Raw genomic sequence first — 246,930 nt, forward strand, 5'->3', positions numbered from 1 at the left:
CTGGAATGCACCTGTGCATGCCCACTGTCATCCTCACCAGAAAATTCTGAGAAAGAAACAATTTTAGTCAAACACGTGGCCTTGCCATGCTGAGACTGAAGGCCCAACAGTCCTCAGCTCATATCCTGCACTTCACACTCGGGTCTAGTCTGAGACGCTACCAACATTTCTTGTTTTATGCTCAGACGGCCTCGAAGAGGAATGAGTCCCTTTCCCGCTCTCTGGGATGTTAGTTTCGGCTGATAAGTTATAAACACGATCTCAGGAGGAGTGCAGTCATTTCAGCATTTTACAGTAGTATAAAAATTCTGGATCTTGCTTTCTAAAGTTGTTTCACGTCAAACAATTAAAGTCTCCCTCGAGATAAGTGTGAAAAGTAAGTTTTTCAATGAAGAGAAGAGTTACTGCAGTTGTATACAAAGTTGGGGAACAGGGTTTATTCTGAGTTGTCTTAAAAAGAACAGAAATACATTTGCCAGAGGTTTTTTTTTTAAGATTGATTTATTTATTTGAGAGAGGAAAAAGAGAGATAGTGGGAGGTAGGGCAGAGGGAGAGAGAGCTTCTCCAGCAGACTCTGCTGAGTGCGGAGCCTGACACAGGGCTTGATCCTACGACCCTGAGATCATGACCTGAGCTGAAATCAAGAACCAGATGTTTAACAATCTAAGTCACCCAGGTGTCCCCATTTTCCAGAGTTCTTTTTAAATTAAATTAAATTTTATTAAATTTTATTTAATTTTATTTATTTGTCCGGGAGAGAGAGAGAGACCACACATGCGCCCTTGCCAGAGTTCTGATCATGGGGTGCTGTGCTTATCACTGGGTTCACTCTGAGCACCCCATGCATGGACTGACCTAGCATGCAGTCATTTGGTGCTGATGTGACATTTCTAGGGAGGGTTGGGATCCCAGACGTGGAATAATGGAGCTAAAACAGAGTCCTTCATGGCCTTTCCTAGTAGGTAAGGCGAAATGACTTGCTATAGCCCAGGATGAAGACTGGGGTTCTCAAAACCTTGAGTGGACACGTCAGGAGTCAGTTGCTATGGTAACACACCCCTGGTCCTAGGAATGCCCTGTGCTATTACTTTTGTTTGGGGATTCCTCTGAGACTTTCCTTACACTCCCTCCTCCCATTAAGCCAAAGCAATAAGGTGTTCCAGTGAGAGCCAATCCTTACCTTAGCCAGATCATCTTTCTTTTTTTTAAGATTTTATTTATTTATTTGACAGAGAGAAAGAGAGAGAGAGACAGATATCACAAGTAGGCAGAGAGGCAGGCAGAGAGAGGAAGGGGAGCAGGCTCCCTGCTGAGCAGAGAGCCCGATGCGGGGCTCGATCCCAGGACCCTGAGATCATGACCTGAGCCAAAGGCAGAGGCTTAACCCACTGAGCCACCCAGGCGCCCCCCAGATCATCTTTCTTAGCAAGCATATTCTCCTCTACCTTTATGGACCTCTCTCATGGGATTTCTTTTTTTTTTTATGATTATTTATTTATTCATTTCACAGACAGAGATCGCAAGTAGGCAGAGAGGCAGGCAGAGAGAGAAGGGGAAGCAGGCTCCCTGCCGAGCAGAGAGCCCGATGCGGGGCTTGATCCCAGGACCCTGGGATCATGACCTGAGCCGAAGACAGAGGCCTTAACCCACTGAGCCACTCAGGCACCCCTCTCATGGGATTTCTTAATTTGGCAAATGAGACAAATATTCATTGGCCCGGCAGTAAAAGGCTGGCACCCACAGAGAACCGGTCCTATCATATCATGTGGCTCTTCCAAGCCACGTACCTTTCTTTTCTGTACCCACTTTATTTTTTAAAAGATCTTATTTATTTATTTATTTATTTGAAAGACAGAGTGAGTTCAAGCAGCTGGAACCGGTATGAGCTGGGACACAGTAAACTGTAATTGGCAAATTTGAGAAGCTCAGTATAGACAACCTTGAGGAGTTAATACTCTGGCATGGGAAGGGTTCGGAGGAGGTATCACTGTAAAAATTGGAGAAATATCCACTCTTGCTTATAGCTGGGAGAGAGGGAAAATATTTTAAAGATTTTATTTATTTGTTTGACAGAGAGAGACACAGCAAGAGACCGAACACAAGTGGGGTAGGGGGGGTGGGAGAGGGAGAAGCAGGTTTCCTGCTGAGCAAGGAGCCTGATGCGGGGCTTGATCCCAGGATTCTGCGATCATGACCTGAGCTGAAAGCAGACACTTAACGACTAAGACACCCAGGAGCCCCAAGAGGGAAAATATTTTAAGGATATTACTTATTTATTTATTTTGAGAGAGAGAGAGAGAGAGAGATAACACAGGTGGGGGGCAGGGAAAGGCAGAGGCAGAGGGAGAAGCAGACTCCCATCTGAGCAGGGAACGTGATGCAGAGCTCAATCCCAGGGCCTTGGGATCATAACCTGAGCCAAAGGCAGATGCTTAACTGACTGAGCCACCCAGGTGCCCACGGGGAAAGATGTTTTAAAACATGTCTAAAGCGCTCTCTTTTTCTCAACCAAGGCCTGCCCTGAAGGGAAACTAACCGGAGCTTCAGGGACGTGGGTTTTACCAAAGCCTAGTTGGGGTTGGGGGGACAGGTAATACCCAGCTCTGGTCCCCTCTAGCCTTCCTGTTTCAGCTAAAGGAAAGCATGGGAAGCTGGGAAGCACTGTAATGGCCCCAGCCTAGGGACACAGGCTGCCTAAAAGACAGAGATCTAATTTTAGGACTATACACCTAACCTACCACCAAAAAAATCAATAGTGCTCCATTACAATAACAGTGGGATACAGCTAAAGGAACTGTAAGCCTCTTACCCCGTCTAAGGACAAGCGTCTAGGAAAACTCAAACAAGACAGTGGAGACAAAACCAACACCACCAAAGGACATTTTAGCCTCTGAAACCTACAGCCAACAGTGAACACAGCCTCATTCCCAGCCAGATAAACAGAAAACCTCCTCCTGAAAACTATCCAATTCTCTTATCCAATACATCATGTGTGACTTTCAACAAAAAAGTGCAAGGTATGCTAAAAACCGAAAAAAAAATATTCTGAAGAGACAAAGCATTCTCAAGCAGACTCAAATATGGCAGAAATCTTGGAATTATGTGATCTGGGATTAAAATAACTATGGTTAATACGCTAAAGGCTTTCCTGAAAAAAGTGGACAACATGTAAGAACAGATGAATAATATAAGCCAGGAGATAAAAACACTAAGAAAGAATCAAAAGGAAATACTAAAAATCAAAAACACTGTGACAGAACTGAAAAAGGCCTTTTTAAAAAAAGGTTATTCGTTTATTTATTTGAGAGAGAGAGAGAGAGAAAAGAGTGAGAGAGAGAGAGAACATGAGTTGGGGAGAAGGGCTGATCGAGAGGGAGAAGGGAGAAGCAGGCTCCCCGCTGAGCAGGAAGCCAGATGCAGGGCTCTATCCCAGGACCTCGGGATCATGACCTGAGCTGAAGGAAGACACTTAACCCACTAAGCCACACAAGCGCCCCTGAAAATTGCCTTTTATAAAAAAATTTAAGTTATGTAATCTCTACACCTATCATTCTTTTGCACATTGCTGTCTAGTTTTCCATACACCATTTATTAAAGAGACCATTTTCCCTATTGTATATTCTTGTCTCCTTTGGAGTAGATTTTTTTTTTTTAAGAGAGAAAGGTGGGGGGGGGGAGAGGGAGAGACAATCCTAAGCAGGCTCCACACCCCAGTACAGAGCCTGACTTGGGGCTCAATCTCACAATTGTGAGATCATGACCTGAGCCCAAATCAAGAGTTGGAGACATCATTGACTCAGCCCCCCAGGCGCCCCTCCTTTGGCATAGATTAATTGACCATAGAAGCATGGGTTTACTTCTGGGCTCTCTGTTCTGTTCCAGATACCTCCAGCTTTGTTTTTCTTTCTCAAGATTGCTTTGGCTACTGGGAGTCTTCTGTGGTTCCATACAAACTGCAGTATTATTTGTTTTAGTTTTGTGAAAAATGCTGTCGCTATTTTTTTTTTTCTTTCGAGAGAGAGAGAAAGAGCATAAGCAGGGGAGAGGGGCAGAGGGAGAAGGAGAGAGAGGGAATATTAAGCAGCCTAGTGCAGAGCCCAACTTAGGGCTTGATCTTACAACCCTAGGATCACGACTTGAGCCCAACTTAGGGCTTGATCTTACAACCCTGGGATCACGACCTGAGCCGAAACCAAGAGTCAGATGCTCAACTGACTGAGCTCCCCAGGCACCCCGCTATTGGTATTTTGATAGGGATTGCACTGAACCACTATGCTGTACACTTAGAACTAATACAACATTGTGTGTAAACCATACTCAAAAAAACTTTTTAACCTTCAAAAAAAAAATAAAAGAGTAATACTGGCAGAGAATTTTTCCAAATTAATGGCAGACGCCAAGCAACACATCAAGGAAGTTCAAAGAACATCGAGCAGTATAAATAACAAAAAAATCTATACTTGGCCTTATCATATTCAAAGTGGAGGAAATCAAAGACAAGGAGAAAAATTTTGAAAGAAGCCAAATTGGAAAAAAACAACAACAAAAAAAACCTTGTTCCTATACAGGAACAGGTAAGAATCATATCAGACTTCTCTTCAGGAAATATGCAAGCAAGAAGAGTGAAGTGAAATATTTAAAGCATAGGAGGGAAAATATCACCAACCTAGTATTCTGTATCCATCAAAATTATCCCTTAAAAGTGTAGAGAAATAAAGACTTTCTCGGACAAATAGAACTTTTAAATTTGTCACCAATATACCTGCTTTGCAAGAAATGTTACAAGAAGTGCTTAGAGACAAGGAAAATAATATAAGTCAGAAACTCAGATTTGCATAAAGAAAGGAAACATATTAGAGAAATAATAAGTGAAGGTAAGATGAGATATTTTATTCATAATACTCTTTTTTCTAAATATTTGCTTATCTATTTTTAGAGAGAAGGAGGGGCAAAGAGAGAGGGAGAAGCAGACTACCTGCTGAGCAGAGACCCTGGGATCATGACCTTAGCCAATACCAAGAGTCAAATGCTTGACCTACTGAGCCACCCAGGTGCCCCTATTTATAATAGTCCTATTTGATCTAACAGATAATGGTTTATTCAAAATAGTAATAGCAAAAATGTATTCAGTGATTATAGTATATGGATAAGTGAAATGAATGACAGCACTGTTATGAAAGACAGAAGATAGGAACTGGGTCTACTGCACGTAAGGTACTTGTGCTACTGGTGAAAGGATCTAGTGTTATTTGAAAGTGGACTTATTTGTCGTAAACGTACTTTGCCAATTCTAGGGCAGCCACTAAAAAAATTTCCAAATGTTACTGATATGTTAAGAGAGGAGAGAAAATTGAATCATAATAAAAAGTTCAATTAAAACCAGAGAAGGCAGAAAAAGAGTGGAAGACAAAGGAGAAACTAAGAACAATGACAAAGAATAGAAAACGATTATAAAAATGGTAGATATTCATCAGAATATACCAATAATAATTTTAAATGTGAATAGTCTAAAAACGCCAATTAAAAGATACAGATTGTAAATAATGAATACTGTTTTTCTGAAAATAAATAAATTGGAAAAAAAGATACAGATTGTAAGTTTGGATAAAAATAAATAAATAAGGGGCCCCTGGGTGGCTCAGTTGTTAAGCATCTGTCTTCGGCTCAGGTCATGATCCCAGGGTCCTGGGATTGAGCCCCGCATTGGGCTTCCTGCTCAGCGGGAGACTGCATCTCCCTCTCTCTCTGCCCCCTCTTGCTGCGTCTTTCTCTCTGTCAAATAAATAAATAAAATCTTGAAACAAATAAATAAACACCAACTCTATATCACTTACAAGAAAACTACTTTATTTTTAATTTTTTTTATTTTTCAAAGATTTTATTTTTAAGTAATTTCTACACCTAACATGGGGCTTGAACTCGCAATCCTGAGATCGAGAGTCACACCCTCCTCTGACTGAGCCAACCAGGCACCCCAGAAACCAACTTTAAATATAAAGATACAAGGGTGCCTTGTGGCTCAATCAGTAAAGCGTCTGTCTTGGGCTCAGGGTCCTGGGATCAAGCCCCATGTTGGGCTCCCTGCTTGGCGGGGAGGCTACTTCTCCCTCTCCCTCTGCTGCTCCCCCTGCTTGTGAGCTCTCTCTCTCTCAAATAAACCAATAAGATCTCAAATAAATAAATAAATAAATAAATGGATGGATGGATGCAGGGGCGCCCAAATGATGCAGTTAAGTGCCCAGCTCTTGGTCTCGGCTCAGGTGGTGACCCCAGGGTAGTAAGATGGAGCGTGGAGTCAGGCTCCGCACTCTGTGCAGAGTACACTTGACATTCTCTCTCCCCTCTGCCCTCCTACTCATGCTCTCTCTCTCTCTAATACATAAATAAATCTTAAAAAAATAAAGATAAAGACACAGATAGCTTAAAGGTGAAGATATTCAGAAAGATATACCATGCTAACACAAAACACATGCTAAGCAAAAGAAAGCTAGAGTATCTGTGACAAAGCATGCTTCAGAGCAAGGAAAATTATCAGCGATAATGAGGGGCGTTATGTGACAGCAAAAGCCTCAGTTTTGCAGAAGACAGCAATCCGTAATGTATATACGCTTAACAACACAGTGTCAAAATACGGGAGTCAAAAATGGACATAACTGCAAGGAGAAAAAAACAAATGCATTCCTGTACTTGAGGACTTCATCCTCTCTCTATTACTCATTGCCAAAGACAATAGGTAGAATATCAGTGTAATCAAATATAATTGAACTAAGAGCACCATCAATAAACGAGATCTGATTGACATTTATAGAATACTTCAACAACAGCCAAAGGCACATTCTTTTCAAGCTCACAAGGTACATTCACTAAGATAGACTATATTCTGGGCCATAAAACACACGGATCAAAGAATAAATCTCAAAAGAATCTGAAAAAGAAATTTTGAGCTAAATGGAAATGAAAACACAGCTTGTCAAAATTTGGGGATGCAAATAAAGTTAGTGTGTAGAGGGGCATTGGTCACACTGAATGCATATATTAGAAAAGAAGGAAAATCTATAATTAATAATCTAAATTTCCAGGGCGCCTGGGTGGCTCAGTCGTTAAAGCGTCTGCCTTTGGCTCTGGTCATGATCCCAGAGTCCTGGCATCAATCCCCCGCATTGGGCTCCCTGCTCAGCGGGAAGTCAGCTTCTCCCTCTCCCACTCCCTCCACTTGTGTTCCCTCTCTCTCTGTGTCTCTCTCTATCAAATAAATAAATAAAATCTTAAAAAATAATAATATTAATAATCTAGGTTTCCACCTTAGGAACCTAGAGAAAGAAGAACAAATTAAATCCAAATAAGCAAAAGAAAAGATAATAAAAATCAGAGCAAAAATCAATGAAACTGAAAACAAGAAAACAGTAGAGAAAAATCAATGAAACCAAAAGTTGGGTATTTGAAAATATTGATAAAAGTGATAGGTATCTATTCAGGCTATCCAAGGTGAAATAGAGAGAAGACACAAATTGCTACCATCAGAAATGAAAGGGGGATGTCATTTCTGATGCTGTTGACATTAAAAGAATAATAAAAGAATATTAGGAACAACTCTGTGGCCACAAATTTGATAACCTGGAACAAAAGGCCAATTCTTTGAAAAACAATCTAACAATACTCATAGAAAGAGAAATAGACTATATGAATAGGCCTAAATCTATTTAAAAATTGAATCAATAATTAATAACCTTCCAAGACTGAAAGCACCAGGCACAAATGGGTTCACTGGGGGAATTCTACCAAGAATTTAACGAAGAAATGATATGACTTCTCTACAATCTGGTCTAGAAAATAGAAGTAAGGGAATGCTTCCTAACTTATTCTTTGAGGTCAGCATTACCCTAATACTAAATCCAGACAACACATTATAAAAAAAGCAAACCAAAGAGCAATACCTCTCATGAATATGGATGCAAAAATCCTCAAGCAAATATTAGCAGATCAAATCCAACAACGTCTGAAAAGAATTATATACTATGAGCAGCTAGGATTTATCTCTGGTATGCAAGGCTAGGTCACACTCAAAAAGTCAATTAATGTAATCCATCACATCAACAATCCCTAAAGACTGATATGATCATATCATCAGATGTAGAAAAAGCATTTGACAAAATCCAATACCAATTCATATTAAAAACCCTCAGCAAGAAGTTCCTGAGTGGCTCAGTTGGTAAAATGACTGCCTTTGGCTCAGGTCATGATCCCAGGGTCCTGGGATCCAGCCCCACATTGGGTTTGCTGCCCCTCAGGGATCCTGCTTACCCCTCTCCCTCTGCCCATCTCTCTCCCTGCTTGTGCATGCGCTCTCTCTCTCGCTCTCTCTCTCAGACAAATAAATAAAAAACTCAAAAAAAGAAAAAAAACACTTAGCAAACTTGGAATATAAGGGAAGGTCCTCAACATGCTAAAGGACATCTATGAAAAACCTACAGTTATTAACATATTTAGTGGTGAGAAATTAGATGCTTTTGCCCTACTACAATCAGGAAGAAAGCAGGGATGTCCTCTCTTACTACTTCTATTAAACATATTAAACATCATACTGGAAGTCCTAGTTAATGCAATAAGACAGAGTAAAAAAGGTATGTGGATGGGGAAGGTAGAAATAAAACAGTCTTTATTCACAGATGGCATGATTGTTTAGGTAGAAATTCCCAAAGAATTGTTTAAAAAAAGAAAACAATCAAACAAATCTTCCTGGAATGCATAAATGTTATATAGCAAAATTGCAGGGCACAGGCTACTATGCAAAGGTCAGTCACTTTCCTGTATACCAGCAATGAGCAATTGAAATGTAAAATTTAGTTATTTATTTCTAAATATTTTATTTTTTTTTATCTGACAGAGAGAGACACAACGAGAGAGGGAACACAAACATGGGGAATGGGAGAGGGAGAAGCTGGCTCCCCGCTGAACAAGAAGCCCGATGCGGGGCTCGATCCCAGGAGCCTGGGATCATGACCTGAGCCGAAACCAAGAGTCCAACCTCACCTGGCTGAGCCACCTAGATGCCCCCGGCAAAGGATTTCTAAATACAACACCAACAGGGGTCTCCATGCTCAGCGTGAGGAGCTAAAGTTTCTCTCTCCCTCTCCCACTGCCCCTCCACCTCCGATGCCCCGGACTCTTGCTCTCCGTCTCTCATTCTGAAGTAAATACATGAATACATAAATACAATAATAAATATAATATAAATGTAATAAATACAATAAATATAATAAATACAATAAAATACATAAATCTTAAAAAATATATATACACCACTAACAGCACAATCCATGAAAGAAGAACTGAGAACTTGGACTTCATTAGAATTAAAAATGTGTGCCCTGGATGGGGAATCCGGATGGCAGAATAGGGAAATCCTGAATTCAGCTCCCCCCACGGACATAGCAAGGCTGCAATTTCATAGAGAGTTACACTCTCTGAGAACAACCCGAAGGCCAGCCGATCAACTTTTGCTCCTCTAAAGATATAAAGAAAAAGTGGCATCAAGAAGGGAAGGAGGGACAGAGATGCAGTGTGCTCAGGACCCACACCCCCAGGACAGTGACCCACAAGCGGGAGGCTACCACAGGTGCAGAGCTCCTCCATCATCCAGGCACCTCCAGCCCTGGGGACCTGAACCAGGAAGATGAACCTATGTAATGCCTGGCTTTGAAAATCAGAGGGCCATAACTCCAAGGGAGTCAGAGGGCTGTAGAAAACTGAGGCTCTATTACTAAAGGCCTGGTGCCTAAACCCAGACCCAGCACAGAGGCAACAGTTTGAAAAGCACCTGTGCCTTATGTGAAGATTTATTGACAAATTTTAGGGTATGTGCTGGAGAGGCAGACATCTGTAGGAACTTTCTTTAGGGCAAAAGCATGGTCAAAGGAAATAAAAAATACTTTGAAAGAAAAAATAACATTAAAAATCTTTGGGGGCGCCTGGGTGGCTCAGTGGGTTAAGCCGCTGCCTTCGGCTCAGGTCATGATCTCAGGGTCCTGGGATCGAGTCCCATGTCGGGCTCTCTGCTCAGCAGGGAGCCTGCTTCCCTCTCTCTCTCTCTCTGCCTGCCTCTCTGCCTACTTGTGATCTCTGTCTGTCAAATAAATAAATAAAATCTTAAAAAAAAATCTTTGGGGAAAAAAAGGAAAAATTAAAAAAATAAAGGGGTGCCTGGGTAGCTCAGTCGGTTAAGCATCTGCCTTTGCTCGGGCTGTGGTCCTGGGGTCTTGAGATGGAGCCCCGCATTGGGCTCCCTGCTCGGTGGGGAGCCTGCTTCTCCCTCTGCCTGCCACTCCCCGTTTGCGCTGTCTCTGTCAGATAGATAGATAGATAACTTTGGAACATAGCAAAGAAATTCTAAGAGGGAAGTTTATAGCAATACAAACCTACCTCAAGGAACAAAAACCTCAAATAAACAGGCTTGTACCTAAAGGAACTAGAATAAGAACAAACAAAGCCTGAAGTTAATAGAAGGAAAGAAATAATAACGATCAGAGCAGAATTAAATGAAATAGAGACTAAAACAGCAATAGGAAAGGCAGTGAAATCAAGAGCTGGTCCTTTGAAAAGATAAACAAAATTGATAAACCTTTAGCCAGACTCAAGAAAAAAATAGAGGGGACTCAGGTGAATCAAATCAGAAATGAAAGTGAACTTACCAGTGACACCACAGAAACACAAAGGACTGTAAGAGAGCACTACAAAAAAATTATATGTCAACAAATTGCACAATCTGGAAGAAATGTATAAATTCCTAGAAACATACAATCTTCCAAGACTGAATCATGAATAAATAGACAATCTGAACAGGCCAATTACTAATAATGAAATTGAATCCCTAGTCAAAAAACTCCCATGAACAAAAGTCCAGGACCAGATGGCTTCACACTTCACGCTAAACGGGTTATTTTTTTAAAAACTTTTTTGTTATTTTTTAGTATCATCCCGACCAGAGGTGCTGGGGTATGGGTTTTGTCATTGGAACTAAAGTGCATGCCTACCAGCCGTTGGGCAGGTATACCAAGTGCTGTTGCCAAGCTGGCTTTTGTGGGCAGTAGGTGTGAAAGTGTACAGCCTAGTGTCACAAAAGTTAGGTGTAGGTTTTCCATCCAAAACTTACTTCTTCTTTTTTTTTTTTTAAGATTTTATTTATTTATTTATTTGACAGAGATAGAGAGAACACAAGCAGAGATACTGGCAAACGAGGAGAAACAGCTCTCCACTGTGCAGCGAGCTAGAAGCGTGGCTGATCACAGGACACCGAGATCATGACTTCAGCTGAAGGCAGATGCTTAACCGACCGAGTCACCCAGGCGCCCCCATCCAAAACTTATTAGATTAATTATTTATTATATTAATTTAATCAATTAATTCGATTAGGTAATTAGATTAATTAATTTCGTATTAGAAATTTCTGCAAGTCCCCATCCCAAATCATATAATTTCTCCTACTCAATTCGGTCCTTGGCCCTCATCCCATCATCAATTGTTTTTACACAGAAGATATCCAATAGTGCCGTCCGCTTTTCCTATTTAGATTCTGTTAGCATCTTTCCCTTAAATTCTAAAAAAGGAGATTTACAATAATTGGCAGCATTATTTTTCATGGTCTGATAAGTTACTTCTTACAAGGAAAGGCCCAAAAGGCCATCTAGCTACTAGTAGACTGGATTCTGAATTTCCGTAGCACACTCATTGTACCTTCAAAAATTAGAGTCAATAGAATTATTGTTCGAATGTTCTTTCATTTAAAAGCGGTATAAGGGGCGCCTGGGTGGCTCAGTCCTTAAGCAGCTACTTTAGGCTCAGATCCTGATCCCAGGGTCCTGGAATCCAGCCGCACATGGGGCTCCCTGCTCAGTGGGAAGTCTGCTTCTCCCTCTCCCACTCCCCCTGCTTGTGTTCCCTCTCTGTGTCTCTCTCTGTCAAATAATAAATAAAATCTTTAAAAAATAAAATAAAATAAAAGTAGTATAAAATGAACAGAATAACTATTAACCATGTATTGCTGAGCTAGCATATGATAGGACTAGTTTAAGGGGCCAGTCAAGAAGGGGGTTACAAATTCCTTTTGCTGGTGCATATTAGTGGTGATGAATTTCTGGGGAATAAATAAGCAGTTTTCTCTCCGCTGCGAACTTAACTGTAACAGATCAGGCTCAAATTATTAACAAAGAATTTGTGCCCTCTAAGCTAACTGAGCAAAATGGGGCTTAGACATCATATAGCTCACCACCAATTTCGATAAACCCTCCTTATTTTGTTTAAGAGTAGAAAGAAAAAAGTGTGGGAACGCCTGGGTGGCCCCCTTAAGCGACTGCCTCGGCTCAGATCATGATCCCCAAGTCCTGGGTTAGAGCCCCACCTCCAGCTCCTAGCTCAGCGGTGAGCCTGCTTTTTCCTCTGCCTCTGCACACCCCCGCCCCGTTCCCCCCCACCAGCTCGTGCTGGTGCGCGCTCTCAAATAAATAAAAATCTTTAAAAAAGAAAAGAAAAAGAAAAAGAAAAAATTGTGTGGGGGGAGGTGGGTGTACTCCTACACACAGATATATTTATTTACGTTGACTTTGTTATTCACAAGGCCGCTCAGTGAAATGTCTCCTGTAGCCTATCGCCCTTCTCTTCAGGTATTTCAACTCGAGTATAAAAAACACGCTCTCTAAATCCAGTTGAGATTTGAGCAGCCTCACTCGGGACCGGAAGGATGAGTGGATCCGGTTGCCCCACGGACTTCTTTACACCGACACACACATCCCCGTTCCGTGGGCAGGACCACCTAGGTCGGGGGAAGGGATTTGCCGACGTACCCGGAACTGTTACCAAGGTTTCCTGGGGTTCGGGCGGTGGCGCGACGGCGGCTTAGAGACGCGAACCGACCGAGATCTTCCTAGGCTCGCGAGAACGCCCCCTTCTCTAGCGGTTTAGGGGATCCAGCGGCCGCGATGGCCCCTGTGTCGGGTTCGCGCAGCCCTGAGGGGTCGGCCTCGGGCTCCGGGGGGAAGCGTCGCAGTTCGTCCAGGAGCCCTAAGCCCAGCCGATCCGCCCGCTCCCCGCGGGGCCGTCGCTCGCGCTCGAGATCTCGCTCGCACTCTTGCTCTCGGAATGGTCTCAGCCATCAGCTGGGCAGCTTCGGTCAGGGCTCGCGAAACCAGTCCTACCGTTCCCGCTCGCGGTCTCGCTCCCGGGAGCGGCCCTCGGCGCAGCGGGGCAACACCTTCGCTTCAGCCTCCTCGACCGCGTATTATGGCGGCTACTCGCGCCCCTACGGGAGCGACAAGCCGTGGCCCAGCCTTCTGGACAAGGAGAGGGAGGAGAGCCTGCGGCAGAAGTGAGTGAGGCGGGCACACCTTCTCTTGCGGGAGCCCACGCGACTTCGCAGTCGGACTTTCGCTTTTCACCCTCTGCCCAGCGCCCCTTTCTATCCATCCCTTCAGTCCCCCCCCCTCCAAAAAAATACGCCTTTTTCCGCCTCTTTCTCCCTTTGGGTTGTCGCTCGTCCTCGGGCCCCTTCTTACCGCGCTCCGGTGTCTCCGCTATTACTTCTGCCTCCTGGCTTGTAGCGGTTCTGTCGGGAGCCTCAGACCTGCTCGAATTACAGTACCCGCTCGCTTGTGTCTTTATTATTTGGAAGCGCGCTTTTATTTTGCACTCCTTTGAGCTCGTGGCTAAGAAGAGACCTGTTTTATTGATCACAAAAATTAGCAGTGCCTAGCACTTGGTAGGCGTGCCGCCGTTGCTTGCTGAATGATCGGACGGATTTGAGGTCACAGAATGTGCACGGTGGAAATGTTGTGGGGCGAGTCGGGAAAGCTGGAGAGGAAGAGTTGAAATCCGAGGAGAGAAAACCCTCTGAGACCAGATGATTGAGCGCGGAAAAGTGATCTGCCAAACTGTTGATTAAGCTACATTGAAAAAATGCCTTGTTAAATGGTCTTAATTCGACGGTGAAAAATGATATTCACTCTCGGGAATGAGTATTGGAGTAGAAAAGTGGGTAGTTTAAGGAGGAGAAAGGAAAAGGGTTATAATTATTGCCATGTAAGTTTTAATATCTAATGCTTATTGAGTGTTAAATTCTATCAGGCACTGTACTAGGGGCTTTACATATCCTCTCTCTTTTTTTTTTAAGATTTTATTTATTGGGGCCCCTGGGTGGCTCAGTGGGTTGAGCCTCTGCCTTCTGCTCAGGTCGTGATCTCAGGGTTCTGGGATTGAGCCCCACATCTGGCTCCTTGCTCCGTGGAGAGCCTGCTTCCCCCCTCTCTCTCTGCCTGCCTTTCTGCCTACTTGTGATCTCTCTCTCTCCGTCAAATAAATAAAATCTTTTTTAAATAAGATTTTTAAAAATCTTTTCTTTCTTTCTTTAAAAAAGATTTTATTTATTTATTTGACAGAGAGAGAGTACAGGCAGAGGGAGAAGGAGCAGCAGGCAGAGGGAGAGGGAGAAGCAGGCTCCCCTCTGAGCAAGGAGCTCCATACCAGGACCCTAGGATCATGACCTTAGCAGAAGGCAGAGGCTTAACCACCTGAGTCACCCAGGCACCCCTACATGTCCCCTGTGTTAGAAAAGAAATTTAAGAGTATCACAGGCATTGAGGGGCTTCTATAAATCTTTTTTTCCAAAAATGGGAATAAAGGGTAGTGATGAAGAGCACAGGCTCCAGAATTGGACTGCCTTGAGTTTGAAATCATGCTTTGCTGCCTGATGGTTGTGTGACCCTGAGCAAGTTTCTGAACTTCTCTGAGCTTTATTTTGTAAACAGTTAAAAAGGGATAAAGTTGGTGCCAAGGCTTTTGGTGTTGTGATGATTTAGTTCCTGGAACATAATGAATAGTATTTGAGTGTTAGCCATTAGGCTTCCTGAATAGAAGCAGAAACAATAAAAAACTGAGTTAGGTTGGAGACCTACCTCTCCAAATTGAATTTTTCAGACAGTTACCTCCTAAGCAACCAGCATCCTACTAGACAATCCTCATCAAAAAGGTGTCAAAACTTCTTGGATGAAATTTGCATTTGTACATTTAGAAGGTGAATAATTTATCTGAAGAGTGCAGATGAATATGGTATGGTGACTAACATAACATTTAAAAAAAGACAGTGCAGATGAAGCTGGTGACAGCAGGGATGAGAACTTAACTGTTTTTATAGCCTGTCATTCTTCCCCCTGCATATGGATTCCAAGTTGGGTGGTAAGTATAACCCTTTTAGGCTCTTCAGGTGGGAAACCTGAGTCTAATTCTGCATGATTATAATATCTTTTCTCCAGAATAAAGAAGTAAAAAATTGTATATTCAAGCAATCAAACCAATTTATTTTGTAAGGGTTTGGTGTGTGTGTGCGTGTGTGTGTTTAAACAAATGGAATCAAAGCAGCTAAACTTTGAGGAATTGAGCCTTCTTTTTTTGAATTTTGTGAGCAAAATTTTTAAAAATCACAAACATAAATTTTTCCTGTCCTCCAAGAGTAGACAGAGTATATAGTCCTTTTCCAAAAAAAAAGGAACTAAAGGGAGAACAGAGAAAACAAACCCTGTATCTATGAGGACAGTTTTTGTCAAATAAAACTTTTCTTTCATTTTCATACCTCTCTCTATTTTCTATTTCTAATGCTTCATTTTTATTTTCTGTATTCCCGAGTTTCTGAAAACGGGTTTGACTAAATCAAAAGTAGAGGCTGCTCTTTACTCTCATAAATGTGTGTAAAGGAATTTATTTCCAAATACAGAACTGTTTGTGTCACATATTGCAGAAGATGAAATGAGCAATTAAGAACTATGTCATACAGGAGGCAGAAGAGATGCTCTTGATGGCTTTTTAAGCTGTATTTCTGGCCTGGCCTCAGGTTGTCTGTAGTCTGTACTAAGAACATCAAATTATAATGAGTATTAACTTACTAATTTAACTTTTAAAAAAGGAAAATAAGACTTAACTGGACTCCTTTGAATTGATTATATATTTGGAAAACAGTTTAGCCATGGAGTTACAATTTATATGCCTATATCTTCTAGGAGATTAAGTGAGAGAGAAAGAATTGGAGAACTGGGAGCTCCTGAAGTATGGGGACTTTCTCCAAAGAATCCAGAACCAGAGTAAGTGATTAAAAAATACTTCGTAAAAATGTAACATTTGTTTAAATCCAAAGACTGTTCTCAAAATTTTTGTTAAATGAACATTTAAGTACAGCTCACATTTTCTCTTTTTGTGATTTGTGCCATTCTACCCCTTAGAATTTTAAAAACACTGAACATACCTAACGATTAAAACATGTTGCTAGGGGCGCCTGGGTGGCTCAGTCATTAAGCGGCTGTCTTATGACTCCGGTCATGATCCCCAGGTGCTGGGATCGAGCCCTGCATGGGGCTCCCTGCTCAGCGGGAAGCCTGCTTCTCCCTCCTGCTCCTCCTGCTTGTGTTCCCTCTCTCGCTGTCTTTCTCTCTCTGCGTCAAATGAATAAATAAAACCTTTTAAAAATAAATAATAAAACATGTTGCTAGTGGATTTTAACATATTAATTGTTCTTTCAAAAGATACTTACTTTTAAGGATTTTATTTATTTATTTAACAGAGTAGTCAAGTAGTCAGAACGGCAGGTAGAGGGAGAAGCAGGCTCCCCACTGAGCAGAGGGCCGAACACAGGGCTCGATCCCAGAACCCTGGGATCCTGGGATCATGACCTGAACCAAAGGCAGCCACATAACCAACTGAGCCACCCAGGCACCCCTTAATTGTTCTTTTTAAATTGTAATTCATGGTGGTACTAATTTCCTATTCCTGGAAGGGTTCAGTATTAAGACAAATGCATTTTTATTATTTTGAATTGTTTTTTCTCAACCTAATAGAAAAAAACATGTCACATTAGTTGCCTTACAGAGGGATTTTTTTTTTTGAGGTACAATTGACAAACAATATGGATGGTAGACTAGGGTTTTCTTATATATATATCATTTGCAAATAGTGACCATTTTACTTCTTTACCAGTTTGGATGCCTTTTATTTTTCTTGTCTTGTGGCTAGGACTTCAGTAGTGTGTTGAATAAAAGTGGCGAGAATAGGCATCCTTGTCTTGTTCCTTATCTTAGGGTAAAGCTTTCAGCTTTTTACTGTTGAGTGTGATATTAGCTATGGGTTTGTCATAAATAGCCTTTCTTAAGTTAAGGTATATTTTCTCTATATTCACTTTGTTGAGAGTTTATATCTTCTTTGGATGTTGAATTTTGTCAATTGCTGTTTCTGTATCTATTAAGATGATCCTAGAATTTTTATCCTTTATTTTGTTAATGTGGTATATCCACATTGATAGATTTGTGGATATTGAATTATCCTTGCATTTCTGGAATAATTTCTACTTGAGAATGGTATATGATCTTTTTAATGTAGTATAAAATTTGATTTGCTAATATTTTGTTGCATATTTTTACATCTACATACATCAGGAATATTGTCTTATAATTTTTTTTTATTTGTGGTGTCTGGTTTTGGTATCAGGATAATGCTGGCCTCATAGAGTGAACTTGTTCTTTCTTCAGTTTTTTGGAATTGTTTAAGAAGTACAGGTCTTAACTCATTAAATATTTGGTAGAATTTACCTGTGAAACCATCTGGTCCTGGAGTTTCTTTTGTAGGGAATTTTTTGATTACTGAGTCAATTTCATTAGTAGTAATCAGTCTGTGTTGTAATCTTCCTGATTTAGACGATTGTTGTTTCTAGGAATTTATCCATTTCTTCTCAGTTGTTCCATTTGTTGGCACATAATTGTTCTTAGTAGTTGCTTACAGTTTTTTTCAATTTCTGTAGTATTGGGTATAACTTTCCCCTTTCACTTCTGATTTTATTTATATGGGCACTCTTTTTTTCTTGATGAATCCAGTTAAAGGTTTTTTTTTTTTAAATATTATCTTTTCAAAGAACTAACTCTTAGTTTCCTTTTTTAAAGTTATTTATTTGAGAGCAAGTGAGAGAGAGCATGCATGAGCAGGGGCGGGGAGGGTTAGAGGCAAAGGGAGAAGCAGGCTCCCCACTGAGCAGGGAGCCTGATACAGGACTCCATCCAAGGACCCTGGCATCATGACCTGAGCTGAAGGCAGATGCTTTACTGACTGAGCCACCCAGGCGCCCCCAACTCTTAGTTTCATTGATCTTTTCTGTTGTCTTTTTAGTTTCTTTTACATTTATTTTTCACTCTGATCTTAATTATTTTCTTCCTTTTACTAACTTAGGGCTTTGTTTTTTTCTAGTTCCTTTAGCTGTAATATTAGATTGTTTGAGATTTTTCTTGGTTCTTTAGTTGGGCCTGTGAACTTCCCTCATAGAACTTTTGCTCCATTTGATAGGTTTTGTACTGTTGTGTTTCCATTTTCATTTGTCTCAAGGTATTTTTTCATTTCCTCTTTGATTTCTTCATTGACCCATTGGTTGGTTGGTTGTTTTAAAAGATTTATTTATTCAAGAGAGAGAGCACATGCTCAAGTAGGAGGGTCGGAGGGAGAGGGAGAGAGACTCTCGAGCAGACTCCATGCTGAGTGGAGAGCCTGACATGGGGCTTGATCTCATGACCCTGAAATCATGACCTGAGTTGAAACCAAGAGTCAGACATTTAACCGACTGTACAACCCAGGCACCCCCGTCCATTGGTGGTTTAATTCCATGTTGTTATGCCTTTATGTGTTTGTGTTTTTCTAGTTTTCTTGTAATTGATTTCTAATTTCATACTGTTGTAGTCTGAAAAAACGCTTGATACAGTTTCAGTCTTCTTAAATTTATCAAGACTTGTCTTGTGGCCTAACATGGGATCAGTCCTGGAGCACATTTCATGTGCACTTGAAAAGAATGTGTATTCTGCTGGTTTTGGATAAAATGTTCTGTGTATATCTGTTAAGTCTATCTGGTCTAATGTGTTGGTCAAGGCTACTGTTTCCTTATTGATTTTCAGTCTGAATGATTATCCATTCATCTAAGGAGGGTGTTAAGGTCTCTTACTGTTATTGGATTACTGTCAGTTTCTCCCTTCGTGTCTGTTAATACTTGATTTATGTATTAAGGTGCTCCTATGTTGGGTGCATAGGTATTTACAAATATTATATCCTCTTGTTGGATTGATCCCTTTATCATATATAATGTCCTTCATGTCTTGTTACAGGCTTTGTTTTCTAGAATGTTTTGTATGATATAAGTATTGCTACCCCAGCTTTTTGTTTGTTTTCATTTGCATAGGATATCTTTTTCCATCCCTTCGGTTTTAGTCTGTGTCTGAAGTGAGTCTCTTATAGGCAGCATTTTGTTTTTTTTTAAACAGTTGTTTTGGTTTGGGTTTTTTTTTTTTTTTGGTATTTGGTATTTTTTTTTTTAAAGATTCTATTTATTTATTTGAGAGAGAGACAGTGAGAGAGAGCATGAGCGAGGAGAAGGTCAGAGAGAGAAGCAGACTCCCCGTGGAGCTGGGAGCCCAATGCGGGACTCGATCCCAGAACTCCGGGATCATGACCTGAGCTGAAGGCAGTCGTCCAACCAACTGAGCCACCCAGGGGTCCCGGTATTTTTTTAATCTATTCAGCTACTGTGTGTTTTGATTGGAGCACTTAGTTTACATTTAAAGTAATTATTGATTTAAAAAAAACCTATTGATAAGTATGGACTTGTTGCCATTTTGTTGATTTTTTTTTAATTTTTTTTTTAAAAGCTTTATTTGTCAGAGAGAGAGAGAGAGAGCACACAAGCGGGGAGCGGCAGGCAGAGGGAGAAACAGTCTCCCTCCTGAACAAGGAGCCAGATGTGGGACTTGATCCCGGAATCATGGGATTTTAACCTGAGCCGGAGGCAGACACTTAACCAGCTGAGCCACCCAGGCACCCTTTCTGTTTTTGGAGGTCTTCTCTGTTCCATTCTTCTCTTGCTCTCTTCCCTTGAGATTTGGTGACTTTCCTTAGTGTTATATTTGTATTCTTTTATTTTTTGTTTATCTGTTACAGGTATTTGGTCAGTGGTTACCATGAGGTTCATATATAACATCTTACGTATATAGCAATCTATTTTAAGTTAATGCCCACTGAAGTTCAGATGCATTCTAAAAACACTGCATCCCCCCACTGTGTTTTGTGTTTTTGACATCATATTTTATATCTTACTATTTTATGTTTCCATTGAGTAATTATTGTGGGTCTGATTTTGCTGCTTTTGTTTTTTAACCTTCATTCTAGCTATGTAGGTGGTCGATCCCACGACCTTTACTCTATGTTTACCTTTACCAGTGAGATCATGATTTTCCGTTTTTTAAAAGAATTTATTATTAAATAATCTCTACACCCAACATGGAGCTCAAACTCACAACCCCAAGATCAAGAGTCATGTACTCCACTGACTGAGCCAGCCAGGTACCCCTCCTTTTATAATTTTCTTAGTTGTAGTTATGATTTGTCTTTTCTACTTAAAATTAAGTCCCTTTAATATTTCTTGTAAGGCTGGTTTGGTATTGATGAGCTCCTATAGCTTATGATTATCTGAGAAACTCCTTGTTTCTCTTTTGCTTCTGAGAGATAACCTTGCTGGGTAGAATGATCTTGCTTGTAAGTTTTTTCCTTTTAGCACTTCATGTATATCATGCTGTTCTCTTCTGACCTATAAAGTTTCTGCTGAAAAACCAGTTTATAGATTTAGGGTTCCCTGGTATGCAGCTAGTTGTTTTCCTTTTGCTGCTTTTAAGATTCTTTATCTCTAACTGTTGACACTTTGATTATAATATGTCTTGGTCTCTTTGGGTTCATCTCATTTGGGGGTGTTTGCTTTCTAGACTTGGATGTCTGTTTCCTTCCCCAGGTTAGGGAATTTTTCAGCTATTATTTTTTCACATAAGCTTTTTGTCCTTTTCTCTCTCTTCTCCTTCTGGGACCCCATAGTACGACTATTAGTACACTTGATATTACCCCAGAGGTCCCTTAAACTTAACCTCATTTTATTCAGTTCTTTTGCTTTTTGCTCTTCGGATTCAGTGGTTTCTCCTATTCTGTCTTCCAGATTGTTAATCTGTTCTTCTGCATCCTGTAATCTGCTGTTGATACCCTCTATTTTTCATTTCAGTTATTGTGTTCTTTGGCTCTGATTGGTTTAAAAAATATTTTCTGTCTCTTTGTTGAAGTTCTCACTGTGTTCATCCATTCTTCAGTAGAGTTCAGGGAGCATCTTTATGGCCATTAGTTTGAATGCCATCTGGTAGATCTGCGTCTTGTTTAGTTCTTTTTCTGAGGTTTTGTTGTCTTCGTCCACTTGGAACATACTGTCTTGTCTCATTTGCGTCACAGTGTTTGTTTCTGTTTCAGGTAGAAGAGCTGTTGTCCCAAACTTGGAGGAGAGGCTTTAGCCAAAGGTGTCTGTGGGGCTCAGTAGCCCAAACCCCCCTGGTCACCCAGGCTAGGTAGCCCAGGAGTGTCTCCTATGTAGGCCGTGTGCTCCCTCTTGTGGCTGGTCATAATTTGTGTAGACTGGTATAGACTGGTATGTGGGGCTGTTTCCTGGTGCAGCTGTCTGCTAGGCCTGGCTATGACTACTTTGTGGATGCTGGTGAGTGGGGCAGGCTTCTGGCCTGTCTGATTGACAGGCCTGGTTGCGACTGTTGTGGGCATGCTGGTATGTGGGGTCAGCTCTTGACCCAGCTGGCTGTAAGGCTTGCTTGTGAGAGGCATGAACACTGCTGAATAGGGCAGGCTTTCAGTGCAACTGGCAGCAGGGTCCAGCTGCAACTGATGCAGGCACTCTAGTATGTCGGATTGGGCCTCCAGGGCAAGAGCCCTGGAGGAGCCCTTGGGTGGAAGGTCTGCTGGTGCTGGCTGAGGATTCCTGCTGGGTATGATGGGTACGGAGCTCCTAGAGAGGAGTGCCAGGCCAGGGGAGGTGGGTTGGGTGGGGTGAGTCTGCTTGGGCTGTGACAGTACTACTAGCACAGGAGATGGAGAGTGTCAGAAATGGCACCCTCCAGCACTGGACCAGCTAGATGTAAGGGAAGTTAAGAGAAAATGGGTCCCACCAATACTTTTCTCTGGAGAATGTTCAGACAGATCCCTGCTCCTCCACACACACCCTAAACTTAGTCTCTTTGGATCTCTCCTTCACCTCTAACCTAGGTGCTTTTCAAACTAATGCCTCTGCACTGGCGTGCCCTTTAAGGGGAAGTCTCAGTTTCCCACTGTCCTTTGGCTCTCCCAGACATAAGCCCCACTTGTATTCAACACCAGACATTATGGGTGCTTGTCTTTCTGGTACAGGTCCCTCAGGCTCTGGAGGCTGATGTGGAACAGAGATCTCTTATTTCTCAGTGAGGGACTCCACAGTTACGATATCCCTTCCTCTGGTGGTCGCCATGCCGAGGGTGTGGGTCCTAACCAGACTGTGTCTCTTCTCCTTCTACCTTTGTCAGTGTGGCTTTTTCTTTATATCCTTAGTTGCATATGATCTGTTATGCTAGTCTTCAGTTCATTCTCAGAGACAGTTCTGTATGTAGTGGTAGGTTTTGGTGTGTCTATGGAAGGAGGTGAGCTCAGGAATTTCCTACTCCACCATGTTGGTACCCTCTCCTGTACTACATTTTCCTCATCTCTACATCCTTCCATAGACATTTGGGTTGTTTTCATGTCTTGGTTATTGTAAGTAATGTGCAGTGAACATGGGAGTACATATATCTTCAAGTTACTGTTTTTGTTTTCTTTGGATAAATACCCAGAAGTGGAATTGCTGGATCATATGGTTGTTTTATTTTTAGTTTTTAAGGAAGCTCCATACTGTTTTCCATAGTGGCTACACCAATTTACATTCCCACCTACAGTGTGCAAGGGTTCCCTCTCCCACATCATCACCAACACTTGTTATTTTTTGTCTTTTCAAGTATGGCCATTCTATCAGGTGAGGTGTTATCGATTTTTTTAAAAGATTTTATTTATTTGACAGAGAGATCACAAGTAGGCAGAGAGGCAGGCACAGAGAGAGGAGGAACCAGACTCCCTGCTGAGCAGAAAGCGTGATGCGGGGCTTGATCGCAGGACCCTGAGATCATGACCTGATCCGGAGGCAAAGGCTTAACCCACTGAGCCACCCAGGCGCCCCTTGATTTTTTATTTTGATTTACATTTCCCTGATGATTAGTAATATTGAATTTTTACATTTACTGGTTACCCATTTATATGTTTTTGGAAAACATCTATTCAGATACTCTGCTTTTTTTTTTTTTTTTTTTAAGAGAGAGCATGTGTGTGAGGTGGAGGTTGGGGGTCAGAGGAAGAGAGAGAATCTTAAGTAGGCTTCACACTCAGCACGGAGCTCAAAGCAGACTTGGTCTCACAACTCTGGGATCATGACCTGAGCCAAAATCAAGAATTGGATGCTTAATGATGGAGCCACCCATGTGCCCCTGTTACCTTTGTTCTTTTTTTTTTTAAGATTTTATTTATTTATTTGACAGAGATCACAAGTAGGCAGAGAGGCAGGCGGGAGTTGGGGGGAAGCAGGCTTCCCACTGAGTGGAGATCCTGTTTTGGGGCTCAATCCCAGGACGCTGAGATCATGACCTGAGCCGAAGGCAGACGCTTAACCCACTGAGCCACCCAGGTGCCCCTGTTACCTTTGTTCTTATTGGGAAATCTAAAAACCAGGGCATCTGGGTGACTCAGTCAGTTAAACACCTGCCTTCCGGTTCAGGTCATGATCCCAGGGTCTTGAGCTGGAGCCCTGCGTCAGGCTCCCTGCTCAGCAGGAAAGTCTGCTTCTCCCCTTCCCTCTGCCACTTACCCACTTGTGCTGTCTCTCTTGCTCACTCTCTCAAACAGATAAATAAAATCTTTTTTTAAAAATGTGAAAACCGGGGGGCCTGGGTGGCTCAGTGGTTTAAGCCTCTGTCTTCGGCTCAGGTCATGATCTCAGGTTCCTGGGATCGAGTCCCACATCGGGCTCTCTGCTCAGTGGAGAGCCTGCTTCCTCCTCTCTTTCTGCCTGCCTCTCTGCCTACATGTGATTTCTCTCTGTGTGTGTCAAATAAATAAATAAAATCTTTTAAAAATAAATAAATAAAAATGTGAAAACCGGGTGCCTGGGTGGCTCAGTGGGTTAAGCCGCTGCCTTCGGCTCAGGTCATGATCCTGGGGTCCTGGGATCGAGTCCCGCGTCGGGCTCTCTGCTCAGCAGGGAGCCTGCTTCCTCCTCTCTCTCTCTGCCTGCCTCTCTGCCTACTTGTGATCTCTCTCTGTCAAATAAATAAATAAAATCTTTAAAAAATATGTGAAAACCGTTGCACAGCTCCTACAAGGAGGTGAGGGAGCTAACTGCCTATGTTTTCTTATTGGTAGATTTTTGTTTTCAAGTCTTTAGTCCATTTTGATTTAATTTATGTGTATGGTGTAAGATAGTGGCTCAGGTCCCTACTTCTATATGTGGCTGTCCAGTTCTCCCAGCACCATTTAATAAAAAGGCGTTCTTGGGGCACCTGGGTGGCTCAGTGGGTAAAAGCCTCTGCCTTCGGCTCAGGTCATGATCTCAGGTCCTAGGATCGAGCCCCGCATCAGGCTCTCTGCTCCGCAGGGATCCTGCTTCCTCCTCTCTCTCTGCCTACTTGTGATTTCTCGCTCTCTGTCAAATAAAATCTCTAAAAAAAAAAAAGGCATTCTTACTCACTGTATATTTGTTACTACTTTGTCATAGATTAATTGCCCATATATGCATGGGTTTATTTTTGGGCTTTCTAGTCTGTTCCCACAGGGATTTAAAAAAATGAATATACCAATACAGTTTTGTTTAGTTTTCTTTTTTTTAATATTTTCTTTTTAAATAATCTTTATGCCTAGCATGGGGCTCAGACTTACAGCCCCACGATCAAGAGTCTCAAGCTCCACCAGCTGAGCCAGCCAGGCGCCCCTGGTTACTTTTCGTGTATTAAATAGTATCTGACAGCCTAATTCTTTTTTTTTCTTTTCTTTTTTCCCTTTGGTGCTGTTCCTAAGGTTCTTCTTCCCTCTCCTCCATTTCTAAGTCTACTTTGAGTTGAAACAATGTGCTTGACAGGTATACTTGTGTTTTATGACAGGGTGATAGCATTATTATTTGAAACTTGTTCTTATAGATACATAGAAAATGATCAAAGAATCTGAACTAAAAGAGTGAGTTGGGGGCGCCTGGGTGGCTCAGTGGGTTAAGCCTCTGCCTTCGGCTCGGGTCGTGATCTCAGGGTCCTGGGATCGAGTCCCGCATCGGGCTCTCTGCTCAGCAGGGAGACTGCTTCCCCTCTCTCTCTGCCTGCCTCTCTGCCTACCTGTGATCTCTGTCTGTCAAATAAATAAATAAAATCTTTAAAAAAAAAAAAAGAGTGAGTTGGAAGGAACACTACAAATAATTTTCTGGGCAATACCTAAATTACTCCAGATGTGGTCTTCAGATTAAGATTATATGATACGAAAATTCCTCTTCTAAACTATTTTTATAAGATTCATCTATTTTTTAATATATTCTTTAAAGATTTTATTTATTCATTTTTTAAAAGATTTTATCCATTCATTTGTCAGAGATCAGAAGTAGGCAGAGAGGCAGGCAGAGAGAGGGGGTGAAGCAGGCTCCCTGCCAAGCAGAGAGCCCAATTCAGGGCTTGATCCCAGGACCCTGAGATCATGATCTGAGCCGAAGGCAGAGGCTCAACCCACCAAGCCACCCAGGCGCCCCTTATTTATTTATTCATGAGAGAGAGAGAAGCAGGGTACTCGCAAAGCAGAGAGCCGAACGTGGGACACTATCCAAGGACTCCAGGATCATGACCTGAGCCAAAGGCAGACCCCCAACTGACTGAGCCACCCAGGCACCCCAAAGATTTATTTATTTTAAGAAAGAGAGCAAATGGGTCAGAGGGAGAGTGAGAAGACCCCCCGCTGAACACAGAGCTGGATGTGGGGCTCAGTCCCAGGACCCTGAGATCATGACCTGAGCCCAAACCAAGATTTGGCCATTCAGCCGCCTGAGCCACCCAGACTCCCCATCCTCTTCTAAACGATTATGGAATTTTAATAGTACTCATTTTCAGAATTATCTATAATAGAATGAACTCTTCTTATATTGTAGTGTGTTAAGTTCTTCTTGCTCTGGGGACAGAACGGTTGCTGCTCTACCGTATGTCCTTTATACGCATACAATAAATGCAATCTTCCTTTGGTCTTCTTGTCTCTAGTTTTTTTCATCTTTCCTTACATTCATCTTGTGGCTTCTGAAAAATCTTACATGTTGCTTTCAGTTTGAATAGTGTTTTGTACATGCTAAAGCATGCAAATGTAAATGATTGTTACGTTATTTTGAAGGTGGTACACTCTTGAACTGTACCTTTACAAAGTTATTCCAGTGTCTGCTTTTAATGTTCTTGGACAACCGGGGTCATTACTGAAATTTTTTGATTCTGTATTTTTATACTCCATGATTCGTGGTTTATCAGTTTTCTGATTCTACAACCGTCTTCCTCAAATACAGCTCTGATGAACACACCCCAGTGGAGGCCGACGAGCCGAAGAGAGGCACCAGTTCAGCGTCTACTTCAGAAGGTACTTTTTTTTTTAAGATTTTATTTATTTATCAGAGAGGGGGGGGGAGAGAGCGAGCACAGGCAGACAGAATGGCAGGCAGAGGCAAAGGGAGAAGCAGGCTCTCTGCCGAGTAAGGAGCCTGATGTGGGACTCGATCCCAGGACGCCGGGATCATGACCTGAGCCGAAGGCAGCTGCCCAACCAACTGAGCCACCCAGGCGTCCCCAGAAGGTACTTTTTTAACTACGACAGAGCTGCTGCATTGAGAAGTTGAAAAAACTGTTTATAAATAGTCCAACAGTAGACTTGGCTTTTGCAAATCAAGTTGCCTATCATCTGTTCTTTTTTTTTTAATTTTTTTTATTTTTTATAAACATATATTTTTATCCCCAGGGGTACAGGTCTGTGGATCACCAGGTTTACACACTTCACAGCACTCACCAAAGCACATACCCTCCCCCAATGTCCATAACCCCACCCACCTTCTCCCGACCCCCCTCCCCTGTCATCTGTTCTTTTTCAGTATTTCAGATACAGTAAAATTGATAATCGTAATACTTGCCTAGAAGTTAATTTTGTATTTGTACTTCATGTAGAAGAAAAGAAGAAGAAGAAGAAGTCTAATCATTCAAAAGAGAGGTCCAAGAAAAAGAGAAAGAAGAAATCCTCTAAAAGAAAACGCAAGAAGTACTCTGATGACAGCGACAGTGACTCTGACTCTGACTCAGACTCCAGCGGTAAGAAGGCCGGCATCGCTCTGCAAGCCTGGCTTCAAAACGCGTTTTACTTCGTAGAACTGATTTCAGAGGAAGGTTAAGGGCAGCAGCCGAGAGGTGTTGAGCACTGGCCGTCTCGGTGCCAGGAGCCCCGCTAAGCGCTGGGTGTTCTCGGTGCTGTTCAGTCCACACGTGGCTGCAGACTACGTCTTAGAGATGGGGAAACGGGGCGAGCGCAGGTTGCGACACCGCGCTCAGGCTCACACAGCTGAGATCCAGACCCGAGCGCTGTGACCCCAGATGGGTGTTGTCCAGCTGTACAGGGCACGTCGTGGCGGCAAACCGAACCGAGGCGGGGGCGGGCCGGGAGACGTGCGGCGGCAGAGCCAGCCCCATGGGGCTGCTTCAGGCCTGGGGAGCAGCTCTCTTGTGTCGTCGTCACACTCAGCGGGCACCTCTGTGCCATTTTCCAAAAGGCACACCGCAGAGGACCGCCTGCCGGCTGGCAACTAATTTATGAAGGACACCCCCCCCCAGTGGCATGGTGCCTCACAGAAAGCCACCTTTTGTGCCTTTTCCTGGCTGATGATTGACAGGATGATTGACCCCCCCCACCTCTGGGGACATTGCATAAAGGTGTCTTTTCCCCTCATGTCACTGGGGTTTGCTGGCTCCTGTTGTTGCTTTTCTTCCTCACTGCTGGAAGAGTAAACTACCTTTTTTTTATATAAAGATTTATTTATTTTAGAGAGAGTGTGCAGGTGTGCAGGTGGGAGGGAGGGGCAGACGGAGAGAATCTGGAGCTGACCTCCCTACTGACCATGGAGCCTGACACAGGCCTGGATCCCGCAGCCCATGACATCGTGACCTGAGCTGAAATGAAGAGGCAGCCACTTAGCCGACGGGGCCACCCAGGTGCCCCTGATGAACTTTCTGAGAGCACAGATGTGAGCACATCTGTCCCCTACTTAAAAGTCCTCCAGCAGCTCTCTGTGGTCTTCAGGGTGAAGTTCAGACCCTGACTGATCCCTCTCTGATCGCACATGCGCCTCCCTCTTGCAGCATCTCTTAGCCTGAGAACGACTGTCTCCTCAGTCTCCCATGTTCCTTCTCTTGCTTCTGTGACTTGATACAGAGTCCATCTGCCTGCAGGGCCAGTCTCTCCCTGCGTACGGCTTGGCTTACTCGCCTCGACAGTGGGCATGCAGTACTTTCGTAACAAAACTGATTTTAAAGAGAACTAGCTTGGGGCACCTGGGTTGCTTGTCAATGAAGCAAGCGTCTGCCTGCGGCTCAGGTCATGATCCTGGGGTCCTGGGATCGAGCCCCACATTGGGCTCCCTACTCTGTGGGGTGTCTGCTTCTCCCTCTCCCTCTACCCTTCCCTGCTGCTCTGTGCTTGCTTGCTCTGTTGTCCTGTCTGTCTCTCACTCAAATAAATAATTTTTTAAAATCTTTAAAAAGAACTAGCTTAAGAGACACCATTCTTTAAGTACCGTCCCCATACCAGCCTGATAATGAGAATTCTCTGTACTTCCAGAGCACCCCATGCTTCCCTGTATCACTCTGGATTCTGTTTATCTCTTACTTCTGTCTCCTCTGTTAGACTGAGCTCCTAGAAGGCATGTCCCTGGCCCCAAACATATAGGGTTTTTTTCTTTTTTCATCATGAAAATGCTCAAAACAGTATAAAGTAAGGAGGGTAGTATTATACTATATATCACTTAGATTTTAACAATTTTTAGTATTTTGACATTTGCTTTAAATATCATTTTTTTTGCTGAGATATTCAAAATAGATTAGCAGTATCACACTGTCACCCTAAAGATTTCTGTGTCCATTTCTAAAAAACAAGTACATTTTCCTGCTTACCCATACTACTATCTCACCCAATATACTCTGTATCACTGAAGACTTAGTATAACTTTAATTTCTGTGTCCCTGGTACCTAGTACATACCCTGATGAATAGCAATAAATGTTTGAATTGGTTAATTTCTCTGTAACAACAAGTAGGCCAGCAGTAGGATATTTATTCAAAATTACTGGGGTTTTAATATTAAGCTTTTGTTTTTAATTAAAATCTGCTTTAATTTCCAGATGAAGGTACAAAAAGAAGAGCAAAGAAAGCCAAGAAAAAGGAAAAGAAGAAGAAACATAGATCGTTAGTTTTCTTTTAAATTTTTATTTTGGAAAAGTTAAAATATATATAAAATTATGTAAGATAAAGTAATAAGTAAATAATGATCAATAAAATAGTGTAATGATCCCCTGTGTAACCATCACCCAGCTTAGTAATTTCAACTCTTGGACAATCTCCACTGCCCCCCCCATTATTTCAAAACCAATTCCAGATAACATTTTGTCCATAAACCAGCGTGTTTCTCTAAAAGATAGGCATTCTTTTTAAGAAATCATAACTACAATACTGTTATCATGCCTAAGATATTTAGCAACAATTCCTCAGTTCTCAGCAGGTTTTTATACAGTTCATTTAAATCTGGATACAAATAATGCCCATAAATTATCATTGGTTGGTATGTCTCCTATATCTCTAAATTAGTTGGTTTCCCTTCCATTTTTGTTCTTGCAGTTTATTTGTTAAAGAAACCAAATCATTTACATATAGAGTTTCCTGCAGTATAGACTTTGCTGATTATATTTAATTTTTTATTTCTTTATTTTTAAATATTTTTTAAAAGTTAACTGTACACCTAATATGGGGCTTGAACTCAGGACCCCAGGAGCAAGAGTTATGTGCTCTACTGTCTGAGCCAGCCAAACACTCCTGACTGTATTTTTTTTAAAGATTTTATTTATTTATTTGACAGAGAGTGATCACAAGTAGGCAGAGAGGCAGACAGAGAGAGAGGAGGAAGCCAGCTCCCTGCTGAGCAGAGGGCCCAGTGTGGGGCTCAATCCCAGGACCCTGGGATCATGACCTGAGCTGAAGGCAGAGGCTTTAACCCACTGAGCCACCCAGGCGCCCCTCCTGACTGTATTTTTATGGTGTGGTTTTAACATGGTCTTTGTCTTGTCTGTTTCCTATATATTGATAGTAAGGTCTAGAGATTTGATGAGGTTCAGATTTGAGTCTTTGGTGCACATACTGCATAGGTGGTGCTGTGTACTTCGTCAGGAAGCAGTTAATGTCTGGCCGTCTCCGTTTGCCATGTTAATAGCCATGGATGGTCATTGCCTAGATCCCTTATTTCATTCGGGGTTGCAGAATTGTGATAGTCTAATTCTGGCTCGCTCGCTCTCTCTCCTTTTTTCCTTTCTGGCTTGCTCTCTTCATTTATTGGGTAGAATAATTCTATAAGAGAAACCTACCCTCATCAACTGTTTGGTTACTCTGAAGTAACAGTTTGTATAGGGAAGGCAGGATAATTTCTTTTTAACCTTTTTTGTTTTATGAAAATAATTATTTTGTTTTTCAAAATAATGAGTTGGACTTTTTTTCATATTGTTATGAACCCATGGATTCAAACATATTTGATGTATTTTAACCCATTACACTTCAAATTATTGATGCTCAAATTGGTAAGAGCTGTTTTTTAAACTGCTTTATTATCTTTCTGCAACATGAGAACCATTTCATTGTCCCCTTGAGAGATCTTTTTTTATAGTGAAACATGATTTGGTTAAATAAGTTGAAATCTTTTAATTAAAATTCTGCTCTTAAAATTGTAATCAGCTGAGAACTTAAATCATTTTCATCAGTCTTTCATTGTCTTAAAAAATGAGAGTCCCTTTAATGTGGGACTATTAAGTATATTTATATCAAATTATAATTACAGGAAGAAATACAAGAAAAAGAAGTCTAAGAAGAATAGAAAAGATTCCAGTGATTCAAGCTCTAAAGATTCCCAGGAAGAGTTTCTGGAGAATCCCTGGAAGGATCGATCAAGTAGGTTCTTCTGGTAGACTTTGATTCACAACAGATAAAACATTAAATTAAGTGATTAGTCAAAATGTGAATCTGTATCTGAACCTCTTTCCTGCAGAGCCTGAAGAACCCTCAGACTTAATTGGCCCAGAGGCTCCAAAAACACTCGCCTCTCAGGATGATAAACCTTTGAAGTAAGTAACTGTATTTAAAATATCTAAAGTTCCTTCCTAAAAGTATAGCCCTGACTTGCCTTTCCAACTGTATCCCCCTGTATGCCCTTATTTACATGCCAGCTTCCAGCTGAGCTGAACCAGGACTTCCTGTATTGACTGTGCACTTTCCCACATTGTGCCTTGTTCACCTTATGTCTTCCCCCAGCACGCCCTCACTTCTTTGCCCTGCCCTTTTTCTTTGCTATTCCCAATTTCTTCCTGTTAAAATCCTTACCATCTTTCAAAGTTCTTTTCAAAAGGAGGGGTCATGTGCTGATTCCCAGGACCTTCCTCCACAAGTATATGGGATTCCTACCCTTCTCTAATCCTCTAGTCCTCACAGTATTTTCTGTTTCTTTTGAGAGTGTCTTTTATGTTCTACCTTTTATTGTAGTTATGTCCCCATCAGTATATAAATTCCATAAGAACAGAGACCATTTTTGTGTTACAAGCTTTAAGTTTAATAGGTATTAAAGATACAGTGAATGAATTGAAGGAAGGGATGGTAGTTTTTAAAGTCCTCTCGAGTGAAAGTTAATAGGTAATTGTTACTGTATAGCATTATTACTCGTTACAACTCTAAAAAGTATGTTAATTTGAGATATATTATTTCTCTCTTTTTTTTCTTGAAGCGGAAAAAGGAATTCACTGGAGGCAGAAGCCATAAAGGCAGTGCCTGTAGGGATATAACGATCCATAATTGTAAACCATGAATCTAGACTCATTCACATCAGTTCTTTTGTTCCTCCAAAGCATGTCTGTATTCCTGGGTTTGTTATGCAGATCAGAGTGCAGTGTTCACTAATTAAAGTAATTCACATTGGACTTCCCTGGATGCTCCCATTCAGCAGCCATTATTTGTGCTGTTTTCTGAGAGAAAATCTTTTTGTGCTCTCTTTAGATGATGAGCTTTTTATAATGATGAGCTTTTTATAATGAACCTTTTCTGAATTACTTTGTAGCTATGGCCATGCGCTGTTACCTGGTGAGGGTGCAGCTATGGCTGAATATGTGAAAGCAGGGAAACGTATCCCAAGAAGAGGTGAAATTGGCTTGACAAGTGAAGAAATTGCATCATTTGAATGTTCGGGTTATGTAATGAGTGGTAGCAGGTAAGTTATTGGCATTGAGGTCAGTTTCCATGATTAGATCTTTTCCTTTCTCACTACCAGAATTATATTTTGGCACTTGATTTTCATTAAGTGATCATTCCTAATGAAAAGTAGGGTATAAATTTTGGTTTAATATTGGTTTTACTGATAAAAACATGGTTGGCTAGAATTCCATGTGCAGCTCAGCCTCAAAATCCCAACTTCAGAGAATCAGTCTTTCTGTTGTCCTGTCCTAGTCTGTATTTTGGTACCTACAGTTTATCTTCTGGAGGATATAGTTAATTCAATTATTTATCACTGCCCCACAAGGAATATGGCATTCTGGTAGTAGGAAGTCATTTTCATAAGATAGTGTTTCCTGTTTTCGGAGTTTGCCTCTGGTTCTCTGTAGAGGCAGAGAATATGAACTCTAATTCTCTGTGGACTCTGAGAATGGAGAGCAGGAAAGGATTATGACAGCATGGGGAAATGAATATAAAATTGTGGAGGAAAAAGCAAAGTACCAGGAAGAATGAGGAGAGTAAACTAATAGGACATCAGTACAAAGATCAAACTGAATTTTGGATTTTTTAAAACTTTATAAATTATTTAAAGTAAGTAAGTATTTTAAAATAATGTTGGAAGCAGGTATTTGCAAATCCCCTGAAGCACCTCCAGAATGTCGGGATTCGGAGGACCAGCACAGTAAGACAAAACAAAATGAGGGCTGCCTGGGTGGCTCAAATGGTGAAGCGTCTGCCTTCAGCTCAGGTCATGGTCCTGGGGTCCTGGGATGGAGCCCCGTGTCAGGCTCTCTGCTCGGTGCTCTCCCTCTGCCATTCCCTCCACTTGTGCTTTCTGGCTCTATCTCTCTGTCAAATAAATAAAATCTTAAAAGGCAAAAAGAAAGGAGAGTCATAGGCATTGGAAAGGAGGATATAACTCATTTGTTGTGAATGATGTGATTTTTTTTTACATAGAAAATCCTAAGGAACCTTCAGATGATTCTGAATAATAGGAGGGTTTAATAAGTGGTTGGATATAAGGTTAATACATGAAAATCAGTTGCATTTCTGTGTACCAGGAAATGGTTAGAAATGTAATTAAATAAAAAGGAAGCAACATTTGTAATAGTATCAGAAAATATGAAGGATTTAGGAATAGATCTTAACAAGAAATGTCCAAGACCTCTACAGGGAAAACTAGAAAACATTAAGAGACATTAAAGGGGCGCCTATGTGGTTCAGTTGGTTAATCTGACTCTTGGTTTCAGGATAGGTCATGATCTCAGGGTTGTGAGATTGAGCCCCCTGTCAGTCTCCACACTCAGCAGGGAGTCTGCCTGAGATTCGTGCCCTCTCCCTCTGCCCCTTCTCCACTCACCCTCTCTCTGTCTCTCAAATAAATCTTTAAAAAAGAGAGAGCCATTAAAGAAGGCGTAAGTGGAGAGATACCATGTTCATACAGGAAGACAGTATATCAAGTCAGTTCTCCCCAAATTGGTCTGTATATAGTATAGTTCCAATCAGACTCACAGAATAGTTTTTTGTGAAACTTAAGGTGGTTTGGGGCTTTTTTAAAGATTTTATTTATTTATTTGACAGAGAGCGAGCATAAGCAGGAGGAGCAGCAAAGGGAGAGGGAGAAGCAGACTCTCTGTGGAGCAGGGAGCCCGAAGTGGGACTTGATCTCAGGACTCTGGGATCATGATCTGAACTGAAGGCAGATGCTTAACTGACTGAGCCATCCAGGTGCCCCAATAAGATGGTTCTAAAATTTATGTTAGACTAGAGGGCCAAGAATAGCCCTGTCACCTTTGAAGAAGGACAGGAAGATAAGATTTGGCCTACCATGGGGTGCCTGGGTGACTCAGTGGTTAAGCCGCTGCCTTCGGTTTGGGTCATGATTCCAGGGTCCTGGGATCGAGTCCCGCATCGGGCTCTCTGCTTGGCAGGGAGCCTGCTTCCTCCTCTCTCTCTCTCTGCCTGCCTCTCTGCCTACTTGTGATCTCTGTCTGTCAAATAAATAAATAAAATCTTTAAAAAAAAAAAGATTTGGCCTACCATGTATGAAGACTTACTATGAAGCTTACAGAACTTTAGAAAGTATAGGAGAACAAATGACTTGTTCAGTGGGATAAAATACGAAGCTTGGACAGAGCCATACATGTGTGAACTTAGTTGTATGAAAGGGATTGCATGTCCTATCACTGGGGGAAAGAAGGAACTCTGCAGTCAATGGGGCAGGACAAAACTGGTTTTCTGTTTGGAGAAAGATGAAAGTAGAGCCCTGCATGGTCATATTTAAAAACCAGTGCTACTGCCGGTGCCTGGCTGGCTCTCTAAACCATGCCATTTCAGGGTTGTGAGCTCAAGCCCCACACTGAATGGAGCCTACTTAAAAAAAAATTTTTTTTAATAAAAAGTAAAAAACAACTTTAACACTCTTAGTGTAACGTATAAGTAGATACCTAATAGATCTTGGGGTAAGAAAGTGTTTCCTAAGGAAGAATCCCCAAAAATGTACTTATCATAAAATAGTGATAATTTGCCTAGGTTAAACGGCTTTTGTTTATCAGAAGACGTCTAAAATAAGAAAAAGACAAGTTTTAAGCCAGGATAGGATCTTAAAACTGATAATTAGTATTGAGAGTAAAGAATACATACAAAAAACCCAAAGGAAAACTGGGAAAAGGACACAAACATTTGTTAGAAGAAGAAAAATATATGGCCTACACATACATAAAAAGATGTTCATTTTCATTGGAAATGGAAATCAGAAACATGCTAAAATACCATTTTACATTGATTTGATGGACAAAAGTTCAGAGTTCTAACAATACCAAGCATTGGAGAAGATGTAAATCTACAGGATCTCTTAAATACTGCTAGTGGTGATATAAATTGGTACGACGACTCTGGAAAACAGTCTGACATCATCTTGAAAAGTAGAGCGTTCGTAAGCTTTATGTCCTAGCAGCTCTGTTCCTAGATACCCAAGAGGAACTCTTTTCCTGTGTACTAGGAGACACGTTCATAGATGTTTTACAACATTGTTCACATAGCACTTGATGTTCTAAACAAACCCCTCTATTCACTGTATAGTGAGCAGTACAGTGTCCTCTCCTTGTCTTTCCGTCCTGCTGCTCCCCCACTGTCACACTAATCTTGAATGAGTTTCCCCTCTTTTCCTTACTCCGCTTTCTCTATTTTTCTAGACATAGGTCAAGCCTTATATCAAACTGACTTTGTAGGATTGGGTTACATATACCTAAAAGAGTTTCATGGAGTTTTCTCTCTAATTTAGCAGACCCTTTGAAGATAATGTCATAGTTTCCATCTGCCCCCTATACTCCTGATTTGGCCTTTGTGATAAATCTCTTCTTTGAGCTGCTACTGGATTCTGAGGAAGTTAAATCCACTCACAAAACTCATCAAAAAATTCTATTACGGTATTAGACCTAGTCCTTTTGGTTGTACAATAAATTAGAACCATGAGGAACTTCTGCCTGATTGATGACAACTTAAACCTTTCTTCTGTCCTACTGTCAATTCCCCAAAGGCAAATTCCACATAGCACATAAGAAATTTAATAATTTGCTAGTTTCTGGTTGTTTTAGTAGCAACAACAGAACTAGACTTATGACCTTGGTATCTGAAATTAATAACATTCATGATGTTGACAGAACAATAGATCATTATTTGAATACTGGAAATGAATCAGAGCACACGTTGGCAGATAAAATGCATGCTCTTTTGAAAATCCAGCCCATTACCAAAACAATTTCTATTTATCAGTTCTTTAAATAGACCACTCTGTATTAAGAAGGGTAAGTGCAGAAGTACTATGAGAATAATTACTGAGAAATTAAGCCAAAAATAAAATTATCTGCAGGCATCGCCGAATGGAGGCCGTGCGACTGCGGAAAGAGAACCAGATCTATAGTGCTGATGAGAAGAGAGCCCTGGCGTCCTTTAACCAAGAAGAGAGGCGAAAGAGAGAAAACAAGATTCTGGCCAGTTTTCGAGAGATGGTATACAGAAAAACTAAAGGGAAAGATGACAAATAGGCATTTTCTGATTGTTCAGCAGACATTTTTAACAAAAAAGTCTGGGTTCCATATATACATACAAAAAGATTACTATGATCTGAAAAAGCTTTATAGTGCTCCTGTGCCTTCTATTAAACTCTTTCAGTCCTTCAATAAAAAGCTGCTTACTGATATAATTTTAGCAAGTTCTTTGGGTTATTTTTGGATTGACCATAATAACTTTCTGGTTTAAAAATCCAAATTACAAATAAAATCATACTGTGCTTGGGGAGGTGGCATTGAGAGAAAGTGTCAGTAAGATCAGAAACAACTCTCAAATCATGGGACAGTGCTCCTATTAGCTCTCCGTGATGCCTGTCCCCCACCCCCACCCCCACGGAACTGGTGGGAAGTCATCATTCCTCTCTGTTGAATGTGTTACAAATGGACTTGATAGAAACATACAGGAGTCCACTTTTGTTAACAAGTTGAAGGCATTGCTGAAAAAAGCAAATCTGGAATTTGAAAATCGACTTGTATAATATATAGTCTGCCCTGGAAGTATTGTATTTTGGTTTTAGTCCCTACCTCTACCCCAGATTCAACAAACAAGCCAAAAAGACTAACCCACAGATTTACTGAGTTGAAAATGTGAATGTTAGAGTTTTAAGTTCTTAAAATTTTGAGTTCTTAAAAATGGTTCTTCAAATATAAAATACTGGGAGAGGTACAGTTGTGCCAATATAAGTACATTATCCATCTAAGCTATGGATTTGAATACTGAAAATAAATGGGAGTCAACTATGGTTAGGAGTTTTAATAAGGAAAAATATACTGAAGCATTGGTTTTAATTTAGTTTTGTAAGGATGAAGTTAAAAGGATATTAAATATATTTTAACTGTGCTTTATGTAATAAGCATATTTCATTTTAAACATTGTTAAACGTTTCAGTTTACTTTTTACATCTGTCATTTGGTTTAACTTTTTTTATAGAACTCCTCACTTTATCACTTGTTTTATGGCTGGTGTTGAACTTTTAAGTTTTGGAGAAATGGGACTAGCAGTTCGTGATCCTTCTTCCTATTATTTTGTTCAATTTGAGTTGTTAGGTGAAGGGAAAGGGGACAGTGGAAGCTTTGGCTGTTCCTGTTAAGGTTGTTTTGAGCTGTGTTGTTATGTATCTAGAGTAAGTCTAAATTACCTAGGGGATGGGGAAGTTTTAACTCTATGGTTATAAAACGTCCCCTCTCTTTGTAATAGTTTAAGGTGTTTTTTCCCCTGAGTTTTAAAAGAAGGCAGTCATATTTCAAAGCATAGTTAAGAAGTTTTACTATTTAACATGTGTTCTGGGAAAGTGTCTGCCTTTAACCCACAGCTGAGGAACTAAACCACTTGGCGTGTAGCAACATTTATGACCCCTGAATCTGAAATGATTTCTGTTTATCATCGTTGCTGCCTAACCTGATAAATAACTTGTTTCCAAAAGGTAAAAGGAAGCTAGATTCCAAATTTATGAGTTATAATCCATCTACTTCCCTGCATAATAAAACCTAAATTTATAATCCTTATTTAAGAATTTTGTTCTCTAAGAACATTATTTTTTGTTATTGGCTCCTAGAGACTGAATGAGTTTGCACTCTTATTTTCAGTAGGCAAAGCTGCTTAAGTGCAACAACTCTGTGATAGAGGATTATTGTGGGTTTTTATTGGGTTTTCCTGTGTCCTCCACAGAGTAGATATTCAGTAACTGAAAGAAAGCATATTAATGTATTTCAGAACTTTCTCATTTCTTTCATCAGGGTTTGTTCAGGAAAGATCTGCCAAAGAACAGCTTCAGTAGCATGTTCTTTGGCAAAGAGGAGGGTAGAATAAAAGGGCTGAAAGTATTTTATTTTGAGCTCATGAGAGTTACTACTTCAGACTGTGTTGAGTCATCTGAGCCATAAGTCCAATAGGGGACCTGTTGTATTTGAAATGTCTGTTTTGTTCTTCAGGAAGACTTACCTAGTTTTCCACCTCCTTGCCTGTTGTTCTGATAAGATTTTCCCTTCTTTTATGTTTATTGCACAAATGTAACAGTTAAAGAAGAAAAATGACCCACAGTCTTACCGCAGTTGTCTTTAGTATTCTGTGTTCCCTTCCAGTGCTTGTCTGCATAAATATGTATTCTGACATGCCTGTAAGTAATCACCCACAATGTAATCTTGTCTTTGGTGTTTTAAACCTTTACAGTCAGGCAAGACAGCCTCCCAGGGATGGTAGGAACAAGTGGTGATCTGGTGTGAGGACGGAAGGAAAGCGGACCAGAAATAAGTAAGGGTGGCAGTCAGCCCTTCCCTGTTTGATGGCGCCTGTCAGGAAGCCGCCGCACTGCCATCCCAGCTGTGATGCTGTGTGGTGCACAGCACACCCGGTGGCGGTGTGGGAGTGGACTGGCTAACCGTGAGGCTTACGTCACCCTGCGTGAAGGGGTTTGTGAGTGGACAGATCTTTAGACTGGCTATCTTACGTGCTGCAGAACTGTCACCATTTCTCTTTGCCCCAGTTATGCCCCGTAAAGAGGAGTGTCTGCTAGAGAATGAGGCTCAGGTGGGGGAATAAGCAGCCAAGTAACACTCTCAGTTTTTACCCTGACAGGTGAATTTTAGCAAATCTCTAAACTTGGCTTCTGTACCTGTAAGACTCAAGTGATGTAGACAGTGATGGGAATGACCACCTAGAAATGGAAAACAGCTTACTGGTTACTCTGCTAATGTGATGGAAGTTGCCAAATGGAAAGTGAATGAATGAATGCAAAAAATGCAGCCGGATTGTTTGCCACAAGTTTATTATTCAATAAATATTCTGTGGTTTGATGTGCAGTATCGTATTTTTAATACATTCTGATTAGAAGTCTAATCCTAAAACATTCTGTAAGAAGTAGACACAATTGAATTAGAAGGGAATTGACTCCATTAAAATATTTTTGGCCTCAATAATGTCCCTCAGCCATTTTTCTCGAAAGCGAGTCATTCCTGGTCTGCAGAGGAAGGAAAACAAACATACCAAAACTTTTTAACATAAAACATTGAGCCAGGGATTCCCTGTTTATTCTATTACTTTCCTAGTGAGCAAGAAGTCTTTTGGGGTGGGGAGCAAAGGTTGTCTCTATTCCGTAGGCCCAATCAGTAAAAGGATTAGTGCATTTCTATGTAAACATTCTTTAAAAGAGCTATTGTACAAATCAAAGATTATATAGGACTTAATTCCCTGTAACTGAATTTCCCATAGAAACAATAGACATGATCCACTTTGCCCCCACCCTCCTTTAGTGGTTAATCATCAAGTTTCTAATGACTGAAAAATGAGACATTAAAAAAAATTTTCAAGAACAATGGCAGAACCCCTTGAGCTCCTGATGGGACGGGTGGGCCAAAGAAGAAAAGTGACCACCCTTTAAAAAATAAGTCTCCCCGGGGCACCTGGCTGGCTCAGTCAGTAGAGCATGCGACTCTTGATCTTGGGGCCATGAGTTCTAGCCCCACGTTGGGAGTAGAGAGTACCAAAAGGAAAAAAAAGTCTCCAAATGTTTATTACCTGTGAATTAACGAAAGGCCCTCAAAGATATAAGAGATCTCAATGGGCATATCCTAAGAGAGAAAAGGATAACCGTTAGCCTATACCAGTCATACCAACTCATAATTCCTTCTGTACCTACACTCGTGCTTACATATACTCTCAAGTTGCTAGAATTCATCCTCCTTACTGGGATGTCTGTAGGTGGTAGTTCTTTGTCACTTCAAATCTCTGTTCCCCAAAAGATCCTTTTGGCAACAAATACCTGAAGGATCACTGCAGAATTGGAAACAAGTCAGGAAAGGCTTGTGCTCCTCGCAAATACTCATTTACCCCCTCGATATGTTCCACTCTGCTCAGTTGACAGTATTTCCCTCTCGGGAGTAGCATAAGAATGAAATAAATACAGATCAGCAAGGTTTGAAAACATTTTTAGAGCAGCAGTGGAGGTTATAATACCGTCTCTGTGGGCCCCTCCCATACTCCCTTCCAAAAATCTACTTGGAATTTCAAGCCAGAGCCCTTCTCCTAGGCCCTGAGTATACAGGCTCTGGTCACGGTCTTGCTTTCCTCCAGCAGCCTTACTTCCCGGTCTCCAACCTTGCCAGGGAGCAAGACAGCTGATGGCAGGATAGGTGACCAGGAGTGGCGAGAGCTCATGGAGGCAGACAGAGCCCCAGATAACTTCTGTGAAAGGATGGACGGCAAGGCGGGGAGTAACGTCTTCACGTCGGCTGTATTCCAGGCATCATGCTTGGAAGCAGACCCGCTTCTCTGCTGACCCTAACCCTGGATTCGTGGATGTTCTTTGGACTCCTTTCACACCAGCTATCAGCCTGTCTCATATTCATGGTCTCCCTGGCAGCTACACGCAGTCATTCCTTCAAGTATTCGAGTGCCTGTTACTTGCCAGGCCTTGTTTTACAGCAAAGCGAAAAACAAAAACTCATGCCTTTGCAGAGCTTACGTTCTAGTAGGTGGAACAGACAATCACGTAGACCATCAGAAGGTCAGAAAGTGTTAGGGAGAAAAAGTGAAAGCATGGAGGAAGGGATAGAAAGTGTGACGTAGGACGGAAGAGCGTCCCTAGGGAAGAAGGTCAGCAGAAACAGCAGGTGCAGAGGACCTGAGGTGGGTCTCTATCTGGGTTATTAAAGAGCCGTGAGATCACAGCAGCTGGAGGGGAGGGAGGGAGGGAGGGAGAAAAGGGAGGAGCAATAACAAGGGACCAGGCCTAGCAAGGCCCAGTAGAGGCCCTCATTGCTCAGTGTACTCCGGGCCGCACCACCACTAGGGAGCTTCTTAGCAATGCAGAGTTTCGGGCCCCACCCCACATCTGCCGAGTCAGAATCTTCCTTTCAACAACATCAGCTTACGTGCATGCACTTCGGAGTTGGAGAAACACATGGGAACATTTTAAACAAAGGAGTGACATAATTTCATTTTATCAGGCTCACTCTGGCAGGCGTTTGCTGTTTTGGAAAGCTACACGACGAGGGCGAGGGAGGAAGCAGGGAGACCAGTTAGGAGGCCATTGGAACAGTCTTGGTAAGAAATGATGGTGTCTCGTACCAAGGTGGTAGAAGTGGAGTGGTAAGAAGTTGCTGGATTCAGGACCTATTTTTGAAGATAGGGCCAACTGGATTTCCTAATGTGTTGGATATGAGGGACAGGAGTCAGGGATGATGCCAAAGATTTGGGCCACAGATGGAAATGAGAGGTCTGCAGGCAGATCAGGTTGGGAAGGGTAAATTGGAAGTTCAGTTTAAGTGAGATGTTTATTAAACATCCGAGCAGCAGAGGTCTGGGCTGGAGGTCAGATGTGGGAAGCATAAGCTAGAGGTGGCATTTAAAGCCAGGAGGCAGTAAGACCACCAAGGAGAGGAGTATGGAGGACAGGTTCAAGACCAGTAGAGACTGAGAAGGAATGGGCAGTGAGGCAGAAGAAAAACCCAAATAGTGTGTGGTTCTAGCAGCCAAATGGAACATTTCATGAAGCTAGGAGTGAGCAGCTCTGGCGAGTGCTGTAGATTGGCCAACCAAGATGAGGACAGAAATAGGACTTGAGTTTTACAAAGAAGGGGTCATCGATGACCTTGACAAGCGACGTCTCCATTTTCATTGAGGTCTCATCTAAGTGAAAGGGGGAGAAAAGGAAGAGCTTACTGGAGGTTTGTTTTTGGTGATCTTGATGGTGAAGAAGGCAGAGGCAGTGACTGGCGGCATGGGTCTCTTGGCGGTTGGGATGCTCCAGCGTACACAGTAGATGTAGTGGTAGCTGTGAATCCGGTCTTCCCGCTCTATAAACTGTGTGTAGTGCACCCAGCGGTCCTGATACTCCCACGTCTGTTTCATATAAGAGAAAGAGCCCATGGAGAAAAGCAAACTTCCCATTCGAGTCCTCTAGGTAAAGGCAACACACAACAGGAGGGGTTACAGCCTGGCTTCGGGCATCCATTTCTACCCTTTCGGATTGGGATTCAAACTAGAGTCAACTCCCAATTATCTCCACAAGTGGAGGAGAGCAAAGGCGGAGCCCGCATGAGTGACGAATGCAACATCCCTGGAGATCGGGCTTTGGAACACAGAGGCCATGCTCAGATGCGTAGGGGCGCACGCACGCCCCACGCACGCCCCACGCACGCCACACACACGTGCACATGCGACCTCCCTCTGGGCCCTTAACTCGGGAGACAAGCGTGGCTAACTGGAGAGTAATGAGAATGTGATCGGAACCTGTGTTCTGCTCACTCCTCGGGAGCCCTAAAGGTGTGACTGGAAAGTAATGGGGCCGATTTCACAAGCTGTTTCTGAAAATCCAACTCACTTCAGTGCAGCCGTCGGTGGTACACAAAGTAAGTTTAGGAAAGGAATGAGGCAGGCGCTAAGATCCTCCGGACCCCTCGGATCCCTATTTGACCCCCTTGGAGAAGTTTTTCTTTCAAAAGCACAAATCTCACTAGCGCTTAGGGCCTGGAGAAGTCACAGTACCGCTCCAGCACCCTGAGTGCAATTCAACTGAAGCCCCTTGGGTTGGGGGCACAGGAAGCTTCCACAGAAAAACAAAAAACCCTGAATTGAGTTGAAGGGCCACAGAAGGAAGGAAGTAGGATGGTCTAACAGTTTCAGTGATGCGCGGAGGGCCAGTCAGAGGGAGATGGCTAAAAGATTTCAGGCCCTCTAAAAAAAAAAATAGGTTGGCGTTCTCCCTCAGTTTACTTTCTTTCAAACTTAAGTTGATTGTTTCAGTCACCCAGACAGGAGCCCCAGACTCTAGATTCCTGGAGATCAGGATCGTATTTTACACAGATTGTCATGCCTGTTAGTGAAGGAGCTCGCTAGTTAACCCTTTGCGACCCACTGGAGCATGCCTTTCTTTCCAAACTTCCTATGTGAATATATTTCTTCAGCCCTAATGTTTAATCTGTTACACCATCAAAGACCTTGTACCATCGGAAAGGTCCCCGTTTTTATCACTGTTCAGGCAGCTGATTCTCACGTAACTCCAGTGAGTGTGTGTTAATCTTGTATTTTGTCATTTTTACATAACATTGCTTCATATACTCGCTTCCAGGAAACAATTTCTCATTGTGCTCCTCTCCCATGGATGGCTTAGCCAATTACATATTATTGGACACTCAAAATCAACAGGCACCTGGAAGTACATGCCCAAAACTCTTATCAATGGTAAGTGACTCTCAAGGGAGTAGAACTGGGTATTGTGGGGGTCAAAGGGGAGCTTTCATTTTCTACCTTGTGTCCTTTTGCTCACTGGGAAATTTTTGTTGTTTTTTTTTTATAATGTCTTATTTTATTATAAAAATTATTTTAACTTGGTGGTAGGCATTGGGGATTTTCCAACTTTTCTCATATAAAGAACTTATTTGTATATTCCTGTTGCCAGATTGTGTTCCTTGAGAGAATAAACTAATTGTGCCCATTGGCAATACGTAATTGTACCTATTCCCTCCCCAAAACACACGAGCCTTTGGACACCAGCTTTCATCATTCTTATTCACATCGTAATACCTCAGAATCTTGTGAATTTGCATTTTTCACTGATAGTAAAACTCTGCATTATTTTTGTCATCAGAAACTTTTCAGGGGCACCTGGGTGGCTCAGTAAGTTAAGTGTCTGCCTTCAGCTCCGGTCATGATTCCAGGGTCCCAGGATAGAGCCCTGAGTCCCACATCGGGCTCCCTGCTCAGTGGGGAGTCTGCTTCTCCCTCTGCCTCTCCCCCCACTCATGCTCGCTCACTTTCTTACACACTCAAATAAATAAAATCTTTGAAGAAAAAAAGAGAACTTTTCCTACTTTGAAGAAAAAAAGAAAGAACTTTCCTACTATGGTGGCCAAAGTATATCAGACCTGTGATCAAAACTTTATTTTGCTGCTTGATCAGAAAGACTTGGGACCAGGGCGCCTAGGTGGCTCCGTTGATTAAGGGTCTGACTGAGTTTTGGCTCAGGCCATGATCCCTAGGGTTATGGGATCAAGCCCCATCATGGGCTCCATGCTCAGGGCAGAGTCTGCTTGAGATTCTCTACCTCTCCCTTTCCTCCTGCCCCTCCCCTCGCTCGTGCACACTTTCTCTTTCTGAAATAAATAAAGAAATACAGTCTTTAAGACTTTGGACAAATTGTCCAACCTCTCTGAACCTCAGGGTTTCTAATTTGTAAAATGGGTACACTGATGTACCTACACGCAGGTCCGTTGTGGGGATTAGATGAGATCATGCATATGAAGTACTTAGTACTCGACACACAGTGATGCTCAGGAAATGGTAACTACACATTTGCCATCCCCTGGTGTACGGTGAATTCTGGGAAATCTGCAATAAGCTTGAGAAAGCTCTCCATCAGCAATGTCTAACCCCCGGAGGACAGACTTCCCTTCCAGGGCTCGCTGCATTAGCAGGTCTGGGAACAAGGGGATTTTCTGTCAGTAGCTTTATAGAGCTTTTAACTTTCCAGGTAACTTTCTACTTTCTAATCATCTTATCCTCATAATGGTCCTACACAGTAGGTAAGCTCTTCATCTGTGAACAAATAATGGTATGGAAAGAACAAATCTGTTCATGTATTCAGCACATATTTTAGAGCATCTCTGTGTATGTGACCTTTTTAGGAGCTGGGGACAGAGAATTGGATAAAAGCTTCTGCCCTTATGGTCTATATAATCCGCAGGTGGAAGAAAGGCAAAGGGTAAGTAAGTAAAATCTAGTATCTTAGGTAGAGCTGAATGCTAAAGGGAAAAGTAAATCAGGGCAGAACGGGTTGCACTTTTAGATGAGGTGACCAGGAAAGGCTTCAGTGAGCAGGTGGAATCTTTTTTCAGTTGAGCTATAGTTGACATACAGTGTTCTGTTAGTTTCAGGTGTACAGCATAGTGATTCAATATTGATGTACGTTATGAAATGATCACGTTAGGTCTGTCACCATACAAAATTATGACACTATAATGACTACTTTCTCTGTTGTGCTTTTCATCCCCATGGTTATTTTTTTTAAGATTTTATTTATTTATTTGACAGAGAGAAATCACAAGTAGACGGAGAGGCAGGCAGAGAGAGAGAGAGGGAAGCAGGCTCCCTGCTGAGCAGAGAGCCCGACGCGGGGCTCGATCCCAGGACCCTGAGATCATGACCCGAGCCGAAGGCAGCGGCTTAACCCACTGAGCCACCCAGGCGCCCCCATGATTATTTTTTTAAGGATTCTATTTATGTATTTGATGGAGAGAGAGAGAGCACAAGTAGGGGAACAACAGGGATAGGGAGACAGAGAAGCAGGCTCCTTGCCGAGCAGGGAGCCCGACGCGGGGCTCCATCCCAGGACCCTGGGATCATGACCCGAGCCAAAGGCAGACACTTAACCAACTGAGCTACCCAGGTGCCCCATCGCCATGACTATTTTATTTTATTTTTATTTTATTTATTTTTAAAGATTTGAAGTAATCTCTGTGCCCAGTGTGGGCCTTGAACTCGCAACCCCGAGATCAGGAGTCACATTGCTCCACCAACTGAGCCAAGAGCACCCTGTGACTAGTTCATTTTATAACTGGAACCTCGTACTTCTTAATCCCCTTCACTTGTTCCACCCAAATCATACCCCTCTCTCCTCTCTGGTAACACCAATTTTTTCTCTATATTTGAGTCTGTTTCTGTTTCATTTTGGTGGTTCATTTGTTTGGTTTTTTAGATTCCACTTGTAAGTGAAATCATATATTATTTGTCTTTCTTTAACTTACTTTTTAGTATAATACCCTCTAGGTCCATCCATGGGCAAGGCTTCATTCTTTTTCGTGGCTGAATACTATTCTATTTTATATATATCACATCTTTGTTATCCATTCATCTGCTGATGGACACTCAAGTTGCTTCCACATCTTGACGTAGAGCAAATAATGCTGCAATGAACATGGAGTGCATATATCTTTTCGAGTTCGTGTTTTTGTTTTTGGAAAAATACACAGTAGTGGAATTGCAGGATCATATAATATTTCTATAAAATTTTCTGAGGAACCTCCATATTGTTTTCTTTTTTTGTTGTTTGTTTTCTTTTTTTTTAAAGATTTTATTTATTTATTTGACAGACAGAGATCACAAGTAGGCAGAGAAGCAGGCAGAGGGAGAGGAGGAAGCAGGTTCCCTGCTGAGCAGAGAGCCCGATGCAGGGCTCGATCCCAGGACTCTGGGATCATGACCTGAGCTGAAGGCAGCGGCTTTAACCCACTGAACCACCCAGGCACCCCTCCATATTGTTTTCTATCAGGCTGCACAAATTTACATTCCCACCAACAGTGCACGAGGCTTCCCTTTTCTCCATGTCCTCACCAACACTTGTGATTTCTTATCTTTTTGATAATAGCCATTCTGACTGGTGTGAGGTGATGTTGTGCTTGTGATTTGCATTTCCCTGATAATAAATGAAGTTGAGGATCTTTTCATGTGTTTCTTGTCCATCTGTATGTCTTCAGAAAGAGTTTCTATTCAGACCATCTGCCCATTTTTTAAATGGATTTTTTTTTCTTTTTTGGTGTTGCGTTGTAGAGTTCTTTATTTTGGATATTAACCCTTTATCAAACATATCATTTGTAAAATATATTCTCACATTTAGTAGGTTGCCTTTTCTTTTATTGGTGGTTTCCTTTGCTCTGCAAAGGTTTTTTTGTTTGTTTGACGTAGTTGCAGTTGTTTATTTTTGTTTTTGTTTTCCTTGCCCGAGGAGACACACGGAGGAACATATTGCTAAGGCTGATTTCCAAGTGTTACTTCCTATGCTTTCTTTAGGATTTTTATGGTTTCAGGGCTTACATTTAGGTCTTTAATCTATTTTGAGCTTATTTTTATATATGGTTTTAGAAAATGGTCTGGTTTTTGTTTTGTTTAGATTTTATTTGAGAGAGCGAGCATATGAGCAGGGGGAGGGGCAGCGGGAGAGAATCTCAAGCAGACTGTGCTTCAAGTGCGGAGCCTGACTTAGGGCTCGATCTCACAAGATGATCTCCTGAGATGATGACCTGAGCTGAAACCAAGAGTCGGGCATGCAACTGACTGAGCCACCCAGGCACCCCTCCATTTTCTTTTCTTTCTTTCTTTCTTTTTTTTTTTTTTTTGCATGTAGGTGTCCATTTTTATTAACACCTTTTATTGAAGAGACTGTCTTTTCCCTGTTGTATACTCTTGCTTCCTTTGGCATAGATTAATTGACCATATAAGTGTGGGTTTATTTCTGGACTCTGTTTTGTTCTTTTGATGCATGGGTCTGGTTTTGTGCCAGTATCATACTGTTGATTACGATAGCTTTGTAGTATAGTTTGAAATCCAGGAGCATATTACTTCCTGCTTTGCTCTTCTTTCTTGAGATTGCATTGATTGGGGGCACCTGCATGGCTCAGTCGTTAAGGATCTGCCTTCTGCTCAGGACATGATCCCAGGGTTTTGGGATCGAGCCCCACATCAGGCTTCCTGCTGAGCAGGAAGCCTCCTTCTCCCTCTCCCACTCCCCCTGCTAGTTCCCTCTCTTGCTGTCTCTCTCTCTGTCAAATAAATAAATAAAATCTTAAAAAAAAAGATTTTATTCATTTATTTGACAGAGAGAGATCACAAGTAGGCAGAGAGACAGACAGAGAGAGAGAGGAGGAAGCAGGCTCCCTGCTGAGCAGAGAGCCCGATGCGGGACTCGATCCCAGGACCCTGAGATCATGACCTGAGCCGAAGGCAGCGGCTTAACCCACTGAGCCACCCAGGTGCCCTAAAATCTTTTTTTTTTTAAAAAGATTGCTTTGATTAATCAGGGTCTTACGTTGTTCCATGTAGATTTTAGGATTATTTGTTCTAAAATGAAAAAAATGCCAGTGGTATTTTTATTGGGATGGCATTGAATTCTGCAGATTGCTTTGGGTAGTACAGGCATTTTAATAACACTAATTCTTGGGGCGCCTGGGTGGCTCAGTGGGTTGAGCCTCTGCCTTCGGCTCAGGTCATGATCCCAGAGTCCTGGGATCGAGTCCTGCATCGGGCTCTCGGCTCAGCGGGGAGCCTGCTTCCTCCTCTCTCTCTGCCTGCCTCTCTGCCTACTTGGGATCTCTCTCTCTGTCCAATAAATAAATTTAAAAAATAATAATACTAATTCTTCCATTCCATGAGCATTTATTTGTCATCTTCAATTTCTGTCATCACTGTCCTACAGTTTTCAGAATACACATCTTTCAACTCCTTGGTTAAATTTATTCCTAGGTATTTTATTCTTTTTGATGCAATTGTGTAGGGGATTGTTTTCTCAGTGGCTCTTTCTGATAATTATTAGCATATAGAAATGCAACAACAGGTTTCCGCATGTTAATTTTATATCCTGCAACTTCACTGAATTCATTTCTTCTTTTTTTTAAAAGATTTTATGTATTTATTTGACAGAGAGAAATCACAAGTAGATGGAGAGGCAGGCAGAGAGAGAGAGGGAAGCAGGCTCCCTGCTGAGCAGAGAGCCCGACGCGGGACTTGATCCCAGGACCCTGAGATCATGACCCGAGCCGAAGGCAGCGGCTTAACCCACTGAGCCACCCAGGCGCCCCCACTGAATTCATTTCTTATAGATTTTGTTTTTGTTTGACAGAGAGAGACCCAGCGAGAGAGGGAACACAAGCTAGGGGAGTGGGAGAGGGAGAAGCAGGCTTCCTGCTGAGCAAGGAGCCCGATGCAGGACTCGATCCCAGGACCCTAAAATCATGACCTGAGCCAAAGGCAGGCGCTTAATGACTGAGCCACCCAGGCACCCCTCGAATTCATTTATTAGTTCTAATACTATTTTGGTTGAGTCTTTAGGGTTTTCTATATATAGTAGTATCATGATGTCTGCAAACAGTGGTAGTTTTGCTTCTTCTTTATCAATTTGGATGCCTTTTATCTCCTTTTCTTGTTTCATTGCTACAGCTAGGTGCTGCACTATATGTTGAATAAAAGGGTCAAGAGTGGGCATTCTAGTCTTATTCCTGATCTCAGAGGGAATGCTTTCAGCCTTTCACTTTTTAAAAAATTATTTATTTATTTGACAGAGATCAGCAGCAGGCAGAGAGAGAGGAGGAAGCAGGCTCCCCACTGAGCAGAGAGCCCAACATGGGGCTTGATCCCAGGACCCTGGGATCATGACTTGAGCCGAAGGCAGAGGCTTTAACCCACTGAGCCACCCAGGCGCCCCATCAACCTTTCACTCTTGAGCCCTGAATTTGTCATATCTCATGTTGAGGTATGTTTCCTCAGTGCCCACTTCATTGAGAGTTTTTTATCATATTTGGATGTTGAGTTGTGTCAGGTGCTTTCTCTGTATTTATTGAGATGATCATACAGTTTTTATCCTTTATTTTGTTAACATGGTATATCACATTGATTAATTTGTAAATATTAAATCATCCTTGCATCCCTGGAATAAATCCCACTTGATCTTGGTTTATATGATACTTTTAATGTATTGTTGAATTCAGTTTGTTAATATGTCATTGAGGATGTTTGCATCTATGTTCTCAGGAATATTGATCTGGAATTTTATTCTTGTCTGTCTGTCTGGTTTTGGTATCAGGGTAATGATGGTCTCATTGAGTGATTGGGAAGCAGCCTTTCCTCTTTAGTTTTTTAGAATAGTTGGAGAAGGATAAGTATCAGCTCCTTTTTAAATGTTTGGTGAGGGGCTCAGTTGGTTAAGCGTCTGCCTTTAGCTCAGGTCAGGGTCCCAGAGTTCTGGGATCGAGCCCTGCATCAGGCTCCTTGCTCACCAGAATGTCTGCTCCTGCCTCTCCCTCTGCCTCCCCCTTCATGCTCTCTCTCTCTCAAATAAATACATAAAATCTTTTAAAAAATGGATGTTTGGTGAAATTCACTTGTGAAGCCATCTGGTCCCAGACATCTTGTGTTTTTGAGTACTGATTTAATTTCATTATTAACATTTTGTTCAGATTTTCCATTTCTTCTTGATTCCGTCTTAGAAGATTGTTTCTAGGAATTTATCTATTTCTTCTAGGTTGTTTAATTTGTTTGCAACGAATAATTTCTCAGACTGGTCTAGTCTCTTATAATCATTTGTATTTCTGTGGTGTCAGTTATGATACCTTTCATTCCTGATTTTTTTTCATTTGAGTCCTCTCTCTTTTTTTCGTCATGAGTCTTGCTAAAGGTTTTCCAGTTTTATCTTTTCGAAGAACCAATTGTTAGTTTCATTGATCTTTTCTAATCGCTTCTCGGCCTTTTGGCTAAGATCAAGTGTAATATTTTAGGTTTCTATTTTATTTATCTTCTCTCTGATACTTATTATTTCCTTCCTTCTACTAATTTTGGGCCTTGTTCTTTTTCTACTTCTTTGGGTGCAAGATTAGATTAGAATGAGATTTGCAGATTTCTTCAGTTGGGCCCGTAGTGCTATAAACTTCCCGTAGCGTGAAGTCTGCTTAAGTTTCTTTCTCCTTCTCCCTCAGCCCCTTACCCCCTCAAACAAATAAAGTAAATCTTTTTTTAAGATTTTTATAGAGAACATGCCCAAGCGGGGGTATGGGCACAGGGGGAAGCAGACTCCCTGCTGAGCAGGGAGCCTGATGCAGGGCTCCATCCTGGGTCTCAGGGATCATGACCTGAGCAAAGGCAGACTGAGCCACCCAGGTGCCCCTAAATAAATAAATCTTTAAAAAAATTCCCTGTAAAACTTCTTTGGCTACATCACTTGGATTTTGTACTCTGTTGTTGCCATTTTCATTTGTCTCGAGGTATTTTTTTTTACTTCCTCTTTGACTTCTTGGTTCAGCTATTGATTGCTTAGTATCATTCTTAGCCTCCAGGTGTTTGTAGTTTGTAGTGTTTTTCCAGTTTTTTTCTGTAATTAGTTTCTACATTCATGCCATTGTGCTAAGAAAAGATGCTTGATATGATTTCAGTCTTCTTAAGTTTGAGACTTGTTTTCTGGCCTAACACAAGATCTGTCCTAAGAAATGTCCCATGTGTACCTGAAAAGAATGTATGTTCTGCTGGTTTGGGATGGAATGTTCTGGATATATGTTAAGTCCATCTGGTCTAATGTGTCATTCAAAGTCACTTTCCTTACTAATTTTCTGCCTGGATGATCTGTTGATATTAGTGGGGTGTTAAAGTCCCCTACCATTACTGAACTACTGTCAATTTCTCCCTTTATATTTGTCAATATTTTCTTTATATATTTAGGTGCTCCTGTGTAAAGACATTTACAAGTCTTATATCTTCTTGTTGGATTGACCCATTTATCATTATGTAATGTCCTTTGCCCCTGGTTACAGGTTTTGTTTTAAAGTCTATTTTGTCTGGTATAAGTGTGGCTATCCCTGTTTTCATTTTTTTTCTCCCATTTACTTGGAATATCTTTTCCCATCCCTTCACTTTTAGTCTGTATGTATCTCGAGGTCTGAACTGAGTCTCCTGTAGATAGCGTATAGGTGGGTTTTGTTTTTGTTTTTAAGATTTTGTTTATTTATTTCACAGGCAGACATCACAAGTAGGCAGAGAGGCAGGCAGAGAGAGAGAGGAAGCAGGCTCCCCGCTGAGCAGAGAGGCCGACGTGGGGCTCAATCCCAGGACCCTGGGATCACAACATGAGCTGAAGGCAGAGGCTTTAACCCACTGAGTCACCCAGGTGCCCCTGGGTTTTGTTTTTTTCAATCCGTTCAGTCACCCTGTGTTGTACAATTGGAGCATGTAGTCTCTTTGCATTTAAAGTAATCACTGCTGGGCATGTACTTCTGATTAATGTGTTCATTGTCTTCTGGTTGTTTTTGTAGTTCTTCCCTGTTCCTTTCTTCCTTTGTGACTTGGTGACTTTCTTTACTGTTATGTTTGGATTCTGTGTCTTTTGTGTGTCCATTCTAGATTTTGGGGATGTGGTTACCAGAAGGTTCACATATAACACACTGTATAGAGCCGTGCATTTCAAGTTGATGGTCACTTAATTTTGAACACATTCTAAAAGTGCTACGTTTTTACTCCCTTCCCATTTCATGTCGTTGACATCATATTTTACATCTTTTTATCTTGTGTACCCGTAAGTAATTATTGTAGCTATAATTGAGACACTACTTTTGTCTTTTAACCTTCACACTAGCTTTCTAAGGGATTGACCCACTACCTTTACTATATGTTTACTCTTACCAGTGGGATTTTTTCTTTTGTAATTGTCTTCTAATTGTAGCCTTTTCTACTTAAACAAGTCCCTTTAACATTTTTTGGAATGCTGGTGTAGTGGTGATGAACTCCTTTAACTTTTGTTTGAGAACTCATCTCTCCTTCAATTCTGATTGCTAACCTTGCTGGGTAGAGTATTCTTGGTTGTAGGTTTTCTTTCCAGTACTTCGAATGTATTGCACTACTCCCTTTGGGCCTGCGAACTCTGCAGAAAAATCAGCTGATGGCCTTATGAGGGTTCTTGGATACAGAACTATTTGTATTCTCTTGCTGCTTTTAAGATTCTTTATCTTTAATTTTTGCCATTTTAATTATTATGTGTCTTGGTGTGGACCTCCTTGGTTTCCTCTTATTTGGGGCTCTCTGGGCTCGCTGGACCTAGATGTCTGTTTCTTTCTCCATGTTAGGGAAGTTTTCAGCTATTGCGTTTTTAGAAATGTTTTCTGCCCCTTTCTCTCTCTCTTTCCAGGACCCCGATAATGCAGATATTCGTATGCTTGGTGTTGTTCCAGTGGCACTTTATCCTACTCCCATTTTTTAAGAATTCCATCTTCTTGGGCACCTGGGTGGCCCAGTCAGTTAAGTGTCCAACTCTTGTCCAACTCAGGTCATGATCTTGGGGTCGTAAGATCAAGCCCTGTGTTGGGCTCCGCATCAGGTGAGGAACCTGCTTGGGATTCTCCCTCCCTCTCCCTCTGCCCCAGCCCCATTTGAGCTTTCTCTGCCTCTCAAAAAATAAAAGTAAAAATATTATCTATCTCTTTGTTAAAGTTCTCACCAAGTTCATCCATCTCCCAACTCTTGTACTCTTGTGTGAGCATCTTTATGACCATTCCTTTGAACTCTTTATCAGGTAAATTGCTTATCAACATTTTTAGCCTTTTTCTGTGATTTTGTCTTATTCTTGTTCCTCTGTCTCCTCATTTTGTCTGACTTTCTGTGTTTGTTTCTATGTATTAGGTACATCAGCTCTGACTCCTGGTCTTGAAAGTAGCAGCCTTGTGTAGAAGGTGTTCTGTGGGGCCCAGTAGTACCATCAGTCCTCATCACCAGAACCAGGCACTCCAGGGGTGTCCCACGTGTGGGCTACAGCTCACTGCACTGTCCTGTTTTGACTCCGCTATGATTGCTGTGGGGGTGCTGGTGAGCAGGGCTGGCCCTTGGCCCTGCTGGCTGCAGTGCCTGCTGGTGGCTATTGTGGGCATGCTGGTAGGTAGGGATGTACCCCTCCACCCCACCTGGGGCATAAGTTGCTTTGGAGGGACACTGGTCTTGGCCAAGGCTGCCCACCAGCTGTGGCAAGGTGGTAATGACTTTGGGGAGATGCTGGTCCCAGGTGAGGCTGCCTGCCTGTTGTGGCGGGCCAGGAGCTGCTTCAGAGGGGCACCTGCCAAGGTGGGGTCAGGAGCACTAGCAAGGTAGGTGGAGAAATGTCAGAACTGGTACCCACCAGCACTTTCATTCCCAGAGGACGTTCCTACAGACCCCTGCCCCTTTGGCATACAACCCTAAAATGACCTGATAAATCCCCTTCGCAAATAGTCCAGGCACCTTTCAAACCACTGCCTCTGTGCTTCGTCTCCGAGAAATGGTAGCGTGTGGGCCCTTTAAGAGCCAAGTCCTGGTTTCCCATAATACTCTGGTCAAGCAGCCCCCCTGATTTTCAGAGTCCCTGGGATGAAGGCCTGCTGATTCTCAAGGCCAGGTGTTAGGGGTCTCATCTTCCCGGTGCAGTCTCCAGGGGGTGGGTGGTACCAGAGGTGGGGCATGGACCTCCTCGGGGAGGGCCTGCCTGCCTGTGATAGCCCCACCATGTGTGGGTTGCTGTGCAGGGCTTTAGCTCCTGACTTTGTCTCTGTCCCTGCTACTATTCTTAACATGGCTTTTTCTTCATATCCTTAGCTGTGGAAGAGCTCTTCTAGTCTTCAGGCCACTCTCAGAGTGAGTGAACAGGCGGCATCTTAACAAAGATCTCAAGAGAGGTAAGGTATGAAACATGAGAACAGATCCCAAGGGAGAGGGTTCCAGGCAGGGAGCACTGACAGTGCAAAGGCCCTGAGGTGGGAGCAGGCCTGGCAGTTGAACAGGAAGGAGACAGGTGTGACTGCAGTTAGAAAGGTGAAAAGGGAGAAGGTAGCAGGCGATGACTCTGGGCGCTAGGTTGGGAGGGAAGAGGGGACTCGGATCACTTCAAGTTCCATAGGCCATTGTCAGGACTGACTTTTGCCTTTACTCAGAGTAATGGGTGGCATTGTTGGGGGAAATTCTTCTGCTTGTTCTGTGTCCTATTCCAGCCTGACTCACAAACCCTGGCTGCAGTAGGAAGAGGCTTTCGCCCGACTCCAAAGGGGGATGTTCTCCAAAGCAAGAAGGTCCGAGAGTAAGTAGTACTTTGCGCCGTGCACCTCGCTTCCACCTCACTGGGCCTTCCTCGGGCCTAGGGAACTGCCCTCAGGGTTGTAGGCCGTGATGGGCTGGCCGGAGAAGCAGAGACAGCAGGAAGCTTCTCGAGGGCTGAGGAGTTTGCCTCCACCTGTTCCGGCTCAGCTGTCTTCTGAGGAAATACAGCGGGTGAGTAGGGACTGAGGCAATACAGCGAGTAGGGATTTCAGGTCATGGTTGAACCCACCCCGCCAGGTATGCAGGGCAACCTGGGTAAGCCGCTCCAAGATAAGCCACACAAATGGGTCAGAGCCAGGCAGAGGCAGAAAAGAGACGGGAATTCACAGACATGCACATCACGGTGTGCAGGCATGAGGTTCCAGAACCAACTCAGAAAGATCCATTGGCATCCCCTCCGTTAATACGAGATCTCTGAAGTTAGTGACGGGAGAATTCCTGGTTTGAAAGCCAGCATGGGAAAATGGCTTAGCCGGGCCTCTCGGATTTGCCGAGGGAGACGTAAGGTTAGGAAGATACAAACAAGGAAAGACGACTGAGCCTCTCACCGTTGAGCCATACCATTTTGATCTTGGAACCCAGATGGGGGACAGTTGTTTACTTTTTAGTCACCTTTGGAATCATCTAGGGTTTCTGGGTCTGAAACTTTTCATCAGATGCTCCTTTTCATTGTTCCTCGCCCTTGTATACCCACCCGGAGCGGCCCGCTAACTTACCAGGACGAACTCCTCGATCTGTTGGCGTCCCCTTTCTGCTGTGAATTCACCGTGTGTGATCCATTTGATGCTTTTGGTGGGCTTTTCAGCTTCTGCAAGAAAAGGAGGTGAGAATTGTCAGTTGCCTGGTGGCGTGGCATTGTTTTTTATTTTTTTTTAAGGATTTTATTTATTTATTTGACAGAGATCACAAGTAGACAGAGAGGCAGGCAGAGAGAGAGAGAGGGAAGCAGGCTCCCTGCTGAGCAGAGAGCCCGATGCGGGACTCGATCTCAGGACTCTGAGATCATGACCTGAGCCGAAGGCAGCGGCTTAACCCACTGAGCCACCCAGGCGCCCTGGTGTGGCATTGTTTAACGGGACCATCCTTCAGGCCTCCAAGCAGGATGACTACCTTCCACGGTCTTTTTTTTTTTTCTTAATTTAAATGTGGGGTTTCCTTTTTTAAATGTCAGGTTTTTTTCATTTGTTTTTAATGATGCTACCAGTTTATTTGACAGAGACACAGTGAGAGAGGGAACACAAGCCGGGGGGAGTTGGAGAGGGAGAAGCAGGCTTCCTGTTGAGCAGGGAGCCCGATGCGGGGCTCGATCTCAGGATCCTGGGATCATGACCTGAGCCAAAGGCAGACGTTTAACCGACTGAGCCACCCAGGTGCCCCTACCTTCCAAACTCTGAACAGCAGCACGGATGGCACTCTTCACTATCTCTAGAGCTAGTTCATTCACATCGACGTTGTCCTCTTCTTTGTCTGTCTCCTGGCTTGTAGGACTTTGATCCACATCCATCTTCTGGATATTGAAATTTTTGGTCCCATCCATTGTCTTTCCCCTGGAAAAAGAAGCTCAAGAAGTTAGCCCTTGCGCATGTGTGCATGCATCTGCCTACAGCACTTGTCTAAGTTCAGACCACCGCTTGAAGGATAAGATGTAGGAAATGGTTGTTGCCTCTAGGGGGCAACAAAAGCTTAAGGGTGGGGATGGGAGTGAGGCCTTACGGTTTATCCTTTGTGCCTAGCTTCAGAGATCTGTTTTTCCTGAAAACCAAGGGTTTTCAGATTCTTAGAACCATGAACAGTTCAATCAAGGTGTAGTAGAATGAGTCCGAACTTCTTTGGAGTTCTAACAATACGGATTTCTAGCTGAGTCTTTAATAGAACCTCAGTCCCTGCTTAGGCAACTGAGAGCACATGCCCAGCCCCCTTTTTTTTTTCAAGATTTTATTTATTTTATTTGAGAAAGAGAGAACATGAGCAGGGGGAGGGGCAGAGGGACAGGGAGAGAGAAAGAGAAACAGACTCCCCACTGAGCACCGAACCCAACGCAGGGCTCGATCCCATGACCCTGAGATCACAACCTGAACCAAAACTGAGTCGGATACTTAACCCACTGAGCCACCCAGAGACCTGGAGCTATGTGCCCTGGGGCACCTGGATAGCTCAGTCAGTTAAACGTTGGACTCTTGATTTTGGCTCAGTTCATGAGCTCATGGTGGTGGGATCAAGCCCTGTGTCGGGCTCGGCGCTCAGTGCAGATTCTGCTTGAGATGCTGTCCTTCTCCCTCTGTCCCTCCCCCTGCTCGTGCTTGCTCTCTTTCTCAAATAAATAAATAAGTCTTTTTTTGTAAAGGATAATGTGAATTAAAATCATTAGAGGCAATACAGCATAGGATGGGGATGGGTTTTCAGTTTTTTTCTCTTGGATTTTCCAGGTGTACAAATTATATATCATCTGCCAGAAACTATCATTTTTTACCATCTCCTCTCCTGAGATAATATACTTCCATAAGTACTTGCTTTGGTGAACACTTCCAGAAAACTGTTCAGTTCCTCCTGACTTGCTTTGGTGAACACTTCCAGAAAACTGTTCAGTTCCTCCTGACTTCTGCTGTTCCGTCATAACGTGTGCTCCTGGTTTAGGGTGACAGATGTGTCACATCGGGAAACTCTTTGCTCCTATTCTGTTAAGAGGTTTATCATAAATGATCACTAAAATTTTCCAGATGTTTTTAACATCTACGGAGATGGTGAAACTTAATCGTTCTTCGGGCTGTGAACAAGGGTTCGTCACAGTGCTAAGACTCTGCCCCCTTTTCTGTCTTTTTTTTTTTTTAAAGATTTTACTTATTTATTTGACAGAGCGAGATCACAAGCAGGCAGAGAGGCAGGCAGAGAGAGAGAGAGAAGCAGGCTCCCTGCTGAGCAGAGAGCCCGATGTGGGCCTCGATCCCAGGACCCTGAGATCATGACCTGAGCCGAAGGCAGAGGCTTAACCCACTGAGCCACCCAGGCGCCCGCCCTTTTCTGTCTTTTTTCCATCCTTTCCTCTTGAGTCTTGGATTCTCTTTCTTTCCTGGCTACTACTTAAGTCTCTTCACTTTTGAGAAATCACTTCTTTCTAGCACAGCTATGCATCCCTGTGGCCAGTTGCATGAGGGGTGCAATCGCAAAGTGGGTGTCTCTCTCCAAAAGGAGCTTATTATTCTTCTGTAGTTACCGCTTCCAATTTTGGGGTGTTTAATGTGCCTTGTTTCATTTAACTCAGCCCTACTCCATGAAATCGTGCACTAGACACCTTCCATTTGCCTTTGCAGACCCACTCCTCCCGTGTCCCCTGCTCTCTGTCCTGGAGGGCTGACCTGGCTGGACTGCATCAGTGGGCTTCCCCCTTCCCTCTGGCTTCCAGGAGGTTCTGCACAATGCGGAGACCAGGCTGAGGGAGGAGAATGAGGGCAAGTGATGTGTTCCCTGGGGAGCAGTCCGCCTTCAGGGTCCCCTGTGGCTGGAGCGGATCCTGCTTGTCCCAGGGAGGGGGTCTCACTTCTCAGCCCCGTAAGGGCAGTTATGCTCTCCCCTCAGCCCTGTTCTAGAACAGCCCGACTGTTCTAGCCCCAGGGGAGCTGCACTTGCCCTTGTTGCCCTCCTGTCCGCCCATACCTTCGTAAACACTCCATTCGCTTAACCCTTCTCTACCTGCACTGCTCTTAGTGTGCCAGGTTTCCTGGTGGGACCCGGCGACACAGAGAGACTCTTGTCACCACATGAAAGGAGGAGGCCAGGCTCACGGCCAGACTGTCTGGCTCGGCGGCTGATGCACTCAACTACCCCACTCTCCCCGCTCCAGGACTCCAGAGTCCGAAGCCCTCCTGAAGTCCAGAATGTGCTCACTCGCTTTCTGTGAGCCTCTTCGAGGAGAGGCACCCTCTGCCCCCTTTCTCATTGTTGGTTCCAGGGTGGGCTGGGGGCTGTCCAGGGAAGCCCGGTTCTTGGGGCCCTCAGTCCAGGGATGGTCTGAACAGCCTTTCAAGCCTTGGGAAATGCTGACTCGTGTTCATTCGGGTCTTCATATTAGCATTTGTGGCTCGGTTTGCATGTGCCTCAGTTTCCTGTGGCTGCTCTCTGGGGGTGGACAAGGCCGCCTACTGGGGGAGGACGGAGTCTTCCCAGACTGCCCGTCCCAGACAGCGAGGAGAGCCTGACGGGTGGCCAGTGAGGGAGTCTGAAGGCCCTTGAGCCTAGGGAACTGGCTGTCCCCAGCCTAAGAACTGGGCCAATTAGGCCACAGCAATTTGCTATAAACTTTGTAGTTAAAGACAACAGTGGAGTTTTTTTTGGTAAACTGGTAAACTTAGGAGGCTTTGGTGAGTTAACCATACAGCAACTTGATCCTTTAAAGAATGGCGCACGTGGCGACCCGGTCACTCAGTGACTCGGGTTTCAGCAAACTGCTTCTCGATGAATTGAACAGAAGCCAAATATGTGACCTCCAAAACCAGGCAGAGGAGGTGGGGGGGTTCTCATCCATGGAAGAACCTCCTTAAGACCTTCCCTAGGGAGCCCTGTATTCCGGCAGGAGGGAGAAAGGGGAGCGGGGCTCACATCGCGCCCTTGCATGTCCAGGGTACAAATCCTTCGTAAGCGTCCCTCCGACTGACTTGTCCTCGTGCTTCGTCTCCCCTCCCTTCCTAAGGAGAGAGGCCAGATGGGCAGGAAAGGCCAGGTATGTGATGGAGCCCGGGGTCAGGTGACAGCTGCGGAGAACCAGTGTGAGGCCTCTCTGCAGCACCCCCCGCCCCCCACAATCCCCCCACCTCCGTACCTGAGTGAGCAGATCCTTGTTTGGAGCAGTTCCGGCCAGGTCAGCCCCAGACTCCCAGCCGCTCGGGCCCAGGCCTGCCAGACAGAATGTTTACATGTGCTCCCCGGGCAACACCCATTCCCACCAATGGGAGCCAAAGCCCTGAATGGCCACCCGTTTCTGCCAGTGAAGGCAGGGACAGTCCGTCCCAGCAGCCTTGTGACCTCTGCCCTGTGGCCCTCGCGGCCAGCTTCCTCCGGCGGGGGAGCTCGAAGGGCTTTTGCCAGAGGAGCAGGGGTGGCAGGCCCCACATGTGGTGGGGGTGATGGCGGTCTGTTCTCTGGGCCACTGTGTGCAGCGCCGTGTGTGTGTGTGTGTGTGTGTGTGTGTGTGTGGTCTCCGTTTCCTCCTGGCAGCCTGCTGGCCGCCAGTAGTGTTTGCATTACAGGGAAACACAGCGAGACACCCAGGGTGTCAGACCCAGGGCCGCTGGCCTCACTGACGGAACTTCTTACTTCTCGAGACCCACATTCCCAGGCTTGGACCTCCCTGTGTGCTTGATTGTTTTCAGGGGTGTCTTTTGTGAATCACGGATGAGCTTCCAACATAATGGTTACCAGCCTAGACCCGGGAACGGTTTACTGCACGTTTCATAGTTTCCTTGTCTGCAAAGTGGGAATCATAGTGCCTATGGAATAGGGGTTCGCAGGAGGACCGGATCCCGCGATTCCTGTCAAGACTGGGAACAGTGCCTGGTGCATCAGAAGCAGCCTTCACACCCATCAAATTGTTTTTCTAGTATTATCACTAAGAGCAGTAGTACTATAGAGTGTTCTTTTAAATGGTAAAATGAAAAGTTGTGGGCCCTGGGGCGCCTGGGTGGCTCAGTTGGTTAAGCGTCTGCCTTGGGCTTAGGTTATAGTCCTGGGACCCTGGGATCGAGCTCTGTGTCCTCGTCATCATCATCGTAGTTGTTGTCATTATCATCCTCAGGCTCCCTGCGCTCCCTCTCCCCCTCCCCTCCCTCTGCAGCTCCCCCTGCTTGTGCTGCCTGTGCGCGCTCTCTCTCTCTCTCTCTCTGTCAAATAAATAAAATCTTGAAAAAAAGTTGTTGGCCCTGTGTTAAGACCCAGTTTTATCTTACTAATTTTCTGTGAAATCCCTCCGTCTCACAAGCCCTGCTTTTGACCACCATGCTTTGTGTCCGGAGTGCTTGGCTTCTCACCCTGTGACAGTCTCCATCCCAGGGAAGAAAGGCGAGCGACTTGCTAAGTGTCCTCCTCACCCAGGACGAACGCTGAGCTGTGCCTGGGAGATGGTCCTGCACACAGAGCCTGCTAGTACGATGGCTCAGTGACATGGGGGCTGGGGTTGGAAGGGAGAATTGTGGGAGGGAATGGTACCTCCCTCCGGCCTCTGATCCCATACAAGGGGCTCACATCCCAGCTCTGCCACAGGCTGGCTTTGTGACTTTAGGTAGGTTGTGTCACGTCTCTGAGCGTGGGGATCTTACTTACAGTCCCTTCAGACCCCTGATAAGGTGAAACGAGGTGGTCCGTGGGGAGCCGTCAGAACAAGGAAAGACACCCGAAGTGTGCAATGAACACTAGTTCCCATGGTCAAGGTGGTGGAGACGAGCCACTACGGGCAGAATCAAAACGTAGAGGGGTCAGAAAGGGTCCACCGCTTCCACAAAGCAGGGCACACGTGCCTGAGACAGGAGGGACCGGTGTGTCTTGAGCTGTCGCTGTGCAGGCCCGGTGCCCAGGCGCCGAGCCAGGAAGAGGACTTGTGTGACACGCTCACTGGTGAGCACGCGGGCTCAGGCTCCAGAGCTGCCAGTACTCAGTGATGACGACCGGCCTCAGTGCTCCTCCCACACAGCCCATCAGACCAGCGGCTCCGAACCTTCTAGTGCCGCAGCAGGCCTGCCCTTCCAGACTCCCTGGGGGACAGTGGGGAAGTGGGAGCTGCTGGGCTCCGCATCAGCTGCATTCCAAAAGGGCCAAGCTCCAGCTTCCTTTGTGTCAGGCTTTGGTGGGCAGAGGCAGCAGGACCTTTCCCAAGAAGCTGTGGGGTTACTGGTGAGGGGTGAGGGGTGTGGGCCGAGGACCTGGCACTGGGATTCTTAATCGCCCAGAGGAGAAGGACGTGCAGGCAAGTGACAAGAAGCTCCTTGGAGGCAAGATGCGTTCATGGGGGAAGCTGGGCAAGAAGGTGCCTCTTTGAATGAGGAGCTTAAACTCTGTGGCCAGAACTTGACCTTCCCCTCCCACACCCCAGCCAAGCCTCTTCCCCAAGTGACAGATCCTGGCCCTGGGCCCTCTTGATGGAGCGGCCTCTGATGCCAGGCGGTGCTGAGGGCGGGTCCTTCTGCTTTTGCTCCCCCGGCCCAGCAGGTGAGTGTGGCCCCGGGATGGGGGCGGGGTGGGGGGGGAGAAGAGAGGAGCAGGTGGGACAGTGGAGGAGGAGCCCAGCCCAGCCCCTCGTTCCAGGGAGGAAGTAGATGCAGCGGGCCAGGAAGCCCCAAACCCAAGTCCCCACCTTGCTGCCCGCCCCCAGTGCACCATGAGCCTCTCCTCACGTAGGGCGTCCTGCCTCCTCGGAGCCCCCCGGGCCCTAGGCCCCCACTTGGACACCAGCTTGTAGTCCAGTGATGCCCCTCTGTTTGCCCGAGAAATGGGGAGCCTGGCCTGCTGCCACAGCGCGGCCTGGGCCCTTCAGATCATGCTGAGAGAGGCTCCCGGGCCAGAGGCGGGCCAGGCCGCCACTCCGCGTCCACATCCACATCCATGGAGACCAATGGGCAGAGCAGGAGGGACAGGCCGCACCGTGTGCATGCAGCCTTCCTGAGGCGGCCTCGCTGGCCATGCCGCCGAGGGGAGAGGGGAAGGCACCTCGCTCTGGGGGAGCCCACACCCTGGGCCTTGAATCGGACTCTTGCCCTCCATGTCCCTTCAGTCATTTTTACTCCCTCTCCCTCCCCTGCAGCCCACCTGGTCTATCTGCTCACCCTGCCCTCCTCCCTCCCTGGCAAGGCACTCAGTTCTCCTCCCCGGAGCCCGGGCTGAGCGCTGACCCTGTCTGGTCAGGTGAGGCAGAGCCCGCGCGGAGCTTTTAAGGCCCCGCGATGCACACGGGCGGCCGGCACTGTGGGCAAGTGAGGGTGCAGAAAGGACAAGGCCCCCAGCCTCCCTCCACGCACTTGGCCTGGTTGGGAAGCTAAGGAAAGCCCCCCGAAGAGAGAATGAGCAAGTCAAAGGTAGCAAGGCCTGTCGGGTTCGGGCAGGCTCTAAGCAAGCAGAGCTGTATGATGGCTCTCTAGGTCTGAGAGGCCACCAGGCTGTCCCAGGAAGGGGGCTGGAAGAGGCAGGAGCCTGGGGACTCTCCCAGGCTGAGGCCTGTCTTCTAGAAGTAAAAGCCCGGGACCCGGAGTCCAATGCTGGTCCGTCCCAGGTTGGTGGGTTCCTGAAAGTCATACTGTCCTGAAGTCCTCTCAGAATGTTCCAGCCATCCCTGAGCACACACATCTGCCACAGGGTGAGTGCCTCGTTGAACACTGTGTCACTCAGAACAAAAGCCCAGTGGCAGAGCTGTTCCTGGGCAGCTGGACTATTGCCAGTGCTGCCCTGATTCTCGTCCCCACTCATAAGCACTTCCAGGCCCCAGATGCAAACTCCAGGGTTGCCCAGGAGACCTGAGCCACCCCACCCCCAAGACGGGGCTCTTACAGGTAAGAGAGGAGAGGGGGGCTTCTGGGAGACGCCCTGTTTTCTGGCCTCCGGAAGCCAAGGGTATTAGGCCCAGAAGGAAAATTTTCTGTGGAATGAAACAGATATTCCCAGCCACGTGTAGGTGGCGCACAGGCTGCGGCCTGGGCAAGGGGTACCAAAGAAACCCTTAAATACACGGGAAAGATTTTTGTTTTCTTGGGGCTGTAATGCTCAGTGTTTCCGTTGTCTTTCCCTTTTCCTGTTGTCTTTGGGATTGTAGTTTTTTGGGATCACGATTGAAATTGCTTACTTGTTTGTAAGCTTTATTACCTGGCCCATAGGTAATAACTGGTTTCTTCACGGTTTCTGGACCTGAGGAAGATCTGTCAAGAAACAAGGCAGCAGAATCGGCATGAAATGTGTTCCAGTGGGATACCTGGGTGGCTTAGTCGGTTAAGCATCTGCCTTCGGCTCAGGTCCTGATCCCAAGCCCCGCATCGGGCTCCCTGCTAAGCAAGGAGTCTGCTTCTCCCTCTCCCCCTGCCCTGCTCAGGCTCTCTCTCTCTAATAAACAAAACTAAAAAAAGAAAGGAAGAGCACACGCTGAAAGTCCACATTGACATACCTAGGAAGAAGAAACTCTGTTTCATGAGTCTTGTGCCCACAAAAGTATAGTAATTTTTCTCAGGTCACGAAAGTTATCACAAAAGTTATCAGGGTGAGAGGAAATCTTGAAAAGCAAGTGACGCCCAGCTCTCAGCCCCTACTCCCTGTCTTCATCCAGAAGCTTCCTGCTGAGGTGGCCGGCTTCAATCCCGTCCACTCATCACCTTCCCATAGAAGGGGGCAGGTGGCAGCTGCCTGGAGGGGCAAGGGGGCACTCGGTTCTCACGGTGGCATTCGGCTAGATTGTGCTCTCTGCTCTCAGGGAAAACACCTTCAGAGCAATCGGTGTCCGTTGTCTTGGATCACAGTGCTCTGGGGATACCTTCATTGTGATCATTCATCCCAGGAGGGAACCCCGGACCTCCGCACTTGGTCATGCGCTGGGCCTGAGGGTGCCCCGACATCCCTCTGGGAACCGAGGAGTGGACTGGACGGCTCTTCAGGGGGTGCTTGCAGTGTCCGCAACGGTCCCTCCCACGAGCAGGGGCTGTAGTTACAGACCACCTCCCGGACATGACTTCCTGGCCGTCTCTGAGCCCCAGGGACCCGTGCAGGGCACATACCTGCCTCACTTGAGAGACGGGAGACCTGAGGCTCAGAGCAGGGCAGCGACTTGCCTAAGGTCACACAGCCCCCAGGCGCTGGTCCTCCCGGCACCCTGAGTCTCTGTATCACACATCCCCTCTTCCTTCCGAAAACAAACTGTCATGGGTCAGGGGGAGAGAGGGGGTGGTCCTGGGCATCAGAAGCATTGCCAGCCTCTACCCACTAGGTGGCAGTAGCACCCCATGAAAAGTGGCTAGACTACTGCGTAGTCGTGGCTTCCGGTCCGTGCTCCGCGGAGCAGCGGGGCAGAGGTGTGCCTGTCAACGTCGCACGCCCCGTTCCTGCCCTGCGGAGGCTCGCTGCTGCCCGAGGAGCGAGTCCAGCGCCCTGAGGGTGATAGACCAGGCCCTTCGGGTTCTGGGTCCTGCCGGCCTCTCCGGTCACTCTTCCCCCCTCCTTGCCGCCTTCCCCTTGGCTCTAGTTCGCCCCCCCCCTGCTCGTAGGTCTCTCCCGCACAGCCGTGCTTGGCTGTGCCCCCAGCCGGGCCGCTTTTCTGCGTGCGGGGTCCCCCCTCGGTGGTTGAGTTAGTAAATCCTACCCAACCTCCGAGACTCGGCTTGGTGTGGGCATCACCTGGGAGCTTACCCTAAGCCTTTTCCCTGCCTCCTCCACCCCATTTCCCCCCGCCCCCCCGCCTCCCGCCCCCACTGAGTCAGCCCCTTCGTCATGCTCCCCGCACCTCCTGCAAACTTCTGTTCCTAGCACTCCGCACCGTATCTCGTCCTGCCTGTTTCACCCCTGCTCTGAGTTCCTGAAGGGCAAGGCTGGGTCTCACTCAAATTCGAGGCACAACGCCTGGTGTGTAGACTTTTTTTTTTTCTTCTTCTTCTTCTATTTTTTTTTTAAAGATTTGTTTGTTTATTTGAGAGCGAGAGAGCACACAAGCAGGGGGAGAGGGAGAAGTAGGCTCCAGGACCCCGGGATTCTGACCTAAGCCCCCCAGGCGCCCCTGGCGGGTAGCATTTACTCAACAGTGTTTACTGAACCCCAGAGAAGAGTTAAAAGTACACTGGGTTGGAAAAAAAAAAAAAAAAACGTATACTGGGTTGGGAGTCAAAACACCAGGAGTCTAGTCCCACTTCTGCCACTAGCTAGCTAAGTGATCGCTTCCCATCTCTGAACCTGTGTTTCCTCATCTGGGGAATCAGAATTTGGACTGAATGCCTAAGAGTCCTCAGAAACTGGACTGCTGAGTCCAGAATGTTTTTTCATAAATAGTCCACTTAAAACTGCTTCCCAAGGGCGCCTGGGAGGCTCAGATGGTTGGACATTTGCTTTCGGTTCAGATAATGATCGCCAAGTCCTGGGATTGAGCTGGGCTCCACTTTGATTGATTGACTGATCGGGCTCCCTGCTCAGTGAGGAGTCTGCTTCTCCCCTTTCTCACTCCCGCCTGCTTGTGCTCTCTCTCTCTCAAATGAATAAATAAAGTCTTTTTAAAAATGCTTCCAAAAGGGCAGGGCCATCATCTTCCTCCTCCTTTTGAATGTGTAATTTCCTCTAACCTTTTTCAAAGGCTTTTCCTATTGACTATTTCACTGGACCCTAGAAATAACTGCAGCAGCCTCGTAGATATTGTTCCAAACAAGAACCATTCTTTGAAACAAGTGACAAAAACTGTGTCACGTTACCTTGATGGAAGACAGAAGAACAAGTGTTTGTGTTTGTTTATGCACCCACGAAGGGCCCCTTCGGGATGACGTGACCATGGGGAGGTGCTGGGCCAGGGATCAGAGCAAGCCTTTAAACTCAGTCCCTTATATTGTTCGATGTTTGAGCTATGTGAATACAGTATTTAAACAATTAAAAAGGGGGGGGCGCCTGGGTGGCTCAGTGGGTTAAAGCCTCTGCCTTCGGCTCAGGTCATGATCCCAGGGTCCTGGGATCGAGCCCCGCATCGGGCTCTCTGCTCAGCGGGGAGCCTGCTTCCCTTCCTCTCTCTGCCTGCCTCTCTGTCAAATAAATAAAATCTTGATTAAAAAAATGGACAATTAGGGACGCCTGGGTGGCTCAGTTGGTTAAGCAGCTGCCTTCGGCTCAGGTCATGATCCCAGTGTCCTGGGATCGAGTCCCACGTTGGGCTCCTTGCTTGGCAGGGAGCCTGCTTCTCCCTCTGCCTCTGCCTGCCTCTCTGTCTGCCTGTGCTCGCTCTCTCCCTCTCTCTCTCTGACAAATAAATAAATAAAATCTTAAAAAAAAATGGACAATTAACGAGTGTGACTATAGATGTCTGGGTGGTTCAGTCAGTTAAGCGGCTGCCTTCGGCTCAAGTCATGATCCCAGAGTCCTGGAATCGAGTCCCGCAAGGGGCTTCTTGCTCAGTGGGGAGCCTGCTTCTCCCTCTGCCTGCTGTTCCCTCTGACAAATAAAATCTTAAAAAAAAAAAGATGGTGAATAAAGCCACATGAGTGGTGTTGTTTCCCAATCATCACTTCAATCTTTTCCCCGCAAAGACATATTATTTGGGGGTGGGGGGGCAGTGAGAGGGAGAGCAAATCTCCAGGAGACTCCCCACTGAGTTGGGAGTGTGATGCGGGGCTCCTTCCCAAGTCCCTGCGATCAGGATCTGAGCCGAAATCAAGAATTGGAGTCAACTGTCTGGGCCACCAGGCGTCCCACAGCATTTCAGTCTAAGAGCAAGTGACCTGTGCATCAGGGGTGGGTGGGAGGGGGTCAGTGGCCAGACCACCTCCGTCAGAGCTGCTCTAAGAAAATGCTTCTGGCTGACAGCACATGCAAAAAGTCAAGAGAAATGCAGGCTACAAAGCACCACTACAGTCTCCTAGCTGCAGGGTTTTCATTCGCTGGCAGCGGGGGGTAATAATGAGGCTGAATTTCACAGCAGGCGCCACAGAAACGGGAGGTGAAGGACTGGGCCTCAGGTGCAGAGCCTGACGGACCGATCGCCACCTGCTGGGTTGGGGCCCTTCAGAGCCAGGCCTGAATCCAGTGGATGAGGTAAGCTTAGTGGCTGATGCCCGGCTAGAGGCGCAGCAGACAGGTGACAGACCCACAGCCCCAGAGCCTTAGCCGTGGCTCAGTCGTCCCGGTCTTCCACAGGCCTGTCCGCACTGCCTGCCCTCTCCCTTCCCGGATCGAGTCTTCGTCAACGTGGGCTGAGGCCCGTGCGCAGCTAAGTGTGGACCAGAGCCGTGTGACGTTTGTCATCGTGACCGTGGCTCTCCTTCAACAGCTTCATCACAGGGTGGCCGGTCAGAGGTCATGCCCCCAGTGTGACTGCCGCCTGCCTCCTCTGGAAGCCATGCCCGGCCGCCAGAGTTCAACGGAAAGCACCCAGCGCAGGGTTCAAGGTCACCAGCACATCGAAGGTTAAAATGGGTCCAAGATGGGAGATGAAAAACAATGGAGTTTTCTCACCTGGGGGGTTGGTCTACACCCACAGCAGGAGTCCCCTCTCTCTGGAAGTTACATCTTTTCAGATCTTCGTACCACTGGGATACCTTTAGGGGTGAACATGCAACTCTTTATTTCAAGTTGTCAGTATGTGCATTTGAGTAAAACTGTTGCTGTCGCTGCTCTCCACAGAAATGAAAATCAACCCTTCAATGCATCCTAGCTGTTAGATGCAGAACACGTGACTGTAGAAGATGCAATCTGTTTTAAAAGCATTCCACCTGGGGGGGCCTGGCGGGCTCCGTGGGAGGAGCCCAAGACTCTCCATCTCAGGGTTCCAACCCCCAGGCTGGGTGTAGGGATCACTAAAAAGAATAAAAACTTTAAAAAAATAAAATAAAAGCATTCTACCTGGAATTTCACACAACAGGAATCACCCAGGAAAGGAATTACAGAGGAAAAAAAAGTACTACTTTTTCTGTATTCTCCTAGCAATCTCTAAAGGAATGATTCTTTTTTTTTAAGATTGTATTTATTTATTTGAGAGAGAGCAAGAGTGAGAGAGCACAAGCTGGGAAAGTACCAGAGGGAGAAGCAGGCTCCCCACTGAGCAGGGAGCCAGAGGTGGGGCTCAATCCCAGGTCCCTGAGATCTCGACCGGCCCAAGCCAAAGGCGGTGCTTCACTCAGCCACCCAGGCCCCGCTGAAATGTCTTTTTAAATATTCCAACAGTAGGGGTGCCTGGGTGGCTCAGTGGTTAAGCCACTGCCTTCGGCTCAGGTCATGATCTCAGGGTCCTGGGATCGAGGCCCACATCGGGCTCTCTGCTCAGCAGGGAGCCTGCTTCCTCCTCTCTCTCTGCCTGCCTCTCTGCCTGCTTGTGATCTCGCTCTGTCAAATAAATAAATAAAATCTTTAAAATAAAATAAATATTCCAACAGTATATTTTGTTCCAACAAATTATATATGTATCCCAACAGTACTAACTACCATGTATGACAGGCTGGGCAGTGGGCACAGGGACAGGTGCTTGCTGCACATTCTGGCTATAATTCTAAGCCTCAGTTGCCTCCTAGTTTTTTTTAGAGTGAAAAAGCTCCATTTGGGTAGACTGAGCTTGTGTAGTACTGTTAAAAAAAAAAAAAGTCAAGAAAGCCTTTGATTTTACTTTTTTATTATGCACTCTGTTAATACACTGCATAACCTTTAGAAGGGCTAGATGAGCATAACTGAGTTATTTTTCATCAATCAGGAAGATGCTTCCTTAATCGATATTCTCCAAACCCTGAAAAACAGAATCAAAAGGGAAATGTGAGAATTCTGTTGCGGCCACAAATGTACACACACAGGCGTGCCTCAGGGACACGAGTCAGCTCCAGACTGCTGCGGTACAGTGAGCGGAAGGAAGGGGTCTGGTTGCCCGGCGCATAGAAAAGTCCCGTTTGCATGACAGTGCAGTCTGGTCAGTGTGCAACAGCATACGTCTACAAACCAGCATGCACACCTTAATTTCGAAAAACCTTAGTGCTAAAAAACAGGAACCACCATCTGAGTTCTCTCTGAGTCATAAGCACAGATCACAGATCGCCATGACAAATGTTTTAACAGTAACAAAGTTTGAAATAGTTTGAAAACTACCAAAACATGACACAGACACAAAATGAGCAAATGCTGGTGGGCAAACGGCGCCCACAGACTCGCTCCACACGGGGCTGCCCCAAACCTTCGATGTGCACCAACACCCGGCATCCGTACACGCAGCGAGGCCGGCAGGTGCTCTCTGGCGTCAGCGGCCTGCTCTGTTATTAAGGACGTACCCGCATACCCCACCTTTCTCACGATGCAACAGTAAGCTGAACTGCATTTTCTAATCACTGAGGTACAAAGAATAATCTACAATGATTTTTAGTTTCCATTTTCTGACCACAGCAAACATCACTTTATACGAAAAGTGCCCCGCCCATCAGAAGGAAAACCAGTGACCGTCTGGATCCTTCAGAGAGTGAAGACAATCGGGTCAAATCATTACAAAAAAATAACAGCTAACACGAGGAAGAGACCATTAGCCTCATTCTAGTTTTTACAGATGAACAAATGGAGACTCAGCTTAAAAGGCTCTTGCGGAAGTCAGCAAGGAAGTGGCAGGGCCAGAATTCAAGGTCAGGGACCCCCCAACTCCAGAACTCTTTCCCTGTGAGCGTGACACTGTTTATTCAGAAGACCCACTCTTTCTTAGCTCACGACCAAATTCTTCAGAAAGTAAAACATCAGTCAGGGACGACATTTCTTCCAAGCGTTAAATAACCCAGTCCAGGTAGTCCGCTTACGATCGCAGGCAGAACCACCTTGAGAGAAATGAGACCTGCACAGTCCTAGGAGCTGCCCTGCAGAAATTCTTTTTTTTTTTTTAAGATTTTATTTACTTATTTGACACACAGAGAGAGAGATCACAGTAGTCAGAGAGGCAGGCAGAGAGAAAGAGGGAAGCAGGCTCCTTGCTGAGCAGAGAGCCCGATGCGGAACTCGATCCCAGGACCCTGAGATCATGACCTGAGCAGAAGGCAGAGGCTTAACCCACTGAGCCACCCAGGCGCCCCTACCTGCAGAAATTCAAATCGGGAACCTTCTCTACATTTCGTGCGCAGGCCAACTGTGCTGGTCACTCTCGGACCACACTGGGAAATCCTGCCTTAGTCAAGTAGACCTCTATCACCATGTTCGTCAGCTTCTCAAAGGGTGCCGTGCTGACCGGCAGATCACCTAGGCTGAGTCCTTACAGTGTCACTGAAACACTCTGACCCTGTTTTCTCATCCATAGAATGAAATGAGTATTAACCTAGGTTCACTGTGAAGAATAAACGAGCAAGGAGAAAATATTAAAAACTACTTTTTCTTTTTTTTAAAAGAATAATGGCGATGAACTCCTACAAGATCTAAGAACATACTACCAGGTTTAATCATATGAAAATGTTCTGCTTGCCTATATCTGACCTACAAAAACAGCAATTCCACAGGATTCACTCAAATGCACAATTATGGTAATTCTTTAAATATGGTACTGGGTGCACGAACTGGCAAACTCATAAAGTATTTGTGTATTTGTGAAACAGGACCGTGTGTATACAGAAATTTAGTTCACTTGAATGGTATTTCAAATAAAAAATGGAGGGGCACCTGGGTGGCTCAGTAGGTTAAGCCTCTGCCTTCGGCTCAGGTCATAATCCCAGGGTCCTGGGATCGAGCCCTGCATTGGGCTTTCTGCTCAGCAGGGAGCCTGCTTCCCACCCCCTCACCCCCCACCCCCCCTCCGCCTCTCTGCTTACTTGTGATCTCTGTCAAATAAATAAATAAAATCTTTTTTAAAAATTAAATTAAATTAAAATTTAAAATGGACTGCTCTATAACTGGATAATTGTGACAACTGGCTATCTCTTGGAAAAAAGTCAAGTTAAATCCTGTGATTTCACATTATACCCCCAATGACCTATAAACAGGTTAGCACTAAACGTTAAAGAAAAGATATTTGGAGAAATTTTAAAAATTTATTTATAATCTTGGGTAGGACAGTCATTTGTAAGCAAGACATAAAACTCAAAATCCTGAATGACAAAATATGATAAAATGAACATCAAAATTAAAAACTGATGGGAGACTTCATAAAGTGAAGACAGACTGGTAAAAAAAAGATCTGCCACATGTAAAACAGACAGAAGATTAATAACCATAACGTATAAAGAACCCCCATAAAAAAAAAAACAAGCAAATCACACAAGCAGACGATCCATAGAATAAAAATACAAACGATCATTAAATCTCTGAAAGGCTGCTCAACTTCGCCAGCAGACGAGACAACTCAAATTCAATTAGCACTGTTAAGACATTTGGCAAAACATAACCAGAACCCATCTCAACCCCAAGGATGTCTAGTATGAGAGCCATCTTACCTTTGACACATAGTAACGATCAACTCCAGAGACGCGCCTATCTCTTTGCATCAAACTCCACTGATATGGATAGTAGGCAACCCTTTTTTCCTACAATTAAAAGAAATCATTACTGCACAATGTTTACGAAGATGAGTGGCTCTATTATAATAGAGGGCTATCAGAACTTATTAAGTGGCATTCTAGGAAAATGGAATCATCACTGAAACAAAAACCAAATTAAGACCAAATCCTAAATAAAATCGGACCATTAAGCTTCAAAATTGAGATGGTAACCATGAGTCTTTACACATTCTATTTTAACCAGCATCTGGGGTTTTTTTCCTTTCCTCCTTCCCTCCCCCACCCCACCTTATTTGAAAGACTTGACTACTTGTTTCCATTTGGGATCTCAAATAGAAGAAACAATAGCGGCAGATCACATGTGAAGAACAATCCCAAAAACAGAAAGCAAATACATTATGCCCTGTACTCTAGGGATAACGTGATGGGCATGGAAGAGAGGAAAATGAAATCCTGATGTGAAAAGCAGGATCTTACGGTAAATTCCTCAAGGCTTGGGAAAAAGCGGGGTGGGGGTGGGGGATAAAAAATGTCAAAGTAAAAACCTAATTAAGAGCAAAGAGGTTAAAAACCGAGAAGGTACCAAGATGCGGACGCGAGAAATTACAATCAAAAGATTAGAGATCCGAGGGAGTGGAGGCAAGACTAAAGCGAGGCCCAGGAGTTCGGACCCACCTTCTCATCTACCTCTCCAGCCCCCGAACCTACAACGCCGTCTTGGCCACTCCACCCAACAGCTAGCTGCTTCTTGCTAGAGCAGAACGCGGTTTCCGTCGGGTTTCGTTCCGCAAGCCTCTGCTTTTAGGCAACCAGAAGAAGGGGGAGGCAAGCCTGGTGTCCCCCAGGTCGGAGAGCGGCTCCGGACCCCAGTGGCCTCCCACCGCCCGTCCGCGAAGTCAGCCTTCGCGCGGGAGAGGCCGCCTTACCTTGCCCCCGTTGGTGAACCTGTGGATGTGCGCCGTGGCTATGCCGGGGATGACCAAGCACACGGCCATGACGCCGATCCCGGGCAGGATCTCGAACCACATCGCACCGCGGCGGCCAACGCCAAAACCCTCCTTCCCGGCCCGGTTAAAGGTGACCCGGCCTCGGCCCCTTCCCAGTAGGCTCCGCGGCAGCCAGCCGGCGGGGCGGGGCCGCGCACGCCTCGGGAGGAAGCGACGGGGGCCGCCAGGGCTCAGGGCCGGTGCGCGCTCGCATCCTCGCCCCCGCGGACGCCCGCAGTCCGCTTGGGGCAGCCCATCTCGCTCCGACTGGCGGCCGGGCGCGCGACGCGCGGTGACGTGAAGAGGCCCCGCGAGGCCCAGCACGCCATAGCCGTCCGGAGCGAAGGACTCTAAAATGGCAGAGCAACTTTCTCCGGCCAAGACGGCAGACCAGGTGTGCACCTTCCTCTTCAAGAAGCCTGGTGGGCGAAAAGGGGCTGCGGGCCGCAGGAAGCGCCCGGTCTGCGACCCGGAGCCCGGGGACAGCAACAGCAGCAGCAGTGACGAAGGCAGCACTGTGGTTCGCCCGGAGAAGAAGCGGGCGATCCACAATCCGATGATACAGAAGACTCGTGGCAGTGGTAAACAGAAGGCGGCTTACGGCAACTTGAGCAGCGAGGAGGAGGAGGACGAGGAGAAAGAGCCCGAGAGCCTTGGCGTGGTGTACAAGTCCACCCGCTCGGCAAAACCCGTGGGACCAGAGGATATGGGGGCGACTGCTGTCTACGAGCTAGACACAGAGAAGGAGCGTGACGCACAAGCCATCTTTGAGCGCAGCCAGAAGATCCAGGAGGAGCTGAGGGGCAAGGAAGATGACAAGATCTATCGGGGAATCAATAATTACCAGAAATTCATGAAGCCCAAGGATACGTCTATGGGCAATGCTTCCTCCGGGATGGTGAGGAAGGGCCCCATCCGAGCTCCCGAACATCTACGTGCCACCGTGCGCTGGGATTACCAGCCCGACATTTGTAAGGACTACAAGGAGACTGGCTTTTGCGGCTTCGGAGACAGCTGCAAGTTCCTCCATGACCGTTCAGATTACAAGCATGGGTGGCAGATCGAACGTGAGCTTGATGAGGGTCGCTATGGTGTCTATGAGGACGAAAACTATGAAGTGGGAAGCGATGATGAGGAAATACCATTCAAGTGTTTCATCTGCCGCCAGACCTTCCGGAATCCAGTTGTCACCAAGTGCAGGCATTATTTCTGCGAGAGCTGTGCACTGCAGCATTTCCGCACCACCCCTCGCTGCTATGTCTGTGACCAGCAGACCAATGGCGTCTTCAATCCAGCGAAAGAATTGATTGCTAAATTGGAGAAGCATCGAGCTGCAGAAGAGGGTGGTGCTTCCGATTTCCCAGAAGACCCCGATGAGAGTCCAATCCCCATCACTTAGTTTCCCTATTAGTCTCACACCTCAAAATAAATCTTTTGTTTGGAAATCTTAATTCGTTGTGTCCTTCCTTTCTAGGGAAAGTGAAAGGAGAAGGCGGGTGGTGAAATAGGGCCCTGGATGGATGGCTTATAAAAGCCTCGAGGTAGGTTCGGTCTGGATTTTTACCTGTTACATATGCTGCCTGGGTGTGACATAACTTTTCAGAGCCCTTTGGCATAAATTCCGGGGATGGGAGAAGTTCGAGAAAAGAGCTAAAATTTGCTTGAACTAAAACTGATGAAAGCAAGAACTGAGCCTATTATATCACGTTTCTGTATCACTTAGTAGTTTATAAAAATACCTCCATGTATGAGCTCTACTGGAAGCCTGTACTACTACAAAATATGCCCCTGCCAGGCTGGGTGTTTGGAGGGTGGTGGGGGAGTGGGAGAATTGGGTGGGGGAGCTGGTGGCTAGCACCAGAGTGCACGTATGGGAAACGGGCCTTGCTCTCTTAAAGCACCACAGGTGGGTGCCTGGGGGGCTCAGTTGGTTAAACCCGTGCCTTCCGCTCAGGTCATGATCTAAGGATGGTGAGATCCAGTCCCATGGTGGGCTCCCTGCTGGGCAGGGAGCCTGCTTCTCCCTTTGCCCCTGCCCCAACATATTCTCTCAATCTGGCTCTCAAATAAATACAATCTTTTTTTTTTAAAGATTTTATTTATTTATTTGACAGAGATCACAAGTAGGCAGAGAAGCAGGCAAAGAGAGAGGGAGGGAGCAGGCTCCCTGCTAAGCAGACAGCCCAATGCGGGGCTCCATCCCAGGACCCTGAAATCATGACCTGAGCTGAAGGCAGAGGCTATAATCCACTGAGCCACCCAGGCATCCCTCAAATAAATACAATCTTTAAGATAAAATAAACTACTGTAGGTAACCCCCCCTTTCACAAATGATTGAAATGGCTTATGCTGTGCTGTCCAGTATGATAGCCACTAGCTTCCGGGGGCAGTTGAGTACCTCAAATGCGGCTGGTAGCCACTATATTGGACACTGCAGTTCTAAACTGAATTTGTAAGCCAAGTTCAGCGAACAAAAAAACTAACATTTTATAATCCACTGTCTGAAATTATTTGTGTTCGCAATAGAGCTGGTCATGTTAATCTATGTACCTGTCTTCCCAGCTAGTTTAGAAAGTACTCAGTGACTAACCCAGTGCTTGGCATATGATAAACAAATAAACCCAGAAATGTCTGGAAAGGAGTATTGGGGCCAAAGCCTCAAATCCAGCTTGAGGAGGTTTGACTATATTCTATAGGTCATGAGAGAGCAGAGGTTTGGGGAGGGGGACACAATAAGACTTTTTTTTTTTTTAATGTTACTGTTGTTGAAGGCTATTGGATAGATTACAGGAAGATGGAAGATAAGAGGCAGGGAGACCAAATGATGAATAAATTTTCTCTGATCTTCTTAGTATTTATGCTGATCCCAGAAAACAGATGCAGTAATAAGTTGTGGGTTAGAGTTTCAAATTCACACTCACTACTCCATTCAAATATATTCCTTGAGCACCTACTGTGTCAGGCACTGTGCTTGGCATAGGGGATATTAGCAAACAAGACAGGCCCAACCCCTGTCTTCATGGCGCTAGGCATCAAACAATGACAGGTGTGGGGTGCCTGGGGGACTCAGCTGGTTAAGCGTCAGACTCTTGACTTTGGCTCAGCACATGATCTCAGGCTTGTGAGATGGAGCCCCACGTCAGGCTCCATGCTCGGTGGGGAGTCTACTTGATATTCTCTCCCTCTGCCCAAATAAATAATAAATAAATAAGTAAATCCAAATAAATAAATAAATCTCTTTAAAAAAAAAACAATCATCAACAGCAACAGATCTGATGAGTACAAGAGAAAAAGTGCACTGGGTTGACCTGTTAGGGTTAAGCCAATCCCAGCCTTGCGGGAATTCAGTATCACCAATTTACTCGACACAAAGTGATACATTTTATAAGAGAATGTATCAATGGAGAACAGAGAAGTAGCAGCGCACACTGCCGCAGAAGGCAAAGGAAGGAAGTGTTCTAAAAAGTGTCATAAAAAAAAATCCATCAATGAGATGCAAAATAGTGGGTTGGTTTTTTTTTTTTTTTCTGTTCCTGAGAATTTATGTTGGAAATGGGTCAGGAGAAAAAGATGAAAGGGACAGAATGCAGCTGGAGACTAAGCTCCAGAATTGACAAGAGATGGGACTGAAGGCCCAGATCAAGCAGTCAGTCATCAAGAGCTGAGAGAAAGAATAGAAGAAAGCTGACATTTGTCTACTACTCCACATTTTTTAAAAAATTAAGATTTTATTTATTTGAAAGAGAAAGAGAGCATAATCAGGGGGAGCAGCAGAGGGAGAGGGAGAAGCAGGCTCCCTGCTCAGAACCTGATGCAGGACTCTATCCCAGTACCCCAAGATCACGACCTGAGCCAAAGGCAGATGCTTAACCAACTAAGCCACGGAGGCACCGCAGCTCCACATGTTTTAATACCTGCCTCTGAATCTTAGGAATACACAGGATTTTTAAAAAGTATACAAGATATACGCAAATGAGGATTATTCTTAGAATCTACAACATTCAACAGATTCTTTTTTTAAAAAGATTTTATTTATTTATTTGAGTGGGAGAGAATACGAGAGAGGGAGGGGTCAGGGTCCTGCGGTGGGGAGCCTGATGCGGGACTTCATTCTAGGACTCCAGGACCATGACCTGAGCCAAAGGCAGTCAGCTGGGCATCTGACTCTTAATAATCAGTTCAGGTCGGGCACCTGGGTGGCTCAGTGGGTTAAAGCCTCTGCCTTCAGCTCAGGTCATGATCTTAGGGTCCTGGGATGGAGCCCGGCATTGGGCTCTCCGCTCAGCAGGGAGCCTACTTCCTCCTCTCTCTCTCTGCCTGCCTCTCTGCCTACTTGTGATCTCTGTCTGTGAAATAAATAAATAAAATCTTTTTAAAAAACTCAGTTCAGGTCATGATCTTGGGGTCCTGGGATCTAGTACTGTGTTAGGCTCTGTGCTAAGTGGGGAGTGTGCTTGGATTCTCTCACCCTCTCTCTCTGTCCCTCCCCCACTCTCTTTCTCCCCCCCCACAAAAGTAAATAAATCTTTAAAAAAAAAAAAAAGGACCAGGACACCAGGGTGGCTCAGTCGGTTAAGAGTCTGCCTTCGGCTCAGGTCACCATCTCAGGGCCCTGAGATAGAGTCCTGCATTGGGTTCTTTGCTCAGCGGGGAGTCCGCTTCTCCCTCTGCCTTCTGCACTCTCTCTGACAACTAAGTAAATAAAATCTTTTAAAAATATGAAAATAAAAAAGGGACTATAACCACAAAAGCACAAGCATTGATAGTGTACTCAAAATATTTTTCATATTTAAAGTTTATGATTACCTTTTTTAAAGGCAACTATTTTTTAAAGATTTTATTTATTTGAGAGAGAGTCAGAGATCACAAGCAGGGGTTGTGGCAGAGGGGGAGGGAGAAGCAGGCTCCCTACTGACCAAAGAGCCCGATGTGGGGCTTGATCCCAGGACTCTTGAGATCATGACCTGAGCTGAAGGCAGATGCTTAACCAACTGAGCCACCCAGGCACCCCAAAGTCAACTATTTTTTATCACTTTTAATTAAATGGTGCAATTTCATTTCATAGAAACTAAACTTTTGTTCTTAAGGTTTTTTTAAGTACGTGGGGGAAAAGCAAGCATGCCAACAGTGCTAAGATTGCAGCAGACACTGAAGGAGCCAAGCTCGTCTGAGAGGTCAGCAAAGGCTCCCCTAGAAATGACCCTCAAACTGAGACCTACAAGGGGAGCAGAAGAAAGAGTGTCCCAGGCAAAGGTGTAAGTACCTACATACTAAGGACCTGACGTGAGTGACTGGCTTCAACGGAGAATTCCAAGCAGTCTGGCATGGCTGCAGGAAGCAAACAAGGTGGCCAGGTAAGCGGGCCAAAGAGCAGGCACCTTGCAAGTCATGTTAAGGACTTTGGGCTTTATCCAAAGGGCAAAGGGATGCCATCAAAAGGTTTGAAGAAAGAAAGTGAGATGATCCGATCTGAATTTTAAAAAGAGAATTCTGCAGTGTGGAGAACGGATTGAGGGAATCAGACATGAGACAGGGAGATAGTTTAGGAGCCTGGAGCACTAGTTCAGGTGATAGGAGGGTGGACTGGACTAGACTGGAGGCGGTGGACATGCATCTAATAGCTTCTGAGCACCCACTGTATGCCAGGCATTGACATAAGCTGTGGGGTTAGAGCCCTAACAAGTGCACAAGTCCGTGCTCTCACAGAACTTACATGAGATACAGTTACAGATTTATACACACATATATCAACAATACCAGATTGAGGTAAGTACTATCAGAACAATAGAGCAAGGTAAGGGAATAAGAGCGCAGTGGTGTGGGGGCAATGCTATTTCCATACGATGGTCAAGGAGGGCCTCTTCTGATAAGGGAACATCAAGCAGAGACCTCAATGAAGCAGGTGTCTGGAAACACATTCCAGACAGAACACAAAGGCCTGAAGCAGGGCCTGACATGTCCTAGGAACAGCGAGGAAGAAATGTAACTGGAGTGGACTCAAGGAAAAGGAAAGAATTCTAAAACGAGGTAAGAAGAGTAATGCAAGGGGGCGCCTGGGTGGCTCAGTAGGTTCGGCCCCTGACTTTATCTCGGCTCAGGTCATGATCTCAGGGTCATGCGATCGGGCCCCACATCCAGCCCTGTGTCAGGCTCTGCACTCAGCTTGACTTTGCTTGCCCCTCTCCCTCTGCTCCTTCCCCCACTCCCGTGCACGTGCTCTCCCTCTCTCTCTCTCCCTCTCTCAAATAATTTGGAAAGAGCACAAGCCTTGGGAACAGCAGAGGGAGAGAGACAAGCAGGTTCCCCACTGAGTAGGGAGCCCCACGTGGGACTTGATCTCAGGACCCTGCGATTATGACCTGAGCCAAAGGCAGAAGCTTGACTGACTGAGCCACCTAGGCGCCCCTCTTTTCCCCTTTTGGTGATATTGTTAAAAATATTATACCTACAGATGTTGCAGACTTAACAATACATTGTTATAGTATATATATAATTTTACAACCTTTAAAGGAGCTAAGGGAAGAAAGGAAAGAAGGTATATATACATATATATGTATATATACACACACACACACACATATATCCTGTTATATTAACCTTGTTTATCATTTCTGATTCTCTTTATTCTGGTAGTTTTGAGTTAAATTAAGTCATTTAGTTAGCCCACTACATCTTCGCTCCACCTCCCTCCTTTGTGCTGCGATTGGCAAATGCATTAGATTTCTGTATGTTATAGGCCCCACAAACCATTATATACAGATTATTTTAGTCAGTTACTATTTAAATCAGGTAAGGTAAGAAAAGTGAAGAAATATGCATTTATATGGTCTTTAATAATGACATAACTACTGTTGGTTCATGACCCTGGGAGGTCTCCAGATGAGATGGGAAATCGAACCCCATACACAGAGGGCAAGGAGAGACCAAGGAAAGAGGCAGACCACTCCAGATCGGTAGGTGGTGGCTTTACGAAGCAAGGGCACTTACCTACAAGACTTGTCTTGGATGGCCGCAAGATGAGTAAATCTCCACACCTGCCCACCGGAGTATTAAAAGTTTACACAGAGGCCTCAACAGGGATCAGTCTCGGATCCAGTCCAGATGGTCTCAGTAACACATTACTCTCTCAAGACCGTGTCCTTGAAATGGCTTCTCCTGGGATGCCTGGGTGTCTCAGTCAGTTAAGCTGCTTGTGCTCTCTCTCGTTCCAGCAAATGAAATAAATAAATAAAATCTTTAAAAGGAAGGAAGGAAGGAAGGAAGAGAGAAAGGAAGAAAAAAAGAAAGGGCTCGTACTGTAAGACTGGCAGGCAGAATGTGCATTCCAAGGACAGGGGAGGGCCTGAGGCAAGTCCAGCTGTCCAGCTCCCATAGCTCACAGGTCAACTAGCAGTGACAACCTCTCAATGACCTCCTGTAACTAGTACCTTTCTTTACCTGTGTTCTTTGTTTTTGCTATGGATCCGAATTCATCTGAATTAGTGTCTGAGATCACTTGATTTCAGCCTGATGAGCTTTACTGTATCTTGTAGCTGGAGGCCCTAATCCAATCTAAGTGATGCTTGTAAGATGAGGAAATTTGGATGCAAAAAGAAACACTAGGGGCACCTGTTCACAGAGGAGTGGCCATGTGAAGAACAGTGAAAGGGGGGTCATCCACAAGCCAAGGAGAGAGGCCTCAGAAGTAACCAAACTTGCAGACACCTTGATCTTGGATTTCTAGTCTCCAGAACTGTGGGAAAATAAATATCTGTTGCTTAAACCACCCAGTCTGTGGCATTTTGCTATAGCAGCCCCAGCAAACTAATACAAGCCCCTGTAGTGAACTTTTCACCTCAGTTACTACACTTTCCAACTCTAGAATTTCCATTTGGTTCTTATTCTTGTATAATTTCTATCTATTGTATTCTCTTAAATGACATCGTCATCATACCTTTCTTCTTTAATCACGGTTTCCTTTATTTTCTTGAACCTATTTAAAATGTCTACTTTGTTCTTAAGTTTTATTTATTTATTTTAGAGATTTTATTTATTTATTTGACAGAGATCACAACTAGGCAGAGAGAGCGAGGAGGAAGCAGGCTCCCCATGGAGCAGAGAGCCCGATGCGGGGCTCGATCCCAGGACCCTGGGATCATGACCTGAGCCGAAGGCAGATGCTTTAACCCACTGAGCCACCCAGGAACCCTTAAGTTTTATTTATTTAAGTAACCACTACATCCAACGTGGGGCTTGAACTCACAACCCTGAGATCAAGAGTCACATGCTTTTCTGACTGAGCCAGCCCGGTACCCCTAAAATGGCTACTTTGAAGACTTTGTTAAATAGGACATCTAGTAGAGGCATCTGGGTGGCTCAGTTGGTTAAGCGTCTGCCTTTGGCTCAAGTCATGATTTCAGAGTCCTCGGACCCCTGAGTCGGGCGTCCGGCTCAGCAAGGAGTCTGCTTCTCCCTGTGCTCTTCCCCACCGCTTGTGCTTGCTTGTTCTCTCCAGTAAGTAAAATCTTTTTAAAAAAAAGAAAGAAAGAAAAAGAGGGGTGTCTGGGTGGCTCAGTTGCTTAAGTGTCTGCATTCAGCTCAGGTCATGATCCCAGGGTCCTGGGATCAAGTCCAACGTCAGGCTCCCTGCTCAGCAGGTGCCTGCTTCTCCCTCTGACGGCTGCTCACTGCTTGGGCTCCCTCTCTCTCCTCCCTTCTCTCTCTGACAAAGAAATAAAATCTTGAAAAAAAAAAGAAAAGAAAAGAAAAAGAAGTATCATCTCTGGTTATTCTCACAGGTAGTTTTTGTGACCTGCTTTTCCATAGCCCCCCAGACCTGCCCCACCGTCTGTTTTACACTTTCCTGTTTCTTTGCATATCAAAAAATTTTTTGTTGGAAACTGGATATTTTGTAATATAATTTTTAAAAAATACTTTATTTATTTGACAGAGAAACAGCGAGAGAGGGAACACAAGCAGGGGGAGTGGGAGAGGGAGAAGCAGGCTTCCCGCAGAGCAGGGAGTCCCGGATGCAGGGCATGATGTGAGCCAAAGGCAGATGCTTAACGACTGAGCCACCCAGACACCCTGGAAACTGGATGTTTTAGGTTGTGTACTGACTCTAGGTAAAGGCTCTCTACCCCTTCTTTCAAGTTTATTATTATTTGTAGTAACTAGCTGGATTATTTAAGTCTATTCCTGCTACCACTACTGCCTCCTCCCCACCAAAACACACACCAGTGTTAAGCCTATTATGTTGGTCCTCAAGGGGTGTGGCCTTGGGCGTACACACAGTCACCCTGCGATGACAATGGATTTGACAGGTTTCTCCTTGATTCTTTTCCTGACGTGCCCAAATGTTAAACTCCACTAATTGCAGGATGATTGCTGTATTGTTTCCAGCAGTACCCTGGGACTTAAATTGCTGGATAGACAGCTCAATCCAACTCCAGTTCTTTTGGAGAAGGGATCCTGATGTCAGTGTCAGATTTGTTCTGAACCCCCGGAGGGCTCCTCCCAGCTGTCTCCTTACCCATTTCTCTTGCAGATTAACTGGCCTGAAGTTTAGTTTCTATCTCCACTGAATCCATCTCCCAATGCCCTTTCACCATAAGCACCACTGTTTTTGAGGGCACCTGTCTGGCTTAATTTGTACAGCAAGCGACTCTTGATCTCAGGGTCATGAGTTTGAGCCCCAAGTTGGGGGTAAAGTTTACTTTAAAAAAAAAAAAGGCATTACAGAGAATGTTCTTAAGCTTGAATGTCCTCATCCTCTGTTATCGATGAAGCCAGGTCTTCCAGGACGAGATTAAGAGCCGTCTGTTTGTGACTACTTCTCCACCAGGGAAAAATCTCCAAGCCAAGAATGGAGCTGGGTTGTAAGATGAATGACTTGCTTCTGAATGAAATCTCCACTTTGGGACTGGGTGCTAGGTGGGGGAGGGGCAGTAGCCTCAGGTCTCTTGCCTCTGCCAGTGTGGAACCACCTTACCAGCCACGACAGGGTGATCAGGGTCCCAGTGTTTTCAGCCCCACCATGCTTGTTGCTGGTGTGCAGGGCTGCCAAGAGCATGTCCCTCCAGAGGTCCCAAACAGACCAGGCTCGGCCGCTCACCACTGATAAATGCCAAAGGCAGAGAAATGACTGGTAGTGCAAACAAGAAATGAATTTATTTCAGTGAGGCCAAAACCAGGAAGACAGTGGGTTAGCGTCTCAAAAGACTGTCTCCAAAGTGCCAAAAATACTTGCAGGTTTGTTAGGAAAATGTGGGGCAAAGTGGGTGGGCACATGCCTGATAGGCCCTGAAGGTCAAATTGATCATTATCATAGAGTCGATCATGGGCGGGGTCTTGGTGGCTCCGGACAGTCTGCCTGTGGACCTGGGAGAGCTGCGGGGTGTTAGGATGACGTGAAGGCTTTCACCCAAGCAACTAGAAGGATGGAGATGCCATTAAGGGATGTGGGCGATATTGGCAGAAAGGCTCAGGAGGACTTCAGTTAGGACGTGCTAAGTTTGACAGGCCTATTAGACCTCCAAAGGGAGCTGGCCAGGAGGCAGCTGGATCGGTCTGTCTGGAACCCAGAGGAAAGTTCTGGGCAGCAGGTGCCCTTGCAGATACAGTGTTTAAAGGCCTGGGACTGAATGGGGTCCTTGAGGAGGAGAGAGCACAGAGAGGCAGTTGAAGGCGCTAGGTCCAGGGCTCTCCAACCTCCAGACACTAGAGGTTGGAGGGAAGAGGAAACCACAGAAGGCACAGAGGACTGAACGACTGGGGAAATTAGAGATAAATCAGGAGAGCTTGGTGTCCCAGCAGCCAAGGGAAGCGAGACAGAGTGACTATGTCAGATGCCGCTGGGAGGTCCAGTAAGATAATTCACGGCTGGATTTGACAGCAGGAAGGGAGGCCATGGACGACCCTGGCAAGTACGGATCCTCAGGCTTGGAAGCAGGGTGAACTTTATTGAAGCGAGCTCAAAAAGCAGCGGGTAGTAAGGAATTTGGCCCTGTCCTCATTTGGCTCTCTCCTCTGTCTCACCCCCTTCAATTTGGCCTGGAGCCTGCCATCAGAGATCTCTCTAAAATACAAACCTCTTCATGCAACTCTTTTAAAACTCTGTTTAAAGTCCTTCAGTGGTCGTTGAAACAAGATCAACAAAATACTGATCATTGTTTTTATTTCTGGGCTCTTTATTCTGTTCCATCAGTCTTAACGTCTGTCTGCCAGTACCATACTGTTTTTTTAAAGGTTTTATTTAAAAAAAGATTTTAAAGCACTCTTTACACCCAATGTGCGGCTCCAACCCACAATCCTGAGACCAAGCATCACATGCTCCACCGACTAAGCCAGGCAGGCGCCCTAGTATCATACTGTTTTAATATAATATATTTTGAAATGACAAAGTGCAATGCCTTCAACTTTGTTTTTTCTTAAGACTCTTTTGGCTATTCACGATCCTATGTGGTTTCATATGAATTTTAGGATTGTTTTTCTGTAAAAAATTTCATCGGAACTTTTTTTTTTTAAGATTTATTTTTTTTATTTGTGGGTGCCTGGGTGGCTCAGTGGGTTAAGCCGCTGCCTTAGGCTCAGGTCATGATCTCAGGGTCCTGGGATCGAGCCCCGCATAGGGCTCTTTGCTCAGCAGGGAGCCTGCTTCCCTCTCTCTCTCTCTCTGCCTGCCTCTCTGTCTACTGTGATCTCTTTCTGTCAAATAAATAAATAAATAAATAGATTTATTTTTTTATTTGAGAGAGAGAGAATGCACATTCTCTCTCAGAGGAAGAGAGAGAATCCCAAGCAGACTCAGCCCTGAGCACAGAGCCTGACATGGGTCTCAATCCCAGTACCCCAAGATCACGACCTGAGCCAAAACCAAGAGTTGGACAATTAACCAACTGAGCCACCCAAGCACCACCCCATTGGGATTTTAATAGGGATTACATTGACTCTGTAGATTGTTTTGGGTAATATGGCCATTTAAGCAATATTCTTTCAATCCATAAACATGTGATATCTTTCCAATTATTTGCATCTTCAATTTCTTTCATCAGTATTTTCTAGTTTTCAGCGTACAAGTCACCTCCTTAGTTTATACCTAAGTGTTTCATTTTTTGATGCTATTGTAAATGGAACTGTTTTCCTATTTTCCTATTCAGATACATCATCGTTAGTATATAGAAATGCAACCGTTTGGGACACCTGGGTGGCTCAGTTGGTTAAGCATCTGCCTTCAGCTCAGGTCGTGATCCCAGGGCTCTAGGATAGGGTCCTGCATCATTAAGTCTGCTTCTCCCACTGCCTGCCACTCTCCCTGTTTGTTCCCACTTGCTCTCTCGCTCTCGCTCTCTCTCTCCCTCTCTGACAAATAAATCTTTTTTAAAAAAGAAAGAGAGCGCCTGGATGGCTCAGTGGGTTAAAGCCTCTGCCTTCGGCTCAGGTCATGATCCCAGGGTCCTGGGATCGAGCCCCACATCGGGCTATCTGCTCAGCGCAGAGCCTGCTTCCCCCTCTCTCTCTGCCTGCCTCTCTGCCTACTTGTGATCTCTGTCTGTCAAATGAATAAATAAAATCTTCAAAAAAAAGAAAGAAATGCAAGTAATATTTACATTTCAGTTTTGTATCCTGCAACTTTACTGAATTAGGGTGCCAAAAATACACAGTTGGGAATGGATAGTCTTCCCAATGTTGCTGGGCAAACTGGATATCCACATGTAAAAGATTGAAATTGGACCTTTATCTTATACCATACATAAAAATCAACTCAAAATGGATTAATGACTTAAATATAAGACTTGAAACTGTTAAAACTCCTAGAAGAAAACATAGAGGAGATAACATCATGATATTAGTCTTAACAATGATTTCATGCTAATGACACTAAAAGAACAGGCATAAAAAAAAATAAACAAGTGGGACGACATTAAACTCAAAGGCTTCTGTACAACAAAGGAAGCAATCAACAGAGTGAAAAGGCAATCTAAGGAATGGGAAAAAATATTTGCAAACTAGGTATTTGATAAGGGGCAAATCTCCAAAATATATATATATATATACACATATATATATATATATATGAGGGTCCTGGGATCATGGCCTGAGTTGAAGGCAGAGGCTTTAACCCACTGAGCCACCCAGGTGCCCCTATTTGTTTTATTTTTTAAGGATTTTAATTATTTATTTGAGAGAAAGAGAGGGAGGGAGAGAAGCAGACTCCCCACTGAGCAGGGAGCCCAGCACGGGATTGGATCCCAGGACTCCAAGATCCTGACCTGAACTGAAGGGGGACGCTTAACTGACTGAGCTCCGGATTTCCTTTTTTTTTTTTTATTTTTAAAGACTGAATGATATTCTGGGGTGCCTGGGTGGCTCATTATCTAAGTTGAGATAATATTTATTATCTCAAATAAATAAACAAAATCTTTAGAAAAAAAAGATTGAGTAATAATATACATTTCCTTTATCCATTCATCTGTTGAGAGACATTTAATTGGTTTCCACATATTGACTATGTAGTGCTGAACATAGGAGTGCTAATTCTTTGAGATCTTGATTTTAATTTTCTTTTCTTTTTTTTTTTTTAAAGATTTTATTTATTTATTTGACAGAGACAGATCACAAGTAGGCAGAGAGGCAGGCAGAGAGAGAGAGGAGGAAGCAGGCTCCCTGCCGAGCAGAGAGCCCGATGCGGGACTCGATCCCAGGACCCTGAGATCATGACCTGAGCCGAAGGCAGCGGCTTAACCCACTGAGTTACCCAGGCGCCCTTGATTTTAATTTTCTTGGCTATATACGCGGAAGTGGGATTTCTGGATCATATGGCAGTTCTATTTTAACTTAATTTTAAATTTTTATAAATATTTTATTTATTTATTTGCCAGAGAGAGAGAGAGAGCACAAGCAGGGGTAAGGGCAGAAGCAGAGGGAGAAGCAGGCTCCGGGCTGAGCAGGGAGCCATACATGGGGCTCTATCCCAGGACTCCAGGATCATGACCTGAGCTGAAGGCAAATGCTTAACCGACTGAGCCACCCAGGCGTCCCTTAATTTTAATTTTTTAAAGAACCTCCATACTGTTTTCCTTACCAGCTGCACCAGCAGTGTACAAGGGTTCCAGTTTCTTCCCATCCTTGCCAACACTTGTCTTTTTCTTGTTGTCGTTAGCCATCCTAACAGGTTTATGGTTTTGATTTGCATTTACCTGATAATTAGTGTTGTTGTGTATCTTTTCTTGCATCAGTTGGCCATTTGAAAAATGTCTAATTGGGGCACCTGGGTGGCTCAGTGGGTTAAGCCTCTGCCTTCAACTCAGGCCATGATCCCAGGACCCTGGGATCTAGCCTCACTTTGGGCTCTCTGCTCAGCAGGGAGCCTGCTTCCCCCTCTATCTCTGCCTGCCTCTCTGCCTACTTGTGATCTCTTTCTCTGTCATATAAATAAATAAAATCTTTAAAAATAAAACATATATAAAATAAATAAAATGGAGTCAAGCTTGCTCTTAGGGCCCCACAGCTGTTTTATTTACTTAAAGAAATAAAACTTTACAAAATAAAATTGAGGGGCACCTAGGTGGCTCAGTCAGTTAAGCGTCTGCCTTTTGCTCAGATCCTGATACCAGGGTCCTGGGATCAAGCCCCGCATCAGGCTCCCTGCTCAGCTGGGAGCCTGCTTCTCCCTCTCCCCATGCTTGTGCTCTCTCTCTCTCAAATGAATACATAAAATCTTTTCAATAAATGAATAAAATAGAGTCAGGAAGCCAGAGGGGAAGCCCTCATGCGCTACCACACCACATCAATTACAGACCTCAACAGGAGGAGATGCACTCCACTAGTCCTATTATGTTCCTACTCTAACACAAAGATTCTATATGGGAACATCAGGAGCACCTGTGAGTGCAGTTAAGCAATCGACTCTTGGTTTCCGGGAAGCTCCTGATCTCAGTGTTGTGAGATGGAGCCCCAAGTCAGGCTCTGTGCTCAGAGAGGGGTCTGCTTGAGATTATCTCCCTCACCCTCTGCCCCTCCTGCTTTTGTGCTCACTCTCTTTCTCTCAAATAAAAAAATCTTTTTAAAAGAAACCTACACTATGGTTTGAACTCCCAGTTTACTCCAATGGACTTTTTTTTTTTTAAAGATTTTATCCGTTTATTTGACAGACAGAGATCACAAGCAGGCAGAGAGGCAGGCAAAGAGAGAGGGGGAAGCAGGTTCCCCACTGAGCAGAAAGCCCAATTCGAGGCTTGATCCCAAGAACCTGGCATCATGACCTGAGCTGAAGGCAGAGGCTTTAACCCACTGAGCCACCCAGGCGCATCTCCAATGGACTTTTTTTTTTCCTTTTTTAAAATTAATTACTTAATTTTTAAAAATAAACATATATTTTTATCCCCAGGGGTACAGGTCTGTGAATCACCAGGTTTACACACTTTACAACACTCACCATAGCACATACCCTCCCCAATGTCCATAACCCCACCCCCCTCTCCCAACCCCCATCCCCCCAGCAACCCTCAGTTTGTTTTGTGATATTAAGAGTCACTTATGGTTTGTCTCCCTCCCTATCCCATCTTGTTTCATTTATTCTTCTCCTTCCCCCTTAACCCCCCATGTTGCATCTCCACTTCCTCATATCAGGGAGGTCATATGATAGTTGTCTTTCTCTGATTGACTTATTTCGCTAAGCATGATACCCTCTAGTTCCATCCGCGTCGTCGCAAATGGCAAGAGTTCATTTCTTTTGATGGCTGCATAGTATTCCACTGTGTATATATACCACGTCTTCTTTATCCATTCATCTGTTGATGGACATCTAGGTTCTTTCCGTAGTCTGACTATTGTAGACATTGTGCTATAAACATTCAGGTGCACGTGCCCCTGCGGATCACTATGTTTGTATCTTTAGGGTAAATACCCAGTAGTGCAGTTGCTGGGTCATAGGATAGTTCTATTTTCAACATTTTGAGGAACCTCCATGCTGTTTTCCAGAGTGGTTGCACCAGCTTGCATTCCCACCAACAGTGTAGGAGGGTTCCCCTTTCTCCACATCCTTGCCAGCATCTGTCATTTCCTGACTTGTTAATTTTAGCCATTCTGACTGGTGTGAGGTGATATCTCATTGTGGTTTTGATTTGTATTTCCCTGATGCTGAGTGATATGGAGCACTTTTTCATGTGTCTGTTGGACATCTGGATGTCTTCCTTGCAGAAATGTCTGCTCATGTCTTCTGCCCATTTCTTGATTGGATTATTTGTTCTTTGGGTGTTGAGTTTTTAACTGCCCCTCCCAACTCTCCTCTTTCCTCTCTAAGAGTATTCCTCTCCTTTGTTCTCTGAACTTGCCTGTGGCTTTTCCTATGGCTTGCTTGTCCCAAATTGCAATTATTCTGCTATTCCTGAATAAACCCATTTGCTGGTAAAATAACTGGCTGTTTTACTCGTAAGGTTCGCAACCTGCATATTGTAAAATTTTTAGTAACATCTCTGTCTTCCAGCCACCAGACATGAGTAGCACTCCCTCGGTTTTGACAACCAAAAATATTCCCCAGGCTTTGCTAAATGTTCCCTAAAAGGGAAAATAGCCCATGATCAAGACCACTGGTCTATGTATACCAGACAACTAGCAGTTCTTAACATGACATGCTGTTTTGTACCTTTGATAATCTGCATAAACAATCCCCTTTGCCTGGAATGTTTTCCCTCTCCTCTGCCTGACAACGTTTGTTAATGGTTCAAATAACTGCTTAAAGCACCAACTTCTTTGTTTCCTGTGTTCATTTTGTAGCTCCAGTGCTTAACACAGTCCCTGGCATAAAATAGGTATTAGATAAATGTTTGCTGGGGCACCTGGGTGGCTCAGTGGGTTAAGCCGCTGCCTTCGGCTCAGGTCATGATCTTAGAGTCCTGGGATCGAGTCCCGCATCGGGCTCTCTGCTCAGCAGGGAGCCTGCGTCCCTCTCTCTCTCTCTGCCTGCCTCTCTGTCTACTTGTGATTTCTCTCTGTCAAGTAAATAAATAAAATCTTTAAAAAAAAATAAAAAAATAAATGTTTGCTGAAAGGATTAATCATCATTATTAAGAGATTTTTATTAAGCTCCTTGTGAGCACTGATTTTTATAAAAGGTACAAAACAGGATCCCCACTCTAAGTCTGTTAACAGTTTAATGGGTGTGAAAGAAACTATTATCCCCTACTGTCCTTTCTCTCCTTTTGTATTAAATAAAAGCAGTACTGATAGTTGCCTAGTAAAAACATTTCCCAACCTCCTTTACAGAACAAGTCCTTGGCAAGTGAAGTAGTATGTGCCCCTTAAAAGAAAGGACAAGTTCATTTTCCTTTCTTCCCTTTGGCTGGAATGCAAATCAAGTGGCTGGAGCTCAAGCAGCTGTTTTGTACTATAACCTACTTAGGACTATAGAGAAACAATAAGGACCAAGCGTGTGTCCGTGATGAGCACAAAACCGTCCAACTCATCTTGGACTTCATGTCTTCTGACTTTATAGCATAGAAACCTTTTATCTTGTCTAGAATATAGTTAAACTTAACTTCAAAAAACTAAGTTGGGAAGACCAAAAGCAGAAGCGCTTGGACTGAGAGCAAAACAGAATCCTAGGATGAATGAGGTAATTTGTATTGTTGTATCCCCAATGTTGGGTCCCCCAATAACGGGTCCATGGTCAAAGGAGACTGATACAAAGCGAAGGTCAAGCAAAGCTTTATTTCACACCAAGCATCAAGAATCAGACCAACCTGGGGCGCCTGGGTGGCTCAGTGGGTTAAGCCGCTGCCTTCGGCTCAGGTCATGATCTCAGGGTCCTGGGATCGAGTCCCGCATTGGGCTCTCTGCTCAGCAGGGAGCCTGCTTCCTCCTCTCTCTCTCTCTGCCTGCCTCTCTGCCTACTTGTGATCTCTCTGTCAAATAAATAAATAAAATCTTTAAAAAAAAAAAAAAAGAATCAGAGCAACCTTCAAACAGACCAGTTGGGGCCACCCCTTACAGAGAGGACGACCCCTCCCTGCTTTCCAGACTAACTTTTATAGAACAAAGGCCCTGTGGTTGGGCCTGGCCACATACAGGTGGCTAACTGAATTACAATTCAACCCATAGTAGCTATGGAAACTAGCCTATCACCTTGGTAGCTAGGAGACAGTATGGGCCCCCACTGATTGAATGCCTCCACCTGACCTGACCCACCCTTGTATTTGGGCCATTACCTGGGACTGGTCTCCCGGACTTGCTTTTACGTAAGTTCCCCTGGTGGGGGCAAGGTCAATTTAAGTTTTACTGCATAAACTACAAAATGGCTGTTCAACCAAGGTGGGGCCGTTCTGACTAAATAGGCCCTTACAGTATAAGAGTAAAATAATGCAAAAGGTGGATGCGATACCAAGGATACCTTATGCCCAGAGGTGTGTAGGGATAGGGTTCAAATTTCTAACACCTGCAAAGATATGGCACCCAATGACTAAGAGATTTTTTAGAAATAAGTCTTCAAGCCAGAGGAGCAACCTCAAATACTTAGCAAGATAAATAAAAAATAAATCCACACCTGGACAAGTTGTACTAAAACTGAAGAACATAAAAATCAAAGAGAAAATCTTAAAAAATAAGAGAGAGGGTGCCTGGGTGGCTCAGTCATTAAGTGGCTGCCTTCAGCTCAGGTCATGATCCCAGGGTGCTGGGATCGAGTCCCACATGAGGCTCCAGGGACCCGGCTTCTACCTCTGCCTGCTGCTCCTCCTGCTTGTGCTCATGCTCTCTCTCTCTCTCTCTGATAAAAAAATAAATAAATAAAATCTTTTTTTAAAAAAGAAAGAGAGGGGCACCTGGGTGGCTCAGAGGGTTAAGCCTCTGCCTTCGGCTCAGGTCATGATCTCAGAGTCTTGGGATCGAGCCCCGCATCGGGCTCTCTGCTCAGCAGGGAGCCTGCTTCCTCCTCTCTCTCTGCCTGCTGCTTTGCCTACTTGTGATCTCTCTCTGTCAAATAAATAAATAAAATCTTTTTAAAAAATAAAAAAATAAAAAAGAAAGAGATTACCAACTAAGTAGCAATAGAAAAATAACTACAGATTTCTCAAGAAAAAAAAAAAGGTATCAGAGATAATAGGATAATAAAAGAATAATATCTTCCAAGTACTGAAGAAAAAAGTCAGTCAAGAATTCTACATTCATTCAACAGACTCAGCAAGTGCAGTGAATTCATTTTTTCAAAACTCAACACCTTCTCAGTGTCTGGCAATTTTCTAAATGATTGTGATCCATAACAAATGAAAGAGACAGAAATCCATGTCCTCAGGTAGCCTGGGTGCCTCAGTCAGTTAAGCCTCTGACTCTTGGTTTTGGCTCAGGTCATGATCTCCGGGTTGTGAGATCAAGCCCTGTGATGGGCTCCATGCTAGGCTTTCTCTCCCTCTCCCTCTCCCTCCCTCATACCCCCTTGCCCCATGCTCTCTCTCTCTCTTTTAAAAAAAAATAAGCCAAATAGAATTGAGATGGTCTGAGGTGGGAAATGGGCTGGAAGTTATTAAAGGGTTGTCAGGGTCACCTCATTAAGGAGGTGGCATTACAGCAAAGATCTGAAGGAGGTGAGGTACTTCGTGAAAATGTATCCAGATAAGTATTTATTTAGGCATGAGAGAGAAACAAGAGCATTTTTAGACATATAAAGATTGTGGGTGTTTATTACTCACACTCACTGATATAACTATTAAAACGAAGATTTTTGTAAGAAGGAAACTGAAGACAAAAAGAGAAAAAAGCAAAAAGAAATGGTGAGCAAAGGCTTTACAAAATCTTTTTTAAAGATGTATTGACTTTTTTGGGGACAGTGAGTGTGTGCACGAGAATGGGGGGGCAGAAGGAGAGGGAAAGAAGCAGACTCCCTACTGGGCATGGAGCCTGATGTGGGGCTCGGTCTCAGGAACCTGAGATCATGACCTGGGCTGAAACCAAGAGTCAGATACTTAACCAACCGACTGAGTCACCCGGGTGCCCCAACTTTGCAAAACCGAAATGAATACTAACTGTTCACATATAAAGGGAGGGTTAAAAAATGAAACTCAAATACCTCACAACCATAACACAGAAAAGTAGATGGCGTGATGGGAAGGATTGGAGTTAAAGCCCTGAAAACTCCATGTATTGTCTGCAAGAATGATGTAGTTACTTATTAACTCTTAACTTATTAAAACTTAAACATGTATGTTGACATTTTAAATCAATACTACGAGAGAGTAAAAACAAGCAAAATATACATTTAAAAAATTAAAAATACAACCCTGAATAGCCAATGAGTTCATGAGAAAATTGTAGTGGAAATCATGAAAAAGTTAAAACTGAATGACAATAAAATATAAAAACATGTGACACACAAAAAAAAAAAAACATGTGACACGCATCTAAAATGGAATCACGAAGAAAATTTACAGTGTTAAATACATTTTTTCCAAAATATGCCAAATCAGGGTGCCTGGGTGGGTCAGTTGCCTGACCTGCCTTCATCTCAGGTCATATCCCAGGGTCCTGGGATCCAGTCCTGCACTGGGCTCCCTGTTCAGTGGGGAGTCTGCTTCTCCCTCTCCTTCTGCCTGCTGCTCCCCTTCCATGTTCTCTCCCTCTCTCAATCTCTGTCAAATAAATAAAATCTAAAAAATATGGCAAATCAATGCATAAGGAAGTCTATTTTTAAAATTTATTTTCATCTCTATTTTTATTATTTTTTTAAGTAGTCTATGTGACCAGTGTGGGGCTTGAACTCACAACCCTGAGAATAAGAGTCACATGCTCTACCAACTGAACCAGCTAGGCACCCCAACAGTTCCATTTTTTAAAAATAAGCGATTATTTATTTATTTACTTGAGAGAGAGAGAGAGAGAGCAGACATAGGAGGGGGAGAGGCAGATGGAGATAAAAAGGGAGAAGCAGACTCTCTAATGAGCAGGGAGCCCTACATTGGGCTTCATCCCAGGACCCTGAAATCATGACCTGAGCCAAAGGCAGACGCTTAGGGCACCTGGGAGGCTCAGTAGGTTAAGCCTCTGCTTTCAGCTCAGGTCATGATCTCAGGGTCCTGGGATCGAGTCCCGAATCACACTCTGCTCAGGAGGGAGCCCGTTTCCCTCTCTTTCTCTCTCTTTGCCTGCCTCTCTGCCTGCTTGTGATCTCTCTCTCTGTCAAATAAATAAAATCTTTAAAAAAATAAAAAGGCAGACACTTAGCCGACTGAGCCACCCAGGCACCCCAAGAATTCCATTTTTGAAGCTAGAGAAAGAGCAGAACAAACCTAAAAGGACAGAGGAAAAAAATAATACAGAGAAGAGTAAAAATTAATAAATGCATACATAAAGAGTGGAGATATCAGTAAAATCAAAAGCTGATTCTTTGGAAAGACTAATATGATCTACCTTTATGAAGACTGACCTATTTAAAACGATGAAAGGTAGGGTGCCTGGGTAGCTCAGTTGGTTAAGCAACTGCCTTTGGTTCAGGTCATGATCCTGGAATCCCAAGATCAAGTCCTGCACGGGGCTCCCTGCTTAGTGGGTAGTCTACATCTGCCTCTGACCCTCCCGCCTCATACTCTCTCTCACTCATTCTCTTTCTCAAATAAAATCTTAAAAAAAAAAACACTGAATGGTATATATAAATAATACTGAAAAAAAAGATATAACTACAAGATTCAATTAAAATTTAAAGCTATATAGAACATTTTGGAAACATGACAGAATGAAAATGTTTTCATTTCCCCAACATCCTGAAATCCCACTAAAATGATAATAAATAATTATATGGGGTGCCTGGCTGGCTCAGTTGGTAGAGCATGCAACTCTTTTTAATTTTTTTTAAAGATTTTTATTTATCTATTTGACAGACAGAGAGACAGAGGGAGAGGGAACACAAGCAGAGGGAGTAGGAGAGGGAGAAGCAGGCTCCCTGCAGAGCAAGGAGCCCAATGTGGGATGCGATCCCAGGACCCCGGGATCAGGACCAGAGCCCAAGTTAGACGCCCAACGACTGAGCCACCCAGGTACCCGAGCATGCGACTCTTGATCTCAGGGTTATGAGTTTGAGCCCCACATTGAGCATGGAAATTACTTTAAAAATAAAAATTAATTAATTAAAAATGATAATATATAAATATAAGAGATATGGACCCACAGAGTCATAAAACTTGCTTAGTGGAATGGAGGAATTATGAAACTAAGTATGCATATGGGGAAAGCCAATAACATATAATCCAATTTGTGCTGCAGAAAGCCATGAAAGTTGAGGAACTAAAGGTATCGGCATATTCACTATCTCAAATTATGTACAACAACTGTAATATGCTGGGGAAAGATTTATGATTTCTGTCACACAAGTACCACTGATACTGCTATGCTTGTTGCTTACATTCATAATTGAACGAAGTGCTAAATTTCACATAATGGTTAGTGAAAATATAAGAGGTAACTTTTTTCCAACCGAGTTTGCAAGTTCAACATACCTGTGGCTCAGCAAGTCCACTCTTAAATATATACCCAACAGGAATACTTCCAAGAAGGAACATATATATAAGAATGTACACAGGCGGGGCTCCTGGGTGGCTCAGTGGGTTAAAGCCTCTGCCTTCAGCTCAGGTCATGATCCCAGGGTCCTGGGATGGAGCCCCGCATCAGGCTCTCTGCTCAGTGGGGAGTCTGCTTCCCCCCTCTCACTCTGCCTGCCTCTCTGCCTACTTGTGATCTCTCTCTGTCAAATAAATAAATAAAATCTTAAAAAAAGAATTTACATAACATTACTTAATAGCCAGAAATTGGAAACAATTCAAATGGTCAAAAACAGTAGAATGACATCCAGAAAACAGGAATCTAAGAAAGGCAAAGTGAATTTCCAGGATGACATCTGTGTAGCAGGCCTAAAGATCAATCAATCATTACAGTTGTATAAGGGTAGATGGCAAGAAGAAATATGTCTCCAAATAAAAAAACAAAATGAAAACTAATACTAAAGGATTACCTGATTCCTTTGACCTTGTCAACTAGGGTTTTACATCTCTGGAGGGGTCTGGTGGAAATAATTACTAATGGGTACAAGAAAACAAATCAATTAAACAAAATAACCAAAGTAATTATTAACTCTAGATAAAACAAAATGTCGTATTTGAAAAGCAGCATAATAAGAATACATAGTTGACCCCAGAACAATGCAGGGATTAAGGCACCAAATTCCCCACACAGTCAACAGTCTAACTTCGGAGTCCACCAAGACTTAACTACTAAAAGTCTACTGTTGATTGGGAGCCTTACTGATAACAGAAACAGCTGGATTAATACATATTTTGTGTTCTTATAGTAAAGTAAGTGTTCTTATAGTAAAGTAAGCTAGAGAAAAGGAATGCTATTAAGAAAATTATATGGAGGGGCACCTGGGTGGCTCAGTGGGTTAAGCCTCTGCCTTGGGCCCAGGTCATGATCTCAGGGTCCTGGGATCAAGCCCCGCATCCGCTCTCTGCTCAGCAGGGAGCCCGCTTCCCCTCCTCTTCTCTCTGCCTGCCTCTCTGCCTACTTTACTTTCTGCCTATTATGATCTCTGTCAAATAAATAAAATCTTAAAAAAAAGAAAATCGTAAGGAAAATACAATTACAGTACTATATGTATATTTACTGAAAAAAAAGTCCATGCAGAGGGGACCTGTGCAGTTCAAACCCATGTTGTTCAAGGGTCAACTGTATTATAGGTCTCAGCTATGAACAACAATAAATTATCATAATGTTAACAATGAATTATGATTGACCAAAAACTTCAACTAAAACAGGTAAGGGGAAGTATATGCAAGACTTTGCATTGTGAATAAATCCCATTAGAAACACTACTATCTTTTACTTGTGGTTTGCCAGTCTGCCGACTTGAGTAATTAATAACAGATACAACTTGTGAGCTGGAACCATTTTCTACAATAGACATGTTTGTGACATCATGAAATTCTCCAAAACATGTCTTACAAGCTATTGGAGCCAATACACACCTTAACACATGATGGGTAAAGGCAGGTTCTTTAGTAAAAGATTATGAGAAGAACCCTTATCTCCTTATACTGAATGTCAGGAAGGCACAAAAAGAGGTTCCCTGCAGCTTATGATAAAGAACAAAACATAGTCAAATTTATTCTTCCTTAGAAACGTGCTTTCAGGGGCACCTGGGTGGCTCAATGGGTTAAGCCGCTGTCTTCGGCTCCGGTCATGATCTCAGGGTCCTGGGATCGAGTCCCGCATCGGGCTCTCCGCTCGGCGGGGAGGCTGCTTCCCTCCCTCTCTCTCTGCCTGCCTCTCTGCCTACTTGTGATCTTTCTCTGTCAAATAAATAAATAAAATCTTTAAAAAAAAAAAAAGAAACGTGCTTTCAAGATGATTAGTCAGGTAACACGTTTTCTTATTTAGCTCCTATGGTCTTAAAAATTCTCCAGCCTTTTTTAAAAAAGATTTTATTTATTTATTTGATAGAAGGACACAGAGGGAGAGAGGGAACACCAACAGGGGAAGTGGGAGAGGGAGAAGCAGGCTTCCTGCTGAGCGGGAGCCCAATGTGGGCCTTGATCGCAGAATCCTGGGATCATGACCTGAGCGGAAGGCAGCCGCTTAAGGACTGAGCCACCCAGGTGCCCTCCAGATTTTTTTCATAAGTAAAGTTAGAAAAGCAATCTATAGCAAAGCACATAAATGAACAGAAATTTCAGGTTGAAAAAAGTGTTTTGTGTGTGTTCAATACGCCTCGCCCATTTTCCCCTTTTAATTGGGAGTAGACAGTACAAATGGTTGTATTGTCCATTTCTCCTCTCATACACTCTAAGTCATGTGTGTTTGCAGGAGGTGGTAGCTACAGGAGAATCAATGCTCATCTTCAATAAAATTCAACAGATAATTCTCTTCTTTGCTTCTGTATAAATCTGAATAGAAAAGGAGAAGGATTTGGAGAATTAGGGAAATAATCTTTTGGTTTGAATTTTAAATTTAGGAAAAAAAACCAGGGGCGCCTGAGTGGCTCAGCAGGTTAAGCCTCTGCCTTGGGCCCAGGTCATGATCTCAGGGTCCTGGGATCGAGCCCCGCATCAGCTCTCTGCTCAGCAGGGAGCCTGCTTCCCTTCCTCTTCTCTCTGCCTGCCTCTCTGCCTACTTGTGATCTCTCCCTCTGTCAAATAAATAAATAAAATCTTAAAAAAAATTTTTTTTAAATTTAGGAAAAAAATAACTTTTTAGATTTTATTTATTTGGGAGAGTGAGAGCACAAGCAGGGGGAGGGGCAGAAGGAGCGGGAGAGAATCTCAAGCCAACTCCTGGCTGAGCACAGAGCCCCATATGGGGCTTGATCTCATAACCCTGTGATCATGACCGGAGCCAAAATCAAGAGTGGTACACCCAACCATCTGAGCCACCCAGGTGCCACCAACAAATAACTTTTTTTAAAATTGTAGGGTAAGGGGGCACCTGGGTGGCTCAGTGGGTCAAGCCACTGCCTTCGGCTCAGGTCATGATCTCGGGGTCCTGGGATCGAGTCCCGCATTGGGCTCTCTGCTCAGCGGGGAGCCTGCTTCCTCCTCTCTCTCTCTGCCTGCCTCTCTGCCTACTTGTAATCTCTCTCTGTCAAGTGAATAAATAAAAAAATCTTTAAAAAAAATTGTAGGGTAGGGGCCAAGGGCAGGCCATCTCAAAGTGTACCACTGGGCATACTGATTATTTTTAATTAAAAGTTACTTAAGGGGCACCTGGGTGGCTCAGTCAGTTAAGCATCTGCCTTTGGCTCAGGTCATGATCCCAAGGTCCTGGGACTGAGTCCTGCATCAGGCTCCCTGCTCAGTGGGGAACCTGCTTCTCCCTCTCTCTGTGTCTCTCTCCCTGCCTGTGCTCTCTCTCAAATAAATAAATAACTTTTTAAAAAAGTTACTTAAGGGATGCCTGCGTGGCTCAGTCGGTTAAGCGCCTGCCTTCAGTTCGGGTCATGTCACAAGGTCTTAGGATCAAGTCCCATAACCAGCTCTTTGTTCGGCAGGGAGCCTGCTTCTCCCTCTGCCTGCTCTGCCTGCCGCTCCCCCTGCTTGTGCTCTCTCTGACAAATAAATAAAATTCTTAAAATAAAATAAAGTTACTTAAGAAATAGCCAGTGCAGGGGCACCTGGGTGGCTCAGTAGGTTAAAGCCTCTGCCTTCGGCTCTGGTCATGATCCCAGGGCCCTGGGATCGAGCCCTACATCGGGCTCTCTGCTCGACAGGGAGCCTGCTTCCTCCTCTCGCTCTCTCTCTCTGCCTGCCTCTCTGCCTACTTGTGATCTCTGTCTGTCAAATAAATAAATAAAATCTTTAAAAAAAAAAAAAGAAATAGCCAATGCAAGGGGCACCTGGATGGCTCAGTCATTAAGTGTCTGACTTCGGCTCAGGTCATGATTCTGGGGTCCTGGGATCGAGCCCCACACTGGGCTCCCTGCTGGGCGTGAAGCCTGCTTCTCCCACTCCCCAACTGTTCCTCTCTCGCTGTGTCTCTCTCTGTTAAAAAAAAGAAATAGCCAGTACAAGAACACTCTGACACCCCCCCCACCAACTTTGTCTCCAGAAAGCAGGAAATAAATCTCCCATGTGAAAGGTACACCCTCCCTGTACCAGGAGGTAAACAGACATCCTTATCACCAGAGAAAGAATTCAGAGCCAAGAAGGCTGTATAAACAAACCTTATACTTTTACTCACTTACTACCCCAGCTAAAATTCTGTTCAGAATTCCTTACCAGTTGAAGCTTCTGAACATAAGTTTTCTTTGGACCGTCTGTTCCTCACAGATGTATTGTCTCTTTGTCTAAAAAATATAAAAACTGTCTGCCTTGGTCACTTCTTTAGATCTCAATTTCATTATTGGGCCTCTGTGCATACATAATTAAACTTTGGGTTTTTTCTCCTGTTATCTGTCTCAAGGCAATTTAATTCTTAGACCAGGTAGAGAGTCTTGAGGATAGAGGAAAAATTTTCTTCTCCAACAGTAGCAGAAACACTAACATTTTAAAAAATATTTTATTTATTTATTTGAGAGAGAGAGAGAGAGCACAAGTGGGGGCAGACGCAGAGGGAGAGGGAGAAGCTGACTCCCCACTGAGCAGGGAGCCCAATGCAGGGCTCCGTCTCAGGACCCTGGGATTAAGACCTGAGCCAAAGGTAGTTGCTTCACTCACTGAGCCACCCAGGCACCCCAGAAAGACTAACTGTATTTTTTCTTTTTAATTTTTTTAAGTAATCTGTGCACTCAACAAGGGGCTTGAAGTCACAATCCTAAAATCAAGAGTCACATACTCTTGAGCTAGCGAGGTACCCCAGAAAGACTAATTTTGAAAGTATTCATCTTGGGGGATGGTGCCTGTGTGGCTCAGTTGGTTAAGCATCTGACTCGATTTCAGCTCTGGTCACAATCACAGGGTTACGAGATCAAGGCGTGTGTTGGGCTCCACACTGGGCATGGAGTCTGCTTCAGATTCTCTCCCTTTGACCCTCCTCTCTCTCTCTCTTCTCTAAAAAATGAAGTATTCATCTTAACATCATTACGATAAAGCTTTTCTATTTTGAATACTCTGTTCTTAGCTGATGTCTCTAAATGATTTCACTTTTAAATTCACCATTATTCATTCCATACTCATATGATTATCTGAATAACCAAAGTTTATAGTATTTGAAGCAACCAAAAGGCAAAGGGCCTCTAATGTTTACAAAGGCAAATGTGGGGGCACCTGGGTGGCTCAGTAGTTTAACATCTGACTCTTGATTTGGGGGCTCAGGTCATGATCTCAGGGTGGTGAGACTGAGCCCCGCATCTAGCTCCTCGTTCAGCAGGGAGACTTCTTAGAATTTTCTCTTCTTCTGTCCCTCCTTGCCCAGCCCCCTGCTCATGCACGTGTTCTCCCTCTCTCTCAAATAAATAAATAAACATTAAAAAAAAAAGACAAAATGAGAACCATGAGATCTTTTTTTTTTTTTTTTTTTTTTTTTGAGAACCATGAGATCTTTTAACATTGGAAGCTTTTTTTAAAATTTTTTTTTGGTCTTTGGGACACTGCCCTACTAGAAATTAGGAAAAGTATTAACTTTGAGCCATTTTCCCCCTTAGGATTAGTAGTGGCTGCTTGGTAGTTGTTTACCATAAATAAATGAGAAACATTTCTGATCTTATTATTTTGTTTTTTTTTTAAATTATTCTTTGATTTTTCTTTTTACTTTGGGCTTTTTAAAATAGCTCCAAATCCTGGGTACCTGGGTGGCTCAGTGGGTTAAAGCCTCGGCCTTCAGCTCAGGTCATGATCTCAGAGTCCTAGGATCGAGCCCCACATCGGGCTCTCTGCTCTGTGGGGAGCCTGCCTCCCCCTGACCCCTCTGCCTCTTTGCCTACTTGAGATCTCCGTCCCTCAAAGAAATAAGTAAAATCGTAAAAGAAATAGCTCCAAATCCTCCCAGTCTGAATTTCTCTAAACTATTATTTATCTAATTGTCTTCCTTTACTTCTATACCTATAGAATGTGTTACAGTGCTTGTCTACTATTTGACATGAAACCTCTTCATGTTTTTATAATATAACATAAACAACATCTTTTCTTTTAATTTTTACAAAATTTTAATTCCAGTATAATTAACATAGAGTAATATATTATAGGCATAAAATACAGTGATTTACCAGTTCTTTTTTTTTTAAGATTTTATTTATTTATTTGACAGACAGAGATCACAAGCAGGCAGAGAGGCAGGCAGAGAGAGGAAGGGAAGCAGGCTCCCTGCAGCGCAGAGAGCCCTATGCGGGGCTCGATCCCAGGACCCTGGAATCATGACCGGAGCCGAAGGCAGAGGCTTTAACCCACTGAGCCATGCAGGCGCCCCTGATTCACCAGTTCTATACATTACTCAGTGCTTGTCATGGTGAGTGTATCTTAATCCCCTTTACCTATTTCACCCATCCCCCCACCCACCTCCTCTCTGGTAACCAACAGTTCCCTATATTTAAGAGTCTGGTTTTTTAATCTCTTTTTCCCTTTGTTTCTTCAATACCACATATGAGTGAAATCTAATGGAATTTGTCTTCCTCTGACTTGTTTTGCTCAGCATTATACCCTCTAGATCCAACCATGTTGTTGCAAATGACAAGATTCATTCTTTTTTATGGCTGAGTAATATTCCATTAATAAACATCATTGTATTTATTTATTTAGAGCACGCACAAGCAGGGGGAGGGGCAGAAGGAGAGGGAGAGAGTCCCAAGCAGGCTTCATGCCCAGAGCAGAGCCCTGTTCTGGGCTTGATCTCACAACCCTGAGATCATGACCTGAGCTGAAACCAAGAGTCAGACATTTAACCAACTGAGCCACCCAGGTTCTGAAAGTGAATGAATTCTTTATGTCATATCTTCTGTTACCTCTTGTTTTATGTCATGAGCAGACATGGTGAATGGCTGCTTAGCATCTTTTGTTATAATCCTTAATTGATGGTAAGGTATTTTAAATAATTATACCTTGGGGCGCATGGGTGGCTCAGTGGGTTAAGCTGCTGCCTTCGGCTCGGGTCATGATCTCAGGGTCCTGGGATCGAGCCCCGCATTGGGCTCTCTCCTCGGCAGGGAGCCTGCTTCCTCCTCTCTCTCTGCCTGCCTCTCTGCCTGCTTGTGATCTCTCTCTCTGTCAAATAAATAAATAAATAATCTTTAAAAAAATAATTATACCTTGTAAGCCTCCTTTTTATGCTGGAATCCAAAGTCCTTGAAAATACCTTTAATATACTAATATACAAAATAAAATATTATCCTTTCCCTTACAGATAACATTAAAATCAGCAAGTATTTATGTGAAGTAACTTTTTGTACTTTATAAATCATCCAACTCCATTCCTAAATGTCTGCTTGGGATCTGGGTAATTCCAGAGCTGATCTGGGTCAGGAATTAATTTCAAACAACAGTGAACACAAGAGTGTTTAAATAAAGATCATTTGGGGGCACATGAGTAGCTCAGTGGGTTGGGCCTCTGCCTTCGGCTCGGGTTGTGATCTCGGGGTCTTGGGATTGAGCCCCACGTCAGTCTCTCTACTCCGCGGAGAGCCTGCTTCCCCCCCGCCCCGCCCCGCCACCTGCCTCTCTGCCTACTTGTGACCTCTTTCTCTCTCTGTCAAATAAATAAATAAAATCTTTTAAAAATAAATAAATAAAGATCATTTTGATCTTGCAACAATGGTCGTCTTAAAGTTCCCATTATGCTGGGTGAAGTTGAACACCAAGCAAGTCCTACATGAGTCCCATGAGTTTTATTTGTGAAAGGAGTAGATATAAAAGGGGCAATACAACTTACAAAACAATGGCCTGCTCAAGTAAGGCCAGGGAAGAATTTTAGAAGAGAAACAGTACGGTTTTTCTGTGTGTACGTAGACATTTTCCCTTCTGCTTTTCTGGGTGGGGAGACAAACCCCACCATGATAATGCCTGGCTTGGGAAGTGGGAAGAAGAATCTTAGACCATACGGTGGAACAGTGACTATCAAGGATGTGAGGAACTTTGGAAGAGTTCTCTCTCTCTCTCTCGCTCTGTCTTTTATTCTCCCCTTTACCTGGTGAAAAGAGGCCATACCACACCCCTCCCCTTGGGTTTTGTTTGTTTTTTTTTCCTTTTGTTTTGGAATAAATAATATATTAACATGGTACAATAACCAAAAGGTTAAAAAGATGTACAGTGAGAAATATATAAAAAGGTGGGCAACTTCATTAATCATTAGAGAGGTGCCAAGTGAAACTGCAAGGGAGGGGGGGCTTCTGCATTCAGTCTGTTAAGCTTCTGCCTTTGACTGAGGTTATGATGTCCCGGGCCTGAGATCAAGTCCCACATTGGGCTCTCTGCTCAGCGGGGAGCCTGCTTCTCCCTCTGCTTACTGCTCTCCCTACTTGTACACTTTCTCTCTCTCTCTCTCTCTCTCTCTGGCAAATCAATAAATAAAATCTTAAAGAAAACCAACAACAGTGGGCTACCACTATATGATCATCTAGTTTTCACAAGGGTATCAAGCAACTGGAACTCACACAAGGCTCTTAAGAATGTAAAATAGTGCAAACACATTGGAAAGCTCTTTGGCAGTGTGCAAGCCAAGGGCAGGCTGCATCATATGTGACATTTTGGCAGAGTGACTATATAGAATTAAAATTACTCACGAAATTCTGACTTCCTTTTGTCTCCAGAAAGCAAGGAATAAATCTCCCATGCGAAAGGTACCCTTCCTGTACCAGGAGGCAAAGAGACATCTTTATCATCAGAAATAGAGACTTCATAAACAAGAAGGTTGTATAAACAAGTCTTGTTATTTTTACTAGTTTACTGCCCCAACCCAAACTCTGTCTAGAATTCTTTACTAATCGAAGCTCCCAAACATAAGATTTTAAAGAAGACTTTATTTATTCGAGAGAGACACACACAGAGAGAAAGAGACAGAGAGAGAATGAGCAGGGGCAAGGATGGAGAGGGAGAAGAAGGCTCCCTGTTTAGCAGGGAGCCTGACGTGTGACTCAGTCTCAGGACTCCAGGATTATGACTTGAGACAAAGGCAGATGCTTAACTGATTGAGCCACCCAGGCGCCCCAAACATAAGTTTTCTTTTTTTTTTTTTGTTAAAGATTTTATTTATTTATTTGACAGAGAGAGATCACAAGTAGGCAGAGAGGCAGGCAGAGAGAAAGGAAGGGAAGCAGGCTCCCTGCTGAGCAGAGAGCCCGATGCGGGACTCCATCCCAGGACCCTGAGATCATGACCTGAGCCGAAGGCAGCGGCTTAACCCACTGAGCCACCCAGGCGCCCAAGTTTTCTTTGTCCTGTCAATTCCTCACAGATTTGTTTGCAGAAAAATGAAAAAGCTATCTGTCTTGGTCATTTCGTTGGGTCTCAATTTTATTATTAGGCTTCTATGCACATGTAATTAAACTCTGGCTTTTTTTCTCCTATTAATCTGTCTTATGTCAATTTAATTCTTAGGCCAGCTAGAAGAATCTTAAGAGTTCAAGTAAAATTTTTCCTTTATTAAAATGGAACATATGCTTACTGTATGATCCGGCAATTCCAATGCTAGATATGTATCTGATATAAATGTAAACATTTGATCACCAAATGATATGTACTGGAATATTCAGAACAGCACCCCCAATAAGTGAAATGGATACACTGTGGTAGAGTCACACAATGAAATACTATACAGCAATGAAAATGAACAATTCAAAGCTACATGTGAGAATATAAATGAATCTCACAGCCATAAATGTTAAGAGAAAGAAGCTAGGCATAAAGAATTCACATCATGTAGTTCAGTTTACATAAATTTCTTAACAGGCAAAATTAACCAATGTGTGAGAAGTCAGGATGGTGGTATTCTTGGTAGAGGAAGTGACCTGGAAGAGAACCCATGGGAGCATCTAGATTGCTGGCCATGCTCTTTCTTGCTCTCAATGCTGGTTACGTGTGTTCACTCTGTGAAAATTATCAAGTTGTACATTTATTATTTGTGCACTTGTCTGTACAGGTATTATACCTTAATTAAGTTTAATTACAAAAAGAAACTTTACATGGAGCACCTGGGTGGCTCAGTCAGTTAAGTATCTGCTTTTGGCACAGGACATGATCCCAGGATCTTGGGTTTGAGCCCTACGCTGGGCTCCCTGCTTGGCGGGGAGCCTGCTTCTCCCTCTCTCTCTGTCTGATGCTCCCCCTACTTGTGCTCCTCTATGTCAAATAAATAAGATTTTTAAAAATTTTATTTATTTTTTCTTTTATTTATTTATTTTTATTTTATTTTATTATTTATTTATTTATAGAAATAAAAAAGATTTCTTTCTTTAAAAGATTTTATTTATTTGACAGAGAGAGAGAACACAAGTAGGCAGAGAGGCAGGCAGAGAGAGAGGAGGAAGCAGGCTCCCTGCTGAGCAGAGAGCCCGAGGCTGGGCGCGATCCCAGGACCCTGAGATCATGACCTGAGCCGAAGGCAGAAGCTTAACCCGCTGAGCCACCCAGGCACCCTAAAATCTTTTTTTTTTTTTAAAGATTTTATTTATTTATTTGACAGAGCGAGATCACAGGTAGGCAGAGGCAGGCAGAGAGAGAGAGGAGGAAGCAGGCTCCCTGCTGAGCAGAGAGCCCGATACGGGACTCGATCCCAGGACCCCGAGATCATGACCCTAGCCGAAGGCAGAGGCTTTAACCCACTGAGCCACCCAGGAAAAAGAAACTTTAAAGTGTGTGGTAGATAATATAATACCCCCTAAAAGTTGTCTACACCCTAATCCCTAGAAGCTCTATGTTAAGTGTTTAGAATTTAAAAAAAAAAAAAAGTGGAGCCATGAGCTGGAGTCAATTCCACCGTCCTCCGACCACAAGAGCAAACCAAGATTTAATTCCAGTTTCAATCTATCCCAGGAATTTGACCTTTTAACAGTCAAGCTGAAAGTTCCTGATCAGCACTAGTGAGGTAATCAGCACCATAAACACCCTACCTTTCCTTTCCTCTCAGAAAGATGTCTGAGCCTCAGTCATTTATTTCCTTTTGCTAATAACCTCCTTGCCCCACCCTCCTACCTATAAGAATCTTCCATTTTGTACAGCTCTTCTGAGCAGCTCTTTATTTGCTAGATGGGATACTGCCCAATTCATGAATCCCTTAATAAAGCGAACTGAACTTTGTTTTTATTTTTATTTTTTTTTAGTATAGAAATGTCTAATTTATTTATTTTTTATTTTATTTTTTCATTAACATATAATGTATTATTACCCCAGGGGTACAGGTCTGTGAATCGTCAGGCTTACACACTTCACAGCACTCATTCATATAGCATATACCCTCCCCAATGTCCATAACCCAGCCACCCTCTCCCTATCCCCCACCCCCTGAATTTCATTTTTAAACATAAATTATATGGCAAAGGGAATTAAGGTAGCTAATCACCTAACATTAACACAGGAAGAGTATTTTGGATTATTCAGAACAATATAATCCCAGGGGCCTTAAACGTGGAAGGGGAGGGGTGCCTGGGTGGCTCAGTCAGTAAAGTGTCTGACTCTTGACTTTGTTGATGATCTCAGGGTCGTGAGATCAAGCCCTGTGCCTGGGGTTCCGCACTGGGCATGGATTCTGCTTAAGATTCTCTCGGGGGAAAAAAAAAAGTGGAAGGAGGAGATAGAAGAGCGAGTGAAAAAGAGGGAGCTGAAGCAGGGTCAGAGAAAGGTGCTATGTTGCTGGCTTTGAAGATGGAGGAAGGGGCCATGAGTGAAGGAAGATGAGCGGCCTCAAAACTCTGAAAATGACCAAAAAAACTACATTCTCTCCTAGAGCTTCCAGCAAGGAACTCAGTCTGCAGGTGCACCTGCCTGCATCTCAATTTTAGTACAGTGAGACCCATGTGGGACTTTTCATCTACAGAACTGCAAGGTAATAAAGGTGTGTTATTTTAACCCACTACATTTGTGGTAATTTGTTACAGCAGCAAAAGGAAACTACTACAGTTGATGTGGGGAAAAATCAAGTGTTCAGTTTTGATGTGTTCAGAGAATCTGAACATGTTAGACAGCTATGCGGAGATATCAAACAGGCAGCCGCATAGGAGTCTGGAATTCAGGGGAGAGGTAGCAGCTGGAGGTACAAATTTCAGAGTTGACAGTGAAGAGTGAAAAGCCACAGAATGGATGAGATTAACAAAAGAGTGAGTATAAATAGAAAAGAGGTCTAAGGGGGCACCTGGGTGGCTCAGTGGGTTAAAGCCTCTGCTTTTGGCTGAGGTCATGATCCCAGGGTCCTGAGATGGAGCCCCGATTCAGGCTCTCTGCTTGGCAGGGAGCCTGCTTCCCTTCCTCTCTCTCTGCCTGCCTCTCTGCCTACTTGTGATCTCTGTCTGTCAAATAAATAAATAAAATCTAAAAAAGAAAAGAGGTCTAAGGACTGACCTCTGGGACACCCAGTTCTGACAGCTGACATAGGGTGGTTTAAAGCTAGCGAGCCCTCTGGGGCACCTGGGTGGCTCAGCCAGTTAAGCGTCCAGCTCTTGGTTTTGGCTCAGGTCATGATCTCAGGGTTGTGAAATAGAGCCCTGCATCAGGCTCTATGCTCAGTGCAGAGTCTGTGTCAGATCTTCTCTCCCTCTCCGTCCCCTCCCCCCTCAAATATATAGGTAAATCTTAAAAAGAAAAGGGAAAAAGAGCTAGCGAGCACTCCAAAACAGAAGCAGACACCAAGACATAAATGCAGAGGCAGATACCTAAGCTAGGCTTATAAGAACAGGCAGGTACTAGAGACAGAAGAAACAGATCTCAAATACAAAGAACAATTTTGGTAAGAGGAATCAAGCATCTGCTTGGCAATAGAGGTTGAGAAAAATTTAAGGATTGAGTCTGGGTAATATATTCTAGATGTCAGCAAAGATGAGACCTTGGCTCTGAGCCAGCTTTTTGCCCAGGCTTCCATTGCATCCTTACCTTGATTCCTGCCGCCCATGGGTATCTGTGTATTGTTCTAGCTTATCATTTGCCCTTCTTTCCTATTTCATTTTCTTTTTCCTTAATTGCACATAATACAGAAATAATACATTCAATTCATTCTGACATTTTTTCCCCACATCTTAACACCTCCAAAATCAAGATGAATCTTAGAAGTTGATGGTGTGAGGGGCACCTGGGTGGCTCAGTGTGTTAAACCTCTGCCTTCGGCTCGGGTCGTGATCTCAGGGTCCTGGGGTCAAGCCCTGCATCAGGGTCTCTGCTCAGCGGGGAGCCTGCTTTCCCCCCCTCTCTCTGCCTGCCTCTCTGCCTACTTGTGATCTCTCTGTCAAACAAATAAATAAAATCATTTTTTAAAAAGTTGATGATAGGGGCCCCTGGGTGGCTCAGTTGGTTAAGCTGCTGCCTTTGGCTCAGGTCATGATCCCAGGGTTCTGGGATCGAGTTCTGCGTCTGGCTTTCTGCTCAGCAGGGAGCCTGCTTCTCCCTGCAACCCCCCACCCCCGCCTGCCTCTCTGCCTACTTGGTCTCTCTGTCAAATAAATAAAATCGTAAAAAAAAAGTTGATGATGTTTCATAGTTCAATGGACAGCATGTTTTTCTTTCTTGGTACATAAAATAATGGTGGTCTTAGAGTCAAATGGTACCTTTGACTTCATGAAATACAAATGCTCTATCATTTAGAGAAACACTTAAAATTTTTCATTTTTTTAAAATTTGAGGGGCTGAACTTGACTGAAGTTTAATTTAATTAATAATAAGTCACTGGGGCACCTGAGTGGCTCAGTGGGTCAAGCCTCTGGTCATGATCTCAGGGCCCTGGGATGGAGCCCCAGATCGGGCTCTCTGCTCCGCGGAGAGCCTGCTTCCCCCGCTCTCTCTCTGCCTGCCTCTCTGCCTATTTGTGATCTCTCTGTCAAATAAATAAATAAAATCTTTTAAAAAAAAGGACTGGAGGGATTTGCTATAAAAGAATAATAATAATCACTAATTTTAAGTGTACAATTCAATGAGTTTACACAAATATGTATAGACATGCAACCACCACCACAATCGTGATAAAGGGCATTTTCATCATTCCAAACACGTTTCCTGGAGTCTCTAGACAGTCAATCCCTTCTCTCCACCCCTGTCCCCTGCAATCACTGATCTGCATTCTATCACTAGTTTTACCTTTTCTAGAATTTCATAAAATGAGATTGTACAGCATGTGCTGTGCCTGGATTTTTTCATGCAGCCTAATCATTCTCAGATTCATTCATGTTGACAGACGTTATCAGCTCGTTTTTATTGTGGAGTATCATTTCATCCTATGGATGTATCACATTTTGTTTGTCCATTCGCCAGTTGAGATATCTGAATTGTTTCCAGTCTGCGGCTATTAAAAAAAAAAAAAAAGAAAGAATAATCAGCTTTTTTCAAAGTGGGAAAAAGTGTAAGCCCAACTAAAGCAAGTTGGATTATATTTTATTTTCTCCTTCCCATGAGACGTACCATGATAGAATCCTTTTACTTAAAAAAAAAAAAGTATAAGGAAAACAAATCTCATACATTTTGGTTATATTACTCCTTTAATTATAAGTGAATGGTGTTAAGTATCTGTGAATCCTAATCAATGTAAGGAAAAGAAATCCCAAATTTCCTGAAAGTACAGTTTAGAGTCGATAATAAAAAATACAAATCGAAAAAGAAAGAAAGCACAAGTCGTTCCCCCAGCGAGGTAAACTTTGGTAACATCGGATTCCCTGAGGGAAACAAAGCCTGCAGAACCTAGCTTTTTTTTTTTTTGCCAAAAAAATGCCAAAAAATTTTGATCTGAAAAACACCGAACTTTCAAGAGTAAAGACCCCTCTTTACTTACAAATAGAGACACTGATAGAACAGGCTCCAGAACGCGCGGCCAGAAGCGGCTAACTACTTTGTATGCCGGGATTTGTAGTCCGTGAAAGAGTCCTACTAGCCAACATGGCGGAGTTGTTAATGACGTAAGAAGAGCGACCCTGAGGGAGTATGGGCCGCTAGGGGATTGGGCGGTGTGGGGAGTCGACAGGCGGGAAGTTAAGACCAGGTGCTAAAACCTTTCCATCAAAGGAAGCTTGGAGCCCTGAAGTCTCGCGAGATTCTGGCGGGACCCAATGGAACGCGGGGCCTGGCTTATCACCAAGGGCGCTTGTTGGGGGCGGAGCTCGACGGGAGTGGGCCGGGCGTCGTAGGTGCCCGGCGTAGCGGCGTTTAGGCCGGGCAGCCGCTGTGAGGAGCGAAGCCGTGGCCATGAAGGAGGAGAAGGAGCATAGGCCTAAAGAGAAGCGAGTAACCCTGTTGACTCCCCCAGGGGCCACAGGCAGCGGCGGTGGGGCTTCGGGCGACTCCACCAAAGGGGAAGATAAGCAGGATCGAAATAAGGAGAAGAAAGAGGCGCTGAGCAAGGTGCTTGGCCGGCTGTTGGCCCGGGAGAGGGCGGGACGGGTCCGCCACCCGCGAGGATGGTTGGGAATGGGGCTGCCCTCTTCCTCTCCTGGTCTGCGCTTCTGTTTCTTCACCTGAGTGGAAATCGCGTTACCGTTTTCATCCATTCGTCCGAGATGGGGGGGGTGGTCCCTCCTTCGGCCAAGCCCCGGGGTGCGAGTGAGAGAAAACCGGGGGGGGGGGATTCCCAGACGAGAAGCTTCAGGTCAGAGCTGTAAGATGATGGAGGGGGAGCGACAGTAAAGAGAAAGAGGAATTAAAAGGTTAATTGGAGGGGGTTATTAAATGGTGAGGGGCCCAGCAGGGGTGGGAGGAGTATTAATGGAGGCGAGTTGAGCGTGAGTGGGTGGGGGGGTTAATGGTCCGGGGGCCAGGTCAGTTTCATCCTATTTGGGGAGCAACGACGGAACTTTTAGTATTCCTTAGAGTTTTTAATTCTTTACGCTGAATGAGGAAGGATTTTGTTTTACGATGTGTCGGATGTGGTAGGGCGATAGTAAGTCAAATGTTCCTGACACCCAGAAAGACCAGGGTTAGCCTACTAATTTCTTGCTAATACATCTATTGAAAAATTGGTGCTAGAAAATGATGCGAAAACCAAGTGAACTGCGGGGCTTCCGTTTAATAGAACCTTTAGATTTTCCTTTCTCCATGCAGTTCTCATTTCTAAGAGTTTATAAAAACGGCATTATTACTATGTTTGAGTAATTCTGAGCATTAGGATAGTTTTCTGCTGGGTTTTTATAAGTGAGCTCATCTTTTAAAGACCGTCTATTTTCAGGGGCAGTGATTCAGGTATGACAGAAAACTGATTTGTACTAATTTGATTTTCCTCATTCATTTCTTAAGGTGGTAATTCGGAGATTACCTCCCACTTTGACCAAGGAGCAACTTCAAGAGCATCTTCAGCCTATGCCGGAGCATGATTATTTTGAATTTTTTTCTAATGATACTAGGTAAAATTAATAAATAAAAGAGGGTGGGAGTAAATGAAAAATTTTCATCCATCCTTTTTTATCCTATTGTGTTTTTTTTAAAGATTTTATGTATTTATTTGACAGAGAGAGAGATCACAAGTAGGCAGAAAGACAGGCAGAGAGGTGGGGGGAAGCAGGCTCCTTGCTGAGCAGAGAGCCCGATGCGGGAGTGGATCCCAGGACCCTGAGAACATGACCTAAGCAGAAGGCAGAGGTTTAACCCACAGAGCCACCCAGGCACCCCTATCTTACTGTTCCTATTTGATTTTTAAACTTGTCTCTTAACATATATGCATACTTGTAATTCAGCCAGACACCTGCAAGCACATTTACATAATTGCTTTCCTCTCTGCAGTCTGTATCCTCATATGTATGCCAGAGCATACATCAACTTTAAAAACCAAGAGGACATTATTTTGTTCAGGGATCGCTTTGATGGTTATGTATTCCTTGACAATAAAGGTGAGTCCTTGTAACTGAAGGGGAGTTTCTTTGTCATTTGTATGTCTAAGACAATGTGTGTATCACAGTGTTTTCTCAATGACTTCATAGCTTTTCTAAAATTCTGGGTGATAAAATGTGCAACATTTGGTGAGTTTTACACATTTGCTGAGCTTACTGCAGTCTTATAAACAGATGTGTGACTTTTCACGGCCCTTGGGTATTTTTATTAACCTGTTACTTTTGTAGTTTGATCCGCTGAATGAAATTGCCACTGTTTTCTGTTCCTGTGGCAGTTTTGTTTGCCCTGGATTAGATGATCTGTTGTTTTGACTATTTACTAGTTATAGCAGTAATACTGATAAATGACTCTTTGAACTTGAACGACACATTTTAAATATTTACTTGACATCTTGCTTCAAGGGCCAACATTGATTTATTTATTTTAATTTAAATCCTTTAAGCCAGTAATTCCCAGTTGGAATACTGTTCAACTTTCTAATTTGTATTTGTGTTTAAAACATCGAACTTGATGATCTCCCACTTTGTATCCAGGAGTCTATAGGGAAGAAAAACTTCAGCCTTAACTCTCGTTTTATTTATTATCTACCACTTGCAGCAAAGTGGTCAGGGAATTTAGCCAGAGAATGTCCAAGCTGCCATTTACCACTTTTCTTTTGGCTTTGTGATCATAGGTAAATGACATATCTTTTTGTTGGACTGTTTCTCAGTATTACTTCAAAGTTGGTGAAAATGAAATCTTTGTCAGGGAATATGCCAGTAAAAGTTGAAGGATTGCCACTATGTTTGATCAGCTTTTATTAATCCCCAGTCCCCTTCCTCCACCAAAAGCAGTTACTTATCCACTCCAGCTTTATTCCAGTAGATAGCAATGTGTTCCTTGAAATCTGAGCTGTGTTTTAACTTTTTTTCTCTTTCTTATTCCATGTAATTAAACACGTGATGAATCTTGTCAATTTATTGTTTTTGAATATCTTGTTCATCTACTTACTAATACTTTCACATTGTGTCCTTCCCTCCTAATGCTTAAGACAAGCATTGTCTCTAAACTTACAGACTTTTCTTTTTCTTTTTTCATTTTTGTATGACTAACTCAGTCTGTTATATTGTCATGAAAGGAGTGTTTTTGAAGATAGTGATTTAAGATAGCAGTTGCAGGGGGGAAAAGTCCAAATTCCTTAGCCTGGTAGTCAGAGTCCTTCAGAGCCTGGCCTCACTTCTGTTTTTTTTTTTTTCCCCAGCCCCTCTTCCACAGTTCATTCTGCTTCAGTCTGGTTTATCTGTTGCTTCTCAAGTAGATCAGTTAATAAGCTAATCTGATTCTGCATTCAGTAGGATTTCCAAGGTCATGTTTCCTCCCTGACCACTTTGTGATGCCTTCTGGTCATTTCTGCTTACTCTGTTCTGGCACACATCTACATGCCAATGATAGTGTTTTATACCCTTTATGACATTATTCTAGAGCAGGGATCTGGTGTATTTTCTTTTTCCAACAGTCACTTGGTTTTTTGTATTGAGATATAACTCACATACCGTAAAATTCAGTGGTTTTTAGTATACTCACAAAGTTGTACAACCATCACCACTATGTGATTCTGGAATGTTCTCATTACTCCAAAAAGAATGCTATAACTGTCCGCAGTCATCTCCCCTATTCCCTCTTCTGGACATTTCATATAAACAGAATCATATAATATGTAGCCTTTGTGACTGCCTCTTTTACTTAGCATGTTTTCAAGATTCATCTGTGTTATTGCATATATTATAACCTGATTCCTTTTTTTGTTTACATTTTTTAAGTGTGGTAAAATACACATAAATAAAATTTACCATCTTAACCATTTTAAGTGTATAGTTCAGTAGTGTTGAGTACATTCACACTGTTGTGCAATCAATCTCTAGAACTTGTTTATCTTGCAAGACTGAAACTCTATACCCATTAAATAGTAAGTCCCCATATCCCCATTTCTTTCTCTTCCCAGCCCCTGGCAACTACCATTCTATCTCTGTGAACCATCATTCTGTATAAAGTGACCATTCTGGGTACCTCATGAGTGGAACCATATAGTATTTGACTTTCTGAGGTTGGCTTATTTAGCTTAATGTCCTAAACGGTTGATCCTTGTTATAGGGTGTATCAGAAATTCCTTTTTAAGACAGAGTAATATTCCATTGTGTGTATATACACACACACACACTACATTTTGTTTATCCATTTATCTGTTGAGGGACATCTGAGTTGCTTCCACCTTTTGACTATTGTAAATAATGCTCCTGCGAATGTGAGTGTACAAACATCTATTCAGGTCCCTGCTTTCACTTCTTTTGAATATACACCCAAAGGTGGAATTGCTGGGTCATAATGTAATTCTATTTTTAATTTCTGGAGGAACTACCATATTGTTTTCCATAGCAGCTGCACCATTTCACATTCCTACCAATAATGCGTGAAGGTTCTAATTTCTTCCTGTCCTTGCCAACACTTGTTATTCTCTGTTTTTTTTCCTTTAATAGCTGCCATTCTAATGGGTGTGAGGTGATACCTCATTGTGGTTTTGATTTGCATTTCCCTAATGGTTAGTGAGGTAATATTTTAATCTTTTCATATGCTTGTTGGCCATTTGTATATCATCCTTGTAGAAATGTCTATTCAAGTCTTTTGAACATTTTTTAATTGGGTTTTTTGTTGTTACTGAGTTGTAGGAGTTCTTTATATATTCTGTATATTGACCCCAATCAGTTAAATGATTTGCAAATATTTTCTCCCATTCTGTAGGTTGCCTTTTTACTCTGTTTTGTTCTTAGATGCACAGAAGTTCTTAATTTTGATGTAGTTCAGTTTACCTATTTTTCACTTTCATTGCCTGTGCTTTTGGTGTCTCCTGGTGTATTTTTTAAATAACAATTTTATTGAGATGTAATTCACATGCCATAAAATTCACACTTTTTAAAGTGGTTTTTTCTATATTCACAGAGTTGTGCAGCTATTGCCACAATCTAATTTTAGAATACATTTAGCACTCCAAAGAAAATCCCCCATACTCCTTAGTAGTCATTCCCCACTCTCCCCCAACTATGCCCCCCACTCTAGGCAGTCACTGATCTTTTTTGTATCTTTATAGATTAGTCTAGAGATTTCTGATTGTATTTTTTAAATGAAAATTGATCTGTAGATTTCCGCCCCCACAAATCATCACACTTGTAGAAGTTGAATTTAAGTGAATATTGTTATTTCCCTGCCATATCTTTGCATTATGTTATCAGTGCGAATTTGGGCTCCTTTAGTAACGCACTGATTTTAGTTGTGCCCGTGTGATTTATGCCCATTGAGAGGCCCCTATTCAGATGACTCTCAACCAAAGAGGCCTAGAGAGCGGTGGGTTGACTCTCTTGCATCCACTTTGTGACTTTTTTTGTTACAGCAAGTGTGGTATTTTTTCTAAACAGGTCAGGAATATCCTGCTATAGTAGAATTTGCACCTTTTCAAAAAGCTGCAAAAAAGAAGACTAAGAAAAGAGATACCAAAGTCGGGACTATCGATGATGGTACAGTATAGCTCTAGTTATGTCATGCTGTTGCCATGGGTTTTTAAAAGAGATCTTTGTGGGAATTAATTGGATTACAGTCTTTTAAATAGGAAAACATACAGAATATAGTTCACGAGAAATGTAATTCACTGCTGAAAGCTTTGTTTAATTGTTACAGTGGAAGTGGGTTTCCTGTAGAATTCCCACTCTTCCAGCTACTGCCATTTCATTCCTCTACCGTCGAGCAATATATTGTTGACTGTTGAGGAGTAAATTACCGCTGGTTTGTTGATTAGAAGACAGTGGGGGAAAATGAGATGTATCAAAGTGTAACACCTTAAGGTCTCATACTGTTTTAGGATTTTTTTTGTTTCCATTTTTATAGAGGGGAGGTTTATCATTGAGAGATGGGATGGAAAAATTTTTATACTCAGGTAACAATATAAAGTAGCTGAAGGGGCCTGGTTTTTTTAGGTTTTGAATATGCAGCGAACTACACACATAGTGATTATATTGAACTGCAATAGAGGAACTGAAAAACTAGAATAATTGCCATATGGGGTAAACTGGGTCCGTATTTTGAGCTCTGTGTAATGTTATGTTGGATAAGGCCTTAGCTGTAATATTTTATATCTGATTGACATTTTGGAATCGTCTAGTTTGATTTCCATTATTTTTTTATAGTAGGTATTTTATAAAGAAAACATGGAAAAGGTTCAACACACAGGTACTTACTGGTTATATCACAGATTCAGATCTGGGAGACCAGATCAGTGACATGCTTCCCAGTGCGTAGAAACTCCACAAATACAAGCAATGGAATGACTCAGATGTGTTACTCTTTCTGATGTCAGATGCATCTAAAAAACACCTCCAGGAATTAACCATCAACTCCAGTGCAGCATATAGGACCTCAAATTACCTTTCTGGAACACCTGATTTTCCTGTGTTAGGTTTACTTAAAGCGAGGTATACCCATACAGGAATTGCTTACATGCTATCTATTAATACTGTGACGGTCCCATAACTACAACTTTCAGTTCTCACGTAACTCTCACGTAACTCTGGGTTAGTTGGAGCAGTGACTTTTAAAACCAAACTACTTCACATTCCTGGTGTCTAATTACCCCTGACTCCATGCTATACCAGGTTCCCTTAGTATGTATGGGGGATAGGAGTTCTGACAGTAAGGGACCAAGGAAGCCCTAAATGGTCTAGTGGGTGTGTTTAGGTTTATTTTTAATCTTCCATGATGTAGAAAGTTTTGTTAAAGTCTACTATATTTTCTGTTTACTTAAACAATGATTTAGATCCAGAATATAGAAAATTTTTGGAAAGTTATGCTGCAGATAATGAGAAAATGACATCTACTCCAGAGACACTGCTAGAGGAAATAGAAGCAAAAAATAGAGAATTAATAGGTAAGTGGGCAATAGGAATTAAGGACAGTTGCTTTTTCTTCAGATGACTTGTTTGACTCCCACTTCTGGCACTTACTAGCTGTGTGACCATGGGGAAGGCACTAACTTCTCTGAGCCTCTGTTTCTTCTGCTGTAAAATGCAGGTAGTACCTGCCTCACAGGGTTATGTAAATGCTTTGAGAAGATGGGCAAAATTCTCTGTGACCTATTTTAATGTCACATAAATATAAGTGGAAAAAGCATAAAGACCCATGGGACCTTTAGATATTGGTAAGCCTTTGAAGATAAACTGGCATTTTCTAGTAACAAGCAGCTCACATTCCTGAAAAAAAATTGAAAATATCAAAAGGTGAAATTAGTTACTGCAAAATTGAAGACTTCTTGAGAAAGTCTAGTTTGGATGTTCTAGTAGTAAATTGTCACTCTTCTAGTAGTAAATCGTCACTCTTCTAGTAGTAAATCGTCACTCCTCTATCAGCTCTAATCATAAGCAAAGCCCCTGACCCAAGATTTCCACTCTTAGGAATTTATCCAAAGGAAGTATGCTTTCAAAAAGCCAGCTATAAGGTGGGGTGCCTGGGTGGCTCAGTCAGTTAACCATCCCGACTCTTGATTTTGGCTCAGGTCATGATCCTCAGGGTCATGAGATCAAGCCCTGCGCTGAGCTCCACACTGAGCATGGAGCCTGCTTAAGATTCTCTCTCCCTCCCACTGCCCCTCCCTGCTCTCTGTCTCTCTAAAAAGAAACAAACAAACAAACAAACGCAAAACACTAAAAAAACCCTAATTACAAGACTAGATAGCATTATTCAGAATATTGAGAATTACATATTCTCCTAAAACTTTTTTTTTAAGATTTTATTTGTTCATTTATTTGAGAGAGAGCACAAGCAGGGAGGGGGGCGGAGGGAGGGGCAGAAGGAGAAGCAGACTCCTCAATGAGCAGGGAGCTTACGAGGTCCAGTCCGATGACCCCGAGATCATGACCTGAGCTGAAGGCAGATGCTTAAACAACTGAGCCACCCATGGGCCCCCTAAAATGGTTTTTATTAATAGATGCAGAATATAAGCCCATCTCTAATGGTTTCCTTAGAATAAATTCCCAGAAGTGGAATTGTGGGGTCAGAAAGATTAGATATTTTTAGCTCCTTCAGTGTCTTCCCAGTTGAACAGATTTCTAGTCCCATTAGTCCCATCTGTAAAACAAGAGAATGTCCTTTGCACTCCATTCTCACCAACACCAGGAATTGCTCTTTTAAGAAATTGTTTTAATTTGAATTTCTTCACTTTTTAAAAAGTATTTTAAATCTTCAGAACTGAAATAGAATATTGTGAAACTTCTTTCTGATAACGTACGTGTGAACTGTTTTAAGGGGTATACTTTTCCCACCTTGGGTGGTTGGCAGGGAATGTCAGAAAATGGAATCCTTTCTAGGGGTTGATAAGTATTATTAATAATCTGTTTACATTTATGTAGCTAAAAAGACAACCCCACTTTTGAGCTTCCTGAAAAACAAGCAGGTAAACCTTTTGTTTTTATAGTTCTCTCAATACTTTTATTTCATTGGTTCATGGTCTGTAAACATACGAGCACTGGGATCCTAGAGGAGAAATAGCTGCTTTTTCCACCCTTATTCTTTAAAGATTTGGCTCACTGGCCTCACTCTCTGGCCCGCTCCTTCGGTCTGGTTGTTGGGCCAAGGATTGACTCTGCAAACCCAGAGTCTTTAGCTTATTCAAGAGACACTCCCTTGAATTTCTGAAAGTCTCTGGAAATACAGCAAGTCAACAGTGGGAGACTGATACCAGCAGGCCCTGGTCTTTATTCTCACATTCACAATGGGGTGGGGAGGGGGTTAAACAGATAGGATGCCCCTTTGTAGAAAGTAGGAAGGAAAGACGATCCAATTTAGTGGGTGCCCACCATACCTTCGGGATTAAGTTTCTGGTGGAGATGATCTTGTTTGAAGGCTTATGTTGAGGTTTCTTTCCAGAGAATGAGAGAAGAAAAAAGAGAAGAAAGAAGGAGGCGAGAAATAGAAAGGAAAAGACAAAGGGAAGAAGAGAGGAGGAAATGGAAAGAAGAAGAAAAACGAAAAAGGAAAGACATAGAAAAGCTGAAGAAGATAGACAGAGTTCCAGAAAGGGACAAATTAAAGGATGAACCAAAGATTAAGGTATGAAAATAACTTAAATTGACTGCATGTTGCTAAAAATCGCATGTGTCTACTTCGTTAAATATGCATGCATCGTGTGTTGGTGTAAATATAGTTTTTTGGTTTTGTTGTTGTCTTTGGGGGGGGGGTGAACCAACAGGTATCTTTCCAATAATGCTAATAGTATTATTTTTTAAAATTTGAGATAATTTCAACAGATCTAAGTAACTTACATGATATTTCTTCAGAGAAGATCTGCATTATTTTTATCATTGTGAATGTTCAATGTTTGGATTATTCTCTCAGTTCTTCATAAGTAAGGGCTTAGGGCTGGCTGGCATGAAGTATGGGTTTTATTCAGCTTTTCCTTCATATTTGATACATGAAGTTGCCTCATCTGTTTGTTTTCCACTGTCTTCAGGTACACAGGTTTCTGTTACAAGCTGTGAATCAGAAAAATGTAAGGACCAAGTACATGATACAGAACATCTAGTATCATGTCACACACACAGGTCTTAGTTAATAATAAGTCCTTTTGGTGGTGGTGGTAATGATAACCTGTAGAAAACTCTTCCCTGATTTGAGTCTTCCTTCAAATCTGAGCCATTTTAAATTCCTACCTTAGAAGGAAGCCCAGATGCCTTCCTGATGCTCTGCTGGGTACCCAGAAGCTTCCACAATATACAGCTAGAGGACATCTATGCCTAAAGAGCTCTTTCTCTTCATATGCCCCTCCTAACTGGTTGCCTTATGGGAGTATTTAGGGATAAATATCCTGTGTCACATGCTTCCCCGTTACCTTCTTTCATCTACCGGGAATCTGTGAGCAGCAGATTCTGATGAACACGCTGCATCTAGGAAGCAGAGAACTTGTAGAAAAATCGCAGCCTTACTGCTTCTCTTCTGAGGGCATGGCTTGGGCAGCTCTTGCTCCCACAAACGTTCTGGGGAAGTACCTAGTACTTCAGAGATGGTCAGAAAAAAATCTCAGAGGTGGTGGCAGGGTCTCCTTTTATCTCAAAACGAAGCAGGCCAGGGTTTGTTGCCCACAAGGCTCTCCCGGGCTCATTATTGGCAACAAGGAGCTTGGCAGTGGGGTGGAAGGTTCCCATCTTAATTCCTTCTAGTGATCTCTCTCTCTGCCATGCCACAAGTGACCTGACTTGCTATTCCTGTCAGCAAGGCAGAAGGTAGAGCCAGCCATACTAGAAACATTCATCAATGTTCTTAAGAGAGTAATGAACATCCTGGCTTCTAACAAAGATGTTCATTGGAAAAATAAGAACACTCCCGATGAAGCCTCATGGGGAGCCCTCGCTTTACATTGGTGCCTCCTCAGTGTTCAGCTCAGACTTGCCGTCTGCTGTGGCTGCGCGCTGAAGTACTTTGCGCTTCAGTCTTGCGCTGCTTTGCCTTTCGCTTGGTGACTCGTGTGCCGCCTTCACCCTGAGACAAAGCTTTGTGTGATGCCTTAACTCTGAGACTCGAAATTCTTCCATTTTGCCTAAGAATCTCTCTGAATATCCGACGCTTGGGGGTATTCTAGAGAGGTTCATGGCAGTGGTGTGAGAAAGAAACTATTTTGTTAGCAATTTGGACTTTATAAAGCACATTTATTTTAGAATTGCATTGTCATATATATGTGTGTGTCTCATATATATATGTATGTGTGTTTGTGTGTGTGTGTGTGTATATATATACACACACACACATATATATATATGTGTGACGTTGCGCAGAGTTCCTACTCAGTAGAGATGGAACTTCACAGTCCTGTGAGATATTTGGATTTTTAAATCAAATAATGAAAACTATGATTGTACCATCATAAGTGTGTTATTCTCAGGCTCAAGGCAAAATTATTCTTGCAATGGATCGCTCCTTTGGTGACAAAGGCATTCGTCATTCCAAGTACTACAAGAAAACGGTCCAACAGCAATCTGCCTAGCATTTTAAATTTGTGGCTTATTTTCCGCATCAAGCGATATCAGTATGCCAGTTTGCTACAGAAGGAGTACTTGGAAGTGGGCAGCGGTTCACTGACAGGCTGACCCATCCAAAGCCAAAGGAGTGTTGATCCCATTGCCACAAGTGATTAAACCACTTTGAGTGGATGACACTTTCACATTAATGGCATCCTTTTAGTCAATCACTGCTCTTGTGCTCTAGTCATTCACCTGTAAGTTGAAGAGTATCTGCAGAAAGAGGCCTTCTATAGCCTTGATTCAAAATATTTAGTATATTATTTTCTTTGATAGAATCAGAAGAGAATGTCCCACCCTTCAAAATAAGAATAAATTTGTTCTCTTTAAAGCTACTCAAGAAGCCAGAAAAAGGAGATGAAAAAGAATTAGATAAAAGAGAAAAAGCCAAGAAACTGGACAAAGAGAATCTGAATGATGAAAGAGCCAGTGGGCAGAGTTGTACACTGCCCAAGCGCTCTGATGGTGAACCTAAAGATGAAAAGCCTAAGAGGTCAGTAGTCAAGGGCTCTTTGGTACATTTGTTTACAGCATATTTCTACGTGCTAGTTTTACTGCCGTGTCTGGGACTCGTGCTTGAGTTATGAGGGGTAGGAGGATGAGGAGAGAAGTTTCAAACATTCTAGCACCTCAATCTGGGCGAATGACTTCTGGTGTGCACTTTTTTTTTTTTTAACTGTTTTTCAAAATGCTAATATTTTTTTACTCTGCTCCAGAAGTGCCCCCTCACTGTAGTGGCCAAGTCCTAATCAGAGCCATGTGCATGTGTGACCAGACAGGCTTTGAGGGGGTCCGCTCAGATCTGTTTCCCATGCAGGCCCGAAGAGGAGAGTGTCCGCGACTACCGGGAGCGGGAGCGGGACTATGAGCGAGACCAAGAGCGCATCCTGCGGGAGAGGGAGAGGCTGAAGCGGCAGGAAGAGGAGCGCCGCAGGCAGAAGGAGCGCTACGAGAAGGAGAAGGCTTTTAAAAGAAAGGAAGAAGAATTGAAAAAAGAGAAAGAAGCCCTTCGGGATAAAGGAAAGAAGACTGAAAGCACAGAATCAGTAAGCAGCTCAGAAAAAACTGAAAAGAAAGAGGAAGTGGTTAAGAGAGATCGCATAAGAAACAAGGTGCTGCTTTTCGTTGTATCTCTTTTCATGAGGCTTTTTTTTTTGCCTGCAAGTGTAAAGGAAAGGGCCAGCTCACTGTATATGACAGACTTTTTTAAAGAGGAAGTTGAACTGTCTGCAACTTTTTTCAGTCTCAGTTGGGTCCTTTTATTAACACTGTAGAAATTTCAAACAGACACAGAAGTAGAACAGAGACTAGGACACACACATCACCCAGCTTCAGCACTTACCAGCTCATGGCCAACCTTTCCACTCTGCCCCATCCCTACCTCTCCTGGATTCTTTTTTTTTTTAAGATTTATTTATTGATTTGAGAGAGAGAGTGAGCAAGAGCAGGAGGGGCAAAGGGAGAGGGAGAGAGAATCTCAAGTAGGCTCCACACTGAGTGCAGAGCTCGACAAGGGGCTCAGTCTCACAGCCCTGAGATCAGGACCGGAGCCGAAATCAAGAGTCGGACACTTAACCGACTGTAACACCCAGGAGCCGCTGGATTATTTTCAAGCAAATCCTAGACATATCATCTTCTTTAAATACATCAGTAGTAGAGACAGATTCTTTTTTTTTTAAGATTTTATTTATTCGATAGAGAGATCACAAGTAGGCAGAGAGGTAGGCAGAGAGAGAGGGGATGCAGGCTCCCCATTGAGCAGAGAGCCTGATGCGGGGCTCGACCCTGAGATCATGACCTCAGCCAAAGGCAGAGGCTTAACCCACTGAGCTATCCAGGTGCCCCCAGATTCTTTTTCTTAATACAATCCCAATAGCATTTTCATACTAAAAAAAAAAAAACCCTAATAATAATTCCTTAATGTCCTAGCTACTATGTTGTTTTTCCGAATTGTCTCACTAATAACTTCTTTACGGGCTCTAAACAATATCCACAAATTGTATCCTTTAAGTCTCTTAATCTAAATAACCTCCCCTCCTTTTGTTTTCCTGCCATTTATTTGCTTCAGAAACCATTTTGTCCAGAGGAGCTATCGGCTCTAAATTGGTTGGACTAATTATATCCCTGTGGTACCATTTAACATGTTTCTCTATCTTCTCTGTTTCCTTGAAAACTAGTAGTTCTATCTGGGGCAGGGGTCAGCAGATTTTTTTTCTGTAAAGGGCCAGAGGGTAAATATTTTAGGCCTTGTGAGCCATATGGTCTCTGTTTGCACCACTAAACTCTGTAGGAAAGCAGGCATAGGTAATATGTCAAAGAAGGAGTATGTGTGCCAACCAGACTTGATTCATAAAAACAGGTGGCTCCTCACCTACAGGCCTAAATACATTCAGGCTCAGTTTTTGGCAAAAATACTTCATAGATTGGGGCACTTGGGTGGCTCAGTCAGTTGACTCAGGTCATGATCTCAGGGTCGTGGATTGAGCCCCACATCAGGCTCTGGGCTTAGTGGAGTCTGCTTTTCTCCTATCCCTCTCCTTGTGCCCCTCTCTCTATACTGTCTCTCTCTCAAATAAAGAAAGAAATCTTAAAAAACAAAAAAAGAATGCTTCATGAGATGGAGGGGTGCCTGATTGGCTCAGTAAGTAGAGCATGCAACTCTTGATATCAGGGTTTTGAGTTCAAGCCCCACACTGGGTGTGGAGATTACTTAAAAATAAAATCTGAGAAAGAGAGTATTTCATAGATTGTGTTGTGTACTTCCTGTTGCATCATATCAGGAAGCGTGTGACCTATGGGTGTCTTTCTAGTGTAATGTTCTGATCAATCAGTAGCCATTGTATTGTGGTTACGGAACAGGATGTCCTTGTTTGGATATACAAGCTGAAATGTTTAGGGATGAAGGGTCGTAATGTCTGCAACGTGCTCGCAGATGATTCTGTAAAAATCACATATATATATGTGTACTAGAGACAGAAGGAGCATGTGACAAAATGTTTGTAACTGTGACTCTTAAGAGAAGGGTATTAGTTATTCATTGCACAAGTTTTGCAACATTTCTATAGATTTAAAATTTCTCTAGGTGATAAAGTTGAAAAAACAACTGATCAATAGGTTTAGGTATTGTAAAGCCTGATCCATCTACCATAAAAAATTTTAGCCTGAGGGGCACGTGGGTGGTTCAGTGGGTTAAGCCTCTTCAGCTCAGGTCGTGATCTCAGGGTCCTGGGATCGAGCCCCACGTCGGGCTCTCTGCTCAGCGGGGAGCCTGCTTCACCCTCTCTCTGCCTGCCTCTCTGCCTACTTTTGCTCTATCAAATAAATCTTTAAAAAGTTAAAAAAAAATTTAGCCCAAAATTCAGTTTATACAGGAAAGGCAGGATAAACACTTGTTCCTTTCCCTTTATGTACCAGCATTCAGAGTAATGAGCTGGTGTCCCAGCCACTTCTAGGTAATCAGTGAGTTTTGTTTTGTTGCAATAATTTGTGGATTTAGAAATAGTTGGCACATTCCAACTTGTTGTTACCATTGTCCTTGTTGATGTTCACATTGTTCCTTCTTTGCACAGTGGGAGCCCCATCATCCATTTCATTAAATACTATGTAGGAATTTTAACCTGTTTCAATATTTCATCTTATAAAAATAGTGAAACATTTTTGCTGGAATTGTTCAGTTGAGAATAATGCTTTAAGGCTAACTTTCATACACCAGGGAGAAAGGGTAAGGAAGGCTCATGTGATTTTTTGTTGAATTCAAAAAGGGCTTAACGTCTAAGTTTTCCAGGATCCTTCTATCATAAACCATACACATTACTTGAATTAAGAGGTATGTGATGACTTTATTGAGGCTTATTTAGGAATTTGAGATCTAAAATGCCACCTAGAGAGTCTCAGACTGGGGTGTTAAGTTGCCATACATGAATTAAGAAATAATCATGTTTGTGGCAAGTTGCATAGGGTCCAAGCTCATAATTTCAGGGAGGTCTCCACTTAAGACTTTGCATTCTTTATTACTGTTTTACTCCTATGATGATCTTACATGGTAGTGAATGTTAAAGTCAGTTTACTGATGGGGAAGAGAGACAGGCAATGGCTGAGGTTTCGAAATAAAGGAAATTCAAGCTAATTCAGTTCATCTTGAGATGGTTAAGAAAATTAGATTTATTGGAAACATATCATAGGGATATAAAATAATAATTAGAAAATGGTTGCTTTTATTTGGAGATGGGGAAAGGAAGTGGGCAGTTAGAGGCAAGTTAACCATCAGCACTCTCGGTTTGATCTCATAGGAGTTGTTTTTGGTATACATCAATACATAACTTCTGACTCTGAAAATCCCCTATAAATGTTGAGTAGCGGTGTTGTAACATTAATATTTAATTTTACTTTAGGATCGCCCAGCAATGCAGCTTTACCAACCAGGAGCTCGAAGCCGAAATCGACTCTGTCCACCTGATGACAGCACCAAGTCTGGAGATTCAGCAGTAGAAAAAAAGCAGGAAAGTGGTATTAGCCATAGAAAAGAAGGAGGAGAGGAGTGATAAGTCCAGAAGGCCTTAGGTGTCCTGACTGTCTAGGCAGCCAAAGAGCATGTATTAAGCAATCCAGAAGTGCCTTCAGGGCAAAGGAGTAGACAGAGAGAAAGGGGAACGCTGTGCTGGTGGGGTACACTGCAGAGGAGTATGTTTTTTTTCTTTGCGTCAAAGCAGGAACCTGACCGCTGGTTCAGGTTGGAAGTTCAATTTCATTTTTTATGCAGTTCCTACAAATTAACTTTAAAGTGTCAGACAAAGATGGGGGAGAGGACATGCATTACAATTTGCGGGCAGGAAAGGTCAGGTGAGGACTTCATTAGGTATGACACAAGGAGGGGGGAATAAAGACAGCTGGTTCTAAAAGCAAGGTTTGGGAAATCCTGGATTGAGTTCTCTTCATTTGAGTGGAACAGAGTCACTGTGAAGTCTTGTTCAGATCTAGTTACATTCATTGTTGGTGGTAACTGTTGACTTTGTGTAGTGTAGGTGCAACAAGCATGTAATTGTAGTACAAGGACAGTGGAGGATATAACAACTTTTTGCCTGTACAAAAATTTCAACAGTCCTGTCGTGTCTATATCCTGTGTCCTAAAGTTTTAGGATTAGTTTTCGTTTTTTGTTTGCTTACGTGAGCTTAGCACAAAGAGTATTTTTAAACATCTCCTTTTTTGCCTTTAGCAGTTTTTATATTAAGAAGTAAAATTTAACCCTTGTTTGATTCTTGACAATCCAGTGTTTGTTCTAATCTTAGGTCTCATGATCTGAGTGCACACCCTCTCCAGGAAGGAAACCGTACCAATATTTGTTCCTGTCAAATAGCAACTTTTAGTCCTGGCTTGTTTTGCATTGATGTCAATAAATATCAGCATCGCTCAAGTGTGAAGCTAAGTGTATTCATTACCTACTAAATAACTATTCATTTTGAGACATTAAATTTCCGATACTGAATTAACCTCTTGGGTATTTTGAAAGGGGATGAAGGATACTCATTTCTGCCTTCACTGGCATTATGCCTTTATTCTTCCCACCAAGAAGATCAAATCATGGTTCACTACTCTCGTTCCACAAAAACCAAAATGTCTGGACAAAATCCTTGAGCTGCTCCTTCATGTCCATCCTGCCGGCTTCTCCTAACGTGGCATCAGTCTGCCCTTACTTAGTAAGTGGCCATTTTAGTTTAACTCACCTTTGAGAAACCAGTATCCCGGGAAGCGGGTAAAGAGGATCAAAAATGACTAAAAGAATGGTCCTCAGCTGGGAGAGAGGACCAAAATACAGGAAGGGCAAATTTCAAAGAGAATGGCTGGCAGCAGCCCGCGCCTCAGAGAGGTCAGGGAAGCTGAGATGTGTTCACCGGGCTTGGCAGTATTGAGGTCAGTAGTGAACTGCTGAGGCAGAAACCACGTTACGGGGAGGGGCGAGTGGCAGGTAGGAAATGTGGACGGGGCAGCTGGATGAATGGACCTTGGAGCTCAGAGAAGAGGTCTGGGCTGGAGGTACAGATTGGGAATTTGTCTGTTTTAGGTGACCATTGAATCCATGGGTCTAGATTTAGTCACTTAGGGAAAGAGAGTGAAGAAGAACAAGCAGACCTAGGGCCCAGCCTTGAAGAACCATAAGGGTACAGGTAAGGAAAAGCACCGTCAGAGACAGAAAAGGGATAGCCAGAGAGGAGGTGGGAAACCGGCAGACTCCAATACTCCCTAACCCGAAAGATTGAAGAAGGCAATCAGCAGGGTTGGACACTGCTGGAAGGTCAAGTGGGATGCCTGAGAAAAAGGCCATGGTTTTCTACAAATCTCTGATGACCTGGAATTACAGGGACTGGAAGCCAGACTAGGTTGAGAATGGTTACAGCATAGACGTTTGGCAGTGAGAAAAATGGAGACAGGTAAATGGTGGTGAGGAAGGATTATTTTAAATACAAGAACTACCAAAGCATGTTTAGAAGCCAAAAGGAAACCTCAGAAAGACCCAAGGGAAGCGATTGTCAGCTAGGTCTCCTGGGAAGGCAGGTGAAAGCAGGACAGCACAGGGGAGAGAAGGAGAAGCAGGAGAAGCAATGCCCCGCAGCCGCCAGTCCTGAGCTGGTGTCACTTGCCTCCCTCCCCAGCCTGGGACCTGCAGCCAGGCCTCTCGAGGCTGTGTTCCCATCAACACCTCCCCCGTTTGTCCTACTCACCCTTGCCAGTCCGGACTCGGTAAACTGCGCTTCCCTACGCCCCTTAACATTTTTCCATTTACGTATTCACTTCAGCAAACATGATCACCGACAGTAGGCTAGGTCCCGGGGGTCCAGGACCCAAGTCCTTATCTTTGAGAAACCATGGTCTGGTGGTGGCAAGAAGCAACTAGAAATAACCAGAGCATGGTGCACCATGTAAGGAGGGCTAGGATGGCACGGCCAGGTGTGGGCATCACCTGCCCCTAAGCTGCCAAGTGTTGCTGGAGAAAACCCCTCAACCAGTGAGACCACAGGCGGGCCCTCCGTCCTGCCCAGCAGTTTAAATCGCACCAACTTCCTTTGCCACAGGGCCACCTTGCTCTCCCTGGCGGGCTCCCCGGGCTCTCCTGGGAGGGAGGGGGCGAGGACCACTTCCTCATATCTCATCATTTAAGGTCTCCGTGAACAGCTGCTGCAAACAACAGGAAAGTAAGCATTCGTTCCGTTTTGCCTACTTCAGATAAAGGTTCAGTTTGTTTTGGGGGATAACGACAGGACGGAGACAACTGAGATGCTGGATATCAGAACGTCCGTGGAACACCTCCAGCGTGCTGGCATGAAGACTACAAACTACGGTAGCGAACAAGGTCCCCGCCCTCGTAATACTTAAAACCCCGGAGCGCTTGCTGCTCTGGTGGACAGTGATGCGAGGGAAGCAGGCAGAAAAATTCAAAGAGCGAGGGCAGTGGGGTTAGGTCTTCAAGGCAGTGACGAATGGATGGCTTTGGGTACTCAGGCCTTCAAAATCGGGACCCACACTCCTTTTCCGGCAGGCAGACAGCAGGTAGTCCCGAGGTAGTAATTCAACTCCTAATTAGTGAAGATCTAACTCTCTGTGCTATTCACAGATGCTACCTTTAATTCCATAGTTGGAAGGTTAGTAAGAGTTTTGTGGCCCATTCGTTACTATACAGAAACTCTGCACTTTTTTTTTTAATAGATTTTATTTATTTGACAGAAGCAGCGAGAGAGGGAACACAAGCACGGGGAGTGGGAGAGGAAGCAGGCTTCCTGCTGAACAGAGAGCCCAAAGTAGGGCTCAGGGCTCGATCCCAGGACCCTGGGATCATGACCTGAGCCGAAGGCAGACACCTGGGCCACCCAGGCGCCCCAGAAACTCTCTATGTTTTATCTTTTTATGGGTCCTGCCCAGAATTTTCTTTATAATCTCTGGGGCTGTATTCCATACCACAAAAATCTATTATCACCACTTACGTCATTATTAAAGAAAGCAAGGTAGCAAAGTTAGGTTCCCATGTGAATTCTTGGAGAGAATATATTGACAGCTACATGCATAGGATTAGCCATCCTTAGAACACTCACATTTATTCAATCACCAAATAATTTTCAGTAATTATCAAGTTCCTACTATGGAGATGGGTAAATACATAATTGTTCATTATTACTGTAATGTATGGCATAACATCTATATTTCTAGACTTTGAGTATCTCTGGCCCGGACCACCCCCCTAACCTCAGATGCAGCTGCCTACTAGACATCTATGCCCAAATGACCGCCACGTATCTCTGGTCCCAAACTGAACTTAGGTTCCTCCCCATCCTGTTTCGTCGAGGATGTCAAGCCCCTACCCACTAAGCATGGAGGGTCACAGCTGACTCCATCCTCACTCCCTACAGCCAATCACTGTATCGTTTGTGCAATTCCTCTCCCCGCAACTCCCTTCACTGCCCTTGTGCGGGTTCCCATTATTCATTCATTCATTCATTCACTACTTCTTGAGCATACACCATGAGCCATGTATGTTCTAGTTCCATCAGTGAACAAAACAAAATTCCTGCCTTCATGGAGCTTATATTCAAGTGGAGAAAGTAAATAAAACAAGCAAAATAAGCATTATCAGAAAGTAACAAGTGTGGGACTCCTGGCAGTCTCCGTCTATAAATATAGATGTTATGCCATACATTACAGTAATAATGAACAATTATGTATTTACCCATCTCCATGGAGCATGTGACTCTTGATCTTGGGGTTGGGAGTTCGAGCCTCATGTCAGGTGTAGAGATTACTTAAAAAGTGGGACGCCTGGGTGGCTCAGTGGGTTAGGCCGCTGCCTTCGGCTCGGGTCATGGTCTCGGGGTCCTGGGATCGAGTCCCGCATCGGGCTCTGCTCAGCAGGGAGCCTGCTTCCCTCTCTCTCTCTGCCTGCCTCTCCATCTACTTGTGGCTTCTCTCTGTCAAATAAATACATGAAATCTTAAAAAAAAAAAAAGAAAAAGTGGCAGGTGCTTGAGAGAAATAAGAAGTCAGGGAGGGATGCCTGGGTGGCTCAGGGCATCTGCCTTCGGCTGGGGTCGTAATCCCAGACTCCTGGGATCAAGCTCCAAGTTGGGCTTCTTGCTCAGCAGGAAGCCTGCTTCTCCCTCTCCAGCTCCCCTGTGCTTGTGTTCCCTCTATCGCTATCCCTCTGTCATAAATTAAAAATAATAATAATAATAAGTCAGGGAAAGGGAATATGATGTTCATGGTTGGGGGTTGAAAGGCCTAAATGAGAAGGTGACTTCGGAGTAAAGACTTGAGAAGGAAATGAGGGAGCTAGCTCCATGGGTATCTGGAGGTACAAGCCTCCAAAGGAAAAATTATGTGAAAAAGCCCTGGGGTAGGAATGTGCCTGGCCTGCTCAGGAACAGCAAAGAGGCCATGACAGCTGGAGTAGAATGAGCAAAGAGAAGGTCTGCCAAAAGGGATGGAGTAAAGTCAGAGAGCTAACAGGGGCAAGATCCTACAGAGTCAAGACTTTCCTCCCCAGTGATATAGGAACCATCACAAATTTTGAGCAAGGTGTGATATAATCTGACTTGATCTTATAAAATAAAAGGATCACTCTGGCTGCTGTGTTGAAAACAGACCAACGCAAGGGAAACAAGGACTAAGGATTAGCTATTGCAGTAATCCAGTGGAGAAATGATGGTCGCCTGGACCCGGATAGTGGCAATGGAAGTAGCCAGAAGTGATCACATTCTGAACATATTTTGTCACTAGAGCCCACGGAATTTGCTGACTGATCAGATTTGGGGGGTGAAAGAGTCAAAGATTATTTAAGCAACTGGAAGGATGGAGAAAGAATTCCGATGGGGAAGACTGCAAGAAAAATGGTGTGTGTGCGTGTGTGTTTGGAGGTGCAGGGGGCTACCGGGGGCACCCAGCTGTGGACATGTGAAGCCATGAGACTGAGATCACTGGGACAGTAAGCACGGACTGAAGGGAAGAGATTCGAGGGATGAGGTATGGAGTGCTCAAGCGTTTAGACGTGAGATAGAGCGCCAGAGAAAGAGATTCTGAGGAGCAGTCAGCAAGAGAGGGCCTTACTTCAAGTGAAGGCAGTATTTCAAGGAGAAGTCAACTAAGACAAATGTAGCCGATAGATCGAATAAGATCCTAACAGAGAAATTAACTTGGGATTTAGCAACAGAGAGGTCACTGGTGATCTTGGGCAGTTTCAGTTCGAGTGCTTGGTGAAACCTGATTGGAGGGGACGGGCACCCACTAGGATGCCTATCAAATTATTTCTGGGGCATGGCGCGCCTGGGTGGCTCAGTGGGTTAAAGCCTCTGCCTTCGGCTCAGGTCATGATCCCAGGCTCCTGGGATAGAGCCCTGAATTGGGCTCTCTGCTCAGTGGGGAGCCTGCTTCCTTCTCTCTCTCTGCCTGCTTCTCTGCCTACTTGTGATCTCTGTCTGTCAAATAAATAAATAAAATCTTTAAAAAAATAATGTCTTTTTAAAAAATTATTTTGGGGCACCTGGGTGACTTAGTTGTTAAGCATCTGACTTCAGCGTGGGTCATGATCCCAGGGTCTTAGGATCGAGCCCCGAGTCGGGCTCCCTGCTCCTCGGGGAGCCTGCTGCTCCCTTTCCCACTGCCTCTGCTGTGTTCCCTCTCTCGCTGTGTCTCTCGCTGTCAAATAAATAAGTAAAATCTTTTTTAAAATTTTAAAAAATGATTTTTAATGGGAAATAACCAACATTCGCAAGAATGTGGGAAATTGGAACATTCCTACATTACTGGGAGGAGTGTAAAATGGTGCAGCAATTGTGGAAAAAACAGTCTGGCAGTTATGCAGAAGGTTAATCGTTAAGTTGATAAGAGAGCATAGGACCCAACAATTCCACTACTAAGTATATACCTCAAATCACTGAAAACAGGTACTCAAACAGATAACCGCATGCCGGCATTTACAGCACAATTCACTATGGCCAAAAAATGGAAGCCATCCTAGTGTCTGTCAGCTGCAACAAAATGATAACGTCCATGGGGTGGAACGTTGTTTAGCTGTAAAAAGGAACAAAGTAGAACACATGCTGAGGACAGAGAAGAGGCTCGAAACTGCCATCCCGGCCACAGGCTGACCAGCTGTGGACCACACCTGGTCCCTACCCTTGGGTATACAGCCTGCAAACTAAGAAGGGTTTTTGTATTTTTATATGGTTGAAAAAAAAAATCAGAAGAATTGCTTGCAACAGCCACAAATTCTCTGCAATTCAAACAGCACCCGTAACTAAAATGTTATTAGGACGCGGCCACACCCCTCGATGTCCTTGTGTCTGGCAGCAACCGCGGAGCTGAATGGTTGCAGCAGGCATGGGTCGCCTGGGAAGTTTAAGATATTTACCAGCGGGGACGCCTGGGTGGCCCAGTTGGTTAAGCGGCTGCTTTCGGCTCAGGTCATGATCCCAGCGTCCTGGGATCGAGTCCCACATCGGGCTCCTTGCTTGGCAGGGAGCCTGCTTCTCCCTCTGCCTCTGCCTGCCACTCTGTCTGCTTGTGCTCGCTCTCGCTCCTCTCTCTCTGACAAATAAATAAATAAAATCTTAAAAAAAAAAAAAAAGATATTTACCAGCGGAGGAGTTATCCAGCCTCCGGTCTAGGCCCTTGCTACTCAAAGTGTGGCTCCATGGCCCAGAAGCACACACATTACCCGAGAAGTTGTCACAAATGCAAACTCCAAATCTGTGTTCTGCCAAGAACCCCAGGTGACTCGCTTGCGCCCTGAGAGCCTCTGCTCTAGGAGAACGGGAGTGAGGCCGGATGAGAAGGACGGAGGGCCAGTGCTGGGGGCAGCCGAGGCAGTGAGCGGCAGCAGAGTGAGAATGGGCTAACGCCAAGGTCAGAGGTACGGGGAGGGATCAAGTGGCTGCGGGGTGGGGAGTACGCGATCACCGGAGGAGAGGAGGCAAGCGGCTGGGTGCATCCGCATGCATGTTGCACTCCCCGAGAACTGGGACGACAGTGGTGTCCGAGAGAGGGCCAGCGAGGCAGGAGCTAAGTCGGCAAGGAATGGGAGGGAGACTCAGGAACCGCAACAAAAGAGAACACAGCCCCAACCCCCTCCATGGGTCTTTGTTTCCACTCCTACCGCTGCCCTCACATGCTCTCCACACAGCCTCCGGGCAGGATCTCTCTAAAACACCTCCATGAGCCCCACTTACCTTCCAAAGCTTTCAGTGACTTCCATTTGCCTTCGACTGTTATTTTGAAACCATTCTGAGGAACCTTCTGGCTGGGCCAAAGTGCTTCAGGGGTTCCTCAAAACAAGAAGTGCCCAGGCCAAACAATGAAGATGTAAACTGCCCCAAGGAGCCCGTTCCTGTATGTTGGCTGGTTGATGTATCAGACCCCATTCATTCATTCTTCAGACGATTACTGAGCACCTTCTGTGAGGCAGGAGTCGGCTCAGGGAAGATAACTGCGAACAAAAGACAAGACCTCACAGGATTTTCATTCTAGGGAGGGAGGCAGACAAGAAAAAAAGAAAACATATGCCAGCCAGATATGTTCTATGGAGAAGACAAAGCAGGAGTAGGGGCAGGGAATGCTGGATCGGGGAGCAGAGGCTGCCATTGTAGACAGACCAGTGGTTAGGGAAAACCTCACTGGGAAGGCGACATGCGAATCAAGCTTTCGAGAGACTGACGGAAGAAGCTTCCAGATAGAGGGCACAGCGAGTGCAAAGTCCCCTGAGATGGGATTGTCACTGGCCAGCACGGCTGAAGCAGAGTGAAATGAAGGCAAGAGTGGCTGGAGAAGTCAGAGGTAAGGATGGGAGGGTCTGATAGTGTGTGCCCCTTGGAGGCCACTGTAAGGACTTGGATTGTCATCCAGAGTGAGGTGACGAGCCATTAGGGCCACTTTAATACGAGTGACACACATGGGACAGGTTTTTAACAGGATCACTCTGGTTGCTGTACTGAGAAGAAACTGGAAGGGGTGGGGTCAAAAAGGGAGGAGGGGGTGCCTGGGTGGCTCAGTCATTAAGCGTCTGTGTTGGCTCAGGTCATGATCCCAGAGTCGTGGGATTGAGCCCCACATCAGGCTCCCTGCTCAGTGAGGAGCCGGCTTCTCCTTCTCTCCATCTGCCCCCCCACCTGCTTATACTATCTCTCTCTCTGTCAAATAAATGAGAAAGGAATCTTTAAAAAAAAAAAAAAGGAGAAGGAGAAGAAGTAGTAGTAGCAGAAGTAGAGGTCAAAGTCGAAGTCAAAGTCGAAGTCACAGCTTGTGGGCCTCCAGGATCAAGCTCAGCCACCCGGGCCTAACCTGGGAGGCCTGGGATACTGGGTCAGGGTCTGACACCTTTGCAAACATAAGAGTTCCCTCTTCCTGGAAAGCCATCCCTCACTCCCTTTCTCTGTCCCTTCCCATTCCTTCATCAGGATTTCCCTCAGGCAGCCACTTCTCTGAAGACCTTTTCCCTGACCTTCCCCTTCCCCGGACTGGGGAAAGGAGTACTCGGTGCTCTCCTGGGATCCCATTCACCGCTCCCAGCACGTGGGCCACCCTGGGCTGGAAATGACAGTACCGTCCATCCCGCTACTGCACACGGTACAGGCATGCGACTTGTCCAGCGCGTGCACACATCTGTTCCGCATCCTCTCCGCTTCCTCCAGAGGCCTTCACCCCCTGCACAAGGCCGGGGTGCCTCATTTCCTGCACTCCACCCCACCTGCCACGGGCCCCCTTGCTCTCGTCCATCCTCGTCATGGGCTCCCTCTTGGATGTGCCTGGGGCTACTTTTATCATAGGAAGACAGGGGTGGGGCTTATTCAAATGATATGAATATCTGAGGTGTCATGAAAATGAAAATATTCGGGGAGCACCTTGGTGGCTCAGTCGGTTGAGTGGCTGACTCCTGGTTTCGGCTCAGGTCACGACCTTGGGGTCATGGGATTGAGCTCCGGGCTGGGCTCCACGCTCAGCAGGAGAGTCTGCTTGAGATTCTTTCTTTCCCTCCCCTTCTGTCCCTCCCCCTGCTCCTGCTCGCTCACTCCCCCTCTCTCAAATAAATAAATAAATCTTAAAGGAAGAAAAGAAAAAAAAAAGAAAATGTCCAGATATTTCCCCAAAGAAACAATGGAGGGAGAACTCAGCAGCTAAGAAAAATTACCTACGGGAACGAAATAGCCGATGGGGTGGCTGGGGCCGACTGGGATGGCAGAAAAGCCGTCTGTGAACCGTTTCATCTACAGCTTTGTCTGTAGACCCAGGTCGATGTGTTTTGAACTTTACATTGAAACAGAATACCCACACAGAAAAGTGCACAGACCCAGAGGGTACAGCTAGATGAACCACCACAAAGGCAAACACACCCACGGATACAGCACCCAGAGCGAGGAACGGAATATGACCAGCGCCCCCCACCCTGCAAGGGATCACCACTACCCTGACTTCTCAAGGCACAGGGTCCATTCTCCTGGCTTGGGTCTTTCCGTAAATGGAATCACACAGCACCTGCGCTTTTGTCTGGCTTCCTTTGTACCACGTGCTTGTGGATGTTTATGAGATCAGCAGGGCCACCCTGGGTAGCTGGGAGTTTGTTGTCATTGCTGGAGAGGAAAGGGTGGCAAATGTTTTAGTGACTTTTTTTAAAAAAGATTTTATTTATTTATTTGACAGAGAGATCACAAGTAGGCAGAGAGGCAGGCGGGGGTGGGGGGAGCAGGCTCCCCGCCGAGCAGAGAGCCCGATGCGGGACTCGATCTCAGGACCCTGAGATCATGACCTGAGCCAAAGGTAGCCACTTAACTAACTGAGCCACCCAGGCATCCCAAATATTTACAGAACTTAGAAACTTAATTTACAAAAAACATTGTCTCTTCATGTTTTCCGTCTTCCCTCCCACTGCAGGAAATGACTTCTTTTCAAGGGAAGCTTCTCTCCAATGCCCTTTAGCCTGCCATGTGTTCCCACTATACCTGCGCTTCCTTGCAACTTTAATCTCTCTCCTTCCCATCGTCTTCTGCACAGACCTACCAAAAACAACCAGCTCTTGAGCTCACCACCCTAAGGATCCTTCTTCATCTCCTTCTCTTCCCGCGCAAACATCTTAAAAGCATCTCCGTCCCCTCAAGCCCCTCCCCACCTCACTGCTCACTCTCTCCCCTTCTCACCACCTTCCTTGCCACCCATCTGTAGGGGCCCACCTTTCACAGGCACCAGGGAGCACCTGAGGGCAAATCCTGGAGCCTCTTCACAGCCCTTGTCCCTTCTGAAACCTGTGGGACCCAGCTCTGGTAGACTCTGGCCTCCGAAACTTGCCTCCCGCACTCTGGTGACATGCTGCATCTTTGGCTACAGCGCTCTCCTCCCCAAGTGCCCGTGTCCTCATCCCACCTGTATTCATCTGCTACAGCTACCCTAATAAAACGCCGGACTGGGTGCCGCAAACGACGGAAACATCTCATGGTTCTGGAGGCTAGAAGGCCACAGCCAAGGCATCAGCGGGTCTGGTTTCTCCTGAGGGCTGACTGGCTTGCAGAGGGCCGGCCACCTTCCACTGTGTTCTCACATGGTCTCTGAGCATCCCTGCTGTCTTCCTGTGTGTCCTACTCTCTTCTGATAAGGACACCAGGCAGATTGGACTAGGGTCCACAGGAGCAAGCCTCATCTTAACTAATTCACCTCTGTTAAGGCCCTGCCTCCAAACAGTCACATTCTCAGGGACTGGGCTAGGGCTCCCACATACAAATTATAGGGGAACTCAAGTCAGCCCATAACACCACTGCCCCCCTTCTAAGGCTGGATTCAAATGCCACCTCCTCCCCTAGCCGGCAATCGGCACCCCTTCAACATTCTTGTAATAGTTTATTTGGTTCCTAGCACTGTTTGCCCTGTTACAACACAAGGGAATGAAATTAATCACGGCTGCCGTGTACGGAGCCAGACGGCGGTCATGGACCAGGTGGATATGAACGCAGGGCTTCGTAGGTGCTTGACGTGTCTGAGCGGTGACTGCGAAGCCTGCCAGAGCACTGGGAGTTAAGCAGTAGTGTTTATCCCCATTTTCTGGAAGGGAGAACTGAGGCATGGATAGGCTGGGCAACGGATCCAAGGTCATGTGGCTTGTGCGTTGCGCTGTTGGTATTCAGACTGTGGGCATCCTGGCTTCAGAGTCAGCCAGCCTTCACTTAGTGCCCTTTTCAGTTCAACAGACACCCGGGCCTACCATGTGTCGGGCTTGGGTCTTGGTGCTGGGGGTACGGGAGCAAACAAATCTGACAAAAAACAAAAAAACAAAAAACAAAACCCAAAACACTCTGCCCTCATGGAAGCTCGTGGTAATGGGACAGTTCTGTATTTTATCATGGTGGTAGTTCCGTGAGTTACACATGGGATAAAACTATATAGAACCAGACATACGCACACACAGACAAGTGCATATATAACTGGTGAATTCTGAGTAAACTCTTTGGATTGTTCCAATGTCAATTTCCAATGTCAATTCTCCTGTCAATTTACATTAGTGAAGCAAGACACGGACCCTCCAGCAGGCTGAGTGGAAGGTGCACAGGACTTCTCTGTAGGTTTGGGGGGGTTCTCATGAACCCCCGATTATTTCAAAATAAAAAGTTTAAAAAAGAGGTGCCTGGGTGGCTCAGTGAGTTAAGCCTCTGCCTTTGGCTCAGGTCATGATCCCAGCGTCCTGGGATCGAGTCCTACTTCGGGCTCTCTGCTCAGGGAGGAGCCTGCTTCCTCCTCTCTCTCTGCCTGCCTCTCTGTCTACTTGTGATCTCTGTCTGTGAAATAAATAAATAAAATCTTAAGAAAAAAAAGTTAAAAAAAAATCTCTCTGCCCCCACTGAGATTCATTCCGACGTGGAATTAGATGACCAGTAAGTGATATGACAGGCGGGAAGGTGCTAAGTATTACTGAGAAAAGCAGGGAGTGGGGCTATAGAATGTTGGGGGGAATGGTCTCTCTTAACTGGAAACATCTAAGCCTTGACTTGCAGGACAGGAGGAGACCAGCCACGGGCTACCTGGGGAAATGGGAGTCCCGGGCAGGGAGAACACCTAGGACTAGGCTGTGAAGAGAACTGTGTCTGGAGTGTGTAAGGAAGGACAAGGAGGTCCGTGAGGCTTTAGCAAACTAAGTGAGCGTTAGAATAGCAGGAGGTTGGGTCGGAGAGGTAAGGTAGTCCAACCAACTGGGTAGGGCTTTTCAGGCCATGGCAAATTTTTTTTTAAAAAAGATTTTATTTGTTACTTATTTGACAGAGAGAGATGCAGCGAGAGAGGGAACGCAAGCAGGGGGAGTGGGAGGGGGAGAAGCAGGCTTCCCACTGCACGGGGAGCCTGATATGGGGCTCGATCCCAGGACTCCAGGATCATGACCTGAGCTGAAGGCAGATGCTTAACCAACTGAGCCACCCAGGCGCCCCTCCTGTACTGTCTTTTATTAGGAGAGGGATAGGGAGCCACTGGAGAGTGTTGAGCAGAGGACTGATGTGATCTGCCTAAGGTCTTGAAAGGGTCACTCCAGCTGCTGTAGGAAGCCAGAACGGAAGAAGGGAGACCAGCGAGGAGCCTTAAAATTATCTAGGTGACAGCGGGTGGTTTGGACCCGTGCAGAGGTGATGAGAAGTCCTTGGGTTCTGGATACATCTCCAAGTCAAGCTGACCAGATCTGCTGACAAACCCGACGCGGGATGTGAGAGAGAAGAGTGGAAGATAAACTGTAGCCCAAGCCACAGGAAGAATGGAGGTGCCATTGTTTTAAATGGGGGACTTTAGAATAGAGAGCCCAGAAATAGACCCTCAACTCTATGGTCAACTAATCTTCGACAAAGCAGGAAAGAATGTCCAATGGAAAAAAGACAGCCTCTTCAATAAATGGTGTTGGGAAAATTGGACAGCCACATGCAGAGAAATGAGATTGGACCATTTCCTTACACCACACACAAAAATAGACTCAAAATGGATGAAGGACCTCAATGTGAGAAAGGAATCCATCAAAATCCTTGAGGAGAACACAGGCAGCAACCTCTTCGACCTCAGCCGCAGCAACATCTTCCTAGGAACGTCGCCAAAGGCAAGGGAAGCAAGGGCAAAAATGAACTATTGGGATTTCATCAAGATAAAAAGCTTTTGCACAGCAAAGGAAACAGTTAACAAAATCAAAAGACAACTGACAGAATGGGAGAAGATATTTGCAAATGACATATCAGATAAAGGACTAGTGTCCAAAATCTATAAAGAACTTAGCAAACTCAACACCCAAAGAACAAATAATCCAATCAAGAAATGGGCAGAGGACATGAACAGACATTTCTGCAAAGAAGACATCCAGATGGCCAACAGACACATGAAAAAGTGCTCCATATCACTCAGCATCAGGGAAATACAAATCAAAACCACAATGAGATATCACCTCACACCAGTCAGAATGGCTAAAATCAACAAGTCAGGAAATGACAGATGCTGGCAAGGATGAGGAGAAAGGGGAACCCTCCTACACTGTTGGTGGGAATGCAAGCTGGTGCAACCACTCTGGAAAACAGCATGGAGGTTCCTCAAAATGTTGAAAATAGAACTGCCCTATGACCCAGCAATTGCACTACTGGGTGCAAAGATACAAACATAGTGATCCAAAGGGGCACATGCACCCGAATGTTTATAGCAGCAATGTCTCCACAATAGCCAAACTATGGAAAGAACCTAGATGTCCATCAACAGACGAATGGATAAAGAAGATGTGGTATATATACACAATGGAATACTATGCAGCCATCAAAAGAAATGAAATCTTGCCATTTGTGACAACATGGATGGAACTAGAGCGTATCATGCTTAGCGAAATAAGTCAGGCAGAGAAAGACAACTACCACATGATCTCCCTGATATGAGGAAGTGGTGATGCAACATGGGGGCTTAAGTGGGTAGGAGAAGAATAAATTAAACAAGATGGGACTGGGAGGGAGACAAACCATAAGTGACTCTTAATCTCACAAAACAAACTGTGGGTTGCTGGGGGGAGGGGGGTTGGGAGAAGGGGGGTGGGGTTATGGACATTGGGGAGGGTATGTGCTTTGGTGAGTGCTGTGAAGTGTGTAAACCTGGCGATTCACAGACCTGTACCCCTGGGGATAAAAATATATGTTTATAAAAAATAAAAAATTTTAAAAATAAATAAATAAATAAATAAATGGGGGGACTTTGAGGGACCTTGTTGGGTGGGTGGGGGGAGGAAGATCAGGAGGGCTATTGGGGACATATTAAGTTTAAGGCATCTAACTGGATATTAGACATGTAATTGACATCTAATTGGATGTTGGGAAGGTAGCAGGAGTTCAAGGAAGGTCCAAGCTGGAGATATATGTTTGGGTATCATCAACCAAGAGAATTTAGAGCCTTGATAGTGGATGAAATTGTCAAAGGAGGGAGTGTATATAGAAAAGAGAAGAAGTCCAAAACTGAACCTTGGGGCTCTCTAGTGTCAAAAAGGAGTTGAGATAAGGAAGAATCAGCAAAAGAAACAGAATGGGTAGCATGCAAGGAAGAAGGAAATCCAGGTAGAATGAAGAGCGCCCCTATAAAGCTGTAAGAATTAAAAAGATTATTTACCCTCCCTGGTACCTGCTCTACCTGTTCCCGGTGGCCCTGAGGGGACACAGGCTGAAGAGTGGGAGTCAGAGGGGGAACTGGAGGCGAGCTGGAGGGGGAGCGGAGGGGAGCAGAGGAGGAGCTAGTATGCGGGTTGAAATGTCAGAGAGAGATCACAAGTAGGCAGAAAGGCAGGCACAGAGAGAGAAGGAAGCAGGCTCCCCGCTGATCAGAGAGCCAGATGCAGGGCTCCATCCCAGGACCCTGGAATCATGACCTAAGCTGAAGGCAGAGGCTTTAACCCACTGAGCCACCCAGGTGCCCCAAAATTGATTAAATTTATTTTAAAAGTCTTCTTAACATAGTTCTCCTTATGGGTCTAATAACTATAGTTGATCCTTGAACAATGCAGGGATTAGAGGTGTCAGCCTAGTGCAGTGGAAAATCTGCATGTAACTTTTTGACTCCCCCAAAACTTAATAGCCTACTGCTGACCAGAAGCCTTACTGATAATGTAAACAGTCGGTTAACACGTATTCTATACATTATACATCTTATATACTGCATCCTTAAAACAAAGTAAGCTAGAGAAAAGTTTATTAAGAAAATCATAAGGGGGCTCATGGGTGGCTTAGTCGGTTTGATTTCCGCGTAGGTCATGATCTCAGGATCGTTAGATCAAGCCCTGTGATGGGCTCTGCACTGGGCCTGGAGCCCGCTTAAGATTCTCCCTCTCTCTTCTTCTCCCTCTGCACATCTGCTCCCCTACTCTCTCTCTCTCAAAAAAAGGGGGGGAGCGCCTGGGTGGCTCAGTCGGTTAAGTCTCTGCCTTCAGTTCCGGTCATGATCCCATCCATGGTCCTGGATCCAGTCCCATGTCAGGCTCCCTGGTCAATGGGGAGTCGGCTCCCTCTCCCTCTGCCGCCCCCCCTGCTTGTGCTCTCTCTCTGTCAAATAAAATCTTTTTTTTAAAAAGGAAAACACATTTATAGTTCTGTACTGTATTAATAGAAAATATCCACCTATAAGTGGACCCATGAAGTTCAAACCCATATTGTTCAAGGGTCTACTGTACTGTAATTCCAAAGAAGTGATGAGTGTATAAATGATATTTCAAGAGGCCTCCATCAACTGCAATGTAATATGAAACCATCTTTATTTCCACTGGTGACAAAGTCACAGGTACTATTAATGCCACTACAGTTTGCTGTCTACGTTTGTAAATAAAGAAAGGGTTAAATTTCAGACAGTTTGATAATAACGAAGTTGTGATTTTTGTTTTCCCATCCAAGTTCATGTATTCTGTGAATTCTATCCATGGACCATTTGTGGACCCCAGGTTAGAAACCCTCACCTTAATCTACTGGTACAAAACCGCTTGAGGTGACTGCAAATGCACAGAGAGGTTTTTGTTTTTTAAATGTAGAGAAAAAAAACCACGAAAACGGGAATCATTAACATCCAAAACGTATGCCATTAGTTCCCATACATTTTGCAAAGTGGGTTAAAAGTCTGGCATTCCTAGCAGCCAAGGAAAAGGTTGTCCCGAACTTTCTCCGCTCAGACCTCGATTAGCAACCTCCTGCCTGGGCTTACCGGACCCTCCTAGGGCAGCCCCCGCCGCCGTCTTTTGCTTCCTCCATCATCACCATCCCTTCCCGTCCAGCGCGGCCCGGCCAGATCAAGACAGGGCCGAGATGGGCGCTGCCGGGCCAACCTGCGGAGGTTAGCCGTCCGGTCTCTCCCTCCTAAACCCCGGACCGAAGGCGCTTGTACTCGGACGTGACGTCTCCCCCGCCCGCCCTGGACATTAGCCCCGCCCGCTCTGCTCCCTCCGCCTTCGGGAAGGGCTCCCCCTGTGGCATCTACCACGGGCTGTGGGCCTCACCCACGAAGCACGGTGCCCTTAGCACACTGACAGGCTCCCGAGGAACGCACTTACGGAAGTGTTGCAAAGCGAATCCTTTTTCTCACCCACAGACCCGGTTTGCCAAATTCCCACGGCAGCTCGGACGAACGCGGGGGCGGAGCGGGGGATTTAAGCCTCTGGCTCTGGCTTCTAAGCTCCGCCCTCCGCTGCGTCTTCTAAATACGTCCTTCCGGCTGTTTCTTCCTTTCTCTTTTTCGCCGCCATCCTGCTGTGTGCTGCGCGCTGTTAATTGACCATGGTAAGTTCATCCGTTCCCATCGGCTCCGGGGTGGTTTCCCGAAACCTGAGGTCTCTGCGAGCTCGCCAGCGCCGCACTCTGCATCGAGGTGCGGGGGCCCTTTTAAAGCCTTTTTCCAGGGAAGGTCGAGTTGGGCCCACCGCTCCAGTCCGCGGGCCTGGCGGGAAGCTAGCAAGGGATTGGGGAGGGGCTGGCTACTTTGGCGATGTGAGGGCCGAGGGGTGGTGCTTTGTGCGCCGCCCCGGCTAGCAGGGCTTCCCACTGGCCTTCGCCCTTCTGGAGCGAACTGTGGTTCTGGGGTGGGGGGGGTGTCCACTCCAGAAATCGTGGCCAGACAGTGGGGTGCCCGCCGCATGTGCCAGGCATCGAGAAGGAAATGGGGTCTGCTGGTTTTTTGGAAGTTTTTTAAGGTGGCGCCCAGGATCATACCACGTTAGGAGCTTACGGGACTTGTTAGTGCTTTGTTCAGGGACTTAGCATCTCCCCTTGGAAGCACCTGGAAAGGGTGCCGCGGTGTGGATCTGCGTGCCATTCGGGCGTTCTTAGTAAAATGCCAGCTGCGGACAATTGTGGTCATGGGTTTTACCTGTGATCGTTTTCTGAGAAATTAAAATTGCTGTATGTTTCGGGGTATGGAGAGGGATCGGTATCTGGTTTTTTTAGTTGGCAGGAAATTTACAGCTGCTCTAGTGAGCTGGAAGACAAGGATGTAGTCTTTGCCTTCTTTATAATGGGCCCCTGTTATGCAAGGTGCAAGGGTGTGTTGGACCACGTTAGCCAGACTTGAGACTACCACTCCTGCCATTTCCGGATTGTACGGCAAACGGAGGAGCGGGAGTGGACGAGGTTGGACTTGGATGACCCAAGCTCTTAAAGGCAAAAAATGAAATGAGAAATTGGGAAAGTCGTCCTTGAAAATATATTTGAACAGAGTAGAATTCATGCCAAAATGATAAGGGGCGGGGAGACGCTTGGGTGGCTCAGTCGTTTAAGCGACCCACTCCTGATTTCGGCTCCGGTCATGATCTCAGGGTCCTGGGATCCAGGCCTGCATCTGGCTCTGCCCTCAGCGAGGAATCGGCTCTGCCTGGGGACTGGCTCATCTTGCCCCGCCCCTCGCTCTGGCGCATGCGCTCTCCGTGTGGTTAGCTATCCCTGTTTTACATTGTGCACTGAAACTCCTTGACTTGGAAGCGCTAGGTTGTTCTGGTTGACAAAAAGCCGTGTTCTTCTGAGAAAACCAAGTTCTCCAGCCATCCCCAATGGTCCTCTGGGTCCTGGGGTGACAGCAGGGACAACTGGAAGTTATCCTAGCCTTGGAGCATGCATGACCTGGGTTTGGATCCCAGCTCTGTGCGTTAATACTCTGATTTGGGGTGGGTTACTTGCTTTCCTGACTTTTATTGCTGATTTTTACTCGAAAGCTGGGGATCATGGTATCTGCCTCCAGAAGTTGTGAGGAACAAAGCAAAGGAAGAATGAGTTTAGCATTGAGAACGTTGGTTTTGGTATAGGTGAAGCATTCAGATGTTTGTGGATTGAGGGCATCTGACTTTGAATCAGTGGAGCAAGCTCTCGGTGTTGCTGTCTAAATTGATTACATTTCCTTCCCAGTCTTCTCACAAGACTTTCAGGATCAAGCGATTCCTGGCCAAGAAACAAAAGCAGAATCGTCCCATTCCCCAGTGGATTCGGATGAAAACTGGTAATAAAATCAGGTAAGGACCCCCACAACCACCTGCTTGTTTTTGTGGTTGCTGTTGTATTTTATTTTATTTTTAGGTAATTAGGTTTTTGGTGTGCAGCAAAGCAAGGTTTATTGAGTGATAGCAAAGTGATAGTACAAAGCTCCTGAGGAGGGAGGGGACCCGAGAGGGTTGCCCTGTGGTCTTTTTTACAACGTGCTTCCTCCATGTTTCTGTACAGCAGCCCAGGCCACAGCTGGGATTCAGGGTAGACATGCCAGTATTTGTTAATTTCCTGTTGTTTTCAGTCTGTGCCAGAAGGTAAGGTGGAAGGCTGTCCTCCTCACTCATCACAGTGGGGAAGACCATGTTGCTCACTCAGTCCATCTTGAGGTGTTTATCTTTTTGAAAGATTGGGTGATTGCTCTCCACTGCAGAAGAAGTTGAATTGATGGTTTTGGGGAAAAGACATTATTCAAATGGCTACAGAGGGCCTCCAGGGTCACCTAGGCTAACAGGCAAAGCTAAACCTAAAACTCAGGTCTCCGGTGCACCTTTCAGTCTCACTGCTCTCTGGGGGGCCAGGTGGACCTTTAGACAGGTCTCCAAAGGAAGAAAAATAAGCATCAAAAATTGGTGGTATTTGCTCAGGGGCTTGCATCCAGTGACAAGCCCCTGTGTGTTAAACACCTTCCAGAACTTGGATTGGTTTAAAATGAAGTAGTAGATTTTTCTGGCTTTCCCAAATAAGTGAGCCCAAAAGACCACAAAGGAGGAGGAAGCAAATACTATTACCAAAATTTTTACTTGAAAAGCCTTTTTGTTTAAGCTGAGACCATAGAGCGGGCCTAGCCATTGGGTCCCTTTTCGCAAGTTAGACTTCGAAGCTGAGGAATGCCAAGATCGTGACTCCAGTATGGACTCTGATTTGATTAAAGTACAAGTCTAAGTGGGAATAGTTTGCTGGTTTGAAAACCAAGATGTGAATGTGGGGGCCTGTTTACTTAATTCTTCTAGCTGGTTAAAAAGACAAGTGAAAATCATACCCTTTCACCTTCTAGGCCAGTTAGTTGCTGCCTTTAGTTACTGTATACTGAACACCGGCCTGTATCATTTATATTTATATTAATAGATTAGAACTGCAGCTGGATCATAAATAAAACCCCTGGTGTTGCCATCAGAATGATGCTGAGAAAACCATTCGCTTGGCCAGATGGTTACTTTGGCAGCTCAGCCCTTGAATGCACATGATGGGTTTCTGTTGAGAATCTCAGCCATCCATAGTAAAGCCCTTTGATTTATTTAAAGATTTATTTATTTGGCATCGAGAGAGGGAACACAAGCAGGGGCAGAAGGAGAGGGAGAAGTAGGCTCCCTGCTTAGGGAGCCTGCTAAGCAGGGAGCCTGGTGTGGGGCTCAATCCCAGGATCCCAGTATCATGACCCAAGCCAAAGTCATATGCTTAAACGACTGAGCCACCCAGGCACCCTGTAAAGCCCCTTTTTAATGTGTTGGCGTGAACATGGGTTTCTCTGTCATACGCCCATCTGGTGGTGTGACCTGCTGTTCTTGGGTGTTGTGCGGTATGAAAAAAATGTGTGGTTAAAAGTGTACAACTCAGCCCCAGGGAACTGGCAACAGCTGAATGATCTTTCTGTTAAAGTCAGCTGTCTTGCAGCTTTTTAAAAGTGTCGAGGGGCACCTGGGTGGCTCAGTGGGTTAGGCCTCTGCCTTCGGCTTGGGTCACAATCTCGGGGTCCTAGGATCAAGCCCCGCATTGGGCTCTCTGCTCAGCGGGGAGCTTGCTTCTCGCTCTCTGTCTGCTTGTGATGTCTCTCTCTGTCAAATAAATAAATACAGTCTTTTTTTAAAAAGTGTATTAAAAGCAGGTTGCAATTACAGTGCTTCCTTTTGTGGACGTACTGACATTAGCCTGCTGAAAGAAAATCTGTGTCAGTCCTGTTTGATTTTGCCTTCATGAGGGTAAAGTCGTGACCGAGTGACACGGACAATTCTGAGGTAGCCTTAGCCCTGCAGATCTCTTGCTTTGATACTGAAATGATCGAGGGTGTTGACCTTTCATAAAACTGAATGTGGGGGCTTTTACTTGTGGGTGACCCATGGGTAGAAATGTTGCTTTGGATGAAGTTGGGGAGTGTTCGAAAGAAATGTGTCTGGGTCTAGCCCCCGGGGTATGAATCCAAAGTAGGTGGGGGTACTCTTGGGAGGGGGCGAGAGCTTCCCCACTGGTCCAGTCTCCTTTCCTAGCCTGGAATCCTTTTGAGAGGTAAAGATTTGAATTGATGAGTTCTTAAACACATCTAGCAAATCACTGTTGACTCTCCAGAGAGAGCGCCAAACCTGTTAAAGGAAGGGAAAATGGGACCCGTTGGCTTTCAAGGATTGTATGGTACTGACAAGGCAGGGTTTGTGGTGAATGGGGGCAGCGGAATTGAGGTCAGACTGCCCTCGTAACCTGCAGTGTCTTTCTGTGCAGGTACAACTCCAAGAGGAGGCACTGGAGGAGAACCAAGCTGGGTCTCTAAGGTGTCCCACATCACGCGATGACACACCTAATTGGCACCACGTATTTAATTAAGCTACTTGAGGATCATGTGTTCTATTCCATCACCCTGTAAACACCTTTCTGCCTGGCCAATAGATACCATTTATCAGCGAAAGATTTTTCTGTTACTATAGCTCTGCACCAGCGAGTTGGTTTGGTAATAAACGTGAGGCCTTTGAGCTGTACTGCTATTGTGTTTCTGATTTGTGAAGTACTGAATTCCCCCTCCTATTAGCTCACCAATGGAACTTGCTGCAGTGATAGATATGTCCCTTGACGACCAAGTATGTAAATTGTGGCTAGGGGGCGCCTGGGTTGGCTCGGTGCCTTAATTGCCTGCCTTAGTTAGGCTCCCATCATGGTTCTGGGGAGGGGGGTGGGGGGTCTCCTTGTCCCTCTGCCCCTCCCCCCACCCCACTCATGCTCTTTCTCAAACAAAATCTTAAAAAACAAAGCATGGCCAGTTTGAATAAAGAACTGATTTTTGAATTTTTATTTAATTTTAATTAAGAAGCTTCATTTGGCTGATGGCTCTTACACCTCGTGGGAAGTGAATATATGTGTCATCGTCATACCTGTGGGTATAGCACATTCTTTTTTTTTTTAAGATTTTATTTATTTGACAGACCACAAGCGGGCAGAGAGGCAGGCGGGGGGGGGGGGGACAGGCTCCCTGTAGGGCTCAATCCCAGGACCCCAGGACTCTGCCAAAGGCAGAGGCCCCAACCCTCTAAGCCACCCAGGCATCCCGGTATAGTGCATTTTTAAATAGCATCTTTATCTGCTGCTCTATGCCAGTTTTCTTTTACAAGTCTATATTTGTACACTTGATCTTAGCCAAAAGGCTGAGAAGTGATACAAGTCTATAACTGTAGAACATAATAAACAACTAAAGCTAATTTGATTTTTAAAATCAAAGTTCATTTGGTGATAATGAACTTTTTTAAAAAAGATTTTATTTATTTGTTTGACAGATCACAAGTAGGCAGAGAGAGAGAGGAGGAGGAAGCAGGCTCCCCACTCAGCAGAGAGCCTGATGCAGGGCTTGATCCCAGGACCCTGGGATCAAGACCTGAGCCGAAGGCAGAGGCATTAACCCACTGAGTCACCCAGGTGCCCCTGAACATTTTTTCTTCAAGATTTTATTTGACAGAGATCACAAGTAGGCAGAGAGGCAGGCACAGAGAGAGGGGGAAACAGGCTCCCTGCCAAGCAGAGAGCCCAACGCAGGGCTCAATCCCAGAACCCTGGGATCACGACCTGAGCTGAAGGCTTTAACCCACTGAGCCACCCAGGCGCCCTGATGATGAACATTTTTTTATAATAAAACTATAGTAAAATACATTTGATAGTTGAAACATAAAGCATCATTCATGTAAAAAATGTCATAGGTAAAATTTAATTAGAACATTCATAGTTCACAAAAGTGCATATATTTTGTTGATAGCTTATGAGAACAATATAAATTTACTCAAGATACAGAACAAAATTCAGTTAGGCTTGTCTTTTGTACTATAAAATTCTATGTTGAATCCACTGATATCTCTGTTAGATACACTTGAAATAATTAATTCAGACTACCAATGAACCGACATTATGTAGAGCCAAGATCTGTTGGTTTTACAGTACAACTAGTAATTATTTCACCAATCATTTAAATGAGAAATCTAGTTTAAACACCATGATATACACCCTTAGGATAATTAAGAAGCGCTAGCAGCTTCTGATTTCCATTTTCATGCATACATACAAGACAAGTCTGTATAGTTAAAATTGGAACAAAAAGTCAAACCCTGAAGTATTTTTACCCCAAGAGAAAAGTTCAGATATTAAAACTTGGTTTAAAAAAAAAAAAGTACATGGGGCACCTGGGTGGCTTGATTGGTTGAGCGACTGCCTTTGGCTCAGGTCATGGTCCTGGAGTCCCAGGATCATTTCCCTGCTCGGCGGGGAGTCTGCTTCTCCCTCTGATCTTAACCCTCCCATGTTCGCTCGCTCTTTCATTCTCAAATAAATGAAATCTTTTTTTAAATATTTCATTATTTGACAGAGATTACAAGCAGGCAGAGAGAACAGGGGAGGCAGGCTCCCCACTGAGCAGAGAGCCCGATGGGGGGCTCGATCCCAGGACCCTGGGATCATGACCCGAGCTGAAGGCAGAGGCTTAACCCACTGAGCCACCCAGGCGCCCCAAATAAATGAAATCTTAAAAAAAAAAAGTATGTGAAAGGATTTTTACTCAAAACGTCGAGCCTCTGCACCAACAAATGAAATTTGAGCTACATGTTCACATGTTGCCGATGTGGAGTCAAATTCCTATACCTCACAGAATAAAGCTGGAATGCCATGAACAAATGGTGGTGTAGGAGTGGAGGAACTTGGGTGAATTCAAAAGGTACATTGCATTACATAATGTGCAGTTAATAGTTCCGTGATAATCTGTCTAGTGGTAATGTGAACAAAATAGGTATTCTGAGTCAAGTGACCTTCTTTCAGTCCAAGACTTCTTGATCTTTACCATGGAGAGAAAATAACCAATTCCATAGCATGCACCCGTTAAAAAGGTACCCATTCTAGCCCTGCCATAAAATGAGTAACTGCTAGAGAAGTAGCCATAAGCCACAGGCAACTTAATACTTCACACACGGTCCCAGGTTTCTGTATACAGGCCTGTCGTACAGGGAAATCGGGTGAAGAATGGAAGTTAGCAGCCTTACCCTTCACTTGTTCTAAGTGGATGCATTGGAAAGTAATAAATAGCCTCATAAAATTAATAGCAATAAACTCTACCTGTCCAAGGTGAATGCAGGGTTCCTAGAAATCCCATTAAGGAAAAAATCAAGTATCTCATATAAAAAAGCACTCAAGTTGTCCTGCGTGTAAAAATCTCTTAATTTGGGTGCATTTTAAAATCCAGAATGATGCCTACTGCTCAAATACGTGAGAGTATAAAAGCACACCAACAAAACACACCAGCAACAAAAGGAATGATTTCCAGTGATATGGAAATGAGGGTGAGAAATTAAGGGAGTCCCACATACTACCAGTTACAGAACTGCCTTTTGCAACATTAAGTTATACACACATGGAATGAGACTAATGTGAGTAAATGTGAAAGCTGTAGGATGACAAGCTTTGAACTTGAATGGCTGTTAGAGTTTCTTAATTCAGGAATCTGGCTTCAGTGCTTGATGACATAGGAAGCAACTCCCCCAAACAGGCAGTCGGTTTGACTTATTAGATACTAGAGGGAAAAAAAAGCATTTGAAAAAATTACTCATATCAATGAGCACAGAGGAACAACATTAAAAAAAAAACATTAAAAAAGGAACATAGGAGCTGAGGTCCCCAAGCTACCAAAGGACAGAATCAGTCTTCTTCACATTAGAATTTAAAAAAAAATAGGTATGGGGCACCTGGGTGGCTCAGTGGGTTAAGCCTCTGCCTTATCTCAGGTCATGATCTCAGGGTCCTGGGCTTTCTGCTCAGCGGAGAGCCTGCTTCCCCCTCTCTCTGCCTGCCTCTCTGTCTACTTGTGATCACTATCTCTCTGTCAAATAAATAAATAAAATCTTTTAAAAAAATAGGTAAAGGGAACGCTAACTGGGCTCCGCACAGCTGGTTAAATATGGCAATGGCAACCACTTGGAACGGAAAAGATCTGGTCCTCTCAGTTCTGAGAAAGTGCTCTGACATCCAGTTCTGCAAAGACAAATAGCAAAAGCACATAATTTCATGAGCAAAGGCCCCTTTAAGACAAACCTCTGACAAACCAAAGTTTGTATTAACAATGATCAAACTACTGCTTTAGTAACATTTTAAGCTTGCGATTTTATTTTTCTCATGCCTACTGGAGGTCTCTGGTTCAGAGGTACATATGCTTTAAACTAGCCTGATTTACAAGTCCCTGTGGCATCCTTACTCCAAGGACATTCGGACAAAGGTTTCATAGTGTTATGATCGTTCCATCTTCTGAGAGTTTTTGATCTGGAGCATGTGTTTCTCTATTTCTGCTGTTTGCTACAGGTGCTAAGCTCACTTCATTAGAAGGGATTAAACCATTCTGTCCAGACTCAGAATTAAGTTCTGTTTATGTTAATGATTCGAGGCTCTCAGTATTAGGAACCGCTTTAGGAATCTGCTGCGGCGCTCTGTTACCTGCAATAATGTCATCCTCCTCGCTGTCCCCATCCTCGGGCTCAAAGCTCGGTTCTGCCTGCTGGGGTAGCCCAGGAGGCTTTTCTCTGTGGATGGGCCAGAGCTGCCTAAGTCTGACTATTCCGAACAACAGTATTCCTCTCGTTTCTGGGTCTCACGGGTATAACGAGGTTGTGGCTGTTGGCAATCATCATGTCTGTTACTTGATCAAGACTCTTCCCTGAAACTTCTATGCTGTTAACTTCTAAAACTTCATCATTAACAGCTAATAGTCTTTTTTTTAAGATTTTATTTATTTGATAGACCAAGATCACAAGTAGGCAGAGAGAGAGGAGGAAGCAGGCTCCTCTGTGCTTTGAGCCAGATGTAGTCTGGATATTAAAGATCCCTGGGACCTTCTCTAAGCCATGCGATGCGACCGTGACACTGGAGCCGTCCGGATGTAGAATCCCAAGGGCTTCTCAGTGCCCTGTTTGTAAAGACGAACCCTACAATGTGTTTCTTGGAGAATATCCACACCTGTAATAGAAGACACAGGTCTGAAGTCTTGGGGCATACCAATGACTATGTGTGGTTTTTTTCTGTGGTTGTCAGGAAGCAGTAGATTGGTTAAAACATGATTCATCAGGACGCCTGGGTGGCTCAGTGGGTTAAGCAGCTGCCTTTGGCTTGGGCCCTGATCTCAGGGTCTTGGGATCAAGTCCCACACCGGGCTCCTTGCTCAGCAGGGAGCCTGCTTCTCCCTCTGCCTGCTGTCCTCCGTGCTTGTGTGCATGCTCTCTTTCTGACAAATACATAAATAAAATCGTAAAAAAAAAATTCTTCTTTATTAGTTTGCCTGTACCAAAGGCACTGTAGTCTGTTTCTTAATATTTTTGTATAAAAATCCTGAGCAGTGAATTGGCCATTGAGATAGCTTTGTGATAATTATCATCATTATTTCTAGGTAGTAAGTCTCCATGGATGTCTGCGCAGCCTACTGAAACGTCAACATTGGGTATCTTTTTTTTTTCCAAAAGAGTTTAAGACTTTATTTATTTATTTGTCAGAGAGAGAGAGAGAACTCAAGTGCACAAGCAGGCAGAGCAGCAGGCAGAGGTGGAGAGAGAAGCAGGCTCCCTGCCAAGCAAGGAGCCTGATGAGGGACTCGATTCCAGGACCCTGGGATCATGACCTGAGCCGAAGGCAGCAGCTTAACCAACTGAGCCACCCAGGCGTCCCTAACATTGGGTATCTTATGAAAATGTTGCAGTAACCTGTAAAACTCAAATTCTCCAGGTTTTTTTTTTTTAATCTTTCCAGTGAAAACTGATGAAATTCAGCTCCAGACTTGCCCTTCACCTCCATGAAGCCTAGGCAGCCGCTGCCTGGCCCTAGCCGGTGGCATTGGTTCATGCTGAGGCCTGGCCACCCCTCGTGACCGCAGAGAGCAGGGAGCAAGTGTGCAGCTGGCGGGCTGGGGACATGCCACCCCACGTGCCGGGACCAAGGGGTGGACTAATGCCAGTCTTTTTTTTTAGATTTTATTTATTTATTTGACATAGAGAGACAGTGAGAGAGGGAACATAAGCAGAGGGAGTCAGAGAGGGAGAAGCAAGCTTCCCGCCGAGCAGGGAGCCCGACGCAGGGCTCAATTCCAGGACCCCAGGATCATGACTCCAGCCAAAGGCAGATGCCCAACAACTGGGCCACGCAGGCGCCCCTATGGGTCTTCAAAACAAGTAGGAATCCTCTGAATGGGGGGTTATCAAACTGGTCTGGTCTCGCAGAGCCTGTGAACTAAATTTCTGCATCTTTAAATGGTTGAGAGAAATCCAAAGACCATTTTGGCATTTACTAGATCTAGATTTACTGGGCGTTTGTGTGTCAAGCACTGTTCTAGGTACCTGGGAGCAGCTGGTAGGTAGACACCTGTATGTCAGGCTGGTAACAGACCACGACGGAAGCCAGAACAAACGTCCGGAAAAGGTGGGAAGGGAAACAAAAGTTTCCTAATTATGTGTGGAATGAAGGTGAAACTAGAGCAAGAGAAAGTGGGGAATCAAGTTTGGGGGCAATCCTATGTCTGGTTTGTAGGGACCCCGTAGCGGAGGCAACGAGTGGTAGGCGTGGCATGGCGCAGGGCTCCCCAGCCTCGCACCCCCCGTTAGCAGGCTCTGATGACCATAACCCTTAAGGACCAGTGATGACCAGAAATTGGAAGAGTGAGCTACAGTATACCAACTCACCAGCCTAGGAACCTGGGAGCTGTGGCTGTGTGGATGGCAGTAAGCGACAGCCTGCGACAGGTGTCCACAGGGCCAAAGTGGAGGGTCTTGGTCTGATCAGCAGTCGTGCATGTGATATTTTGGAATATTAAAAATACCTTTGCCTCAGGGTGCCTGGGTGGCGCAGTGGGTTAAAGCCTCTGCCTTCGACTCAGGTCGTGATCCCAGGGTCCTGGGATCGAGCCCCGCATCAGGCTCTCTGCTCAGCAGGGAGCCTGCTTCCTCCTCTCTCTCTCTGCCCACCTCTCTGCCTACTTGTGATCTCTGTCTGTCAAATAAATAAATAAAATCTTAAAAAAAAATACCTTCGCCTCACTCTTCAGAGGAGGCTGGGGCAGGGCAAAGGTGGCACTGACGCAGAGGGAGCTTCCCTACGGACCTTACGTAGCTAGTGTTGGAAATGAGAGGGGGAAATGGTGCGGACAGGAGGGTGGGCTGCTTGTGCAAAACGGGTTACTGTTGAGCCTGGGAGGCGGTTCTGGTTCCCGCTGCCTCTCCCTAGCTCGTCCACCTGCCCGTGTTCCATTTCCCAGATGGGAGGGGTGAGATCGGTTCCTGAGGAGGAATACTGGGAGCTTGAGACATTTAAGATCCACACTGACAAACCGCAAGAGGTAGGGCGCTCGCATTTTGTGGGGTTGACCAAGCGTTGCTCCTGCCTACCCCTCCCTGGAACTGGGATCCAAACCCTGCCCTTCCTTTGCTGGCTGTAAGCCTCAAGAAAACAAGAGGGCTGGGGAGTGAGCAGAATTGAAGTTTCCGGGTGCATCCGTCCCTCGCTGATGTGAGTGACAGTGCTGGGTAAAGCTAAGGAAAAGAGCCCGTTGGGGCGCCTGGGTGGCTCAGTGGGTTGAGCCGCTGCCTTCGGCTCGGGTCATGATCTCGGGGTCCTGGAATCGAGTCCCGCGTCGGGCTCTGTGCTCAGCGGGGAGCCTGCTTCCTCCTCTCTCTCTGCCTGCCTCTTTGCCTACTTGTGACCTCTCTCTGTCAAATAAATTAAAAAAAAAAAAGGAAAAGAGCCCGTTAGTGAGGGGGCAGATGGTCAAGGGAGAAGTCAGGTTGGGGCTCGGTGTCCGCCTCTAGATCAATGCCACTTCCCTTCCAGTTCCAGGATTCTGATTTGGAGTACATGAACCCCTCAAGGGCAACATGACAGTGACAGTCCTGGGTCCTGCACCCAGCTCCCTCCCTGGGCCAGCTGTGCAAACCTGATCTCCTAAGAGCCTTACCCAGGGGCGCCTGGGTGGCTCAGTCAGTGAAGTGTCTGCCCTGGGCTCCGGTCATGATCTCAGGGTCTGGGATCGAGTCCCGCATCGGGCTCCCTGCTTGGCGGGAAGCCTGCTTCTCCCTCTCCTGCTTCCCCTCTTGTATTCCCCCTCTCACCGTCTCTCTCTCTGTCAAATAAATAAATAAAACCTTTAATAAAATAAAAAGAGAGAGACTTAGCCAAAATCATTCCTACGTTGGGTTTGTAAGGACTGAAAATGTCTATATAAGATCTGTTGTACCGAGTGTTCTCCCATTGTACCGGTTCAAGAAGGTTCTGCAACTCTCATTCCTGCCAGTCTAGCAGCTAAAAATTTTGAGTGCTTAAGCTGCCGGCTAGCTGCTGTTAGCAGGAATGGCAATGAGAACCAGATTGGACAGAGTGAAATGTTAACTGTTAACACTTCACCGGACCTCTTCTAGGCCAGGGACATGAACGTCCAGCCCCTGCCCGTGCAAAACCCTGAGGAGTGTTTGGGAAGCGAGAGCCCAGCGTGGCCTGAAAGAGTACTGCGGAGAGCACCGCATGCAGCTGTTAATGTGCCTGTGTCCCTCGTCTGTGCAGATCTGGAAAAGAGGGAGGGATGGCGGCAGACCCTCATCTAGGAGAACCAACTGGCCTGACCGAAATAAATGGCTTGACAGTCATTCTTCCCTGGGAGCAATTCTGCGGCTTGCAGCCCTCCCTGCCCCTCCCAGGGGACACTGGACAATGTGTGACATCTTGGCTTACGACAGTGGGAAGGAAGGTGCCACTGACAGGTTGTGGGTAAAGGCCCAGGATGCCGCTAAACATCCTTCCATATGGGGCGCATGGGTGGCTCAGTTGGTGAGGTTTCTGCCTTCAGCTCGGGTCACGGCCTTGGAGTCCTGGGATGGAGCCCCACATCGGGCTCCTTCCCTGGCGGGGAATTGGTTTCTCCCTTTCCATCTGCCCCCCCCCACTCATGTTTTCTCTCTCTCTCTAATAAATAAATAAAATCTTTAAGACAAAAACATAAAAAACCATCCTTCAATGCACCGGGCATTCCTCCACAGCAAAGAAGCAAAGAATTGTCTGACCCCAGATGTCAATAGTGATGAGTCTGAGAAATCCTGGCTTAGAAGCATGGCAGCCAGCCACAGGGAGCTTTAGGAAACACAGGTACTGCTCAGCACACCACTCCCCTTTCCCACCACTTCACACTCCTTGTGGGGTCAAGTCTTAAAAGGGCCCCAAAGAAGCATGGCACGGCTCCTACCCCCTCTTCACTCTAAGCTGGATCCAGCCACCCTGGCCTCTTCGTCTCCTGGAGCCCCAAGCTCCACCCTGCCTCAGGGCCTTTGCACATGCTATCCCCCCATAGGGAATGTTCTCCCTCTTCACTTGGTGAAACTCCCATTCGTCCTTCGGGTCTCAGCCTACTTTCCACCTTCGCAGAGACACGTTTCCTGACTCCCCACTCTCTCCCCTCTATCCAGCTGGGTCCTTCTCCTCAGTACCTCTGCAGTTGGCCTGTAGGTGTCCTTCAAACTGTCTCTGTGAAGAAAATGAGTGTGGTTCAGCCCTTCAACAGATGAATGGATAAGGAAGATGTGGTCCATATACACTGTGGAGTATTATGCCTCCATCAAAAAGGACAAATACCCAACTTTTGTAGCAACATGGACGGGACTGGAAGAGATTATGCTGAGTGAAATAAGTCAAGCAGAGAGAGTCAATTATCATATGGTTTCACTTATTTGTGGAGCATAACAAAAAGCATGGAGGACATGGGGAGTTAGAGAGAAGGGGGTTGGTTGGGGTAAAGTGGAAGGGGAGGTGAATCATGAGAGACTATGGACTCTGAAAAACAATCTGAGGGGTTTGAAGTGGCCGGGGGGGTGGGGGTGGGAGGTCGGGGTACCAGGTGGTGGGTATTGGAGAGGGCACGGATTGCATGGAGCACTGGGTGTGGTGAAAAAATAATGATACTGTTATGCTGAAAATAAATAAATTTTAAAAAAATTTTAAAAAAAGGTAGAGCCCTTAGTACAGAGTTTAGTACACAGTAGGAACTCAATGAATAATGTTTATTATTATGGAAACCACAAAAAAAAAAATGAGTGCGGTTCATTCTCTGCCTCCCTCCCTAGACCGGACTCTACGAAGACAGGGGTGGATCTGCCCTGCTCTGCGGCAGATTGCTCTCACCTAACCCCACATTTGACACAAAGGAGGGGCTCTGGCAGTGTCCGTCCGGAGCCAGCCAGTGGATGAAGGGGGGTAACAGGCATGGAAGGGAGCGAGAACAGTACAAACTGGGGGCCTGAACACATAGACCAGGAGTCAGGGCGCCGTGACTTGCCTGGGGACTTGGGGAAGGCCTCAGCCAGGTTCCCAGGGGGACACACTGGGAGCCCAGCCCTCTCCCCCCAGCCCCCACCATGCACGCGCAGCGGGTAGGTGGCTGGAGTATGAGGCGCTAGCGAAAGGACCTGGAGAAGGGGGCCTGACAGACATGGCACTGTTCATACCACTCACTGTCTGGGAGGAGGACCTCTTTTGCCGCAGCCACCGGCACCCAAAGCTTGGTCCTTGTCAAGACCACTTGAGGCTGTGCAGGGGAAGCTTCTGGAACAGCCAGAGGGACTTGGCTCTCACTCAGCCCGCCCTGAAATGCAACTATTCTCTTGATCAATTTGAATGATTTAGATTCCAGCGGAGCGGATAATGCAGACTGTTTAGCGAGGCTCCAGAAAGACAGACATGCACAGAACAGTAGTGGGGAGGGAAATGTTGGAAAAGCAGACCCAGGAAGCAAAGACCCAGCTGCGCAGGCCAGACCCAAGTCAGTTCCAAGAAGAAGCAAAGAAAAAGGGAAAATTTAAAATTTAACACCTCCCCCATCCAACCAATCTGGAATTACAGGCTATTTAAAAAATTCTATTAAGGGGCGCCTGGGTGGCTCAGTGAGTTAAGCCGCTGCCTTCAGCTCAGGTCATGATCTCAGGGTCCTGGGATCGAGTCCCGCATCGGGCTCTCTGCTCAGCAGGGGGCCTGCTTTCCTTCCTCTCTCTGCCTACTTGTCCTACTTGTGATTTCTCTCTGTCAAATAAATAAATAAAATATTTTTAAAAAAAATTCTATTAAAATATTACATACAGGGGGTGCCTGCGTGGCTCAGTGGGTTAAAGCCTCTGCCATCGGCTCAGGTCATGGTCTCAGGGTCCTGGGATCGAGCCCCACATCGGGCTTTCTGCTCAGCGGGGAGCCTGCTTCCTCCCCCTCTCTCTGCCTGCCTCTCTGCCTACTTGTGATCTTTGTCTGTCAAATAAATAGGTGAAATCTTTAAAAAAATATATTTAAAAAAAATTAAAAAAAAAAAATATATATATATTATATACAGGGGCGCCTGGGTGGCTCAGTTGGTTGAGCAGCTGCCTTTGGCTCAGGTCATGATCCCGGGGTCCTGGGATCAAGCCCCGAGTTGGGTTTCCTGCTCAGCTGGGAGTTTGCTTCTCCCTCTGCCCTTCCCCTGATGCTCATGATCTATCTCTCTTAAAAAAATAAATAAAATCTTAAATACACACACACATACACACACACACACACACATATGTGTATATCATACAAAAAGGTGCACATATCTATTATAAGTGTATAGCTTGATGAATTTTCACAGGGTGAATTCAATGGTTCACCACCATCCAGGTCAGGCAACAGAACGTGATCAGCATCCCAGAAGCCCCTCCTTGGGCCCCCTTGCAGGCACCATCACCCCCAAATGTAACCACTGTCCCAACAGCTAACAGCAGAGGGTAGTGTTGCCTATGCTTGCATTTTATATGAATGCAATAATTACCTTTCTTTTGCTCATTCACCATCATATGAGATTTTATTACTGCGTGCAGTTGTGGGTGATTCATTCTCATTGCCGTACAGTATATTAACCTTAAAAGTAAAGCTCAGGGGCACCTGGGTGACTCAGTCGGTTAAGCGGCTGCCTTTGGCTGGGTTAAGCCGCTGCCTTCGTGATCCCAGGGTCCTGGGATTGAGCCCCGCGTGGGGTTCCCTGCTCAGCGGGGAGCCTGCTTCTCCCTCTGCCCATCCCCGGCTTGTGCACACCGTCCAAGTAAATAAATAAAATCTTAAAAAAAAACTTATGACACCAACAAAAATGAGTTTATTCAGGAACAGCAGATTATTGCACTTCAGGACACGCAAACCAAGGCAAAAGCAGCAAAAAAAGGAGGCTCTTTTGGAGAGGAAAGGAGAGTTGGGAGAGCCTGTTATAAACAAAAAAGTCCATTGGAGGGAACTGGGAATTCAGAGTGTGGTGGTTTCTCATTGGCTGAACTATGCCAGCTGCTCATTGGCTTGGCAAGGAGAAAATCATTCTTCCTCCTCTTTGGGGGGTCAAGTGTGGGCTTCTTCCTGCTGTGGTCTGCAGGTGACTGTGAATGGTCGGGCATGGGAGCTCGCCTTTCTGGCCTCCTGACTCTATTTTATTCTGATTATTTTTATTTTTATTTTTATTTTATTTATTTTTTAAAAGATTTTATTTGTTTATTTGACAGAGAGAGACAAAGCCAAAGAGAGAACACAAGCAGGCTCCCCACTGAGCAGGCAGCCCCATGTGGGGACTCGATCCCAGACCCCCGGATCATGACTTGGGCCCAAGGTAGAGGCTTAACGACTGAGCCACCCAGGCACCCCTATTCTGATTTTTTTTTAATTGTTTATTTATTTTGAGAGAGAGAGCGAGGGCAGGGCAGAGGGGAAAGGAGGGGGAGAGGGAGAAAGAATCAGAAGCAGACTCCATTCTGAGCAAAGAGCTCATGGTGGGCTCTACCTGGGGCTCAGTCCCCCCACAGGGAGATCATGCCTGAGCCAAAACCAAGAGTCAGCTTCTTCATCGGCTGAGCCTGCCAGGCGCCTCTCCTGACTCCATTTTATTTTATTTATTTATTTTTTAAAATTTTTAAATTTATTTATTTGACAGACATAGATCACAAGTAGGCAGAGAGAGAGGCAGAAGCAGGCTCCCCGCTGAGCAGAGAAGCGACGCAGGGCTCGAACCCAGGACCCCGGGACCATGACCCCAGCTAAAGGCAGAGGCTCTAACCCACTAAGCCACCCAGGCACCCCCTGACTCCATTTTATTTTTATTTTATTTTATTTTATTTTATTTTAAAGATTTTATTTATTTATTTGACAGACAGAGATCACAAGTAGGCAGAGAGGCAGGCAGAGAGAGAGAGGAGGAAACAGGCTCCCTGCTGAGCAGAGAGCCCGATGCGGGACTCGATCCCAGGACCCTGAGATCATGACCTGAGCCGAAGGCAGCGGCTTAACCCACTGAGCCACCCAGGCGCCCCCCTGACTCCATTTTATTTTATTTTTTTTTAAAGATTTTATTTATTTATTTGACAGAGAGAAATCACAAGTAGACAGAGAGGCAGGCAGAGAGAGAGAGAGAGGGAAGCAGGCTCCCTGCTGAGCAGAGAGCCCGATGCGGGACTCGATCCCAGGACTCTGAGATCATGACCTGAGCCGAAGGCAGCGGCTTAACCCACTGAGCCACCCAGGCGCCCCCCCTGACTCCATTTTAAATGAGGTTTCCTTTTATCAGTTTTCACAAGTGTTCCAGCATGTGGAAAAAAAAAAACAACAACCACAATTTATTTCCCCCATTTTCCTCTTGATAGGCATTTGGATAGTTTCCAGTTTGGGGCCTTTATAGAGCTGCTGCAAACATCTTGGTGCCTATCTTTTGTTGAATATGTGTATGCATCTCATTACACGTGATTTAATTTTCATTTTATATTTCTCAGGATGTATAGACCTAACAAAAATATTTTTATAATGAGAAGGAAGCTAATTAAAATTTCTATGAGGAGCATGTGTTTATAATCAGAAAAAAAATTCTTTTTAAAGAACAGGGAAAGTAAACAACTTTCAGGGTTTGAATGGAGCCATTCACATATGTAGCATTTTTTTTTTTGTAGTGGGGGCCTTAACACAAGCCTTCAAAGATGTTTTGTGGAACCCAAGGGCAGGGGACAGCCAGGCTTCGAGAAGAACCAGAAGCAGGGTGTTGCAAGCCATTAAGAAGCCAGGCAGGCTGTTCTCCCTCTGGGGCCTTTCTTTCAGCTTCTTTCTGAACGTCCACTTTGCTCTTGTCCGTCATGGCAGAACCATTCCCCCCATTTCTCTTAGAACAAAGCCAGACGTGGCATCCACTGTGTCTCTCTAGAAATCTCTGAATCCCAACAACAAGATCACGAGACAGTGAGCCTGACTGGCCCAGTCAAGAATCAGCCAACTATGGGGCGCCTGGGTGGCTCAGTGGGTTAAAGCCTCTGCCTTCGGCTCAGGTCATGATCTCAAGGTCCTGGGATTGAGCCCCACATAGGGCTTTCTGCTCAGCGGGGAGCCTGCTTCCCCCTCTCTCTCTGCTTGCCTCTCTGCCTACTTGTGATCTCGATCAAATAAAGAAATAAAATCTTTAAAAAAAAAAAAGAATCAGTCAACTATGGATGGAGGGCTGCGTCCTGGGGAAGCACAACTGCCCAGTGGGTGGGCCAGTGCCTGGAGAGAGGGGACCTGCCCCAAGAGCATCCCCCAGCTCCAAGCTAGGAGCAAGACCCCTGTACTTGAGTCCTGGTGTTGCTTCCAGCAATATCTTCCTTCTCTGTGCCTCTGTCCTCTTCCGGCTTCTTCTCTTTACCCAGGGCTTTCTACAGTTCTTCATGGTGAGTTCTGCTTAAGTTTGCGTTGCTGTGTGTATTTTCAGAAGTCCCCACGAATAGGGACGTGGGAAAGATGACATGTCAAGAAAACAAGAGGGACTCCTGAAGTAAATTAGACAAGCTTATGCGCTGTGGGATTTGAAGAAGACATACCCTTTTGACCTTAGACCAAATTCTTAGTTTGGGCCACAAGGCCAGATGGAAGTTCAAGCTAGAATAAAATGTTACTTCTCTTCAGAGACTCGGGGATGAGTCCCGCATTCTTATCTGGAGCTGCTTATTCTGGAAGAAGCCCTCGTGGCCGCCGTATATGCCACAGCCTGGCATCTGAGTCCTCTGAAACACGTATTTGTTTGGCTGGTTTTTGTTTTCTTTTTCTTTTTTTTTTTAAATTATTTATTTAACAGACAGAGATCACAAGCAGGCAGAGAGGCAGACAGAGAGAGAGGAAAGGAAGCAGGCTCCCTGCCGAGCAGAGAGCCCGATGCGGGGCTCGATCCCAGGACTCTGGGATCATGACCTGAGCTGAAAGCAGAGGCTTCAACCCACTGAGCCACCCAGGCGCCCCTTTGTTTTCTTTTTAAAGGTTGTATTTATTTATTTGACAGAGAGAGCGTGCATAAGCAGGGGTGGGGTGTTGGGACAGGGGGAAGCAGACTCCTGGTGGAGCCTGATGCAGGGCTCGATCCCAGGACCCTGGGATCATGACCTGAGCAGAAGGCAGACTCTTAACCGACTGAGCCACCCAGGCGCCCCTGAGACATGTATTTTGATGGGTTCCAAACAGCACATGATAGAGGAGACTTGTTAGATTGCTGTCAATTCATTATTGTGGTTGTGTTTGAAAACATGTTTTAAAAGATTTTATTTATTTATTTGAGAGAGAGAGAGAGCATGAGCAGGGTGGGGGAGGGGCAGAGGGAGAGGGAGAAGCAGGCTCCCCGTCGAACAGGAAGCCCAACATAGGACTCAGTCCCACGACCCCTGGGACAATGACCTGAGCCAAAGACAGACACTTAATGGACTGAGCCACCCAGGCGCCCCTTGTTTGAAAACATTTTAAAAAACACAGTAACCATAGGGGAAATTGCATGCAGGACACAGGGAAACCCTCTGTAATATTCTTGCAACTTCTCTGTAAATCTAAGACTACTTGAAAATAAAACATTTGTATAAAAATAGAATGAAATAGGGGCACCCAGCTGGCCCAGTCAGTAGAGCGTGCGACTCTTGATCTTGGGGGTTGTGAGTTCAAGCCCCTTGTTGAATCTAGAGATTACTTTAAAAACATCTTCACAAAAAAACCATGCATTTTAAAGTGTGGTGCTCAAGGAAGCGTGCTGATGGGGAAGTGAGTTCCTGGTGTGTTTACCAATCACCAAAAGCTGTTGAGGTCCACGGACGCTGTCTACACCATGAACACTTACCTTAAGGTTGTGTCCGCAAAGATTGTTTCCCCATTGGCGGACAGAGAAAAGGCACAGGCTGTCTGACTCTTGTCTTAGTAGAAGCCTCTGTGTAGGTGTTTTGGTTAATTGTGTGGGAGCAGCAGAAGAATACAGAAAGCTCACAAAGCTTTGCAGCTGGACAGGTCTGGGTTCACATCATCTGCCTTTCGCTGGCCAGCTGGATGACTTAGGAGAGTTACTTAACCTTCCTGAGGACATGTGAAATGGGGGTTAATCATGTTGTGTTACAGACTTATGGTGTGTCAAAAATACCTGTCTATTGTTGGGACTTAGGAAATGGTAACAGCTTATCTTTAAGTTCTTGGAGTAAATCTGTAACCAATATTTTTTCTTCTTTCTCTTTCTCTTTCTCTTCTCTTCCCTTTTCTTCCCTTCCCTTCCCTTTTCTTCCTTCCTTCCTTCCCTTCCTTCTCTTCCTTCCTTTCCCTTTTCTTCCCTTTTCTTTCTTTCCTTTCCCTCCCCTCCCCTCCTCTCCCTTCCTCATCCCTTCCCCTTCCTTTCCCTCCCCTCCCTTGCTTCCTTCTTTATTTTTATTTTTTTTAAAGATTTTATTTATTTATTTGACACAGAGAGAGATCACAAGTAGGCAGAGAGGCAGGCGGAGGGGGGAAGCAGGCTGCTCGAGGAGCAGAGAGCCCGATGCAGGGCTCGATCCCAGGACCCTGGGATCATGACCTGAGCCGAAGGCAGAGGCCAAACCCACTGAGCCACCCAGGCGCCCCAACCTTCTTTATTTTTTGACTGCCTTGGGGAGGGGACAGACACTTTCCATCTTCGTAGGCAGTTAACAGAAAGCTCACACTGCTGCAGATTCTTAGGAGCAAACTGAAACCTAAAAACTGAAAGTGAATGAATAATAAATAAGCTGCTATAAGACTCCCTAATTTATGGAAGGAGTGGAAGTCTGGAGCCCAGCATTATTAGGAAACAGTAAAGGGTCCCAAGAAGATGAGGATGTTCATCTCCAAATAGGAAATGTCAAGAATACCATTCATTCATGTAACAAATATTTATAGAACAGCTACACCTGTCAAGCAGTATGCTGCCTGCTGGGGACACAGTGGAGAATAGGCCCAGCATAGACACTGTACTGGGATCCCAGTTTAGTCCAGCAGACACACACACACACACACACACACACACACCTGCAAGTTCCTTGATTTAATACTTGTGTGCAAGACATACTCATATTTTTATTTTACTCTATTTCATTTAAAAATATGTTTCATAATCCATTAATAGGTTGCATCCACAATTTGAAAAACATTGATCTAGTCAGGAAAATAGACACGCAGACAGTTAATTATCATACGGTGTTGTAAGTTCAGTAACAGAGAAGTATTCGCAGGGGACAAGGGAAGTATTCTGAACTCACATATTTTATTTTATTTTTAAAAGATTTTATTTATTTGACAGACAGAGATCACAAGCAGGCAGAGAGGCAGGCAGAGAGAGAGAGAAAGGAGGAAGCAGGCTCCCTGCTGAGCAGAGAGCCCGATGCGGGACTCGATCCCAGGACCCTTGGATCATGACCCGAGCCAAAGGCAGAGGCTTTAACCCACTGAGCCACCCAGGCGCCCCTCAGAGAGAGAGAGAGAGAGAGAGAGAGAGAGAGAGAGAGCACAGCAAGGGGAGCAGCAGGCAGAGGGAGAGGGAGAAGCAGGCTCCCCACCGAGCAGGACCCTGGGATCATGACCTGAGCTGAAGGCAGTCCCTTAACGACTGAGCCACCCAGGCGCCCCATACCTCATTTTACCTGTCTTTGGAATCACTCACATTTATGTGGACTCCCCATACATACATAATTAAATTTGATTTTTCCTTGTCAATCTGTCTCGTATCAAGACAATTCTTAGAGCAGCCAGAAGAACTTTGAAAGGTAGAGGAGATTTTATCCTTCTCAACGTAAGTGAGGAAGCCATCCTGGGAGTGGATCCCCCAGGCCCTGTTGTCCCCAACATCCAGCCAAGGCCCTGTACAAGTTCCTGACCCACAAAATGATGATGGAAACAAAATGTTTTAGGCCACTAAGTTTTGGGATAGTTTGTTACCCAGTGATAGATAATGAAAAAAATGTAACATCGCTAGTGTTCTTCGAAATGTCAGTGAAAAGCTTTTAAAGTACAAAGCTTTTATTTGTATAAAATGCTACCATTCTGGGATCCCCAAATTACATACAAAATATATGGTTATATGCATATTATAAACATAGGAATGTCACTTTGGTGATTAAAGATAAAAAATGTAAACATGGAAAAAAAGATAAAAAATGTATCTCACACTAGGGACATACAATGTTTTGGCACCAGCCTTAACCAGACCTTTGAATTTAAAATATACCCAGGGGCCCCCCATCCAAATTCTTTTAGGCAGTTGGGGGAAGGTCCACGTTTCTTCCTGAGTCTTTTGGGCCTTGATTATCTTCAGCTCAAAATAATCTGTGTGCAGGGCGCCTGGATGGCTCAGTGGGTTCAAGCCTTTGTCTTTGGCTCGCGTCATGATCTCAGGGTCCTGGGATCAAGCCCCACATTGGGCTCTCTGCTTAGCGGGGAGCCTGATTCTCTCTCTCTCTCTGCCTGCCTCTCTGCCTACTTGTGATCTCTCTCTCTGTCAAATAAATAAATAAAATCTTTTAAAAAATCTGTTTGCAAAAGTGGCACCTTGTGGGGTGATCGTTCTGAATCCCTACACACATGCTGAGCGCCTTGGCACTCCTTGGTCTGTTTCCCTCCACACGTCCTCTCATCCTCCGGGGCCTCTCCATATAGCTTGGGCTTCTCACAACATGGTGATCTCAGGATTGTTGATGGCTTACATGGCACCTGGCTTGACTGAATATTCCAAGAAACAGGAACTGGAAGCTGCTGGCAGTCGCTTCTGACTGGAGCCCTGAAACTGGCAGCAGGAACATGTTCATGGGTACACAGGCTGTGTAGCCACACAGGGCTCCACACTGAGTTTGAAGCCCTGCTTTTGCCATCTTGAAATTCTTTTCTTAAATTATTCTATTTTTTCTAAGTTTATTTATTTATTTTTAGTAATCCCTACACCCAGTGTGGGGCTTGAACTCGTGCTCCTAAGGTCAAGAGTCCCATGCTCTTCCAACTGAGCCAGCTAGGAGCCCACCATCTTGAAATTCTTAATTAATGTTTAGAAGGGATCCTACATTTTCAATTTGGGCTCGGCCCAGTATATCTCTTGCCATATTTTATTGGTCTGAGCAGTTACAGAACCCACCTGGATTCAAGGGAAGGGGATATAAAACTCACCACTGGGAACTCACGATCACCTTTAATCCATCACAACATGGTGTAAGACAGGGGATAGAATACAAGAATCAAGAAATCTTAGGTCTGGGGGCACAGGGCTGGCTCAGTCAGAAGGGCATGTGACTCTTGATATTGGGGTCATAAGCCCACACTGGGTGTAGGGATTACTTAAATAAATAAACTTAAAAAGAAAAAAAGAAAGAAATCCAAGGTCTAGTCCCAGTTTTATAGCTACAATGGGCCTGCCCCCACAATCACTTCAGCTTTTGGGACTTCAGTTTCCTCCCACTTGAAATGAGGAAATTGGTTCTAAAGTCATGAACTTCTAGCGCCACATTTGTAACTCTAAATGTACATCTGATATTGTATTCATTAGAAAAAGTGTTTGCACAGGGCTCACCAAAGGGAGAAAGCCATGGGAACGGAAAGCAAATGAACTACAAAACAGTGATTATTAGTTTAATCAGAAGGACCGTGGATCTAAATTCAAGGTCAACTGCCTCCACCTCCCACTTGTTCATTCCAGAAACATCCATTGCAGACTATGAGGCAGACCCGCAGTGCTGGGTGCTTGGCGGCAGTAGTGAGTTACATCCACAGGCCCCCATCTTCATGGGTTCGAAGTCCACAGGAGAGCATGCACACAGTTGCAGCCCTGAATGCTGGACACTGTGGGTGGGGGGAAGGCATCAAGCCCTTGCGTACCTGTCCTGAGCAGGGGAGGGGCTGAGGAAGAGCAAGCTGGGCTCTGAAGGCTGAAGAGGAGTTAGGTCTGGGGGATGGAGTGTGGCATGTTCATATCCTCTGCAGAAGAAGGAGACTGTGAAAAGGCCAGTCACGAGGTAGCTGGGAAACTTTAGGGAACTGAGAGTTACTGTGTGTGGCAGAAGTGCAGACGGGACATATTCGTGGTGGCAGAAGAGAGTGCCTGATGGGAGTAGTGATGGGGGAGGAGGCAGGATCAGGTCTTGGGGAGCCTGTAAGTCTTGAGAGAGGGAGTTTGGATTCTCTCTTGGGGCCCAGGAAAAACATAGAAGGTTTTGAAATTGGACAGTATTCTACCTGGTGTGGGTTTAAGGAATCATCGGGGTTCCTGTGTGGACTGCTGAGATCAGACTGGTCAGAAGTGGGGCAGGGTAGTCTGGGAGTGGACTGGTAAGAGCCTGTGCTTTGTAGTCTGGGTGAGAAATGATGGTTGGCAGTGCTAAGGCAGAGGCAGTGGAGATGGAGTGAAATGGACAGGTAAGAGAGATTCAGTAGAAGCAGCAAGACTTGTGATTGAGTGCAGGGGAGGAAGAAGAAACCAGGGGCAAGAATGCCCAAGTTTCTGGTTTGAACAAAAGGGTGGATTGGATGGTGTTGTCATTCACTGAGAGGGAAAGACCATGAGAATAGATTTTTTTTTTTTGGTGGAAGAATGGAGGGATCAATGGTTCGGTTTGGCATATATTTAGTTTGCAATGGCTCTAAGACTTTCGGTGAAGGTGTCCAGCAGAGAGTGGGGTTGTGGGTATGCAAGTCAAAAGAACTGGAGGAGGCTGTGGGTTAGGAGAGGGTTTTTGTTTTGACAGAGGAGTGACAGCTTGTTTGCATAATGATGGGAAGAACACGGGAGAGGGAAAAGTAGGAGGATCCAGGAGTCAACAGGAATAGTCAATAGATCAAAGCTCCTGAGGGCAGGAAAGGGATGGGTCAGCCCAGGAAGTGGGGGGGGGGGATTTGTCTTATAGAGGAAGAGAGCCTAGGGATTAAGAGTTCAGACTCTTGGGTGGGGGGATGGGTGAAACAGGTTAAGGGAACTAAGGGTACATGTATCTTTAAAAAATGGTATATTTGGGCGCCTGGTGGCTCAGTGGGTTAAGCCGCTGCCTTCGGCTCAGGTCATGATCTCAGGGTCCTGGGATCAAGTCCCGCACTGGGCTCTCTGCTCAGCAGGGAGCCTGCTTCCCTCTCTCGCTCTCTCTGCCTGCCTCTCCATCTACTTGTGATTTCTCTCTGTCAAATAAATAAATAAAATCTTTTAAAAAATGGTATACTTTTTTTAAAGTCTGTTCTATTTTTTTTCCTTCAAAAATTTTATTTAAGTTCTAGGTAGTTAACAGATAGTGCAATATTGGGTTTTGGAGTAGAATTCAGTGATTCATTACTTACATACAACACCCAGGGCTCATCATAACAAGTGCCCACCTTAATGCCCATCCCCCTTTTAGCCCATCCCCCACCCATCTCCCGCTATCAACCCTTAGTTTGTTCTCTATGGTTAAGAGTCTCTTACGGTTTGCCTCCTGCTCTCTTCTTCTCCTTTTCCCCCCTTCCCACACATTCATCTGTTTTGTTCCTAAATTCCACATATGAGTGAAATCATATGGTATTTGTCTTTCTCTGACTTCTTTTGCTTAGCACAATACACACTAGCTCCATTTACATTGTTGCAAATGGCAAGATTTCATTCTTTGTTTAAAAAGACTTTATTTATTTATTTGAGGGAGAGAAAGAACACCAGTGGTGGTGGGAGGGGTAGAGGGAGAGGGACAAGCAGGCTCCCCAGTGAGCAGGAGCCTGCAACAGGGCTCGATCCCAGGACCCCGAGATCATGACCTGAACTGAAGTCAGACATTTAACCAACTGAGCCACCAGGATGAACTTTTTTTGTTTGTTTGTTTCTAGAGAGGAAGTAGGGAGGAGTAGAGGGAATGGGAGAGAGAGAATCCCAAGCAGGCTCCATGCCTAGCATGGAGCCCGACACTGGGCTGGATCTCACAACCCTCAGATCATGACCTGAGCCAAAATCAAGAGTGGGATGCTTAACCCACTGTGCCACCGAGACGCCCTAAGATTTTATTCTTTTTTATCTTTTAAGATTTTTTTCTTTATTTATTTGAGAGAGAGAGAGAGAGAGCGCAAGTGAAGGGAAAGGTAGAAGGAGAAGCAGACTCCGCTGAGCAGGGAGCCCCACACCAGTTGAGGTTATCTCTGGGCGGGGGGGGGGCTATCTGCTAATGTCTCTGGGAATAGAAAAGCCACTTTTTTCCCACTGACTAGAAGCTATGATAATCACTATCAACAGAGGGTCAACAAATTACCAGTCACTGAAATCATCAAGATTTGCTTTTAAATTAAAGTTAAAAAAAAAAAAAAGTGGGGCACCTGGGTGCCTCAGTCAATTGATCATCAACTCTTGATTTTAGCTCAGGTCATGGTCTCAGGGTCACGAGGTCAAGTCCTGTGTTGGGTTCTTCACTCAGTGGGGAGTCTGCTTGGGTTTCTCTCTCTCCCTCTTCCTCTGCCCCTCCCCTGGCTTGTGCTCTCTCACACTCTCTCTCTCAAATAAATAAGTCTTTACAAAAATTAAAGTAAAAATGGAAATAGCAGAATGATTCCTGATTCTGTCACAAGTATTTGTTCATCTGATTTTTTTCCTGTTCTAGTTTCTTTAAAAAAAAAAAGATTTTATTTTATTTATTTTTTAAAAGATTTTATTTATTTATTTGACAGATCACAAGTAGGCAGAGAGGCAGGCAGAGGGATAGGAACCGAAGCAGGCTCCCCGCTGAGCAGAGAGCCCAATGCGGGGCTCAATCCTGGGACCCTGAGATCACGACCTGAGCCAAAGGCAGAGGCTTTAACCCACTGAGCCACCCAGGCCCCCCAATTTTATTTTATTTGTAAAGTAATCTCTATACACCCAACACAGGACTTGAACTTACAACTTCAAGATCGCCTGACTGAGCCAGCCAGCGCTGTCCTCCACCCCTGCCACCACCCACAGCTGGTTTCTTAATAGACTTCCTAAAGAACAGTTTGAGATTTGCCAAAAAACTGAGAAGATAATACAGAGCTAAGTTCATGGTTTATTTAGATTTTCTTAATTTTTACCTAATATCATTTTTCTGTTCCAGGATCCCATCCACCCTGCATATAGTTTTTATGTACCCTTGGGCTCCTCTTGGCTGTGATAGTGTCTGGGACTTTCCTTTTCAATGACCTTGACAGTTTTGAGGAGTACTGGTCAAATATTTAGGAGGACGCTACCCTATTGGATTATTTGATGTTTTTCTCATGTTTAGACTGAGGTTATAAGTTTTGAGGAAGATCACAGAGATGAAGTGCCATTCTTATCAGATCATGTTAAGGGTACATACTATCAATATGATTTATCACCCTTGATATTGACCTTGATCACATGAGTGAAGTAGTGTTGGTCAGGCTTCTCCACTATAAAGTCACCTTCTCCCCTTTGCAGCTCTTTGAAGGAAGTCACAATTATTTGGAATTAATTCTGCATGTGAGATTTGTCTCTTCTTTCCTATTCATTCATTCATTCATTCATTTCTTTATATCAAAATGGACATGAATATTTCTTTTATACTTTGTGCTTTAATCCAGTACCTCCCCAGCCCTAGAATCAGCCTTTTCTCCAAGGAAACAAGGAACCTTGGCTTCTTTTATTGAAGAATGGTATTATAAACCACAATCTGGGTGGTAGGTATCTTCCATCTGGATAAACTTTAATCCAATCACAAACTTGTCATCTTGAAGTAACATAGTTGTTTTTCCTACCAGTCAGTGCTCAACCAGAGATGCAGAACCAACAGGAAATACATACTAAGAGATTTATTGTAAGGAACGCACTTCTGTGATGGTGAGGTCTGACTAGGCAAATTGGGAATTCACAGGGCAGGTTGTCAGAAGGGCATAGTGGACCTCACAGGCATGGGCTGTCCACAGGCTGAAGCCATTGTCCCCAGGCAGAATTTTCTTTTCTTTTAAAGATTTTATTTATTTAGGAGCACCTGGGTGGTTCAGTGGGTTAAGCCTCTGGCTTTGGCTCAGGTCATGATCTGAGGGGCCTGGGATCAAACCCCACATCAGGCTCTCTGCTCAGCAGAAAGCCTGCTTCCCCGCCCCCCTGCCTGTCTCTCTGACTACTTGTGAACTCTCTCTCTGTTAAATAAATAAATAAAATCTTTTTTTAAAAAATGATTTTATTTATTTATTTGATAGAGTGGTGCACAAGCAGGGGAGCAGCAGAGGGAGAGGGAGAGGGAGAAGCAGGCTCCCAGCTGAGCAAGGATCCCGATGCGGGGCTCAATGTGGGGCTCGATCCCGGGACCCTGGGATCATGACCTGAGCTGAAGGCCACTGAAAGCAGATGCTTAACCCACTGAGCCACCCAGGTGCCCCAGAATTTCTTTTCTCAGGGGAGCTTCAACCCTGCTCTTAAAGCTTTTCAACTGATTGAAAAAGGCCCACCCAGGTTATCTAGGATAACCTCCCTTACTTAAAGTGAACTATAGATTTAATTACATCTGCAAAATACTCCAGCTGCAACACCTAGATTAGTGTTTGAATAAATGGGGACCTTAGCCTAGCTAAGCTGACTCATCAAAAAGATCATCACGCTTTGGGGCGCATCAGCCCCTTATGAGCTAAAGCTTTCAGACTGTTACATATTCAGAAGAAAGGTTTGGTTTGGTTAGGTTTAAGAAAGCTCCATGCCCAGCATGGGGCTTGAACTCAAGACCCCAAGACTGGGAATCACATGCTGTCCCAACTGAGCCAGCCGGGTATTCCCTAGGCTGTTACATATTCAGGACGCACCGTGAACTTCTTGCCTTCTTCAGCTGAACACTAAATACTTTGCCCTGGTTGTAATTACCCACGGTTCTCAATGTGGAGCTCACAGAGGTGCTTCAGGGCCTCTGAGGCTTGGAAGACAACTTACCTCTAAGCCCAGGATCCTCGTTGCCCCAGATCTTTTAGTTCCTCTGTCAACTTTCTTCTAAAGTTTGTTTGTTTGTTTGTTTTAGTAATCTCTACACCCACTGCATGGCATGAACTCACGATCCTGAGATCAAGAGTCAACACTCCTCCGCCTGAGCCAGCCAGGTGCCCCCTCTCTGTCAGCTTTCTATTGACAGACATCCTCCTTCTCTTTCTTTCCTTTCTGAAGGCTGCCACTTCTCACTGTCGTGAGCCTGACTCTCCCACACAATACACGCAACAACCTGGCTGGGTGATGGGAGCTGAAAGCCAAGTGTGCACAGATTGCTCTGGGAACAGATGTCAGTCCTACAGGTGTCTCTCTGTCCTTGAGGTTGAGACAAGTGTCGGATATGAAATGGATCGACCAAAAGCATTATACAAAATGAACACTCATATTTCTGTACTGGGTACTAGGATACAAGGATAAATAAGAGTGGATACTTTAATTTCCTTATTTGTTCAGTAACTCCATGTGCTGAATGGAGCATGTACACAACAAGGGAAAGCATATAAGGCTATCAGCTAATCTTTCAGCAGAAACTTAGCAGGCCGGAAGAAAGTGGCATGATATATTCTAAGCACTGAAAGGAGAAACCTACAATGAAGAATACTCTACCCGGCAAGGTTATCATTCAGAGTTGAAGGAGAAATGGAGTTTCTGAGACAAATAAAAGTTAATGGTGTGCCTGGGTGGCTGGATCAGTTTGGGGTGCGACTCTTGGTTTCAGCTCATGTCGTGATCTCAGGGTGGTGAGATCGAGCCCCTCATCAGGCTCCGTGCTCATCAAGGAGTCTGCTTGAGATTCTTTCCCCTCCCTCTTCCGCCTTTCTGCCCCCACCCACCCCTCATTCTAAAATAAATAAATAAATAAATAATCTTAAAAAAAAAAAGTTAAAGGAGCTCCTCACCACCAAACCAGCCTTCCAAGAACTGTTAAAGGGTCTTTAAAGCAGAAAAGAAAAGGACATAGCTAGAAGTAAGAAAATCATGAAAAAAACTTCACTGGTAAAAGCAAACATGTAGTAAAGGTAGTATAGATCAGCCACTTATAAAGCTCATATGAATATTAAAAGACAAAAGTAATAAAGTTAATTACATCTAAAAAATTAATTCAGGGATTCACAAAAAGATGTAAAATGTGACAACATATATGTAAAACGTGGAGAAGGAGGAGTAAAAACGTAGTGCTTCTAGAATGTGTTTGAACTTAAGTGACCATCAACTTAATACAGACTGCCATATATTAGGATGTGACTATGAACCTCATGGTAACCACAAACAGAAAATCTGTGATAGATACACAAAAAATAAAGATAAAGAAATCCAGGGATAACACTAAGAAAGTCACCAACTGACAAGGGAAGTGAGCAAGAGAAGAAAAGAGGTATAGAAAACCAGAAAACAATGAACAAAATTTGGAAGTAAGTGCTTATGCATCAATAATTGCTTTCAGGGGCGCCTGGGTGGCTCAGCGGGTTAAGCCACTGCCTTCGGCTCAAGTCATGAACTTGGAGTCCTGGGATCGAGCCCCGCATCGGGCTCTCTGCTCAGCGGGGAGCCTGCTTCCTCCTCTCTCTCTGTCTGCCTCTCTGCCTGCTTGTGATCTCTCTCAATAAATCTCTCTCAAATAAATAAATAAAATCTTAAAAAAATTGCTTTCAAAGTAAATGGTCTAAATGCTCCAATCGAAAGACTAGGCTGGGGGTGCCTGGGTGGCTCAGTGGGTTAAAGACTCTGCCTTTGGTTTGGGTCCTGATCCCAGGGTCCTGGGATGGAGCCCCGCATCGGGCTCTCTACTTGGCATGGAGCCTGCTTCCCCCTCTCTCTCTGCCTGCCTCTCTGCCTACTTGTGATCTCTATCTGTCAAATTTAAAAAAAAAAAAAAGTAAAAGAAAGACTAGGGTGACTGAACTGGTTTTCTTTTTTTTTAAGATTTTATTTATTTATTTGACAGAGAGAAATCACAAGTAGGTGGAGAGGCAGGCAGAGAGAGAGAGAGAGAGAGAGGGAAGCAGGCCCCCCGCCGAGCAGAGAGCCTGATGCGGGACTCGATCCCAGGACCCTGAGATCATGACCCGAGCCGAAGGCAGCGGCTTAACCCACTGGTTTTTTAAAAAAGACCCATCTATATGTTGCCTACAAGAAACTCACATCAGACTTAAAGACACATACAGACAAAAAGTGAATGAACGGAAAATATACTCCATGTAAATAGAAGCAGAAAAAAAAAAAGTTGGGGTAGCAGTACTTACATCAAACAAAACAGACCTTAAAAGAAATAGTGCAATAAGATGGGGTGCCTGGGTGACTCAGTGGGTTAAGCCTCTGCCTTCTGGTCATGATCTCAAGGTCCTGCGATTGAGCCCCACATCGGGCTCTCTACTCAGTGGGGAGCCTGCTTCCTCCTTTCTCTCTGCCTGCCTCTCTGCCTACTTGTGATCTCTGTCAAATAAATAAATAAAATCTTAAAAAAAAAGAACTAATGTAATAAGAGACAAAGAAGAACATTACATTATGATAAAGAGATCGATCCAGCAAAAGTATATAACAATTTTAAATATATATGCACCCAGGGGCGCCTGGGTGGCTCAGTCGGTGGATCCTCTGTCTTCGTCTCGGGTCATGATTTCGGGGTTCTGGGATTGAACCCCACATCAGGCTCTCTGCTCAGCAGGGAGCCTGCTTCCTCTCTCTCTGCCTGCCTCTCTGCCCACTTGTGATCTCTCTGTCTGTCAAATAAATAAATAAAATCTTTAAAATTATATATATATGTATATATACACCTAATAATGGAGCACCTAAATATATAAAGCAAATATTGACAGATACAAAGGGAGAAAGTGACAGTAGTATAATAACAGTAGGGAACTTGAACACCCCATGTACATCAGTGGGTGGATCATCCAGACAGAAAATCAGTAAGGAAATAAATGGCTTTCAATAACACATCAGACCAGAGGGGCTTAACATACTCATACAGAACGTACCATCCCAAAACAGCAGAATACACGTTCTTTTCAAGTGCACATGGAGCATTTTACAGGATAGATCCCAAGGTAGGTCACAAAAGAAGTCTCAATAAATTTAAGATTGAAATCATAGCAAGCATTTTTTCCCAACCACACAGTTTGAAACTAGAAATCAGTTATAAGAAAATAAAACAGGAAAAAACACAAACGTGTTGAGGCTAAACAACATGCTACTAAACAATTAATGAGTCAAAAAAGAAATCAAAGAGGAAATCAAGCCACATCTGGAGGCAAATGAAAATGGAAACACAGCAGTTCAAAATCTTTGGGACATAGGAAGAGCAGTCCTAAGAGGGAAGTTTATAGCAATATAAGCCTACCTCAAGAAACAAACAAACAAAAGTCTTAAACTATCTAACCTTACACTCAAAAGAACTAGAAAAAGACAAAGCCCAAAGTTGGTAGGAGGAAGACAATAATGAGAATGGAAATAGATAAAATAGAGACAAAAAAATAAAACACAGTAGAAAAGTTCAGTAAAACCAAGAGCTGGTTCTTTGAAAAGATAAACAGAATTGGTAATCCTTTAGCCAGACTCATAGAGGAAAAAAAGGGGGGAGGGTTCTAATAAATAAAATCAGCAATGAAAGAGAAGCTACAACTGACACCAAGGAAATACAAAGAATTATAGGACGCTACTAGGAAAATTATAAGCCAATAAGTTGGACAACCAGGAAGAAATGGATAAATTCCTAGAAACAAACAGTCTTCTGAGACTGAATAAGGAAGAAATAAAAAATCCAAACAGACCAATTAGTAGTAAGAAAATTCGACTGGTAATCAAAAACCTTCCAGCAAATGAAAGTCCAGGACCAACTGGCTTCACTGGTGAATTCTACCAAACATGTAAACAAGAGTTAATAGCTATCCTTCTCAAACTATTCCAAAAAAGAGAAAAGGAAGGAAAGCTTCCAAATTCATTCTATGAAGCCAGCATTACCCAAAAGCCAAAATCAAACAAACAAACAAAAAATTACAGGCAAATATCCCTGATGTACATAGATACAAAAATCCTCCACGATTATTAGCAAACTGGATTTAACAATACATTAAAAAAAACTATTCACCATGGTCAAGTGCAGTTTATTCCAGGAGAGCAAGGGATCATTCATTCAATATCTCCAAATCAATCCACATGATAGAGCACATTGGCAAAATGAAGGACAAAAATCACAAGATCATCTCAGTAGATGCAGAAAGAGCATTTGACAAAATTTGGCATCTATTCATGATAAAAACTCTTGACAAAGTGAATTTACAGGGAACATACATACCTCAGCATGATAAAGGCCATACATGACAAACCTACAACTAACATCATGTTCAATGGTGAAAAGCTGAAAGTATTTCCCCTAAGATCAAGAGAAGACTAGAATGTCCATTTATTACCACTTTTATCCAGCATAGCACTGGACATCCTAGTCACAGCAATCAGACATAAAAAGCATTGAAATCAGTAAAGAAGAAGTAAAGGGGCACCTGGGTGGCCCAGTGGGTTAAGCATTCTGATTGTTGATTTTGGCTCAGGTCACGATCTCAGGGTTAGGAGATCAAGCCCCGTGTTGGGCTCTGTGCTGGCTGTGGAGCCTGCTTGGGATTCTCTCTCTCCCTCTCCTTCTGCCCCTCCCCAGTCCATGCATGTGTGCTCTCTCTCTCTCTCTCTTTCTATCAAATAAATAAATAAATAAATAAATAAAATGTTTTATAAAAAAAGATTCTCTCCCTCTCCCTCTGCCCCTACCTCCCATTCTATCCCTCTCTCTCAAATAAATAAATAAATGCATCTTTAATAAAAACAGCAGTAATCTCTTAGACATCAACCTTAGAAACATTTTTTTAGATCTGTCTCCTCAGACAAGGGAAACAAAAGCAAACATAAATCATTGCGACTACAGCAGGGTAAGCTTTTGCACAGTGAAGGAAACCATCAAGAAAACAAAAAGGCAACCTACTGAATGCGAGAACATATTTGCAAATGATACAGCTGATAAGGCTTTCATATCCAAAATATATAAAGAACTGCTGCAACTCAACACTAAGAAACAAAACAAAACAAAACAAAAACAAATAATCTGATTTTAAAAAATGCCAATGGGCCTGAATAGGCATTTTTCCAAAGAAGTCATCCAGATGGCCAGCTCAACATCACTCGGCATCAGGGAAATGCAAATCAAAACCGCAAAGAGATATCACCTTCCACCAGTCGGAGTGGCTAGGATCAAAAAGGCAAGAAGTCCCAGGGGTTGAGGATGTGGAGGAAAGGGAAGACTTGTGTGCTGTTGGTGGGAATGCAAACTGGTGCAAACTGGAAAACAGCATGGAGGTTTCCTGAAAACATTAATAACACAAATATCATATGATCCAGTAATCCTACTGCTCGTTATTTCAAAGATATTGAAAACACTAATTCAAAAAGATCTATGCACACCTATATTTATTGCAGTGTTATTTTTTTTTGAGATTTTATTAATTTGACAGAGAGAGATCACAAGTAGGCAGAGAGGCAGGCAGAGAGAGAGAGAGAGAGAGGAGGAAGCAGGCTCCCTGCTGAGCAGAGAGCCCGATGCGGGACTCGATCCCAGGACCCTGAGATCATGACCTGAGCCGATGGCAGCGGCTTAATCCACTGAGCCACCCAGGCGCCCTTGCAGTGCTATTTTTAATAGCCAAGATATGGAAGCAACTTAAGTGTCCGTCAGTAGAAGAGATTGTGGTATATATATGCAATGGAATCATAGCCCTGAAAAAGAATGTAATCTTGCCATTCATAACACCGTGGATGGACCTAGAGGGTATTATGCCACGTGAAGTAAGTCAGAGAAAAACAAATACCATAGGATTTCACTCATATGTGGAATCTGGAAAACAAAAGAACAGGGGCGCCTGGGTGGCTCAGTCAGTTGAGTGTCTGCCCTTGGCTTGGATCATGATCCCAGGGTCCTAGGATCGAGCCCTGCATCGGGGGTCCCTGCTTGGTGGGGAGTCTGCTTCTCCTTCTCCCACTCCCCCGCTCATGCTCTCTCGCCTCTCTCAAATAAATAAATAAAATCTTTTCTAAAAAAAACAAAAGAACAAACAAATCAGAAACAGACTCATAAACACAGATAACAAAAATGGTGGTTACCAGAGGGGAAGGGATGGAGGGACAGAGAAAATAGGTGAAGAAGATTAAGAGGTACAAGCTTTTGGGGTGCCTGGCTGGCTCAGTCGGTAGAGCACGTGACTCTCCATCTCCGGGCTGTGAGTTAGCCCCACATTGGGCATGGAGCCTACTTAAAAAAAAATAAAAGAGGGACAAACTTTCGGTTATAAAATAAATAAATCACAGGGATGAAAAATACAGCACAGGGAGTATAATCAGTAATATTATAATAATTTCATATGGCCAACAAATGATAACCACAGTTCTCATGATTACTTCTCATTTTGTAATGTATATAATTGTGAAATTACTATGTTGTACACTTAAATCTAATATTGTATGTCAATTGTACTTCAGTTTATTTTTACTTATTTATGTTAAAGATTTTTATTTTATTTATTTGACAGAAAGAGATCACAAGTAGGCAGAGAGGCAGGCAGAGAGACAGGGGGGAAGCAGGCTCCCTGCCAGGCAGAGAGCCCAATGCAGGGCTCCATCCCAGGACGCTGGGATCATTAACTGAGCCGAAGGCAGAGGCTTTAACCCACTGAGCCACCCAGGCACCCCTGTACTTCAGTTTAAAAAAATAAAGTATAGAGGCCCCTTGGTGGCTCAGTCAGCTGAGCATTCGACTCCTGATTTCAACTCAGGTCATGATCCCATGATCAGCGTTATGATCTCAGGGTCATGAGATCAAGCCCAGCCTCTGGTTCCGTGCTCAGTGGAAAGTTTGCTTGAGAGTCTCTCTCCCTCTCCCTCTGCCACACCCCTGCAACTCATGTGTGTGCGCTCTCTCTCTAAAATAAAAAAAATAAATCTTTTAAAAAATGAAATGTATGGTTTAGTGGTTTTTGGTATATTTACAGCTATGTGCAACCATTACCAAAGTCAATTTAAAATTTTTTAAAATTTTTTAAAGTTTTATTTATTTAATTAATCTCTATCCCCAACATGGGACTAGAACTTACCATCCTGAGATCAAGGGTTGCACCAAATCCAAAGTGTGTGTGCCTGGGGTATGGGGTCCCCACACTAACAACAAGGAGAAACTGTCTGACACCGGCTCAATTTCACTTAATTCTGACTCTAGCCTCCTCGAGATAGCAACGGATTCCACAGGCTGTGGACGGAGTCCTACAAGACGGGCCCCCTCCCCTGCCAACTCTAGATGCTAATCATAAACCCAGGTGTCACCTGCACATCTGACAGACCTGCTGTCGATTGCAGGTTCTAACGCCCCTTTCCGGGGGTTCGATTAATTTGCTGAAGCAGCCCACAGAAATCAGAGAAACATTTTACCATTAGATCCCCAGTTTATTATAAAAAGCTATAACTTAGGAAAAGACAGATGGAAGAGATGCACAGGGCAAGGCACAAGGAAGGGGCTCAGAGCTCCCACGCCCTCCAGGGGGCCACTCACCCAGCACCTCCTTGTGTTTACCAGCCCAGAAGCTCTTAGAACCTTGTCCTTTTGGGTCTTTGTGGAGGTTTCATTACGTAGTCACAGTTGATTCAATCACTGGCCATTGACCATTGACTCAACCTCCAGGCCCTCTTCCCACCCTGGAGGTTTGGGGGAGGTACTGAAAGTTCCATTCCTATAATCACATGGTTGATTCCCCTGGCAAGCAGCCCCCATCTTAAGGGCTTTCCAGGGGCGCCTGGGTGGCTCAGTGGGTTAAGCGTCTGCCTTCGGCTCAGGTCATGATCCCAGGGTTCTGGGATTGAGTCCCAAGTGGGGCTCCCTGGGGGGAGCCTGCTTCTCCCTATGCTCCTGCCACTCGCCCTGCTTATTCTGTCTGTCTGTCTCTCTCAAACAAAGGGATAAAATCTTAAAAAGGGGGGAGGGGCTTGCCAAAAGTCACCTGTTTAACATAACGAAAGACACAAAGCTCACTCTTAACACAGGAAATTCCAAGGCTTTTAGGAGCTCTGTGCCTTGGAACAGGGTCAGAAACTAAATATATATTTATTATAAATCACAATATCACATATGGTGACTCTGTGTTTAACTGTCTGAGGAACTGCTTTCGAGAGTGGCTACGTCGTTTTATGCCCATACCCGCAGAGTCTGAAGGTTACCATTTCTCTGCGTCCTTGCCCAGTGCTTGTTATAGTGTGACTTTTTGATTACAGCCACCCTAGTGGATAGAAAGTGTTACGTCATTCTGGGTTTCACTTGCATTTCCCTAATGACTAATGATGTCAGAACACCTGGCCAGCTCAGTCGGTAGAACATGCTGACTTTTGATCGCAGGGTCCTGAGTTCAAGCCTCACTTTGGGCCTAGAGCTTGCTTAAAGAAACAAAGAACAGGTACACCTGGCTGGCTCAGTCCGTTAAGCATCTGAGTCTTGATTTTGGCTCAGGTCATGATCTCAGGTCATGGGGGCGCCTGCTTAAGATTCTCTTTTGCGTGATCTCTGCCTCTCCCTCCCAAAACAAAACAAAACGAAGTCCCAAGGACTAATTATGTTGAGCTTCTTTTCATGGGCTTGTTGGAGACTTGCATATATACCTTTGGAGAAATGTCTGTTCAAGTCCTTTGCCCATTTGTAAGGCAGGTCGTTTATATGTTTTTTGGGGTTTTTTTGTGGTTGAGTTTAGGATTCTTTATATATTCTGGATACTGGACCCTTATGAGATATTCGCTTGCAAATAATTTCTGCTATTCTTGGGGTGTCTTTTTAAAAATTTTTATTTATTTGACAGAGACACAGAGAGAGGGAACACAAGCAGAGGCGGTGGGAGAGGGGGAAGCAGGCTCCCCGCAGAGCAGGGAGCCCGATGTGGGGCTCGATCCCAGGACCCTGGAATCATGACCTGAGCTGAAGGCAGCCACTTAACAACTGAGCCACCCAGGCACCCCTGTGGGGTGTCTTTTTACTTTTCCACTAGTTGTCCCTTTGAGGCCCGAAAGTCTTTAATTTTGATGAAGTCCCATTTCTCTATTTCTTGTTTTGTTTCTTGTGCTCTTGAGTTCAAATCTAGGATTTCATTGCCAATCAATATTCACTGAGTACCTTCCATCTACAGGAACTAGGGATACTGTGGTAAATAAGACAGACTTGGTCCCTGTCCTCATGGAACGTCAGGCTCGTGGTGGCAGGGGAGAAACTAGTCTGCTAACTGCTGGCATGATTTCCTCCAGTGTAAAAAAGACTATGAAAAGGGGCAAAATGAGTGAGGTGCTAACGTAGGTCGAAGAGCAAGGAAGTCCTCCCCAAGGTGGTGGCTAACATCTGAAGGATGAGCAGGAGTGGGCCAGGTGAGGAGAGCAAGGAATAGAGGGAAAAGTGTTTCTGGAGAGGGAACAGCATGTCAAAATCCCAGCGCTCAGAAGAACATGGCTCTTCAAAGGATCATCGAGGATGACTGTGTGGCTGGAGGAGAGGGAGGGAGGGAAAAGCGTGGGAAGGGGGGAAGGGAGAAAAGGACTTGGGGAGGGAACACAGAGCAAGAAGAAAGGTTTGCTGAGACTTTAAGCTGATAAACGCTGGCAATCAAAGCTGTAGGAGGTCGTGGGAGACTAGAGAAGGAAGTTTCAAGGAGTAGGAAGTAGCCAGCATTAGCCTGTGAGGCCAAGAACAAGATAACGACTTGCCTTTGGCAGCTGGAAGGGGGGTGTCATCCCTGGAGACGCTCGTGGAAGCACTCACATTGGAATGATAGTGACAGAAAGCAGAATGCAGGGGCGCCTGGGTGGCTCAGTGGGTTAAGCCACTGCCTTCGGCTCAGGTCATGATCCCAGGGTCCTGGGATCGAGCCCCGCATCGGGCTCTCTGCTCAGCAGGGAGCCTGCTTCCTCCTCTCTCTCTGCCTCTCTGCCTGCTTGTGATCTCTCTGTCAAATAAATAAAATCTTTAAAAAAAAAAAAGAAAGCAGAATGCAGAGCACTGAGGAGAGATGAAGAGGTGAGGAGACAGAGAAACGGAGGGGAGGAGACGTCCCCTTGGAGAGGCTTGGCTGTGACCAGGAGAGGGAGAGCCATGAGACTGAGCCGGAAGGTGGGGGGAATGGGAATGACTTAAGCCTGTTTGTCCCCCCAGGAGCCTGGCTTCTTAATAAGTGTTTATGACACTGAACCACACTGATGGGGAGCTTGCAGGTACGGGAGAGGGACAGCTGGGAGCCTTAAGCCCTGGGAGGAGCCGGTGCGGAGAGCTGGTGTCCCATCCCGAGAGGAGACAGGCATCGCCTTCCTTCAAATGAGCAGAAATAGGAAGGAGGTCTTTGGAGGCCCGGTGTGGAATGGTGGGTAGGGGGATGGAAGGGGGCACTTGTGTAGGTAATAGGGTCAGCAGACGAAGGACTTGCAGGCTTTTATTCTCTTCAGAGGTCTTCGGGTTTACCCCTGACTCCGGTTTATGTCTTTATCCAGAAACCGTATCTCACCTACTTTGCATCTGGTGGGCCTTTCCTAACTCGCTGCTTTGACTTCTGTGGGCCCCGGGAACAAGCCCGCTCAGCTTGCTACGATTCTAAGGCCCGAGTATGTCGAGTATGTCGGCTGCAGATAACATCAGCAGAGGAAGCAACATCTCCTTTGAGGAACAGCAGAGAGACAGGAACCTGCAATCGGGGCACACGCACTTTCGAGAGAGGTTAACAGGGGTAGCCACAAGCGCTTTCCCGGATCACCCTCGCCGAGAAACCAGCTTGCCCACAACGGGGCCACTACACGCCTCTGCATTCCTCCAAGCGGCGGCCCATTTTCTCTGCAGCGCACCGGGGCTGCGTCTGTGTGATCTCAAACCCTCTGAGCCCAGCCAGGGAGACTGGATGGGTTCCCTCTCACTGGCTAGGAAAGCACGACTCGGAGGGATGAGGGACCCATAGTGGGCACTTGACCCCGGTCAGGCCGAGTGCCATGCCCCCCACTGGTTTTGAACCTCGATCCGGGGGTCACCGTGTGCTACCATCTGTTCACCTGGGCCTTTGCCACTTTTACACCTGGGGCCTCAAGGTAAGCTTCGTGGAGGCAAATTCTAGGGTGGAAACATAAAGTTTGAAAGCCAGTGCTCTCCACAGGGTTCTTGGAACTTCTCAGCTGAAGCCTGACTTTTCTCGAAGCGTTTGGCCAGAAACCTTTGCTTGTGTGATACTCCAACCCCCGACCCCCCAACCCCCGTTGTTGCCGTGCTCCCTGACACATCCATCCTCCTCCACAGGACTGCTAGAGGGAATCCTCTAGAATCCCATCAGGTTTCTCCTCTGCTTGGAAACCTTCTGTGGCTCCTGGCTCCCTTTAGGTTAAAATTTCTGTGCCTCTTTCGGCATGATCTACGAGGCCCTTAGTGATCTGAGGTCATCCACTTCTCCAGCTTTGCCCTTAATCACTCCCCAGCTTCCACCTTCCTGCCTAACCGGCTGACTTAACATTTCCTGGTACCTGCTCTCTTCTTCCAGAAGTCCTCCTGTCCGTCCTCCCATCCTCCCAGAGACTCTGCCAGGAGCCTCCCCTGCTCCACCAACCAACTCCCACTCACCCCTGGAGCCTCAGATCAGACCTTACCTTCCTCTCTGGAAAGCCTTCCCTTTATCTTTGGCCTGGGTCAGGCCCCGCCCTGGTGCAGCACCGCACCCCTCCCCCAGCTGCCATGCTCACCTGCCACAGCCCTGCTTCTGTCACTTTTTCTTGTCCCTTGCTCCACTAGAACGCAGATTTGCATCATCTGCCTAACTCCGTTTCACTCCCCTGGAAAGCAGTTTCTTAGGGAATTTGTTCTTTCTCTTGGGGTGAGCATACCAGTCTTGCCTCAAAAAGCATACCAGAAATGCCAATGGCTTGATGTTAGGCATGGAGAGTTTTCAGCATGGGAGTTTGTCCCCTGCAGCCAAACCTCAATTTTACATGGAGGAGGTAGGCTAGGGACTATCACATGATGAGAACAATCTGTGGGAAGAAGAGCTGACTGCAGGAGAAATGAAGGAAAGCGCTTTCAGACCTTCCAGCTGACTTGGTTTTCTCGTTGGAAAAAGCAGGGCTGATGCCTGTCTCCGGTCCCCAGATCTGCTAATAGTTAAGATGTTTAGGTTCAGACTTTTCCCATGAAGAGGAGACCGCCGTTCTAAGTGTCCTTTGAATGGCGGGCAAAGGGACAAGCCACTCTTCCCTCCAAGCCAGGAGCCCGCAGACCCAGCCATTTGGCAGGAAGGCCCTGTCCCAGCAGTCTCCGCCAAGCCCCACCAGCCTGGGCAGCTGTCAAGGGCAACTGGGCGTGGGGGTGGGGGGGGAGGCGGGGAGCCGGGAGGACTGGGGAGGGCGGGGCGCCTGAGTGGCTCAGTTGGGCAAGCTTAAGCATCTGACTTCCAATTAGGTCCCGATCTTGGGGTCCAGGGATGGAGCCCTGCTCAGCGGGGAGTCTGCTCATCCCTCTCCCTCTGCCCCTCCCCTCTGGCTCATGCTTACTCTCTCTCAAATAAATAATGCTTAAAAAAACAATATAGGGGCACTGGGTGGCTCAGTGGGTTAAAGCCTCTGCCTTCAGCTCAGGTCATGATCTCAGGGTCCTGGGATCGAGCCCCGCATCGCGCTCTCTGCAGCGGGGAGCCTGCTTCCTCCTCTCTCTCTGCCTGCCTCTCTGTCTGCTTGTGATCTCTGAGGTCAAATAAATAAATAAAATCTTTGGAAAAACACTATAAAATGGGCACAGAGATGGAGGGAGTTATGCCAAACGCTAATGCCAACCGCCAGAATGCAGGAACCTTTCTCCCTCTCCCTTTCAAACACTGAAGAAGTTCATTGAGAAGGAAAAGTCATTGCTATGTCACACTGTGTAAATTTGTTTTAAGGTGTAGTTCCTAGAAACATGTGACGGGCTGAAAACATTGATAGGGAAGGTGTGGACCGTTTCATGGATGAGAAGAAACTAATAGGTAATTAAGGGAAGGTCGGAACATTTCGAGCACAGAGGCGGTAATAGAGAGGGCAAATGGGACCGCCAGGCAGAGATGGAAACCTGTATGGATGAGCCCAGGGTAGTGTTTCTAGGCTTTCTGTGTTCTGTGATGACTGTTTCTTCCTGGTGTTCAAGGGCAGGGATGGGAGGGCTGGGGATACAACAGTCCATTGCAAGCGTGGCCCGAGCGTCTAGGGTTACAGCACTATTTTGAAAATGCATTGCTCTCTGGAGCACCTGGGTGGCTCAGTCGATTAAGCGTCTGCATTTGGCTCAGGTCATGATCCCAGGGTCCCGGGATCGAGCCTCGATTCAGGCTTCCTGCTCAGGAATCTGCTCCTCCCCCTGCCAATTCTTTCTCTCTTGCTCATACTCTCTCTCAAGTAAATAAATAAAATCTAAAAAAAAAAGAAGAAGAAGAAGAAGAAAGAAAAAGAAAATGCACTGTTCTCTAAGGCAGCATGAATCCCTAGCCACCAACTGCTTTCCCTCTTTTCAGCCAAAGTCAACCCTCCTGTATTCTATCCGTTTCATACAATCTCTGAATGGGAGCCAGTTTCCAAACTACAACTTCTATATTAGTTGTAATTAAAAAGCAGTGTCCAGGATTAAAGCCCTATCTTGGAAAAAGCGCCCTTGGGTGTGTCTCACAGGAGGGCAGAAGTCAAGGTAAATTACACGACTCACCACAAAACATCAGAAATGTACATTTGGAGATTTTTCCCTTTTACTACCCCTCTGCCCCCTACAGACAATTTGTCTAGGATGAGACTTGTGCTGGAAGCGGGACCTAATTGTCTAAAAGAGCCCAGGAGAAAGGCAAACTGTGTGTCTCTACTCAGAGCTAAGGTGAATGCAGCTCCTTCCAGCACGCCGCTTTGCCCGCTGTGGGAACGAGGTCCAGAGCCACCCCGACCACTAGCTCATGGCCATGGGCTGGTGAACTCTTCCTCGCCAATGTAGGAAGCTTCCGACACTTAGTGGTTAATGAAAAAAAAAAGTCACTCAAAGGACAGCTTTGTCATGTGAAAAGAAAACATACCCCGCTTTAATATGCTTAAGAAGGCATCCGAGGTACATTAGGAAAAAAACCGGTAAATCCTGGACGTCTCAGGAGCAGGGTGGGGGAAAGGGTGACTCTGCCCGCAGCAGGAGCAGAGGCAAGCCTACAGGCAGGCACGTCCCCCCTCCCTATCCGTGCGCTCCAGTCTTAAGTCATTCTTCTAGCAAGTGCTTCCCAGTACACCCAGAGCTTCGGCCTGCCCAGAAACGTCTCCTGGAAGCGCAATTTTTCTTCTCCCAAGCAGGACCATCCTCCTACCCTAACTCCTCAGTGCCCTAGTTTTGGGACTCGGCCCCAGGACAACTGGGTCTTGCTCTCTCTCGGTGAGGGTGTCCCGATCCCCAGGTCTCCTGGCCGGTGGCTGTAGGAGACCTGGGACAGGTACGCGTAACAAACCTGGAGGTGGTCCGCTGCTTGCAGGCAAGGCGCACTCCGCTGCGGCCGGAGCTGCCGCGCCTTCGGGTGGGGCCCGAGACCACCCGCGACCGAGGCCTCGATCGCAGCGTCACGGTCCCTCCGCGCTCTTCAATCTCTGTCGCCCTCAACGGTCCTGGAAGAAGGGGAACATTTGGCGGAGAAGGCCCTGAATTTGGACGACCCGGCTGCCTGTATAGTTCTTCTCCTTGCAAGGCGACGCCGCCGCTCTCGCCGGGGTCTCCGTGGAGCTCGTGCCCACCCAGCTCGGGGTCTGTCGCGGCGCCCACGCGGCGCCGCCGCTGCTGTTGTTGTTGACGTTGATACGCTCGCAGCCGCCCGCCGTCTCCCAGTCCTCGGCCCCCGAGAGCTCCCGCAGACTCTGGGGCGCGTCGGGCCGCAGGTAGTGACAGGCCCGGTGGCCGCTGTAGTCGCGGCGCGAAGGGTCGGCCCCCAAGGCGCCCACCAGCACCTTGATGACCATGTCGTGGCCCTGCAGGGCCGCCAGGTGGAGGGGCGTGAGACCGCCGCTGCCGGAGGCGCTCACGTCGAGCTGCAGCCCCCGGCGCTGGGCGAAGTCGTGCACCAGGATGAGCTCCTCGTGGCACCCGTGCTTGGCCAACCAGTGCAGCACCGTGTAGCCCGTGATCGGGTCGCACCGCAGCAACAGGGCGGGCTCGGCTTCCAGCTGCTCCCACAGCACCTCAAGGCGGCCCTCGGCGGCCGCCAGTATCCACGCGTGCTCGTGGGGCTCCAGGCACAGCCCGCCGCCGCCCGGCCCGTTCGGCCCGTTGGGCCCGGCTGGGGACTGCTCCTCTGCGCGCTCCTCCGACGGCCAGCCGGCGGGGGCCGCCCCCTGCAGCCCCAGCAGCTCCCGCAGCGCTCCCCGCCGGCGGCCGGAGCCCGCTGCCGGGAGCAGCATTGAGCCGTGGAGGAGGGGGTCCCTGGAGGGGGCGGCGTGGCCCCGGTACCTGCCCAGGGTGGCGGGGTCCACTCTCCAGGGGCGGAGCTGCGGGGCGCTCCTGGGGCTCAGCGCGGTGGCGGCGAGGGAGGCCTTGGGCCCCGGGTTCGCGGTCCCTCGGGGCTCGGCCATGGTCCTGCCGCTGCTGCCGCGGCGCTTCCAGGGTCGAGCGTTCGCTGCCCTTCCCGGGCCCCTCCGGGAGAGGAACTGGCGCTGGCGTTGGGGAAGGAAGCGGCTTGAGCAATTGGGCTCGGAGGGAGGGAGTAAAGGAGGGGAGGGAGAGGGAGGGAGAGACCCGGCGAGCCGAGGGAGGGCCCCGGCGCGGAAGGTGAGGGGCGTGGAGGGGTGGGAGCTGCGATCCGGGTCCCCGGGGCCAGCCCCTCTAGCGCCCCGCGGGGACCGACGCCACCTCCGCGTTCCCGGGTCGCGGGCGGCCCCGCCCCCAACGGCCAGGTGAGCCCCGCCTCCCTGACCGCGCGCGACGGTGTGGCAGGCACCGGTAGGGGCGAGCGGGTCCCGAGCGCCCCAGGGCCGGGCTTCTCAGCATCCCCGCAGCTGCCGGGGTGAAGAGGCTCCAGGGCGCCCCCTCCCAGGCGGGCTGAGCTCGGCAGGCAGCCAAGGCCTCCGGGAGTGCGATCCTTGAGCTCCAGGGCGCTGGCTCCCCGCCCCCTTCCTTCGCCCTTCCTCTTATCTCCTGCACTTTGTCCCCGAGCAGCCTTTGTCCCGCCCCCAGCGTTCCGCCCCGCGGCTTGGGACTCGGGCTCCCCTGCCTTGTCCTTTGTATGGCCTTGACCCTCCCCACAGATCCTGGAGTCGCCCGGGATTCCAGCAGATGGACCTGAGACAAGGGGCCAGGCGGAAGCTATTGGGGGGGACTGGGAAAGGGTACTGGAAAGGGTCTTCCCTTCTTTCGCGCGGGTCCCCGCTCAGCCCTCTGCCCTCTTCTCCTCTTTAACCTTTCCCCATTTGGCTCGAAGAAGCTGGCACAGGTGAATCAGCTGCCACGGGAATGCTCAGCCCTCTTCAGCCCTCAGCAGGCATGTGTCCCTCTTGACTCCGTGAGGATATTTTACCTTATCCTGAGGGTGGCCTTCTCTTTGCTCTTCCCTTCCCTCAGTACTCAGTAAGTGGTAGTTCTTGCCTCCTGTCCCAACCACGATAGGGAGCTCAGTTAGTGAGTGCCAGGGACCCTCACAGAAGATTCTCGAGTCAGAGAGGGACACAGCAGTGATTAAGGTGGTGTTTAGGAAGAGGACTCTGGGAGAGGCAGACAAGAAGCCAGGATACTGTTCCAACAGTCTGGGCCAAAGGCTATGGGAGTTCAAGCCAAGTCAGCCCACTCCGCTGGGCCCAAGTGTGACAGAAGCTATCAGAGACTTTCCTCCTTAGCCCTCAAATATTTTGCCCTAAATATCTTGAGATTTCCTTCATGAAAGCCTATGCATTTGTAATTAATGTTTGAACATTTTATTTTTTAAAAAGATTTTATTTATTTATTTGACAGAGAGAGACACAGCGAGAGAGGGAACACAAGCAGGGGGAGTGGGAAAGGGAGAAGCAGGCTTCCCACTGAGCAAGAAGCCGGATGTGGGGCTCAATCCCAGGACCCTGGGATCTTGACCTGAGCCAAAGGCAGATGCTTAACGACTGAGCCACCCAGGTGCCCCTGTTTGAACACTCATTGTGGGCCAGACCCTGTGCTAGATGCTTTATATATATGTTAACACTTTCCATCCTCCCCACTAGGTATTATTGCTGTCTCCAGTTTACGGAGAGGTTTAGTCCACTTGCTCAAGGTCACCCAGCAGGAAGTGGCAGAGCAGGTCTGTGTGACACCATAGCCTCTGTTCTGGCACCGAGGGAGCCCGAGAGACTGGCATTCACTCAAGCCAGCCTTATCAACTGCAGACCACTCACACAAGCCCAAATTCCAGCACAAGGGAGGGACTCTTCCCGACCTGAGTATATCTTGAAGTTGCCCTCCTCTTCTAGAATGTCCTCCCTCAGAGCTTCTGTCTATGGAAGTTCTCCCCATCCTTCAAGGTTGGCCTCAGCTCCCACCTTCTCCAGTGTGACTCCTCCAGCCCAGAGTGATCGCTCTCCCTCTCCCTCTCTTTCTCCCAGCCCGGCTGCTTGTCTTCCTTCTCCAGCCCCCAGCACAGACCGCCCTATGTCTTGTGGCTCTTCCCTTACTCTGACATGCCAGCTCGACTCTCAACTCTTGGATGACTGTGTCATACTATCCTGGTGCCCCTGGTAGGTGCGGGAGAACTAGCTGTTGCCTTGCTCTGGTTTGGCCGCCTGGGAAGCCGTGATTGTGTGTGCATGTGAAGGGGGGCGCTGTGTGCTGGTGTGTTGGTGGTGGTGGGGGGTGCGTCTGCAGCCGCAGCGTCCAAGCCCATGCCCACATCCCTGCCTCAGACCGCACCAGCGGGACCCTGGAAACAGCTCCCTGATTGATTTCACTGGTTCATAAAAAAGAAGATAGGGATCGCATAGTTATTTCCCTGAGCCAACTAGCCAAAGCCACCTCCTGGCCTTTCTGACTCCTCAGCGACCAGGCCCAGGCTGGAGTCAAGCTTTCAGGCTTTCATTTTCAAAATGAACCCTGACTGACAAGCAGCTACTTCCGTTGCTCTGGAAACTCCCCTCCATAACCCCAAATTTGTAAACACCAAACCACACGCATGCATACACACTTCCAGAATATGCAAACAGCTGCAGCAATGTTTTTTTTTAATCAAAGTGCCAGCATGGAGAATGCAGGATGGAGGAATGCTTGGACTCTTAATTTTCCTCGCCACTAAGCAAGCAAGTCCCTTCCCTATCAGCACTAATAATATCTCTCGTTCCAGTCCAAAGACCGCGAAGGCGGTGGCCAGACCAGCACCACACACCTATGACGCACGCGCCTTTGATTAGCTCTGTTGCCAGAGACTCGAGCCCTGGTACCTCCCTAGGTCACCAGCTGCATACAAGGGTCCCCAAAGCCACCACACCCTGTCTCTATTCTGGTAGAGAGGGTCTCTGGAATTTGAGAGCTGGGTGTGGGGTAGAGGATGCAGAAGGCAGAAAGGACAGTACTGACCGTCCCCCCTCCAAAACGAAGATGCCCATCACCTTGAAGTAGCTGTTCCCTCCCAAGGGAGTGGGGCAGAAGTCCCTCAAGCCCTTGGAAATAGTCTCCCCCAAAGGTACATGCATGTCTATTTGGGGTGGCTATTTGCATTTCAAATACGATGCCTGTTGTTTCTTCCAAATAGCTTCTCTGATGTACTTGTGGGTTCCTTTACAGATCCTGGACTATTTGAACTCAAACTTCACGTTTCGTTGGTCATTTCTTCATTTTTCAGATGTGGTTTAACTGTCAGAAAGGATGGCAGGAGGCAGAGAAGCTTAAAGCCCAAGTGTTAGGCATACATTGAAACTCAGTCTCAGTGAAGAGAGGCTCGCGTATCTTATTAGAAGTCAGTGGGGAGTGATAATTGATCTGCAAAAATGTAATTTGCACGCAACTTCTCAGGAACATGTTCCTGGGGGGAAGCCAAAGGCACATGCATCTTTGGTTCTCAGTGGCATTTGCCAGTGAGGCTTATGGATTTAGAACAATCCACGGCTGCAGAACAGGCCACAGGGGAATATGTGAAATGTGGGAAGAAAAGTCCCTGGGCTTCTATAGTCCTTGCTGATGGAGGGAACAGGAAACATTCTTGAGGTTCTAGATCGGGTCTAGATCTAAAATCGGGTTTCTTTCTTCCAGAAACCAGTGCTGATCTCATCATGTGACTCTCAATAAAGGAGAAAGCCATGAGAGAAAGCTCCTTTCCCACTGAGCGAAAGAATGTGTGGCTGTGTGTAAATGTGTGTGTGAGTGTATGCCTGAGGTGTGTTCGTGTGTGTGCACACACGGCCAGGCGTAACTGTCTCTGGTTGTCATTTTCCCATTTCCGAGTGTCAGGGCTTTACGTGAGGACACCCCTGGGAGAGGTTTAACGTTCTGAATACCTTTTCCTTGGCTGATAGAACAAATCACTTAAAAACACTTTAAAAACCCTTTCCTAGTATTGGAATTACTACCCACCCCCCAGTCCTTCAGTAAAGTGGTATGTACTTTCTAGAAAAACAGCTGTGAGCTTACTCCGGGAGTAGGGTAAACTTGCAACAGGAGAAGGTGTTAGAACCGGGCTGACTTCATGAACGATGGGACCAGGGATTTTTAAAATGGCTGAGGAGAAAGGGGCTTGCAGGGAGCAGAAAGAAATCTTTCCGCCCTGGTGCAAACAGGAAACTTCCTAAAACTTGGGCTGCCAGGCGCCTGGGTGGCTCAGTCATTTAAGCGTCTGCCTTCAGCTCAGGTCATGATCCCAGGGTCCTGGGATCGAGCCCCTCATCAGCTTCCCTGCTCAGCAAGGAATCTGCTTCTCCCTCTGCCTCTGCCCCTCCCCTCTGCTCATGCTCTTTCTCTCTCTCATAAATGAATAGAAAGTCTTTTTTTTTGGAGGGATTGGCAAAGCAAGGTTTATTGAGTGATAGCGAAGTGATAGTTCAAAGCTCCCGAGGAGGAAGGGGACCCGAGAGGGTTGCCCTAAAAAAATAAAAAATCTTTAAAAAATTAGTAAATACTTTAAAAAAGACTCGGGCTGAAATAGCTTATCTGGATTCCACGTGTCAGGCATGGGCCCTGAAGTGTGACAAGAAAAAAAAATAATTTCAGGGCACATTATACTTGCTCCTACTGTGACAGTATCACATCCCAGAAAGACCTGAAGCATTACCATGTGGAGACACACGAGGGCGCTCTAACCAACTAGCGCTCCAGCGAACCAGAAAGGTCTTCCAGATGTCAACCTGGGAGGAAAGAAGCATTTGCAGGTCCTTTGTCCATGTGGATTCAGGTTTTTACCCACGTGGCTCACCCCGGGTCCTTAAGTAGATGCGAAGAGGGAGGTGCTAGCATCAGGGCCTGTGGGGAGAAGGCCGGGGTGCCATCTTGAAGAGAATGGGAACAATCTGGAAAGAGAAGGAGGACGGTGAACAGAACAAAGTGAGGAGTAGGCTTCTGTAATTTGTAAGGCTTGGAATAATAATCCCTTGTGAGTTTCAGAGTGCTTTCATCTTTCTTTCTTTCTTTGACAGAGATCACAGTTAGGTAGAGAGGCAGGCAGAGAGAGGGGGGAAGCAGGCTCTCCGCTGAGCAGAGAACCTGATGTGGGACTCGAGCCTAGGACCCCAGGATCACGACCCAAGGTGAAGGCAGAGGCTTTAACCCACTGAGCCACCCAGGCAGCCCTGCTTTCGAATTTCTTAATGATCACTTCGACACAGGCAGCAAGACTGTGAGGTATGTGGCAAAGACAGTACTTAAATCCAATTCACACAGAAGACTGAGAGAGGTTAAGTGACCTGCCCAGAGTCACACAACTCAAAAGTGGTGGGGCAGGGTCTGTGCTCCCTGACTCCATATCATGCACCCTTCCTGGGGTCTCTGGTGGGCCGAGGCAGCTGACAGCATCATTGTGTAGTGCAGGAATGTTATCTGTGCTGCCTTCTGGCTTCTGTTTCTAATCCATACAGCCCGTGCCGCAAATCACCCAATGGAGCCCTCCTTAGTAATAATGGTGACAGCTTCCTGCTGGTCCTGAGTGCTTGGGTGCCTGGCAGTTCCTGTGCTAAGCATTAAACGTGTGAAATCATACATGAAAGCTCATAGCTGTCCTATTCCCAGCAGCCAAAAGGTCAAAACAATCCCAGTGTCCAACAGGTGAGTGGATAAACCAAATGTGGCAGATCCACGAAGTGGAATATTATGTGGTCGTCACAAGGAATGAAATCATGACACACGCCACAACATGGAGGGACTCTGAAAACACGAGGCTAAGTGAAAGAAGCCAGGCACAAAAGACTGCATATTGTCTGATTCCCTTTATGCAAAATGTCCAGAAGAGGCAAATCCATAGAGACAGAAAGTAGGTCAGTGGTGGCCGAGGCTGGGGGGTGGGGCAGAGACAGGAAAGGGGTATTGGGGAATGACTGCTGACGCGTACAGGTTTCTTTCTGGGGGTGTCCAAAAGGTTCTGGAGTTAGATCATGGTGATGATTGTGTAACTGTGTGAATATACTAAAAATCATCGAGGTGCACACTTTGAAAGGGTGAATTACATGGTATGTGGATTATATTTCAGTGAAGTTGTCACCCAAAAAAGTGCATTCTCTCTCTTAATCTTTACAAGTCTAAGAGATGGGGACTAGTGAGAAATTGAGGCCCAACGAATATAATAACGTGGTCACATTCACTCAGCTAGGAAGTTTCAAGGGAACCCACCCAGCTTGGCTTGCCTGCAAGACTCATGCCTGTGATCGAGTCTCCCTCAGAGAGAGAATGCTGTTAGGGCCAACACTCCCCGAGGACCTACTATGTGCCAAGCGCATTCCATTCATGATCTTGTTGATGCCTGAAACAAGGTAGATACTATGAAAGCAGTAGTCCTCCAACTTTTTCTTTCTTTCTGTCTTTCTTTCTTTTTTTTTTACAGAGAGAGAGGCCATGTGCACGTGCACGAGTCAGGGTGGGGGGCAGAGGGAGAGGGAGAGAGAGAATCCCAAGCAGGCTCCATGCCTAACATGGAGCCCAATGCCAGGGTCAATTTCACGATCCCAAAATCATGACCAGAGGCAGCCGAAATCAAGAATTCAATGCTTAACCAACTGAGCCACTCAGGCGCCCCACTCTCCCAAATTTTGATTGCACATACCTCGAATGAAAATATCCTGAGCCCGTATTCCCCACATTTGAGTGTTTTGTAATTTCAAAGCGATGTGTGTTACTCTATTAATATACAACGTATATTAGAAAGCCTACACAAAAGGGACATTTTCATGGATGAGACAAGGATGAGATAAACGATTTCAAATAACAAACTTTTTATGTACTTAGAGTATAAAATTGATTTTTACTGTCACTACAATGTTATTAATAAAACTTTTCACAAGAGAATGTGATTGTGTATGCTTCATTTTTTAAAAAAACTTCAGCTTAGGGGCGCCTGGGTGGCTTAGTCTAGTGAAGTGTCTGCCTTCAGCTCAGGTCATGATCCCGAGGTCCTGGGATCGAGTTTAGCATCAGGCTCCCTGCCCAGAGGGGAGTCTGCTTTTCCCTCTCCCTCTGCCCCTCCCCCTGCTTGTGCTCTCTCACTCTCTCTAAAATAAATAAATAAAATCCTTAAAAAAAAAAAACAGACCTCAGCTTAACGCTAATATAGCTATGCAAAGATGTCATTCTGACCTTAGTTAATTTCAGCTCTTTGCCTCAGGGGCTGTCATAGATGAGAAAGATACCAGCCACAAACAGAAGGAAAATTCCACTGGCTGGGCTTACTACATCATGATTCTCATTTTTCAATTCCACCCACCAATTATGTACCGGTTTTTGATAAAAATTCAGCTGACAAATGGTCACCTTTTCTGATGTCGATCATTTGTTCTTGCCAACCAGTCAGCATCCGTTGCGCTTTTGTGTTTTTAACAAATGTCTCCCAAACCCACAAAAACTCTACATTGGAAAGATTTTAAACTAGGGCAGAAAATTTCAGTCCCAGGTCTGTACGTGTGCAGATACAAGAGGTTTTCTAGGTATGCAACTTAACGTCATTTTTGGCAATAAAACTACATAACAGTGAAAAACACATGTATCCCTTTTCCGAATGTCCTCTCCGTGTATTCAGTTTCCTTCCAAAGCGGTTACTTTTTCACCCATTGTTAAAATACCAATTTAAGGGGCACCTGGGTGCCTCAGTGGGTTAAGCTGCTGCCTTCAGCTCAGGTCGTGATCTCGGGGTCCTGGGATCGAGTCTCCCATCGGGCTCTCTGCTCAGCAGGGAACCTGCTTCCCTCTCTCTCTCTCTGCCTGCCTCTCTGCCTACTTGTGATCTCTGTCTGTCGAATAAATAAATAAAATCTTTAAAAACAAGCTAACAAATAAATAAAATATCAATTTAACCCTGAATAGTTAGATTGCATGTGCTTAATTATTATTTTTTTAATGTTCACTGACTGCCATAGGATACCAGGGAAGAAGTCAGTAACTTTGAAACAGGTTATCTTTGTGGGAAAGGAAAGCGTATTTTTAGGTTGAAACTCTTTTAAGGACTTTGTCACAAAATAAACAGTCAGCCTCTGTGTGGTACCAAAGTGACAATGGTAGTATCACTCTCTACCTTGTTACAAAATAGAACACTGTAAAGATTTTACTATGTATCAAAAGATCTAGTTTCTGTACCATACAGAATGAACCCGGTAACATTTGGCATAATTCAGGCTTCAGTATCTTAGCTGAAACAGCTTGCCAACTTTCTCAGTAAACTTACCTTAAAACTTACCCCACCTTTTGGAAAAAGTTCCTGTCAAAGCAGCATTACTGTGTTTCCAGTTTTTCTATAAGATATTTTTAAAAATTAGGGGCTACCTGACCAGCTCAGTGGGTAGAGCATGTGACTTGATCTCAGGGTCATGAGTTCAAGCCCCATGTTGGGCATGGAACCTACTTAAAAATTTTCTTTTAAATAATAAAATAAAAAGATGCCTGGGTGGCTCAGCAGGTTGAGCATCCGCCTTTAGCTCAGGTCATCATCCCAGGGTCCTGGGATCCAGGCCCCCATCAGGCTCCCGCCTGCTTCTCCCTCTCCTCCCTGCTCGTGTTTTCTCTCGCTGTCTCTCTCTCTCTCTCAAATAAATAATTAAAATATTTTAAAAAATAATAAAATAAAATAATTAAACCAGTCACTTTTTAAACCAGTCATGTTTTGATCAAATTACATCTTTCTCTTTATATCTTTTTTTATGGATTTATAGTAGGTTTTGTGGATTTCATTAATGAAACAGAACCTAGCAAATACAAAGCTGCAAATGTTAGAAACATTTTATCCAGCTGTATAGCAAACTTTGCACACTATATCATTTATTCTAATACTTTGTTCAAATCTTCAGCAATGTTCTCTAGATGCCCTTCCAAAAGTATTTGCTGACAAAAGAATGAATTTCAATTTGTCTTTCACATGGATTTATTTTGACCAATTAATTTAAAAAATTTTTTTTACATTTTATTTATTTATTTGAAAGGGGGGGTGGAGAGAGCACGCAAGCGAAAGGGAGGTGCAGAGGGAGAGGGAGAAATGGACTCCCCGCTGAGCAGGGAGCCCAATGTGGGACGTGATCCCAGGACCCTGGAATCATGACCTGAGCCCAAGACAGATGCTTAACTGAGCCACCTGAGTGCCCCTATTTTGACCATTTTTTTTAAAAAATCTTGACCATTTTTACCATGATAGGAAAAACAAGTGTTTTCCCAAAGGGATCCATTTTGGCTTTTATTATTTAGCAAGAAATTCCAAACGAAGCTTCTAAACATTTATCTTTACATTTAGTGAGATTTAATAGGAAAATAGGAGATTTGCTGAAAAAGTAGTAGAGATTATCTTTCTTTAAGAGAGATTTATACATTGAGGCGCCTGGATGGCTCAGTCATTAAGCAGCTGCCTTCAGCTCAGGTCACGATCCCAGGGTCCTGGGATCGAACCCCACATCAGGCTCTGTGCTCAGTGGGGAGCCTGTTTCTCCCTCTGCCTGCTCCTCCTACTTGTGCTCTCTTTCTCTCGCTGTCAAATAGATAAATAAATAAAATCTTTTTTTAAATAAAATCTATAAGATTTTATTTATTTATCTATTTGACAGCGAGAGAGAGACAGCACACAAGCAGACAGAGAGGCAGGCAGAGAGAGAAGCAGGCTCCCCACTGAGCAAGGAGCCCGACGCGGGACTCGATTCCAGGACCTGGAGATCGTGACCTGAGCCGAAGGCAGCGGCCCAACCGACTGAGCCACTCAGACGCCCCAATACATAAAATCTTTTAAAAAAAGATTTATATAGTTATTTGAGAGAGAGAGCATGCAAGTGGGGAGAGGGGTAGAGGAAGTCTTCAAGCAGACCCCTGTTGAGCACAGAGCCTGATGTGGGGCTCAAGCTTACCACCCTGAGATCATGACCTGAGCCAAAACCAAGAGTCAGGCACTCAACTGACTGCACCACCCAGGTGCCCTAGAGATTTATTGTTGTGTTCTGGATACCCAGTTTTTAAACGTAAATTTACAAAAAATTAGGACATACAAACAGAAAAGTGCACAAGTGTACAGCTTGATGAATTTTTACAAATTTACCACCAGCACCCAGATCAAGAAACAGAGCATCAGAGCACCCAGAAGTGTCCTTTGTGCCCCTGCCCTTTCTTTATACCTTTGGTTCCTAATGCTGTGTAACAAATCACCCCCAAACTTAGTGGTGAAAAATAACCGTTGCATTATGCTCATGGATTCTGCTAATCACGATCCCTTCTCATTATTAGCCAGAATCTCGAGGCAAAGTATACACTTGCAGTGAGTTTGTAATTAACAAAATGGATGTTAATTATCTACTTGATATTTTTCTGTTTTGTTTCCTTCTTTTTTGTTGTTGTTGGCTGATTTCTTATCAGAATCAATGTGTTCATTGTTGCTGTTACTTTATAATGGGGCAGATAAGAAGATCACACTAGGAATGGAGATGAATCAGTTCTGCCATTTTCCTTTTCCCCTTTGTACTTGTGTTCTTCATATTATCTTCATTTGGGCTGTGGTTCTGTAGGCATCCTTTCAAGCCACTTTTCCATTTGGGGAGGACTGGTTTAGTTAAAACCAGATGGTATAATCTGTAAATTCACAACCCAACACAGAAATTGTAGAACTTTGCAGTACGTTAAAAACAAAATGAAAGAGGGCTGGCGTCACCATCCATCTTTCTGCGTCGTGGAATTCCTGTTCCTCAGGACACCCATCTGGGACCATCTCACAAAGGCACTGGATGAGGGTGCCAGCGCCAAGCCACGTGTTGTGTACATTACACTTTAATTTCCCTTGTATCTTTGCCACCAAAGAAATTGACATAGACGTTCTCCTACTTTCTTCCCACCTCACTTCCCACACCTCAGTGAGTCATCTCGCACACCCCGCTTTGTAGACCACTGGTTCACTGCACTGGTTCCATTTTACAAATGAGGCAACTGAAGTATGGGCAGGTGAGGCAACTGAGTCAAGGACACAGAGTTGGTAGGTGATGGAGCGAGGAATCAAACAGGTCTGTTTGGCTCGGTTGACCCTGCTCCTTCAGTTATGAGCAAAAGATTCTGGCTGACTCAGCGACACAGTTTCTCAAGTTTCAGATACCAGAACTGTGAGCGCTGGAGCTTATTTCCTCAGCTGAGGCACATTTCCCTCCGGGTGATCTAGGACAGAGTGGGGGTTAGGATTAGAGAGGCGATGTGGGAGCATGGTTGGAATCTAACTCCCAGTCCCTGGGCGCTTACTCTTTGCAAGACACAGACCTGAGCACCAAATCCTCCTTGCAGCCCTAGGAGGTGGGTCTGAGTGTTGTCGCCATTTCACAGGTGACAGATGGATTAGGGGGCCACCTAATGCCACACCAAAAAATGCAATGACTCCAAAACCTGGGCTCTTAACCAACTTGTAGTATTGCCTCTAGACCGTCTGCCTCCTAGATAATGCGGTTTTAGCAAGCACACAGTAAGACTTAGCAACATGCCAGGCGCTGTGACAGCTGCGTACCATGTGCTGTATCTTACTGAATTCAAACAACAGCCTCAAGAGAAAGGAACTCATTTGACAGATGCAGAAACTGAGGCTTGGAGAGGCTCGACAGCTTGTCCAGGGTCACGGGGCCGCTAGCACGTGGCCGATCTTCTCCCAGGCTGGTGTCCCCTCCATCATGGCCTTGGGTGGAGAGTGGGCGGAGTCTCGATAGAGCCAGCCTGTCCTAGGGAGCCCACTAACAGTGCCATCAGCATCTCCTCCCTGAGCAGATGGAATCCAGAGAGGCCTAGAATGTCTGTGGACTGACGCCAGTCCAACAGGAGATGAAAAGAGATTGCGAGATTAGAAGCATTTCTGGAAATTCAATACTACTGTGGCATCTCAGCACATGATTCATTTTTTAAAATCTTACTACAGTATCTGCTCATGACAGATTGGAAATTAAAAAAATAAATAAATAACTCATCTTTCACTACAGATCGTTTGAGAAGCACGAGTATAAACAAATCCTAAGCACCATCCATGCGCGTGGTCTGTCATTTGGGGAGCAGGAGCGGTCAACTCCCAGCCAGGGAATGACTGGATTCATCCCATGTTGAACCTGATGCTGAGGGTTTGTGAGAGACAATAAGGGCCTGACCCTGTTCCTCCTGGGGGTTCGCCAAAGAGGTGGAGGCAGTTGGGTTTGGACGATCAAAAGATCCAGTGTCATTTTTATTTTGAGGGCTCACTTGGTAGTGCTCTGATGGCCATCCGTCAGCAGAGGGCCTCAATGTGCCATCCTCCAGGTCCACACATGTCACTGTGGTCCTCAGCATTCGCGGGCACTGCCGTCTCCCCAGAGACAGCTGGCATGACCCAGTTAACTGGGACTGGACAGACAGCAGGAACTAGGACTGGATGGTCAAGTGAGTTTTTAGGGCGCTAAGTGCAAGGTCCAGGCACGTGACCAGACTCCAGCTTTTCCCTTCCACCTTCTGCCAGTGCAGATGCTGCCATCCCAGCTCTGCCCCCTCTGGGCGGCTCTGCCCGACTGCTCCAGTCCTAATCGCTCGCCCCCTCACAGAATCCTTGCCATCTGGAATACCCAACCCAACATGTTATCATATAATAGCTTGAATGGTTCTCAGTGACTTATGTCTCATTTTTGCACTTTGGGGAAAGGTCCCCAAAAGCAGGCACAGGGGAAAAGGCAGTCGGAACTGAAGCATGGGGGGGGGGCGCCTGGGTGGCTCAGTGAGTTAAAGCCTCTGCCTTCAGCTCAGGTCATGATCCCAGGGTCCTGGGATTGAGCCCCACATCGGGCTCTCTGCTCAGCGGGGAGCCTGCTTCCTCCTCTTTCTCTGCCTGCCTCTCTGCCTACTTGTGATCTCTGTCAAATAAATAAATAGAACCTTAAAAAAAAAAAAAAGAACGAAGCATGGTGTGAGGGGACATGAGGGGGCTGCCCAGGCATCAGAACAGGCATCTAAAGTCAGGGCTGGTTCAGCAGGAAGGGTGCCCCCAGGCAGAGACTCAGGGTGCTGTGAGCTACTGATGGCCCGCTGGCCTAGAGCCTGGGTCAGGGCTGAGCCTAAGGCTAGGAGGGTGGGACAGACAGAGACATTCCAGTCATGGAGTGGGGATGAGTAGGGTCTGGGTCATAGGCCAGACCTGAGCCCGCATTGTTCCTTAGCCTGGCATTCAAAGCCCTCCACCATCTGACCCTATTAAAATGATGACAGTTAGCATCTGCTGAGCAATGCCGGTGTTTATGTGCATTAACTCATGGAGTCCTCAAACTGGCCTCACCGGTAGGTTCCATTATTATCTCCATTTTACAGATGGGAAAATTGAGGTTCAGAGAAGTTAAGAGGTCACCCCAGGTTGCACAGCTAGCATGTGGTGGAGGTGGGATTCGAACCCGGGCCATGTGGCTCCAGGACAGATGTTTAGCCGATAGCTTATACTCTGAAACATTTGCCTTACCATCACAACGAGCCTTCAGTGCCTTAAACTGAAGGAGTGGCTCCAATGTGGAGACCTCAGACATGGGAGAGGCTGACAGGGGAGAAAATTCTGGTCTTGGAGACCTTTCCCGGAGGCACACTCAACTCTGCCCTCTGAGCTTTGTGTTTCATGGCGGCCCCCCTGGGAGATGGTGCCTGCCTCTCGAGTGAAGTGAACGAGAGAAGATAGTTCCTGGCTTGGGCTTGTGGCATCTTCCCAAATGACTCACGGCCTCCAAGCCTTGGCCTCAGCATTTCAACGGCCCCTGGAAAGGCTGAGTTCACGTGAACATTGTTCTGACTCAGGTGGGCAGGATCTGGTGAGATCTCAACGTGCAGAATTTTGGGGTTTACTTTGTATCATACTTAGCTGTCATTTGTTCTGGCTTGGAGATTAAGAAACAGGGCCTATCTCTGAAACTAATTATATGCTGTATGTTAATTAATTGATTAAAAAAAAGAGAGAGGGCGCCTGGGTGGCTCATTCGGTTAAGCCACTGCCTTCGGCTCAGGTCATGATCTCTGGGTCCTGGGATCAAGTCCCATGTTCGGCTCCCTGCTCAGCGGGGGTAGCCTGCTTCTCCCTCTCCCTCTGCCCCTCCATTCACTCATGCTCTCTTTCTCTTTTTCTTAAGTAAATAATTAAAATATGGAAAAAAAAAACCAGGGTCTGTGCCCTTTGAGGCTGTCACCTGTGCCTTCCATGGCCTTGTGGAAATCGTACTCTTTTCACCTGTCGGTTAGGGCAGGTGGGGACAGTCTCTCACAGCTGTTGCTAAGAGCATGAGCTCTCTGTCTGATGTGCTGGGCTTGGGTTTAGGTTGGTGAAGGGGGCAAGGAGGGCCTTGAGCCCAGCATGGGGTCTCAAGAGAAGACACCGACTCTGGGTCAGCTCCTGCAGGGAATGGCGGGCGCCTCCCACAAACAGGCGGGGAAGGGAGAGGGAGAGAGCTTTGCAGCAGACCCCAAGGCCATGGCTAACAGATTTGCCTGCTGTCTTCAGCACTCGTGCCCCAAGTTGTCAAAGCCTTGAAGGAAAACAACCCTGCCTGGCCCAGGACAGTGGAGGGATCAGGGACTCTGACGCCTACAGCTCAGTATTACCCATCAGGGGGTCGTTCCCATTCTTTGGGGAGTTTGGCTGTTCCCTTAAGGCGCAAGGAACAATCCGCCCCAGTTTGGCCATCTAGTCCAGTTTGGCCAGCTGGTACCATCCAGGGTTCTGTTGCTAGGGTCCCCTGGCAGTCTGCTTGGCAAGAGCAGGCGGGAAGAATAGTCACTTGATTTGTTTCCTGTCTGCCAGACGCTCAGAGCTGCTGGAAATCCACACGGACGCAGCAACCCGACTTGCTTTCATTCATCGAGATCCAGAGGGAGGACACGTTCCTTCCGAAGACAGCTAGGACCCACATGCCTAATCTAGCAAGTCGGGTAGGGTGAGTTTCACACTTCTCCACACATTTCAAAGTATAATTAAATGTCGGGGCTGCCTCGTGCCTCTCCTTCTGTGCTCATGTAACACTTGGTTCTCAGGGCTCTCAGGGACTGAAGATTTTGTAAAGGAACAAAACAGACCAAACACATATGCAAATTATTCATATTTATGAGTGAAAAATGACTAAGACAACAGATTGATGAGGCTCCATTACCAAGGCAGGCATTTGATTCCAGGCTGCAAAGGAGGTGGGGTGGGGTGTGGGGCACGGGAAGGTGGCCCCACACGGAACTGGCCAGACCCCACCCGGAATATGGTATTCGGGTTTTGGAGCCCATTTATGGCAGTAGCCCAGAGCGAAGGGATTCCTGATGAGAAATGGTTGAAAGACACTGAGAAAGTTTAGCTGGAGGAGGAGAAGGCTCATGGGGGAACATGACAGCTGCCTTGGAAAAAAACGAAGGGCTGGCCCGTGGGAGAGCTGGAGGGGACTCAAGGCAGAGTGGAGGAGTGTAGGGTGAGCTTTGGACTCTGGACCCTGCAGCTGAATTCGTGGCTCGGCAACTTACCAAGTCTGCTCCCTCTGGGAAGTCACCGAATCTCTCTGAGCCTCAGTTTCTTCATTGGTGTGAGGAGGAGGAGACTACCTTCCTCCGTGTGCTCCTGTGAGGATTCGGTGAGAGGTGATCTATAAAAGAGCACTTGATATCCGCACCATTCTTGGCAATTTGTATTACTGAGTGTGTGTGGTGCAGGAGCACAGAGCATGGTCCAGTGGGTGAAACTGACTGAGAGGCTGAAACTGACCGAGAGGCTGACTTTGGCACTGCAAAAAAGAGCTCCCCAACCAACAGAAGGATCTTAAGACGCAAATGGCTGCTTGGAGCACAGGCCATTTCATCATCACTGGAGATGTTCAAGCAGAGGCTGGACCAGAATTTTCTGGAAGGCTGCAAGAAGGAATTCCTGCATGTGGAATAAAGTTGGAGAGCATTACTTCTTTTTTTTTTTATATGAGATTTTATTTATTTATTTGACAGAGAGATCACAAGTAGGCAGAGAAGCAGGAAGAGGGAAAGAGGGAAGCAGGCTCCCTGCTGAGCAGAGAGCCCGATGCGGGACTCGATCCCAGGACCCTGAGATCATGACCTGAGCCGAAGGCAGTGGCTTACCCCACTGAGCCACCCAGGCGCCCCCATTACTTCTTTTTAAAAAAAATTTTATTTATTTAAGTAATCTCTACCCCCAACACAGGACTCAAACTCACAACCCCAAGCCAGCCAGGATCCCCAGAGGGAATCACTTCTAAGGTCTTTTCCAACCTTTAGTGTTGGAGATTCTATACTGAGTTCCGGCCCAGGCCTGTTACTTTCAGGAACTGTGCAAGCTCCACCTCTGGCCTTGGGTCCCTTTCTTTCTTGCCTGTTTGCCACTCCTTGCCTAGCAGTTGGCCCCGCTTTCCTGAATCATCAGTTTTTCCTCCTCTACTGGATCTTTTCTATTCGTACACACATATGCTGTTTATTCTCCAACTGAAGAAAAAGAAAACCGATTTCCTCTAGCTGTTGCCTCATTTCTTTCCTTCCCTTTTTCTGAACAGTTCAAAAGAGCTGCCTGCATCTTTCTCCTCCAAGCCTCTCTCTCTCTCTCTCTTTTTAAAGATTTTCTTTATTCATTTGACAGAGAGAGAGAGAGAGCACAAGCAGGGGGAACGGCAGGCAGAGTGAGAAGGAGAAGCAGGCTCCCTGCTGAGCAGAGAGCCCAATGCAGGACATCCCAGGACCCTGGGATCATGACCTGAGCTGAAGGCAGATGCTTAACCCACTGGGCCACCCAGGTGCCCCTGGGTCCATCTTAACCGAAGCAAAAGCCAAAGTCCTCATCCCCCAACTATTCTCCCCATTCAACCCGCTCCAGGAATCAGCAGACCTCCTTGCTCTTCCTTCAAGATGCTGCCCAAGCTCCTGGCTTGGGATGTTCTTTCCCCAGATATCTGGTCTTCTTGCTCACCCACCTCCTTTAGGTGTTCTTGGTGAGGCCTTCTCTGTCCATCCTACTTAAAATCGCCACTCCCCCCACTCTCCCCGGCCAGCCCCTCTGTCCCACTTTCCCTTCCCTGCTTTGTTTTTAACTTAGCACTCATCACCATCTGGCATACTATATGTTTTACTCAATTATGTTGTTTATTGTGGACTGTCTTTCCCCCATGACAACGTAAGCTCCAAGAGGGCAGGGAGCTCTGTGTTCTGTTGTACGTTTATGTGTGCTGAGGTCACTCCAGTGTCTAGAACAGCTCCTGGCACAGGATAAGTGCTCAATAAATGTTTGTTAATTTCCCAGATGGACTGATAAGTGACAAACGCGCCACAAGAATAGTGTGAGCTAATTTATGTAAAAGATCGCCCACAAAGCACCATTCTCTGTCTGCATATATGCGTATGCAAATGGATGGAAATGCACGGAATGGGCTCTGGAAGGATCACTCCCAAGCAGTAGTGGTGGTTATGACTAGGGTTGCTCCCAGTGGACCTGGGGGTCGGGGAGGAGTGTCAAAGAAAACTGTGTTCACATCCAAAATGGTTTTTTTCCCAAGGAAATGTATTTCTGTTTCACTTTTGTGGGATTTAAAGGAAATAAAAATGAAATCCATTAAAAATTAAATGGACTGTGAAGTGTGTAAACCTGGCGATTCACAGACCTGTACCCCTGGGGATAAAAATATATGTTTATAAAAAATAAAAAAATTAAATGGGCAACAGTATCCAGGAAGTAAACAAGATTTGAAGGACTGGGTAAGTGCCAAAAGCCATTCTGGGGCTGGGGTGTGCTGGCAGGTCTCCAGGACTGAGCCCCTTCTGGCCCCCATCCCTCCCCCCGCCCTTGGACTTCACACATGATGTCTGTGCAGCACTATCCCTTGGGTTGTTCTAACAGCTGGGGATAGGGAGCCTTCCCCCCACCCCCGCAGGGTTGACTTTCTGTTGGGGGAGCCAGAGCACCCCAGCTCTCAGCCAGGCCTCTGTTAAAGAAGGTGTGGATTCCACAGCTATGGGAACGGTGTCCCTGAGGGCTGAGGTCCTTGGCCAGGCCGGTGCAGGCCTCCAAAGAATTGTCCCAGGTATCTGTGCTCCTAGAGAACGAAGGAGCCACCTCCTTTGCACATGGCTGGCTTTCAAGAATGGAATAAGAGCGTCCCACGGATTGGAGTTCACAAATATGGAAGCAATGGAAATCTTTCCCAGCAGTTCTCGCCCACTCCCGCCCCAGACCCAGTCTGTCGGGGGCTCCATTCTGCCGCCCAAAGACAGCAGATCCGGGAGAATGGGGCTTCTTGCCCCTGGCTGCCCCCCACCTCTTGTTCCCATCAGTGGGGCAAGGTCACCCACGAGCAGGCTCCCATCTTCTCGTAAGAGGAAGACAGGGGACTAGCCACTCCAAGACTGCCTCCAAGTGCTGAAAATCCTTCCAGGTCCGTGTAAGGAAAATGTGGGACAAGGTTGGTGGGTACAAGCAGGTGGGCAAAAAAGGTCAGATTGAGCATTGTCTTGGGGTCAGTCACAGGGAATCTTGCTGGCTCAGGGTGGTCCATATTGCTTGAGGGAGTAGTTTCCGTTCCCATCTCAGAATGCTCTGCCCACCACGTCTTTGGCCTGAGTTTCGAGAAAAGTCGGAAAGAATAAGATGGAGGTAGTGGGCGTCCTCTTTCACATCCTTGCTGTCAAAACATCATTCCAATTCTACCGAAGGAAAAGGGTCTACGGCCATTTCTTCCGTAGCTCCTTCCTCCTGTCCCCACGGCCCAGCATCTCTTGTCTCTGGCTGGAGATATTTAAGCTGGTGGTTTTGGCCATTTGGGAGAGTTACTCACTTTTCCTGGGTCTCTCCCACGGATACAGGAGGTAAACATGTTATTAATCTTTTGCTTGTTTTTCTCCTGTTAAAATGTCTTTTTTTTTTTTTTTTTTTAGAAAGGTGTCTCAGCCAAGTACCTAGAAGGGTAGGGGGGAAATTCTTTGTCTTCCCTCCGCACTATGAGGGGGAAAACCCCAGTTCTTCCCTTGCTGTGTGTTTCTTCCCTGTGAGTCTCCCTTGTGGCTCACGCAAACCACTTCACTTCTGGTCCCCAAATATGTGGAGGTTCCCCCACGTCAAGGTGGCACGAGCTGGCTGTCCCATAGTTTAACTCAATTCTGACACTATCTGGAGATAGTGCCAGATCCCAGGAGATTAAGGGCTCGGTCCCACAAGACTTGAGCCCCCCAAACATACTTCAGATGCCAGTCTGTGATGCCAGGTTATTTCCTGTGCTTCTGCCAACTGGCTATAAATCCGAGGCTCCAACAACCTCTTTGGTATAGATTAATTTGCTAGAGTAGCTCATGGAACTCAGGGAAACATTTATGTCTATTAGTTTATTAAAGGATAGGACAGAGGATACAGATTGTTAAAAAGAAGACAGCAAGGGAACCTGGGTGGCTCAGTGGGTTAAAGCCTCTGCCTTCGGCTCAGGTCATGATCTCAGGGTCCTGGGATTGAGGCCCACATTGGGCTCCCTGCTCAGCGGTGAGCCTGCTTCTCCCTCTGACCCTACCCCTTCTTATACTTTCTCTCTCCCTCTCTCTTTCAAATAAATAAGTAAAATCTTTAAAAATAAAGACTGTTAAAAAAAAAAAAAAAAAAAAAGGAAACAGCAGGCCCAAAATGGAGTCGCTTGTGCTAAGGCCCAGTCAACTAACCAAGACTTAATACCTAACCTAGTTACAGTTTCAATGTCTCTGAGGAATGTGACCTTTAGCCAGTCAATCTGGAATTCCCTGGTTAGCGCCGGTGAGGGAATCTGCCCCATAAATCCTTTCTATCCCTCCAAAGAACCATGAGGCAGTCTGCTCTTTCCTTATCTCTTCCCGCTCTTGTCTGTAAAAGCCTTCCACTTTGTACAGCTCCTTGGAGCTCCTTTCTGTTTGTTAGATGAGATGTTGCCCAATTCATGAATCATTGAATAAACCCAATTTGATCTGTAAAAATGTACTCAGTTGAGGGGCACCTGGGTGGCTCAGTCAGTTAAACACCCGACTCTTGGTTTTTGGCTCAGGTAATGATCTCAGAGTCATGGGATCCAAACCCACATTGGACTCCCCCACTCCAGGGAGGGTCCGCTTGAGGATTCGCTCCCTCTGCCTCTCCCCCCAATTACGTGCACACCCTCTCTCTCTCTAAATCAATCAATCAATCAATCAATCTTGGGGTGCCTGGGTGACTCAGTCTTTAAACATCTGCCTTCAACTCAGGTCATGATCCCAGGGTCCTGGGATCGAGCCCCACATCGGGCTTCCTGCTCTGTGGGAGGCCTGGTTCTCCCTCTCCCACTCCCCCTGCTTGTGTTCCCTCTCTGGCTATCTCTCTCTGTCAAATAAATAAAATCTTTAAAAAAAAAGAAAAAAAAATAAGTGTACTCAGTTGATATTTTGTTGTTTGGTAAGAGGAATAGCCAGGTAGAGAGAGATACATAGGGCAAGGACTGGGCTGGTTCTGAGTACGGAAGTTTCTGTCCCTTTGAAGTTGGGATGTGTCACTCTCCCAGTGTAGATGTGTTTACCAGCCTGGAAAGCTCTTCAAACCCCCTACTACTGGGACTTTATGGAGGCTCCCTCGTGCAGGTATAAGTGATTATTAACCTCATTCCTCTGTAGAAGATGAGGGGGATGGGCTGAAAATGCCAAGCTTCTAATATAGTTTGATCTTTCATTTTTCTTTTAAAAATTATTTATTTATTTGACAGAGAGGGAGAGAGAAAGAGAGCACAAGCAGGGAGCATAGCAGAGGGTGAGGGAGATGCAGGCCCCGCCACTGAGCAGGAAGCCCGAAGTGGGCTCGATCTCAGGACCCTGAGATCATGACCTGAGCTGAAGCAAAGAGTCGCTTAACCAAGTGAGCCACCCAGGCGCCATTCTTTCTTTCTTTTTCAAAAGATTTTATTTCTAAGTAATCTCCGCAGCCAATGTGGGGCTTGAACTCACAACCCTGAGATCAAGGGTCACATGACCCTTGATCCTGGGTCACATGACCCTTGATCTACTGACTGAGCCAGCCAGACGCCCCTGGCTTGGTCATTCTGACCAGGCCCCATCCAGGAGCCATCCAGGAGCCCTTGGGCAATTTGAAAAAACTGGGCCTTCTGCCTCATTTTACCCAAATGAGTTTCCTCATCTGTAGAAGGGAGGTGACAACAATGAAAAAATTTACTCCCGGGCTGGCTGTGGAAATGAAATGAGCTTTGCCTGTTAAAGCTCTTTGAAGAATGTCTGGCACATAGCAGGTGTTCAACACAAGGAGGTGGTTATTTTTTACTATTATTAATATCCTGTTTTATTTTATTTCATGTTTATCACGGCCCTGTATGGGGGAGAATGAACAGAATGGGCTTTGGAGTCAGACAGACTGGGTTTGAACTTCAACTTGGAGTCTTAACTATGTGACCTTTGTAAGGCACTTTGCTGTTCTATACTTCAGCTTCCACGTGTGTAAAGTGGAGGTCATCATAAGCATGACTGCCTCCTGAGACAGTCCCAAGAGTTGAAGTAGTGTTTCCAAAGACAGCATAGAGCGCCATGGCTGGCAAACGACAAGCCTTACGTAATGCCAGCTGGACTTGGTTTTCTTTGGTTTAATGATCCCGATTCAGTTGTGACCTCCCTGGCCAGCCCCCGGCTCCTCTGTCCTGTCCTTGGGGCCTGCTTTCTCCAGCTGTCATTCAGAGAGCAGGATCAAACCTGCCCCTCTCCCCTTGGCTCCTGCCTGATGGGCTGTAACAGGTGCCCCACACCCGGCCCAGTCCATCCTCGGACCCCCTGCAGCCTCTGGGCCGCGCGGCTCCTCCAGGGATAGAACTCCAGGGCTCCTGATCTTGACTTCCGTGACTGAACGCTGAGTGCCAAGTTTCTTTGTCCGCCACCCCTCCCCCCCGCCCCTGCCTGCGGCCTTGCTCCACGGCCCCAGCTCATGAACGGGAAGGAGGCTGTCGTGGAAATCAGCATCATGCCTGTCTGGCCATTGCCAGGCCCCGAAAGTGACATTTTCCTGCTCAGTTCATTGTCACAAAGGAAGGTTCATGTGCTATTCTCCCCCAGAGCCTGGACTGCCCTCCTACCCACCGCCACCACTTCGCGCAGCTTGTCCCCTCCCTCCTTCAGCAGCACCTCGAACTGCCATCCAGATCCAGCCTCAGCCATGGCCCTGGGTCCCGTCTGGTCCCGTCATGGTCCCATACCTCCCCCCTCACAATGCCCCTACCCCCCTCCCCGGCAGTGCCCCCCACCTCTGCTCTGCAGCCACATGGAGGATTTTAGTGCTTTTAAGGCAGCCTGTGCCTGTGCCTTCTGTCTCCCCCAGCACCACCATCTTCCGCAGGGCAGAAGCACACAGCCTGGGCCTGTTGGACCCCACGACCCGGCGCTGCCCTTCCCGGGGCTCTTCACTCCACTGGGGTCCCCTTTGTGAGCCTGATTGGCTGCCAGCTGGCCGACTCTTAAGTCAGCTGGAGGCAGGGTAAGACCTTATTGGGAGCGGAGCCCTACATCTGTCCACCCGTCACCGGTTGTGTGACCTTGGGTGATTACATTGCTGGACGCCTGGATGACTCAGTTGGTTAACCGTCTGCCTTTAGCTCAGGTCATGATCCCAGGGTCCTGGCCACGAAGGGCTCCCAGTTCAGCAAGGAGGCTGCTTTCCCCTCTCCCTCTGCCTGCTGCTCCCCCTGTTTGTGATCTGTCTCTCAAATAAATAAATAAATAAATAAATAAAATCTTTTAAAAAAAAGTAAAGTAGCCAGATATTATACCAGTGAAATGAACTTCTTCTGAAAGAGGGAAACTGCAATTCAGGGCATGCAAGGGATGGCAAAACAGGCAAACAGGGAGATCAATGGAGAGGAGGGGTGCCTGGCGGGCTCCATCAGTGGCTCATGTGCCTCTCGATCTGGGGTTGCGAGTTCCATCCCCGCCTTGGTTGTAGAAATTACTTACAAATAAAATTTTTAAAAAGACAAAGGGGTTGGGGCGCCTGGGTGGCTCAGTGGGTTAAAGCCTCTGCCTTTGGCTCAGGTCATGATACCAGGGTGCTGGGATCAAGCCCCGTGTTGGGCTCTCTGCTCGGCAGGGAACCTGCTTCTTCTTCTCTCTCTGCCTGCCTCTCTGCCTACTTGTGACCTCTGTCAAATAAATAAATAAAATCTTAAAAAAAAAAGACGAAGGGGAGAGGAATGTTACTTTATAGAGAAAAAGGAAGTTGGAAGGGCAGCTTTGAACTAAAGTTTATTGGAGGAAACCGAGAGTTCAGGGTGGTGGCGGGTTCTCATTGGCCAGGCTGTGCTACTTTCTTATTGGCTGAGCTTCTTGCCCGGCATGGAGGCCAGGTAACTCTCCTTCTGCCAGGTCTGCCATTGGTGAGGAGCGGTAGGGTGTTAGAGCTCCCCCTTCTGGCCTCCCCACTCCATTTCAAGTAAGGTTTCCTTTAGTCACTTTCGCAAGTACTCAAGGACTTCCACTTGAGCAGGTGCCCCCTCTTGTTGCTGAATCATTAACCCCTTACCCTCCAATGGAACACCGCTGCCACCCACATTCAAGTATACTGTAATGTTTCCTCTCTTTAAAAAACCCACAACCTTCTTGACCCAATATCTCCATCTACCCACCACCCCGTTCCCATGCCCTTCTTCACAGTAAGACTCTCTCTGGAATTTGAGTTGTCTTTTCTGGCAGGTTCTACCTCCTCACCTCCCACTGTCTCTTGAACACATTCCAGTAAAGTTCACCAAACGTCAGAATCCACTCTTGCCAAGGCAGGGCCGCCTACAGAATTTGCAGGGTCCGGTGCAAAGTAAAAATGCGGGGCCCCTTGTTCAAAGGTGTCTTTGTTTCTTAGAGTTATCATCACAAATGCCCACAAACTGGGTGGCTTGGAACAACAGGGATTTATCCTTTCCCGGTTCTGGAGGCCAAAGTTGGAAACCAAGCTGTCAGCAAGGTGGGTTTCTTCTGGAGACTCTGAAAGAGAACCTGTTCCATGCCTCTCTCCTGGCTTCTGACAGTGTCCATTTCTTGGCTTGAAAATACATCACTGCAGTCTCGGCTTCTGTCCTCCCATCACTTTCTGTGTGTCTCTCCCCCGCTTTTCTCTAGTGAGGACACCTGCTGTTCAGTTAGCGTCCCCCGCCCCCGATTTGATCTCATCTCTACCTGAATTACATCTGCAAAACCGTTTTTCCAAATAAGGTCACACTTGGTGTGGACGTATCTTTTAGGAGAGGGGCCAACATTCAACCCACTATGAAAGGTTGTCAAGACGATCGCAGAAGAGCATTAAAGTACAGGACTCCCAAGTACAGAGGTTGCATGCCTGTGCAGCAGGAGAGTGTCAAGGTCATCCATTGCCTTCTTCCTGCTGTCAAAGCCAATGGCGAGTTCAAAGTCCCCATCTTACTTGGCTTCTCAGTGGCATCTGACATAATTATCACCCCATTCTTGCTACCCTTAGCTCCCTTGGCTTCTGGGACACCAAGCTCTCCTGATTTATCTCAGATCCCACCAGTCGTTCAGTCCTCTGTGCCTTCTGCTGTCTCCTCCTCCCTCCAACCTCTAAAGTCTGGAGGTTGGAGAGCCCTGGGGCTTGGGCCTTTGACTGCCTCTCTGTGCTCTCACCTCCTCAAGGACCTCATCTAGTTTCAGGGTTTAAACACTGTATCTGCAAGAATAGCTGCTGCCCAGAACTTTCCTCTGGGTTCCAGACAGACTGATCCAGCTGCCTCCTGGACAACTCCCTTTGGAGGTCTAATAGGCCTGTCAAACTTAGCACGTCCAAACTGAAGTCCTCCTGAGCTGCTCCCAGTCTCCTCCACATCCCTTAACGGCCTCTCTATCCTTCCCATTGCTTGGGTGAAAACCTTTATGTCATCTTAACACCTCACTTTCCTCTTGCACCCCAACATTGCCGTGTGTGGCCCACAGGGCCCTACATGATCCGGTCTTCCTCTTCCTCCCCCATTCCATCTCCTACCAACTCTACCCCCACCCCGCCTGCTTGTTCCTTGCCAAGCATGCTCCCACCTCAGGGCCTTTGCACCTGCAGTCCTCGCTGCCTGGTGTATCTGTCCCCATTTATTCAGGAGGCTTGCTCCCCTACTCCATTCAGTGCTGCTCAAATGTCACTTGGTCAGGGAGGCCTCCCGTGACCACCTGTCTGAAGTAGCATCTTCTGGGGCGCCTGGGTGGCTCAGTCAGTTAAGTGTCTGCCTTTGACTTGGGTCATGATCTCAGGGTCCTGGGGTCAAGCCTCCCCCCAACTGGGCTCTCTGCTCAGCGGGGAGTCTGCTTGTCTCTCTCTGTCTGTCCCTCCCCCTGCTAATACTCTCTTTCTCTCAAATAAAAAAGACCTTAAAAAAATAAAACAGCATCTTCTGGTGCATCTGTGTCCTCACCCCCTCTTGATTTTTATCCCTTCACTCCTTGTTGATCTCTCCAACTAGTACGTACGCTCCCTGCATTGAGGGGCTGGGCTTTTCCACTGCGTCATCCTCACCAACTAGCGTAGTGCATGGCACATATATGAAGTCCATGAGTGAATCAACCTGATCCTGCTGTCACCCTAGCTTAAAACCCGACAGTGCGCCATTAACTCTCCTCGCCTTCACTGATACCGTTCCCTCTGCTCAGAAAGCCCTTCCTCCTCTGTCTGCCTGGAAAACTCTTACTCGTCCTTCAAGACAAAACCCAACTGTCACCACCTCTGTGAAGCTCCCATGTCCCCTGGCAGAGGTAGCCAGATGTTCCTGGGGACCCCGCAGCATCCTGGACATGCCTCAGTTCATGCCTGTTTCTTGTGCAATTTGTCTTTCTTCTCCGGGAAACTGTGAGCTTCCCGAGGGCAGGCTATGTGTCTTTTCAGCCTGGTATCCTCAGGGTCTTGACCAGTGCCTGCACAGCCTTACATATTTGGTAAAGAGTTTGCTGGTAAAGGTTTGTTGACTGAGGGAATAAATGAAGGAAGAAAGGAGAGAGGAAGGAAGTAGAAAGGGGGAAAGAGGAAATGCTTTCTTTCCCTGTAGGTGTCTTCACGGTGCTTGGGAGCCCCTCACTAGGGAAGTCCCCCTGTTTTCCAGACTGATCTCAATACTTTGTCCCTTATCCAAACTTTCTAGAAACAGACACTAACCTCTCAGCCACAATGACTTGAATTTCCAAAATCCAGAATGAGGAACCACTATTAGACAAGTTTGAGCATGTGTTTTAGAGGCAAGCTTGAATTTTAAAAATCTGTTAAATAAAAGAAACAACAGGCGCAAAATGGAGTCACTTGCGCCAAGGCCCACATCAGCAAACTAAGACTTAATACCTAACCGGCCTGCAGTTTCAGCCTCTCCCAGCGATGGAAACCTGAACTGGCTAGTCTGGAATCACCTAGTCAGTATGAGTGAGGTCATCCCCCTGATAAGCCCCTCCTGTCCCCTGTAGGAAGGTGTCCTTGTCTAAAACAATCCAGTCTTTGGGGTACCTGGGTGGCTCAGTCGGTTGAGTGTCTGACTCTTGATTTCAGCTCAGGTTGGGACCTCAGGGTCGTGAGATCATATCAGGCTCTGCACTCAGCAGTGAGTCGGCTTCTCTCCCTCTCCCCACGCATGCCCATGCCCTCTCTCTCTCTCTCTAATAAAGAAATAAATCTTTTAAAAAATCTGCTCTTTACTAGAAATGTCCTTTCCTGTCCCCTTCTGTCTATAAAAGCCCCTTCATTCCGTGTAGCTCTCTGGAGTTCCTTTCTGCTTGCTAGGTGGGATGCTGCCCAACCCGTGAATTGTTGAATAAAGCCCATTAGATCTTCAAATTTACTCAACTGAATTTTTTGGCTTTTATTTACATATTTGTCTTTAAATTCAATTAATTAGCATATTAGTTCCAGAGGTACATCTGCCTTATGTAACACCCAGTGCTCACGCCATCCTGGCCCTCCTTGAGATGCCCACACCCCAGTGACCCCATCCCTACATCCCCCCCATTCAGCCACCCTCAGTTTGTTTCCTATGATTAAGAGTCTCGGGGTGCCTGGGTGGCTCAGTGGGTTAAAGCCTCTGCCTTTGGCTCAGGTCATGATCTCAGGATCCTGGGATTGAGCCCTGCATCGGGCTCTCTGTTCAGCAGGGAGCCTGCCTCCCCCTCTCTCTCTGCCTGTCTCTCTGCCTACTTGTGATCTCTCTCTGTCAAATAAATAAATAAAAATCTTTAAAAAAAAAAAAAAGAGTCTCTCATGAGGGTGCCTGGGTGGGTCAGTCGGTGAAGCGTCTGCCTTCGGCTCAGGTCATAATCCCAGGGTCCTGGGATTGAGCCCCGCATCAGGCTCCCTGCTCTGCAGAGAATCTGTTTCCCTCTCTGCTTGCTGCTCCACCTGCTTGTGCTCGCTCTTGCTCTCTCTGTCAAATAAATAGATAAAATCTTTAAAAAAATGCATGAACAAAGACGCTCTGCACCTTCCATGCCATCACGGTGACATCTTCACATTGTAGCAGGCATCTGGCCACCATCTTAATCCCATGCATAGCTGACTAACCATCTCTAGGAAGGCCTCCGGAAGACAGCTGGGTATCTACACCAGACCCCCTAAGAGGCCTGGCTTTGCCTGGGCCCCTCCATGAGGCCCCCATCCACGAGCAGGACCTCCAGAAGTGCCACGATGCCCAATGGGCAGGGCCAGCTGCGGGTGAATCGGAGCAATCGTGGGCGGAAGTAGACACTTGCAGCCCCCCAAGCCCCCCCAACCTGGCTCCTGCAGGAACAGGACCAGCTGTGCTGGGAGCCCCCGGGGGGGATGGGAACTGGGAGCCCTGCTTGGAGAAATCCAGTCGTGGGGGTGCACTGCAGCCTGAGCTGGCTGTCAGAACCTTCCCCTCCTCCAAGGTCAGCTCCTGGGTTGCTTTTCTCCTTGGGGAAAGATATGCCTGGTGCAGCGCCCCCGTTGGGGTAAGAGACACCCATAGCTGTCGCCTCTCTATTAAAAAAGAAGTTAACCCCAATCATCTGTTTTCCTTGCCTCTCCCAGAGCCACACCCTTCCTAGAAGAAATTATTGTAATAGAAGAGATGGGGCGCCTGGGTGGCTCAGTGGGTTAAGCCGCTGCCTTCGGCTCAGGTCATGATCTCAGGGTCCTGGGATCAAGTCCCGCATTGGGCTCTCTGCTCAGCAGGGAGCCTGCTTCCCTCTCTCTCTCTGCCTGCCTCTCCATCTACTTGTGATTTCTCTCTGTCAAATAAATAAATAAATAAATAAATGTCTGCCTTCTGCTCAGGTCATGATCCCGAGATCCAGGGATCAAGCCCAGCATTGGGCTCCTTGCTCAGCGTGGAGTTTGCTTTTCCCCCTGCTTGTGCTCTTTCTTTCTCTCTCTTTCAAATAAATAAATAAAATCTTAAAAATATATACATACATTTTTTTAATGAAGCCGAACATGGAAGTAAGACCTTGATGAGTCACAAGGGGGCAGCAGAGCATTCCCGCTCCGGGGGAGGCTAAGAAGCCTGTAAGGAGAATTGGTAGCAGTAAAGGACAAACTACTGAATTCACAAGCCACTAGCCATCGCCTGCTCCGCCTTCAATATTCGAAAAAGAAATCGTTTAAATCGCAGCGCCACCATTGTGTATGTGCCTTTGAACCAGTCACAGTCTATAGCTCTCTCTGCTTCTTCATCTGTAAACTAGGGATACCTGCTTCCCAATCTCACACCTTCCTCATAGGCTCGGATAATGAAGGCAATAGGTAAAATGTGAGCTATTATTACTACTGTATAAAGAACTGTTATTGAATACCTAATATGTACCAGGTGCTTTGAATCCTTACAGCAATCAAGTGAGGAATGATTAGTAGTTAAATTAGAGGTTGAGAGACAGAGGGGAGGTTAAATGACACGGCCAAGCTCAATTAGCCAGCAACAATAATAGCGGTAAGGCAGGGCCAGTGCTAACTCCCCACCGGTCCCTCACAGTTCTAAGCGCTTTGCAGGAATTCTCTCACCCCTTACTGCAATCCTACAGGGTGAGGACTGTTAATCTGCTGTTACTCTGCCCATTTGACAGGAAGGGCAACCAAGGCACAGCATGTAACTGTCGCCCGGTCACACCAGGGAGTCTGAGTGTGGAGCTGCGGTTACAGCTGAGGCAGCATGGCTGCCGTCTGGCATGGATGAGATTTCAACCGAGGTCAAGGCCAAGCTCTTTCGACCACCTGTTTCTAGTCTAGTATGCATACAAGTCAACTCAAGATCCTTCTGTAAAACATAACACACAATCCCCACCTTGACCCATGGCCCCACGCACCCCCTCCCGGCCACTGCCATTCCTCCTGCCCCCTCGGAACTGCAATACCTAGGGTGTCTATGCAGGCTATCCCACTTCTTCACCACTCGCCTCTGCCTCCACCCATGCCGGCCTGGCTCCTCCCACCACCACTGAGGTAGCCACAGCAGCTGGCAAGGTCATGAAGGGTCTCCGTGTCACCTAGCCCAAAGGGCATTTTTCAGCCCCCTTCTGAAGATGGCAAATGTTCCACTTTTGTCATGGCTGATATCCTGGGCTTCTGCGACCCACCCTCCCTTGGCTGCTCTTTCTCTGTCTCCCTTGAAGTCTCAGCCTTGTCTCCCTGGCCATGAAGGAGCTGCGCCTCACGCCTGGTTCCTGAGCACCTTTTCTTCTGGTCCTTCTGGTCTCTCTACTGTTCCCCTCCTGGCTCCTCTCCCCGAGGTTCCCAGCTTCAATACCATCTATGCACCAGTGACTCCCAGACATGTCTCTGCACTGCAGACCATACGTACATACCCAGCTGCCTCTCGAACATCTCAGCCTGAATGTTTCAAAGGCCTCGCCAACTCAGCACCATTGCTCACCTCCAGACCTCTGGCTCTCTTGTCTTTCAGTGGGCTCCACAGCTGTACTCTCTTCTTCCACCCCCTTGACGTAACCCACCACCAAGTCCTGTGGCTACGGATCTTCTTCGGGTCTCCATCTCCACTCTCACCAGAGTACCCATCTTTCTGACTGCAATCCTTGGTGGTCATCTAACTGGTTTCCCTGCTTTTACTCACCCCTGCCGAAAATACCTCAATGGTTCCCTTCCTATTAAAATAAAGGTCCCAATTCTTGGCATGGCCTCCGAGGTCCTATGTGGTCTGGCTCTGCTTCCTCTCTAGCCTCATCATCCCCAAGATCCCCCTTGCTCTCAGGACCCTAGTGTCACTGGCATGCTTTCAATTTCTTGTAGATGTCCAGCTACCTCCCACCACAGGGACTTTGCACATACTGTCCCTCCCATTTTTGAAATGAGTCTTCCCTCCACTCTGTCTAGTTAACAGTCTATTCATCCTTTTGATCTTATGATCATTGCTTCATGAAAAGGCATGAGAATTCCTCTGATTATGGGTTCTCACCTAATTCTCCTTCCTGGACCTGATTACAGTTGTAATTTTACATGTCTGTATGTGATTTTTTATTTTTTAAAGTTCTATTTATTTGAGAAAGAGAGAGAGACTGAGCAGGGGGAGGGACAGAGGGAGAGAGAGAATCCTTGACCAGTCTCCCCGCTGAGCTCAGAGCCCAACACGGGGCTCACTTCTAGGACCCCAAGACCATGGCTTGAGCTGAATCCAAGAGTCAGATGTTTAAGTGACTGAATCACCTAGTCACCCCATAGGCTCCATGCCCAACATGGGGCTTGAACTTACAACCCTGAAATTAATTGTCACATGCTCTACTGATTGAACCAGCCAGGTGCCCCTGTATGTGATTCCTTTTTTTTTTTTAAGATTTTATTTATTTATTTGGGAGAGAGAGCACACAACAGTATGAGTTGGGGAGAGGGGCAGAGGGAGAGGGAGGCGCAGACTCCCCACTGAGCAGGGATCCTGATGCAGGGGCTTGATCCTAGGATGCAGGGATTATGGCCTGAGCTGAAGGCAGACCCTTAACTGACTGAGCCACCCAGGTGCCCCTGTATGTAATTCTTAATTATTGACCTCTACTAGACTGTGAACTCCATGAGGCTAGACCCTGGTGGCCCTTCCCTCAGCTGTGTCCCCAGTTTCTAGCACAGTGCTGAGTACAGAGCAGCTTCTTGACGAATATTTATGGAATGAAGGAATGAAAATGCATTTTTTTTTCTGAGCCTGTACCACTGCATCTACCACCTGGGATCCAGCGAGAACCATTCTGGCTCCTTTGAGCTGTTTCTAACGTGAAGGAGTCTCCAGAAGGCAATTAAATGGTTTCGGATTAAAATGTTTTATTTTGGAAATGATTTCTAGCTTCCAGGAAAGCTGCAGGATTTGTGCACAGCTCCGGCTTCAAAAAGGCTGTTTCTCGGGGGCCACCAGCCCTTTCTGAGCATGTCAGGATGCCTTCCTGTCAGCCACCGTGGACCTCGAGCCAGCGGGACAGCAGCCCGTCCCTCGTGATCTGAAAGGCAGACTCAAGGGCAGTGCAAGGTCAAGGCCCCAGATCCAAGGGCACAACTTCACTCGCAGCCAGCCTGGTTGCTGTCTCTCTTACACACAGACCTCCTTGGGGCCTGACAGATATACACGGGCCTGGCACAGAGTGAGCCCGAGTCACCCCACAGAGAGATCCAGGGCTCAGGGAGGTGTGTCGCCTGACTTCATAGCCCGCAAGCTGAAATGGCTTACCCCCCCACACACACACACCGCCACCAGGCCTGGGACAGAGAAGGGACCTCATTTCTTCCCAGGCACCTGTGGGAGTAAATGCCGTGTTTTGGAAACACTTTTTTAAAATATGACCCCCAGGGCGCCTGGGTGGCTCAGTGGGTTAAGCCGCTGCCTTCAGCTCAGGTCATGATCTCAGGGTCCTGGGATCGAGTCCCGCATCGGGCTCTCTGCTCGGCAGGGAGCCTGCTTCCTCCTCTCTCTCTCTGCCTGCCTCTCTGCCTACTTGTAATCTCTCTCTGTCAAATAAATAAATAAAATCTTTAAAATAAAATAAAATAAAATAAAATATGACCCCCTACGGAGAAATGCATTTTTTGTTTTTTTCTGTTTCTTTTTTAAAATTTTTTTTATTTATTTGACACAGAGAGAGACGGAGCACAAGTAGAGGCAGAGAGGCAAGCAGAAGGAGAGGGAGAAGCAGGCCCCCTGCTGAGCAGGGATCCCGATGCGGGGCTTGATCCCAGGACCCCAGGATGATGACCCAAGCCCAAGACAAGACGCTTAACTGACTGAGCCACCCAGGCACCCCAAGAAAATGTAACACTTCATTGATCTAAACCTTTATGATGTGGGTACTTTACTATACTGTGTCTTGGAATTCAAGGGCAGGATGGGACTAAAGCCAGGGCAGTGATCTAGTATGAGCCATGAGAGCATGGGCTGTGGATCCAGGCAGACCTGAAGCTTGGCTTTGTGATGTGACAGCTGGGTGACTTTGGGCAAGCAACTTAACCTTTCTAACCTTCACATTTCTTGTCTTTACAATGGAGAAAATATATGTTACGATGAAGCAGTCCGCTAATGAATGGAAAGCAGTTGCCCAGACCTTGCACATCAGCCATATTCCGTACGTGGGAACTGCCTAGACTCTATGTTCCTCCTCTATTTCTCTATGTGCGTCTGCTTCTGTATTCCCTCTATGGACTGGTTTTTTTTTTCTGCTTTTCTGGTTCATCAGAGGGCAAAACGGTAATTTTCGGCTCTCAGTTCACACCTGAGGATTATGGTTCTCAGTTCTAGATCCAAAATTCCGAGAGAGAAACACCCGATTAGTTCACCTTGGGTCACCCTAGTTGCATCAGCCATGGGCAGGAGGGCAAGTCCTGCATTCTTAATGCAGTTTCCTGCGTGCTGTTATGGGCTGAACTGTGTCCCTCCAAAAAAAGAGATGTTGAAGTCCTAGCCCCCTGGGGTTAGGGACATCAGAATGTGACCTTATCTGGAGAGAGGGTCTTTACAGAGGTAATCCAGTTTAGATGAAATCAAGAGGATAGAGCCAATCCAATATGGCTGCCATCTTCCTGGAAGGGAAGAGCTTGAACACAGAGACACAGCCAGAGCAGAGACGATGTGAGACTCACGAGGAGGATGGCAAGGATGGCGCAGGAACCTGGAGGGTGGGGGCAAAGATCCCCAGCGAACCACCAGGCACTAGGAAGAGACAAGGAAGGATTCCTGAGCCGGTGGCAGAGGGCATATGGCCCTGATGACTCCTGATTTTTGAACTTGTAGTCCCCAGAACTGTAAGACAATATACGTTTCTAGAGTTTTCGTCAGCAAATTTGTGATACTTCCCTAGACAGCAGCCCTAGGGAACGGACACCAGGCGCACCCTGCCGATGGGTCAGAGGGGTTCCCAGAGCAGGAAGCCGATAGCCCGGGCAAGGACAGATCCCATGGAGTGACTGCTGTGTATTGGTGTGATGCGATTTCAAATCTACTTGTTTATGACTTAAGTGAAGTTGCTTTAATCTACTTATTTATGGCAAAGACAAAAAAAGTTGTTTTTGGAAGTAATATTCTGATATAAGAATGAAGTAAGTTGTGTTAGGATACTGTCCTCTCCTATGATCTCAGGGGGGTGAGATCAAGCCCCGTGTCAGTCTCCATGATGAATGAGAAGCCCATGTAAGATTTTCCCCTTCCCTCTCCCTCTGCTCCTCCCCACCTGGCTCACGTGCACACAAGCACACACACACTCTCTCTCTCTCTCTCAAATCAGTCAATCTTGGGGTGCCTGGGTGGCTCAGTGGGTTAAGCCTCTGCCTTCAGCTCAGGTCATGATCTCAGGGTCCTGGGATCGAGCCCCGCATTGGGCTCTCTGCTCAGCAAGGAGCCTGCTTCCTCCTCTCTCTCTGCCTGCCTCTCTGCCAGCTTGAGATCGCGCTCCCTCTGTCAAAAATAAATAAAATCTCAAATCAGTCAGTCAATCAATCAATCAATCTTGAAAAAAAAAGGGACTGAGTAGCTCAGCTGCTGAGAGACCCCACTGGGGGTGCGTCAGTGAAAACATAGGAGGAACCAGCCATGGCACAGGGACATTTAGACGATGAATTCCAAGAGCTTGTGGGGACTCTCCTGAACTGTTTGGTCTGCACAAGTCTACATCTTGCTGATCCCAATAGCTCTCCAAAGACTTTGGGGGCAATTAGATCCTGCCCAGGGAAGGGTGACTCTTTTTACTGGCAAAGGCAGAAGCTGGGCTGTAGGCCGGCAAAGCAAATCCTCTTGCCTATCACTGCAGGGGGCGTGGAGCCCTAGAAAAGTGCTTATGAAAACCTTCCCAGCTCCCCTGCCCCCATAAAAGAGCTGTCCTCCCCTTTGTTCTCCAGACTGGCCTATGGTTCTGTGCAGCTCTCTTGTCCTGAGTTGCTATTCCGGAATAAACCCATTGTTGCTGGTGATATAGGCCAGCTTTACTTTGAAAGTTAACAAGCTAAAATGAAAGTAGAAGAAAGTGCCTGATCCATCTTTGGGGCTAAACCAAGCCCAGATTGGATTGGTCTAAGCTTCAGTGACTAGCCTCAAAGCCACCTACAGAGAAAACAATGAGGTAGGGACCAAAGAATGTACCTTTAGGACCTCTGCTCCCCAAGGAGGAAGTCAACGTGGGGGAAGGGCAAAAACCAAGAAACCACTGAAAACAGCGGGGTGTGTGTGGGGAGGGTGACAGATAGTGTGAAGGAGTTGTTTCGTTTGGTGGTGAAGGGGAATAGAATCCACCACCCCAAAAGATGTCACTTTGGATCGAGGATGATTTTGAGCTAAAGGCAGTCAGACCCCAGCTGATTCAGGAAAAGCTCTTCACCTCCCCCCCTCAACTGCCTAACTATACACTGGAAAGGGGAGTCTGTACCAGAAGGAGAGCTATTGGTAGAGACACATTTCCCCCCAAAGAAACTTAGTTGCATAACAGAGTAATGTTGACAGAGACTACTTAAGATAAAAAAAAATCTCGGGGCGCCTGGGTGGCTCAGTCGGTTAAGTATGTACCTTCAGCTCAGGTCATGATCCCAGGGTCCTGCTATCTGAGCCCCGCTTCGGGCTCCAGCCCCAAATAGGGCTCCCTGCTCAGTGGGGAGTCTGCTTCTCCCTCTCCTTCTGCCCCTGCTCCAACTGTCTCTCTCTCTCAAATAAATAAATAAAATCTTTAAAAGACAGACAAAAACCCCAGTAGGTTAATTAACAAGAGAATGGGGAGAGGCCAAGGGAAGAGTCACGGAACTCTTATCACCAAGGTGGAAATTTTTTTAAAAGATTTGTTTATTTATCTTTGTTTATTTATTTGGCAGAGATCACAAGTAGGCAGAGCAGCAGGCAGAGAGAGGGGAGGAAGCAGGCTCCCTGCGGAACAGAGAGCCCGATGTGGGGCTCAATTCCAGGACCCTGAGATCATGACCCGAGCCGAAGGCAGACGCTTAACTGACTGAGCCACCCGGGTGCCCCAGAGGGAGAGAATCTTAAGCAGGCTCCATGCCCAGCACAGAGCCTGATGCGGGGCTTGATCTCATGACCCAGAGATCATGACCTGAGTCAGAATGAAGAGTCAGACGCTTAACTGACTGAGCCACCCAGGTGCCACGGATGTTAAATTTTAAAAAGATGGAAGGTAATTTTAGCCATTCTGACTGGTGTGAGGTGGTATCTCACTGTGGTTTAAGTCAGGAAACGACAGGTGCTGGCGAGGATGCGGAGAAAGGGGAACCCTCCTACACTGTTGGTGGGAATGCAAGCTGGTGCAGCCACCCCGGAAAACAGCATGGAGGTCCTCAAAAAGATGAAAAGAGAGCTACCCTATGACCCAGCAACCGCACTACTGGGTATTTACCCTAAAGATACAAATGTAGTGATCCGCAGGGGCACGTGCACCCGAATGTTTATATGTTTATAGCAGCAATGTCCACAATAGCCAAACTATGGAAAGAACCTAAATGTCCATTAACAGATGAATGGGTAAAGAAGATGTGGTATATATATATATAGAGAGAGAGAGAGAGAGAATGGAATACTATGTAGCCATAGAAAGAAATGAAATCTTGCCATTTGCAACAACGTGGCTGGAACTACAGAGTATTATGCTGAGCAAAATAAGTCAATCAGAGAAAGTCAATTATCATATGATCTCTCTGATATGAGCAGTTTGAGAGGCAGGGCGGGGTGTTGTGGGGTGCTGGGAGGGAAAAAATGAAACAAGATGGGATCAGGAGGGAGACAAACCATAAGAGACTCTTAATTTGAGGAAACAAACTGAGGGCTGCTGGGGTGGAGGGAGGGATGGGGCGGCTGGGTGATGGACATGGGGGAGGGTATGTGCTATGGTGAGTGCTGTGAATTGTGTAAGCCTGACGACTCACAGACCTGTACCCCTGGGGCAAGTAATACATTACATGTTAATTTAAGAAAAATAATTGAGTAGTGCAAAAAGTCCCTATGTTGGAGTTTTTACTGACTCATAAGAAGTGGCCAGTGCCTGGTCATATGATTGGACAGGAGGACAGTGAAAATCTGGCCTATTGAAAGGATGCCCGGATGGGGCACGGCTCTCCAGAAATTAGATGGATGCATTGAAGAAGGATGCATCAATGCCTGTCAGAGGTGCTCCCTTCCAGGTCTGGAAGATGACTGGAACGGACAAGCTTGTATCTGCGGGTGTTCCCTGGAGAGGGCCACCTGGGCCCATGAAGTAGGTGGACATTGGAGGTCTCCAGCAAAGCAGAGATGGGGCGAGTGTAGACAGGTTCCTCTTGCCCCTTCTGAGGCACATAATGCCAAAGCAGATGACTCTGTCCACCATCTAGAGAGACAGAGACTGCGGATGGCTGTGTGGCTAAGGGTGGGAAGGCCCTGTGGCAGAGGCGAGGGCTCTGAGTGTTCTAAAGGAACCGGAACAGAGGACACTGCAGCGGTTTGGACAGCTGCCTGTCATTTCTTCAGACAATGGGACTCAGTTTGCTGCCCACCTCTCTGTCCAGTCGTGGGCAGAGAGATGTGCTCAGAGTTCTGATCTGACAGAGAAGGGAAGAGATAAATAAAACAGTGGCTGTCTGGGGCGCCTGGGTGGCTCAGTCAGTGAAGTGTCTGCCTTCAGCTCAGGTCATGATCTGGGAGTCCTGGGGTTGAGACCCGTGACGGGCTCCCTGCTTGGTGGGGGGTCTGCTTCTCCCTCTGCCCCTCCCCCCATGGTCTTTCTCAAATAAATAAATAAAATCTTTAAAAGATCCAATTCTTTTTTTTAAAAGATTTTATTTTTATTTATTTGACAGACAGAGATCACAAGTAGGCAGAGAGGCAGGCAGAGAGAGAGGAGGAAGCAGGCTCCCTGCTGAGCAGAGAGCCCGATGCGGGACTTGATCCCAGGACCCTGAGATCATGACCCGAGCCGGAGGCAGAGGCTTTAACCCACTGTGCCACTCAGGCGCCCCAAAATATCAAATTCTTTTAAAAAATTAGTTTCAGGCATGCACCATAGTGATTGGAGAATTCTGTACATTACAAAATGAGCACTCTGGTAAGTGTAGTTGCCCTACGAAGTCATTTCCATATTCCTGACCACATTCCCGGTGCTGTATTTTACATCCCGGTGACGTACTGTCTGTATAACCGGAAGTTGGTGCCTTTGGCTACCTCCCACCCCCTCCCCTCTGGCATCTGCCAGTTTGTTCTCTGTACTTACGAGCCTGTTTCTGTTTTGTTCTGTTTGTTCCTTTGTTTCGTGTTTGAGACTTCACACAGAAGCGAAATCATACACTATTTGTCTTTCTCTGACTTATTTCATTTAGCATCCTACATTATTGATGCAGTTCTTGCCAAGGGGAGACACAGGTATCACGGCTATGCTTTTTGCTTTTTTGTTTTCTTCTTCACCACATCACCTCAACTCCTGCTCCACACCCCAACCCCCAATTAGAGCAGTGGTCATGGGACCAGCACCGCAATTCCAGGGGCTGGAAGCAGCGCTGATTTCGGAACGAGACCCCGTTAACTATGATTGTGACCTGTAGGTCAGACAGAATTTCTAAGTGCCTAATGGGGCAGGATGTATCTTTGCGTCTTCTGGCAAAACTGGAGTGAGCAGCCAATGCAGCTCTGTACCGCCTGTGGGAAGAGAGCCCTTGAGCTCTGGGCCCGTGACCCGTTCCCTGGGTCCACAGCCGTGGGCTGGGGGCAGGTGAGTTGCCAGACGGATAGTGCTGCCTGCGATCTAGACCAGTCCGGTGGCTGGACCTGGTGTTCTCTCCCCAAAGTGAAAAAGTCTGCGTCTAAATGGAGGAAAGAAGGAAAAAGAGTCCTCAAGAGTAAAGAAATAAATACACAAGTTATGTAATAACGGGAAATCCAATATTACATTAACACTTCGAGTGAAGTTCCGAGCAAAAGAGGATATTGGCTCTTAGCTAATTATACCAGATGCCTAAAATGGCAAGACCATATGTTTGCTGAAACCACTCTTGCTTTTGGGACGAGACCGAGTGGAAGCCCGCATGCCTGAGCGGCCCTGACTGGGAGATGTTTTCCTATGGTAAGATGATGGACTGGGAAGGGATGAATGACTGCGGGAGGTTCTAGTAACGAGCCTGCACCTTTTGACTTGTGTATCATTTTGCTGTAGGGCTTTGTGGCCAGAGACCAGCGGGTGAGCTGTGAGATAACAGAAAAAAAATATGTTTAGCCCTGCTCCCTGTCCCTGGGGACTATTGGACCATCGTGATTTAAGAGCACTAGGAGTCTCTTTGGTTCTAATGTTGGGGGTTTTGACAATTATTTTTAATAATCTTTTATTTATTTATTTATTTATTTTAAATTTTTTTTTTTAACTTGACAGACAGAGATCACAAGTAGGCAGAGAGGCAGGCAGAGAGAGGCCGAGCAGAGAGCCTGATTCGGGGCTCCATCCCAGGACCCTGGGATTTTGACCTGAGCCGAAGGCAGAGGCTTTAACCCACTGAGCCACCCAGGCGCCCCAATTTTTTTTTATTTTTTAAAAGATTTTATTTATTTATTTGACAGAGAGAGAGAGAGAGGGATCAATCACAAGCAGGCAGAGCAGCAGGCAGAGAGGGGGAAGCAGGCTTCCTGCTGAGCAGAGACCCCCACCCCTCCGATGCGGTGTTCGATCCCTGGACCCTGGGATCATGACCTGAGCTGAAGGCAGAGGCTTTAACCCACTGAGCCACCCAGGCGCCCCTGGAGCCTGACTTTTTAAAAAGTATTTATTTAAGTGATCTCAACACCCAATGTAGGGCTCGAACTCACAATCCGGAGATCAAGAGTCACATGCTCCTAGGACCCAGCCAGCCAGGCACCCTGGGGAACTTTGACCTTACTCTTTTGCCTTTTGTTTTCTTTTTTTATAACATCGGGTTCATATATTATCTGTGCAATTAGTAATACATTTACGTTTTAAGACTCAAACTCTAAAAGGCTGATTTGTTCCGTATCCCCACTCTGTTGTCCATATGTTTCGGATTCACTCTCATTGAATTATTCTTCCACTCAGTTATTGCTGAGCACCTGCTGTATGCATGGCATTTTGTAGACGCTAAGGGCTTATAAGAAATTTAAACTATGTTTTGGTTTCTGTTGATGAGCAACTTTAAATCTGGGTAGGAGAATTGCAGGGCAATCACTCCCTCGAAGTCAGAAAATCAGCATATGATGAAGATCAGACATTGCAAATAATATTTTAAGGGCAAAATGCCCAGGCCCAAAGCAGGGAGAGTAAGAAATTGACTGTAACTTAACAGAGAGTTATAAGCTGGGAGAGGATGTGTTGCTCAGAAGGGAAGCCGTCAACCCAAGACACAGAGATGCGGGAATTAGAAAAAGAGTTGGCAGGGCCCACCCAGTACCCTCATGTCTGAGGGGCTCCCTCAGCTTCTTGAAATGTTTGGGTCACCCATCAGGGGTGTGGCTGAATCCCTGCGCCCTGCCCTCACCCCAGGAGTGGGGAAGATAGAAGCAGGGCCCCAACTAGAGTTGTAGAGCTGGAGAAGCTTAGAAGGAAGACTGGAGGAGTAAGTCCAAAGTGAAAACCACTAGGGAGAGGCTGCAAATGAAGCCTCAAGAAGTCCAAGGGCACAACAGAGGCTCAGACGCCAGACTTCAAATGGGCACAAACCCAAGAGGCACAGCCGCGAGTTTACTGTCCGTCTGTATGTGAAGTCATGTATATATACACGAGCAAGGAGGTCCAGCCAACGGGATCAAACGACCTTGGGGTGCATTCTTGGGGCCCTAGCTGTGTCAGGCTGTTTTAAAGGCAGTTTATTGGGGACAGGCAGTTTCTCACTGCAGTGAAGGTGAATGTAGCATGCTACCGCTACTGTTGCTTACTGCCCTTGGACGTGAAATCCATCCAGCTAAGCCCTTTGCTCTGCTTCTATGGTCACTAAGCAACCTTCTCATTAAAATGTGGCCCCTCTCGTAGGTCTGCCCAGAGGGCATAATGGGCTGGCTAGCCTGTATAAATAGTGCTTCTCTCTCATTGTAATGTTTTTTCAAAATGAAATGTTTTTCGCGATGTTCTCTTATTACAGAAGGAATAGATGCTAATTATAGAAAATACAGACAAGCAAGACGAGAGCATAAAGATCACCCATAAGGCCCACAACCCAGAATGACCACTGTTCGTACCTTTGTGATTTTGTGTTGGTACTTGTGTGGTGAGTTCGGATCTTTTTAATATGTAAATTTATCTACAATCGTTATCCCTACAGTCATATGTGAATATTTACCTTCGGTATTCTTTCTTTTTTTTTTTTTTGGATTGGATGTGGTTTTATTTTAGATTCAAAGACATTTTTTTTTTACCATATTTCATCAGTTTACCTTCAGTATTCTTTTTTTTCCATTCTTTTTTTTTTTATTTGAAACTTCTTCAATTATGTAGGAGCACATTTTCATAAAAGCTTCTAATACAATATAGAACAATATAGGGTAAATTGTGAAAGACCCCAGAAGCAGTTCATAGTAAATGGCTTCACATTTGTCCTGGCAGCTGTTTTTCTCTGAATTTAGAGATCAGCATTACATATTATTAAAAAAGAAAACCTTGCATCCCTTCTGTCACATGTGCTAGTAACTGCTTATTTTGACTACAGATCCTATCGTGAACATTGTATCATGTCAATAAATACAATTTACATGGTTATTTTCAGCGGCGGCAGGAATGTACCATAATCTATTGAACTAATACCCTATTGTTGAACATTTAGGTTGTTTTCAACAACCTCCTGTGTAGACCATTATGCATATGAGTGATCATTTTCTCAGCATAAATTTTCATGGGTAGAATTGTGGGGTCCCACAACGTGAACATTTGAATGTCCAATTGCCCTCCACAAAAGACATAGCAATCTACACACCCAGCACCCAGAGTATGAAGGGCGCCCATTTTCCTCAGTCCTTGCCTATGCTGAGTATTTTTAATCTTTTTCAGCTTCACCAACCTATGGGCACAATAGGGTAGATTACTGTCGGCTTTAATGAGCGTCTGAAATTGTTCCCGATGTTTGTTTATTTAACAGATATAATTCAGGACCAATAAGGTGCTGAACACTGTATTAGTTACCAGAGACACGATGGTGAACAAAAATGGCCACAGATACCCATCTTAATGAAGCTTACAATTGAATGAAAGACAGACATTAATCAAAGGATGCAAGGGTCATGAAGGAGAAGTACAAAGAGCTTGGAGGATATAAAATAGGGGACTTGGGCCATCAGGGAAGGCTTCCTGGAGGAGGTGATGGTGAGGTTGGTAACTAAAGGGAGAGTTGGAGTCATCAAGCAAAGCAAGGAAATATTCCATAGAGAAAACAACATGTACAAAGACCTTGTGGTAGGAGAGGGCACGGGGAGGTGCTGAAAAGCAGTCAGTGGACTCAGAGCACAAAGAGTGAGGGACAGGTGCAGAGAGGTAGGCCAAGGCTAGCGCATTCAGGCTAGTCGAGTGGGTTAAGGATTTTGGTCTTTAACTGAAGCACAAAGGGAAATCATTGACGAGCAGGAGGATGACATGATCAGATCTGCAGCGTGAAGAGATCACCGTGGCTCTAGGGTAGACAAGAGATTGGCAGGGAACATGAGTGGGTGCAGGTAGGCCATCCAAGAGGGCGGTAGTTCAGATGAATGATGATGGTGCTGGCTTGGAGCAGTGTGGAGGCTTCGTATATGGAGAACAACGCACAGACACAAACTCTGGTAAGTGTCGGGACATACACTGTGGAACCAAGAATCAAGCCAAAACCCAATCATCACTGAATCCTGGCCTATCTCCATCTGGAATCTCTCTCTTGACTCTATTCCATCAACCCTGTTCCAGCTCAGACCTCATCCTCTCCTGCCCCGACCATGCACCAGTCACTTCCATGGCCTCCCATTCCTTTTCTGGACCTGTCACCGCAAAGATTTTTCTTTCTTTTTTTTTAAGATTTTATTTATTTATTTGACAGAGATCACAAGTGGGCAGAGAGGCAGGCAGAGAGAGAGGGAGAAGCAGGCTCCCTGCTGAGCAGAGAGCCCGATGCGGGGCTCAATCCCAGGACCCTGGGATCATGACCTGAGCCGAAAGCAGAGGCTTTAACCCACTGAGCCACCCAGGTGCCCCTCTTTCTTTTTTTTTTTTTAAAAGGATTTTATTTATTTATTTATTTATTTGAGAGACAGCTAGAGTGAGAGAGAACACACAGGGCGAACGGCAGAGGGAGAGGGAAAGGGAGATGCAGACACCCTGCTGAGCAGAGAGCCCAATGCAGGGCTCAATCCTAGGACCCTGGAATCCTGACCTGAACTGAAGGCAGACCCTTAACTGACTGAGCCACTCAGGCACCCCAGAGATTTTTCTTAATAATGGCTTTATTGAGATATAATTCACATGTCATACAATTCTCCCTTTCAAAAGTACAATTCAGTGGCTTTTAGCATTTCACATATATGTGAAACCACTGTCAATCTATTTTTAGAACATTTTCTTCACCTCCCAAAGAAAACCTATAGCCATTGACAGTCATTCCCGCCGCCCCTTCCAACCTTTCCAGCTCTAGGCAAATAGGAATCTACTTTCTGTCTCTATAGATTTCCCATTCTGGACACTTAGTAAAATTAAAATTATACAATGTGTCGTCTTTGGTGACTGGCTTCTTTCACTTTGAATCATGTTTTCGAGGCCCATTCATGTCGCAGCATGTATCAGAACTTCGTTCCTTTTTTTTTTTTTTTTTAGAACTTCGTTCCTTTTTAAGGCAGAGTAATAGTCCATTGTATGGACATACCACATGTTTTTTCTCCATCTGTCCATTAATGGACATTTGGGTCATTTCCACTTTTTGGTCATTACCATGAATGGTGCTATGTGATTTCACGTACAAGTTTTTGGGTAGAAGTGTGTTTTCATTTCTTTTGGGTCATTCTCCTGGGTCATCTGATGACTATGCTTCACATTTTAGGAACCACCTGCCTGCTTTCTGAAGCAGTTGCTGTCTTATACATTATAGCCAGCTATGAGCGAGTGTTTCAATTTCTCCACTTTCTTGCCAGCACTTGCTGCTGTATGTCTCTTTCATTGTTGCTATCCTAGTATGTGTGAAGTGGGTGTTCCTTGTGGCTTCCATTTACATTTCTCTGAAGGCTAATGATGTTGAGCATGCTTTCACAAATGTATTGGCCACCTGTCTGTCTTCTCTGGAGAAATGTCTATTCAGATCATTTGCTTAATTTTTTCACCTTTTTTTAAATTGAGATACAATTGACATACGACATTACTGTATGTCTATACTCTCCTAAGCATTTTGCAAATTTAAGTATATTTTGAGGTGCCTGGGTGGCTCAGTTGGTTAGGTGCCTGAGTCTTGGTTTTGGTTTAGGTCACAATCTTCGGGTCGTGAGATCGAGCCCCGTGTTGTGCGCCATGCTAATCGAGGAATCTGTTTGGGATTCTCTCCCTCTGACCCTTCCTCCACTTGCATGCTCTCTAAATCAATCAATCAATTACATCTTCATGCCAGTCCTATAAAATAGGTACTGTTATTATCATTATCTGAGTTTTACAGGAAGAAAAGAGACCAAGGCACAAAGAGGTTCATTTTGCCTAAGATCCCATAGCTAGTAAGAGGCATGCTAAAATTTAAACCCACGTTTAAACAATTTATTCAAGCCAAGAGAAATTTGGTGGGCCCAGCTGTCATTGCCTCATGCCTCATGTCATGAATTTTGCAAGTCCGGCTCACCATGTGATGTGCCGGAGAAAGCAATAAAGATTATGAATTTTATCTGGGCTCATGCCTTTAATCACGAGCATTTTATGAGCTATTTAGAAGAGATTGATCTCAAGTATGGAGATTTACTGAGCTGCCATCTCCAATCAAGGGCTTTTGGAATAAGAGTTCCCAAATCCAATTTGTTAGACCTCCAGTGATTCACAAGATTATATTTTTGTATGGATGTGACAAGACATCTAAATGCATTGAACTTGAATCTTCGGGGGACAAACAAAAGCTCCGTTGATTTGTTCAAGGAAATGAAGGCTCCAACTGGACATGTGGATTGGGCAGATGGTGACAGGAAGCTGCTCGTTTTCCATTACCAAGCTAGCTCAAGTTCAATGCTTTCATAGATTTTGAAGGATGCTGCACTCCATTGGGTGGAAAATAAGTTGACGTGTGTGAAGATTTTCTTCCTTGGATGCAAGGGGAGAGGTGCTGAGGACAGTTTAGACCACAGGATCCCGAGAGCCCAGGACTGGAGGAGGGAGGGAGTCTCTTCCCTTGGACTAGACACACAGAGCCAGCGATCTGTAAGCCAAAAACGCCAGAGCGGTAACAGCAGGACCAGAGCCAACTTCCAGGCCTGGGCCATGCTTGGCAGGCACCAAGCATGCTTGATTGGCCTGCATTTTCTGTAGCAACCTTGATAGGATGCAGAGGGCCCAGATGAATTTAATGATTTGGGGTAGGATGGTCAGGAGAGGCTGCTAGGTTTGTTTTCTCCACTATTACCCTTTTAGTGAGCTGTAATTCACATACCACACAATTCTTTGGGCTTATGTGTTTTGAGGAGTGCGAACAGTCCTTAATTTTCATAAACACACAAAATACAATTTAAAAGGCTTTTTTATGGTTGCCTTGAGAGTACAGATACTAGGTCGCCATTTATGTGTGTATATCCTGCTTGTAGCTTAATGATCATACCCACTACTACGAGTGTGTGTCATCGTTTGGCTCAGCGAACTGGATCTTCCGGGAATTTTGCAAGTAAACATCATCCCACCCTCTCCAGTTGGATCGCCCATCTCTAGACAAGGTTGAGGTCTTCCTGATGCAGCTGAAAAGTGCGCTCTCTTTCTTAAAACTGCCCAAACTGAAGCCCTGGGCGGTCTGTCTCTGGAGTCAGCATGAGACAGGCCCAGACTGAATAGCTCCCCCTCTCCCATTCATTTTGGTAAATATCAGTGTTCTACTCTCATTGAACCAGTGGAAATTGACCAGCAACAGACAACAGGCCTATAAGTGCACACTTTTGAGTGAATACAGTTGATTTAACTTTTTCTGGATGCTTCTGGGTTCCTGTCCCTATAGTCCCTATTCTTGAAGAGCCAACGGGCCAGATTTCATTGTCATTATTTCATATTTCATATTTCATATCCATTTCTGAGGCTTATATGTATCTGCATCTTTTATTAAGTGACCTCCGATGGAAAAATGTGGATGCCCCAGCTTAAACAAACTTTACTGAAATTCTGGTTCTCTTGTCTAGATTTGTGATCAGAACTACATGGGAAGTCATTTAAAACCTGTAATATCTGATAAGGGGCTTAGAGAGCTAGTATTTTATCTCTATTGTTTATTGAGGGCTAATTCATTTATTTTGGAAGCCAGTAGTGAGATGGTTGGGAGATTCTCTGTTCTGGAAGCTGAGAAGCTTAACCTCTGGTCTCACCTAAATGGAAGGTCACAGGACCTCTGGAGGTGGGCCATGAAGCTACTTACAATGAAGCCCAAATCTTCCTCAGGATGTAACTTTGGCTATTTGCCAGCCTGTCAAAAAGTGTTTGGCGGAGTCCCTGAGTTTCTCAATATGAAGCATGGAATTAACCAGTCACCTCAATACTATTCCAGCTCGGGAAAGACCACATAGGCCCCCGTTGGGTGGGGCACACCATATGAAAGTGCACATTTAATTCTAGAACCTTCTCCCCCCCCTCCCAGATACACATCCTTGCTCATCTTCGGTTTTTGATTCTAGCTCGAGGTAATGAACTCATACCGTTGGAGTTCACTCCTGAGCCTTTTTTTTTTTTAGATTTTTATTTGTTTATTTGACAGAAATCACAAGTAGGCAGAGAGGCAGGCAGAGAGAGAGGGAGAAGTAGGCTCCCCGCTGAGCAGAGATTCCCAGTGGGGGGCTCCATCCCAGGACCCTGAGACCATGACCTGAGCCAAAGGCAGAGGCTTAACCCACTGAGCCACCCAGGTACCCCAAATAAATAAATAAATAAAATCTTTTTTTAAAGAAAGAGCCTATATGTCTTTTTCTCCCCCCACACCCACCTAGAGTATAAGTTCCATAATAACGCTCATTCCCTGCTGCACCCCTGGGGTCAGACCCAGTGCCCAGCACGGCCCTTGACTTGAACCCTTAGCTAGAGGTCAACACTAGGAAATGTCTGATGTTAAGTAACATGACTTCCCCATGAGTTGGCTTGTTTGGATTAGCTGCAAGTCAGTAGGCCCCCTGGTCACCGAACCCACTTTATAAAGTTATTTAATATTGACTAGTTGAGTACAGAAAATATGTGCTGAGGGCAATGATTACAATTTCATCTTAATACTTTTTTTTAAGATTTTATTTATTTATTTGACAGAGAGATCACAAGTAGGCAGAGAGGCAGGCAGAGAGAGAAAGGAGGAAGCAGGCTCCCCATGGAGCAGAGAGCCCGATGGGGGGCTCGATGCAGGACCCTGGGATCATGACCCGAGCTGAAGGCAGAGGCTTTAACCCATTGATTAACCCAGGTGCCCCAATTTCCTCTTAGTTCTAATAGGAGCAAAATACCATGACAGATTCGCTTTTGAGATACCTCTTGACGGGTGATGATAGAATCATGTCACCAGCCTTCGGAAGTTCCCCGGGTCTATTTGTCATGGTAGGGGAGAGTATCAGGCCAGGTGATCGAAATGCTGATTCAGATGACTGGAGGAGAAATTTAAAAAGAAGAATGCAGGCTCTTGGCAAGTGCTTTCTGACCTACTACAATATTGGAAATAATTACTAGAAAAGATGAGATCAGAGGACTGATCTGGCCACCAGGAGAACTCACAGGATGGCAGTACTAAGATCCATGGTTTGTCCTTTGCCTTTGCAACTTAAAACACTCCAGTCTCTGGATAAACAAAATGTGCTATATACAGGCAATGGCATATTATTTAGTCTGAACAAAGAAGAAAATTCTTTTTTTTTTTAAGATTTTATTTATTGGGGCGCCTGGGTGGCTCAGTGGGTTAAAGCCTCTGCCTTCGGCTCAGGTCATGATCTCAGGGTCCTGGGATTGAGCCCAGCATCGGGCTCTCCGCTCAGCAGGGAGCCTGCTTTCCACCCCCACCCCCGCCCCCCCTCTGCCTACTTGTGATCTCTGTCAAATAAATAAATAAAAATTTTAAAAACAAAACAAAAAGATTCTATTTATTTATTTGACAGAGAGAGAGAGAGAGAGAGAGAGAGAGACAGCGAGAGAGGGAACACAAGCAGGGGGAGTGGGAGAGGGAGAAGCAGGTTTCCTGCTGAGCAGGGAGCCCGATGTGGGGCTCCATCCAGGACCCTGGGATCATGACCTGAGCAGAAGGCAGAGGCTCAACTGACTGAGCCACCTAGGCGCCCTGAAAATTCTTTTTTGTTTTAAAAGATTTTATCTATTTTTCAGAGAGAGAGAGAGAGAGAGAGCAAGAGCAGGGGGAGGGGCAGACAGAGGGAGAAGTAGGCTTCCCACCGAGCGAGAAGCCCTATAAGGGACTCGATCCCAGGACCCTGGAACCATGACCTGAGCTGAAGGCAGATGCTTAACCAATTGAGCCACCCAGGTGCCCCAAGGAAGGAAATTCTGACACGCTAACAACATGGACCAATCTTAAAGACATTGTGCTGAATGAAATAAGTCAGTTACCATGATCGCCCTTCTGCGAGGTCCTAGAGTCATCACATTCTTAGAGACAGAAAGTAGAATGGTGATTGTCAAAGGCTGGGTAGCGAAATGAATGGGGAGTTATTATTTAATAGGTATAGAGTTTCAGTTTTGGAAAATGAAAAAAGTTTTGGAAATGGATGGTGGTGATGATTGCCTAACAATGTGAACGCACTTAGTGCTAATGAACTGTGTGCTTAAAAATTGGTTAAAATGTGGGCGCCTGGGTGCCTCAGTGGGTTAAGCCTCTGCCTTCGTCTCAGGTCATGGTCTCAGGGTCCTGGGATCGAGTCCCATGTCGGAGTCTCTGCTTGGCGGGGAGCCTGCTTCCTCCCACCTCTCTGCCTACTTGTGATCTCTCTCTGTCAAAAAAATAAATAAAATCTTCAAAAAATTGGTTAAAATGTTAAATTTTATGTCTATTTTTCTATGACTAAAAACTAATAATAAAAAATTCAAAATTGAACAAAAGATAAAACACTCCAAACCAGGAAAATGAGCTCACCGCAGCCCAGTTCACATTAATTAAAGCAGAGTACCAATTTACCAATTTACAAAGAAATCTAGAACACTAAGGGAAAAATCATAAAGGGAAATATTGATTGATTTTGACTGTGTAAATATTTTTAATTTCTTTACACCAAAATCCATCATAAAATTAATGACAAAGGATTAATAGCCGTGCTATATAAAGAGCTTGTACATATTAACAGAAAAATAAGTGTTTCAATATAAAAGTGGCAAAGGACATGAACAGGAAACTCATAAAAGAAAAAAATACAGTTGGGTGATAAGTGAACATTTCAATCCTTCTTTCTCTTGTTAGTGAAATGCTGGACCCTAATGGAGGGTTTGAGACCTCATATCGATCACTTGAAATCAGTCATGGGGAGAGTATTTCCACCATGGAAACAAGCAAGTACTACATATTAGAGTTTGGTTTTCTTCCTTGGAGAACAGGTTGGTAAACATTTTCCAGCAAATTACTATGCATATTCAGTCATTCCCTCTCACCTGGTTCCTTTCCAACTACGGTTAACGCTCTCAAGTCTTCACAGCCTTCTTTTTTTTTTTTTAAGATTTTATTTATTTATTTGAGAGAGAGACAGTGAGAGAGAGCATGAGCGAGGAGAAGGTCAGAGAGCAAAGCAGACTCCCCATGGAGCTGGGAGCCCGAAGTGGGACTCGATCCCAGAACTCCGGGATCATGACCCAAGCCGAAGGCAGTCGTCCAACCAACTGAGCTACCCAGGCGTCCCTTCACAGCCTTCTTTAAAGAAGCTCGAACCCATCCTTTATCCTTCTCCAGCTACTGTACCATTTCTGTCTTCCTTTAATCAAACTTCTTCAAAGAATTGACTAGACTTGCTGAATCCATTTACTCCTTTCCTAATTATTCTTCAACACACTTAAGCCATTTTTTGCCACCACCACTTCCTTGAAACAACTTTTGCTCAGCTCCGTGACATCTGCGAATCCTAAATTCTATGAAGAATTTTCCCTTACCTTTCTGACCTCTTGAAGGTATTCTTTTTTTTTAAGATTTTATTTATTTATTTATTTGACAGAAAGAGAGAGAAAGGGAGAGAGATACAGTAAGAGAGGGAACACAAGAAGGGGGAATGGGAGAGGGGGAAGCAGGCTTCCTGCTGAGCGGGAAGCCTGATGAGGGGCCCAATGCAGGGCCCGATCCTAGGACCCTGGGATCATGACTTGAGCCGAAGGCAGATGCTTAACGACTGAGCCACCCAGGGGCTCCTCTTGGCAGTATTCAACTCTGTTAACCATTACCTTCTTAAAACCTTCTTGTCTTTGGGCTTCCATGCGATACATGACCCTGGTTTTCCTCTGATCTTTTTCGCTCCTCTTTTTCAGTTCGCTTCTCAGATTTGTCTTTCCATTTCCCACATCTAAATGTTGGTGTTTTCCAGAGATTAGTCATGAGTCCTTTTCTATTTTCTATTCTCTCCTTAGGTGATGTCATCCATTCCTGTGACTTCATTTTATTTTGTAAGATTTATTTATTATTTTAAAGAGAGAGAGAGAGCACGCACATAAGCGGGGGGAGAGGCAGAGGGAGAGAGAGAAGGGAGGCAGACTCCCCGCTGAGTGGGTTGCCTAACTTGGGGCTTGATTCTCAGGATCTTGAGATCATGACCTGAGCCAAAACCAAGAGTTGGATGCTTAACCGACTGAGCTACCCAAGTGCCCCCATTCCTGACTTTTATGCAAATGACTTCTAGGTCTGTATCTCCAGCTGGGCCTCTCCTCTGAGTTCCAATTGCCCGCTTGTCAATGTCACCCTTTCAGTGTCTCAAAAGCATCTCAGACTCAATATATTCCGAACCAGAGCCGAAGACTTTCTCTCTTTCCCTTAAACCAGAAGTCTCTTAGTGTTCCCCATCTCAATAAAATGCACCATGATATAAGCCAGAAACTTAGGAGCCATCATCTCTGTCTTCCTCATTTTCCACATCACAAGTCTGGGTTGTCGTTGGTTTCCAGATATTTCCCAGGTAAATTCTCTTCTCTCCATGTCCATTTCCACTGCCCTAGTACAAGCCTCCATGATCTTTCCGGTGGACAACCTCCTCACTGGTCTTCCTGCCTCCATTTTCTTCCCTTAGATACGCTCTCCACAGTTAAGAGTCCTTTTCTTTTTTTTCTTTCCTTTTCAGATTTATTTATTTATTCATTTTAGTTAAAGAGCGAGAGCATGGGCGTGAGTGCACGGGGGAGGGGCAGAGGAAGAGGGAGAGGGAAACTCAAGCAGACTCCCCACTGAGTGCACAGCCTGATGGGGGGCTTGATCTCATGACCCTGAGATCATGACCTGAGCTGAAACCAAGAGCCCCATGCTTAACCCGCTGAACCACCCAGCCCCCGCCCTAGCCCCCACCCCACACCCCGCCAAGGGAACTTTTCAAAACAGGAGTCTGATCATGTGACACTCCTGCCTTAAACCTCTCAATGGCTTCCCATTTTTTAGGATTAAAAAAAAAACTTGCACTGCCCTAGGGCCCTGAATTATCTGGCTCGATGCCCATGTCTCCAGCTTCATCTCATATCACTCCAGTCCCTCTGTACTCTAGGCACACCAACTTTGTTTTGGTTTCTAGAACAGAGACTTCACACATCCTCTTCCCTTTGCCCGGAATGCTCTTTCCCCTCCTGTCCTCCCTGCACCTTGCTGACTCCTATCTATCTAATCTATCATCACAATTCTAAATTCACTTCCCTCCATGGAGCCTCCTATACAGACATGCTAGAATAAATCCAGTCCGCATCTCCCCGGCCCCACCCTTCCATTATAGACTCTCAGGGTACACTAAACATCTTCTTTATTGCTCTTATTACAGTTTTATTTTTGCATTTATGTGTGTGATTCTTTGATTATTGTCTGTTCTCCCCACAGACCAGAAACTCCACGAAGGCAAGGACTAAGTCTTTTTTTGCTCATCATTGATCTACAGCACCTAGGGGAAGACCTGGCACACAGTAGGTACATAATTAATATCGGCAGGACTAATGAATCAGTGATTCTTATGTATAGGAAACTCACAAAACCAGGCCAGCTAGCATTTCTTCTTTTATTAAGACTTCCAGGAAGCTAAGAATCATATTTAAAGCTTAATCACAGTAATCATATCAACCCTCTATAAATAACACATGTGAATCATCTCTTGTAATCTTGGTGTTCTATTCTTAGTTTATTGACCTGTAACATCGGTTTTGGCACAAGATGCTGTGTGTACATGTGCCTGTGTCTGCAACATGCACGAGAACATATATATGATACAAAAATAAATCAGTCCCTAAATGCAAGGTGTTGAGAAATTGATAAAAAAAAAAAGACCTCTTGTTTTTTTTTTTTAAAGATTTATTTATTTATTTTAGAGAAAGAGAGAGAGAGTGCACGCACAGGGGTGGAGGGAGAAAGAGAGAGAGAAAAAATCCTCAAGCCAACTCCCCACTGAGTGCAGAGCCCCACATGGGGCTCTATCCCGGGACCACTAGATCATGACCTGAGCTAAAATCGAGAGTCAGATGCTTAACCGCCTGAGCCACCCAGTTGCACTCCTCACCCCCACCTTTTTTTTTTTAAAGATTTTATTTATTTATTTGACAGACAGAGACCACAAGTAGGCAGAGAGGCAGGCAGAGAGAGAGAGGAGGAAGCAGGCTCCCTGCTGAGCAGAGAGCCTGATGTGGGGTTTGATCCCAGGACCCTGGGATCATGACCTGATCCAAAAGCAGAGGCTTTAACCCACTGAGCCACCCAGGTGCCCCCCTCGCCCCTTTTTTTAAGACCTCATCTTAACCAGTGGTGATGGTGAAGCTGGTGTTTTATCCATGTGTCATTTCCATCTTTTTTTCAGTTCTTTTTTTTTTTTCACACTCTATCCCCAACATGGGGCTCCAAGATCAACAGTCGCATGCTCCACCAAATGAGCCCTCCAGGCACAGACCCCCCCCCACCGTCTCATATTGCAGACCTTTCATGGTATGCGTGGTTCATCTGTGGACTATAAGGGCAGTGGGTAGAGACCTTGTTTCTCTAGATTCTGTACCACGTCTAGGGACTGTCAAGTGATATCATTCAAACCACAGAACTCACTGTCTTTTTAAAAAAAAAATTATTTATTTGTCAGAGAGAGAGAAAGCACAAGCAGGGGGAGCAGCAGCCAGAGGGAGAAGTAGGCTTCCGGCTGAGCAAGGAGCCTGATGTGGGGCTCGATCCCAAGATCCTGGGATCATGTCCTGAGCCGAAGGCAGATGCTTAACCAACTGAGCCACCCAGGCATCCCAGACATCCCTAAAAAAAAAAAAAATTTAAGATTTTATTTATTTGACAGAGAGAGAGAGATCACAAGTAGACAGAGCAGCAAGCGGGGCGGGGGAAACAGGCTCCCTGCTGAGCAGAGAGCCCCATGTGGGGCTCCATCCCTGGACCTTGAGATCATTGCCTGAGCCGAAAGCACAGGCTTTCACCCACTGAGCCACCTAGGCGCCCCCAAAAAATCTTTTTAAAAGATTTTATATTTTTAAGTAGTCTCCACACCTGATGTGGGACTTGAACTCACAATGCCAAGACCAAGAGTTGTGCGCTTGGCCAACAGAGCCAGACAGGCGCCCCTTGTCTTTTTGAACCGTTTTTTATTCTGTGAAATGTAACACACTTCAGAAGAGTTCCTAAAGCAGATATAGCAAAAATCGGTATTTAGAAAGCAAATACCCCCGTGACTACCACCAGGTTAAGAAATAAAGCCCTGGTATTTATTGTCTGTGGTGCATGTTAGAGACTGCCTTATGGCACATTTGGTACTTACTACCTGACTTTTCGCGCACACAAGGCGAATCACCTTGATGAGACATTTCCCTGAGAACAGAAATCATATGTTATATTTCTTTCTCCCTCCCACGGTGCCTAGTGTGGTGAGTGCCCTAGGTATGGTAGGTGGGCAATGCATTTTACAGGATTCTGCGTCTTAGATGAACTCTGTGACTCTGAGAAGACCACCGAGGGCTAATTTTGGCAAATGAGAATTGTTGGAGGGAACACAAAATTGTATCGTTTGTCTAAATCTGTGAGTCCAGATCAGGGTAGAAGGATAACTAGTTTATCACGATGTGGGCCATCAGCTCTGCCTTCTCTTGAGTTCTGGCTCTTGCCCAGTGTAGAAAGCCAGCCTAGAACTATTGGGGCAGCCTCCCAAACAGCCTTTGGGTCTCTCATCTATGCCCTTGTTCAATCAGTTCTTCAGGTGGTGATTCAAGTGACCTGTGTGGACACAAATGTCACTATGTCATGCCACTGCTCAATGACCATTCTGTTCTCCAGCAATGCCCCTGGGAGGCTTGTTACAAACCTGCTCCCCCCACCACCACCCCTGTAGAGTCTGAGTCAGCAGGTCCAAGGTGGGGTCTAGGCCGCTGCCTCCATAAGAAGCACTGTGGGGGAGGGGTGCCTGGGGGGGCTCAGTAGATTATGTGTTTGCCTTTGTTTCAGGTCATGGTCCTAGAGTCCTGGGATTGAGCCCTGCCATAACTGGCATCCTGCTTGGCGGGGAGTCTGCTTTTTTCCCTCTCCCTCTGCCACTCTCTCGCTCAGTCTCTCTCTCTCTCTCAAGTAAATACATAAAATCTTAAAAAAAAAAAGAAATAAAACACTTTTCAAAAGAATACTTCTGCTAGCAGAAAATATGTCCACATTATGTGTGTGCAATATGAAATCATAGCCACAGACACAGATGTCCATGAAAAAAATAAACTGTTGAATTAAGCACGATCAATACTGGGATTGTCTGTTTAATATTCATTTGCTTCTTGTTCATTCATTTTGTTGCTCGCTAGCAGATAAGCAGGAGCATCTGTCAAAGATTTAGTGGAAATTTATGGTTAAAAAAAGTTAAAATAGAGAAATTTCTACCCATTATCTGATTTTTTTCCCACTCTGAGAATCCATCCATTTGCGGTGGGCATGTTTCCAGACTGAACAGGCCTTGTCCCTGGAGAGCACAACTTGAGAACCCTTACTCTGGAATGGGAAGTCTAAACTCTTTGGCATGACCAATGCGACGCTTCCAGATCTGACCCCATCTTATCTTCCAGATTCATTTATAGCCACAGCACCCCTCACCTCCCCAGGGCCGAGACTTGGAATTTGCTAAATGGTTGCTGTCTTGTGATTTTACAAATACCATTCTTCTACTGCCTACCCCTCCCTCAACCCCTGCCCCCTCGATGACCAGATGACCTACTACTCATTCTTCAAGACTCTATCCAATGACTCTCCTTTCAGGTGACTTTCTCCATCCATCTCTCTGGGTCTCTATCTCCCCAAGGTCTTGCTCTGGACTGATGACGTCACTGCTTGTTTGTGGAGCTATCTGCCAACTGGTCTGGGAGCTCCCTGCGGTCGGTCGCAGAAGGGATTCTCGTCACCCACCTTTCCTTGAGGTCTCTGGCTGATATGCAGCAGGGACTTGGGGCATATTTGTGGATTAAGTGAGTACATTTGCAAAGGGAGTGAAGTTTATTTTTAGAATCCTCTAGCTCCCTACAGGGGCGCCATCTGTACCCTTTTTTGGCACCCCTTCCCCAACCCAACAGACTCTGTAACTTTATGCTGTCCATGTAGAAATCCACCAGGATCTGCCATCGTTCCTGGAGCCCAGGCTCCAAGCTTTACCATACCTTACCAGTCCTGTGTCGCATCCCTCCGTGGGCTAGATTTCAGATGAACCGGTGGTTCTCACACTTCAGAGTTAAGTTCAAACCCCCGGGTTGCTGGGTCCCAGCCCTCTAGGGTCTGATTCAGTAGGTCTTGGGTGGGGGCTGGGAACTTGCATTTCTACTAACGTCCTAGGGGATGCTGCTAGACAAAGACCACATTTTCGAGAACCACTGGGATACATCAGTGCAAAACCAGGGGCGGCGGTGAATAAAGCACAAAGGAATCCTTACTTCGCCTTGACTCCGCCCCTTCACTGAGTTTCTGATTCTGTTAGCACATCTGGATTTGTTTCATCCCAGATCATTTCCCCCTCTGCTTTGCTTTGTCCTCCTCTTCCAACTTCCTGATCTTTTCAGATTGTTCTGTAGCTCAATGCTACTATCCCTCCCTTCCTCCTTCCATAAAGCCACCATTTCAGGACAAAAGCTTTCCTGAGCTCTTAGCTCCATTTCATCACCCTCTTTTCCCTCCCCACTCAGTTTTAGCCACTCCCCTACCCCAGCAGGGACTGACCTTTCTAAAGCTTGGCTCTGATTAGGATCCACTCCCATCTAGCACAGTAGCCATTTCCCCTCCCTGGCAGTCTGGTTCCACAAACAACATTAGCATGCTAATGACAGTCACCTGCTGGCCCTGGGAAACCGCTGAGCGCGCCAGGGCTCAAGGACAGTGGAAACACTGAAAACAGCACGTTTAAATGCTTCCGTTCATTCATTCACTCAACAAACATGGATTGAGCACCGGCCAGACACCGCGCTGGGGCCGAGGGATCCCCCCAGAACACATGGATCATGGTCATGGGTTCACAGCAGCTCCCCAGGGCCCACCACGCCTCTTCATGAAGCGGATCTTTTGCAGCACTCATCAAGAGGGACAGACGTTCAAGGAAGAAACTGATCCCTTGTGAGCCCTCTTGCCTCAGCCTTCCTGCTGTCGCTGTACCTGGGCAGGTAACCCGGGACCAAAGATTGGGAGACACCAACCCAGGGAGGGTCCGGGAGGGTCTTTGTTGAAATAAACGCTGTAATCCACGCCTCTCAGTGATCTGCCCGCTGTATTGAGTGAGGCCGAGGTATGTAAAGCCCAGAACACAGTGAGCCGAAACCTCTCTGCACATACACATACCCACTCGGACACACACACAAACCAGCACACAACACTGGCACTCACACTTTTACACACATACCAACACACTGAAAATACACTCTGACATACACATCAACACAGACACACACATTGAAACAGACACACACCGGCAGACACACACCAACGAACACAAAAGGAGTAAATACAAGCCAACACACACACACACACACACACACACAGACACACGCTGAAACACACAGATGCGTAGCTGACACACACACTGACACATACAAATGCACACCTAGTCCCACGTCAATACCACCCCACAGCCCGCAGAAACCCGGATGCCCAGGACCTAGCAAGGGCTTGAAGAAGCAGATCTCAGAGAGGGACCAAAGGGTTCCGGGAGACTTGAATTACACACTTGGTTCCAGTCTGAAAGTCCAGATTTTTGGAGGAGGGGGCCTTCCAGGTTCTGAGAGTCCCTAGGGACAGGCAGGTGGAGTGGATCACTTCCGCAGGGCACCAAGGATTCTGAGCTAAGATACCTCCTGGAAGGGCAGAAAAGTACCGAGCTTTGGGCAGCACCGATTGCTAAGGTGGGGGATGGAGCGGGGGTGTGTGGGGGGGAAGAGTTGGTAGGGGGAGGTTAGGGTGCTGGGGGGGGTGGGCAGTACCCCAGAGAGCAGGCAGGATTCCTGGAAAGCCCAGCTGCATCAGGCCCTCCTCCTGGCTCCCCTGGGCTCCCCGATGCTCTGGGTATGGGTTCTCTCCTCTGGCTTCCAGATGCACCCCTCTGGTGCCGCCACCACCCAAGTCCCACTTCCTGATCATTTAGTGATCTTGGGCCCTTCTCTGTCCACCACAGCCATGCCTTTGCCAGGGAGGACCTGTCTCCCTCACAGACACCCAGCCGGGAGGCGGGCAGTCACCTCTGACTCCCCGCCCCCATCCGGTCTGGGCCCAGCCTTACAGAGGTTCCTCAAATACAGCGCTGGTCCCGCCTGTTGCCACCCCAATCCAGGGCCAGGCGCCGCCCCCAGGCCCTGCCCCAGCATCCTGGTGGGCCTTGGAGACTACAGCTGCCCCTGTTCCTTGCCATCACCATATGCCCGAGGGCCCACACTGTCTCCTGAACCCCCCTGTGCTGGTCCCTGGTTGTGCCAGGCTCCTTTCTTTTGGCCTCTCCTGGGTCTCTAGCGCAATGACCGGCACACAGAGGGCACCCTCAATGGGGCACCCTCAATATTTGGCTCTTCACGGCTGTGCTACCCCCTCCTTCTGTCTCTTTCTTCTGGACCCGCCCCCTTCCCCCACCTCCCATTCCAACCTCCCGCCCCCTAGCTCAGGAAACGCTGAATTGGAAGCTTCCTGAGTGCCAGACCCCGAACTAGTCACTGGGGGTGCATTTTGTGGAGTCCCTGTTCTCAAGGGGCACACGCATCTAGAGGGCTCCCTGACGCGGTGTGAAAAGCTCTGTCCCCCAGGTGGAATCAAGTGCCAGGAAAGCACCTCACGTGGCCGCCCCATTTCTCTGCCTTCCCTCCTTCTCCCCAGGCCCGGGCTTCTGCATCGGCTCCCTTCTTCTCTCTCCCTGGTTCCTGTTTTTCTCCTTTTCCTCCCTCTTGTCTCCCCCTCAGCCGCTCCCGACTTTGGGCCGCTGTGGGACCACCTCCTCTATCCTATCCGGGCCACTTCGCTGTCCGGCTTTTGCTCATGGGTCTGCCTCCCCCTGAGGTCCCGGGTTCCACTTGGGGGTCTGGGCGCCTCTCCGAGACCAAGGCACCAGCCTTGCGGAGGAGTGGAGCGCAGTGTCCGCCAGCTAGGGCTTCGGGCACGCCAAGTCGGCTAAGGTTCTCGAGTCCTAGGGAGCCAGCAAGGGGCCACTCCCCAGGAGGGGTCAGGGGCGTCAGGGCTGGAGAGGGGGAGAGGTGCCGAGGGCGAGGGCGAGGGCCCGCGGCGGCGGCTGGCCAGGAGGAAAAGGAAAGGGGACTGGCACAGCCTCTGCCTTCGGACGCTCTCTCGGCGCACCGCCGGCCGCCTTCTCCCGGTCTGAGCGAAGGTGAAGGGGAAATCCGGGCGGGACAGAGCCACCGGAGGCCGCTCCCGGTCACTCCCACATCCCGCTCGACAGAGCTGGGGGTCTTCATCCCCAAGCTCCTCCTCTGAGACTCCCTGG

The 246,930-nt window shown here is 45.7% G+C and overlaps 7 protein-coding genes, 1 long non-coding RNA gene, 1 other non-coding gene and 2 pseudogenes across 13 annotated transcripts; 6 read left to right on the forward strand and 5 right to left on the reverse strand.

Moving 5' to 3' along the window:
* Positions 1-12,881: 12,881 nt before the first annotated feature.
* LOC122896750 (NFKB activating protein) lies at positions 12,882-39,362 on the forward strand. Its single transcript, XM_044234804.1, has 9 exons — positions 12,882-13,358; positions 16,039-16,119; positions 26,508-26,578; positions 27,157-27,297; positions 29,376-29,439; positions 31,076-31,185; positions 31,283-31,358; positions 32,342-32,491; positions 36,365-39,362. The coding sequence occupies exons 1-9, from the start codon at positions 12,973-12,975 to the stop codon at positions 36,537-36,539; spliced, it is 1,254 nt and encodes a 417-aa protein (XP_044090739.1). The 5' UTR covers positions 12,882-12,972; the 3' UTR covers positions 36,540-39,362.
* A 25-nt stretch (positions 39,363-39,387) lies between these two features.
* On the reverse strand, positions 39,388-56,626 carry AKAP14 (A-kinase anchoring protein 14; the record flags this gene model as incomplete). The annotated part of the gene is given in 5 exon segments (XM_044234695.1): positions 39,388-39,520; positions 40,078-40,130; positions 42,223-42,402; positions 55,863-55,954; positions 56,527-56,626. Coding segments are annotated over 5 exon segments (558 nt in total), but the record flags the coding sequence as incomplete, so codon positions are not given.
* On the forward strand, positions 50,779-50,858 carry LOC122897717 (annotated as a pseudogene).
* Positions 56,627-69,434: 12,808 nt separating the features above from the next.
* NDUFA1 (NADH:ubiquinone oxidoreductase subunit A1) lies at positions 69,435-73,406 on the reverse strand. The gene is made up of 3 exons (XM_044235312.1): positions 73,211-73,406; positions 72,222-72,311; positions 69,435-69,562 (listed from the first exon to the last, which is right to left on the reverse strand). The coding sequence occupies exons 1-3, from the start codon at positions 73,310-73,312 to the stop codon at positions 69,542-69,544; spliced, it is 213 nt and encodes a 70-aa protein (XP_044091247.1). The 5' UTR covers positions 73,313-73,406; the 3' UTR covers positions 69,435-69,541.
* A 137-nt stretch (positions 73,407-73,543) lies between these two features.
* RNF113A (ring finger protein 113A) lies at positions 73,544-74,721 on the forward strand. The gene has a single exon (XM_044235311.1). It carries the CDS (start codon positions 73,626-73,628, stop codon positions 74,667-74,669), a length of 1,044 nt encoding a protein of 347 aa, XP_044091246.1. The 5' UTR covers positions 73,544-73,625; the 3' UTR covers positions 74,670-74,721.
* A 23,167-nt stretch (positions 74,722-97,888) lies between these two features.
* On the reverse strand, positions 97,889-143,328 carry LOC122897552. Of its 4 annotated transcripts, none has more exons than XR_006382550.1 (6): positions 143,273-143,328; positions 133,941-134,197; positions 119,985-120,194; positions 109,915-110,119; positions 104,424-104,489; positions 97,889-98,166 (listed from the first exon to the last, which is right to left on the reverse strand). It is a non-coding gene; the product is annotated as an uncharacterized LOC122897552 (long non-coding RNA). The 4 variants fall into 4 exon arrangements; XR_006382549.1 differs by lacking the exon at positions 143,273-143,328 and adding an exon at positions 142,927-143,070; XR_006382547.1 differs by lacking the exons at positions 119,985-120,194; positions 133,941-134,197; positions 143,273-143,328 and adding an exon at positions 110,603-110,712.
* On the forward strand, positions 110,928-127,144 carry UPF3B (UPF3B regulator of nonsense mediated mRNA decay). 2 transcript variants are annotated; one of them, XM_044235797.1, is made up of 11 exons: positions 110,928-111,168; positions 112,057-112,163; positions 112,540-112,646; positions 116,094-116,192; positions 117,485-117,595; positions 119,073-119,116; positions 119,590-119,772; positions 120,173-120,211; positions 122,066-122,226; positions 122,551-122,845; positions 126,125-127,144. In XM_044235797.1, the coding sequence occupies exons 1-11, from the start codon at positions 111,013-111,015 to the stop codon at positions 126,272-126,274; spliced, it is 1,452 nt and encodes a 483-aa protein (XP_044091732.1). In that variant the 5' UTR covers positions 110,928-111,012; the 3' UTR covers positions 126,275-127,144. The 2 variants fall into 2 exon arrangements, with proteins under 2 accessions (XP_044091732.1, XP_044091733.1); XM_044235798.1 differs by lacking the exon at positions 120,173-120,211.
* A 68-nt stretch (positions 143,329-143,396) lies between the features above and the next one.
* Positions 143,397-147,934, forward strand: RPL39 (ribosomal protein L39). The gene is made up of 3 exons (XM_044235799.1): positions 143,397-143,498; positions 145,113-145,216; positions 147,681-147,934. The coding sequence occupies exons 1-3, from the start codon at positions 143,496-143,498 to the stop codon at positions 147,727-147,729; spliced, it is 156 nt and encodes a 51-aa protein (XP_044091734.1). The 5' UTR covers positions 143,397-143,495; the 3' UTR covers positions 147,730-147,934.
* On the forward strand, positions 147,066-147,197 carry LOC122897857. The gene has a single exon (XR_006382686.1). It is a non-coding gene; the product is annotated as a small nucleolar RNA SNORA69 (small nucleolar RNA).
* Positions 147,935-151,695: 3,761 nt separating the features above from the next.
* Positions 151,696-153,356, reverse strand: LOC122897166 (annotated as a pseudogene).
* Positions 153,357-186,752: 33,396 nt separating this feature from the next.
* SOWAHD (sosondowah ankyrin repeat domain family member D) lies at positions 186,753-188,397 on the reverse strand. The gene has a single exon (XM_044234991.1). The coding sequence runs from the start codon at positions 188,299-188,301 to the stop codon at positions 187,336-187,338; it is 966 nt and encodes a 321-aa protein (XP_044090926.1). The 5' UTR covers positions 188,302-188,397; the 3' UTR covers positions 186,753-187,335.
* Positions 188,398-246,930: the final 58,533 nt, after the last annotated feature.

Source organism: Neovison vison, chromosome X, assembly GCF_020171115.1.
Source record: "Neovison vison isolate M4711 chromosome X, ASM_NN_V1, whole genome shotgun sequence".
Classification (NCBI taxonomy): domain Eukaryota; kingdom Metazoa; phylum Chordata; class Mammalia; order Carnivora; family Mustelidae; genus Neogale; species Neogale vison.

Bases quoted from the DNA above. Each gene is read 5' to 3' on its own strand.
- LOC122896750 (XM_044234804.1), top strand. From the start codon at position 12,973: ATGGCCCCTGTGTCGGGTTCGCGCAGCCCTGAGGGGTCGGCCTCGGGC. The intron at 16,120-26,507 runs GTAAGTGATTAA...CCTCAAATACAG, and splicing joins CCAAAGAATCCAGAACCAGA to CTCTGATGAACACACCCCAG. The intron at 31,359-32,341 runs GTAAGTAACTGT...ATTACTTTGTAG, and splicing joins CAGGATGATAAACCTTTGAA to CTATGGCCATGCGCTGTTAC.
- NDUFA1 (XM_044235312.1), bottom strand. From the start codon at position 73,312: ATGTGGTTCGAGATCCTGCCCGGGATCGGCGTCATGGCCGTGTGCTTG. The intron at 72,312-73,210 runs GTAAGGCGGCCT...TTTTAATTGTAG, and splicing joins GGTTCACCAACGGGGGCAAG to GAAAAAAGGGTTGCCTACTA. The intron at 69,563-72,221 runs GTAAGATGGCTC...TCTGTTTTTCAG, and splicing joins ATCGTTACTATGTGTCAAAG to GGTTTGGAGAATATCGATTA.
- RNF113A (XM_044235311.1), top strand. From the start codon at position 73,626: ATGGCAGAGCAACTTTCTCCGGCCAAGACGGCAGACCAGGTGTGCACC.
- UPF3B (XM_044235797.1), top strand. From the start codon at position 111,013: ATGAAGGAGGAGAAGGAGCATAGGCCTAAAGAGAAGCGAGTAACCCTG. The intron at 112,164-112,539 runs GTAAAATTAATA...TCCTCTCTGCAG, and splicing joins TTTTTTTCTAATGATACTAG to TCTGTATCCTCATATGTATG. The intron at 122,846-126,124 runs GTGCTGCTTTTC...ATTTTACTTTAG, and splicing joins GAGATCGCATAAGAAACAAG to GATCGCCCAGCAATGCAGCT.
- RPL39 (XM_044235799.1), top strand. The intron at 145,217-147,680 runs GTAAGGACCCCC...CTTTCTGTGCAG, and splicing joins AAAACTGGTAATAAAATCAG to GTACAACTCCAAGAGGAGGC.
- SOWAHD (XM_044234991.1), bottom strand. From the start codon at position 188,301: ATGGCCGAGCCCCGAGGGACCGCGAACCCGGGGCCCAAGGCCTCCCTC.